This window comes from Cygnus atratus, chromosome Z, assembly GCF_013377495.2.
Source record: "Cygnus atratus isolate AKBS03 ecotype Queensland, Australia chromosome Z, CAtr_DNAZoo_HiC_assembly, whole genome shotgun sequence".
NCBI lineage: Eukaryota > Metazoa > Chordata > Aves > Anseriformes > Anatidae > Cygnus > Cygnus atratus.
Window position 1 is genome coordinate 59,552,056 of NC_066396.1, and position 243,793 is coordinate 59,795,848.

A 243,793-nucleotide genomic window follows, 5' to 3' on the forward strand; every position below is an offset into this window, starting at 1 on the left:
TACCAGTCCTTATGCTTAACTTTGAATTTTAATGTACTTCCGTTGTTTTCAAAATTGCTTTCAAAGTACAATGAAGGTGTCAAAGAAAATACAACGCTAAGCATACATTAAAAAACAAGTATCTGTCAAGGTTACACAACTCTGAGTCAAATTTTGTTTGACTCAAGAGATGCCCAAGAGATGATGTTTTACAAATAGGTGAGGTGGAGATCAGATGCAGAGAACATGGAAAAAAATAAGATGTTGAGACTTTAGTACATGAGCACTGCTGTAGGATTTTTTCTGCTGCTGCCCATCTATGTTGAAGTACTTGTCAGTGAGAAAAAGAATAATGGACTATATAGGAAAGAAAGGTTATGATAAATTGAAAGTGAGGAAAGGAATGAATATAAGAACAGTGGGTTAAGAGCATTACATTAAAGCTGTAAATTAGGACCTCATTTAGAGAAAGAGAAGAGAAAACTGGAATTGGCTTTGCAGAACAATTTCATGAGAATAGAAACCCCAGTAGAACAGCTACAGAAGGTGGACCCCTCTACCAGGGGTGGCTGCAATCCCAAGTGCTCAGCAAGCTTTAACCCCCTGTACAGTGGGGATTCTGTGCCTCTCACAAGTTTCTTCTATGGCCATATCTTGTTAGGCATGCTGGTCATAAAGTTAGTATCTTTGTTTAAACTGACAGGGGTCATGATAGTGTAGTTTGCACAGTGGCAGGTACAACACAGTTGTAAGGAAGAAGTCATTGGAGCATGTGGAATGGTGCCATGTGCCTTAAGAACTAGCTTCAGTGGAGAGCGACCAAAACTCTCATGTATGTATATTTTATATGTGACACACACATATGTGGTCACACATATATTACGTATATATATCAATATATAGATATGTAAAATCATTACTAGCAAAAGAACACTCAAGAAGAAAATGTTGCTTGAAGTGGCTACTTCGTGCAGTTCTATGATTCCACTTTGCCTGATAATAAATCCTTTCTAGATTTTATGTCCATAAGTAAGGCTCAAAGCTGATTGCTAATTAGCTATCTTTACACAGCCTTTGCCTTCAAATTTCAACATATCTCTTACAGACTAATTGATAATGAGTCAGTTGTGAATTATGCTCTGTACAGGAACTGCTAATATCCAAATGTACTGCTTTCACTTCAAGAAGTGTGGTCTGTGCAGTCTCCTCAACAAAATGCTTTTCCATACTGACTGCCTTTATTCCTACAATAATGTAAATAAATAAAAGGAAAAATAAATTTTCCTTTATTTCAACCATTAAATGAGTTAAAAATAATGGGCCTAAATATGGAGGTGAAGGACATTTTGCTCCAGGAGTGCCAACTGACTGAATCAATTTGAATGGGCGCCAAGGCCAACTCAGTTGCCATCACTTAGGTGTCTGTGCAATATCAGATGCAATGATGTATCCCACTTGGCTTCCATCTGCCTCTCCAGAAGGCTGCAGCCCTCCTTGTGTGTTGTATCTACCACCTACGGCAGATGTCTTAGACACTTTAGGGTCTAAATACCCATGTTTACACAACATACTCAAGCTCCAGATGTTTGATTGCATTCACCTAACAGTGCAATCCAGCTCCAAGACAGAAAATACACACAGCTAAATGTGAGCTATGGCTATGCAGAAACCTCAGTGTCCAAAATCCCATTACAGTCAATGAGAGTATACTCAGTATAGAAGGTTAAACACACTCTCTAACATAGGCACCTAGATAAGGTCTGCTATAGAACAGCAACTGCAGGAACCTAAATTTAGATATTTTAATCTCAATACTAATACCATGCTGCATATCCAAAGAAAAAGATAGTAGAAGGTAATGTACAGGAACCCTAGTCAAGAAACACATGAAACTAAGAATTCAGAGCATAGAATAGAAATAGAGCATATCTAAAACCAGTTGAATCAAAATGCATAACCTGATATGGATCAAGTTCTCACCATGTTTCTCAACCCTTTCCAGCCTGTAATCTTCAATAGTATTGCACGTGTAAGCCTACAATCTGCTTTGGTCTGCCTATAGATTGATTCATAGAGTAACTATACAGGATATGTAACAATATCATTTCCTAATCATGGCACAACATGAACCATTTTGTTAACAAGGATTAATCTGACTACCAAATAATGCTCACACCTATTTAGACAGAAACCTAAAACCTTAATGAGGTGGAATACTTTAAGCATTAAAAATGCAGATCTAAAGGGCTGTGAAGATTTTAAATTAGCAAGTGAGCATCACACTGGTGAAGGCAACACAATGAATCATTGTGAATCACTTGGCAGAAACTGCAACTCAACTTCAAAGCAAAAATTAGTGGCTTGGACCTCTGGGTGGAGGGAGCCATAAAATACTAGCATCAGCTTTTGTATGTAGCAAGCTCACTATACAAAACTAACCCTGCCCAGTATCTTCTTTATTAATCTAGGGACTCTTCTTGCAACTCATCTTCTTTTGCTATGCTCTCTTTCAATGTAAATGCCAATATAAATGCAACAGATAATACCACTAAAGTATGTGAACAAAGTTCCTCTCTCTGCAACAGTCGTTCCCCTGTTATTCATTTCGCTCTTTGCAGCAACTTCCTGAAAATTCCTATTTTCAAGCATACCACTCCCAGAGCAGGTTCCTAAACGCATTCTCAAGTCATTTGGCCAACCTTTTGTAGGATGTTCCTCTCCACCCTGCTCTGTTCAGTCTTCCCATCACTCTGTTGTCCCTCTGTCAGCCTTTTAGCAGAAATCAGAAACTGCTCTCTTCACTTTAAATTGTGAGCCACTGAACTGAGTTTAGTACATTGCCTGAGTTTAAGGACACGAGAAGTGGTTATTTGATGGAAAGCTGCAGGATCTGTCCACCCTTCCTGCAACCTGCTCTTCTATTCACTCTGCAAAACAAGATTTTTTTCTCCTGTGTCTTTTTGGAGACCTAGTACTGAAACCAGGATGGAAATACAACGAGCCACCCAGAAGCAACACAAATGATTTTAAAATTATTCTTCAAGTATCAGAGAGCCAAACTTTTGTCTATGACCAGACCTTTTCCAGACCTCTGGCATGTGAAGGGTGAATGCTAAGGATGGTTTTTAACACTTTATGTTGTCAGAGCAATGTTTTCAAGCCTTTACAATAGATGAGAATCAGACCATGATGCCTCAGTCTTATATAACTCAGCTGTAGGTATGTCTCCTTTTACTAAGACTTAAACAAAAGTGAAATTGGGCTGAGAAGATAGCTCCCTACTTAAAGAGAACTAATTAAAAAATGGAATTCAGAATAAATCAGCTAACTCATCTTAAAAGGCAGAGAAGCACAGCCCATGCAGGAGGAGCAGCCAAACTGCTGCCATCCTCCCTCCAGGGGATAAAAGAGGACATCTGTGAAAAGTCCTCCCTTCAGTTTCTACAGAGTAGCAAGCACAGGAGTTGAGAAGACATTAATCACATTCCACCGTTTGTATCTGAGGAAAGAAACTCTGCAGGGGGAATATGACTGAGAAAAAACACCTACCTTTGGGATCTGATTTTGTGATGAAATACAACCACCTCTTTGTTGGAAAAGGGTGCTGAATCCCTACATCTGTGCAAGTGGGAAGTTAGCTGTGTGTATCTATTTCACAGATGGAAAGATCCCCATCAAACCTCTCTGTTTCAGGATACCTTCCAGCAATGGAGGGTAAAATACATAAAGACTTCTTGCAGCTTGTGTATACTGTTAAGCTCTCCTTTCAAACACCAAGTAAATTCATAGCTTTGATGGTCAGCCCTGGTGCCACCACACAATTAGTGTCTGTGTTATTAGTACTCTCAGATGTGTGGGTGCTCTGTAATAATTTCATTTGGATATGATTAATGTTCTTTACATTTTAGTTCAAGCTGTTTTCTTGTGTAGCTTTACAGTCAAAAAGTCGACAACCCAGTGGCAGCTGAACTTCACATGTAGGTGAAATGATTCATGCATATATATTATGTCTCTAAAAACACTTTGGGATCCTACAGGATAAAAGACACATTTAGAAATGGAAGTCATCATTATCATCAGTAAATTGGATGTTGGAAACACAAAAGCCCAATTCAGAAGCATGAACATTTTTTGAGTTTCATTTGTATCTAAAAATATGGGAGATAGACACCAAAGTGCTCAAGAAATTCTTCAAGCTGATTTTAATAATAGTCATTATGTTAAAAAATGAAACTTCTCCTTGTGTCAGAGATGAACTGGGAAGAAATAAAGAAAGAGAAGAAACTCCTGCAGCACCTCTGTGCCCTTCTAGAATTGCTGTTCATCATTCTTTCTTTCAGCAGTTCACTTGCTCCTTTTGTGCAAAAGGTACCACCATCTAATGAAACAATTAAGGCCTGACAGTTTAAATACGCTATTCTGTTCTTTTCAAGCATAAGTGCCAGCCATCAAGACAAACTATACCCACTGCTTCACTATCAGCAGAGTCATTGTTATCCCAGATAGAGTGCCCTAAAAATAAAAGCCATTCTGTATGTGCAGCTTCATCAAGTCAGGTCATGTCAGCCCCGCAGGGTAGACTGCACTGTACTAATTTTATTATTCTATTTTTAAACATGGCCTCCTTAGATCTTTTAGTGTGTCCTACATAACAATGAAGAATTGACATATTGTATTCAAGTTCCTACTCCCAACTACCCCCAATTTCTGAATATCCCACCCAGTCAATATGATTGCTGTCCAAAATAATGATAAGTGGTCATATTTGGCTTAATGTCACCTGTTGTGCATTGCTTGGCTGTTTAGGGGTCATGAGATCAAATCAAAATTAGCGTCCACAAGATTGAGCAGTGTTAACAATTCAGTGCCCTGAGCACCATATTTCATAGAGGGCACCACCTCCAAAAGCTGAACTGAATTTTTTAAACCCATGAACGTATTTGCAGTGGGAGGGTTTAATCCTGAATTACCTCAGATATACTAAGGCAAGAAGTCACCCCGAGTATGATCATCTTTCAGAGAGAGAATAAAAATTATTGTGTCATTTTGGTACATGTGAGGAATTTAGGCCTTAAATGCTGCCCTCCCATAGCACTAAGGTCACCCAAGCTATTTAAGAGTTATAATGCTAGTACAAAACTAGGAAAAAATGCCTATATTTTTCAAGGCAGATTGAGGGAACTCCATTGGCACACAGATTTACACCAGGCTGTGGCTCTTGGACTACGTTTCATATTTGAATTTTTTACACTAGTAAACACTAGAAAGGTACATACATTTTAGGGTGACTTTGAAAACTAGCAGCTGAACAAGAAAGTCCTTTTCTGTAATTGCACCTACTCCTTACAACAACAACAACAAAAATAAATTAAAAAAAGTCAAAAGCTGATTTCAAAAAGAGGAATCTCCTGGAAAGATGATAGGGGGCCTGGAGCATCTTCCCTATGAGAAAAGGCTGAGAGACCTGGGTCTGTTCAGCCTTGAGAAAAGAAGACTCAGAGGGGATCTTATTAATATTTACAAATATCTGAAGTGTGGGAGACACCAACTCTCTCTGTGGCCAACCTCTTTTCAGTGGTTTGTGGGGACAGGACAAGGGGCTGTGGCTGCAAAATGGATCACAGGAAGTTCCACACCAACATGCAAAAGAACTTCTTCATGGTAAGTGTGATGGAGCACTAGAACAGGCTGCCCAGGGAGGTTGTTGAGTCTCCTTCTCTGGAGATACTCAAGGCCCGTCTGAACGCCTACCTGGGAAACCTGCTCTAGGGCACCTGCTTTGGCAGGGGGGTTGGACCCAATGATCTCTTGCGCTCCCTTCCAACCCCTACAATTCTTCATTCCATGATTCGCCAGACCCCAAGCTGCTAAAAAATCCAACCTTTACCTGCAGTTTGAAAATTAGCACCTAGCCCAGTGTTAACTAGAAACCTGAAGCAGTGTCAAACCAAATGACAGCTATTGTGCTTAATACCATGGTGGTGGGTTTAGAGCACAACAAGAATCCATTCAGTGTTTAGCATGTGCACAATAAAAAATTACACCATTATATGCAAGAGGAAGGGAAAGTAGAGAAACAAGGTTGTTTTTAGCAGTTTGTCTATGTTCTTTAGATGTTCAAATTGTCCTTTTTGTCATATGTAATGTCATATTCCCAGTGATCAGACAGGCTGGTGTTTTAGGAGCTTTAGGCTGAATCTATGGACAACAAACAGCTCTCAAGACCTTATCATTGTATGCCCTGAAATAAGCACCATACATTTCCATTGCAATATTAGCTGGTAATAATCATCTTGATGAAGTTTTGTGCAAGAGGATGAGATCATCAGAGACACCAGGTTCTTAGAAACGTCTGGTGCCTATTGCACTATATTTCACTGGTTAATCCCCAGCTGAGCTTCTTCAGATTTGACAGGATGCTTCATAGTTTTTTTGTTGTTGTTTTTGCTTTTTTTTTTTTTTGACCAATAATTTGTTGGTATGGAAGGGTCTGTAGCTTCTTATGTTCTTTTTATTCTTTTTGTTTGGGTTTCAGACAAGAAGGAAGGAAGGACATTGGCACAATATTTGAATTGCACATTTGAAAATATTACTGAATGTCTCTCCCCACATACTTCGTTAGCTAAGGAAACAGCACTGAAACAGGTCTTAGAGATGGGTATCATCTCCTCCTCTGCTTGACTACTTCCACAAAAATGTACATAGAATCATAGAATCATAGAATCATAGAATATCCCAAGTTGGAAGGGACCCATAAGGATCATCAAGTCCAACTCCTGGCACCGCACAGGTCTACCCAAAAGTTTAGACCATGTGACTAAGTGCACAGTCCAAACGCTTCTTAAATTCAGACAGGCTTGGTGCAGTGGCTACTTCACTGGGGAGCCTGTTCCAGTGTGCAACCACCCTCTCAGTGAAGAACCTCTTCCTGATGTGCAGCCTAAACTTCCCCTGCCTCACCTTAACACCGTTCCTGCGGGTCCTATCACTGGTGATTACGGAGAATAGGTCACCTGCCTCTCCACTCCCCCTCACGAGGAAGTTGTAGACTGTGATGAGGTCCCCCCTCAGCCTCCTCTTCTCCAGGCTGAAAAGGCCCAGTGACCTCAGCCGCTCCTTGTATGTCTTCCCCTCTAGGCCCTTCACCATCTTCGTCGCCCTCCTCTGGACACTCTCCAACAGTTTAATGTCCTTTTTGTACTGTGGTGCCCAGAACTGCACACAGTACTCGAGGTGAGGCCGAACCAGCACAGAGCGGAGCGGGACAATCACTTCCCTCGACCAACTAGTGTGGTGTTTTTACTCGGGTGGGCGGCCGAGCTCCACCACAACTGCTCTCTCACCCCCCCCTCCTGAAAGAGGAACGGGGAGAAAATATGATGAAAAAGGCTCAAGGGTTGAGATAAGGATGAGGAGATCACGCAGTAATTATTGTGAAAGGCAAAACAGACTCAGCCTAGGGAGACGGTAAGATTTATTGCTTATTACTAACAAGCTAGAGCAGTGAGAAACAGAGGAAAGAAACCGAAAGCACCTTCCCCCCCATCCACCCTCTTCCACCTCCTCCCCCCGAGCGGCACAGGGGAACGGGGAAATGGGGGTTATGGTCAGTCTATAGCGCTTCTTCACCGCCGTTCCTTCTCGGTCACTCTCGTCCCCTGTGCTGTGGGGTCCCTCCCACGGGATGCAGTCCTTGGTGAATTGATCTGGCGTGGGCTGCCCACAGGCAGCAGCTCTTCAAGAACTGCTCCAGATATGGGTCCATACCACGGGGTCCATCCCTCAGGAGCAAACTGCTCCAACCTGGATCCCCCATGGGCAGCAGCTCCTGCCAGGTCACCTGCTCCTGCGTGGTCTCCTCTCCACAGGCTACAGGTCCGGCCCGGAATCTGCTCCGGAAGGGGTCTTCCACAAGCCACAGTCTCCGTCAGTGCAGGTCCACCTGCTCCACCGTGGTCTCCTCCACAGGCTGCAGCATGGAACCCTGCTCCACCATGGTACTCCATGGGCTGCAGGGGGACATCCTGCTTCACCATGGTCCTCACCACAGGCCGCAGGGGACTTCTGCTCTGGTGCCTGGAGCACCTCTCCCCCTCCTTCTTCACTGACCTTGGTGCCTGCAAGGCTGTTCCTCACTCCTCTCACTGTCCCAGCTGCTGTGTGGCACAGCGTTTTTTTTCCCTGTCTTAAATATGCTCTCACAGAGGTGCAAAACAACATCACTTATTGGCTCAGCTCTGGTCAGCAGTGGGGCCCTTACCAAACATGGGGCAGCTTCTAGATCCTTCTCACAGAAGCCACCCCTATGGACCCCTGCTACCAAAACCTTGCCATGTAAACCCACTACAACTAGCAATGCCATGCTTGATGCATCTCAGAATACGGTTGGCACTCCTGGCTGCCAGGGCACAATGCTGGCTCATATTCAGCTTGCTGTCAACCACAACCCCCAGATCCCTCTCTGCGGGGCTGCTCTCCAGCATCTCGTTTCACAGTCTATACGTATAGCCAGGGTTGCCCTTCCCAGGTGCAGGACCCGGCACTTGCCCTTTTTAAACCTCATGTGGTTGGTGATTGCCCAGCTCTCCAATCTGTCCAGATCTCTCTGCAAGGCCTTTCCACCCTCATCCGAGTCCACAACTCCTCCAAGTTTAGTGTTGTCAGCAAATTTGCTCAAAACACCTTCTAGTCCTACATCCAAATCATTTATAAAAACATTGAAGAGGACTGGCCTTAAAATGGAGCCTTGAGGGACCCCACTAGTGATCATCTGCCAGCCAGATGTGTCCCCATTTACCACAACCCTTTGAGCCCTGCCCGTCAGCCAATTGCTCACCCATCATATGATGTTTTTGTTAAGTTGTATGCTGGACATTTTGTCCAGTAGGATCCTATGGGAAACCGCGTCAAAAGCTTTGCTGAAGTCCAAAAAGATCACATCAGCTGGTTTCCCTTGATCAACTAGATGGGTGATCTTATCATAAAAGGAAATCGAATTTGTTAGGCAGGACCTACCCCTCATGAACCCATGTTGGCTGGAAGCAATGACTGCATTGTCCCCCAGGTGCGCTTCAATAACTTCAAGGATCACTTTCTCCATAATTTTACCAGGCACTGACGTGAGACTGACAGGCCTGTAATTGCTAGGGTCTTCTTTCTTACCCTTCTTGAAAATTGGCACAACATTTGCCAGGTTCCAGTCCAATGGGACCTCTCCAGATTCCCAAGATCGTTGAAAAATAATTGAGAGAGGTCCTGTGATGATGTCAGCCAGCTCTTTAAGCACCCTGGGGTGAATCCCATCTGGACCCATGGACTTGTATGGATCCAGGTGGAGCAGCAAGTCCCGCACACATTCAGGGTCGGTTGGGAGTTTGTCATTCCCACCATCATGGTCCTCCAGCTCAGGGCACCCTGGGTCCCGAAGCCCATCATCAGTATTGAAGACAGAGGCAAAGAAGGCATTAAACGTCTCTGCTTTGCCTATGTCATTGTGTGTGAGGAGACCTTCCCCATCAAGTAGCGGACCTATGTTTTCTTTGGTTCTCCTTTTTCTGTTCACATACCTAAAAAAAACTTTTTTATTGTCTCCCACAGACATGGCCAGCTTCAACTCTAGTTGGGCTTTGGCCACACAGATTTTCTCCCTACAAACACGAACAGCATCCCTGTATTCCTTCCTCATTGCCTGACCCTCCTTCCAGCAGCCGTACACTTTCTTTACACTTTCTTTTTGAGCCTAAGCTCCAGTAGAAGATCCCTGGTCAGTCAGGCCGGCCTTCTGCCCCGCCTGCCTGACTTCCAGTATTTTGGAATTCCTGATCTTGTGCGTTTAGGAGGCAGTGCTTAAAGATTGACCAGCACTGATGGACACCAATGCCTTCAAAAGCAGTTTCCCAGGGGACCTTGCTGACTAGTTCCCTGAGCAGCCTGAAGTCTGCTTTCCCCATATCCAGGGCTGAAGTTTTGGTGGAAGTTTTCCTTCTGTCACCATAAATTCTAAACTCAACCACTTCATGGTCACTATGACCGAGACAGCCGCCAATTGCCACGTCTCCCACAAGACCCTCTCTGTTCTCCAGCAACAGATCTAGGAGGGCACCTTTCCTAGTTGGCTCCCTTAGCACCTGCACCAAGAAGTTATCATCTAGGTGCTTTATGAACCTCCTGGACTTGCTCTTGTCAGCCATGTGGTGATCCCAGTTGACGTCTGGCAAGTTGAAATCCCCCATAAGTACAAGGGGAGTTGATCTCGAGACATCTCTTAATTCTGCTAAGAACTAAGAATTCATTGGCGTTGTCGTCCTGGCCAGGTGGTCTGAAATAGACTCCCACAATGACATCCCCTTTATTTGTTTGTCCCTTAATCCTTACCCAAAGGCTCTCAACTTTGCCATCGCCAACTTGAAGTTCCACACAGCCCATGGTTCACATACATCACCTCATCTACCCTGCCTGTCCCTCCTGAAGAGCCTGAATACTTTAGTATATGTAAGTGATCACCTTACACAGTAGAATGATGACCTGCAGGCAACTTTGTTCATCTGGTTTCCAAGGGCTTTTCTTCCAGAAAAAAAAAATTGAACTGAATTCCAAGAGGAGTGAACTGCAAAGAACGAAGAGCATGCCTTCACAGGAATACAATACGATGCAAAAATGTCCAAAGAAAGAGAGACCAGGACAGTCTTAGATACTAGTATTAACACAGCAGCCTCTCTGACACACTTGGCTCCTGAGATTCCCAGAAAGTTTGCTCAGGTGAATTTTTTAGCTACCCTAGTGCAGCTATGCCCTTATCATAATCCCAGTCAGCCAGATGACACAGAGCCCAGTATCATACCACATAAATATATCCAAAGGACCAGTGTTAATAGGTTAGATACTGAAATTCAGACCTGACAAAATATCAACATCCTATTTATCTCAGTTTGTTTTTCTGCCTGCTTTTACTTCATATTGTATTTCTGTATCTTGAGTGAACAGTGGCTGAAGGAGTCAAGGTCTGTGTTTACCAGATACAGTCTGAAAGACTCACCTCTTCCTGAACGTTTCTTTCCATTGAAAGCAACCCTGATGTATACACTTGCCACTGGGCAGATCAACCTGCCAGCTTGTGTCATTAAAGTTTTCTCAACTTCACCAGAAAAAAATGAAGAAGGGATATACCAAGAACTTCTTGAAAACTCTTGAACAGCTTCTCCTGTTGAGCTTCTCTAATGAGCACATGATACAGGCAGAAGAATGTTGAATAACTGTTAAAAAACTGCAAGCCATGAAGGTACTAGTAAATGCATTTGTTTGAAACACATATTAAAAGCTGGGCTCATGCTGAGCGCACAGAAAAGTGAAAGTTTCACTCATATCAAACCAATCAAAAAATATTTTAATCTGTCTCACCAAAACGTGCTTATGCTTCATGTCCTGACAGGCTGAGATGTCTCCCTGATACAGCTTTTGGGGCCAGAAACCTCCACACATGGCCTCTGAGAATTTTCTGGCAGTTCCCATCCAGCAATCTTTGCTGATGTGAGCTTCAAAACTGTTGCTAAGGGGCAATTCTACCGGAAAGCAAAGACGTATCTGTGATGTTAAGCTTAAATCCCCCTAAATACAACATGCGACGAAATGACCTTTTCTTCTGCTTGTTCTATTGCAGCAGCGTGTTTGTGTAGTTATTTTCAGGCCCTGTAGCTGACTATTTCTGCAGGACATTGGCATTCAGTGCCTTCTTTGTTTCTTGATGAATATATAAAAACAAAAGTGTCATGTTGTTTGAACAGATTTCTGGCCAGCCTTAATTTAGAACTGGAGTGTGTGCACATAGTTGGCTATTTCAAACTATCAGTCACTGCAAAAGGTTTACTTTGCTTAGTTAAGAAGCAAAAAAAACAGAGTTGGAGGCTAATTCTTGGAGGCTGGAATTATCATATCAAACAGCGCTCTAAACTTGTGACAACCCAATGCCTCTTCATCTGGCTTGTGCTTTTGGAACAAACAGTGCATGACTTTCACTCAGTTTTCATACACTTCATAAACCCCAGCCAAAGGGAAAAATAAAAAGAAAACACTAGATTGTTATAACATGACTATAAATACAGACAGTGAATTATAACAGTAAAATATGTTATGCAAAGTACAGCTAATTTTAAAATAGCCTAATCTGACTGCCTACAGTGTGAGTGAAGAATTATATTGCGTTGTTCGAACTCTTAGCTCATTTTTTACCCCTTCAAACCATTCCTATTACTCCAAGTTTTCAGTTTTAACAGCCATTGAGAAAGGATTTATATTGACACATAAAAAATAGCAATGGGCAGATCTGTAAAACACTCTGAGTTACAGAATTTTTCTAATTAGCATTTCTTATTTGCTTCAGATGGGTAGCTAGTGATTGCTTCTCCTCGTGCACGCAGAGCTTCTGGTTTCTGCTCCTTTTCTATGATGTTAGAGAGATTTATAAAGATGCCATTTGGCAGAATATTTTAGAGATTTCTTTTAAGATGAGTGTTTCTTGAGTGTGAGGCATCACAAGTGGTTTTAGCCTCCCAGCTGTGTTTCTCAGCAGATGGGGCTGGCAAAAGCTGCATGTGATGTGACAGCACAGAATTAAGTTTGAAACAACACTTAAGGAAAAGGTTTGAAGAAGAAAACAAGGTCGCTATCCATCTGATGGAAATCACACTGGGTAAACATATTTAGTGAGAGGTCAATGAATTCTAGGTAAGAAAAAAAACAAAACAAAAAAAAAAAACAGATCTTTGGGCTGGCAAGAGAGTAGAAGCTATTTAAAAAAGATCACACTACTTGTCACTGACCTTTTCTAGCTGTGTCTGTCCTCTACTCTGTGTAACATGTGTCTTACAAAGAGAGCTTCCTGGTTTGGGAATACCTACTTGCCCAATAAAGGGCTTCATCCCTGCCCTTCATCCTCACAAAAGTCTGGTCAAGGCAGAGTTAATTACTGTGTAAGAATTTCAAAGAGGCAGGGCTGGGTGTCTGACAGGATAGAGCAGAAAAAAAAAAAAAAAAAAGTATATTTAAAAACTTATTGGGAACCAGCCAGGGAGCAATGCCAACCCAATATTAAACCAAAAATATGTTTGTCTTAGGGGGCTTTCCCATCTCCCTCTTTCTGTGTGGAGGCCCAGATGAGGTTTGTAGGGGAAAATCTCAGGAAGGGATGAACTGGAAACTCAGCAGCCCCTGAAGTGCCTTCTGCCTTTGTCTTCACCCCGCTAGGGACCCATGGTCCATGGGAGTTAACGCTTTGGGGAAAAATGGAGCTCCGTTTCCTATGTTTGTTAGCCAGACTCAGCACAGCCTGACAATCTGTTTACCATATTCCTTAGCACCCAGGGCACTCTTACCCATGAATATGTAGTTTGTCAAAGTCATGGTCACATTCTCCTGTTAAAAAGAACGTATCATACGAGCTTTTGCCAGTGCAGAAGCTTTTCAACCATATACGTGTTTCCACACCTTGTACTCTGCCCAAACAAGTTTGTTACAGCATTTCTCCTGGCCACCTAGCCTATCTACAGTGCTTGGTAATGAAGGGAATGCTTTCAAGTTTTATTGCTAAGAAATGACAGGGTGCTGGGTTTGGGCAAAAGGGAGAGCACACTGGCTCACAAGGAAGGTCGATGTATTTCCTTGATTCTACGGTAGTTTTGTATTCATTCTTGCTCCCAGTTCATTCAACAGCCATGTTTCAAAAGATTCATCTTCTGCCCCTAGGTTTTCATTTTAATTCCTAATGGCAGGGTAAATGATTCCCTGAACATAAATAGACACAGCTGAATAAATGCAGCACAGTAGTGTGTGAGAGTATTTTGTTGGTGGTTGGAGTAGAAGGCTTGTCTACAGGACACACTGTGTGATAATGCAGTGTTTAAATTCTGCTCTTTCCGCCATGCCCTACAGACAGTATAACTATTAGATATGCTGCCTTCTCTTCTAATTTAGTTGGAGACAGATCAGAAATTGAAAACCAGAGATCACAGCACAGCACCAGGTGCCCAGTTCATAAAGTTCCTCTGTTTATTGCTAGATTTCAAGCACTCACATTGTTTCTCCTTTGCCCATTTTAACTCATGGTGGATACTCTGAGCTTAGACAAGACAAGATGGTTTCCAGGCATAGTATCACTCACTCTGTATGTGCAATAAGCAGTGCGCTGTGTTGATGTAAACAGCTCCTGAATCTGGTGTGCTAATATTTCTTGCCTAATTTTTCCGAATGGAAACTGCTTGCCCAGTTAGTCACTGTGTGTTTTCTCTCTCCTTCAGAAGATTCTCCTCAGGAGTCTCCACACCCTGCTGCTCTACCACAAGAATGGCTTTCCTTTTTTCATTCCTCTGTAGGATGCCCAATTAGAATATTCTTATGCTTTGTTTTTCTCAAAAAAAAAAAAAAAATCTGTGCAAGACTTTGTCTTTTCTTTTTTCCATTTCTGAGTATATGATCTTTTCCAGTTCCTCAAGCCCTGTTTTAGTGTTGGGGCTATATATTCTGAGGATTAAGCCTGGGCTACATCTGTTAATGCTCCTGCACTTGCTACAGGTGCTACACATATCATAGGTGTGTGTGCTCTTTGTGGTCTCTTCCGCAGCAACTTCTTCAGACTTCCTGATTTACTCAGCAGAGAAGGAGGTTCTCTGTCACTAGGGATGCAGGGTTCCTGTCACCAGCCTCCTAAAGCCCAGGCAGCCAGCACACTGCATTACATCACAAAATGGAAGAGTGTTACTACTCTTCAGTGTATTAAACCAGACATTTAAAACAGTTATATGTTGCCAGAGAGAGATGAAACTAGGGCAGTGGCAGTGTCCTTTGATTTCCTTCTTTGTGATTTTGTTTTTTAATTTTTTGAAACAACGTAAGTAGATTTCATGGTGGCTTCTGGGACAAGTACTCACTGAAAGCGTACAAATGGAGCAAATATTTCAAAATAGCTGTGACAAGACACCCAGATAATACCATCAGAGATAAGTTGCTTCATGATGATTGTGGTAGTGTTTTGTGTGCCAACACAAACAGGGAAGGATCTACTTGTTTCATAGTGAGTTTGCTTGCCCATTAATGAAAGTTTAAAAACTAGTTTAAACAGTTGTTTAAGCTCTGAAAGGATTTTTCTTCTCTTTAACAGGGTTACACTAGGTTAACAGGTTAACACTAAACAACCTTCCATATGGAGAAGATGGCAAGAAAGTAACATAAGATCTATGTTGATTTATTTTAGTCTGCACTGAAGATCAAAAGTCTTTCTTCTTTTATTTCCCTGACTGACCATCCATGCACATTAAATAAATCTTTTAAAAAGTGCTCAGCTGTGACTTCTTTCAAATCACTGTTTTGTTTTAAATCCTTTCTTTCTTTTTTTCTTTCTTTCTCTCTCTTTCTTTTTTCTTTCTTTTTCTTTCTTTCTTTCTCTCTTTCTCTCTTTTTTTCTTTCTTTCTCTTTCTCTCTTTCTCTCTTTCTTTCTTTCTTTCTCTCTTTCTCTCTTCTTTCTCTTTCTCTTTCTCTCTTTCTCTCTTTCTTTCTCTCTCTTTCTCTCTTTCTCTCTCTCTCTCTCTCTTTCTCTTTCTCTTTCTCTCTTTCTCTTTCCTCTCTTTCTCTCTCTTTCTCTTTTTCTCTTTCTTTCTCTTTCTCTCGTTCTCTCTCTCTCTTTCTCTCTTTCTTTCTCTCTTTCTCTCTTTCTTTCTCTTTCTATCTTTCTCTTCCTTCCTTCCTTCCTTCCTCCCTTCCTTCCTTCCTTCCTTCCTTCCTTTCAAGAAAAGCAACTTTACTATAATAAATTCTTCCGACGTCCTCTATTTCTCTGTGTAACATAGACACCAGCACCCAGCTAGGCAGCTTTTCCAGCTCAACTCTTACCTGAAGCATCTTCTAGCTGCTGCTTTGAGAGCAAGTGGATCAGTTTGAGGCCTGATCTTTACCACACAGGTACTGGACTGTGGCAGGCAGTGAGGTACAGCCCTGAATATTTGCCTGGGAGGAGGTTTGACCAAAGGTTAAAATACAGGCAAACATTTTTTGATATCTCCAGGTGGAAAAATTATGGAACAGATAGCAGTTATACACAAAATCCAAATAAATCATTGAATTGAGGGGTTTTAGTAGAGGAGTGGCAGCAGGGATGGCAGTGAAGCAGTCTGACTCTGACAACAGCAGGGAGGAGCTGGCAAAGATAGAAAGTGCAAACAAACAGGTCTTTTAAACAGGTGTTGGTTTGTTGACATCAGTTACCTACCTGCACATTGCCTGACACCTGCTCCCACAGTTCCAGCACTCCCAGGTACAGTAAACATATAGTAAACCCTGGCTCTAAAATGTATCAGAAGGTAAAATGTTCGTTTTTATTTTCAAGCATGCCATTGTCACAGCCTTACAGACTTCAGGTTGACCCTAAAGAGGTCAGACTTTTAGCAGTTGTGACTACAGGCAAGTGCTGGGAGGGCTGCAGTCCCCAGGAATTTGCAGTCTTCCCCGTACTTCACCGAAGACCTGGCCTAACAATGATTTCCCTTCAGTGCCATCTGGCTGGAGCGGGGAGGAAAGATCACTCTTCCCGGCCTCATACCATGTTGCTTTGTCTTAGGGATCCCAATCCTCTTGGGGTTCATAAGTGTCTTGTAAACACTTGTTGGTTAGTTGCTCCTAAAGAGTCAAAGCAAAGTGGCAGTTTCAGATTCAGATGCAAACTGCTGGAAAGCATCTGAAATAAAACATTGTGTTCAAAATTTGAAGGTCCATTTTTATTCAAAAATCTTGAGCTTCCTCAAAAGAAGCATGTAGGAGGTGGCTATGGCATAAAGTATACATAAAACGCCTGCTTTCTACAAAGCTATCTGGGAGATCTGCATGTCCCATCAGACTAATTTTGGTGCTAGAGAAAGAGCAAGGGAAAAGGGGAGGGAGGCACACACTGCCTGCTGCTGTCAATGGAGTCCCTGCACCAAGAGGTTGCTATATTAACCACTTCACTGTTTTGTGCCAATCTCATTATCTGTTCTTGTTAAAATCTTTATTATTCATGGATGCAAAAATCCCATCATTAAAACATCGTAAATATTCATTTCATTTAGCCACTTGGCAAAACTTCTCTGGAGTACAAGAGTTTTGAGGAAATCTGGCTAATGAGACCAGACCACAGAAAGTGTGTGCAGTTTTTTTTTCTTTCTTCTACCTGCAAATAAATGCAGAATAATTAAATAAGCAACAACAAAAGGGGCACTTATTCATCAGCAAAGATGATATGCACACTTGTTTTGGCTTCTGTGTCAAGGGGAACACAAGGCCTTTTGTAATGCAAGTATGTGCAAGAGCCAGGATATTGTAAAAGCAATGTAGAAAGCCTGATAAGCATCACTACAAGGGGTCATCGGGCTTTGCTTTGTATTTGAAGTCTAACTATTAACATCGTGCATGATCCATGCTTTTGTTCTTTCATTTTTAAGGACGAACAGCCATCCTTCTCTTTGCAGTGTTCCTAAATCAAACTGTGGCTGTATCCTGTCTCCTGAAAGTCACTTTACACTCTGCAGTCCTGATTCAGCTTCAGGATCTTTTTGACACAAAAAACTAAGAAAAAGCTACTCCCCAAACCAAGTTTTAAAATGGCCATTAAAGCATTTGCCACACAGCACACTCAGTAGCTGGGGGAGACCTCACACAAGGGTCTGGTACTTCAAAACCCAGAGCTGCCAGATGCTCCAGATGCACCAGCTCGAGGTGCAGCCAAGAGGAGCCTTGGAGAGTGCAAGACTTCAAGCCTTTCCTATTTAGGAATGGTCAGGTGAACTCAATGTTTTTAAATGCTACTGGCTTTTCAAAATTGATTGACCCAATTGAAAGGTAAATCTTTCCCCAAGAACAGTGCTTGACCAGAGGACTGCTTCTAGAGAACACAGCCTGGTACCTCACAGGCTTTCTGTTTAATGTTTTTATTAATTCAACAAACAAGTAAGACTTTTACTCAAGGACAGTTTACACCAGTATCCATTTTCGTCAGCTCAAAGTCTGCTGTCTACTTCCTGCTGCTGATGGTGCCTAGCTGTCTGCGACTGGACGAGCTCTGTCTTTCTTTGCCACCTACCTGTTCTCCATCCCCATCACAGCAAAGAGAAGCACTGGGGTATGCACAGCACTATGTAACGCACAGCATGCCAAATCTCCTCTGAAATATTCACACCTGGCCAAGGGCCTGATTCTTCTGACCCTCCTCAGACAATGACTGGCATTGCAGGACACAGCTAGCTATTTCCAGTATATAGCCCTCCATTTGGGGAATGGGCTAAAGTTGCACCAGGGGAGGTTTAGGTTGGATATTAGGAAGAACATTTTTACTGAAAGGGTTATTAGGCATTGGAATGGGCTGCCCAGGGATGTGGTTCAGTCAATATCCCTGGTGGTCCTTAAAAGACGTTTAGATGTAGAGCTTAGTGATATGGTTTAGTGGAGGACTTGTTAGCGTTAGGTCAGAGGTTAGACTAGGTGATCTTGGAGGTCTCTTCCAACCCAGATGATTCTGTGATTCTGTCATTCCCATTACCCAAAAAGGAACAGAACTTAAATATTGCATCAGAGTTGCTTCTTTAGGAAGATGTTTTGCTTTTGTTGCATTCAGTGTCTAGACCTTTTATTCATTTTGCCAAAGGTTAAAAAAAATAAATTAATAATAATAATAATAATTAAATAAATTCCTCCTAAACTTCTTGGACTAGGTAGTCAGTGTTTAGGTGAACTTTTAGTGAAGATACAGAAAGTTATAATACAGGAGAACATGAGATGCAATTGGTTCTCAGCAGTAGAAGGAACAGAGGGATACTTATATCTACAGTACCCTATTGATTTAGTTGACCTCTCCTTTTACAAATACCAGCCAGACAAAAACTTCAGTTTTGCCAACAGCAGTTTTATCTATGGATAAAGAAAAGTTTAAATGTTAAAATTAGTACCACAAAATAAATACAGCTAAGTGGGCAACTGTGTCCTACAAAATAGCACTTAAAGCATGCTTTGAACATGAGAACTGCAAGATAACTGTAAGAAGAATGCACTTAAGAATGTATATACAGGAGAACCCTTCCATCCTTCACTTCAGAGCTGTATTACAAGGTGAATAATCATACAGAAATCACTCTGTAAGCCTGATCTCGAATGCAGTGTAGACTTTCTTAAAGTTCTAGGCAAAAGAGAAAATGCTTATTTTCCTCAGAATAGATATCTAACTTGCCTCCCTGCAATTTCTTGTATTTATAATCATCCTTGTGTAAGCAAATGACAGGAGAATTTGCTTGAAGAACCATCACAGGAAAAATGAGCGTTTGAAGATGTGCTGGTGGCTGCAAGAGTTATTCTGTTTTGAATTCCTCTGTATTAAAAATGACTGACATCACTCGCCTAATAATTTTATCTGAGGGGACAACAACAAAAACTGCTTAGATTTTCTACATTTCTGCAATCGCTATCACACTTCTACTTTGATTTTTCTTTAAAGGACATTTTTGCATTTAAGAAATACTTTGTTTTAAAAAGCTTCTACCTGGTCTAGGATAAAATTTTAAGAAAAAATAAATAAATTGGCACTACTTCAGCTCGCATTCATCTGTAGCATCAAATGATAGTGATGCTGAAAACAAACATGAATAACTGGCTTACACAAGAGCGGTCTGTATCACAGCCTTTACAATGAACGAGTCTTGATCTGGGCTGTTAGGCACACACCTGTAATACAAAGTGTTTTAAACTAAACTTTCTACTAAGGGCAAGTACTAAAAGGACACACTTTTCAATCCTCCACTTTTAAAGCTTGTAAAATTTTAACCATCCCAGTTGGTTACCACATCTCTAGCCTATATAAATCAAAGCATTGTTTTCAGTGAATAAAAACACCTTGGCACACAACCATATTGTAGTGGTATGATGAATGCCCGAATATTCCTAAGAATGCCCTTAGAGGTACTCTGTGAGCAGAATTATTCTGTGGAAGGAAAGATGAGGGAGCACAAAGGCCCATTGTGCACGCTAATGCACAAAAATGAAATCAAATACCATTCTCAGCAAAAGCAAAGGCTATTAAGCGTGTCAGGCTGCAGGATATTTTCTGGACATGGCTATTATGTTAAGACATACTGAACACATGTCACTTATAACTCTGCCCTAGTTGTAACATCACAGCTCCAGAGGAAAAAGTCTGGTGCATCAATTCTTTGTATCAAATACTTACACACACTTCTACTCTCACCAAGTTGTCACTTCTCATTTGTAAAGAAGGCTAGAGTAAGTTATAATTAGTACTTACTGCCCTGTCAACTAATTAAATGTAATGAAAAGCTTTCAGTGAGTTTAATGCTAACGTGGTAATTACAGACGAGTTCTGAATGCAGGGTGCGTGTATTACAGGTTTCGGTATGTGTCCCCACCTTCCATGACCTAAATTCTCCAGCTAAACCACTGTACCTATCATGTGATTAGACAACAAGCACTGCCAAAGACACCCTACGTACAAGTCATGCCCAATCCAGTCCTGTGCATTTTTTGAGGCACTGCGTCAGCCACAGGGGGCACAGATGGAAGGAAGGAGAAGAAACAGCCAGCACAGTTTGTTTCCACTCCTCCTCTTCCTTGCAGGAGGCACTATTGCTCATATACGCCCACCCATGAAGCTCCCACCACCCTCAGCCCTTTTCCACACTTTTCTGACTAAAAGCATGGTTGAGATTTCAAACCACTTCCAACCCCATCTCTTTGTCAGTCAGAGGAGTAGATGGATACTATGTGCAGCTGCCCTGTTCGCACACCCCTGGGGCTGGCTCTATTCCTCAGAAAAGAAGAGCAATGACACACGAACATGTGCTACCCAGAGGAGTAAGGAATACTGCTCTGGAGGCCCAGAGCAGGTCAAAAGAGATGATGGAAACCATGTAATGCTCCAGCACTTTTCTGGCATAGTTCCTTCTTCTCCTAAGTATTTGGAAGAGCTATGAACACATAAATAATAATAATAAATAATAATAATAATTTAAAAAAAATAAAAAAAAAGTGAAGAGCAGAGCAGCCAGAGTTTAGATCAGCCAGGATGTAGGTCATTACAGCTCTAGGTAGTCAGTCATTGTGCCCACTGCATTCTTCACACTTTCCCACTCATACTCCACATGGCTTTACATTGCCCACAAATATGGAATGTAGATACAAATAGCCCCTAAAATAAAGACGTAATTAAATGAACAAAAATATAGCCTAAGAGAACCAATTAAAATGATGAAAATCTTTAATTTTATTTAAGTATAATTGTACGGACACGTGTATATACAAATACAGATCTTATGGGGCAGGGTTGTTTTTTTGTATTTGTTTTTTTTTTACATTTCCTTTTAAGTTCATATAATGTAAGCATTTCAAAAACAGCACTCAATGAATAAGTGCAAAGAAACTGCAAAGCAGGGCAGTACAAGCACAGGACCACACTGAGCTGGACTTTCATACCCAGATGCATACACAATGAGTGGCTTCAATGGGGGTGTCAAGAGTAAGCATGGAAAGCGGATTTCGCAGACTCATGGGTAACCTCCAACATGCCAGCATCTATTAAACTGTACAGACAATGGCAGCAAGCCTATTGTAGGGAGATTTGTCTCACATCCGAGAAGCTCGAGGGTGAATGCATGGGAAAAAATCAGTGATGCCAGGCCAGAAACAGATCTGCCCATTCACCGCTCCAAATTAAAAAAGGAGGGGGGTGGGACAGTAAGAAGGGCAGGAAAAGGGGAGAGAAGTGTGGAGGGTTGTACAGTAAAACTGGTGATTACAAAATCCAAGTGTAATGAAAGGAGGGGAAGAGTTAACACACTTTTCTAAGTCTCTGAAAGTGACTGAACCATTGCTCTCACTATGCAATGGATTAAGTTCAGTTTTGACAACTAAGGGTGGGAATCAACAGGTACAAATACAACCATTTTCCTTCCACAATTATATAGGAAAGGAAACAATCTACTCATCTACTCTCAATACCTCCCAAATTCGTTTCTAGTCGTTTTGGAACCAAGTACATACATATAGCGCACATGACACTGGCAAGATCCTTTCTGGAAAAAACAAACAAACAAACAAAAAGACTATTAATGGAAACAAAATCAGAAGGAAAACAGGAGGAAAAAAAAAGTTTTAGAAAGAAAGAAAAAAAAAAGAAACAAACAAAATAACAGAAGAGTTGTTATATCCCCAAAGTGTTTTTAGAAACAAACATGATACAAAAGAACAAAAACTAACACAGAAACCACAGGGCTCCAATATCAGACCTTTAAACACAGAAGACAAAACATTGATCATCAAAAGTCATGTTGTTCCAGGTCTTGATAATGTGAAGTCTTGCAATAGATGAACGATTTCCAAAGATGAGTCCTGTATGCTGCAGTGTCATGGCCACTTGCCTCTCAGTTCTCAGCCATGATCACACTTGATGCTTCAAAGCTCTGTCTTGTAATCAACATGTGATTTTAATATCCTGAAATTCTATTGTTCTCACTTACAAAAGACATAAGAATCAAATTAATACTTTATTATCAAACACTATATACAACAGAGGTTGCTAATAATACAGAATTTAAAGAACATAGCTTTAAGATTTACTTGTCTTTCCTTCGCCATCCAAGTAAGTACAGTACAAAACAATATTCTAAACTAACACGAAATGTTACCTTGTCTATTAAAGGATACACAGTATCCACTAAACCCACTGATCCCTATTTTCCCTGCTTTGCATTGCAGTGGCCTTGGCAGCCAGGAGTGCAGGCCATGGGGGTACGCAAGCCACCCAGGCTGAGGGAGAATCAGTCCCTCAGGCCTGAGAAGGGGCAGGCAGAGTGGAGGGGAGCAGAAATCTCCTTGCAGTTGGTGCCAACATCTGCATTCAGAGCATCCAGAGATTTGCTTTGCAACACAAAACCCATCAGTACTTAATTCTATGACTGGGATTGCCTGATGCCATCAAGTACCGAACTGGCAGTGTCTTGTGGTCTCCTGGCCACCCGGGGCAGCACAGGGACCTGCCTTGCAGCTGCACCACTCGTGCTGTCCCTCACCTACCCATCAAGGCTCTGTGATAAACTGAAGGGCTGAACTGCACTTGAAGCAACACCACTGGAAAGTGGCTGCTGTGGATAAGTGTACATCTCAAATTCTGACATCATTTAGAGACAAAGGATGAAAAATGAAGCCACCACTTCCACATGATATTGGCACTGCTGGTACAACTGTCTGTTATTGTTATGAATCATTTAATAGGGTTACCTATCATGCAATATTATCAGTTAATAACCCATTTGTTGAGGTTCATTTTGATTAAGCTCATCTCATCCACAGCTCTTTAATTCCTACTTGAAGGAAGTATTAGCCTGTGTACCAAGCACACCCATGTTAAAGAGTGGAAAGTACCAGCTAGATTGTAATGGGATGCTGGCTGACTTCCCTCACTGTTTAGACTGTGTATCTTTTTTGTGTGCACTTCACACTAGAGGAAATATCCTACATTCCTGCTGTAAGCACAGGCCCTGCAACAAGAACCTTGTTGTATGGTATCAGGCAAGCTCAGATTGTGGTTTAGCATGCATAAAACCTCCCTTTACATCTTAAATTGACTTCTCCTTTTCCTCCTTTATTGAATAGTGAGCTGCTTACAACTTTAGGAAAGCTTTTCATCATTAAAAAGAAAAAAAAAAGAAAAAAACAAGAAAAAAAAAAGAAAAAAACAGCCAACCAAATACTGTCTGATGTTGGTATCACTCAATTTTGTTATGACAGAGATTTTCTTCAGAATTAATATAGAAAACCCATGTTTTGTTTGAATGCGCTCCATGTTTTGTTTTGCATTTAACAATTATCACAGTTTTTGTTTAGAAAAGGTTTGTTTCAGTCTTGGTTTGATATTTCCCTGATTATGTTTAGCAGTTTGAATTTCATGGCAGCCTAGACAAAAAATACCCCAAGGCTTGCACTTCCTGGCAAATGACTTTTTCAAGCTCTACCATAGCCAAGGCTCAGATTCCCTAAACAGGGTCACTCCCAATTCCATCAAACAAGACAGTCCCATTTCCTACTTGCATCAAGGCTTACCACTTTTCTCACATGTTTAAATAGGACAAGCATATACACTCACTCTCAGCATAAAGTATATCTAAATAATGTATTTTCTATTCTAGTGGATTTTTAAAAAAATATTTTGTTAAGTCTTTGGGAGCCCATCTAGTTTATCTCTGGCTGATAAACACGTTTCCTCTACTCTTCGAACTGTGCTGGAAGGGGAAAAGATAAAAAATCAACACTTGAATTCATATTCCACACTTCTTTTCTTTCCCCTCACCAAACAATGCTACTAAACTGTCCTGGCTTCTTTTACTTGTGGTTTATTCCCATGACTGAGGAACTTGCAGGAGAGACAAATCAAGAGCACACTGGAGATCCTGTGTCCCGAACATGATTCCTCTGGCCACTGATGTCCTCTCATAGCATGTATTAACACCCAGAGCAGCATCCAAGGCTATCAGCTACTAAGTTAGCGCTGGGGAAGGTCACTTTATTCTCAAAAGTGCCTCTGCATTTCAAGAAAAAAATTGTAGCACCACGGTGATTTCTTTTAAAATAAAATAAGCCGGTGTGCATTATCCCCTTAAAACGAAATAACAGAGGCACTCACACCCCCAGTGAAGTTTCCTAAATCTGACCTTGCCTGCTGTGTGCTAACATTTCTAAATACTAACCCCTTTCTTTCACCAAAGACAGTGTTTCTACTTGTGAGCAAGAATTTTACCATCAAAGATGTTTCAGGACAGTCTGTAAGAAACAATGTCCTCCCCTTTCAGAAGCCTGTTCATTTAGAAACTCCTGGAGGAAATGGTGTTATATTATATCTGTTCTTAATACTTCCCCTCCAGTCCTGACATCGTGACACGATGCCTTGCATGATCATCTTACAGTGCTGAACGAGAAGGCATAAATATTGTATTGGAGAGAAAACTCTCCCAGGCTTTCACTCAGTTTCTTTATCCTTCACTGACTGCATCTGCCACTACTCTTCCTTGTCTACACACGGATGACACAGTGAACTAACAGAGGTGACTTCTTAAAGGAGAATGCAGAGGAAAATAAGAATCACTAGTGTCACTATTATAGTTTGGCATTTTCATTTGGAGTCCTTTTATTTGTATGGAGGGGTTAAGAAAGTCACAGGGTAGGTAGGGACGGGTGCTGAAGCTAGTTATCCCCTTCAAATTTTTGCTGAGTTCAGGCTAAAAGGGAGAAGAAAAGGGAAAAATAACAATTTGACATCTGCAAAAACAATAAAGTCCCTTTCTTGGGATGAGCAGTTAGGTGGATCTTTGATGTTCCAAGACCCTGATATTTTCTGCGACAGGTTGCTGGAGCATACTGTGCTATAATATCAAAAGCATTGCCAGGAGGAACAATAGAGTTGCCAAAAGCCGGCTGGGTATCCTCGGTGTCTGTGCCGCATTCTCACCACGGGATGGCTCGGCTGACTCATGTACGGTATCATCTGTTCAAACAGAAAGCATACATTCCAATGAGATTTTGCATCCTTAATAAACTCTCACTGAGCCGACAACTGCAAGTAGATTTCAGTGCCTTTATGAAATAGGGCAATGAACCTTGTGCTGTCATTGACTTTCACAACCACGTAATACCTCATTATGTAGCCAACTTGGGGCCAAGTCCTGCATTTCTTACTGGCAAAACTCCCACTGAAGACCAAAGGAGCAGAAAGTTAAGTCTGACTGCAGCAGACTAAGGAATGAAAGATTCCTACTCTAAGAAAATACTGTAGCCCCAGCTTTGGATGGTTAATTAGATAGCAATGTCAATAGTGAGGCAGCTAAATAAAAACACCTGATTTTCCAAAGGGCTTGAGGAAGAGTTGCACGTGCTCAGAATTAACTTCAAAGTTAATCCCATTCCTGAGTTACAGATTTTGGCTCCTGAATTCAAAAGAATAGCCCATAAGTGCAAGCATGTATTCCACTTCTACACACCAAATTTCCACTGAAGTATACTGCATTTTGGAATATGCAGGGGATATGAGACTAGTCTCCCTTTCTCAAAACAGAATTCTGAAGGCTAAGACAGTCTCTGATTGTATACAATACAGGCACAATCCCAAAATCTCATAGGTAGCAGACTACTTTTTATGGTATACAAAATATAGATTTACATATGTACTGATAAAACTAATGAAAAAATAACTATCTGGGTTGTGAAAACATGCTTATGTATTGGCAGCAGAGGAGAATACAGTCAAAAATACTCCGCTGATTTTATTATACTGAATAAAGATCTGTTTATTTATTTATTTTTTAATTAAAAATCAGCCTTACAGCTACAATAAAAAATATAGGTAAATTCAAATTCAACTTAACTGTTGTTATAGGTGTGGTATTTTTCTTTGCAAAATCCCCTATATCCACAGCTATCTAGTTTAAGTATTTTAAGAGCAATCTGTCTGAGGCTTGCCATAAAAAGTCTGCTCTGTGTTTGAATTTTCTTAGTACTAAATGAACAAAATGAGCTAAACCTTTTAAGGAAGTGTGAAGTGGCCTCAAAATGAATTCATAAGCTATTTTAGGGTGCCTAAGTTTCCAGGAAAATTAACAGTATCTCATAACTTAGTGTAAAAAGCTTCCCCATTTTAAGAGAGGTGTTGAAATACTTGTGATATATCTGTTTCAGAGCTCCCATCTCAACAAATTGCACTGCGAGGATTACAGTGGATGAGAGCTGTGTGATCCCAATTAAAGGCACTAAGGTACAGCACTAGGATCACCAGGCAGCACTGGTGTGGAGCCTCTCACGTTACTCAGCTTCAGTTAGATCAAAAGATCCCCTTCACACCCTTGACACCTCGCACAGAAGCAGGCAGAGCACTTAGCGTTATTTGGGTTAACAGGCTCTTCGGCTCCAGTCCAGTTTCACTGGGAGATGCACAGTAAACTGGATTAGCAATGTCACATTTTGTTCAGCACTGATGCTGCAGTCGTGTCAGGTCTATCAGCATGTCCTCGGTGCTATTCAAAGCAAAAGTGTGAAAAGCAAGCACCAATCAGTTGTGAATATGTTCACATTTGCAAGAAAGGGACAATTAAAGGGCTGGAAAGGGCTATTTAAAACTGCTAGTTCTGGTGGTTGTCAGAACCAAGAGCTGTTCCGTATTTCACCTGTGAGTTATTTACACTATTGTGCTTCGGTGGCAATGCAATGAGAATACAGTACTTCACAAGAGCAACTTCCCCATTAAATCATACCCTAAGAAGGTATGGGGAAAAGATACCCCTGTCCTACCTGTCAGCTCTATCTCCTTTGATATACACAGAGTTGGCTCTAGCCAGTTTGGAAAAGTGTACTCACCATTGATGAACTAAAAGTACAGGAGAGAATGACATGAACTATATTCTGCCTCTTGCATCATCAACAGAATTGCAAGTAAGTCTGAATTTGCAGACTGAATGTTAACAGTTTTGTGCTAATTACATGCATGAGTCAGGACTAAAGCACAATAGGGCAGAACTAGTGTAAAACAGCAATAAATCCTAATTCTCTGTGACTCTCAGCTCTCATGACTGGAACACTGAGTACTACTAACAAATCTCAACGAAAAAGTCCTAAACTAAAAAGATTAATTCTTAAATTAAAAACGTGGAGATCTTCTATGATGCCGTTTAAAAAAAAAAAAAAAAAAAAAAAAACTCTTCACAGGGGAATTCATTTAAGGGACTCCTTACAAGAAATCATCAGAGCTTTCTGTCAATGCAGTCCCAAGGTCTCTTTGCGCTCATATATTAGAGCACACATTTCATCTGCAGTTCTCAAAATCACTTTTCAAATATGATTTTCCTGAGACGTGCAGAGTTGTAAAATCTTTAATGCTTAGGCTTAAGGTTTGAGTTTGTTTTAAGCAATGAAGGCAAGTGACAAATATGACAAAATTCATTAATAAAATCTGGAAGGTCACTGCTAAAGACTGGGAATGCTAGCAGCAATTAGAAAAAATTATTTTGACAACCATGAATTTTCCAGATCACATAGCTTTACATCATATGCTTCAGGTATAATTATTCCACAGCTGCAGTTTTTGTTTTATGGACAGAAGGGGAGGACAGGGATAGGGACGATTACTTTAATAAATTCTGAAAGAAGAGTGATCTCTACAAATCAGCTTCCTGCAATTTCCTGAGCAAAACCAGTGAAATTACAAGGGTTCAAAAATCATTTTTTTTTTCAGAAGAGTGGTCACAGTAAGTAATCTGCTGAATGTGATCCTCCTGCCTCCCCATCCTCCTGTATACTGCAGGAGAAGATGGTGGCAGGCAGGGGAGAGCACACAAGCAGAAGATGAGTGCGAGAGGCAGGTAGGTAGGTAAGTACATGTTACAGATCACATACAAGATCCACTGGGGCAGCAGCAAGCCTAACAACCTCATAACGGGAAAGCATGATAGCAGTTAGCAGATCTGGGAATGACTGATTATCTGATGGCAACTGGTCCAAATAATAATGCAAATAAACACTGATCTTGGGAGTGGCAACTTTTTGATACCTGAAGGGTTCAGAATGAAAACCTTCTCTTTAAGGGTATTATTTCCCCCGGTAACAAAAACAGCATTTCATCTCAGACTGCAGGATACTCTTTGTATGATTTGGGTTCTCTGTTTCACCTGCTGCTTTCTAACAATATGCTTTTGTGATGGTGCTAGCTACGTATAGCCATTCAATGGGAAGTGAGCAGCACTGCTGAAAATATACAGCGAGGTCACTACTATCAAGTGCTTATTACTCACACGATCTCTTTTGCAATCCAGTACCTGCCAGAATACATTTCAATTAGCCCATGCACCAAATCAAAAAGTGTAAAAGAGCACACTGAGTTTCTAGATTCATAGGTTACCTAGGGATGGGAAATGATCATCCTAATGCCTCCTGTAGAAGGTGAATATTGTTAATAAAAGTGCAAATGCATCTCTGCTATAAATGCACTCACCTTGCATACATATTTGGTTAGAGAACAACCCTGATTCTCAAAATCAAAATTTTTAGGTGAGTTCTGAAAACCCTCTCAAAGAAAAATATAAAATTATATTGTGCATTTATCGGTAGATCATTCAAACTGGATAACTTGTGGAAATCTTATTAATACTTCTGCCTAAATAATGGCTTTTAGTTAAAGAATCAGCAAATAACAAAGAAAAAAAAAAGTTGCTTCATACCAAAGGAACAGTCTCTTTCAAATAACATAAGAGAAAAGAAAAAAAAATCTTGGTAATCTGTTCTTCAGGGTATATACTAAATTTTACACAGGTGTAATGTTTATGGTATCATTTGTTTATTTAACTGTGCCTTTTAATTATTGAGGTCTGAACGTAGCAATGTGTGAACAGCGTGTTACAAATAAAACAAACAGATAAATACTATTGCTAATACTTGCCCTACATACCCACCTAATTTTAATGTCATGAGACATCCCATTGAGGTGGATGGGATTACTCACACCCCTAGAGTTAAACATGCTCCTATCTGTCATAGACCTGACTCATACAAACATACACATGCACTTCCCACACAGCCCCACACACCTTGATGGTGGAGGATAATACCACTTTTCCCTGGGTAGATAAGGGGCTTTATAAAAGAAAGTATTATTCTTATTTTTAAAGGTAGCACTTTGGGGAACAAATGAAAAAATGACAAACCAAATGAATAACATAAAAAAGTAAAACCAAATCATATCAAACCAAACCAAACGAACAAAAAATCAATCAAAGATAAAAAAACAAAACAAAACAAAAAAAAACATATCTTAAGTTTTCTCCAATAAGAAAAGGATAGAAATTCACATATATCAGTGTGTGTGTGTTAGTTTGCATATGTAAAAACAGTACTTTGTCTAATAAAATATACATATATGTATATTATTTTAAAGGACTAATTTCTTACTTAAACATTATCAGCTATATGCCTGTGTCATGCGCTAGCATTAAACAAGCAGCAGTTCTATTTCTTTGAAAGTCTTTTGACATCACAAAACACATGAAGTGTGCCCATTGACCTTCTAAGACTTTGGTCCCAGTCAAAAACTAGAGTGGTCTGTAAACATGCTGGATGTTTGGCTTGGATGGACCAGCAAGTTCATGACACCAGTGAAATTTTATGCTGGCACACACAGTATTTTATTAAACTGCATCAATGAAAAAGCAATGTTTTTCCTCCCCTGCATTAAGTAAGGAGACAGAAAATATACCACAAGTGATATTAGCACTGCTAGAAACGAGCAAAAGCAGAGCAATTATACCATGCAAAGCATGCAGAGAGGAAAAAGGTACTCAAGCACCAGAGGGATACACGCATTTTTAAAAAGAGATTCTCTAAGCATACTAACCTGCTGGTTCTAATGAATTTTCTACTTTGTCGTTAACATCGAAAACACGATCATGAACACCTATAGTTTTCATACAGCTGTCTATAACAAAAATAGAGATAACAGCCAAATATGTTAGTGAGACACCCTTAAACTCCCCACTTTGTTTTTTTTTTTCTCTCTTTTTTCTATTGACTGTATATAATTAAGCATATTTATATTTTAAAGTCTGTGGCATGTATCCATATGCCAGTGTAGTCTTCCATTGGTACAACAGTTTAAGAAACAACAAGTTAGCAATTGCCATGTAATTAAAATAAAGCCTTATGAAAAATGATACGGAAACATGATGAAAACCATAACACAAATGTTGCTGTACAGAACAGATAAACAAGATTTAACAGTAAAAAAAAAGAAAAAAAAAAAGATTTACTGCTGTTAACTAGACCACATAGTAAAGCATGCTACAAAGCCACCCTCGAAACCTTAATCTAAAGAACTTACTTGCTGGTCGCACAAAAACTTTAAGCTTTAGACAGGATCTCCTTCCATTATCTGGGATCGCAGAAGCTGTAAATGAAGAATGAGAGAGAAGTGGAAGAGTAAGAGAGGGAAAATGCATATGATCCTTTGTCCTAAAATCAAATACCCTTTATCTTCCCTTCATCTGAAAGGTTGGACACATTTCAGCCTCTGCGTGTAAGGACTTCAAGTGTGCAAAGTAGCTTGATAATGCAAAAGCAGGGAAGGAACTGCAGATTTTACTCTAATCTCTTTTTTATTTTTTTCATAGGAGACGTGAAGCACATGATATTCACAATGTTTCATTATCTCCTCTCACCTTTCCACATGCTTTTCTCAAGAGAGAGTTTAATAAGGTTTCTGCTGTAGTGCATGTGTCTACCTTGAAAAATTCTACTTTAGAATAATTAAGGTCATTTACAGGAAAGCTAGTCTTGAAATGTTAGGCCATAGGCTTCAGTGACCCATAAAGGAATGAAAAAAACTGACAAAATGACACTGAAGGTGACAATGCTAAAAATATAAATATGTACTTACCTCCATGAAAGTAAAAATACACCCCATTAAATACATGCACTACATTCTACCGCAAAATCAGCCTCTGTATTCTCCACTTTGTTGAGAAAATTCTTATTTGGCTTTAGTCAAAATATGATTCCCTGTGTTACATAACAAACAACCAGCTTATTCCTTCTTTCTGCCCTCCCCCGTCATTTGCCATTCAAATTATTTATTTGGAAGAGTATTTACAGTATGAGGAGACAAAAAAGAGGAAATGATGTCTGGCACTATACAAAAGATCATACATATAAGTCTAGCATCAGCATGTACTTATTTCTGAAAAACAACTGCTGCTGTGAAAAATTCCTTTTGGGAATTATGCTTGCCTCAATATACATGATCACAGGCAAACATACCAAGCTACCTGACTTGGGCATGCAAATATTCAGTTGTGAAAAACCATCTGCATACTCATTTTTTTGCCCTTGTAAAAACCCTCAAATGCTGGAAATACTGCCTGAAGCACCTAAAGTCATTTTTATTTCATTGCATAGCCTTCTCTATCATCCAAAAAGCTATGCACTAGGGCAGAACAAGTTGACTTTTGTAGAAAACTATTGGAAGCTGTCTGGATTTACAAAAGATGATTGGACTAGCAATCCAAAAATTAGTTTGTTCTGATTACCACTGTTTCATCCACATTTTGCCATTATGTTCCTGTTTGTGACAAATAGCTAAAAAGATTTACATACATATGTATGTTATAGATGTATGAACACACGCTCTTTGTCTACATGCCAAGCTCACACTTGAAGAGCTCCTCAGCTAACTTGAAATTAATTCCAGTAGCCTTTGATGATGCATTTCCAAGGCAGGCATCAGCTTTTTCCTACAAGGAAGAACTAGCAAATTTAGTAGGAACACAAAAAAGAAGCAAAGTGAGAGTCAAATAGAGCTAAAGCTGTGGTTCTGCACCTGTTGGGAAGTGCTTGAAAAATTGTTTCCCTCTTTTAATCACAAAACAAAAGCGTGTAGAAATGATGCTCCCCCCTTCACACTGACAAGCAGTTAAGAAGTGCTAACAGCTGGCTTTGCTGTAGGCTCTTACTAAATCAAAGTCAGAAAAACTCCCTCTACTGACATTTACGGTAACTGGTGTGTTATTCAGGGCACAATATTTGCACTCTGTGGTTATATTCAGGAAATTGTGTCCTTTCTGTGGCCTTCTCTGAGTATATGCAAACGGCTTTGCTCAGACTAAACAGGCAGTTGTGGATTTCTCAGAAGATAAGAATTCTATTATTACTGTATTGCTAACATAAAGGTGGTAAAGACATTTCCAACATTATCCCAAATAGAGAACACACAGTAGTTTTATCACCAACAGATTTTTTCCTGCTCAGAAATTATTTCAGAAGTACATCAGGATACACGATTATTCAAAGGCAAATTTTAGCTTTGACATTTACATGCTGCTGTTTATGTCCACAAAACAAGCATGTTTGGGCTCATTGGTGTTTATTAGAACACCCTGTTAGCATTAGCACTGACTAACTAAGATAGCTAGGATCAAATAATATTCCATCTGGAAAATCAGAAAATGAATGTTCTGTACATATAAAGTTTATATGTGCATATAATATTTGCGCACTCTTAAGAGCAAACAACAGCTAGTGATTAGCGATGTCCTTTGGGAGAAAATTTCAAAATCTGCCCTCTGCTCAAATCTTCTTCTGTCACCATTCCTTACATAGGGTTGCATATAATGTGCTGTATCAGGAGCTGCAGTCCTTTTGCAACTGTAACAGTTACATTTAATTCATCATCCTTGAAACTGACACAGTTTTAGTGATAAGTATGAAAAAGTGCCTTTTTCTTCTCCAAGGAAATTATGTACCCTCAATGCTTGCAGTAGAACTAGGAAGACTCCTTTTTAACCACAGTGTTTTACTCCTTCAGAGGGAATAATAATAATTAAGAAAAAAGAATCAAGTGACATTTTGTTCTGCTCTCACATGTGTCTCAATGACTAAGAACAAGGTGACAAAGTGATACACTGCAACCTTTTTGGCCTTCCTGAGAAATTAAGAGCTGTTTGTCAAGCTGGGTGGCTGCAATCTATTTTTATTTCCTCCCTTCTTCTCCTTTTCATCTTAAAACGAAAACATTGACAATTTGTAGTATTTCCCGTATGTCCAGATGTATCACTCACAGGGCAGAGTCAGGTTGGCTAATGTCATCCATCCTGCTCTCTCATACATTATTGCAGTTTGTCAGTATTGTTCTGTTCTTTTCTATTCCCTGTCTTCTTTATTCTGCAATATTTTCACCACTATATTATGAAAACCCTGACTCTTGGATTATGATGTCAACAACTAGGAATTATTTTTCCTTTTTCAGCAACAAGCTCAGGATCTTTTATGGCTAAATTTTAGGCACATCATATTTGTTGTCCACTAAGGAAAGCCAGGGGTGTTCATTAAATTTGTTTTTTTCTTAAGTTAATACCTTGAAGCTTTAACTCAAGTGAAGTCTGAAGTCCTATTCGCCCACATGAAAGTGGATTTAATGACAAACTTTTGCTAAAGAGCACAAAACTCCCAATCAGGGTGACCTACCAGCCAATATTTTGAGTAAGAACTACAAAGGAACACCAAATGACCAAAACAAAACAAAGGACAGGATAAGCTGCACATATTAGCATACTACTAAGAATAGATGCTAAATACCTTTTTTTTTTCTGGAGCAGAAGTAATGTTGTGGCTAGGATTTAACAAAACCTGATACTTAAATGAAAAATTCTGGGATCAGTTCAAACTAGGCATTTCCTACCAAACTGACTTCGACTCATGTCTTGACTTGAGGACCTAAGGTTAGGAAACAGTGCTGTTTTCAAGGTGTTTTACTTTCCAAGAAAGGTGGGTTTCCAATGCAAAGAGGTCTGGCGGATTCCCCAAGAGTCCTGCATGTTTGCAAGAGAGCAACATTGCTGAACTCTGGAAAGGAGAAAAAGAACTGCTCTCTGCCAGCTGGGGTCTCTTAAATTTCCCTTCCCAGCTAAACTTATTGCTGCTGTTGCTATATTCCACTGGCATTAGCTATACTATAAGAAAAGATGTCCTTTCTTGGCCTGTACAAAGAGAAATTTCATTCTCCTGTCTGCACAAAACCACGTTAGCCTCTAAGGCTTTGGTATAAGGCTTTTTTATTTGCCCCCTTTAAAGGTGATATTAGCTATAAAATAGAGGCCAGTTCTCAGAGCAGGAAGTCTCTGATGCTAATGGAAACTGTCCCATGCAACATTTTCCATTTGAAAAGCTGAAATTCCCAAGGAAAAAAAAAGCAATTGAAACTTAGCTGCACAACAAAAAGAATCCTTTGAAAGAAGATTCCTTATAAGGAACAGAAGAGGTTATATCCTCTTTTTTCCACGAATTATATTAGAATAGAAAAGGTCTGACTGGTTTAGTTTGTGTCACAAAGAATGACAAAGAAACACAGAACAGGAAATCTGCAGTGTCGCTAGTTCCTACGATTTCATTATAATTCCTATGATATTTCATTCTACCTACCTTGCCCCTACCAGCAACTTCAAGAGAATCTCCTGGGTCTGTCTTTTGAAGATCACATTTTATACTTCACAATTACTCAACGTCTTGAGATTAGGAGCAAACACGCATTAAAATCTCTCTGAAATTACCAGATATATTAAAACACCTTAATAATCATAAAAAATAACTTCTTCACTCTCTTTTCCAAAAAAAAAAAAGGGAAATTCCATAATTTAAAAGAAATTTAAGTCATAATCTCTGCATTCTTCAGGTGAAAATTCTGTATCCATCAGATGAACTAGAAAAAAAAACAAACATACAATGAACTACTGCTCATAGGACTAGAGCCAAGCTGGATCCAAAAATGGCACTAAAGTAGATTAGAATAGAGAATTTCTTTTCTGTGAACCACTTCTGGCTACCATTTTTATACCCTGTAAGGAAAGTGAGTGAAGAAAATGATTTTTTCCTCATCTAGAGCCAAACCATAAATATTTCAGTATTTGCTAGCTATATTTAAATATGGAAATTATATATATATATCCATCTCCTTTCAGCCCACTCCAAAGCAGTTTTCTGCTAGAAAACACATGGTATACTATTAATATATTAGATACAAATAACAGGTACGTCCTTTCTCAGCCTGATAAGGATTAGCAAAGTTATTCAATAACTACTGGAGAGCCAGTCAGAGAACAAAAAGTGACGTACACAGAAAACAGTGGTGTTTTTTTCTAACAACAGATTTTCAGTTAAATTACTATGTCAAACTGCAAAAATCTCTTTAAAGGAGTCATCCAGATATGGCTCAATCAAGCTAAAAAGTGGGCTAACTAAAAAGTAAATGTAAAAAAAGACAAGGTATGAAAATTTCAATAGTAATATGGTTATCAGTACCTGCTAGTCATGTGACAAAAGCCACAAATAAGTATTTTCTTTCCTGAGACATGCAGTAGTTTGGCTGGCACCTATTTGAGGCTCAGTTTCTAACTGAAGAGAAAGTTATTTGGATGTCGCATATAAAAAATGTCTCAACCATCCATCCTATTTACTGATACTCACATGTAATCAACGTTTTTCTCTGCTTGTCTCCTCATTCATTCTTAGCTTTCTAATTATAACATTGCACCTTTTACTGAAATGTAAGTCCTGATATAAAAAATTAATTCATGAATGCAATTCAAATCCTCATTTAGCATTACAAATATACTTAATATTCAAGCCACAATCCGCTATGGGCCCTATTAGACAGCAAAACTGGAACCATTCAGTGTACAAATAATGCTTCATTTGTCCAAGTCACTCAGATGGCACCTTCATTTTAGAACAGGGGGTACACTGGCAAAGGAATATAATTTCTCTTACTATTTTGTTTTTCATGTTTCAATTACCAGTTCACTTGGAATATTCTTTGAAGGATTATAAACCACTGTCTGTGAAAAAACGTGGAGATAAGCCTGTTCATTTCTTTCTATATTTTTGAGAGCTGTGATTTCTCTCAGTTGCCCTTTAAGTGAATGTTTTCTTCTGTTCTCTCTTCAGATGGCAAATAAACAGGGTTTCCTTGTAGAGAAAATCCAAGAGATCTCACCAAGATCTCTCCAGTTCCTTGCAGATGGACTACTACCCGCATCCTCTGTGTGCTATTCAAATTCCTGGCACTGATAAGTGCTTCCAAACCACAAGCACCGAACAGGAGTATTGGTCCAGGCTGGGAAGCCAACAGAGTATTAATTTGAACTTCTCCCCAGCACACGAAATCGAAATGCCAGGTTGCCTGCAACTGGACCAAACACTCAACACTGAGAGCCTGTCAGAAGGACTGCACTTGGAACTTTTGTAATCACCTGGGGAAACACCACAAAGAGAAAACCCACAGAGCAACCCCATACACAGGACACTGTCTTTGTGAAGCAGGAACTCATGTTTACTCAGGCCTTCCACTCGTTTTGTGCTGTAGGCTACAGACAGTCTCCTCAGGAGAAAACATTTACAGCTGTGACTTGCCTCCAGCCCCTTTCAGGCACAATACCACTCCCATTAGTCAAATCCAATATTAAGGTAACCTTATATAATCTGCAAATCATAATTCCACCAACCAGAAGTGTTTTGGCATTCAATATCCTGTGTCAGCTACGGAGCTTTAGAAAGTTTTATTTTTAAAAAACAGAGCAGATGACTGTTCTTGTAAGGAACTGAGTATGTGTGAGAGCATTAAAAATGCAGTTTTCCATTATGTTTGCCACAGGCAATATTTCTCAATTTGTGCAAGTGAAAAGGAAAAGTAGCCTATTAGTTGTTAGAAGAGCTGAGCCTTTCCCCTGTAGGTTTTCGTGTGATTTACCATACAACACAAATGTATGCAAATTAGCCAGGTAAATGCAGAATTAGTTATTAATATTCTTCTCACAGTGTAGATTGAAAAAAAAAGTTACAAATTTGCATAAACGGTACAACTGAAAAAGTCAGCTAGAATTTAATGAATCAATAAAAATCTCCTTTGTGTGCATATATAAAATAAAATCCATACCTAAGGACAGTGAAGGGGTCTTTAAACTTATTATTTAAAGGAGAGGCTACCTGAAAGGATTTACAGATTACTTTCTCCATGTGAGTGTTAAAATCTAAAATTAAAAACAGATAAATAGTGGTCCTATGGAAATCCCTGCCTTCACCAACCCTTGAGTTTAACTTCAGAAAACAGTCTTTGCCTGTCTGTTCTTTCATTCCCAATACTAACAAGAGTTTTGTTCTGACTGTATAAACACAACTTCAGCCTGGGCAAATTTAAATATTGAACTTCCATGGCTTACTCATTCTTCAGACCTAGCGATCAAACACATTTCCTGAGTAAATTGTGACTAAATTTGTTTGTGCCTTTACTATTGCCAACAATCTTGTCTACCACCTCTCTGTATTTAGTCATCACTAGGATGAGGTTGCGAAGAAAAATTACAGAGCATGTTAAATACTCAGAAATCTCAAGCTACCAGACAGAGAGAGAATCTCACCTGGAAATGAACCTGATCTAGTATTGCCAACAACCCTTGAAAACTAAGAAAAATCACCTACTGAGGAAAATAAGTAAGTAAGTAAATAAATAAATAAACAGATGCAAGGTCACAGCTAATACTGCCTATGGCTTAATATATGCAAAAGTACTATAGATATTAGTCTTTACAAATTAAGTTTTGAAATATTACAAGTTTTGAAGGATTACAAGGATACGTAATACAAATGCACATTTTGCTTTATTCCTGAATGCTCAAGTACATCTGTATGAAGTGAAGCTAAAAGCAATCACGTAGTGTTTCTGTGTATCCGTGTATGCATACACAGAGGGATATTCTGCACTTTACGTAAAATATAAATCACAGAGTACACAGCAATGGAGAAAAAGACCTGTTAAAAGCTGTTTGCACAACAAACATAATGAAATATTACCTTTGTTTTCTCACATAGTATAATTAATTTGTCCTATCTTTGCACTAGTGCAAAAATGGTGGATTATTATGGCTTATGTCATAAGCAACTATATCTTTCAGATACCCTAAAAATAACCAGATAAATGACTTGTCATACAAATGCTATTTTAGTGAGTTGTCAGAAGAAAGTAATACATAGTCAGTGTTTCTGCATTAGCACTTAATGCTGAATCAACTGTCCCACTGCAACTGGTTGGCCAAGAAGAATGTAAGCTTTTCTTGCAGTTCATAATCCACTGCAACGTATATATCTCTTTACAGGCTACACAGACTGAAAGTAGATTTCATATCAAAGACATAAAAAAGAAACCTATTCCAGCATTAAGAGAGGTATAAACCACGGATTTCCAGTTTAACTAAGCCAGTATTAATATTTTAATATAAATTGGCCCATTTGACCAGTATTTCCTCTTTTAGTGGACATAACTTGGTCTAGCCCTTTACGTGCCTCAAGAAGGACCCTTAGATGCTCTAGATGTAATGACAAGGCATCCCTGTCGCTGGCCTGGCTGGTGTACTGGAGCCAGACATTTTTAGTGCAAAACTTCAAAACACCCCAAAGCTCAGCCCTTCATGGTACTGGGTACCTCCAGAGGTGAGCAGAAGCTCAGATGAGGCGGACAACACCACTTTGGATCCAGTCCAAAGTCATGCTATATTATCTGTCCTCCCAGGTTGCCAAGTCCAGATGAGTTCGGGAAAATGCAAAATCACCTCAATGCAGTGCAGCCTGTATCCTTTAAACCTTCAGAAGAAAAACAAAGCAGACATTTCAATTTCAGCTAGAAAAAAAAAGAAAAAAAAAACACGTCTGAGCTGTTCCTCTGAACCAAACCCTGAAAAAACACAAGACCCTAGCTCAGTTGTACTTTGCAAAGACTTTTTTTTTTTTGTTCCCTCATGAAAGTGGGAGCAGTTACATTTGTTTATGAAGTGGGGCAAAGCTGTCATCTAACTGCAGCCTGAGCTTCCCAGAGAACCTGTCTCGCCATTGCAGTGTTTCTTCTCATTAAAAAACAAACAAATCTCAGCTGGAGATAAATGAAAGGCATATCCTATTTTGAATGGACTTTTAGTTGCACATAGCTTCTGTGAAATATAAGGAGGTATAGATGAAGAATAGATCATATAGTTAGTTACTCCCACATTAAATATTTTCAGGTCTTTCTCTCATATAAGAAAAATTCCCTTCTATAAATGCAAACTCTATTACATACCATAAAATAAGGGCTAAAATTTCCACACTAGCACAATATAAATGACTGATGTCATACTTTTCTATTGCAACAAACCAACACTATTATTAACTAGAATGAAATAAAAACTTAAGATCTCATTACTGTTTTCAATGGCATTAACAAAAACAAATACAGTTATTGTACAACATTAAGACTGTATTAGAGTAAATTGCTAATAAAACAAGTTAATACTATCAAATAGAGCACTTAGAGAAAAATATATCCTCCTCATACTTTTCATAAGCACTTTTGCACTTTGATTTTCCCTTGGTATCACTAGAAATAAAATGTTTTTCTTCAAGCAGGCTATCCATTTTGCTAATTTCCATCTCTAAGAACTAGACATGAGTAAATCCTTTGAAGAGACATTATAGTCTTGTTAGTAATGACCTTCTCTTTTTGATCTTTAAAGCAACATGTTCACTCACATTGCATTCGTGGGTATTGTATCATGTTACTAAACCTCATACACTTTAATGGACTTCATATTACCCCTGTCTAGCTTTACCACTGCTGACACTGTAATTAAAGCTGAGAGGAGCATTCCATTCTACTCCATTTTCATGGGCTTGTCACTTTCTTAAAAAAAATTAGAAACCTTCTAGCTTCCCATGCTGTGCTTGTAAATTCTGTCAGTTCATAAAAATAAAGAAATAATTACGGATGTTGTATTGCGCTAGGAGTATGACAAGTACATGGACATGAGAAGTTAATTCTGCTGACTCACCTAACCAAAGCAACAAAATTCTGTGTTTATCAGGAGGGTTTTCTTGTGGAGGGAGAGGCACAGGGAGATGTAAAGGCAGGAAGACATCTGCAAGAAGCTGCTTTAGGCTCAAGAGAAATATGGAAAAAAACATAGACTGTGGGCTGTATTTTATTGTTATTTAAAATGAAGGCAAACAGTGAGAATAATGCAGGTTTGAACGTGTTTGAACGTACATGCATGTCCGAAAGTATGCAAATACACTACTTAGCGAGAATACCATTGCTCAACGTATTTCTGAAGGTCCTTTCCCATTGGCAAAAGTCTAACATCAGCTTAGCACAGCTTTTACAAAAAATGCCTTTATGCACACAGTTAGGTTTTACACAGACAAATCCAAATTTGAGCTGGATGAAAAACAGGCATGAAGCAGAAAATGTGAAATTTGTAAAATACATAATAATCCACTGCAACTCAAGCCTGTTTCTGGCAAATAAAGATTCTCAGGGCAGAGATCTTCTGTTTCATCACACCTACTGTGACAGGGTCCCAGGTTTTGACTTAGTAGAGTACATATAAAATAACAGATGCCAGCACTATATTAATAACAGTACATCTTTATCAGGTGAATTCCCAGTTTGTTCAAGTCCTGCAGAGGGACTATTAAACCTTCAATCACTCTGCCATATGTGCCAGAAATTTTTCTCCCAGTCTTTAGAAAGATTTCCTTAGCCCTTCAACTCGTCACCTTCACCATGAAAAATTCTGGAATGCATTAAACTGAAGTTTTCTCTTTAACTGAAATTTGGCCAGTCTGTCAGGCTATGGCAGTTATATTTGAGCTTCTAGCTTTCTGCTTCTTTCTTTCACCTATCTAGTTTGTGTTCATTGCCACAGGCCACACTCATATTTTTAAATCCATATTTAAAAAAGGCCAACCTACGTAAGCGTTGCTGCAGCCTCATCAAGGAGAGCTGCTGCCTCATCAGGAAGTTGACATGTCTCACCTATGCCAGAAAAGGACTGTAGACTGTCATAACTATGACTGTGGGAAAGTTTGAAACACCCACGGGACAGCTAACCTTTCATTTCTCTGCCACAAATTATTTCCTTCTGTGCTATTTTTTTTTAATTAATGTATACCACAGGATGTTTAGCCCTATTCCCAGTGATCATTCCCAGCTGAACTCAAAATTAGATATATATGTGTACATTCTTTCATAACTGGGACTCAAAAGCCCAGGCGGTTTGGAAACCAGTTCCTGAATGCAGTGAGTACCTCATCAGACTCTTGAGCCATACAGGCACCTCCTTGAGATTTTCCTTTCCCAAATGCTGTAACAAGTGCTCTCTCAGAACACAAGTGTTTCTCCATCACTCTTCCAGAAAAGCCCCCATTTGACACCAATAATTTTCCCAGGAATACTTTCATCTCTATTTTTCACCCAATACTTTCTGATCACAGCAAGCACCTCCCCACCGCAAGCTTGTTCCTCTGTTCTGTGCCTGTTAACCAGCCATGAACTTGCATATCAAGTCGTGAGCAGCTTCTAATCATGCCTCCCATGTGTATCTAAGACCATACATACAGAAAAGTATGGGATAACACAAGACCACTTACTTTACGCCTCCTTGCTGACACATATTTCACTTCAAAAGAGATAGACAAAACCTCCATCTAATTAATGTCTCTCAGCCACACAGTACCCATCACTGCTCCATTTAAATGCCTCTAACCCAATGTTGAGTCTCCACACCTCTGCTGGGAAATACCTCAAGCTTGGTCATACCAGAGCTATCCTACCAGTGAAGCATACAACCTCCATCCCGCTTTCGGTAACCAGGAGGATCTGCTTACATTTGTATCCCAGTCCATGGCTAATCCATATCAGAAACATCTGCACTGCATCTAGTTCTGGTACCTGTGCAGAGCTGCATGCCACTGTGCATCAGATGCATACTTCCCTCATGTTCAAAAGCAGGTTCAGTGTACTGAGTTTCTCTACAGAAGCCTGCATACAGTCCCAGTTACCTTAGCTAGGAAAAGAGCCACTGAAAATGCATATATTTGCTCCTTGAGTTAGTGTAGCAAAACATGCAGAGTTCAAACGAACTCCCAGCCAAACTTAGGAAAACAACAACAAAAAAAGACTGAGACCAAACACCTCACTCCAGGGTGTGGGGAAGCACCAAATCTTCAGAGTGTGCGTGTCCTTCCATCCATCCCCAGTCTCTGAGCTGCCTCAGGCACCATCCTCCCAGAGCAGGGGACACACCACAGGGTCCTGCACACCCCTGCAGGATTTCCAGCCAGGACAACACAAAACCTGCATCCATCCTCCATCCTGAGGCTGTGCAGCCAGAGCCAGTGACACAGAAGGATCCTTCCTTTTCCATGTTCCTAGTTAATTTTTAAGATCACCTTACAACTTCCAGTTCACTTTCTAAGGGTCACTGGTTAATCTGTTCTTCAGCCAAGAAGGAGCATTTATGGTACACTCCTGCATTTTTCTGTTCTCCCTGTATGAAATATCCTGCAGGGACATTTTTTAAATTTTTTTTCTTGGATCAACCTGGATATTTTTTTGAAAGCCCACAAGGTGCGTAACCAAAGCTGGCACTGGAGCATCCTAATTATGAAACCCAGCAAGGAACTTCAGCACACATTTTGTGGACTTCAGGTTTCCCATTCACAGACCTGTCTTGCTAGGAAAGATGGGATCATGAAAAAAAATCAGGAAACAGAACTCAGACTGGCTGTAAATGATTTTTCACTTCCACCTTTTAATAACAAGATAAAATAAATAAATAAATATAAATTGACACTCTATTTGTAACATGTCACTCCATTATTGTTTGAGACAACATCCCGAACTTCTCAGGAGGAGGACTAACACGGGGGGCAGGGGAGAGAGATCAAGGTTTACGTTTTTTTTTTATTTATTCAGAAAAACATGCATCTTGAAACGAAGCTGCAGACAAATAGCAGGTCTGAAGCACTATCGGTGCTGACTGCTTTCTGCTGAGCTGAAGTGACCATTTTCAGATCCTTTCAATCTGTGGTGAAAAGATCATTACCATGCTACTCCCGGGAAGTCAGTCCTCCTGCAAGTGAGCTCCTTTGTTATGAATATGGAACAGATGGAACCAAATCTATCTGCTCTGTAGGAACAAAAACACTTACAACCTAGCTCTCTCTATTAAAGACTCTACTTAGCTCCTTTATACCACTGGCTTTCTGTGCACTGCTGTGAGGTTTTGACTTTATAGAAAAAGGCACTTCATAAAAGCAATAGTTCTTACTCTTAAACCAAAAGAGGCCTAAGAACTGCAGAAGACGAATGCAGAGTTTAACCCGCATGGCTCCTTGGAGATATGCAAATATTCAATTACTTTTTTTTTTTTTTTTTAAAGCTAGAGAAAGGATTTTTTTGGAGGAGGAGGAGGAAAAATAGCCATATGTTGCAAAGACTGTGCATCAATGGCAGTGAAGCACATAGATGATAATACGCTGCTCACTCTAATGAAGGTTGAAGCTGACTATGTTATTGCAAGAAGGAACATAGATTTGTTTTCTAATTATGTCTGCATGGATCAAGATGACACTCCTGTAAAAAGTCTATATCAGTCTTTCAAAAATTGACTTTTGGCAGGAGACAAAACAAAAAAAAAATGAAATTCGGTCCTCCCCAGGAATACAAAGAAGATGTAATGCATCAATTTATTCACAAATAGTGCATCTTGCAGGGCCTATTTCCTAGGACTTTAACACAAGCTGCATCAATATTACACCAATTAACTTTGCAAATTGAAAATATGCATAAACTGTAGTTGAAACCAATAGATGTACTTATTGACTCTGCTCATTTGCAGCAGAGAGAAGCAGGAGCGTGTAGAGTATCTGTCACATCTCTTACTATCAGAGTAATAGTGAATGTTTATTTCTAGCCACGCATGCACACATATACACAGACATTGTTTATATCAACTTCTCACAAAAACCCATACAGCAGAAGTCATCAGCCTCCTTTACTTACTATTTAATATGTTAATACATTTATCGTCTGGCTGCCTTTTCAGAAGTAATTGAAAAAAGGGGTTCTGTGGCAGGATGCTTTGATTCTGACTAAATCAAGTCTTCAGGCAAACGTTCCCCTGCCAGCAAGGGCACAGCTTGCCTGAAGTCGTAACCTTTGCTGGCGGAAGGGAACTGGCCTTGAAACAGATCATGAAGCAGATGTTTTATGCCAAATCAGAGTCTAGGGATACACAGGCTACTGCAAATAAAACTCTTCTCCTGTCTGTTCAATCATTTCAATTCCCTGCAGCATGAAATATGAACTTCCCAACAAATGGCTGGTGCACTGTGCAGCACAGCAGGGAGAACAAGTGCCACAGCTGCACCAAGGGCTGGAAAGCTCCTTCATTAGGTCTGCCTTTCAGCCCAAGCCTGAGCAGTGACATGTGGGAGCCACCGCCAACAAAAGGTGATGGTGTTTGTAAAGACAAGTCTCCACCAGCCCGAATTACAGAAATTCTGTGCATTTGCCTGGGAGAAAAGGAGGTTCATAGGGCTGTACCCACAGGTCACATTCATTAGCAGCTCATAATGAAGATAGCTTTTTAATGATTTTTCTTTAAAATTTTCCCACCTCAGACGTGACTGCTGATAAAGTACCAAACCACGAGTTCACAGAAAAATGTAAAATGAAATAAAACAAAATAAAACAAAACAAAACCCTGTCAGTCAGCTTAATGCGAGGGGTCTGCTGCACAACGTATGACAAAAGCCTGACAGGAAAGCCCACTGTTGAGCACCTTGGTACCAAGGGAGGGCAGCCCTCAGGCCCTGCTCCCACCACCTCTGAGGGCATGGCATGACTCTGGTGGCACCTGACCAGAGGCTAAGACAACCCATTGCTCCAGCTGCCCCTGTTTTTCATCTCCCCATCTAAGCTGCTTCCATCCGATTAAAGCATTACATGTCTATAGAGACACACACTTGCTCTTGAGACATAGCTGTTTAAAACATCAGTTAAATGTAAAAGAAACCTGGTACTTTCAAGTCAGTTTCCATCAACATCAACATTACAATCACTCTTTTATGTGTTTCTAAGCTAACAGTTGCACTTTGTGTTAAAAGGAAGGAACAGCTAACAATAGCAGACAATCTTAGCTCATGATTATGGGTGAGCAGAAATGGGGCTCGAGTTCACAAGAATTGTGTATTTGCATTTAAAAAAAAAGAAAGGAAAAAAAAGGTAAAACACAAACATATCACTCAGAAGAACTTACTGACAGGATTTCAAGATGTTTACAATGCGCAACAGAGATCACATACTCAGAAGAACTCAGTGCTTCATGTGCAAAGCATTTTAGAAATCTGGCCAACTATTTGGATACCTAAGTGACAGCTAAGTACTTCTAAAATTATGACTCTAATTGGGAATGCTAAGCACTTCTGACATATGGCCTGTAATACTCAACCTGTTTATTTTACCTCCTTTTGGACTGGGATCAATGCAGAATAGGATTGAAGAAGCGTATGTCCAATTTTCATACAGTAACTTATGCATATTGTATTTACCCTGTTTTTAAGTGTTTCTTTTTTCATTTTTGAAAATGCGTATGGTCAGGTACATTTCAGGTCAGTCCCTTAAAGCATAAATAATGATTCCACTCAAATGCAGATGCACTGAAAACGGTGGGTTTTTTTTGTTTTGTTTTTCAGGAGTCCAGTTAAAGTGACTCAGATAAATCATTTTTAGCATTCAACGTACATAGTCTCAATTTACATTTCAAATCTGAAACAAAACTATCAGTGGGTTATTTATGTCTGTAAATTACAAACAAAACTGTTTTGGTATGAAATGGCACAGGAAAATAAGTTACTTTCACAATCTTTTTTCATTTCTCAGAGAAAGCTACCATTTCAGGGTCTTCCTTCTTCAGCCTAATGTACAGTTACTGAAGAACTAGGGCAATTTCATGGGACTTTCTGTTAGCTGTTTTATTTGTGCATGGTTTTCAATGCTGAATTCTTCATGGAATGCACGTGTTTGTAATTTCACCTCATATTTATAAGGGTGCAGTACAGATTAGCACAGATATTTGCACTTGGAATACCATATGCTGTTCACAAGCACTTCATAGAATGGTGTGCCTCCTTGTGAAAATCCAGCCATACTTGCACAGGTACCAAAAACATAATTTTAATTCACATTTCTAAAGCACAGTAGTCCTCATCCTCAGAGTTGATACAATTTCCAAAGTTTTCTCCTCCTTTTCTGCCTGCCATGTAAGTCTGAGATCAAATTCCCCAGAACCTTATTTTTATTTTTCACTCAAGATATTCTTTAGCTTACCAAAATGAGACAGTTCTGGGCAGAAATCTCTCTTCTCAGATAGGCTATGATATTAAAAATATTCTCCCCAGATAGCCATTTATAAGGCCTTTTCCCAAACTAACTCTTGATGTACATCCATTAGACCCGTGTAAAACACAGAAGAAATTCAGTAATTTGGATAGAAACAATGAGTATTTTTTTCTGATGAAATGCAGCAGCTGGTGTGGCTGGGCAGAGAGCAGTTCAAGGGTCTGTGAGTGCACAGGATCCTTAGATCACCCCTTACCGCAAATGTCGTCCATTCCACAGAATTACATGCCAGATAACTACAAGGCTACTGGAAAGGGCATTATCCTCCCTCCATTAAGGAGCCAGCAGTAATATGGAACATTATATAATTTGGGAAAGTCCAGTAAAAATGAACACTTTATATTTTGCATTCAAATAATTTTGGTTGCAAACCTAAATGCTTCTTTTCTAAAAAGCTCACATATTTCCTCATGGAAATATGTTGGAGAACATTTGTAGAGAATGCTGGAGCACATTTGTAGAGAATAGCTCCTTCTGCCATTTTCTTCAATAGCAAAGATTTCAGTGGGAATGTGTCTCCTCTAATGCACATCCATTTACCAGGAAGAAGAGGAAGGGAACTATGCACAGCAGGGAAGGAAAGCTAAAGGGACAATAGTTGCATGTCTATCCTGAGCAGCATGGCAAGTAGTCTCACCTCTCAGCTAAGACTGAATTTATCTTCAACTTCATTCTCATTTTGTAAAGAGTCAGTGACGTGTAGTGCTGCTACCGTGGTTATGCTGTACCGAGGACAAGAAAGAACGATTGGGCAGCTCAGCCCATGGAGGAGAGTGATAATCTACTAAGAGAACAATGAAATGCTCAGGAGGTACTTATACTACAAACATTTGATTTTTTCAGTTGAGTCAAAATTATTTATGTTTTTAATTTGACAAAATTAGCTTCTTTTTTTTTTTTTATAACCACAACAGCTAAAGCCTTTAACGCAAATAAATTATTTTTAATCGAAAGTTTAAACAGTATGTGACTTTTTCACATTACTGTTATATATAATCTATATATGTATGCATATATAAGACCATACAATCCGTATACACATATTTGCTAAAAATTTATGAAAAATACATGAAGAGAGGTCAGTAAGTGGAGAAGTAAGCACTGCTGCAAACATTTTGGTTTTCTTGAAAGAACAGTACTTCTAAACAAACAGGTGGCCTTAGGAAAAGAAAATTAGCAACAGATCCTTCACTGAATAGATTCACTGCAAGTTTCACAAATGCTTATAGCAAGCCATGGATCCGATCAAGTCTTCAGACCCTGCTGAATACATCAGTTGCCCCATACTAATTTTCTGGTGAAAGAGGGAACAAATTAAGCTCTGTGTCACAGGAGTTCCAAAACTTCAGTGAGACAGAATCACCCCTGCTGAAATCAGTTTTAAGTTTGATGCTCAACAGAATCCTTCTTTATTACTGATTGAGTATTAGATATAGTAAGTTTCTCAGGAGAATAAAACTACCTCTACTGATTTTATCATGCCCTTTTCTTGTGAAATATTTCACTGAAAATAATTGGAAGCTAATGATGCTTCAGAGGACTCTCTATGCAAGTGAAAAAATAATAGGAAGAAATGTTATGTTTGAGACTACACTTTTTTTTTTCCACAGGATCCTTAGACATCCAATGGGAACTGTCAGAGCCACCAATCAATTAATTTTCTAATCTCTCTGTAATGAGCTTTTTTCTCCTTCAACCCTTGTTTGTCTCCTTTGTAGCAAACTTGTGTTTTGATTTACTTCATTTTCTAACATCTTAAAATGCAAAAGTGGAAGAAAAAGGGGAACTAACCATAACAGAATAAAATATAGCATGTCTGTTCTTTAATTCGTTGGAACATGATAAGCTCAAAAAGTAGTATGCTAGGAAATGGATTTTGTCTGTACTGAACATGTGAAAGTGTGAAGGTCATACCGGCAGTTTGCCCTGCATTGCTTTTAAACTCTCCAATATTCATTTTGACCTCTTCCTTATCATTCCAGTCATTTCTTCACACCCTGCACTGAGTTCATGGACAGCTCCCACCGTATTCCCACAGTATAAGAGGACTACTTGCAGATGCACAGAATATTAAATGGTCACTTAGACTGTTTTTTCCAGGAGATCTAAACAGGGCACATGAAGCCATCTTGAGGAAATTAAAGGCATGGTGGTGTGGGGAAGAAAACAAGAAAGAACGAATACAAAATGAAATAAAAAGTATTAGAATGGTGGTACTCTCAATTATCTTATTGGATATTTGGACTCGCCCAAAAATTATGAAACGTGGGTCTGGTTAGGATTTTAATCTCATTCAGCTTTGTTGATTAACCTGTTTCTACTCTTAAAATGAATTACACCATCTTGTGTCTCTACTGTATAATTTTATCAAGTAGGTGACAAATCATGCTGGCAGTGACAGTCTGCGCTGAAGTGGAATGTATAGTAAAATACGTTTTTCCTCAAATGAATTGTTGAAACCGTTAATCTTTATCTAAATGCCCATAATAACTGTTTTGTTCTGCATGGCAGTTGGGAGAAAAAAATGTCTTCCAGAGAGCACTTTGGCAGCCAATCTGCTTGTTAATAAAACCTGGAGAAACATTTGTGATTAATATAAATTACTAATTCCACTTTTAATGCCTAAACGTGACAGTGACTAATTTACACAGTTTCGCTTGAGCTGCCACTGAGTATTTCAAGTGGGACTGTGAACAGAATGCTGTTGGACTGGTGTATGTTTCTCAACACAGCTACCACAGGTGCAGCGCTGCAGATGAGGAACCCTATCTCTGGCAATCATTTCTAACCATGCTGGCTGATAGCTCTGCTTGGACTGGGGGAAAAGGGTCAGGAGTGAAAGCTACCTAACACCTTCTCATCATAAATTGGAAGTGGCACAATTTGTACAGATATGGGAGCTGGCTGCAGTAAACTGCATGGCTACGAGGCAGCTGTTGCTTCTGCTACCTAGTTGTCAGCAATTTTTTAATGGTGCAACAGGAGATATCTAAAATTTTTCCAATTTAAGTTTGAAACTCAGTATTGCAGCAAAGAGTACGGGCTGGAAGGTGGGCACTTAAGTGACTGTCACACAGACACCTGGTTCCTCAAAGGAAATCTTGTGATTGCATGGATTTCTCCAGCTAGACCCAGACATGACTACAGCACCATCAATGGTGCTGCATATCCATATCGAATAATATCCATATTTAGAGGCTTCAGACAACTAGTCTTAATATCTTTTTCTTATAAATGTACTTTAAATGTGTTCTTACGTGATTGTTCATTTGAAACTCCAGTAACACTATAATTTGCCCACTTATATTCAAATGCTAACATAACAATTTAAAAAGTCTTGCAAAATACAAGAAAATATAAGAAAAGAAATTGTTAAACAATAACCTACTCAGCTCACATTTGAACTATATAACACTGTCATGACCCTCACTGGAACATATATTTACTCCTGAATAAGCATGTGCTTTGCTTCTGCATTTCTCTCTGAGAAACAAATGTATTTTCTACCCTGCTGACGATGGAGCTTGTACTGTGTTACTGCCCCCTTCACCCTCTTGATGATACTGCTTGCAGAAAGGACCTAATCAGATCCCACCTGCATGAAGCACCAATAAGAACTGTATACATAACTCCATGAACCTTATATCTCAGAGACATCTGAGGAAAAACGAGTTCATGACTTCTCTGCGCATCACCAGCCAGAAGCTGAGAGATGTTAATTCTAAGCCCTCTTCAACAGAAGAGGCTGCATTCTTTTACAGTTCCCAGGATGCCAGAGAAAGACACGATGTCTTTTTCAGCCCAAGGCTACTGTATTTCTGCTCAAGTTTTCTCCAGCTGAAATACTTGCACATTTGTACAGACAAACCCTGCTGCAGCTCCTGCTAAGGATCCTGATTTCAGTCCCTGTTCAGGGCTGTATGTTATAGAATAGCATAGCTCATAGTTGAACGTCTTCTGCATAATGCTAAAATATTTGAGAGGAGTAGTCCACATGCAGTTTTAAATGCTGCAGGCATCACAATACAGGAAGAACACCGAGTATTACCAAAAACAGATCAGTCAAAAAACATGTAAGAAGAAATCCAAGCTTGTGTCTTCACAGTATTTCCACCTACAACTCTTAAAAACATAGTACGAGAAGCCATTCTGGTTTTATTTTCCCTGAACACGTTTTGAATACCACTAGGACTGAATTGTCAGGGCTCTTTAAATTGATTAATATACTGCCATTCTGATTACCCTTCAAATAATTAAGATCATTTCACCCCCAGAAGATCAGCAACAGTAACATTATTCCCCATATCCATCATCAGGAGCCTGGTTACTTTTGTGCATAGAGGTATGGCACAAGTGAGATTCTGATACACCTGCAAGCCATTCTTAATTCCCCAAAGCAATGCTGTATCTAGCTGGCTATACCACTTGATTCCTTAAATATTAAATATCCATGATGTAAAGGGGAAGCCAGGGAGATTTCAGAGGCAGAAAAAATCTCATTTGGCCAATTATGTAGATCTCAGGATGACGTACTACTGTCCTGAGGGAAAGTGGAAACATTTGGAAGTCTGAAAAGATTTTTCTGATTTTTTTTTCTTTTAGAATAAAGCAATTCTATGCATTTCAGAACACACTGTAAAAAAACTAAGATACATAATTCTATGTAGTTTATATTGACTTGCCAAGAATCTTGGGACATAACAGTATCAACTGCATGTGGCCATTTTGAGCCTAGGGGCTCACTCACCCACCTTGTTTGAAAAGTTTTAAATACTGGGGAATAAAAGAAAAAAATGAGAATTACAAAATATTCTCCTGTTTTACAGCTTCCTCTAATATCAAAGCAATAGCTAGTTTATGAACAAATTTACTTCTCTTAAATATGAATAATTATGAAAACATGGAGTTCAATGCTAAGTATCACCTTATGAAACAAAGACGATCAGCAGTTGTTCAGAATGTTCAAGCATTTGTTCACGGAGGGAGCTCGTCTTTGGTTTAGCAGTAGCAGGCATGCATATACTCAATTTGTATCATGACACACAGACAGTGTGAGCAGAGAAAGTGCTGCCTTGGTGAGTTAGTCTGAGGAACAGGAAGACTAACATGCTGATGACATGGAGGCAATGAAGTACAACACTGTTATTCCAAATGTCACTGGTACGTTATTTCCATTTCTGTTGGCATCTGCTCCATGTTACAAAACGCATACTTCCAATACAACAGCTCATTAAACAGGTTTCAGTTTGCTCAGAAATCAAATTAGAACAGTTACAGAGTTATAAGTCCTCACATAATTATTAATAATACTCTTCACTTCTATGAGTTCTTTCATCCAAGGAATCTACATGCTTCACCTTATTAATCTCATAACATCACAGTGAAGTACCACTGAAAAAGAGTCTCACCCACCACTGAAGTGCAGCCACCTCTGAGATGTGAAGTTGTAGCTGTTGAACATCAAAACTGATTTAAAGCAAGGAATGATGAATGGTCCATCTGCACAAAGGATTGAAAGGGCTGCATGCAATTCTTTCAATTGTACTTCCAGCAGAACACTGGATTTGCATACTGAGAGGAAGTTGCAATGGGATTTTTACAAGAACTGCAAATGTTAAAAATTACTGTAATCCATAGACAGACACCAGTATGGAACATGTAGTAACCACTCCTCTAAGGCAAGGAGGTCACATACAGCCTTATCAAGTTCCTAATCCTTCTTGGTGGTATAATCAATCTACCTTCTTAACCTTTGTGATTAAATAATCACATAACAATGCTCAATACCTGCTTTATTTTCCTACAGAATTAACTGGTTTTCTTCCAGCACATTAGATGAGAAGGAAAGAAGGATGGATGAAAAAAAGCTGTCCCTCACCCCTTCTATCTGTGGGCAGTCTCTCATTCTCCTAATGTCCAATACCAGCATTTCTGTAGAAAGCAACACAAGTCATTGGTCTTCCTACAGGGGTTAAGATAAAATACACTCATGAGACAGCTTTCAAAGCTACAAATGTATGGTATATCCTCCCCTCTTTTACATTTGTGCTGTTATCAGAATCTTAATGGCACCTGAATTGTTGAAGCACACGAATCCAAATCATCTTCTTTCAACTTGTTATCTGAAAGACATTCATTCCCTTTGAAAAACTGAAACAATAGAGACCAGCACCTCCATGGGTTCTCTCTTCATTTACTTATATGTATTTCTCCCGAGTCCCAAATTATTCAACAGCTTTTAACGCTCCCTTTGAGGATTTTAACAACACTACCAACGTCAAAATCTATTAGACTCTAGTGATTGTTTCTGCTTTCTTTTTACCAGGACCAGCACTTAATTCTTCTGATGCTTTCTAACAGAAACCAGTCCTTTAATCTACACATTAGGCTAAGCATGAATTCCCTTTTAAAGGTCACCTTCCTTGTCTGTCTAATGTTATCCCACAGAAAAAAATTTTAAAGTACACATTTATCAAACCCTTTCAATTGCTTTGATTTCATTCAGAACATCTCGAGTGATTCTGGTAAACCAGCTATCAAAGCAGGATTCATAGAAGAGTGGCATGTCTAAGCCCACTGCTGCCAAAGTAGCATCAGTGTTTATGCTGATCAGATCTTGATTGAAAGGTTTATGTGGGACCTTACAATAAAAAACGTTTCCCCCAAAGAAAAGTGCAATTAACACATTAAAAATATTTGTAAATCCTTCAGCATCCCTTAATAGTGTTCTTTAGTTAACCTTCATTTTTTAGCTTTTGGTGCAAACTGGGATGTTTGGAGAGAGTTCCAAATGGGAACTTCTGACCTCATGTCTTCAAAAAGAAATAAAAAAATGCAAACACCAGCAGTACCTGCATTAACTAATACCTGTGGAAATGAAGACAGACAGCCTTCTTTAATGCACTGAAAGACAAGTCTTCACTTTGAAAGCAAAATATTTGCTACTTAAGTCAACCATTGTCACCAGTAGAAATAATTTTTAATAAAAGTTTAGCCTAAGGAGTAACTACAGTGACTCTGCTGCCTCCAATATATGCTGAGTACAGTATGCCAAGACTTTCTAAAGCTAAAGTCCAAACTTTGTCCCAAGACAAATCTTAGACTTTGAGTCCCAGGACTGACAAAGCCAAGGGGTAAAAATATCCCAAACCAGGCTTCTTACAGCCTATATTTTATTGATGTGAGGAAAAACAAGAACAAAAATGATAAAAATACAAAAACAAAACAAACAACAAAATAACCCCCCACACACAACAATTATGGGCTTTTTATTACAATTAGGGGCTACTTTTCATACAATTCCAGACTGCACTCAGTTGAAAAAGAAAAATAATCTGTTTTCATGTATGGATAGCCTAGTTTTGTCCATGCATATTGGTCAAGAACCCAAATAAAGATTTAGCCAAGGACTTTGTAAGACAACTAGCACTGGAAATCTACAGATGACTACCTGCCCTAACAATCATACAGACAAGTTAAACAAATGGGTATTTGCAAGAGATGCACAACATTTATCATAACTACAAACAGAAGAACAGAAACCCCCAGTAATAAAGTATTGCTACTAAAATGGAAACTATTTTCTCCCCCACAACTGAAAAGATTCTCTGAAGAAGAATCAGTACTAGTTGCATCAATGAACATGAAGGAGCTATTCTTCTTTACATAAAAGCAGCTTTAAAGTCAGGCTGACAGTGTCTTCACATTTACGTTGGTAAATGCACAGATAAAATGTCTACCGTTCTTTCTTTGAATTTCCAAAATGGTATAAATTGCCATTTAAGCCAAGGTCAATTGGTTGGTTAAGAGATTTGACTTTACTGGACAGCTTACAGTGAAATCATATATTCCAAGTGCTGGATGCAAGAAGGAAAAAAAAAAAGCGTTTAAAAAACATTATTAATTAACTATTGCTGTACTACCCCTGCTGGGATACAGTAATGAAAGTAGCTGTTGACTTCCTCAAAAAAAAAGTAAGCAACCTAACTATCATGCTTAGTCATCTATGGCATCTATTAGATTGATTCTAATATTCTCCAGACTGCAACACTGGTTTCTTTACATTATCTCATTTTTCCAGAAGGAACTTCCTCACATAAATCAGACTCAAAAATTGAGAAAAACTACACTTACGCTCTCAGACAGCATCTCCTATCAGCAGACAAACAGCCAGCAGTATAAGCCAGTTCTGAAAAAGCAGTATTTCCTGGTGTATATCAAGATGAAAAAAATGAGGGAAGTGTTTGGGGGAGGAGGAGGAAGTTAGGGAGAAGACAACTTTTATCAACAATTTATCTTTTCTGATAGGACAATATTATAGGTCATGGTCCTTCTGTTTTGTGTTCCCATTACATCAATTCCATCCCATCTTACCTCTGGTACAATATATAGACATCCCTAAATTAAATAATCATTTGCAGTGAGTTGTGCCTCTTTGTGCATAACATTGACACCCACTAATACTAAGCTAGTGCTTGAGGAAGAGCAGTTAACTCTATGAACCTGTTTAATATCACTCTTTGAGCACAAGAAAAATATCAAAAAGCCCTGTTAGCATATGAGAGTTTAAAGATTTCTCTGTAGTGTTCTCCCAGACAGCATTACAGGCAATTCAGCCTTGTCTCTACAAAATCTCTAAATTCTTGCTATACTCAAACTAATCCTAAAAAAAAAAAAAAAAAGTACAGCCAAGCTGGCAATCTGGGAATCTCCTCCAAGTTCTTAGCCACAGAAAGTCTTTCTTAAGTCTGTGTTAACTTTCACAAAAAGTGGCCAGTGCCTTTCCTATGCTAACTCCTGATTTGCACAGGGATATGTATGGTTCCCTGCTTTGATTTCTAAACTTTGCCCATAATTCTTCATTACTAACCAAAAATCCCTATCACGACCACCACTACCACCAAACAGTGATTGCTTTATGTCCTCCTCCATCTCCAGTAATTCAGAGGTGAGGGCACCTAGAAATGTGTTTCAGTACAGATTCTGCCAGAGACATCTCAGGCAGAAAGGAGACAATACAAGCTACTCAACTAGATTGTAAGATTTTTAAAATATACTCACAGCTTTAAGACAACAAGCAAGTAACATTAACCTGGCCATAAACCACTGAGTTGCACATGACAAACTGCTAAATGATTGTAGGACAAAGTGAAGGAAAAATAATAGAGCAAATAAATACTACATGCTTAAACACATACTCTCAAAACATGACAGAAGGGAGAAGACAGAATAAAGTGAAATCTCAACTTAAAAGTCATCTGAGACTGCTACTGCCTCAAAAAGAATTCAACCACAGACCTTTTACTATTAACTAACTACTTAATTGGCAGGCAAAGGTAAGACAGAAAGAAGCGGAGGTATTATAAATGCTCTTGTTTACATTATTGTACAGTATGTTTTTTGAGTTACAGAAGCCTCCAGAAGCATGCAGATGGTTGCAGTGAGATGGCCCAACTACCTGGCAGCTGTTTGTGAAAAATGACATCAGGACTCATCCCACAGTTTTTAGAACATGTTGAGGACACCTTCCAGCCACAGAGATTGAACAGAAGAAGGACAATTTTGTATTTGAAATTCTGAAAATTCTCTTCAGGAGAAGAAGCTAAGACCAGAAGGGTGGAATGTCATTTGAATAAAAGCCCTCAGGATAAAAGAGTCAGAAATTCAGGAAAAGAAAGAATTAATGCAGAGGAACAAGGACAATGGAGAAAAAAGACAAATTTTAAGAAAATCAAGGCATGAGGTAAAAGCAGCTTCCCCACAAATACATTTTATGGCCAAAAAGAATACAGGAGAGTTTGATGCTACTTAAAGAACTGTATTTAAAACTCTAATTGCTACTTTACAAATTATTTCTTAATCACAAATTTAAGAACCATTAAAAATATTTCTAACAATAATTAAATACAAATCAAAAAGATCACACTAGATTACTGTGGTCAGGAGCAGTATGGTTAAAACAAACGCTTCCTGACTGTCATAAGCTTCGTACTACGAAATGCATGACAATAAAAGAACAGTAAAAATGACGCATGATTAAAGGTGATACAAAGAAACGGAACAAATATTCTGAAATAAAATCAGTAAAGACATAAAACCAGAAAGAACCACTAACTAAAAGGTTACACAAACCACATGTAAGAAAACAAGATTTTTTTTTTAAATGAAAGGAGCTATATTTCTCAGTAAGTATGGAGAAAGAACCACTTAACATATATTCAGTATAAGTTACAGGTAAACCTGTAAACAGCTAGCAAAATCCTTCAAGATCTTGCAGGGAAGTGAACAGCAGCAAGATTGTAAAGAACAACAAACCTATCTGGGTCTCTTCAGGAAAAGGGTATAGGTATATACAAGTAATAGTAGTCAAAGTGATCAAATGACTAAATAACACATGTAAAATCTTGGAGGATAAGATGATAAAAATAGCATGGATTTGTTAAGAATAAATCATGTCAAATGCTGAATTATTTGATGGAATAACTAGACTGATGGCAAAGAGGAAAGCAAAAGCTACAGCTTAATATTAGTACAACTTCTGACCCTATGTCTACGATACATTACTCCCAAGAAAAGAGCAATTGACTAGCTTAAATCAAGAGAGGAGCTTGGTTTGGAAATTGCTGTCAGGATTCTTCATTAATCAGTACTAGTCTAGTTCTAGCTGTGTCTTCATCTTTTGATTTCATCAGCTCTGTGTATTTGCCAAACTATTACTGATACTTTATTCCATATGTACTACATTAATAAAAATAAAACACCCATAATTAAGTTAAAGTAATGAAAATGATACCCTCATTTTGAATTAGATAACATTATATATTTCATGACCTTTTTTCCCCTTCCTTGCTTTTGTGTTCATCTTCCCTTCCACAGTACCCCATCCATCTTAACCTGCAAACCCAAAGTTCTTTTACCTTCCAAATGGCATTAAAATCACAGTTATATCACTAAGTGGTTAGCTTCTGCTTTCACTAACTAACTTTCAGTTACTGCTGTTTCAGTAATAATACCATTTTGTCTGATATCAGATTAATATACAATAACTTTAGATGACTGTCTGCTAAGAACTATGTAAAAACTGAGACTTTGTGTCATGATTTATTATTTACTTTCCCCACTATGCACTCCCTAACTAAAAGTTAATTTCTCTCTAAATATCTAATAACATTTTTTTTCTTTCAAAAGTAAGCTCAAACAGTACTTGTTGATCACATCTGCAATGATGAATTCAGTTCTTCAATATGAATTTGACATCAGCAAGCTAGATTTTTTCTTCCATTGTATTTTTCTGGCATGACTATGCAAAGAAGGGAGGTCCAAGGTCATCTGAGCAATATACAAAGGCATTGCATAATAAAGAAAAGTGGCATTTTCAAAAATCAACAGTTCAGAAAAGACACAGTGATTGTTTTCTAATTACTGCATTTCCTGAAAATAATAGAAGCAAGAGATACAAGTCACTTTCTTAAAAGGTAAAGGGAGAAGATTTTCCAAAAGCACTAAAACAACAATAATTAAGTTAAATACCTAACCAACCACTTAATCTTTTTGTCTTCCAGAGGTCTACACTACATGACATATTTTGTGTCCTTATATATCCTTACTATAACAGGCTACATGGTCAGCTTTCCTCTGTCATGGAGAGAGGGTAAAGGTTTAAGATCTGGTGAGGAAAGGAAACCTTCCCTGCCAGAGCACTGATTTCCTCACCATGAAGATACAGAGAGGTAGCAGAGGCAGCCTCCGCAGCCTGCACTAGAGCCTGCTGACAATTTTGATGAGGAAATAAGGAACAATGTTTCACCATCTCATTTCTTCAGCACAGACCAGTAGAAAAACATACCAGAATGGTCAACTCTCCCCAGAGAAGCTTTTTGCCTTTAATTGTTGCTATGATTCCTGTAACTGCAGCATTACCAACCTTGTTACTGTCCCCAGCAGACCAAAGGCTGAAAGGGGAAAATACTTACAATAGAGAAAAGGAGGCAAAATGCCTTTGTGTCTCTGAAACATGGCTAAAAAATTAATTTCAGTGAATACCAGGCCAATAAGCTACAAGTAAATGAACACCTCTTTACTGCTAATTTTTTGCAATTTTACCTTTCATTAAAAAAATAATTCCATCTAAACTCAGTTGAATATCATAAAGCTCTTCATATTTTAAAGCACTTTGGAGCAATTATTTTGAAGGGAGCCCTTGACAGTTAAATGAGTCAGTTAAATGAATGTTATAGAAGATACATAATGATTTTTATCGAAATATTGAATTTAACCAGAAATGAGGAAAACCAGGCATAAGCACCCTGGGTGTATTTGAATAATAATGTCTTGCTTGAGAGTTCAATGGATTTTGTATATTCTAACAATGAAGCTATTAGCTAGGTAGACCAAGCTGAGGTTTCTCTCTTTTTTTTTCTTTACCTTCTTGTTTGATTTTAACCTTTATAAAACATTTCTGCATTTTTTTTTTTTTTTAATTTAGAAAATCAATGTGGATTTTTTTTTTTTAATGCTTGCAGGTACTGGTGTCATCACTGTGCTACATTTTATTGCAAACACATGATGGTAAAGAGATTTCATTCCTTAGATTGAGTATGTCTGCTTGTTTTAATGATGATAATCAGAAACTAAATTAAAAACAAAACAAACACACAAACAAAACCCCAGAAAATCCAGTGTTTACATGGGGTCCAATATTAGAGTTTTGAGCAATACAAACCCCCTGTTTAAGTTAAGGGGAAGTTTTTGTGCGTTATGAGAGTAAGACTAGGCACACACAGTACAGATTTATTTATCCTAGAACATTATCTCCATAACTCTCATTTCTTAGTTTGCTGCAAAATCTGAAATGGCATCAAGGCTTTACATGACTTCTCATCATCATATTAAAAAACATCACCATATTTAAAATTGTAAGCAATATTACTGTCAGCTATTATTATTATTATTATTATTGTGCTTTAGCACAAGAACAAGGCACTGTTCTGCTGCTGCTCAACTGCCACCCATTAGAGGATTTTATTTGCTGGAAGAAAAATGAACGAATTGAAAACAGTCCACTAGGAATGCATTTCCCTGTAGATTTAGAAAGGAAAAGGAAAAACTTCAATGCTGAACAAATGAGGCTGAAAAACAGGGATCATACATACTGAGTTTCTCTGGTGAAATGAGGTGGAAGGTCTGTTTCACAGCAGAAAGGCCAACCACACATATAAAGGCAATATTTATTGGAACCTACAGTCTGCCTAAAGCTTTCAGCTCTCTAGCTGAACACTAAAAACTACCAAAAAAAAAATACTACTGAAACAGTCACAACCTGTTAGGAAGCAGAAGATTCAGGTCTGAAACAAACTGATGAGATGAGATCTTTGTTGGGGGATCAACCAAACAAAGCGAAGCCCCAGCGGTCTCCGAGCTCCCCCGGGTGTGGGTGCAGGAGCGGGCTGGCAGCTCAGGGCACCACTGCAGTGCTGCACAGGGCGAGCGCCATCGGCATCATCTGCCCGCCCGCGGCACCCCGCACGCTCCACACTCCCTGAAACCACTGCTACAAGAACATGGCAGGACGAGAAGGAAGGGAGCAAAAGGCAACACATGGCTTGATGCTAGGAGTGCTTGCCACGGGGAATTACGGTTTTGAATACTGCTGGACATGGGCAGGTATACTGCTCAGAAACCACACAGACCTCACTTTCCCTGGATGATAAACTTTACAGAGACAAGAATACTTAAAGTGAGCAATTAAGAAAAACAGAGATAAGAATACTGAAACTGAGCAAATAAGAAAATTCAGGAATTTCACACACAAGCTATTTTTCCCCATATCTGGGGAGAGCTTCCACCCTTCCCTCCTCGCCTCCTCCACTTCAGTGTGTTGCAATAAACGTAGCAGCCCGTTTTGCTTTAAAAGTCAGCCACGGTTCAGTGAACAGGCTGACACGCTATTTCATGTGAGAAAAGAAGCTGTGATTTAATCTCATTTCCACTAGCTAGATTCCTAGCTAATATATCTGGGGATAGTTAAGCTTGTGTTCACTGTAAAACATCTGCATTGGCCCTCTGCATTTCCACAGAGCATAGGTGAAAAATTAGCTAGGTTTCTTGCACTTGCTAGACAACAACGGTAAATCTCCATATACTCACAGATGTAGAAATACTCCCGGCCTGGCCTGAACTCAAATCCTAGTGAGAAGGGCGTGAAGAGCTGGAATTTTTCTGAGAACTTCAGCGGTCCATTCGGGGAGTGTGGCCGATTGCACTCCCACCTCTTGAACCCTTTCGAGGTGTGATCGCAGGAGCTGTAGCCGTCAAAGTTCACCATGTACAGAACATAGCGTTCGGTCTTATCTTCTGGCACTGAATCTTCGTAGTGAGGGCAGAACACATCCAGGTAGTCATTGATGCACACATCGATGTGGTAGTCACCCTGCTGGAATCTGAAATCAAAGAAAGAGTTCAGACATAAGCACAGTTAATGCAGGATGACCTTGTTGCAGGATAATGTTCTCGTAAAGGGGGCATCACTAATGTCATTTCATTTCACTCCAGCCATGCACATTCACTCTCAAAACTAACCCTTAATATTCACCAGAGCTATCAGAGACTGCTTGTGCAGGACTATGGTTATATGACTTTCTGGATAAAGGTTTTGTTCTTTTTTTCTGACAAAATGAGTTGTCTCTTGCTAACGCACACCAAGTTATAGACTATCTCTCCCTATGTCTTTATTGAATAAACAAAGTCTCTGCTTTTTGTTTATTTATTTATTTTTATTAAATTGGAGGGAGAAGCAAGAAGAAACAAAGAAGCCAAAACTGTAACAGCCTCCCCATACCTGTGCCTATATAAACATATACATGTGCAGAAAAATAAGCAACCCAGACATGCCCTTTTCTATAAATCAGGTAGTAGTCACCCCTGTGTTGAAAGCCGACTTGACTATAAGAACTTACAGTTACTGCAAGAGCACAAACAGGTTTACTTTCTTCATGATTAGCAGCAGTTTGTCAAGACGCAAAGAAAACCCTGTATTGCTTTTTAAAGATATTTGAAAAGCACTACAACTCCTTTGCCAGAAGTACATACTGGAGACGTCACTTTGCTCAGATAAAAGGATTCTGGGATACGAATTATCAGCTCTCAGCCTAAGGTGACAGGTCTGAATAAATGCCAGCTGAGAAATGCAGCGCAAGGCACCAGCGCAGATGCACTTTATTATTATTACTATTACTGAGGAGTCCTTAGAGGCGTGGGATTTTTGTTTTGTTGGGGATGTGTGTGTTCTTTTTCCTTCCCTCCATGTTTCACGTACATTACTTTTCTAACGCCTGCCATAGAATCTGGAAGAAACTATGGGAACAAATTCACTGCCTCCATGGGAGCTTATACCGTGGTGGATTTAATGATTCCATAAAGCAGGTCTGTACGTCTATCAGACTCCCTGGGGCTGCCAAAGAAACCAACCACTGACCTGCTCCACGTCAGGCGACTGGGCTACTTGTAGCTCCTCTCTTTCGCGGCTGCAGTTGTCAAGTGTACCACAGAGCAATAAAAAGGCCATGACAGATTTAACTATAATACTTCTTTTTAGCTGAGGGGCATATTTTAAACACCTGATGGGCTTGAAATCTGCCATCTGGAGCCTTCTATCTAATTTCAGAGAAAAAGCAATGATCTGCTGGCCCTCCAAGGATAAATTCAGAGCAAACTATACCTTTTCATATCCCTACAATAATTTAGCTTCAATAAAATAGCTTTTTAAAGGAAAAAAATTGAACACGCATCAAGGCATGATATATCTGTATAATTTCAGCCAGTGCACAGACTCAGAGTTCCATTCTGAAACAAGGAGAAGCCTTTCTTTTCTTAAACACAGTTCTTTCAGGAAAATTCACATTTATCTAAATCATTAGTTAAAAATGTATTTTGTGCTCCAGTGCTTTCAAAACCTGTCACACAAACAGATACTGTCTTAACACACTTGCAAAAACGTACTGTTTTGAAACTGGTGCCTGTTCTCTGTATCAGTTAACAGTACACCATTTCTTACTAGTTATAAAAAGAAATATCTAATAAGTTGAAAACTAGGAGGCTTCATTCTAGCAATGATAACTCTGTTTTTGTTTTGGCTGCATTTTTTTCATTACATTTTTTATTTGATTTTGTAACTAGTAACTAAAATGATAATTAATATGTGCATATATACATGTACATTTATTTTAAATTTGCATGCTTCTTATTCTCAAGCCCACCTCTCATACCAGCCTCTGCCTTCACAATAATGCTTAATCACAGTTTTGTGACAGAAAATGCATGCGTTTCGAACTAAGACTAAGAATTAGATTTAAGTAACTGTAGACATTCAGGATCAGACTGGTCTCCTTAACACTGGTTTTAACAATACAGATAACCTTATGCAAACTGCTTCTCCAGACTCCCTTTAAGTCAATGGAGAGAATTAGGGACTTTGAGTCCAATTCTTCTGACCTGTTTTGGTCCAATGTGCGCTGGGGTGAAAGAGATCTCACTCCAGGGGCAGCTGTTCCTCTCCTTTAACTACAAGGAGACTAGACAGATGGAATCTATACTGTGAATGTCTGAATTTGAAAGGGTGAATCTGACCACACAGTCCACGATATTGGAGATTATAAACACACAGAGCCTGAATTTGTGATCACACCTTAAATCCAAGTTAGCAAGGAAATCAAACTTGAAATCTGCACCAGCGACCCGTGCTCCAAGCACTGCACACAAGGAGCTTGCCTGACGCCCTTTTGGCAAGGTCCCCTCCTGTATTCCTGTTCAACAAACAAAACCACAACACAACCATCCCCTTTCGCCACAGGTTCATTCTGATTTCTACTAACCCAAGTGCTGAACCAGCTGAGCGACCCAGGATGCCCTTGGCCAGCCCAGCACAGCTGGACACGGGAGCAAGAAGCAAGCGCTGGCTGCAGAGCCAGCCCGAGGCCCAAGTACTCAGCTACGTACCTTTCATCCTGCTGCCCTTCCCTCCCTCGTCACCCCTCCCCTGCTCTGCCACTGCTTTCAACCCACAGACATCTGAGGTGGCCTGCATGCATTTGCATTCGTGCCTCTAAAAATGGAGGAAGACTGTGTGTATTTCAAGTGATCTGAACTGGCTGATCTTAGCTGATATTGCTGGCACAGCAGTGAACGTGCTCCAGGGAAAACATGTACCAAAGTATTTTATTAAGCGGCTCTGAGCGAAGTCTCTTCACTCTGTAGAGCAACAGCAATACTGAGAAGAGGTTATTAGCCAACCAAGAAGCAGAAAGCAGGTATTTATTTATTTCTTCTCTCGTAATGTCTTAAAGAACTCAGTAATCAAAGACTCAGCATGAGTACTTTACAGATGTAGAACAAATTTTGTTTTTCCAAAAGAGGCTACAAAATCTGCATTGTGCGTGTTGGAGTGAACACTGAGACAGTTCCTGCTTCTACAATTACAAAGTGTTATTTTCCTGAAGAGAAACCAAAAAGGCTTCTGACATGAGCAGGAAGGCACAGGGGTGGCCATGGGTAACTCACAGCAAAACTCATCAGCTCAGACTCCTCAAAGCTATTAAAGGGGAAACACTTCAGAAATGCATTTCCAAGAATTTAAAACCACATCCAAAAGAAAAACACTTAACGTTTACAGCCAAAAGCCTCTTAGTAGTAGTGTAAAGTCAGGTATTGGAGTGAAACCAAAGTTCCACTTCAAATGAAAGTATTTTTCAGTGTTTAGCCACACACATGTGTCAAAGAGCATAACATGTAAAGGGAAGGTGGGATCTGTTTACAGATATATTTGGAGAGATGACAGGAACAAGACTTCTTACAGACTGTATATAATAATAATGCATTTCTCCCTTTTTCCAGTCTCTTTCAACATAGAATGCAAAGCTTACTTTTCAACACATCTCTAGCAATACTACTGACTTTCATTTTCCTTTCCTCAGGTAGGTTTTCATTGTGTCCTGGGAGATCCTCATCTGGACCCCTGTGCACTTCCAGAACCAAGTGGTAATCAGGATCTTTACAGATCCTACTATGAATAATAATAATAATATTAAAAAAAAAAAAATCCTATCTAGATTTTGCGTAACAGAATACAGTGGTGTGGTAGAAACCAATCAAAAAGGCTTCCCCAAAACTCAGGGTATGCGAATCTTCTCACAAATACTGCCATTTGTCTCCCTGGACTCTGCCTTACACATAGAAAAACACAGCTATTCTTCAAACATAATTAACCTTTGTTTAGTGTCAGGTGGCATTCAAACAGTGTCTTGGAAACTTGCATAGTACAAGGCTACCTATTAAGCAGTACGGCTATAAAAGCTATTTTCAAGACAGAGACAGACAGTTAAGTAGCTTCTAAACCTAAACATTACCATAACCAACAAACCATCAGCTTGCTATGCAAAACTTGCACACAGCTTCTAGCAAAGACTGTCCCTGTGAATGTTTCTGGGTTCAAGTGCCACTGCACAAATACCCAGGTATTCAGGATGCAAAGAAAGAAATTCACAGTAATTTTAACTGGAGAACTGTAAGACTAGCAAAACATTTTCAAAGTAATTTTATCTTCTATATTCTGTTTATCCATTAATGGAAGTGAAAGTACACAATCTGTATGCACACTTCTCTTCATAATTTGAAGTTCTGAAGCATATGTGGCTCATTTTGAATTTAATAGCTTTGCTGGTCACTGAAACAAATGATGATTTATTTAAATAGATATTTAGAATGCAACAACAGTTTTGTTTGTTGGGTTTTGTTCCTTTTTTCCTTTCTTTCTTGGAATAAACACTATAAAAAATCCAGTTTAAAAACAGCACAAATAACACTAATTGCCCATTATCATTTAGATAGATAAAAAATTGCAATAGCTCCTGCTTTTTGCTTCCCATAAAAATCTTATTAGTTATATTCTATCATCCTTCCTGTAAAATCGACATGCCAGATGCTCTACTTCAAGATAAGTGTACTGGAAAATTTTCTTTTTACTATGTCAACCTTTCTTTATTTTGAGCCTGTTCTATCAAATGCATGCAGCAAGGCTTCATTGTGAAACCAGGAAAAAAATAAATAAAATAACTGCTTTAAGTATGAATTATGAAATTCTGGTCTTCAAGTCTGGCATCAGAAATGATCAGATGCAAATGGCCCTGATTCTGCTGCCTGGAACACCAACAAACAAAGGACACTGCCACAGCTGAGTGTCTTATACCAGTTGCCCTGCTCTCAAATGATAATCAAAAATGCAAAGCAACATCAACAAAATTCAGTGAATAGAATTATTCTTTGCAAACTATAATTAGCCATAGTTTTCAGAGCACAGCAAAAAGATACTTGTCCTTTTCCAAAGGAAAGAAGGCTTCTCTGAGCAGCACACGTGCACACCCCTGCAACTGCTGGTCACTTAGATCCTTATTTTTACTTTTTTGGCCACTAAACAAATTTTAAATAAATTTAAGGAGACAGACAGGTCTCAGAGAAAAGTATATTCCTACAAGTATCATATAAAAAGGAGCTAGGAGAGATTCTGTAAGCGTCACAAAAAAGGCTGAACTGCCATTAAGTGCTAGACGACAGAAACGTTTTCCACAAGTGCTATAGCCTAAGGAAAAGCTTCTACAGGAAAAATATTGAAATAGGTTGAAAATTCAGTTTATTTTTGTTAGCTAGTTATGAAGCCACTTGGATAATTTATTAGTATTGGAGTTGGGAGTATAACGTAGGTATTATGTATATACAATGCAGAGACGAGTACAAAGTAGGTATTTGTATATGCAGTAATACAAAAAACACATTTTCTGCAAAACTTTAATGTCGTTTAACATGACACCATTTAATTGCTCTTGGGATTTGATAATGTCACTTATTTACCATCTACACTGAGTTCACTCACATTTTTTGTGTCTGTTTAGGTGGCAAGCATAGTGCGTTACTTCATCCCAAACTCTACTCACGTGCTGTGACTGTAACACAGCAGGGTAACTTGTGCCTCGTTATTCTTTCTTCTTTTAGACATCCCAAGCCCTCTCATTTCAACTAAGTTAAAGCTGCTATGTGTGATGGGGGAAATCTTGTGGCTGTTAATTATCTGAGGGGTTGTGGGATTAAGTGCACCATTTTACTGCAGATAATTTTAAAGATGCTATTTCTGTGGTACGCAAAAATAACCTCTTTAATGCTCTTCTGTTCTTTTCACTGGCTTTGTCACAACATTTAATAAACTCTGTTCCCATAGCTCTGCTGACATCAACAATGATTCTGATGCACAAACAATGAAGTAATCAAAGAGTGATTTTAATTTTAGCTCTATTCTAACCAAAAGCAAATTCAACGTCTTCCAGATGCTAAGAGAAGTGAGTTCACCAACCGGTGACATTTTAGATCTCTACCAGGATATTACTACCCTGAGCAAGCAAACAAGAAAAAAAAAAAAAAGAAAAAAGGGGGGGGGGAGAAAAAAAGAAAAACAACAACAAAAAACAACAGCTATTACCAAGGAGCTGTCTGTGACCTTTTGCTCCTTAGGTTACAGTTTCACAAGTTAAGACAAGCTCAAAATACCGTGAAAAGAGCCTCTGTAGGAAGTGAAACACTGACAAAATTGACAGAGAAATAACTAATCAAGGCTGTTGTTCAAAAAAACAGCATTCAAAAATTATGCCTAGACAAGACTGCAAGTTAAGTACACAATGTAGAAAGAAACTTATTCTCTTGTCATTAAGTTCTCTATTCAATTACCATTTATTGGAGTAATTAAACACTGGGAAAGGATGCCAGGCTAATTGTTAGATTATGATAATTACCCAGCTTTGCTGTGCTACAGCTGATCAAAATAAGATGTGGTCACATGCACTCAGCTAAAGCTTCTCTGCAATCATTGGGCTTCCATGGGAAACTTATTACTATAATAAGGCCACTTATTACTAGTTCATTATCAATCAGGCAGAGAAACTTATTATTTGCAACCTTCGTTTTACTTTCCCACCCGCTCTGCCGGAACAAGTCTCCCAAAAGGTTGCACCCAGGTCTCTGCCTCTGGCTGGCTCCCTTCCATCACAATTACACAGCTGAGCAGAATCAGGCTCCTGCACTTGACAGACTTCATCAGACTTCCAATTACTGTCTCACAGCCAGCTGCAAGAGCCTATCACATTTCTCAGATGAGCTGAGTGATCTCCATGAGATTCACCCCATAACTATCTGTTGGAGATTTACCTTCCCCTTTTGTTCCTGCTATGTCTATTCCCTGCCTGACAGATTTTCACACTGCTTGGATTGAACCAAAAACAAATATCCTAAACAAACATAAATTAGAAAGAACAGAATTGCGTTAAGCTGGGCTTCACGAGAAAAGCACTGTCATCACATGGCTTGCTTCCCCACAGGATCTCATGCCCTTGTCCCTTCTTATCAGCCAGTGGTACAAGAGAGACATTGTGTTTTCTTATTGGGAGGGATGGTTTTCCTTCTTGCTGAATAACAGGATTCTGATCAGTTGCCATCCTATCTGGTACTTTCTACTGCCTATTTAAATGAGACGCGTTACTTCCCCTGTAGGGAACAGACATGGGAAGAAATATGAAACAAATCAGCTTCAACTGGTATTGAGGTTTTTAAAGAAAAGAACTTGTTAAGCACCACGGGGCTTTGAGGAATAAAAGAATGTTTGGCCAAACCAGAAAAAAAATCACCAAAAAATACCAACCTCAAGGCAATTATTTTTATTCTGTGCTGATGAAAAAACTAGACCTTTTGAAACATCAGAAGCACCAACCCCTTCATAGCCAATTGATTTGGAAATTCTCCTTGGATGTGACAGGCCAAAGTTTATAACATTGGTAAGGTAAGGTGAGTGCTCGAGCTTCACTGTCTGGAACTTCATTTCCCCCATGCAAGGCTAGCCTGTAGCTGACCACTTAGAACCTTTCAATTCTCTTAACCTCAAGAGCTAAGAAACCTCCTCAAAACCAGTCTGCTAAAAATCTTTAACTTTCTGGAAAACTTTATATATACATATATAATAATATATATATATATATATATATATAATATACTATTATATAATATATATACACAATCTCCACTTTCTTAAAAAATAAAACCTGATTGTTGAAAACTTCCTAATGTGCCTTGAGTGAAATATATCCTCTGCAAAAAGAAGAAAGCCTACATCTGAAAGGAGGAGGTTCTATAGGCAGAATCATGGCAAAAAGACTATAAAACACAGGAGGAAAGGAGGAGGTTTGAATGGAAACGGATATCGTTTATTTTAAATTTAAGAGTTCTCTCAGTGACATATATTGTGTTAATTCCATTACACAAAAGACTTGAAATACCTTGTTTTCAAATTTCAATTGTGTCCTAAGTTACTAATGGCATCAAATGTAGAAGTACAGACCCACTTTTATTTATTTTTATTCTTTAAAAGCTCTTTAAGGAATAAATTGTTCAAAAATGTGTTTACTCCACTTACTGTTAATAATTTCCTCCTTACACTCATAACTGTGTTTATTTGTACAGCTGGGTCCTATATTGACTTTTTATAGCTGGCACTGCAGAAAGATATATGTTCAGTGATAATGCAAACATTAAAAAATAGAAACTAATTGGTCTTCCCTGAGTAGATATGAAGGAGGGGGAAAATAAACAAATCAACATTTATTTCCCACCTATAAACCTGAGAGTACTCCAGAGATTCTCAACTACTGCAACACCCTCATCCACTTAACTTCCCATCATTCTGGACCTCCTAATCGATAAGCTGGACATTTTTCATTCTGTTTATTAAAACTGTTTCCTCAGACTCTGCATTTGTAAAAGGACTTTGGTTCAAAGCTTGCATACACAACCTTTGCCTGATCCCTCAGAATTTCTGTTTTGCTGCAACTTCTGAAGAGAAGCCTGGGGGCTTCAGTGGCACAGTCGTGCCATGGATGATAAGGGTGGCAAGGGGTACAGCATGTCACAGCATTGATCCCAAGGAGGTCAGGCTCTCATTCTCAGCTGTCCCAGCTTTGATAGCTTTAATCCCCATGACTACAGACTGTACCTGGCTATTGATTTTCCATTGCTGAGGGCATTTAACTTGCTGAGATGGATGAAGAGAGAAGGAGGGAGGGGAGGGTAAAGGAAGAGTTATTACTCTGTCAAAGGCATCACTTAGACTCATGGGATAAACTTCAGTGTTGAAGCCCCAAGTAACATAATCTGAAGGGTACCACACCCAAGCACCTAAAGGCAGCCTGAGATCTGTATGTGGAGCCTCTGTCCACAACGAATACAAAATGTCTGGGGTGATGCCAGTCTCTCTGATGAATTATGGGCACAAGCTCATTACTTGTGTTCACATTACTTCTACTCAGTAACACTATGCTGGAGTCCAACAGAAACATTTATCCAACTTTATCTGAGGTGCACTGAGGAGATCTGGTAATTACTACCCACAGATTTTTTAAATGTAGTCATCAATACTGCCCACACATGACCCTCCATTTGTCTACCTCAGACACTAACACCACCCAAGGTATCAGCTTCGTCTTTTATGCCATATTCATGCTTGAAAATACAAACCCACCTCAACTACCTTTGTCCAATACCAGAAAAACTGTAGGTTGCTGATTTGTTAGGAAATCCACCTTTTTTAAATAAGCAAGAAAATCTTACGTTATGTCTGATGCACTAACACCCACTTTTTAAGCAGCCAGATTTGTGAGAAAATAACCTTTTCATAGTTTAAATTATTTAAAAAAAATAGAATAGGTATGTGTACAACTAAAGAGTCCAGACTGGAGCTTTCTAACATGTGTTGACCATGTGTCTCACCCAGAAGACAAAGACTATCAGCCTTGATGGAATGGGATTCTGCAACTGGTATTCGCTAACCCTGCCTGAGGCATGTGCTGACATCTATTAATGGATATGGAGAACAATGCCCTATCTGCGGAAAGATCTTGCTTCTCACACTCACAAAATGAAAGAAAAGAACACTTGCACAACAAGCACGTTGACCTGCACACTGAATGATAGAGAGTAACTGCTGTCTGTTTCTACGAGGAAGGGTGCATAACACAAGTCAACCTTGCAAATTTATTTTCCTGCTAATACATTAAAAGCAGATTGCAGAGTGATGGCTAACTCATGTAAAATGAAATCTCCACCTCTTCAGTACTCCTAGGGAAAAAAAAAAAAAAAAAGCTCTATCCATTCGCACTAGTAAATAAATGGGTGGTATTTGAGAACACGTACTTTCATAAAAGTGTGTATCCATTGCATATATACCTACAGTTGCTTTTGTATTAGAAGTACTTTCCTCCAGTGTTAAGATATACCTGTTTATTATTAATCTCTCAATACCCCAACAAAATTAATTTCAAATGTTGTGTGATCAGCTTAGAATTTGAAGTCTCAAGACACCCTAATAACTTGTAACTGGTAACATTTAGCCCTTCATTCCACAGTATGTGAGTGTATGAAAAGAAACTTAAATCCCAAATGTTTCACAGTATTCGTATGTTTAATACACTGTGTATGTGTTAATAAGCTATGGTCATAATTCCACATCCTCCAGAAAGAAGGAATGGATCCAAATGAAATATAAAATAGCCTGAGCAAAATGTGGAGAAAATCACATAACGGAACAAACAGATCCAGAAACATAACAAGAAATTCCAGTATTAAAGCACAACTTGCCACAAACATGAATAACCTAGATATTCAAACACATTCTCAAAAGCTATTTGAACTTGTTCAGGTAAAAACAACAACAACAAAACATTAGAATGGCTAACAATTACATAAATACATTTGCAGACAATTTGCTATCAGGAAAGTGGGCTTCAGTCCATGAATTTATTTCTTGCTACACAATTACCTTGTGTTTATTTAAGAGATCCAGTGGAGAAATATCTTCTTTACTGACTTTGAAATGCCATTTTACAGAAAGTTTTATGGAGAAATCTAATAATTTAGCCTTCTTCCTGTTGCTGTTGCACATTAGTCTCTCTCCTGCACTACACAAACTATACTTTAAAAGAAGAATAAACATCTGGAGTTTTAAATTACAGATTGCATCAGCACCCAGTAGCATTTATTACTGTTAGAGTTTTTTTCTTTTCAATCCTGTAATTTTTTCTAAAGACTTATAGCACACAGACTACAAAATTTCCGTCAGGTTTAATCTTGTTACACACAGTCTCTGAGCAACAGGACTTATAAAATGTCCTCCCTAGCAACCCCCCACAACCCTCCTAGAGAAATTTATCTTAAGCTTTTTATGTCATATGAACATGATAGTTCCTGATCCAAATGGGTTTCTACGTTTACAAATACAATTCAAAAAGCTTTGAACTATAAACTGGCAATTAGTCTGTAAAGCATCTAGCACATTACAAAGATTACAATCTGATGGGGAACAATTATGTTTTTTTTTGTTTAACTAAATGAGATTAATGAAAACAGTGATCAATACAGTCTTTTCTTTTTTCTTTTCTTTTCAAATTATGGAGCTCTCATTACAGGGTTTTAGAATTCTTATTTCTTCAAGATTAATTTTCAATATGTATATATACATATCAATTTAATAAAAAGTGCAAAATCTGTTCATTTACTTTTATATGCATGGGTAAAATATTCATATAAGAGAAAAATACGGAGGGAAAATAAAATGCATTGCTCTCAGATCAATCAAGAAATTCTGAGAGGTAAAACTGAAGCTATTCTCTTAATTTCCCTATTGCATTTTTCTAAAAGTGATTCCAAATTAATCTTAAACTAATTCCAATCTTCAACCTGTAGTGAAATTGCTTCATTCACAACTGACTGATGACCTCGTCTGCATAAAACATAGTACTATTTTAGAGGTACAGACACTAAGGCTTAAGATAAGAAGCAGAGTATATCACAGACAAATTTAACCAAAGGTTTATTTCCTTGCCCTCTCTTGTTATTCCTACTTATTATACAGACACCACAAAGCACATGTGATGAAGAGACTGCACAGATCTGACAAGAGCCATTATTTTCTATTGGAAAGCTTTAGCATTGTTCCAGAGGTGTTAAAATGAGTTATTGAACATATGAACTAATTCTTCCTGTCAAAATTACGCTGAAGTATTAGTTCAGGAATAAAGAAACAAAGTACATTACAATAAAGTAAAACAAAAGAATATAAAAATGTTTACAAAATAGGCATGGTCTATCTGAAGTATTTCCTTCCATTGCCACATGCCTGTTTTCTACTCTGTTCTTCTGGTACATACAAATGTACCAGATGTATGCAAGCCCAAACCAATTTAATCCTCAACTCTTCTGGCTTTGTCCCAGTGGGCACTGTGCTGCCCTCCCCAGCAGTATTTCATCCTTCCACTTGCACCTGATTTAGCATCAATCCCGAGCCTCTTCTGCTGCCTTTAGGCATGTATCACAGCTAACTCTCGCACTGCATGTACTCTGCTGCCCGCTTTGGCCCCCTGCAATGTGACGGCAATGACAGCAGTCATCCCGGGCCTGAGCAAAAGGCCCATCAAAGCCAACAAACAGCGCCCAGCACTGGCCAGCGGAGGATGCCCAGACATTGTCATGCCTTCCCAACACATCCTTACAACCGTCGCCGATCCTTCACATAGCCAGAGGTTCAGGCTCTTCACACTGAACAGAGAATGATAAATTTTTCTTCTTCAGTCTGAGCATCTTTCGAACCTGTGGGAACTCTGGGAATTCACCATAATACGCTCTGCAGCACTTAGTTGTACAGCTTTATGGAAAAGTACTTGCTCCTCTTCTTTTTGGAGCCTGACACCTGGCAGTCTTTGCCAGAGATATAATTTCATACATAGGAAAGTGATTTATAATCTGTGATGTTGCATTGTTTAGAATAAGAGTTATAAGAACTGATACAGCTGATTATAAATGTGTCTAACCAAGCACAGTAGTGCTCAAATGTTAAACAACTGACTATTTTCATCTTTGCTACCTGTAGAAGCCAGGAAAGGGTACACCCTGTCAATGCCTCAGTTACAAGACTTTTTTCTGAAGACAAATTAACACCTCAAAAAAAAAAAAAATCTTGATTTCCATAATACCAATTTGTGATTTTAATCAAAACACTTCTGTAAATGAATATATTAAAAATTGGATTTAAATGGACATCACCAGGTCTGCAAAGAGGCTGCCACATACGACTAGATAAATGCAGGCTTCCTAATTTTCTAGCATAAGTTTAGCTAAGGATTGATTAAAACACAATACACACCTCAAGATTTGTCTTTTCATTTTGTATGCTTTGACTCTAAACAAAAATAATGCAACTGAAAAGACTTTTATTGCACTTCAAAGATAACAGAGTTTTATATTGTTCAGCTTGTCCTGCAGTCTTAGGGACACACACTTCATAATCAGCTGGTCATTTCTTTAGGAATGCTCTTCTAACGCTCAAACCCGTTCTCTACAGTTCTTGAGAGGTTATCATGCCCTGAAGATATTTTGCAAGAATTCTTACAGTGAAGCAAACATAATCTAACTTGTTTTAAACCTGCTTTTTTCCTATCACATGGTGAGAAACCTCTGTAGAGCCCTCCATTTCCTTCCTTCAAATGAAAAAACTCCTAAATTATGCCTTCCGAGGTCCCAGGAGCAAAATGCAATTTAAGGCTATGGTCTTCACCAAATTTGGAAAAAACATGCTGAATGTCTGGAGGTCATTTGTTTTGTTTCTGTAACTTGTCCCTTCATCAACGAAGTAAAAAAAATGTTAATTATTATGCACATGAAATATGTTCACTAGAAGATAAATTATATGCTTTAAACATATTAGCAGTAAGTTTGGATTTATTAAGACAGTAATGTAAATATAGTGGTCTATCTACTTTAGCTTTTACATTGAAGAAACAAAGGTTGTTCCTTTATAAAAGGTTAACAATTCCTTGGGTTACAGTGAGACTGCAAAAAAGCACAAAATTACTGCCTTTAGCTAAGCTATCAGATTGTTTTTCATGAGTTGCTGAATCAAGCTGTTCTACTGTTGTTTTTTTTGTTGTTATTTTTGTTTTTTTTTTTTCATCAGTTGTTTTGCTTTTCTTTATGAACTAGTTCTGTCAGTGATCAAGCATCTTCTGCTTTCAGTGTGTATTACCCCATGCTCACAACCTGCACATGTGATGACTCAGATTATTTGAATACATTAAATATATGTTAAGAGATCTTTTGTTATATTCAAGAATGGTCTGGGTAACAGCACATGAGTATTCATTCTCTATTTAAGTCATAGCTATAACTGTTGTAAAAAATACATTCTGACATCTAAAGTTCCAAAAAGGTTACAGATACGTGACTATTAAGGTTCTCTGTTCTAATCAGCAGCTCTGTTCAAGACAGCAGTTAAACTGATTCTTTATCATTAAGCACAGACTAAGCCAAAGGATTCAGGTAAATAGTTAAATGCTTTGCTGAACTGGGGCCTAACTGTGCAGAAAAGCATTCAACAAAGCAGTGAATCCACATAGACTATATAGTGGTCTAAAATTATTCATTATTATGCTGAAGTAAGAGGAAAACTACCTCAGCCAAAGAAGAATGTGTGAACACAGCATTTTATGATATGAACCACAATAACGAATAACTTCATACTGAGAATCATTCATTATCAATATTATTACAGTAATTCCTCTTATGACTTTCATTTAATTATTGTATCTCCGGGAAACTGAACTACAGATATCTTAACGCTCAATACTCGACTCTTAATCCACAAGGAGAAAGGGTTAAAAAGCTTTTACTTTAATGAGCGGGCACCTTTTATAGCACAAAAGAAAAAAGTCTCACCAGGATTAACATTTTAAATATGGTTCTTTGGTCCATTAGAAGGTCAGGACATCACCGCTACTATGCCCTCACTAAGCGAGATAAAAAATGACCTGAGACTTTATCAATACGCTACCATTGATCTTACCAGTAATCTGAATGTAGGTGACAGCACGTTAATTCCTGTGTTCAAACATTAAAGCTTAATTCCCTTCACCCGTGTAATTTTCTCACTTTTATGTGCTGAGATGATGCTCTTGATTAACTACCCAGACAGCAAGGGACTAAATCGGCTCCACTGGTTAGTATCAGTTATGTATGTGTGTGTTGCATAGAAATGTACAGTCTGCTCCAGCATGTGTACTCAGAACACATGGGGTATGCACATGGGATATGGGATATCTGTTCACTTTAGCGCACTGTAAACGACAAAACTTACATTAAGGCTAATTGAAATCTGTTCTTCCTTTCATGAAATCAGCTATTTTAAACTTTTCAACCTGAAACTTGGAGATGATTTCCAGTGCAGCACAACAGAGAAGATGACTTCTTAGTATGTTGAGGTTGATTGGGTAAACATTATTTCAGTTATTTTTATATCCTTAAAATTAGATTTTGTGTCTGCTGAACTGAATACTGACATTATTATTTAAATTCTTCAACATAGGTAAAATCCAAAAATCCCTATTCTGCTAAGACAAAAAAACAAACAAACAACAACAACAAAAAATCAGATCCTGCTCCCAAAATTTAATTCAATCACAATGGCAGCAAGACCAACAGCCACTTAGCATGCTGAATTATTCCATCAACAAATATAGAAAAAGAATCATCTTGACATTACTTTTAAAATGGATGAAATCTGGTGTAAGACTCCAAGACTGTCCCAAAATGTGATTCTTCCTTTCAATAATAACTGAAGGAGCCCATATTCTGGAAAAAAACACCTCTTAAAAAGGTTTGTCATAACTGCATACCAACATTTATGCTGGAGAAATAGCACGAACTTTACACAAGTAGTACTAGCATGCTGCAGTGATGGTTTGGGGGGAATTGCTGATTCAATCACCTGTGCTCTACTTTTTCTTTTGCCTGTAGTAGGTTTAAGCTAAACGTGCCTTTTCTATTTTATGTACATTTGGCTTGTTTCATTTTTTATCATTAGTAAACCACACACTGTACAAAAGGAGACTAGAAACTGAAGAAAGAAAAGCATTACTGAGTCATTAAGGGTTCTTAAGAACACAGTATAGAGGGTTTATGTGACAGTTTGCAAGTTACTTGAGTTATACATGATCTGTAGAGAAAAACGTCCCCCCACCCCCCCCAAGCCCTACTAGATCAAGTTTCCCCTTCTGTTGAATTAGTGCAAACCAGGGAGCAACTCCCTGGTTTCAGCACATAAATACATGGGATAAATACAACAAAATCAGGCCTACAAACTATAATATTTAGGTCATTTAGATATCAAGTATACCACTCGCATAGATAAACTCCAGCTAAGCAGAACAGCATCGTCTGTGTGCAAAAATTATGGGAAAAACAGAATTAATGACTGGAGCAGACTGCAGGCAGAAGGAGCATGTTACCATTTACAAACATGAAGGTTCACCACATGACATGCCCAAGCTGTATATCTAATTACATATCTGACTGTTAAGTATATTTGCTTTATGTATGAAAATAAATGTTATTGATAAAAATACAGAAATAGATACACACTCAGAAACGTGCACATGGTGTATAAAAATAATATCTACTATTTTATACTACACACTAGAAGCTTGAACTCTTTATTTATCATCTACCTAGAAAGTTTGATGTTTTGAAGGATAGCTAATGTCTTCTTATGACAGCGTAATTTAAATAAGCATGCACACCACCAAGCACTTCAATAGAAAAAGAGGTCTTAATGACAACAGGTGGAGCAAAACAGGTATTACTCAAATACTTGTTGATGGGATTCAAGAGTGCTCAAGGCCATCTGATGCTTAGGGCCACAAGAGAAATCAGCAGAGACCTAACCTAGCTAATTGCCTCCCCTGATTGTGATGGTTCTGATTAGAAGAATAATCAGCTCTCAGCAGCCTTTAGGCAAAAATGCCAAACGAGGGCTTTCTGTTGTTGTTTATTTGATGAAGATGCACAGCAGACTGAAAGCCAGATCACATCATTAACCCACTCTTCCTAATATTATAGGGGTTCCTATATGAACAAAGTGAATAATTCCCTTCATAATTAGCTTAAACATTCTACTTCTGTCATTTTGAGATTGCTTTCATATATAGACTAAAAAAAAAAAAAAAGCATATCTACAGATTTTCTTGGAAATGGAGAACCAATTTGTCACTTAAAAAAAAAAAAATATAATAATGAAATTTTAGCAGTCCCCAGATGAACAAAAGGTTATCTAATGTTAAATTATCAAGAACTGCTTCATATGACACCAGTTACTTTGAAATCTTTTGTAGCAGTATTTTGACTGTTTTTTATTTAAATACAGCCTTTCACAGTAAAACTTCCTTTTTCCTTTGTAACTGACTACCATCTCTCCCATTTTTTTCAGAATAGGATTTATATACCCAATCATCAGGAAACTTCAAGACATATTCAAAACAGGTTTCACACTATGTTTTCTCGTTACTGCTCTGTATTCTGAGACTCTTCGTTTCCTGACTACAGTAATGTCATCCTTCCATTAGTTGCTTACTGCTGGAAAAAAAAATATGAGTATTCATTTGAATGCAGAGTAATATGTATTGACAATTACATTCCCAGGCTAGTAATTTTAAGAAGCACATCTTGTCAACGTTTTTGCACCATGGTAGATTAGCTGATTTAACATCTTCCAAAACTATTAAGCATATCACACACAAAAAGCTTAAAAGCAAAGGAACAAAGGAGCTCAAAACAGTTATTCTTTTCATAACGATCCAGCTATCCACATGCATAAGAAGAGGAAAGGCTTAAGAGCAGCTTTCATTGCTTAAGCCATGCAAGGAGATCTACGAATCCTTCCACGTGGCTGATTGAAAAAAGCAGACCAAAAGCATGTCTCCAAGAGAATTATCTACAATGTGAAATCAGCCATTTCATAAGGGAAAGCGAAGTCTGAAACAACTGATCTTCTATGTCCTCCCTTTAAGAATGTCCACGTTAATAAAATTAAATGCTACACAACAAGGTATAAATGTCTGAACAGCAAAAAAAAAAAAAAATCTGCAGTCACTATGTACACTTGACACCTGAAGGTAATTACATGTACAGGAATCCTGACGAGAGCAATTTCTCTTTTGTCCAGTTTGAGCTATTTGTCTTCCAGAAAGTTCACTGAAAGAATGTGTCAAACTGTCTATTAAAGGGACAAGCAAAATATGCAACAAGCACATCCATATTTTAGCCTCTGACCCTTGAAAGCTGGCACATTTTTTAAATTCCTCCTGTCAGGATAAGCAAGAATCAGCTCGCTGTGCATATCTGTGCCCAGACCCGCTCACGCTGCTAATGGGTCTCGTCCAGGGAGAGATCTGCGGGACCCATACATTCACAGCTGTCAAGTGTGTTGCCGGAAATCATTTAACCAAAGACGGAATGAGTAAATGTGTGAAAGAGCTTACTGCAGACCTATTTTATAGATCCCCTACATGTCAGGAGACCACACATTTTTCCCAAATAGAAATTTTCTTGAAACAATACCTGTCTCTTTCCCTCAGAATGCTGTGCAAGTACTTAAAGAAAAAATTTCTTTTTCAATCCCAACTGCCTTTATTCAGACAAATGTGGACTGGAAAAAAAAAATCATCTGTCTCTCCTCAGCTTCATAGTTGGGGCTCGGAGTATTTTAGAAAGAGAAACTTTTTTAGATGGCGCAGCATGAGCTGCTCATTTCACCAAGACTGCTAATGAACTGTAAAACCAACATTTTGGTTCAGTTAACATCAGCATCCCAGCTCCCATAACAGATGACCATACTGACTTACTGAAGCAGAACCTCTGATTTTAAGACTTCAGCATGTAAATTTCACCTGCATCATTTTGTTTTGCTTGCAGGATTTCTAGTCCATTTTTTATGCATATATACACATGCAGCTCCTATGCCTTACCTTGGTAAACATATATACTATACCACCTGCTCTTTTGATACGAAAGCCAGTATGGCACTCAACAAGCTGTAATTAGAACAAATAACTAATTGAATCAATTTTTGATTGCACTGCTTTTTCCATTTATGAACTTTGTCAACCAGCCTGCTGTTTGACATTGGTGTGATTGACAACAGTAGTCAAAGACACTGTGTCCCTTCCAACAAAGCCCGGCCACAGACAGAATCTGAGTCAGCTCCAGATATGTGTTTCTGTCTATCACTTGGTTCCCAGCTTCCACAGAGATACTGGTGGACTTCTCCCGCAAAAGTTTTTGTAGACCTCTTATCACGTCCCAAAATTTGTCCTTGGGCAAAAGGCTCCCCCTGCCTCCCAAATGCAGCGTACGGAAGTAGGGGGAAGTTCTTTACTCAGAGGGTGGTGAGGCACTGGCACAGGTTGCCCAGAGAAGCTGTGGATGCCCCATCCCTGGAGGTGTTCAAGGCCAGCTTGGACGAGGCCCTGAGCAACCTGATCTAGTGAGTGACATCCCTGTTTATGGGGGGGGTGGGGTGGGGGGGGTGGGAACTAGGTCATCTTTAGGGTCCCTTCCAACCCAAGCCATTCTTTGTTTCTATGAAGTACACAACAATACTACAACCAGCTGGTCTCTGAACTGCCAAGTTTCCAAGAAGGGCTTGCCTGAACACACAGAAAATGAAGTTGTGCCACTTTCAAGGTTCATAACAGTAGCGGTATGCAATCAGTGTCTGCTTTAGTTAGAAGACATGTACCAGACCTTTCAGTACCCATCAAGACTGCAGAAAATTTAAACATCCTCTTGGAACAATAATAAAAATCTCAGTGTAAACAAATGTTCATGTGAGCTTAACCAAACCACTGATGACCCAAAAGCAGTTTCACACAAGGGTCAGTGGAGAAGAGCTGCTTTCATCACTGACTTAATACAACTTCAGGAAATAACTTTAGGTTTTTGCTCTGTAAATCCCCCTTGTCAGTAACCCTGGGATTTACATCACTGGCAAATGTTCTGCAGAGATGGTTTGGATTGGGCAGGCAGGGTTACATTCAACATCTACAAAACTTCTTGCATTTTTGTTTCCAGCCTACTCCAATGGATTTTACAGGTCAGCATCAAACATTGTTGTTGACACTCAATCAGCAGAATACCTACACTTTTGCTGTTTGCAGATGGGGATGTGAAATGCTGTGTCTTAACCTTTGGATGGAGACAACAGTTTTACACTCTCCTCTGTTTTGGTCTCAGGCTTTGATAACTCAAGTCTGTGTTATTTTTCATCCAGCTGGCATTTTCCAGAGCAGAGATCATTTGACTTAAACAAAACTCCCATCAGTAAAAGTGACAGAAGAAAGCTTTTAAGGCTCAGCCCCTCTAACTTACCATCTGACCAGTGCAAGGAAGACTGTCTGTACATCTACAGACTTTTTATCAGGAGCCTGAAATGCACTGAGGACTGCACCTCTCAGCCACTTGCATCTGACTACACATTATGGTGAGATCCATCAGCCAATGAGCACTGTGACGAGATTGTTACTGCAGGATTACCCCATTACCCTGTTTTCTTGTCTCCACAAAGAAGCAAATTTCTTCACAATGTTAATACACAGAAGGACAAGCTCATCAAGGCATTTTGAGACACTGGAACAGTTGGATGCATAAATGCATAAAGTTAGATCCTCCTGTGACTATCCCATTATTTCCTTATTATTAGTGGTTCTTATCTATTGTGGCCTGCTGTAAAGGGGTGAGTAGATAGCTTCTATGTGACAGAACAAGGCACTGAGCAATAGGATCAGGACCTCAGCGATGTGGTCCATTGTTGGCCTAATAACTGATTTCCTGTATGCTGCCCTACCTCATGTTTTTGCTGTTTTCCATGGCAAAAACAATATTTCACCAATGTGGGAAAATAACCACTGATGACTGAGTCACTTGGATACTATGAGGACACATAAATATCTAATTAGGAAGAAGAGATGAGCAGTACAGCCAACTTTCATATTTATCTGCTACTCCTGCTATTCTAACAGCCAGTTTTGTTTTCGGCAGTGAATTCTGAGCAGCTGCTCAGACAAGAGACCTGCCAATGCCAGGAGTAGCTTCTGCCACCTGAATTTCACCCAAATCCCTTCATAGTCAGAAGATACAAGGGTTTACACAAGTCTGTTTCCTTGCTGAAACAGTGACTGCAGGAATTAGCTGGAAGGAACTAGCTGCAGTGTTCAGAATGAATAAACACGTAAGCATTACTGCTGTGCATGTAACTTTTGGTTTGGGGACACAGCGAAAGCTTAACTCTTCTTATAACACAGCAATTTTTTAAATTAAATTTTCTTTTTGATTGCTGAAATTATTGCTTCATCTTTTGCAACTGTTTTCCCTTAAACCACTCCATGAACTAAATGTGAATTTACAAATAGCTTTATTCCACCTGAATCTGTGTTTTTAACTATTATTTTCATGCAAAGAAAAAGAAACAGCTGAAAAATAGAACTTAATGAAACACACAATTTAATTTTCTTCCTTCTCTCAAAAAATTTCAGTGCTTCGGGCGCTTTATGTAACAGAAGTCATCGCCTTTCAGAACAGACAGAACTCCCCTCCATACCGGGAATGCAGGAGAGAATTTAATAGCAGAATAAAAAAAAATATTCAGGTTAGTGGATGAGCATACCACATAAAAGAAGCAGCGAGAAGCTGGACAACAAGATACAATTATTTTCATACAACTTGCTGCGGCAGAGATCAGAGTTTCAGCTGGGCAAGTGCTCAGTGGCTTAGTGGTCACAAGGAGTCCGAAGCAACCTCTCCCTCCTCCTCCAGGCCTTCTCCTGCACTGCCTTCTACCCTGCAGTGCTGCCTGGGGCTAATCTCTGCTTCGGCTGCCTCCTGCTCCTCCATGGGGCCTCCTTCTCCACAGTCCCCTCGCTGTGGTCCAGCCTAGCGCAGCGTGGGGCGAATCCCTGCGGCCTGCGTGCTGCCACCCTGGGCTCCAGGCTCAAAGGGGACACGCAGCTCTTGGTGGCTCTGCTGAGGAACCTGGCCATCAGCTCACCTCCTTTTTAACCTGTTCTGTTGTGTTTTTTGTTTGTCTCTTAATTATTATTATTATTACTTATAATTGCATAATGTTTTGCTTAGGCACTTTGCAGCCCTGCTGCAGCACTGCGAGGTCTCACGTGAACACCATGATGAAATGCCTCTGGGAGCTAGTTTGTGGAGAGTGAGGTGACATCGGCTTTGTAATTTAACTCCCAGTGCATCCGAGCCAAGAATAATAAAATAAAACTAAGCTTCAGAGAGCAAGTTTCATCAGGCAGTGAGGGAAGAAACGAAGAAACTTTTTGTCTGTTTAATGAGGGACAGTGAAACCCACTCCAAAGGAAGAATGCATTAGCTCCAAGCACCAGAGGGAGGGAGAGAGGCAGGTGACAACTGGCAGTACAGGACTACACTGGAATTTGCACTTAGCAGACACATTTATAGCATCAGCTGCCCAAGGTCGATGAGAGTGCGCCAGTGTACTTTACAATGAAAGGAACCAAGAGACAAGCCAGTGAGGAACAGTAATTGCACTGCACTAACTGCACTCATATAACTGCAGAAGCCCTAACGACTTCCTTTTCTGATCAATTTCACATCCTGTCCTTTCAAGTTGCCATCTTACTTTCAATTCATGAAAAATGTTTGAGATAAATCAGGCCATTATCACTGTGCAAGCATTCCTTGATTCCCAAACGTGTACAACACATCAGCATGTAACACCTTCTAGGTTTCATTTTTTCCTTATTTACTAAGTTCACGTGTTGCTCCATCATTCATATCATGAATCGCATCTCAGCAACATAAGAAATACCCTGTACTTTGGTTTAAACTAGCCTAGCACTGGCAAGGCTGGGCTGCCAAGTCCTGAACAGTCTGTCTTTGAACAGAATTACATCCAATAAGCAATTACAGCCAGGCACGGCCCTTTTCTGCCAGTCAGACAAGATAGAGACCTTTCCCTACCCTCATTTAACTTCCTGCCTGTTAGAATGTAAAAGAATTGATTTGTAAAGAGCTAAGAGCATATCTGCTTTCTGACTTAACATCTGCTTTGTACATATTGATGAGGCAAGGAAAAAAAAACTGGAAGTGGATGAAAGAAGGAGCTGCTGCCACAAAGAAAAAGGTTGTGGACTCCATCCATTTTCTGCTCTGTCTTCTACTATTGCCAACTAACCATTTCTGCTCATACAGGACTGTGAACTATCCTCAAGTGCAAAATGGATACAGCACAAATTGATTCGGTAACATCACACAGACATGTTGTATGAATAATAAGGTTCAGTTGCAGCCTGTCACACAGAAAGCCTATCAGTGTAACTGATGTTTTGAAAAGTTGACTAACGCACAATTTATCAAAAAATAAATAAAAAATAGCATCAACTGTTGATATAACCTTCCTTTGCATTTAAAGCTACCCTGGATTATATTCCATTTATAGTTAACCCTTGTAATGAAAAACTAGGATCATCTTGCCCAGGTAATCTTCGTTACCTGCTAACTTCAAGTTCTTCTGAAAGAGCTGGTTCATTGGTGTGAAACACTCCAGAAGAAGCAGTAATTCCATCTGAAAGTCTTCAGTCTTTGATTTCCAGTTAACTAGATTCTTCACTATTTCTAAACACACACAAGGTCATCACTCAACACCAAGAATGGTAAGCAACTTTATCTCCTTCTGACCAATTCGTAGACTATGCACACTGGACACCAATTCATTCTCAGGGTGAAGTGCTTTTACACACACTCATGGACAGCCTTTTCCACCAACTAACTGTTCCAGCTATTCGGTATAACTGGGTGTCTCTGCAGTCATCTGGGAATTACTTAAGGTAAAAGGAAAGTGAAAAAATGGGTAACATACCACAGGATATTTTGCTTCAATATATTCACTTGAGTTCATGAAGTTCTACCAGCTATGCATTAGCTCAGCTTAGTCAACCCTACACTGGGGCCAGAGGCACTCAGCAGATGTTTTATCTATCTCTGAGATCTTCAACAAATTAGATAGACTTGAGTGCAGGACAAGTGTCTTTATGCTAAGCTTTCTGACCCCAGAAATAGCACTCCCTTCATAGTTTGTACTTGGAAATACTGCCTAGCCTCTCCCCGGCCCTGCTGCTGAAGGAAGTCCCTGTTCTGGCAGCACAACACTGCCCCACAGTAGCAGAGATCCTGATCAACCTCCCCAGAGTGCAGCCCAGCACAGCTTGGCACAGTCTACATTACTGCACCGGATAAGGAAGAAGAAACTTTCTTCTCCAGGCTATACAAGTTCCATTGTGTCCGTAACCTCTTGATCAATTATTTTCTGCAACTTTTCAAAATGTACCGTACTTTGTGCTGAAGACCTTAACTGCATGCAGTTATTTGAGAGACTAAGACACAAGCATTTTAGATGCGCATAATAAGCTTTTGGCCAAAGCACCATGGCTTGCGTTGAAGAATGTAGCAAATAAACAGAAAATAAAACATCTGTTCCACTGATGAGTTGGTGTTAGTACTTTAAATTCAATTGCAAACTTTGTTCCAAATAAGCCATTCACAATGCTGAATAAGAAATAACAATTTAATATAGAATGTCTGAACCTGTTCCCATTAATGTCACTGGGAATTCTAACACTATCTTAAATAAGATTCCACAAAATTCCTCTGTTTTCTGGCTGCGGATGAAAAAACGAACAAACAAACAAAAAGAAATAAAATCAGCACCTAGGTGGTTAGAATTCTACTTGTGTTTTCCTGATGAGTCTCACATGTGCCTTACAGCTTTATTGCATGTTTAGAGTAGCCTCTGATCAATTTGCAAAATGGAAAAAGTTTTCTTGTTCTTCTAAGGCAGCTTGAACAAAAGGAAAACAGAAAACCAACAAAACCCAGCAAGCTCATTCAAAACAGCTGGACATTAACACTATGACTACAAAAAGAAAAAAAAAGTGTTGTTGTTTTGTTTCTAAACAAATATAAAGAAGTATTCATGTTGTATTGCTTCCCTTAAGGAGTGACCCTCTTTCCATATCTTTAAGACTTACTGTGCCTTTAACTTGGTAACCTTTCTCCGAACAACCCCAAAAACCTCTTCCTGGCCAAAAATTAGATAAATGGATTGAATACCTTTTAAATAACTACAGAACAAGGAAATAGATTGAGCTAAAAACACGTCCTCTAAAAAATCATTCAGTAATAAAATCACTTGGGCTTAACATGGCAGACATGGTAAGAATAAAATACTGATAAAAAGTGGACCTGTAACCAATGGAAAGTGTAGATCTAGAGTATATGGTTGAGAAAACTCTTGCCAAAATCTATGAACAATATAGTTGGATATGTTTCCCCACACAACAACTGTAAATTATGTTTTATATAGGTTTAAATAAATCCACAAACCTCCCCACATCCTATTTCCTCTTTTCTTTCGAGGCAGGGGGAGGGAAGGAACATGAAGAGGAGAGAGAGCGACAGAACTAAATATCTATCTAAATAGCTATCTAAAATAGCTATAATTGTACATGACTCAGTGTCTTCTTTAAAGGTATAAGGCTGCAGTTATTGAGCTATATTTCTGGGAATTAAGTGTTTAACTGGTAAACTTCTAAGCACAGCAGTATTTTTTTATGCAGGGTCCACTTTCAGTAAGGTTGGAAGTAGGAGGGGTTTTAAGTGTGAAGGAAAGTTATTCAAAGCAATATATAAAATTTAAAGAGCGTTGAAGAACTTAGTATGAAAAGCTTTTAAGATACAGTAAAAGCAATTACTTGCAGATACAGCATCAGTAGGAAATTTATTACAGGCAATTTCACTGAGAGACAAATAAGAGACACTCTTCCACTGGAGCAAGTTACTGCAGAGTATTTTGGCCCTTGATTGAACCGCTAAAGTGTTCTAGCTTTCCATTGCATGCCTGGCACATAATGCATTTTCTTGACTGAGACATTAGATCAAGACAACACAACACAGGCTTCCACCACAAACTCAGGTGTGTTGGAGAGAAAGCTGCTGCAGATAGCATCTTCTGAACCAAACTGAAAAAAACTTCAGCTGAAATAAACTTCTTTTTTAAATTACTCAACTATTAGCCGTTACTGCAGAAGTTGGGATTAAATCAAATATTGAGTATGGCAGGTAATTATCTCACACACAAAAGAAGGTATGTAAACCCAAGTGATAAACATCTGGAGAACAGTTTACTGCTTCTCATTCCGAGCTCTTTTGTTTAACAGGTGGTATGGCATTTCATGGTGGCTTGTGCCCCCCTGACTGAGGGATGGTATCTGTTGGGAATGTAAAACTTTTGTTTTGTCCTTGTTGTCATTCATGGAGCTGTGGGCTCAGCAGTACCTAAAGGTTTGTACCTGTGGCCCAAACAAAAGCATCCCATGCTTTCTTCAGTGACCTTTTATAATAATACACGTTTTTGATTTCCGCCAGGATGGCATTTTCATAAGACAAGGTGGTGACCACATGTGTCCTGAAACATAAGAATATTGCAAAGTCTTCTGTTTTTCTAAAACACAGCTCCTTCTTCTATTTACTGTGTTGCTTCTACAGGCTCACACAGTCTTTCCCGAACTTAAGTATTATACAGAGATGAACTCTCTATCCCTCTCCCCATTCCCTGGAAAACATCTACAGCTTCTTTCTCCTCTTTGAAAAGAGAGAGAGAAACTGCAACATATATAAGGTTCTCTTATGATATATATTTAAACTGAAAACAAAACCTCTGGTAAAGGAAAATTACTGCTATATTCTTTTTGCAAACACAGCTTAACACTTTGGCCAAGCCAAACTGTTAACTGTCATGTCATATAGCAACTATAAAAAGAATTCAGACCACTCCAGTTGAAAGCACATGAAGCACAAAATACTTACGAGGTTTTACTGCTAAGTAAATTCATCACAGGTAGCAGAAAAAAAATAATAATCACTGAACACTTAATCATGTAGAGTTCCCATCAATTTCTATTCCTAGTTTTCTAAGGGGATTTCCACTTAACAAAAGGAGTTTGTCCGAACAGATCAGCCTCACAGCTTGGGGACAGCAAGGAATGTGGAGGAAAACCAGACCAAGGTCACAGCAAAACAGTCCTCCCAGATTCCCGGGGTGGGAATGCATAGCAGTGCTCTTTACAGCCCTTGCCTCCTACACCATCCGCCGGAGAAAGTCACACACATCGCACCGTGTGCCTCTTGACTGTAATAACACTTGTGAAACTGCATGTGGGGCCAAGAAAAACATGATGAGAGTGCGTGAATGTGTGTATGCGTGTACACATGTATGCTACAGCAGGAAATCTCAGGTTGGACTCCCTGTAGCTGCTAGAGTTCATACACATCTTGTCAGTGGTTGTAAATAAACCAAGCACAGACAAAGTAAAAAATCAACATCTCACTTAGATCTGCTAATTCAAATGTGGAAAGCCACAACATGCACGTGTTGATCTTTACTTCTGAATATTTCTTAGTGGGGATTACTTCTCTTTTATGTCAGTTAAGATATATTGCACATACATACACCAACAGCATATTCATCTAGCACTTACTGTGAAATCATCTGCACAATTGTGAAGCCACCACAAATCATAATTTGCATGGATTTTAGAAGAGAGTGTTCAGAAGATGCAACAGTACAGCATGAATCACTGAAAATTGGGAGGAAAAGAAATAAACACTTGTATAGTAACAGATTTTTAACAGTTTTTTTGAGACTGCATGTACTGGAGTAGAAAAGCACCTATTACTAGAGGATTGTATCTGGAAAAATCTACGGTGCTGGTTAGTTAAATTCTCATTTCATATCTCACATGGTTAACATTTACTACTTAGCTTCTTTTACATGTATTTTGGAAGAAATAATTTTGCTGGGTTGTTGTTTTGGGATTATTTGCCTTGCTTGTCTTTTTTGATGAGAGGGATGTATTTCACTATTTCTCTTTTTGTCTCTGCAGAATTCCAGTTGTGTTTAGCTTGAAACAGAAAACTAATATGCACGTCAAGTGCACAGCTAGTACAGACTAGATAGAACAAATATATCTACATAAAGTCTGTCTTGAATGATATTTAAAGCAACTTTAAATCATAGATGCTTATTTATTTATTTAAGCAGGAAAACTCTTGAGATCATTTTTTCTCCCAAAGTCTGAAAGTTGAAAACAAGTTTATCTCCAAATGAAAACGGGATTACATTACAGACTTAAACAGGCAAGACCCATACTACCAAAAAAAATAAATCATTTTAAGCAGTCTTCCTTAGGCAGAGAAGACAAAATTTGTTTTTAATGACAATATTTTGAGCAAATACTCTCAAGAAAAGGTGTGTGTGTGTTGGGGGGTGTAGAAGGTGTTTAACAAACTAATGATTTTATGATTATGAGAGCAGAAGAAAATGAATTTTATAGCTTCTCACTCATCAGAAAACAACTTGAGAAGGATTCAGCTTATGCTAGAAGCAATCCTTTCACAGACATTCCTGAATCATAATTGTGCCAGTCAACATTATTTAGAGGAGTGGGCTCACTTTCTAAAGGTGTTTTTGAAATACTCCAGTATTCAGCTATCACACTCCTACAATACAGAGAGTTCCCTGGGGTCCTACAATAAAACCTCTCCTCCTCCTCTCTTTTACACACACACATATTTTGTTTTCAGGAACCAACTTTGAATCAGCAGCTCTGACAGATCTAAGACCTAAAATTTTATGTTAAAACCCACATGACTGAAGATTAACCATTTGTACTCCAACAAAAGAGCACCACTGCAATGTGCTTCAGTGATTTGGTGAAAACAGATCTAAAGGGAATTGTTGAAATACAATTGAATGCTACTATGCACAGCATTGGCTCTAGACAGCTGGTGGATAAACAATTTTTTTTGTATGAATCAGTATACTCATAATGAAATGTCTGCTAATCTCTGGTTGACAAAGGGAGGAAGTGAATAGAAGCAAGCATAGCTTAAGATAAAGGATAGTTTTTCTCTTTCTTTCTCCATTCTTCTCTGTCCTGCAAAGCTCTGATCCATTTGCAGTTTTCTCACCTTGGGCAGCTATGGGAGAATCTCTCCATAAAAGGAGCCTGACGAAGTTGCACAACAAAACAGTACCCCAACCAGGGAACTGTGCCAGCCAGAAAACATGGCAACTTGGAGGGGAATGAAGGAGTGTTTCCAGCCAAGAAACATCCTATCAATCTTTCCTTCCACTTACCTTTCCAGACTCCTATGGCCCTCTGTCATGCTAGAGAGAAAGATCCAAACTTTATTTTTGACCGATTTTCCTCTTAAACGTGTAATAGAAAACAGAAACACCTGGTAAGCTGTCACCCATTTGTACTGGGTGCTGCTAGCTCAACATAAATCTTCCAGCCTAGTTGGTCCAAACGACAACAATGCACTGAAGCCTACAGACTAACCAAAAAGAAAAAAAGGAATATGCTGCTCCACTTCCATCTTCATGCGTATTCTCTGTATGTAGAAAGTGCACCATGTTGAATGTACATTGCTTTGTTTCACATTTTCTTAACAACTACACACTTTTACACTTAAAAAAAAAAAAAAAAAAAAAAAAAAAAAACACCTTTGTCTCACCAGGCACTCAAACCATGTGGCTATGGCTCAGGTCAATGAAACCGTTTTACTATTTTTAACTGCTTTCATGACTGAAGATAGCAAGCCTTCAATACTTTCCAGGCAAATACCTGGTTGTTTCGATAAAATGAAAAGTCATTGTGATTATTCCTTGTTTCTACAGTACACCTGAATGCATAAACATTCTGCTGAGTGGACAGTCAAATCCATGCCTAAAGGGTCGTTTTCATAATGACCTTGAGTTTGACACAATGGAATGAGCTGCAGTCACCTGGAAGGGGAAAACTGCAGACCACCACTGTCAGCCTGACCTTACCACAGTGTTATCTTTCTACCCTTACTGACATGTCTTCCAATACAAGACAGAATGTGCAAATGAGATGGGGAAAGCCATGGCCCTTCTCTGCCAATGCCCACCACTCCAATCTTTCTACCCCATTCACGAGCACTTCCTGATCATGAATGACCAACAATTTTGTCAGTGCAATTTAGCCTCTAAGAGAGGTTAGACTTTCCAAAAGACAACAGAAACAAATTTCAAGAGAATAAAGATATATACATGAATTACACCTTCCTATCTAAAGATATCTCATATGTAGTCTTCCCTTATTCAGTGGTTTCAAATGCTCTTCAATGTAAGAATGTTCTCTGGTGATGAAATATGAAGAGGTGATGATTTCCTCAAATTAGGAGGACATTAACAATTAAGTGTTAATGTGAACACTGTTACAGTAAGGCAATTATAACTGTATTCCATGAAGAGCAATAGGAAATAATTACTCTTATTCTCAAGTGATAGTTCTAAGAGAATGAGATTCCCAATTTTAAATTCATTAGATGGGCAGCTCTGGTTTCCTAGTCTATGAAAGAATCAGTCTTTCTTTATTGGTACAGTATCTCCTATCTTTCATTACTGAAGCGTGCAACCCCCTTCACTTTTGTCTGATAATATCAAGCAGTGAGCTAAAGACAGCATTTTGAAGATTTTAATCTATCTTGAGGTGTAGGTGCAATATCCTCCTCATAAACACTGTTCACATCTTCCAGAGGCCTCTAAATGCAAAGTTCATCCAGAACCAAGGTACACTCATGCTCATTTAGCAAAACAGATTCCTCAGGTGTAATGCCAGAGCTCTCCAACTGCTGGCTCTCTGACCAAGGCTAAGAAAAAGATGGGATACCTGTAGCAACATATAGTACAAACAACAATGAAAATTTGCAATACAAAGAAGATGGCCCACAGCAACTTGCATGTCAATGCTTAGCTGCCACTGATCTTTGCAATCTAAATCATTCAAGAAAGCATGAATATTACAGTCCTCCATGTGGTTTACTAAGCTTTGGTGAATTACAGTGGGAAAAAAAAAAATCAATCTTATTTGTGTCTTTAAAGAGCAAAGGAAGACTAAGTGAATTTTTGTTGCAAAAACAAAATCAGAATATAGGAAAACCTGAAATCAGGCATAATGGCAGCACCAGTGCCCCTAACCACAAAACAGATACTGAAATCCTTTGGCCTTTCGAAGACTGCATTCTTTGTTGACTTCTAAAAGCTATCACTCCACACTCTCCATATTAAACACAAAGGTACTGGTTGGCTGTAGTAATTAAGAAAGCTTGCCAAAAAGATGTTAGCACAAGGAATGCATCAGGTGACAGAACAGTGCCTCCAAGGACTCTGGGACCTGTCAACCTCTGTAACTATATCCTCCTGGCCTGTCACAGTAGAGTTAATTAGAAACATCTGTAGCATAGAGATCAAGCAGAGGCAGTAGCAGCAGCTTATTTGCACAAGAAAGGTACAACTCATGTGGGAGGTAAAGAGGGCAGAATCACAGACAGATACAGATCAGTTACATGAACCTGATCAGTTATCTGAGGTATATGCACTTCTGAAATAAAACTACCTGTGTAACGCAAATGCAAGGCTGATGAAAAGCTTTAACTGTAACACTGGCAAACTGACTTACTGCAGTCTTTACTGCAACAAGTCTTGGACAATGTACAAAAATGCCATTCATCTGTTCACAGACATTATGGTTTAGGCTTTCCACAAATGCCTCTGAAAATCAAACTATGTTGCCTTCACCTTATTATTATTTTTTTTTAAACAATCTTAGCACAAACTAAAAATGCTAATTTGTTAAATCACAGTTCACATTGCTGCAGTTTGCAGAAAGCAAATCCTTTCAATGTGAATCCCCAACACCACCTCCTTCCCAAAACCATATATACTTCGCGGAAAAATCTCTGTTACAGGTGGAAATAGAATTTCTTTTCTTCCATTCCTGGGGCACAGATCTTTCAGTTTACTCAAGACAGTGTGCTACAATTTGGGACTGAATGTTGGATACTATACAAACAAAACTTATGAAATTCAAAAGGTAAAGTAAGTTTATGGTTGGAAGAGAACTTGGTAGAGGTGTGCACATGCACAAATACAACACTGAACTATTCAGAGAACTTTGCACTCCTACCACTCTGTCCTCCTACACCCCCATGAGAAACTATGAACTTTCAATAAATTCATACATGATAGCTGCAGACCTTTAGGCTGATCCCTCCTCAAAAAACAACCATATGGAGTGCTTGCATGTCTGGGCACATCAAAACTCGTCAGAGAAAAGAAACAAAATGAAAAAAAGATTTTTTTTTTTTGGCTAATCTGTAAAATACACAATTAAAGAAATACAGGATGCAGAGTCCTCTAAGTGAGCATGTAGAATTGCATAAGCAAATCACACAATCAACACGTAAATCTGTAACCAATTTGTGGCAGGCATTTTCCAAAGCCTTCATTCTCTACTTAATTTTAATTCGATGCGTTGCTGACCCCTTGGCCCCTCGCACATATCCCCCAAGCAAACAGACACAGCTGTTTACATGCCCGTCAACACGTGCCCCTGAAATGCGAGGCCCATGCTTGTGCCCCTAATCTTAGTGCTACAGATTTCACAGGCTGCCTAACGAGGTAAAGCAGAGGCCCAGGACACAGGTACACACTCCCTTTTGCCACCTCCACTGTCCACCTTGCTGTGGGCACCAAGGCCTCAGGTCATCAAACCTACATTTGCTGCAGGTCCTCTGATAGAAACATTAATTTCCCTGAGGATTTTCGGGAGAAGATCACTCCCAATCTTTGGGGGGAACACCCATTTACTGGCTGTGGTCCTCCTTCTTCCCTATGAAGTCCCAGGAGTCCCACTCCAGAAAGTCTGCTCTTTCAAAGCTCGGGGAAGTCCCACATCATCTTTAGTCCATTAGTGCTTACTCCTCACACTGCTCTTTTTTTTTTTTTCTCCTTTCATTCTTCTGCTCAAACACTTGGAAATTTAGAAGGTTTGTATTACTGCATTGTCAAGGAACAGTTTATAGTCATGGCACTTAACTAATTACCAGACTTTGCCATATATACATACATACATATATATATATATATACACACTCTTATTTAAAAGAGATTTTTTAAAATTATTTTTTAAATGAAAGAAGAACTCTTAGCACTTAACAGCAATATAACAAACTGCATGAAACAGAGGCTGGAAGTAACTACGTTTATGCTTGGTAAACCTGGGGAGCTAGTAACTCAAGACTGCTAAGATTTACCCACTTTGGATACTGATAACTTTAACTGTGAGTGTTACTGAATTTTGCAGCACAGCCTGCAGCAACACAAAACTGCAGAGTGGTTGAGCAGAATGCAAAGATTATGAGTTGCAATGTTTCATTTTCATCTAAAAAATGCCATCAGCAGTTTTGTATGGTAAAAAAATCTGGTCAGTTTATGCAAATTTGGAGTGTGTGGCCCTAAAATTCCTGGCAGGAAGTCAAGAATAATCTTGGTATTTGGGCATTCCTTTAATATTCCATTACGTATAAACTATGTCCTGGAAGAAATCCAATAACCTGTTCTGAAATGGAATAACACTTTCTTTTTTCAGATTACTTTTGCTGATCTGAAATGTCTGCATCATACAGCACTGCAGAAATACTTAAACCACCAAGGATGTTGGTGCGTGACTTAATAAGGTAACACACTTGCTAACACACAAACTTCTTAAAGCAAAGATATGAAAAAGTAGGAACAGATTTTTCAGCTTTTTCTTTTTTTTGGTACCTCATTTGAGAAAAACAAACAACCAAAAAGCGTTCCCGACAGAATAAAAATCTCTTTTCTCTCACACCACCACAGACTGCTGGCTGTTTCAACTGCTTTCAAAACCAAGTATCTGTGCGATTACCAAAAAAAAAAAAAAAAAAAAAAGGAACAAGAACAACAAGAAGAAAACAACACTGTTGCTGGCGTTCTTCTTCTTTAGCAGTCATTAGAAAAGATGCATGTATAACATTTGCAAAACACAGGTACAGAATGCTTTCCTGATCAAAAGAAGAATTAAAAATGTATCAAGAATTCAATTACATAGATTTCTACTAAAAAAATAAATAAATAAAAGATTATCTACATGAAGCTGTGCTGCTCAAAACCTTTCCAAATCCATACTCTCTGTGTCAAGTTATGGCTGTGTCCACACAGTGTAGGCTGAGCTCCCCATGGCTTCCTAACTCAGTTTAACAAGCCCATCAATTAAAGGCAGATATTTAGAGGAAGCAAAACTGATTGGTTGCAGAGGGATTTCTGGACATTTTAACTGATACCCACTGAAAATACATGAGAAGTATTTCAAGCTTACAAAAAAAAAAAAAAACTGACAAAAGCTCTGACAGATATATAATGCCATGATAGAAATACTACACATTATGTCATATCTAATAACCCACTTGTGCCATATCACACAGCTGTTTTTGTTATACTGCAGTGCCAGATACAGTCCCCTCTCTCTTCCCTGCTCGCTTACTCCAAATTAAGAAAGAACAAAATTAAACTAGCACCTTTGTGGACACCAGCTCTACGCAGAACACAAGTTTTACCCTAAACAGAAGTCACAAAGATGAGACAAGTAATCTCCTTGAGAGGGAATGAAATTTTCAGTTGCTTTCCCAAACTCATTAAGAAAGGGCCTGATTCCCACAGGTTTACCCAGAATAATTAGCAGCAACAAACATTGGTAGGATTTCAGTGTGTAGGTCAGCCTATGGGATTAGTCACAAAGGTTTTGTAAATTTCAGAAGATATCTACCCAGATGTCAGAAAAAATAAAATAAAATAAAAATAAAGGCTATATAATGAATACAGCCAGAATCATTAAGTAGTTTAGAATTTCTAAGACTCCCACAACCAATAAATTTTATGGAAAAAGTCAAATGGTTAAAAAAATAATATATAGCATAAAAGTTGCAAACTTCTAGGCAGCTTGTACAAAAGTGGCAATGCAAGAGGGAAATAGTAAACACACTAACAAGAGTTCATCAGTCTTAATAAATAGGACAGGGTCACGCGGGTTTACTTCTGGAACCCATAAAGGTCCCTAAGTATCTAATTATTTCTGAAAAAAGTCTGAGGTTTTATTCCCTTCTATTCCTCAACAGATTAGCTCATTCTTCATCAGACACCACTTTAAACTGAAATACACTCTTTTTAAGAAGCTAAAGTTTGTTTCTTATTGACATGATAGAATACTACGCACCATATGTTCCTCCAAGGGAGTATTGCTAAGCGGTATTAAGCACTACATCCTAATGGAAGTAACACAAAGCTTGTTTCTTCAGAGAAGTACATAACAAAGATCAGTCATGGCATTGGACCATATAGTAGCTCTGGATTTTGAAGAAAATGTCAGATTAAAATCAACAGCTCTCACTTCTAGGTTTCTACTTTACCGCAAACTACAAAAATGTCTTTTCTATCACTTTGCCGGGGGAAGATGGGGATGTACTGTCACCTTTACAAGGAGGCAATCATCCTCCTCACTAGGCAGATTTTTAGTTCATTGGGCCTGACATAAAATTGACATGTGCTGCTTGTTCATGTCTGTGTGAACAATGATTTTTATAGGACTGCTCCAGTTGGTAACTTCAAAAATCGTATGTAGCAAATGTTACCTTTGTGACCAACAAGAAGAAATAATGAATAACACATCTGAAACTGCAGGTTATATATGTAAGTAAATGCATTGTAATGGGTAATAAAAATAGCACTTTGTTCTGACTGTGGTGCTAATTAGAATCTGATTTGCCTACTTAAAAGCCGTAATTATGCAGAACCCGTGCTACCAAGATTTTGAGGCTGGATTCACTTTTTAGGAACTAATGCGCTTACCTCAATAGCAGAAAGAGAGAAAGGAGGGAAGGAAGGAGGGAACAAGCAAGCAAGTGGGAGTAAGAGGTCTGTAAATGAACCCCTGCTCTCTGTTACTTTGGTCAAACAGTGATTTGTGTGCAGGGAAGGTGCTTTGATGCTGAGGGTGCTACTGCAGAATGCTGGGTGGGTACTGCTGCTGGCAAACAGGACGCCACCAGAGAGCTTTAGAAAGCAGGACATAACGCAGTAACTGATTTTTGAGCATGTCTTCTGCTTTCCTTTCCCTGGTCCCTTTTTACTCTTTCCAAATCCATTGCTTTGGGTTTGTTTTGGTTTGGTTTTTGAGCTATCTATATTCCATAGTCGCATACTTAAGAAATTCAAACTGAAATAGAGCAGATGATTACCACCTAAGACATAACATTTGCAAAAGATTTATATTCATTAAAAACATAACAAAACAAAATAAACTAAACAGACATCTTTTCATAAGCAGTAATGTAAATATCAGCAACTCCCAAGTTCTACATTGTATATATAAACCAGAATGTCATGTGCGTCCCAAAGAAAGCAAGAATCATTAGGAAACCCAGAGGAAAAATCAAATCTCCTCCTCCTCTCACCTCCAGGAAGCAACTGATGAAGCCTCAGCTAAATGATGTATCTACTATGTCCTTATTACGTTATCTCAGCTATATATTCAGCGCCCCTCAGATATTACTTAAAACCCCTTGGGCTATTGTCTAAATTGAAATGTTCACTATCCCCAGTATTTCAACACTATTAAAAATACAACCTGAAGTCATAATGGGATTTTTCCTTCCTCATTTTCTCTCAGCAAAACTATTCTTATACTTGTAGAGGCACCCCCAAGCACTACTCTCTGAACTTCTTCTTACATTATTTCAAAGTTTATGTAGGATTCCATACAGTCATATCCCACATACTGCTATCTGCATTTGAAAAAAAAAAAAAAAAAAAAAAGAAAAGAGGAATCTGTATTGCCATGTTTCTATAGAGTGGCAAAATCCTGGTTATTTTGTCCAGTATCATGAGACAGGAATACCACCTTACACATATGACAATACTGGCCACATCTGATCAAGTGTTTAGGTATGTCACAGGACAAAAATAACTTATCAAACTAAATATAAGTTATCAAGTCACATTTATCAAATTATAAAGACTTATCAAAGGCACTGTCTTCCTAGAGGAAAGTGCCTCCAGTACATGAACAACTGATCACTCTGTGTAGTATTTTGAATGCTTGCACGATCTGGCACATTACCCAATTTGTTTGCCGACCCACAGAAAAAGACAAAAACCCAAAGCTGCTGAAACACTTGCCCTGCCTAACACCCGCCACCGCTGTTCCCCCACCCAGTGCCCGGTGCCCCCATCTGGCCACCCACACCAGCACCCCGGAGTTGGGCGAGCTAATTAGTGAGATGTCAGCTCGCTTGTGCACAGCTTCGCGTGCGACTGGGCGTGCAGCAGCGGCAGCAGCAGGGATCCCTTTGGGCCCCGTCATGACATCGTTTGGGCAGCGCAGCCTGTGATAGCAGAAAATGAAGCTGGTATTTATACACGGGTATTAGAAGGGGGCCCTCCTGTACCGTGCTTAAGATGACAAAATGTCAGCTTCAATCATCTGACAGGCTTTGGTCTCCCTCTGTAACCTCTTTCTTTTTGGCTGCTCTTTTTTTATACACACATATGACACTAACAGAAAAATAAATTGAAAAGAGCACTGAGGCAGAGTGTATTTCACGCACTGGTGCCAATGTTTCATATCTCATGAACCTCGGGAAAACAATTCGTCGAACTAATTAGTTTAAGCAGCTTGTTTCCCCTCTTTAATCTTCTTTATGTAATACTGCAAACAAAGCCATATTATCTTCTAATTTTTTTCTTATACAGTATAACAAATATAATCTTTTTTTTCCTGGAGATTACTTCATTTAGACATCAAACTACACTACCCCTTTATTTTTGCTTCTCAGGGAGAACAATATAAACAGCACAGATTCATTTGCTTTTCAAAGATTTTTCAAGCTTAAGCTATAATTTTTTTCTTCTTCTTCTTCTGTTGTTCTTCCTTTACTACCTAAACATTAACCCAATCATTTAATTTCTCAGTTTTAGCTACCCCTCACGAAGCAACTGTGCTTGCCTTCCTCCAAAAATGAAATATCTGCTCTTCCCCCTCACAGGTCCTAATCATCAAAGAGTATCCCTAAGCTTACAAGTGTTGTTCAACTTGTTTAAAAATGTACTGGAAAAGCCATGATAACTCATTAAAAAAAACAAACAAATCTTTCAGTCTGGTATAAGCTCATCGTCTTACTTTCATCAGCAATGATTGGCTTGAATGAGAAGCAATTATATAAACAGACAAACCAGACAACCCCTGTGCAGAAGCCTGGATGCTGTGTTGATTTTTTAATTCCCTTAGAAGTGACTTTAGTGATGGCTTAGGACTGTAAGCATGTCTGAAGCTGGCTCAGCCACAGCAGCAGAGTGCTCGCTGCTTTCCCTGTTTCACAGAGGGAACCAAAAACAGTATCAGAAGGCTTGATTCAACAGGTACTCAGTTCAAAACCTGTGGGGGACCAAGACATGACTGTCCTCATCTGGTCATTCTGCCTCTCGTTACCACCACCAATGGGCAAAATCAGCAAGAGAGTCACATACTGAGCTGGTTCCATGTCAAGGCAGCCAGGCTAACTTCAACCTACACTGAAGATGGGTTAAGTAAACCTGTATTGAAGGAGACTAGGTTTGCCCAGACAGCTAGGTTTTCAAGTCAAAACATGTGCTCAAGTGTATTAATGGACAGCTGGGGACAGCAGCTTTTTAAGGGACTCCAGCCAGGGTCACTGTAAGACTTTTATAACTAACGTATACAGACAAGGTTGGACTTTTTGCCCAGTACAGTCACAGCCACTTTCTTGAGTATGAAAGGGGAGATTGTAGTACATATCTTTTAAACAGAACTCTAGTAGTATACTCTAACAGCAATACATATATTACCAATATAATCCCTTCCTTCTGTATTATTTCTGATTTTATACAAAGGCTGTTTGACATAAAATGCACAAACAATACTGGAAATAGGAAACCAATACTCCAGCCACAAGGTGACGCTGAAAAGAAAATAAATTCTCTTGAACTTTCCCATGGCAGTTACCCCTAAGAAAGATGTCACATTTCTGAGTGTTTAACTGGTAAGTGCTTAAACCGTTTCCTCAATAATCGCTCTCGTGAGGAGGCGTCAGCTGCCAACAGTGACCAGGTACTCTACTCGGACATTTATTTCGTGCAGACTGTTGAAGTCCACACTGTCAACATTACTTTCCTCTCTGATCCTTTGCTTGCTTTAGAACCGTCTGCTGTCTCCCCATGCTTATCTACATAAAAGTTCATGCTGTCCTTAGTTGTCAGATCCACAGTAACTGCTAATTAGTACAGAAGACGTGACACTGCTGCAGCTTCACAGGCGCAGTACACCATCCAGAGCTCTGTCCTGCAGAGCCCAGGGGACTTCTCTGTTCTCCCCCAAGGTTAATGCCTGTAACTCCTCTGGGAGCTAGCAGCTATGTAGGCTGCTTTACTGAAGACACCTGAAATCTCCCAGCTACTCAGGGATTTAGCAGTGACTGCAGAAAGCTTACATTGTTTCTGAATGACTGAAAAGTTACAAGAACAAACTTCGTAAATGAGAGAAAAGTGTAAAAAAAAAACAACAACAAAACAAAACAAAAAAACAACAACAAAGTTTTCATTAACCTTCAATTTACATTCTAAGCTGCTGGACTAAAGCTTTATAAATTGAAGTTTTGATGAAAACAAACAAACAAAAAAGAATTTGCTCTTAAAGAATACTTGCAGTCCCAGACTGTCTGATGTTAAACATACGCATGCTTTTCTATTCAACCCAGACTTACACCAGTAAGCAGACTGGGAGAAATGGAAGACGAGAAATGGCAAAGCCACATAAGCACATAAATCTTTAACCCTTTATTCATGGGAAAAATTTGCAAGCTTTTCCATTTCTCTCTTCATTTTATGGTTTAGTATTAGCCTATTTAATGAAGTTTGGAGGAGGATGAAGGATGTCTGTTCCCATTTCCTTTCTCTTGTTTACAGCAAAGGATATATTTTTCCAACTTAATTCTAATAGTTAGCAATATATGAAGCAGAACTATTATTATTCTTACTATAATCCATCAATGTATCCCAACATGCTACAGAAAGTTGTAATTGCTAGTCCACAAGGAAAGAGTTTTTTTGTCTCCTAGAAACAACAATGTTTGTGACCCATGGGAGCTCATGAAACACACAAATTTTTGACGTTTGCAATACTTCTTAAGAGAATTAACTGCATCACCTAACACTGGATAAGACCAGTTTGCCAAGAGTTTTTTTCTGGTCAGCATGAAAATTCCTTCTGCAGCAGAAAAGTCAGGTCTCCATAGGCTCATCTTCACAGATGACTCTTTTAACTTCTTTTTTCCCCTGAACCTATTAGTGTGATTGACAAAATGTTATGAAGTGCCATATTAAATGCATTCAAGTGGATGAAATTTTCTTATGCAATCTTTGATGTTTTGTTTTATTTCTCATCTTCATCCTGTCACAGTCCTGGTAAGATTTTTTTTTATTATTATTCAGAAGTAAATCACTATGTGATTTACAATGCCTAGAAAACTCTCACGTTCTTCCTTCTCTCTAGTTGAAGTCTACAAGCAAGAATTCTCACTAAATTGCCATGTGACTGAAATCCATCAAATCCTCTTCATTCTAAATGCAATCCCTCAACCTACTGACTTTGTGATTATCCAAAAACACCACTCAATCAATATCTGGCTCACTTGAATAAGTTTTTTTGTTTGTTTAAATCACTAGCCAAAACCTGGCTAGATTCCATGTGTATGATGTCCCCACTAGCTTCTTGTCTTGATTTTTTTTCTACCTTCTGTTTTTTCCAAAGTACAAATTGTAGACATGATGACTGCTTACTCTAGCTGCATGTGCTATCATGCTTTATAAAGTATAGTGCATGCACTTCACCTGGAATTCTCTCAGGCCAGCATCTTTTTGAGAAAGCAGACACTGCTAACACCTCCTCGCTTGTTGGACAATGGTCTGCCTCAAGACTATGACTCCAGCAAGGATTGCCAACAGAGACATAATAATATAGAATAAGCTCTGAAATTCCACTCCAAAGAGATGAGTTATTTATACAAGATGTTTCCAGCTGCAGCTGTTGTATCCACTCTCATACAGCACACAACGTTGGAACAACATGAACTGAATGATGTAGGGTGCCAATGATTTTAGCCTTGTTTACACTTGAAAAACAAAACAAAGCAAAACTGTTTCTCCCTAAAATATCTTTTCACAACTCCGTGCTACAGATGATGTGTTATAGCTGTTCTTTCCCAAAGGAATTCTCACCTTCTTGTCACACACACAGGCATTCACACACCTCTGCCTGAAAGGGCAAGTGCAACAAGCTCTGCTTGCCATTGGCTGGGGAAGATCTCCACCTGGTACTGCAGTAACACTGCACTGCACAAAGAAGCAGGAGAGGCTCCCGCCACCCATTTCAGCTCTGACTGATTTCCTACACAACCCAGGTTTTATGCACACATCAGTAAATCCCTAGTCACTAGTTGCACAGGCAACTAAACCTACCTCCTCAGGTACATCATTAAATAGGTAGGTAGGTAGGTAGAGGCATTTGAGAAATAATTGAGGAAGACTGCAAGGAACTGTTACTTGTCCTCTCCTGCTACAGTTTTATCACTAAAGAACACCACTGGGGTTTGCACTGTGTGTTTATGGGCATCAGATTGTTAATTACTAATCAAGCTGGTTCACAACAAGTATCAGTCAGAGGCACTTGTTGAACACTAATAAGAATCTCACACTCATAATTGTCTTTGGCTTATTGCAATTTTACGGGGGGGGGGGAGGAGAAGAAAAAGAGAGATGCAATACACTCACTTTCTCCAAATTACTATTTAAATAAAAAGCATCACAAGATTTTAAAATGAACTTACTTAATCTGAATGCTCAGCTCAAACCTCCTGTCCACTGTTTTTTTTTTAATCTACCTGTACAGTCTCATTTCAGCTTTCCACTTCATATTTGAAAATTATTTGCTTTTTACCAATAGCAGAACAACAGTAAGACCTGCTTCTTCAAAGCTGTATTTTCATCTTTAAAAACATTATCAAATCCATCCCACCTGCATTGTCAGTACTTCTCTTTTCCAGAAAGTCCCTTTGTTGAAAACCATTACCGTAAAGAAAAAGTGCAGGGTTTTATTCAGAGGCGTAAGTTTCCTCCAAAGCTGAGAGACAAAGAGATAATAAATCAGACTGAAGTTGCTGCTGGGAAATGTATTTCTGGCTGAGTAGACGCTCTGAGATTTTCAAACTACTCCAAATAAGTGATGGCTGGTACTCTCCCTATCCCAGTCAAACAAAATATGGTAGGTCATAACCTCTGTGTTGGCTAATGTAAGATTTAATGCATGACTGTGATCACTTTTACCAGCATATGTAGGAATTACTGTAGCTAAAATGATATTATAGCTCTCAGGAAAAAAAAGGAACATAAGCTAGAAATGTTAAGACACGCAAAGAAGGCTTAGCTTAAAACAAAACCACTAGGCAATTATATGTCAAAAAATTATATTCACCTGAATAAGTACAGTTAAAATATTGAAATCCACATGAATGGAATTAGAGAATAAATAGGCATTTTCTTTAATTGAAATGCCCATGAGCATAAATTTGATAAATAATACTGAAGGATAATTCCTTGTTATGTTACTGCATTGGTCACAAGAGCACCTATATGCCTATTAACAGTTATCTATGGCTTTGGTCAATGATACCAATGATCAGAAATAGTATTTCTACCTTAATAAGCAATGAGGGAAAAGTTATAATAATCCAACCTGTATTTAGGTATGTACTTAGACACATGTAGTGTTTTCTTTTACTAAAACCTCTCTTTTTCTCATATTAAAAAAAAAGGCAGATATATTTTGTAAATTGGGCTAGGATATGGTGAACTGGCATATGACAGCAGGCATCGCATGAATTGCCAATTCAGTGTATAAGTATTTGATCAGAAAATTTCTGAAAGAATAATTGGGCAAATTTATTTGCAATATGTAATATCAAAAGTAGACTTCTCTCTAGTTTTTCCCCTTCGAATTTAAGCACTAATGAAACAGGAAAAAAAAAAAGTATCTTGGTACACAAACCTGCTCCTTCCTTGTTATTACTGATCTTTCTGATTTTGTAGGATATTCTAATCTTTCAGCTTCTCTACGTCACGATACGAATCGGAGGGATTTGGCTTGACTCCAATATTCTGACTCTCTCTCTTGGCATTTCATACGGCTGAATCTGAACTGCATCTCATACATATGATTGAAAGATGACAAAGAAAGTCATCTTTTGAAAGTACCTAATAAGCATTTTCTAAAAGTCAGAACACTCTCAACCCAATTTCTTTTCCAAGTTACCTTTCTTACTGTCTGGACCATCTCCCTCAAAGACATGCTAATGATACGGAAAAAAAATATTTGGGCTTAGCGTGTGAGTCAGCTTTACGGTAGCATTGAAAAAAAAAATCCAATTTTTGTATTTCTGTGTGTTTTTCAATGTCTTTCAGAGAAAATCTGAGCAGCTTGTATAATGAAAAGGTATTTCTTCTCCAAGCCAGTCCTGTATTTAGAAGGGAAGGAGTGATTCTGACATCTCTGCCATCATCAGCAGCAAGAAATAGCTGGGCAAATGAAAATTTAGCCATAGAAACACTGGTGCATTTTTACTGTCAACACACAGGTGCAATGCACAGAAAAAAACACCACCAGCAACAACAAAAAACAACTGCCTGTGAAATAAATACAAAAACTTTGCTACCTCTGATAAATGACAGAAAATAATTCAGCTCTTCTCTGGTCTTGGGTGGTGCTCACAAAACTAAAGGCTGGGAGAGCTGATGAACTTAAGTGAACTGCAATAGCACCGAAGATGTGCTTTTCTTTCTAACTGCAGCTGCACTTCTTAAATAAGCACAACTTAAACAACTATGCAAAGAGGCAACAAAATGGTAAAGAAGCAACCACCACATGCAAAATAGTGGGTGAAAAGGGCCAGCTGGCTGACTTACACTTACGAATCTGTAGTGCATTTCCAGAACCTACCTAACTACTCCATCAGCCCTGCAAAAGAAAAAGTATCTCAACTCTCCAACAGAAGTACAGAGTTCTCTATGTGGTAAATTAATAAATTACCTAACTGCTTGTTAATTACATCCTTCCACCACTCATCATCCTAAGTACCCCTACACTATTACAAGCATCACCTCATCGTGTGAAAAAGGAAGATTTCATGATCACTATAATCATTATTTTCCAACAACAGTAACAAAAAAAGCTAGGTAAGTACTCTTATTCGAAGCCATCAATGTGCAGAGAATCATAATTAATCTCCACGTAGCTCTGCAATTTCTCCTCAACTACCTAAGTATCATCATAATCGCAGGTCCAAAACAGGAACCTCTTGGCCTTGTTTAATGATTCTCTCATATGCTCTTCTCCTAAGACAAGGCTCTGATCTGAGAGCAGAGTTCGGAAAAAAATGAGGCGAATACAAATGAGAGCAAGAGCAGGGCGGGTCCTAATGTCTTGCCCCGAGCAAAAAAAAAAACAAAAAAAACGGGTTAACCTTAAGTAGCTGTTCATTGGACTGCTGGAAATGAAGTCGACCATGGTGACAAGGAGCAAAGAAGGGCTGGGGACAGGGACCAGAGAAAGGCAAACACACACTTTGGTCTGTTATTTGATCTCAATTGCAACTGCTACTACTATTCTTTTTTTTTAATTATTATTATAGACAGAACACATACATATATTCTTATCTTTTACAGTAAAGTGCTCTTTGGAATAAAGTGATAAAGGCCAAAAAAAAAAAAAATCAGTTTCCTCCCCCTCTCTTCTCCTTGAAGATCTACTTTATCTGCAGAGTTGTTAAGTGACTAACTGACAAGAACAATTAAAGGGCTCAGCAGCAGAATGTGTTGGGCAATTGGACCCCAGTTCCCACACCTCTTTGTCTCTCTACTAAACCTCTTTTTTGTTTGTCTACTAAACCAATCCACTCTGAGGATCTACCACAGTTGAAGTTGGAAACCATGCTTAAGACAATAATAATAACAACAACAATAGAAAAAAAAAACCCACCACATCTAATTTTCTCTGATTTCAAACACTGCTTCTTTCTTTTGTAGGTTTAAAAAAACCTGATACACAGAAATTTCTCTAAAAGCCCAAATTTGCCATGCACAAAATTAGAGGTAAGCATCTAAGGAGAACTTCTAAATGAGCATCTCTCTGGAAAGGCAGCATACTGCTATGAAAGACTATGCCTTTTCTATGACTTTCTAAGACTAAGACTATCACCTTTATCAATTTGAGGAAATTAAATGATAATAGTACACCAGCATAATCACAGTACTATGACTGTATCAATTCTTGTACAAAAAGTTTCAGAAAAGAAGTTCATTAGTATTTTGGGGGTTGTATTTCTGATATGGCTTATACTGGCTTCAGAACATAAACTAAAAGAGCAATGAAATTCATGTATTTTGTAGTAAGTGCGCGCACTGGTGATCCTAGACACTACAGTCACTCTCACAGCTGAGCCAAGAGACTAGAATGTATGAGGCCTCCTCCTGCAAAGTCAGCTAAGTTTTCTTGAATGGTCTAAATTTGGGGGGGGGGGGGTATATCAATAACATTTCTCACACTCTAGCAATGTAACTTGCTATTTTTCTAAATCCTCTATGTCAAACTGATGTTTACAATAAAAAAGAGGGGCTTATCTCACTACTATTCGGAATTCTCCGAACATTTATTTTGTTAAAACTCTGTATCAGATGCCTAAGAGCCTATAAAAAATGCAAAATCGACCAACTACAACTGTTCATGTTTAACAGGTTATAGTACTGATTTTAGATATGAAGGTTTTAAGCAATCCAAAATGACTTTCCATAACATTTCTCTACCAATACAAAACAGAACTCCTGAAACCCGATTCATAATCTGTAGATAAATTCTCCCTGCATTTCGCTATAGAAGAACTGAAGAACTGAGTACAACTTACCTACCCCAGCTTGTTCAATGAAGGAGATTATCTAGGGGGAAAGAGAGTCCCCCCTGGTTCATAGAAAGCTCTGTTCCAGATGATTATATTTAGAGCTTATGAGTTCTTCTCTGGTCTGCCCCAGATCAATACTTGAAAAATGTCTGTACTGCATGAAAAATCCTTGCAATCAACAAAATATCTTTCTAATCGCATGGGTAAACTGAGCAGCTGCTTCTGTCTCCTTGGGTCTTGCCTACATAGAAAAATTATTCACAAATATGAGACAGTCTATAAATTTGAAGTGCTATAGCTGTTCCAAAATAGCCACCTATAGGACACAGTTATTGCAGTCTAAGAGCATTCAAGCAGGGGAGCTTTTTGAAAAAAAGTTACATTCAAAAACGCTTTATGCTGCAAGGATAATTCATGTCCATTTCTGAGGCACCCCTGTGAGAAGCTTTCTCAAGGTATGGAGTGTAAAAATGTTTCTTCTCTGAAGTCCACAGCTACTCAGCTAGACTGCCATAATCAAGTATTACACTGTTAAGTAGCCCTTGCAATGGAAGTTACTTCCACATTCATGCCAGTAAGACAGCATGGGTACTAAAATACCATTTCTAGCTTCACTGTCACAGAGCAGACTAAGAAACACTGACAATTACAATATAAATATGGCAATTTTCTAACGGCTTATTGTTTGCCCCTGTTCCTCAGTGTGCTCTGTTTGGACAACTAGGGAGGAGAGGTTTTTTGTTTGTTTGTTTGTTTTTCCTTTTTCTTTTTTTCCCCTTCTGCCAGCATATTTAAATTATGCTACCGCTGTGAAAACCATGCATTACAGACCTTGTGGTCAGGTTTGTCAGTAGCTCCACAGAAAATACATCAACAACCCTTCCAGTTTTGTAATGTTTTCTCCAGGTCATGACTTCAGCCTGTGAGCTCTAGAACAACAGTTTAATGACTGGATCTACTTTAAATGAATAATCATACAGGTTGTACTTTAGAATACCTGCTCACCTGAACTAGTATACAGTCAGTCCTCTAAATCCCACAGCAAAAATCACATGCCATTGGTGTTAAAGAGCTTTATCTCTAACCTTTGAGAGACAGTTAACGGGTCAAAGAGGGTGTCCTTACGTAGCACTCAACAGTATCCATGTTAATTCATAGTTTAAAAAAAATATACTACATCTGCAATCAGCAGCTTAAATTTAGCAACCAAACAATCCTTTTTTTTTTTCTCCTATCAGTACTTGTTTGCACTCCTTTTATTTGGAGGCATTTCTCCACATGTTCATATCACCCTTGCTTTATGCCTTTTGTGACATAAAAATCCTGACATATTTTCACCCTAAAGCTGTGATCATCATCATCTTTTGAAACTAACAGGCACAGACAATGATGAAAAAGCCCATAAACCCCAACACTCGAAGTACGTGCCTGGCAAAAGTTTTAACCCAGATGTACGCTAAATATAGAGGTATCAACTGATGACTACACCAGAATAATTTTTTTTTCCTGTTTTTAATTAAAGCTGTCATAACGGGGAGTTCATTTCTTCCAAACTCCCTCTTTCCCTGTGAGGGTAAGCCATTTTATTGTAATGCTTTATTGCAGCCAGCGAGAAAAGATATGAATGCCCTAAGGTAGAACTATTACCAACACAGATGGATCAATCTTCCAAACATGGAAGGACACACAGATCACAAGGCAGGTAAACCTAACAGCATCTGGATAAAGCCAAATAAACAAAAACAAGTGAGTGACTCAGTTCTGTGGTGCTCTACAGCCATTCTGGTAGAGTTAATTTGCCTGGTGGTAGTACTGATCAATAGCTCCAAGGCAGCTGTGACTTGGCCCTGTGACAGTCCATTGACTAGAGCCTTTTTTTTTTCTCCTTAATCCAAATGCCATACTTTTTCAGCCTGACCCAGGCTGCAGGGTCCCATCAGCAGATGTTGACATTATCTCCTCCTGATTGTAACAGCTCATCATAAAAAAGTACTCTGTTTTTTAAGTCCTGTTTTGGTTTGAGTTCTTTGAAAAACAGCCACATAGGGGAATAGACAGGGGAAAGAAAGATTATCATTTATAAATTTGTACCGAATGCATGTTGGCACTTCTGTCATGTTTTCCCATTATGATGAAAACTGCAGGATGTCATTCATCTGTATTTTCCTATCTGACCAAGTGCCCCAATGTTCTTTTGTTCCATTTCATTCAACAGATCATCTTAAGAAATACCCCAGAACAATGGGCTTGTGCTACAGTTGTTTAGTTACATTTTCAAAAGTGTCTCTCTTTTCTCTTTTCTATCATATTGCCAGGCATAAAAGTTGAATTCAAACCTGCTAGACCTTCACCCCTACTGAAGGTCAACAATGCATGCATTGTTTGTTTACTGTTTTACACTATGATGAATACTCAAGAATTTGAGAAGCAGTCCCACGTTACTGACATGATCTTTATGTATGTCAAGGTAAGGGCCATGTTCTAGCATGCAACCTTGACACTATCATATCAGAAATGAAGACCAAACTGTTCCTCATGTATCACCAAACCAGATGCAGCAGCAGAACAGAGTGCTACTGAAACTCTCATGAACAGTCCAGCTACCATGACCTGGGGGAGGGGGGGAGGGGATAAAAAATAAAATAAAATAAAATAAAATAAAATTCTTTCAACACTGGTTAGAGATATTTCAAGCATAGCCTGGTGAACAAATTCATTTAGATAGTTCCATGATATAGGGTATTTCCTATAAAGTTCTTCAAGGAAGCGTGTGAGCACCGTATCATGAGGATCATTAGCTAGAACTGACCTGAATGCCACATCTAAATTTATAAAGAGCTCAAGCCTAGCTCCAACCAACAGATGGGTTTCTCATGTTGACTTCAGAAGAAGCAGAGTGGGGAAATATGAACCCCTGTAACAGGCACACCTACAAATGCTTTGGTTTGGAGTCAGTGAGTATGTCTACAGTCAAAGTCTAGTATCCAAAATGAGTAAGACAAAAAGCCCAATTAATGAGATTTTGATTATATCTCTATTTGCTTGATGTACAGCCTGATAGGGAAGACAATAAATAGATAAATAACCAATTTGCAAGATAATCTAGAAAACAGGTCACTAGACTCAGTGTACTGATCTATCTCCAATACTCCAGTCTGATTAGCAGCGTGCAGTATGATCCTGGATAACGTGCTGCTTTGTGCCTCTGTCCCCACCCATGTCTTGTGTGCCTGTCCTTCATAACACCCAGCCCTTACTTCCATGCAAAACACTTGGCATAAATGAATCCAGTGATAATGTTCTCGATTCCAAAAGATACTGTTCATACAAGTAATTTCTGTAATTTATTGCAATAGTTGGAGTCTGACTTTTGTTTTTGGAATCACTGGCTACCAAAACTAAATCCAAGATTTGACTTCATTTAGAAGAAATGTAAAGCCTACCAAAGAATCAGCTCCAATCCACACATTAAACTCTGACCTCACTTCTCGTGCACACTCTATACATTTGGTGCAGCTTCTGCACAGAATTACACCTTGTACCATGATGCAGTATCAGAAATTGCACCCATTTACAGAATCAGTATAATCATCACTGAAGATTAAACCTTGCATTTGTTAAATTCCAACATCATAAAAAGGACCATCTCAGGCTATTCAGAAACTCCTTGGTCTTTCATTTCTTCTTCCCCTTCAAGAAAAATAAATGCTCAATACTCAACTACTGACAGGTAATACTGAATACAGATCAGCAATCTTAACTTAACCGCCCATTTCATATTGAATATGCAGTCATAACATTTTGTCATAAAACTAAATCAAATACACATTCATTAAATTGTTAATTTGGGATTTCGGGAACTTCTGGCAGCAGCATAAGATTTAGTAACTCTCACTACTTTCCATTTCCTTGAAGCAGGATATCTGGATTTTGAATGTATGTAGTGGGTATAATAAAAGAAGATTTTGATGGATGTATGATTTCATACTTGTACCCCTGCCTTTCCTGATTCACAAAAGCTGACAGGTAATGGAAACACCCACACTGTATGGTTCATCAACAGAAACTGTAGATCAAGTGAAGCCTCCAAAACAAACCCTGTTATCTGAGAAGAATTAATGTTATCTGGACTGATAAATTCTATTTCCACCTGTGCTGACTCAGAAAGGAGATTTAAATGAAGCTGCTAACTCTAATGAGCAGCACACTGATGGTTGTCTGAAGTGAGCTATATACCACTTACCACCAAACTGTAAACCAGTCATTTCACTTCACTGATCTTGTTCAGGCTTCCCAGAGTTAAACAGACAACTCATTATCCGCTCCATCACGTTGTCTGTCTACCTCTCTACGCCAATTGTTTTAAGACAGTAGATGAAGCAGCTCATGCTATCTTACACTGTCTTCCCAGTCTCTCTGCAAAAGAAAGCTGCTGCTTGCAGTAGGCTGAAGGGGAAAAGATGAACAAACAAGCAAGGAACAAGAAAAAAAACAAAGAAAAGAAAAAAAAGTGAAACAAAAAAACCCCACCAGCAGTGGATTTACTCACAGCACCTTTAACAGTACTAAATATCAACAAGCAGTTACAAACTCCAGCATGTTAAGAACAGATTTCCTAAATGTGATGCCCCCAAATGGTATATTTCATCTGGCATCTTTTTCATTGGAAGTAAATTAACTAGCAGAAACCCCAGTAGTGGAAATGGAATTAAAATAACCTAACCCTGACAGTTTGGGGTTTACTCATTTTGTTATGAATAACAGATGTATCCTGTTATTTGTGATAGCATTCTTTTGACAGCCGCTGCTGGAAAGCACACACATGGTCATGCACAAGTTGGGCAACAGCACAGAAGAATCAGGGCTTTTCTTCTGTTTGCATACAAAACTGTGCCTTCAGAATTCCTCTCCATCAAGCCCCAGCAGAAATACTTGATGAATGGGCCTTGAGAGAGCACTTCTCCTTGCCTTCGGCTGCAGTGGCTTGCAGGCATATGACACTCCATCAATACTGAGAGCTGGCAGCTTGAAAGGCGGGAAGGACGTTCACTGATAGCATGCATCTGCTTACTAATAGCATTGGTGCTCCACTCCTTTTCCCATTCATTGCCTGCAGGAATGACTCCATTGAGAGGCTCACCATCAACAGATGGTCCCAGGCTAAGGTGTAATCAGGAGCAGCTTGCTAAATTTACCCAAAACAAATAGAATTACAGGCTTTTCCTGAAACGAAGCTGAACTGGGAACTTGGGTGGTAGAGTGTTAACACACAGAGTATATCCCAAAACAATGATCTGAAGTTGTCAGAGAAAATCAACTCTGCCCTGAAGTTGCATATTTACACTCATGCTGCTTATTGTCTTAGCTTATACAATAGACGCTTATTTGGGGTGAATTTTTTGCTGCATCCTAACTAAGTCATTTACCTCCTACAGTCCTCTTTTCCCCTTAGGATATACTCTGCTAAAAATGTTTAAATGCAGAATCTACACTTCCAACACCTTCAACTCGTATTTTAGTGTGTTGACTTTCTATTCTGTTCAGAAAATAAGATCTACTACTAAAATTGAAAAAGCCTTTACCAAGACAGAAAACTATGTTATAACACAGGATTGGATGTGTATATGCCTTGAAAGCATCATTACCTTCAAGTTATTTGCTGTTTTGTTGAATGCAACATTTAAGTTTGGAATCATGCCCTGTTACAATTTACTTATAGCAATTCCAAGTAGAAGCAAAGGGGAAAAAAAAAGATTAATTTCAAATGCAAGTTCTGTAGCGAGATTTAATATTTGAATTTACATTCACCATGCAGAAAACAAATGTTTTCTTTTTAAATGAGATTAAAATGAGTTTATACAACATCACCTTATTAGACAACCTATCTTCGTGCTAGAGATGTTAAGACCTATCTGCTGACTCTAATGACAAAAATAAGATTTTAAATATGCCAACTTCTTGTAGTCCCACTGCATATAAAAGGTTGTGGTTTTTTGTTGTTGTTTTGTTTAAAAACAAGAACAGCCTCATGTGCCAACAGAGGATCCTCAGGTAAATTGTACCGAAGGAAAATAAGATCCCTTCTATGTACTGGCACACATATATAAGAGAATATATTCACAGAATCATTGAATGGCTTGGGTTGGAAGGAACCTTAAAAATCACCTGGTTCCAATTCTCCTGCCATAGGCAGGGATGCCACCCACTAGATCAGCTTGGCCCCATTCAGCCTGGCTTTGAACACCTCCAGGGATGGGGCATCCACAGCTTCTCTGGGCAACCTGTTCAGTGAAGAATTTCTTCCAAATGAATTTCTTCCACTTCCCTCTCCCCATCCCCTCCTCAGGGAGCTGCAGAGAGCCATTAGGTCGCCTCTCAGCCTCCAGATCAGACAACCCAGGTGTCCTCATCCTCTCCTTACAGAACATGCCTTCCTGCCCTTGTACTAGCTTTGTTGCTGTCCTCTGGATGCTTTCAAGTACCTTAACACCCTTTTTATTCTGTGGAACCTGCAGCTGCACGCTATGTGCTAGATGAGGCTGCAACAACACTAAATATAGTGGGAGCATCATCTCTCTTGACCAGATGGTGATGCTGCATTTAATGTACCCTACATTGTAATTTGTTGCATGGAAAATAATATGCAGTTTGTGTGTCTGTGACCAGATAAATTTCATGCACAAAAATGGCAAAACAGATCACCTTGTTATGTATAAGTTTAAAATAAAAAAAATGGTAACAATATGGAATACCAAAGTCATGAGTGTCATTGTTGGTCTGTTATTAGGAAATACACATATGAAATATAGCATTGTTCCACTACATGCTATCCTACTGTCTTCAAATGGCAAAATCTGACTTAACAGTAAAAGCACAGTAAAAGCTAATTTCTTCAAACCAGCTTTGAAATGACTAAGTATCTTTATTTAACTTTCAAAATTTAAGCAACTTACACAATTTATGAAAACAACCTCCAGAGGTTGTAGTTCTTCAACAGTACAAGGTTTCCAGCACTGTTGTCAACTAAAGGAATTCCTAAACTTCTGTTTCAGGGCAGCGTACTGCCCCACAAACTGTACAAAAAACTGCATCTGGGGCTATCAGTGGGACACAGATAAGTGAAGTGATCTGGTTGAAACAACAATAGATGGCCCACAGCAGAGTTATTTTATCTTGATCAATCCCTTGATAAATTTGATAGTGTGCAAGCTGTCAGCACAATTGAGAATAACAAATAACAGGGAGATCTCAGCAGTCAGCCAAGGACTACGAAACTAGACCTAAAACCATCTGATCTGCCAAACCCTTCACACCATGGAGCTGCAGCTTAGGAAAGAACTTTCAGGGTAGTGGTATATCACAGTATCACCCTTTAACACTGAATGCTTCAAGAGCTCCTTCACCATTATCATTTCTGTCATGTAAAACTTCACACTTACTACTACTATGGACCAGAAACTCTTCTTCAGTGTACAGTCTGCAGATGTTAATTGACCACATTTAGTTGGTACACATATATACATATTTTGACTCTGTGTTGCAAATGGCTACAACTATGGATTTAGGAAAAAAAAAATAATCAACCTACAACATGATTTTTAGCTTTTGCTAATATCAGAGCTACATTATTCTTCAATCTATCAATATTGAAGATACTGGCTTTGATCTAAATATTTGTCAATATTCAGAAATAATTTAAAAATCAAATCAAAAGATATTTAGTGTGAGACTACTTTTTCTTTCATAATTTCTTTTTTTAAAATGTAGCTATAGATATTTATCCTTTAAATAAAAGTCAAGATCTAAGTGCTAAGATTATAAATATTTATCAGTTTATAATGGGAAGTCTAGCAAATTCTGAAACACTGTGACAGAAAAGGTGAGCTGCGTGTCAAGTCCCTCACATAGTCCGTGGTCCTTTCCTCCTCTAACGGCACTCTCCCGTCAGCTGGGCTGCAATGGTCTCCACCAGGCACGGTGCTTTCTCTAGGAAGTCAGTACACACCCAGACCGACTGCCCGTCCAAACATGCGGCAGTTCAGGTCTCCGGATGCGGGGAGTGTCTGAGCCTCTTGCTGCCATCGGCGGGAGGCAGAGGGACTGCTTGCGTGAAGTGCGAGCAGGTGGACGACCTGGTCCTCATGGTGGCGGAACTCAAGGAGGAGGTGCAGAGGTTGAGGGATATCAGGGAGTGCGAGCGGGAGATAGACTGGTGGAGCAACTCCCTGCAGGACCGGAGGGAGAGGGACCAGGGTGAGACGCCCCAAAGGGGGGTGGACCCCCTGCCCTGTCGCCATCGGGCAGAGGGAGGGGACCTGCGAGTTGAGGAGGAATAGAGACAGGTCCCTTCTCGACCTCGCAGGAGATGCCCTCCCCTTCCGGCGCCGCCTTCCCAGGTGCCCTTGAACAATAGGTTTGAGGCTCTGGAGCTTGAGAGACCGGTGGGTGAGGACGAGGTAGGAAGCCTACCCAGGAGGATGCCTGAGGTGAGGAAGTTGACTCCACGCCTCAGGACTGCCTCCACCAAGAAAGAAAGAAGGGTGATTGTTGTGGGCGACTCCCTCCTCAGGGGAACGGAGGGCCCTATTTGTTGGCCTGACCCCACACATAGGGAAGTCTGCTGCCTCCCTGGGGCCAGGGTCAGAGACGTTACCAGGAAGCTTCCAAACCTGGTTCGCCCCTCTGACTATTACCCGCTTTTGATAGTCCAGGCTGGCAGTGATGATCTTGAAAAGAGAAGCCTCAAGGCTATCAAACAGGACTATAGGGGGCTGGGACGATCGGTGGAGGGAGCGGGAGTGCAGGTGGTGTTTTCGTCTATCCCTATGGGGGAAGGGAGAGGCACGGAGAGGACATGGAAAGCTCATGTGGTTAATAGGTGGCTCAGAGGCTGGTGCCGGCACAGAAATTTTGGGTTTTTTCACCATGGGGCGCTTTACTCGGCACCCGGCCTGATGGCCCCAGACGGGGCCCTATCTCCAAGGGGAAAACGGATCCTAGGCCAGGAGCTGGTGGGGCTCATAGAGAGAGCTTTAAACTAGGCGAGAAGGGGGACGGGGCTCAAACAAGGCTTGTTGGAGCCGTGCCGGGGGAAACAATGGCTAGGCTGGGGAAGAAGGTGATGGCCCAGCTGAAGTGCATCTACACTAATGCACGCAGCATGGGTAACAAACAGGAGGAGCTGGAAGCCATCGTGCAGCAGGCAGGCTACGACTTGGTTGCCATCACGGAGACGTGGTGGGACCGCTCTCACGACTGGAGTGCTGCAATGCCTGGCTATCGGCTCTTCAGGAGGGACAGGCAGCACAGAGGGGGTGGTGGCGTGGCTCTCTACATTAGAGAATCTTTTGATGTTGTGGAACTCCAGGCTGGGAACGATAAGGTTGAATCCCTGTGGGTTAGGATCTGCGGGAAGGCTGGCAAGGCTAGCATCCTGGTTGGGGTCTGTTATAGACCGCCGAACCAGGATGAGGTGACGGATGAGGAGTTTTATAGGCAACTGACAGAAGTTGCAAAATCATCGGCGCTTGTCCTCGTGGGGGACTTCCACTTCCCGGATATATCCTGGAAACACAACACGGCACAGAGAAAGCAGTCTAGGAGGTTTCTGGAGAGCGTGGGAGATAGCTTCCTGACGCAGCTGGTCAGTGAACCTACCAGGGGTGGTGCCCCGCTAGACCTTCTCTTCACAAACAGAGAAGGACTGGTGGGAGATGTGGTGGTCGGAAACTGTCTTGGACAGAGTGACCACGAAATGGTAGAGTTCTCTATTCTTGGCGAGGCCAGGAAGGGGACCAGTAAAACTGCTGTCTTGGGCTTCCGGAGGGCTGACTTTGAGCTGCTCAGGACGCTGGTTGGCCGAGTCCCTTGGGAGGCGGTTCTGAAGGGCAGAGGAGTCCAGGAAGGCTGGGCACTCCTCAAGAAGGAAATCTTAACGGCACAGGAGCGGTCCGTCCCCACGTGCCCAAAGACGAGCCGGCGTGGAAGAAGACCGGCCTGGCTCAACAGAGAGTTGCGGCTTGTGCTTAGCAGAAAAAAGAGGGTTTATAATCTTTGGAAAACAGGGCGGGCCACTGAGGAGGACTACAAGGATGTAGCGAGGCTGTGCAGGGAGAAAATTAGAAAGGCCAAAGCTCATCTGGAGCTCAACCTGGCTACTGCCGTTAAAGACAACAAAAAATCCTTTTACAAATATATCAACGCGAAACGGAGGACTAAGGAGAATCTCCATCCTTTACTGGATGCGAGGGGAAACCTAGTTACTAAGGATGAGGAAAAGGCTGAGGTGCTTAATGCTGCCTTTGCCTCAGTCTTTAGCGGCAATACCGGTTGTTCTCTGGATACCCAGTGCCCTGAGCTGGCGGAAGGGGATGGGGAGCAGGATGTGGCCTTCGCTATTCATGAGGAAATGGTTGGCGACCTGCTACGGAGCTTGGATGTGCGCAAGTCGATGGGGCCGGATGGGATGCACCCGAGGGTACTGAAAGAACTGGCGGAGGAGCTGGCCGAGCCGCTTTCCATCATTTATCGGCAGTCCTGGCTATCGGGGGAGGTCCCAGTTGACTGGCGGCTAGCCAATGTGACGCCCATCTATAAGAAGGGCCAGAGGGCAGACCCGGGGAACTATAGGCCTGTCAGTTTGACCTCAGTGCCAGGAAAGCTCATGGAGCAGATTATCTTGAGGGTCATCACGCGGCACTTGCAGGGCAAGCAGGCGATCAGGCCCAGTCAGCATGGGTTTATGAAAGGCCAGGTCCTGCTTGACGAACCTGATCTCCTTCTATGACAAAGTGACGCGCTTGGTGGATGAGGGAAGGGCTGTGGATGTGGTTTACCTTGACCTCAGTAAGGCTTTTGACACCGTTCCCCACAACATTCTCCTCAAGAAACTGGCTGCTCGGGGCTTGGACTGGCGTACGCTTCGCTGGGTTAGAAACTGGCTGGATAGCCGGGCCCAGAGAGTTGTGATGAATGGAGTCAAATCTGGTTGGAGGCTGGTCACAAGTGGTGTCCCCCAGGGCTCGGTACTGGGGCCGGTCCTCTTTAATATCTTTATCGATGATCTGGATGAGGGCGTCCAGTGCACCCTCAGTAAGTTTGCAGATGACACCAAGCTAAGTGCGTGTGTCGATCTGCTCGAGGGCAGGAAGGCTCTGCAGGAGGATCTGGATAGGCTGGAGCGATGGGCTGAGGTCAACTGTATGAAGTTCAACAAGGCCAAGTGCCGGGTCCTGCACCTGGGGCGCAACAACCCCAAGCAGAGCTACAGGCTGGGAGATGAGTGCTGGAAAGCTGCCTGGCCGAGAAGGACCTGGGAGTATTGGTTGATAGTCGGCTGAATATGAGCCAGCAGTGTGCTCAGGTGGACAAGAAGGCCAACAGCATCCTGGCCTGTATAAGAAGCAGTGTGGCCAGCAGGTCTGGGGAAGTGATTGTGCCCCTGTACTCGGCTCTGGTGAGGCCACACCTCGAGTACTGTGTTCAGTTTTGGGCCCCTCGCTACAGGAAGGACATGGACGTGCTCGAGCGAGTCCAGAGAAGGGGAACCAAGCTGGTGAGGGGTCTGGAGAACAAGTCTTACGAGGAGCGGCTGAGGGAGCTGGGGTTGTTTAGCCTGGAGAAGAGGAGGCTCAGGGGCGACCTTATCGCTCTCTACAGTTACCTTAAAGGAGGCTGTAGAGAGGTGGGGGTCGGTCTGTTCTCCCACATGCCTGGTGACAGGACGAGGGGGAATGGGCGAAAGTTGCGACAGGGGAGTTTTAGGCTGGATGTTAGGAAGTACTTCTTTACCGAAAGGGTTATTAAGCATTGGAACGGGCTGCCCAGGGAGGTGGTGGAGTCACCATCCCTGGAGGTCTTTAAAAGACGTTTAGATGTAGTCCTTAGGGATATGGTTTAGTGGAGTACTTAGTGTTAGGTCGGAGGTTGGACTCGATGATCTTGAGGTCTCTTCCAACCTAGAAATCTGTGTCTGTGTCTGTGTCCTCTATGAATACCATAGGCACACGGTGGGCCTCCTAGTAAGCTATGGAAAAGGAGATGCTTCCAGTAGTTCCCAGATGTGCAGCGACTACCATCTCCAGTCACGCCATAGCTTCCTCAAGAGCTAAGGCTGGGTGATGAGATGTTACCCTGCAATGGAAGCCACACTTGAACTACGCAAGAGCTGCAGACCAGTCACCCACTACATACAACACATGGCCAAATTCAGTTGCAGCTTGAGGTAATACATGCCTCTGCGTAAAAGCAAGGTTTCTACACATGCAACTAAAATTATTAAAAGCCACCCTGATGTTAAAAGCCAGTAACAAAGATGGTCAAGTGAATGAAAAGGAACACAAAAGGAGATACTGCAGGAATACTACAGAAAAGCTTTTCAAAATAAAACAGAAATATTCTAGAATAATAGAAAATAAGGCTGAGAGAAATGCATCTTCCCTGAAAGATCTGCTTCAGATCTGAAACTATATTTATTACTGTGTAACTTTTCCTACACTTATCACATGTATTTTGTAATTAATATTAATGATTCAGTTTTAGAGCAAAATTCATTTTGTATGAAAAGAACCAGTAAATACTTAGATTTGGAGAAGACTCCAAGCTGATGTGTGCCTCTCTAGCACCAGCATCATCATATAAATTTAATGGAAAGTAGTAAAAACTGAAAGACCAAGATGTAAGCCTTACCACTTACAAAAAAAAAAAAAAGGCAAAGCAATATCTTCAAGCTTGCATATATCAGCCTGAGATGTATCGTACGTAAATTGCAGATCACGTACAAAATCCACCTAAGGAATGTGTAATTTGTAAATGCAAAACCTACCATCCATCTATCTGATTACAAATTCTAGATGATAAAGCTATTCCATAACTGAGTCCTTGGTGGATTTTTCTGTAACTTGTGCAGCTTTTCTGTTCCTAAGTTAAAAAGGGAAACTGAAGTATCCTTTGGTATTTACTAAATTTAGCTTTGAATAATTTCCTCTCTTTTAACTTCATAAATCTGTAAGGTTAGCAAGCGAGAGAGAGAGAGAAAGAAATCACACAAAGTAACTTATTCAAAAGCCTTCTATTGGAGAAAGTTATTAAAGAGGCATGCTTCTTGTCTGGGAAGTACAGCTTGGCTTAGTAAGTCTTGAATATGGAGACTCCTCAGCTTGAGATGCTTCCGCTACAGGCTCTTCACTGCTGATCACAGAAAATCTCCCCATCTTAAGTAAAGAAGAATTATCACCAGAGTGTTATTATATTGCTGATAGGTAGATCTGCCAGCAACACATACAGCCTCTGGCAAGTTCAAAAGGACAATTCCTGAATTAACTTTGCAGAGGTTTTCTTCTGCCCATTCTTAAATCCCCTGTAGCTGGCATTTAAGAAGATAAAGGACTCCCTAATGAGACTCCTATCTTTGTTTCCTTAGCTGTGGGATCAGTCAAGAATTTTCTCATGATGCTGACGTCTCCTTGCTTGCAGTCTCAGAGGTCTCACACCATAACTGGATCCACAAAAAGACATACAGGAGCACAGTGGAGGTGTTTCTTTCTATCGCTCTGTATCTTGCCTCAGTCCCCTAGCTTGGCTCCTTTCTTTGGCATACCACAAAACCAGGCTGCTTCTAAAAAACGTGGTATATGAGGCGCCACTTTGGGGCCGTAGAGGCCATGCCAGCAGTGCTTTGCAGAGGTAGCAAGGGGAGGCTGCCAGGTGGGAGGAGACGTGGCAAGGTAGGAAGGAGCCAGAGGGAGCTCCCCACCACGGCCACCTCACACCTGAGGAGGCTTCCAAGCCTGCCAGCTGTGGCAGCCATCTTGCTTCAGCATGCTTCCAGCGTGACACAGCAAGCCGCGAGTGGAGGCTTTTCTTTTTGTTCTTTATTATCCCCATGTTAATTTAAAGTAAAGGTAATTTAGACTTAGGTTATAAGCAATATAAAAACAGGAGGAGGAAGCTGGCAACAGCAGTCTGACTTCAGGCTTCGGAAAGTCTCTGAGAGCCTGCCAAAACTGTCTTAGCTAAAAGCATTAACACATCTGAGACCCCACAGATGCCTAAAAACAAAGCAAAAACAAACCAAAAATGCTCTCTAGCAATGCTACTGCCTCCATCTCCTGGTGGGGGGGAGAAGCAGAGCCTATGCACGTGTTTTGGCTGTGAATCTAACAGAGACCAGTACCAACTTCCCCAGATGAAACTATGTATGACAAGTTCAGCCTGCAGCAAATTTGTACAGCCAAGTTATAAATCCCTCAAACAGGGTCTCATAATGAAAATGTGAGCACTGCCTTAATAGATGGCACCTTGACCTGACAGAAATTTGGCCTCCATTCCTCTGCCAGAGCAGCCTTGAGACAAACAAATGAGCAGTCCCTCCCCCAGCGAGGACCTGTGGGAGGGAGGAGGGGGTTGACGGATGGTTTTGTGGACAAAAGAGAGAAGGATGAGGAATAAACTGCAAATTGATCTGTGCAGCAGAATAAAAGCAGGATGCGGCAAGGTAGACCTAGGTCAGTGTCACACAGGTGCAAGCCTTGGAATTAGTTTCCTAAACATCTGCAGCAAACATAAAAAAACAACTGCCAGTACCAAGGAGGGAGAAAAAATAACACATCTCACATTGCATCGAGTGAACCAACCAACAAAGCAACACAAAAGCCAAAAAAAGCTTTTTCTGTGACTATCGCATTCACTGGCTGTTCTGTTCCTAATTTCCTGCTTTAAGCTGCGTGTTTTGCCACATCATTAAAGAAAATAGTAATCCTTCTGCTTTCCCTGAAACTGTTTGGAAACATCCCCCTGTTGAGACCTTAACTGAGCCAGTCTTCCAGACCTAAACAAAAGAGGACCATTGCACAGAGCTTCTGGCATGTTCCCCCATGCCACCCGTCCCCCCCCCCCCCCCCCCCCGCCAAGTACTTCAGACTAAATACAAATTGGAGTTTCCTCCTAGGAATCCACAAAGATCCATCTTAACAAAATGTCTAAGTACGCGATAGGCAAGGAGTCATTTGTGTGTTTTTCTTTGCCTATGAGAACGTCTGGGAGAAGAAGAAAAGGTTACTGTTTTGCCCATAATTATTTCTCCTCCCCCTTTCATTCTTCCTATTCCCAGGGTAAGCACACAAAACAGCGTACCAGCACCCCAAACTGAATTCATTTACAAAGCTTTAATTTTTCACTTAGCTGCATACAAAGCAAAGGTACTATGGAATTACCGCTCACATGTGAAGGACTAAATTCATTTGCCCAAGAGCATGAGTGCCCTCAGCGCTCACAGAAACAACCCAAATGAGAGATTCTCTTACCTTGACAGGAAAACACACTCCTTGCCTTAAAAGCAAAACAAACAAACAAACAAAAACAACAACAACAAAAAAAAAACCACCACATACCCTAAAAGAGCCTACTTAATGAACCTGATGTTTTCTAAGTGACTGACTGCTGTTTAATGGTCAGAACATTTGTTTGAGCTATTTGGGTTTAAAAAATTGACTTTTTATTACTTTTCCTCTCACTGCCTTACTTAACTGTCTGTTGTAAATGAAAAGATTTACTTCATCCAGTAACATCACAAAATCCATGAATAAATATTTATCAAAACTGTATTAAAAAAAAAATACCCAGAGGCTCAAGTCTGACAAAATAAAAGGATTCCCACATAATCAAGTTTTCAAAACGCAAATCTGACTTAGCTTTATAACAGAAACTGTTAGACAAATGTGTAACACTACCATGCAAAAAATGGGTGAGAAGGAACTATTAGGAATTAAATATATTGCAGGAGCACAGTGAGGGAAAGAGTCATTCAAATTGCCCAGCAGTTTGGGGAGCATGTGTCTTTACCCCCATAAGTCAAAATTCTGGTCTCTGAAGTTATGATAAACAACTTGAGATAGCTCACAGCTGTCCCTGAACATGAGTTCCCTTATAAAGAGCATGGAAAACACTGGGTAAAGAGCACAAAAAAAAAAAAAAAAAGAAAAAAGATCCTGCTACATTAATCTCTTGATGGATGACTTCAAGGATGCAGCAGAAGCTACTGTTCCACAGGCACATCTCCACGATCCATTGCATAACATGATGAAGGGTCCCTCTCCACAGCAAGCTTCCACCCCTGCATGCCAGCATCCTGCAACTACAGCACCCTGCAGGTGGGAAGTTCTTCAAACAGCTCACCTCTTCCTGTGGCAGCTGCAAATGTGTGCACACCTGCTAGTGGGTAGCACAGGTAACACACTAGCTAATTTGATGGGCACCACAGTACATTTGGCCAATTTTGGCAAGGACCCAAGAGTTCATTCCCATTTTCCTTCCACCTTTCTTTTCCAAGCCAACTGAAACTTAAACAAGAAGGCAAACCAGGCGCTCCTGGTGCAGCCAGAAGCCCAGCATCACTAACACACTGTGGAGAAACCTGAGCCAGCTCGAGCAGTGCTATATGTCTGAGCAGACCAGTTCAGGTGGATGGGTATCTCTTCACCTCTACAGCCAAAGCTGATTTAAACATCCTTCATTACACCTTACAACTAAACAGGGAAAAGAGGCACTAAACTTCGGAAACTTCGGAAAGAGAGGCAAGAGAAACTTCACTTCTTTACATGAGCCTTATCCTATGGTGCTTTCTGCTTCCCAGTTTTATCCCTTCCAGAATCTTGTTTCAAAAGCATAAAAGACTTATTTAATAGCAGCAACAGAGCTGTGGACGAAGTCTTTGTAGCTTTAGTCTGGAGTAAGGGAGACTGGAGATGGTGGGGGTCTTTTGCATCCCTCCTCTTAGTAAATGGAGACAGTCGATACTTTGTGCTGAATTCAAGGCTCAAGAAGAATCATCTGTGGCTAGGATTTGTCTGCAGTAGTTTTGTTTTGTTTCAGGAGAAGGGGAATAGATGGGTATTTTTATTTAATAGAATGTAACTAACCAGAATGCAAAAAATGTGTACAATCAGGATAAAGGACTTTTTAATGAAGGCACTGTACATGACATTTTCCCTCTACTTTAGAATGCTGCAAATAGCAAATTAGCATACCTCTGAGTGGAATTTCTCCTACAGGAGAGATGAAAGGTTAACTGTCTAAAGAGTAAAGAATATGTTTGACATCTATTTAGAAAAGAAAGAGTCTCCTAATAAAAGCAGAGGCCCCACTTGATGCTCCTAATTCTCCTTCAGTGTTTGCATACACTTTCAAATAATTAGAGAAGCCCACTCTGAAAAGCCCAAGTGAAAAATAATAATTATAAAAAAAAAAACCACTGCAGACCTCAATGCCTTGTTTGCTGGGCTTGTTCGGGGGCTCCAGAGGTCACAGTGATTGACGAGCCTTTGGTGCCTGTAGGAGGGCTGATAATGCATACACACCGCTTCAGAGGCAAGCTCGGAGTACTAACCATGCCTAATAAGCAAAGGGCAGCCAGTAGGCTGAACAATGTAGCAAGCAAACCCTCATGAACTAGGGGTGGCTTAAAGACTGCAAATTAGATTCTTCATCAATTAGCACCAATTAGAAAGTGGGAGAGTATGGTATACCATGCAAATGGTGATCTCCCCCACTCCAAGGCATTTTCATAAAGCTACTTTTTGTTACCACTTCCCAGCACCCACCTTACTGCTGCATGCTCGTGCCCAGGCTCCCCTGAGAGCATTTGCTGTATGTGTTACTAGAGCCATAAAGTTGTTTAAAAAAGCAATTTGAGCGAGGGTGCACAGGCTCGAGTTTCTACAACCTGCCATAACCTACATGCTAGGACACGGTTTCATAAGGTGTGACAGAGGCAGGAAACCATGGCCTTGAGACAGGCAAAGCTCTCCCCAGCCCTCCCACCACGCTGCCCAGCCCTTCTCTGCGGCTTCCCCTTCAGCTTGTAGAGGAGGAGAAATAACTAGGGAAGCAGATGATGATTCTCCCTTCTTCCATCTGTCTGTAAGCCAGGTCTTGTTGGAGTCCATGTGTTATTCTACGTATGCTTGAAGACAGCAAGCTGCTTCCACAGGTGTGCTCTTAAAGGTAGTTTATGAAGTGACTCCATGGAGGGATCTGTCCTCCTGTGCATGTGCTGCTCAACTTCTGCATCTGTTTTTACTTTGCCTTGTTTCAAAGGCATGGTGTAACTCATTAGGTTATACCTCAAGTTGCATCTAACTTCGGCTAGCTCTTTGAAAGCAGCTGTATCTGTTTAGCAAAGGAAAACCAGCCCTATTTGGTGTTTAAATGTATACCTTCAATGAACAGAATTACTGACTGGCAATACTGGCTATGCTTTTCAAGCTTTACTGAGTCTCTGCGTTGGCTAGACGAATAATATAAATGTGATTAAGTTTTCAATAACGGCAGGTGGCAAGGAAAAGAGACTCAGAACCATTTTATTTTACTGAAATCACCTTAGGCACCACACTTGTATAAGGAATGATACTTTGAACTGAGCACTTTTGACTAGTGAAATGTGATGGTGTTTTACAAAGGAGGTTTTTTGGCACTTGCATATGGGGTACCATTATTGAACAAAGAACTGCTGTTCATTTCTTTTCTCATGCATCTTTTTCGTGTCCTATTCTGACGATTTGAATAGAAAAAAATCATGGAGCCTTGCCACACTATCTTCCAGAGGCCTGCTGGGCCCTCCTCTTGTTCCCGTTCACCAACAGCTGGCCTTTACCTTCTTCTGTCCCAGCAGGGTCTGGGGCTTGGTGCAGTACTGGAGACAATGGGAGCACTGCTGTTGTGCGGTGTGAGTCAGGCTCAGTGAGTCAGGCTGGGCTCTGCATCTATTGCATTTCACCTGCTGTTGTGGGAACCTAGTACTCAAGTGTAGTATGGAAATAAGGCAAAGGTAAGTGCAGCAACAAAGCTTCAGGGAGAGAATAACTCACTCTACGTTGCAAAAATATTGATGCCAAAGAGCCAGCAAAGACTATTCTCTCTCTCTTTTTTTTTTCTTTCCTTTAAAAAATATTGTTAGAAAGCTTGACTGGGTAATTATTTTTGGCAAAACTTGCACATTCCTAGAAAAGTGTGTAACACACAAAAAGAATAAAATATGGGTGAACCTCCTAAAAGTGAAATTAAGACCTTAAATAAGCTTAAGACCTTAAGCTTCACTGACTTGCTAAAAATAGTTGGGGTTAAAAAACAACGGAGTCTTGCTTAAACAGCTTCATTTGGATACACTGTTTAAAAGCAAACAAGCAAAACAGACAACAACAATAAAAGCTCATGCACACATTTGAGAAGCATTTTAATATTTCAGCAGCTCTAGAACTGAAACTAAATGATCCCAAAGTAAGGGCTGGCTTTCTCCTTGGAACTAACTGTAAGTATTGCTCAGTTAGTGTCAGGTGTGATAAAATGAGCGTAACTGTGATAAAGTACAGTGACTCATTTTCCCATTCCCTCCCAGTTCCTCATTCACGGCTTGGCTCTTCCCACTTAGAAAACATGAGAGGCCTCCCATTCATTTCCAATGGGGCCACAGAAGTATTTCAGAAGGCACAGGGACAGGGTGTCACCAGCACAACACAAGTAAGTACGAAGACAGATGCAAAGAACAGACTTCTCCAGAGGCACCTCTGTCACATGTACCATAAATCACAATGTCACTGTATTACAATAACTGCTCTCTTGCAACATACTCCAGGCTATCCTTCTCTGAGTGGGTTTGCTGATACAGTTTGCAAATGCCACATCTGGCTTGGCACTAAACAATATAACCCAAGAGATCGTTCCTCAGCTCTTTGAAGATTTATTCTTTGTTTACAGACAGCTTTCATAGACCAGACCAGACTACCACATTCAAGATAAAGTCTTGACAGAAGTCTTGACTGAAGTCTTCCTCATGAGAAGACCACAAGGAGGATACAAAGGCTGGTTGTGTCCACAGCCCCAGCACCACCACAATTGTCCTGGACCTGATCTGCTGTGCTACCATTTGTGCTCCCACCAATGCCAGAGTGCAAGTCTGTGTGTTTCTAAGTGTTTTAAAGTGATTTCTTTTTTACACCTAATTTTATCTAATCTACTCTAGCTTGACAGTGATAAAGAGATGGGTGGAGTTTTCATGATATTTCTTGTGAAAATTCACTTTTATTCCAGCTCCACAGCATGAGTAACCACCAACCAACACAGTCTGTTTATACAGTCACACACAATGCTCTAAGGCTTGGGAGTGGGGCCGCGGTTTTCCCTCCTCCAAACTCCCTGGCTCCCAGCATAGCATGCAATTAAAAATATTAATGGTAAGCCAGTAAGAAGATGGCAGTCTGGAAGGAAAATTTACCTAAACATATATTGAGGGAGCACAAAGAAGAAATAAAGGTAATAAAAAAAAAATCAAAAATAATTCCTACATTGCAGCAACAAATGATACAGCTACCCTGGGGCAAGTATTTGAAAAGACGGATCCTTACCAACTTCTGGAAATAGCATCTTCTAGTCTATTTTTTCTCTCTGCCACATTTCTGCTGTTTCCAAGTCTTGGCTGTTTATTTATTCACATGCATGCATGCATGGTGTCCATGCAGTGAATTGGATTCATCATTCACTTCTTGAATACTTCTTTTTTGGCTTGCCAATGAATCCCAGTCATTATGTCTTTCCCTAAATTTCAAGTCTTTGAGTAGCTTCAAACTGCCAGAGAAATTCTTTCATTTCCAAATATGATAAAAAATCCATTCCACATTACTCTAGTGTTGAGCCCAGCATAATTTGGTCCTGGACAAGTGACAGATTTAAAGGTCTGATTTCTTGTAACCCTTCACAGCTAGAAACTTCTGTGGCATGGGAAAAAATATCACTTTCTAGTCCTTGAATATTGTAAAGATAAGGGCTTTTTATTTTATTTTATTTTATTTATTTTTATTTTTTTCCTATGTGGAGAACCTGGTTTAGATAAAAATTTTATGGATTTTCAGTTATCACAAATTCAGTTATGGTAAACTAATGAGAAACTAGGAAAAACTCTAAAATTACGTAAAATTTCTTTTATGTAACTACATGACTTTATTCTTTACCTGAAGTTTCCCCATGGATACAACATTATTTAATTCTGGTAGCAGTGGGGCTGGCAGATATGACAAAAATATTTACAGAAACTATATATAGTTAAGCATATCTCTTTAAAATGGGACAAGGAAAGATACATTAAAGGCCAAATGAGGTGGTCAAACTGACTTAGGTATTATTGCTCTGCATTCTTCTGATGTTACCAACCTACTCTTGCCAAATGTGCAGGCATATTCCTACATGCACTAACATTCATGCATGCATTTTATCAGGTATTTAAAGCAGGTGGGCCAGCTGAAGTAAAATACAAACAGATCATCTATGAAGATGACTTATCACTGCTCTTCTGAAAATTAAGGACTGCAAAGTCATACAATCCGTTATGGTAATCTGCTCATATCACTTAACAGATGTTGGTCTGTGAACCTAAAAATAACAGCAACCAACAAACAGCTTGTCATCATTCTCAGAATGAAGGCATAGTCTTAACGCAACAGCATATATACACAAATATTTTTAGGGAACATGGTAAATGTTTAAATTAACTTTGAAATAGCTCTAAACTGGCATGATGCACTTCAGTTGAACATCTTTCTGTAAAACCCTGAGTCTTGCCTTTTCTTAGCCCCTTTAACTATGTATCCACATACAATATCAGCTCCTGAACTGCCATGACCCAAGCACATCCCCTCAGAAGACACCATCCATTCATCCATTTTGCATATGCAAAAGTCAGTCAGAGTCATATCACACCTTCAGAAATGTGGCATTGCTTGTTTTCTTTTTTTTCCTTTCACAGTCTCAAAGAAACAATTGCCCTCTGTGCTGAGGGGTAAGAAAGGCAAGAAAGCTTGATATTTTAATTTTTTTCTTGGAGCCTGGAACTGAAATTTTTGGAGCTACGCTCATCCTACCACAACCAACTGAGTGACAGGGAAAGGTTCTTTGCACAGGCCAATTGCAGCACGTCTGGTTTTGGCAAGGCAGAGGAAGTGAATTATGTCAGCTCAGCTACTGCATTTCTGAGAGTGAGACAGTCAAAAGGCAGCTGCTTGACTATGCCTTTTTTTGTAAGGATCAAGCCATCGGATGTTTTGATCAGTCGCTTAAATCTGCCTGCCCTGTACAGAACTCTGCCATGAAGAAATATCCAAGTCCCAAGCTGAGACGCGATATGGAAAATGAGGAAGTGCTTAAATATATATGTGTGAATGTAAAGCATGCACACTGTTGATTATGTCACAGGGAACAGTATGTCCTTGTTGTCAAAGGTAAGCAGGAGGAAATCTTAGCAGCGCACCTGCAGACCAGGCTTTCTGCAAAGATCGATGCTTCCAGAGAAGCATGAAAAGAGACCACAGGCCAGGCCATGCTGTATTTTCTCAGCAAGGCTCTATCGCTAACAAAGAAGGCAAAGCTTATCGTGCTCGGTGCCCATATTCTACAAGCTTGCTGTAATGCTCAAAGGGCTTAAGTGCCCTTATCTGCCAACCCCCCGCTTCATTTCTTCATTGAAATAAATCCCTTTGTAATAACAAACGAGAGTTCCTACTTAGGCTGTATGCAGATGAGGAGGGACAGAGCTGCTTTTACATCTGGCTGGCAAAAGACAATCCATACAGGTAGCGTGAACTACTTAGGGATTACAGACAAAATTAACTGAATGGATCTCCCTGCTTCCTCCCTTCCCCCACTTCCTTTAACCCTTCTCATTACAACAAAGTAATTCTAGTTCTCTGTAATTTAAAGCTGCAATTTAAAGCTGCAGCTTTCTACATCATTTTGGTGACTGTAGCTTTATTTAAATTATTTTGAGAACACATTCCTGGACCCAGAGTGGGCAGGAACAAGGGAAGATGGAGTAGTTTCAGATTATTTACACAGCGCCAAGTTCTGCAGTCCTGGCTTTCAAAAGGCCTAAGTCAGCTAGAGAGTTCAAGATAGCCTACAGTTCACCAGCTTAGGAATGCTTTTAAAAATTGGCTGTGAATAGGAATACAGATGTTCATTGTAGTTATTACAAATAAAAGTGGGAAGGGGGGGGGTGCGCAAAAGCTGATTATAGAAAAATGGTTTCCTGAATGTATTTACATATTGCCTTGGATGGGAATTTACAAATGATATATTTGTCAGTAAACATAGAAATTAGAAAGTAACAAAAATACTGCCGGAACCACCTTAAGGTATTTTTAAAGCTTTTAAAGCCTGAGATTTCATTCTGCAAGGGCACAGAGGTCTTGACTGTATCTGTGATTTCTATCAAGTGGGGCTTGAAGACAATGAGGACATTCACATGAGTAAAGATGACAAAGGATTACTTCCAAAATGCTGAACTGTCCATTATAAAACAAATTACACAAGTTTCCTCTGCAATTTAAAAGCCCTAATGTTTTACACAGCAACAACTCAAAATTAGTAAGTCACTCGGCATACAGTGTATGCATGCTCAGAATTAAGTAACCTCAAAAGCAAAGTAACTAAGAAGAAAATAAACAATCTGAATAGCTGAACATGGGTTTAACTTCCTTCTCTCAATATATAAATACTTCACATTTGAGACACAAATCCTTACACAGAAATCATAAAAAGTTTGAAAAAGACCTTAGGTGGAAAGTACCTTTGGAATTCTCTAAAAATAGAAACAAAGAACCCACCCATATGCTGACTCTAACATTGTTAGATGTTATTCGTATGATATACTTTGCCTACATAATTTAAAAATAAATCAGGTGTTTATGCAGATTCTCAGCACAAGTTTCTGTTTTGGAACTTCATTACATCTCTTTCTTTTTCTACAACATAATTCTTATTTTTACCATATTTATGTGAAATAAAAACATAACATTTTTAGCTTATCCTCCACAAACTAGAAGTAGCATGTCTAGTTTAGCAGACTTCTTAATCTGTCCTTCAGTGTAGTTGCCAGTGGATCAAAGGAGATCATCAGCACTAAAAATTTTTTAAAGATGTTTTTTCTTATTTTGAAAGAAGATTGGAAGGAATTTAACTTTCTATGTAAATTCAGGTTTTTAATTCACTTACAAGGCTGCTGATTAATCAGAGTTGTGAATGCAGAGACTGATGCAAACACCTTGCAATCAAGTGCTGTCCAGCCTCTGGAGAACAGAAATGGACCAGTGGAAAAGTGGGACACAGGACTAATTTCTGTGACAAACTGCTGCTCCTCTTAACATGCATGCACCTTATCACTGAAACCTGTACTCAACTATCCACAGAAGTTAAGCAGTGTAACTGAACTTCAGGATCCTCATTCATTTATTCTACCATAGCATGGAAACAAATTAAGTTTAATTCTTAAAACAACCTAACATTGTTTTTATTTGGTAAGGTGCAATGTAATCAGGTTGGGTTTTGGGTAGCCTAATGGGGATACTCTTAAACAAAAGACGGATTCTGGTTCAATAATGGTCTACAATGTCTGTACATTTTCTCTCAGTTAAAGTATCATATAAAGTCTTATGAACACAATTTACAAACCTAACCAGCACAAAGAGACACATTAACAGCAAGACTTACAGCATATATCCCTTTATATTTACCTGGCCATCTATAACACCTCTGGGGCAGTTTTAGGGACTCTCCAGTGAAGAACAATTAAAGTAAGTAATTTCAAATTTAGAAGTTCCCAAACTGTATATTTCCAGTGCTCTAAACTCATGATTTTTCTGCATGTGACATACTACCAACAAGTTATATAAAAACATTTATTTCTCTCTCTAAATATCAAAGCTTTGAGAAACACCAGAAGCCTTCCTCAATTTTATTAAAGGAAAACAAAACATATACAAGCCGAAGAATTAGAAATGTGTCACTGAATCACCAGAGATTTCTACACATTTCATCATATCTAAGTATCTTATTTATAGGGCTCACAATAAGAAGTACTGTGACAGCCAGTTAATTTCCGTACTACCTGTACAGGACCTGTCTCATGTGATGAAATCAAAGGTTCATAACTATTTGCATAATTTTGTTCTGATGAACAGACTTTGTGAATGATCAGAAGCATAAACTGAGCCAGATGAAGACTAATTCAGGGAGTCCCGACTCCCAGCTTTCTGCTGTGGAGACCTCATCCAGTCTTCTGGCATAATCCAGTGCCTAGCCAGCTGTTAACTGCAGTATCATCTGGGGTAGTTTACATTGTCCCATTTTTGTAAACATCAGAAACTTTGTAGCATTTAAAAAAACACATTGACAGAACCGGGCTGGAATATAGCCTCACATGCTGTAATGCCCGCAGCACAAATAAGTACCTTTTAACAACGATCAGCTGCAGTTAGAACAGCACATCCAACCTACCTCCCATATACACTATCTAGAGTTTAACGCATTAACGTGTTTCTTTCCTTATGTACACCTGTGATTCCTGAAAAACTTCCAGTCAAATCACATTTTGAATTCTCTATTTTGAGGTTTACGCTTACAGACACAACTGGACTGCTTGAATACTGAACATATCACATCTAGAAAGGGTTCAGAGAACTACATTTGAGATCATTCCTCCCTATGATCAACATAAATTACGATTTGATGAAAATAATCCTGTGCATAATTATCTAACATGTAGCACAGCATAAATCCTTTCAAAAGAATGATAACATTTTCCGTAGTTCACAGATCATAATTGGAAAGAAATTCCAGGGTCTAGATGTTAGTCACATTCTGACATCATCCCAAGATGTTGAGTGTGCAAGTAATGCACAATTGCCCTTAGCATCAACATTTTGATACATGCATTCAACAGATGCCCCCTTCATTTTGCAAGAAACATAAAGTAACATTCTCTCTAGAACTAAATGGTTGATATATGCACAATAACTGCAAAAATATTCTTAACCATCTTCAACAGAACAAACTGCTAGTCCATACCAAAAACATTTATCTCCCAAAAATAAACCAAACACTGTGGACTGAAATAAAGTGAATCTGCTTCAGGAATTAATTTTGGTACTATTACTCAAACCAGCAATTGAGACTTTGCATTTTTTCTTAACAATTTTTTTTTAAATAAAACCGTTTACTTGTTCAGCACTCACAGTCTGAAGGGTGACATCTATCTATGAAAGGCACATTACTGGATCTAATGGACAGATCCAGTAATATGTCTGAGAATTGGACTTGTCTTCAATTACACTCAGATTGTTCATGTTGTAAGGACTCATATGTTTATACAACAGGTGAATTAGGCCCATAGCCATTAGTCTACAAGTAACAGAGATATCATTTTTTATGCTAATGAGTGCATTTTAAAGAGCTATTATATGATTCTAGTCTGGAAAGACCTCATCAGAAAGTGATGTTATTTCACAGACTGTTTGGGGCTGTCCCAGAATTTTAGTTTTTAAGAGCTCTGATGTGAGAATCAAGCTTGTGTTGCTATATAACACATTTTCACTGTGAATATGAGAAGACTGAGCTGTGGCACAAATTGCTTACGTGTACCTTAAATCTGAACTCTAATAAAGCTTCTCAGTAGAGCAAAGTTTCTGGTGGGCAGAAGGATGTGACTGAAGCTATACAGCCAGCACAGCGTGGACTCCCTGCCTCCCAGCAGAGGTGGTGGAAGGGCACAGGGGTGCTTTTGCCTCCCAGTGAATAAATGAACTCCTCCTGCCCCCCTGAAATATCACCAGCATCCTTCTCCTCCTGAAAGCGGCCAATGCTGTGTTTGGGAGCCTCTTTCTCATCTTAAAAGGCAAAGGTTCATAGTGCATATTGCAGTCTGGAGAAACAATCTTTTGAATCGACAGGCTTGCCTCTCTTACAGCATCTTCTTCTCCCTTTGCACAGCAGGTCTTACAATTTAATTGTATCATCACTGAGACGAATGGGTCAGTTCACAGCTCTCAACTAGAGACTTTACAAACATCACTGCATTGAGACTAATACTAAGGCAAACCTTTATTCGCAGTCATGAGGAGCAAATGTAAACACAGGATGCTAGAAGCTGAGACCTTCAGAATAGATCTGCTATGCTTATGCCTTAAATCCAGTCTAAAATAAACCTCATGAAGTTAAGAAAAAGATATTAGCAGATATATTAAAAACAAACAAACAAAAAAAACCACACACACACACAGGCTGAAAATTCCACCAGCTCAATAAGTACTGGCCAAATCAATATTTAATCCACTCTTGATGCTGTGGGCACAGGTGGCAATGGCCAGACTCTGTTTTCACAGACTTGCAGACATCTAGAAGTTTCAGACCCATTTTTGCTCAGTTTATGATCCTATGCCATACAAACAGCAAGTCTGAAATTCTCTGGACATTTTTCTCTTGTCCTGTAGATGCTCTCAGAGCATTTGAGCTTTTTTCACCTCCCTTTCTGCAGCACTGCCTTCAGCCATAGCACACTTACTGTTAAAGATTTCCTGTTGTTTTTGTTTTTCAGCATAAGTATCGCCTTTCCAACAACAGCAAAAATCTTTTACTCCAGCAAGTGAATGCTCATGTTATCAGAACAGCCTAGGCTTCATAGTTACAGGTCTAGCTAAGTTCCCCAAAATCTGATGCTGAGACTGATGCCCCCTTCAGAATGTTTTTTGGGTTACATTTCACAAACTTGTCTTACTGATTCTCTATCAAAATTTGATCCCCACTAAATGGCACATTATACTAAATATGCGTGAATTGTCCTTTACAACTGGTTTCTTTTAAGACTAAAAACCACAAATAAAATACCAGAGAAGGTAAACAGAAGAGCATGATTTCTCAGGAGAACAACGCATGGGAAAGGCATAAACAGAATAAAAATATTGGAATCAAAATGGGATTTCTTAAGTCAAATGGGATGTTAGCCTGTGAAAGATGTATATTTTCAGGGATCATGATCAGCGCTACTACTTTATTCTATTTTGGAAAATATTCTTACAAGCAAATAAAGCTTGCTAAACCCAAGCTACCGCTATCACACAATATAATGTCACATCACCACTACAGGGTGACTGCTTTGAGCAATGATAACACACGAGGTTTCTCACAGGACAGTCCTGAATTTAAAATAGAGTCTCTCCTTGCTATGGGAACGTAGAGATAAACAGAAAAATTGATAACTGCAGCATTCCATAAATTACAGACAGTATTGAGCACTGTGGCAAGGCAAAAATACAGATGTCATAATTTTCATACTATATGCTGCATGGAGCAAGTGTGCTCTGCAAGGTAAACAAAAAACTTTTTTTTTTTTTTCATTTTGCACTGCAGTCATCATTAAGTGAATTTATCTGCAGCCTGTTCTGAGTGCAGTTGGAGAAGACCATCACACAAATGCTAGGAAAGCTTGTCTCCAAAATGCTTAGCTGTAATAAAACTATAATAATGGTTTTATTTTGCAGCTGAGCTAAGGAAAGCTGGAATGCAGGCATATAAATATAAATTGAATTTTTAAATGCTTATATTTAGGATTCATTTGGAAATTCACAATAAAAACTTATGTCTGAATTCCCAATATGGAGATTTTATGTTTTTATTAGTCATATTTTTATTTCCTCCTTTGCCATAAATTTGTTTTTAGCTATATAAATGGATACTAATAACACAAGTGGGGTACAATTTAAACTTGTTATTTTTTTTAATAAATTATGTAAAATATACAGGGATCAGTAGTAGTTCCCATGATAATATCAAAAAAGTAAAATGGTTTAAGATTTTCCACAAGTATTACTAGTGTAAGAAACACCTTTCCTGCAAGCTTAAAATAGCACTCAAGACACAGTATTACACACAGTAAGTTAAACATATGTATATACTGATGACATATAAAATCTTGGTTATATACTTGGATTTACTATTTGTATGCTTCCTTATTTTCCAGATAACGTCTGTGCATGTTGATGTCTTTTTTTAATGTGCAAATACTGTCAGACATATTTATAAGTGCAGTATTGCAGAAGTAGGTGTATATTAATAGGGAAACAGTAATGCACTCAGCTGAAAAATATAGTGTAGTTCAGCTGAAAAACAAGCCAAATCCACATACACAAATACCTCATTTTTGTTACTCTTTCTTTATATTCCACTGAGTCCACATGCTTAACTGTAAGGGCAGACACTTTTTACTGGATATCTTGCTTTTAACAAGGAATCTCAGTGTAAGTATTCTAGTGTGTCTTTAGCACCATCCTTCTTTTCTTTATAAAATCATGGCAAGGGCTCTAATTCCAAGGCAAGTTTAGGCTATAACTTATTCTCTTCATTTATTTATTTATTTTTTAATATGAGGAAGTCTTTTGATTTTACTAGCCAAGTCTCTGAGATCTGTTCTTTTGGTGTTTTTTTTTCTTTTTTTTTTTTTTTTTTAAATCAAGATGTTTCATAATTCAAAATACATAAGCTCTGGTTTAGAAATGCAAAATACTGCAGTCTTTTCAAAATCTCAGTATTAGGATTATCTAAGTATTTAGACAGCTCCAGTGCCATATGTAATCTTCAATTACCACACACATCTATAGGCTGTCACACGCTATTGGTGGAAGAGAGAAAAAAGTGAATTCACTTCTATTTTACTAGATAGAAAACTGAGGAACAGAAAACAAGTGACTTATCTAAGGTTACACAACTGCTACAAAATGCAAAGCAAAACGAATGATTTTTAGTAGTGTTCTAGCCATGGGAGACATAACACCGACCGTCTGTTCTCTTCTGAGTGTAAACAGTTTTTAAAACTGAAGTGTAATATGCACCAACCATATCAAGTGTACAAAACTGCATGCAGCAGCAGAAGGGACAGAAAATATGGTCAGCAAGAGAAAATCACAAGAAAGTTGTCTTCTCAGGGTGTACTCTGTTGTGATCCCCAGAACTTAAGGGCATACCAGAGGAAGGATCTCCCAGAGTTTTTGTAAGGTCTCAACAATTCAGACATAACTTAGCATTTGTTATGCTAGAAAACCTACTTACCTACTTTGTTCCTTTTTTTTCCCCTGTAATGCCAGACATAAATAAATGTCAACAATATGAGCAAAGAAATAGCACATTTGTATAACGTGAGTAACAAGGGGGAGTCACACTCCTCAAACTAAGGGACAGCTAAGAAATATTCTGATGGCAAACAGGTAGTCCTTAGACAAAACAAGTATGTATATCAATTAGGCTCAGGACATGGAGGTTAATGGAGTATGCGGACAGCTTTGTTTTATGGGCCCAGCAGAAGATGAATGATAGCAGAGAGTAGGATAAGGAAGTCTCTACTATTTCGAAGGTAAGCTTAAAAGACGAAGCAATGGAGTGTGAACATTACATGGGACAATTACTGGTGAAGACCCCTGGCTGAAAGTGAGCAGCCTGCTGGGATACGTGGGACATTTGATAGGTAAAATCACTCTTGCCATTTGGGTCACGACCTCATTAACAGACAAACAGCACTGCTGAAAATTAATGACCTGCATCTGACTGCCCAGTGAAAGTCTACACTTCACAACAACGTTTACATTTAAGAATGGATTTAGCAGGTAGCAGTTATTGTAAACTACTTGAGGATAAATAATTTTAACTAGAAAGCATTAAAGCAGAAGGAATAAAAATTATATTCTGTGTATTCCAGAATTTGTAAGGCAAGAAGATGTAAGTATTTGGATGGAGACGAAATATAAAGCTCATGAAAGCTGTCAGACAGGACTCCTCAATGTACAACACACCAAAAAACCTACACATATAGCATTCAACATCTCGTACAGTGATGCACGCCAGTTTAAACAACAATACGAAGGACTTTGCAGCTTTGTGTGAAACACGCAGCAAACTGGATGCTTTACATTAAACTGTGTCAGAAAGCACCAGGGAAATGAGAACAATATCTTCCATTAAACACAAAAATACTGACCACATCCTTTCCTGTGCTGACACTAAACAATTTAAACTGATGAAGGTTCAAGGGTATTTATTAAGCTCTTTGTTAAACTACAACTAGACATTGTAATGTAATGATAAAATTAATTAATTCTGATAAAGTACAATTCCAAAATACACAATACTGTAGAATCATTTTCCACTAAACATACTGCGTGTACTCAACCTACTAACTTGCCTTTGCTTCACCTGATCCCTCTAACCTAAATTTTCAAGCAATTCAACAGTAGAAATATCCTCAAATAAAAAGTTTCTATTGAATCAGTTGTTGCAGAAAAATTAAAGGAAGGGAAAATATGATAGTGGTATATAAAAAACCAAATATATATAAAAAAAAATCTAATCTTTCAACTGTTTTCTCAAACTAAAACTTTATCCCATTGAATTCAATCAGGGAAACAGGTTGGCCTCTAGCTTCATAAAACGATTAGGAACATGTCAGTCCTTTTCCTCGATACTTTCCCCTCCCATTTTTCTTAATTTGTACCATCATTTTTGCAATGTTGCAAGTGTGTCATCCCTGCTTCTGGGGTCATGAACACAGTCTGACACTAACAGTGCCTATGTAAGACAAAGAGGGGTGATAACAGTGAAGGATGAAAGATGAAAAGAAATAGGAAATAAAGGAGAAGTGAGGAAAGGAAAAGAAGGGACAACAAAGGTTCTAGCTAAAATGCAGTTTTGTTTCTTCACTGCTACACAGCCCATTTTTTTTGACCTCTCCATTTATCATCTGAGGATGTGACATCACCCTAAAATTAAGGGGTATCCCAGTAGCTAAGTAAGAACTTCTTAATAAAACCTTATGGTTTTGGCCTTGAAACATATTTCACTGAAAGATTTGAACTTGAGAGAATAATCAGCCAGGAAAACATTTACCACTTCCAAGAAGAAGCCTCTCAAAAATGGTATGATAGCATGTAGTAACACCCAGATTCATTCCCACAGAAATTAAATGTTAAAATTATTTCATTTTCAAATATAGGTATATTTAAACTATTACCCACATAGAGTCATAGAATTATCCAGGTTGGAAAAGATCTTCCAGATCATCAAACCCAACCATCTACCTGACCTACCAAGTCCCATCACTAAACTGTGTTCCTAAGCACTACATCCACACATCTCTTAAATACCTCCAGGGTGAGTGCATTTGCTTTTGGGTTTTCTGAAAACTTTTGCTATTTTTTTTTCTTCTTACACAAACCCTTTCTTTGCATATCTTTTGAACTGTTGTAGATTTGCTGTCAAATTTAGAAAAAAACAAGCCACACCCAGGTGTCCTAGTTTCCGAAGGGGGAGAACTGGGAGGGAATTCTTCCACTTGCTTTTCTTAGGAAGATCTAGAAAAAATAATGTTTTCTGGGTCTTGCCCTTCCTGTCATTGGAGAGTAATTATAGAAAAGCCATTGATGGAATATATTGACCTAAGAAATGAATGATTGCAGAGGAGAGAAGCAGGAACGTGTCAAATGGAAACAGAGGACAGGACCAGGGACCAAAAGAAGTATTGCACCCTGAAGGGCTAAAGGGAAATGGACGGCCAGAGAGGTTCTGCTAAGCAGAAGAGGTCCTACTAGCTTGAAGACATAAAGGAACATGTTAAAGACTAATAAGCAAGTAAAAAGGAGCAGACAATAAGATGCTCTCATGATAATAAAGTCCAAAACAGTGATTCAGAATTGAGTAACACAGAGATGTTGCCTCACTTCAGAAGCCATCAGTTATTTGTCAGGGAAATATTTCTCCTTCAGGATCTGACCTACCCATACTGGAACATGTACTTTTAGAAGATCTCAATAGATGGGGAGCATCAGGCCAGAACTGTGTCATTCAGCCTTCTACCTGGAGCTTGCAGAGTTCAAAAGGGCCATGGCAAATGAAGTTCCAGAAAACCTGACCACTGATGGACAGAGAAAGATTAATGTGATGATCATCAGAAAAGATTAATTCTAGAACCAGTCTCAATGTCATTGGATTACATACTTCACAAAGGTGACAGTGATAGCCCAAATGGCAAAACTTGATAGGAATGTAGCCATCTTCAGACACAACAGGGCCCCTGAACGATTGCTAGAATCTGCTGTACAATTTATTCACATCTGCTATGAGAGGATAAAAGTATTTATCAGTCTTCTCAAAGAAAACTATTACTTTTCTCTGGCTACAGGGGAATTAAAGACATATTGCTTCTATTAAATAAAACAAGCACGATGATCTTAATAACATGTATGCTAATACATCTTTTCTTCCAAGAAAAGAAGTGCTGTCTCCAAGTAAAGGATGGTTCAAAATAAAATAAATAAATAAAAACTAATAAATTCAGCAAATGAGTGCTTCTAGCATCTCAAAGACAGAGCTCCTGAGATTTTCCTCTATATATTAGGAGTGTAGAGTAATGGGTCTCGTATTGGATGGTTTATGGTTTGTGGATCTATGGGGACCCATCTCAACTGAATTCTTTAACAGCTGATATGACAGAGATGTCCATTACCCAAATGGACAGCACTCTCTATTGATCAGTGCTCCACTTAGCAGTCCCATATGTCATTCTTTTGTCTTTGCCCTCATCTGCACTAAATAAAAAGAAGGAAATTAATCAGGCGCCACAATAGTTAATACACCTCATAAGGCACAAAGAGCAATTAAAACACCTAAGGCACAGAATATCTACCTTTGCATATCTACCGCAAAATAGGACCTACTGAATTTATTTGTATCTTTCCTTATGACAGGCAGAGAGAAACGAGAAACAACCCCAGAATCATAAAGGAGCCAAAAAGATGCTACAGTCATTGCAAACTCTAGTTACATCAATTGTCACGCTATCTTTGCAGCTCCTTTATGAAATGTTTTTGTTTCCCTCAACATATAGTAGGGAAAAAGAGCCAAAACCCCAACAAAACAATAGAAAGACTATTTAACCAGTCAATCACCTGGGGAGATGCAATTAAATTAATTAGATTTATGCAGTTAGACCACAGTCATACAGTATTCCCATACATATAGTATGTTTTTACATCGTTCTTATAAGAAAGATTAAATTAGCCATGAGAAAAGCAATACTGAAACATTTAACGTTCTCCCTCATAGTACACATAAGCAGCCGTGTCACGGAGACAGAGGCTTTTTTATTCCTTCATTGAACGCAATAACAGAAATAATTAAACATCTTTCAGACCTGAACTGAATAGTCATTAGCCAACAGTCAACAATTTGAACCGCCGCTAGAGCTTGAACTGTACTTTGTCCAGGCTTTTCTACCCATTTCCATTCAGAAAGACTTCCATATCCAGATTTCCCCTGAGAAATGTTTTATGATGTTATAAAGACTGTCAACCAGAGACGGGAGCTCCTCAGCACCTGAGCCACAGACAGAACTATCAAATAACACTTAATTGCTGGATGACACCGTGTGGCTGGGCTTGAATTCTGATCTCCAAATATTATCCACGCAACTGTCTGCAGAGATAAGACTGTTATGATAGCAGCAGATAAAACCAATTAAAACAGGGAGCAGTGAGCATATCAAGACCCTGACTTTCACCATAAATACAGTTTAACACACGTAAGTGGGAAGATATAATACACTCTCTATTGTGTCAAGAATACAATCTAGGACCTAACTCTTCTTTGTCACTGGAAGGAGGCATACACATTGCTAAGGGAACAGCACAGTGTGAGTGAAGGAAAATACCTCATATTAAGGACTGAACACAGCAGCTGTTAATGACTTTTCTAAACACTGTGGGATTGCAAATGCTGATACTAACAGCAGAGATAGGATCTTTTTAAATTTAGGAAGATGTTTACAGCTTCAACCACCAGCACAAATATTCCAACAGCACTGCAGTGCACATATTTTTGTTTTGCATCACATCTGAGCAACTTCTGCTTTCCAGTTTATGCAGTTCCACTAGTATCTTTGCCTGGTATTGTTCATACCCTAATCTATTTCATGATTTATCTCTTAGTGTTGCTGCCAAAACCCACAGATGAAGCTGCAAGCTTTAAATTTTTACACACTCAACAACTAAGGAATACAGTGAAGTTGCACATAAAGAGGACAGTGAATAAGAATTTCTTAGTATGCATATAAATTTTTGTTCATTTGACAAGAAAAGGCAGGGACATAGGGAGAGAGCAAAATGGGAGGGTTGAGAACAATTCTAACTAATGGATCCCAAAGGGAAAAACCATAATTGACTGCTGGGAACTATTGTTAATAAGAAGAATCTGGTTAAATGAATTGTGGACTTAGGAAATAAAATTTCAACTTGAACCAAAAAAAGGCTAAATAAAACTGCACCACTCAATATAGAGCTGCTTAAAACACCTTCTCCTCCATGCTAGTTTCTCTCAAAATTCAGTTTGGCATTTATAATTGAGAAGCCATTAAAAAAGTAGTTCATATGAGTTGAACAGTTAAAAAACCTTTCTTTTTAGTGCTAGTAATTCTATTTAACCTGTAAGAGCTTCATATAAAAAGTGAATTAACAATATCAGAATTAAAAGTGTAACAGATTCTTGACTCCATTTCCTTTTCTTTCTGGTTCTTCCCCATTCTCTTTCTTTATACTGCATTGCTGTGATGTTATTTAAGCATTGATGTTATTTAAGCTTTAATGTTATTTAAACCTCACAAAGTGAATACAGGAAGTGATTTTATGGAAACAATCTTTTACATACTGCTTAAGTCAATTTCAGATGAAGCTTACTTACAGTAGAAAGTAGGAAGTTATGCACTTTTTTTCATTTTTGCAAATACTTGGCCTAAACATCTAAAAAAAAGAACAAAACTACAAAAAAAAAAAAAAAGCAGTAACAATAAACAACAGCACAATCCTTATCTCTTTTATATAGCTGAAGATTTTGTTTGTTCAAGCCAAATCACATGAACATCTGCTGTACCCTTCATATTCTGCTTCCCTTTCTTTTGTCCTGTAAGCACAACTCACTCAGACAACAGAAAGAGGAGAAGTGATTGAACATTTTATAGCTGGCCTTAAAAATGCAAATGATAATATTTTTTAAAGCTGATGATATTGCTCAAAGATCATTCACAAAATCCTAGTCATCTCCTCTTGCAACTTTCTTTCAACCTTAGAGGACCACAATGACTTAACTTTCATTATTTACACTGTCACTGAGCACACAAAAACCAAAACATACATGAAAAACGATCAAAAGCTTACCAGAACTACAACTTCATTATTTGCAAATGTATGTCATATATGAGCTACAATTTTACAATTTAGTATAGTTGATTTACAATGTTTTCAGGTATTTTGTCCATTTCTAAAGATAAGCTTTTTGTTAAGCATCTACTTTTATCCCAATCCAAATAATAGCATTATTTTTGTCTTTAGTGGTATAATTTCTCCATTACAATGCTTTGCTCTTTCAGTCTGTTTTCACTCCCTGGTCTGCTTCATCTGAATCAGTGAAATCACTCTCAGATCACCACCTTATCCCAAAAATATGGCCAGCAGTAAGGCTGAGTGGCCTATTCCAGCTACCCATGTTATGATGCCTGTTTTGCTCATCCTTTTTAGCTACAAAAATGTGCCTGGTACCAGGCATATGCAGTGCAAACCTGAGAGCAACATGCTTTTTCATATATATATATATATAGCATCTCTTCAGCATTCAAACCATTGCACTGCATCTCTTATTGAGATCAATGGCTTGCTCTTCTTCACCTCTTCAGAGAGAATTAAATACTCCCTTCAGAGCAAAACATGTCTCAGAAATGGAGGTAGTTAGGCTGCTAATGCTTCCATGTGATTCTCTTATCGAAAGGGACAGCATGGCGGGGGCAGCAAAACTCGGTTTGTCTATACAGAATTGTACTCCTCTATAATTGCAGTTTTTGCACCTTTTCTGTTTACATTCACTTAGAAGTATTCTCCCTTCAGGCTTCTCCCCTCTCCACCCTCTTTTCACTTGTTTTGATATGGCTTGCACATTTCCTGCTGTTACAATTAACAATGCACGTACAGGAACAATAGCCACTGTCACAACATTTACAGCTTCAAAGCTCGCTCCAACTTGCAAGACATAATACACAGAGAGGACACTAATGAAAAGGCTGAATTTAAAATCCCATTTATCCTGAAAAGGTCATGCCACATTGAGATGTCCTTGGGAGATTGCTGGGAGACACTGGGCTCTTTGAATGTCGCGATCATTTTCTCAGCAAGATAACTGTGCTTTACATGTCTGGACTGTTTAAGGGCGCAACACGTGCTAATTTAATTTATGTTTTTAGGGGAGCTGAAGCTTAAACTGAGAAAATGCAAAGGGCTATAGTTTGCACTGCATGCACAAGGGATTACACCGGTCTTTAAGAGCTAATGGCAGAGCCACAAGAGACAGCAATGAACATTGGTTCAGTTTCCTGGGAGTGTTCTTAATTCAAGATCATTGTCTTGCAAAGAAACTACTCCCATAAGTAGGATTTAAGAAAAATCCTCCTGGGTTTTATAAAGATACCGGAAAAGATTTGGACCGTTTACACTCTAAATAATTAGACAAACCTGTACCATGTACAGATAGATACATTACCACAGGCAAAGGCTATGCTACTGCTGTTTTTCCATTTGAACAGCTTCATGCCATGAGTGTTCAAAATAACCTCTAAAAAAAACAAATTAGCCTGTAGCTCCAGTCGCTTACCACACTTAGAGCAGGTACCAGCCACAGCTATTACATAGCATTTCACACTTAAAAACTCATTAGCTATCTTATGGCCATGTCTATTTGTTCCAGACTATTTTAGGAAGGCTGGGAAATTCTGTGCAGTGAGACAGATGGCCTGGCAGACTGAGATCAAACAGCAGAAAAGAGGGTATTTCAAAGAATGAAAAAAATCTAGCCACTCCTTACAGAATGAAGTGTTACCTGTTCTGAAATACAATTCTTATGCATGTGAGTATAAGCAGAGCTACGATCACATACTATCAATGAACTGCTCCTTTCAATTACAACCCCTGAATTCATGGACGTTGTAAGCATATGAAGATAATAAATCCTTTAAAGCCACATCTTCAAACAGAAGATTTATTTGAAAGATTGAGGGTCTTCTTGAAGTTTCATTCATTTACTACTATTATCTTTTTAAGTTTTAAGAAAACGATGTTGTACGTCCCAGTTTGAGTCTGAGCGATATTCTCTTTTAAGTATTCATTATATAAATCTGAGTACAAGATCAGGCATGTGAAGACTGCCATAAATAATGTCTGAAAATGAGGACTGTGAGTTAATTTTACTTTACCATATGCACATTAAACTTTCTACTTTTGTTAACAGTCCTCCTTGTCCCATACCATTTTGTCTGTATCTTCACAGGATACAGCCTCAACTAGCTATTAGTTCTGGGCCCTGGACTATAAATCATAAGTGAAGGGAGGAGCAAAAAACACAGTAGGGAAGTGTATTCAAAATCTTAATTCTTCTTAATTCTTCTTAATTTTTGTAACCATTTATTTCTCAAATCACAGTTTCATCTATATTTTTGGGTTATGCCTTGAAAACACTTGTTGGAAACACAGACAAAAGATTTCGAGTAATAAGTGAAAAGTACTTTGACACAATGGTATCATGACACTGACAAAGACAACATAGGAAATAAGAAATATTCCTTTTCATGTAGTCCTTTAGGCACATCAAGAGCCCACTGTGCAAAGGTCTGGAAAACTCCATGTCCAGAAGATGAAAACAGGGAGGATGCAGATTCCAGGATGTGGTCGAGGAAAGACAAGAATGATAAACTCAAATGTAAAAGAGAGAAGGAAAGGAGGGGGGGGGGGAAACAGGAGAGAAAGAGAGAGGAAAGGGAAGGAAAGGAGAGAAGGAAGGGAGGAAGGGAGGAAGGGAGGGAGGGAGGGAGGGAGGAAGGGAGGAAGGAAGGAAGGAAGGAAGGAGGGAAGGAAAGAGGGAAGGAAGGAAGGAGGGAAGGAAGGATACGCAAGTAAAAAACAAGTTGACGGCTGGCAGTTTCTTCTCTAGAGAGGTCCAGGATGAAAATAGCTGCAGCTCTGAAGAGTAGAATGTGTGTGCACTGGCAAAGGTGTCGCTTCAACACAGGTGTTCACTGTCTCTCACTTTCATGAATACAAAGCTACCTTGCACATATAAAAATAGAAGACAGAAAAAAAATGCTGCTACTCTTGAAGCTCTTGCAAGTAGAACTAGCAACTTTGTAATTTTAATTTGTGATTGCTTTCTATTAAATATATAGTTCTATTCTGCACCATATCTTTGCATCTAAATATAGAGTAGGGAGGGGGAAGAGTGAGTTTTTAAACAGCTGTATTAAGGATTTTCTTTTGAAAAGGTACATGTTCTTCAGATATATTAATTGATATGGATTCTTTTTCTTTTTCCTGTCAGATTTAGGACCATGTACTTATGAGTATAGTCTTCTCAGCAATTCAGGCCCCAAAACAACGAGCTAAATATCATGGGTGATACATCTGCTTCCATAAGGGCAAGTCAGCTACTATTCTGGTGATGGGAGTATGACATCTGGGATTTCCATCCATTTTCTTGTTCGCTTGTATTACTATGATCCTGTTACCAGGACTGAAGAATGAAACACAGAACAAACTGCAACCAAGAACTGTGTAAGATCTTTCAGCAAAGACTTTTACATTGAATATAACACTTTGGCAACATCCATAAAAATAGTCTAGTATTTCCCATTTATAAAACCTGGTTTTCCATTTCCTTCTCATTTTGTCCAATTTCACACAACTGGAATATTTCTACAGGGTATTTAAAACAGGAAAAGAAGACTGAGATAGGACAGTACAGATGAGAAGGCAGAAGGAAGGATAGCAGAAGTCATGCCCATTAGAAAATGCTTCCCTACAGAGCCTGGCATGGAGATTCCCAAATCCCACCACTACCCTGCTGTCAGAGCATATCAAGCCCATCAGCAAATCCCTCCCTGCACAGTGCTACTCTGCAAAAGATGACAACCTGCTGCTGTTACTATTTATTTGCTTAGGTCAAATAGCAGAGAACTATGGAGTGAATTACAAATTCCAGCATTCCCCATGATCCTCCCCCCCGCCCCAAGTTAGCCTTGTTATTAAAAAAAAAAAAAAAAAGGTACTTGCACACTCACAAAAATGTTAAAAACATTTGTCAGATTGCAAAGTTGGGCGCTTTTCGAAGTTAGGAAATGCCTGAAAAGCTGGCATTTTACCTTGGTCCCACTTTGCATCTATTACAATGCAGTCCCATTCAGTCAGAGTGAGAAGTGTCTATTCAAGGGACGGTTAATTCTTTTAAATAGAAAACACTTGAATTAACTGAGGTTTTCTTTATTATTATTATTATTATTATTATTATTATTATTATTGATTTAAAAAGCAATCTTGCAACAGAAACATAAGAAGTTTCTTATTGCCACCTGTTCCACTATTTACTTAGGTTGGAAATACTCATGCAACTTTTATTTTAAAACTTATGTCAGCTGAAATATATTATTAACTGTACTGTACAGAGATGGAATTGAGGCAGAAAAAGGTTAATGTCAAGAGTAACCAACAACTCGGGGTCCACAGTTGGCAATGGTTCAGGGTGCTTAGCACTTTGTCATTCTATGTTCAAAGCATAGTTCCCACTGACTACACTTGCACCTGTGAGAGTTCAGCACTTTTGCAGATCAGATCCCATAATTTCATCTCAGTCACCCAGAAAATGAGGAACATGCAGTTAGTAATCACCTGTGCAAAGTCTAGGTTAAGCCATTTGCTTTAAACTGCACAGAAACTCTTTTAAAAAAGTTTACTTCAACTAAATAAATCATATTCTTCCTGTGCACAGTTGATTCCAAACACTAGATAAGAATTAGGCCCCAGGGATAACATAGGTTATTACCATATAATAAACTGTACTACTTTCTGTCCAAGAAGATGCCACTGCCACTAATTCTACTTCAAAAAGAAAATCAATAAAATAATAAACAAATCAGCATCAAAATTTCTAACCAAAGCAGCATTTTTCCTTTGAAAGAGAAGGACCCGGATATTCTTCAGATACCCCAAGCACTTGGCTGTGACTATTAATCTTGTATGAAAACATCTTTGATAGTAGTAAGGTAATGAAGATTAGTAAAAAAGGCTTACAATAGCTTATACATATAAGGAGGAATGCACAGAGAGATTTGGTTGGATGACTAATTTCTTTTTCTTTAACCAGGTCAAACTAACTAAGGAAATGTTGGAGGAGAAGAAAAAAAAAGAAATGGCAACAGCAAGAACACATATCAGCATTTATATGGCTCTTCACAAGTGTAAACTATTTTTAAAAATTAACTAATTAATCCTCACAACCCCATATTCCCATTTGATGCAGTCAAGTATTATAAACCTGCACTTTCCAAGAAGAAACTAGGGCAGAGAAATTAAAAGCTGTATTTCCAAAGTGTCCATTAATTCCATGCATCAGTCTGGAGTGCCCAACTCGAGACACTGAAAAAGAGGCCATAAGATATTCTGAGTACCCTTAGCTCCTAACAAAGACAGTACCAGTCATAAAAAAGACATTTGAGAAAAATATCTGAAGTTTGGCACTGAGATAAAAACATAAAAATTTACAAATTTGCAATTTACAAAGTTTTTTGGAGAGGTTGACACGAGCTCTGACTCTGACATGAGTCAAAACACAGATCTGCAGATGCAAGACCTTAGATTTAATATTTGTTCATTTGAGGAGAGACAGCTAGCTCAGAAACCTTAGAATAAGCCTCTGTACTGGAAAACTATAACAATTTGGGAAACAGAGGAACAGGTCTACAGACAAATGCGGAGCAGTAAGTCACTGTCAGCCAGTTCAGGCAGTGTAAGATTGAATCTGGTGTTTGTTTGAGTTAGAAAGGCAAGCAAGGGAGACAAGAAACCACAGTGCTTGTACATACTAGAGGCCCTCCTACCTCTGAGGAGCACGGCAATAAGCAGTACACAGCTCCTGAAATTTGGCATCCGCGGAAGCCTCCCGGAGTCCCAGCTGCTGGTCTGAACGCGGATGAGCTTCTTCCTCTGCAACCTGTGTGGGTACCAAACCACATCCACCTCTCTCTCTACGGGAAAAAGATGCTCCTCAGAGACTCCTGCGATTGCTTGCAGAACTCCAGGTTTTAAACTAAGGACAAGAAGTGCTCGAAAGAAAGCAAATATTGGATTTTTGTGAACTTCAGAAGTGAGCCTTTTTAATCTTCTCAAAATCAGACCATGGACCAAGACAGCATAAATAAACCTTTCTGAGGACCCTGTTCTCCTGCAGGCAGACACAGTGCTTAGAAGTCATACCTAAACAGTGATAATCTCTTGTTAATCTTTAAACCGTGGCTTCATGCAAGCCTACCTATTCTATTTACTATTTGCAACACGTGCACTTCAATACAGTGGTAACAAATGTGGCTGACAACCTGAAGCAACCCTGAGTCAAACAAAAGGCTGGGAACCCCCGCACGTCCCTGCCTTCTGAAGCCTTTCTTTGCTCCCCACCAAAGGAGGAAATCAAAACTACGTGCTGAACCTCTCATGTTTCTTAAGGCATCAAAGCCACATCTTTCACAAACATTACCTGTCCGTCAAGACATCAGGCCGTAGTATGACAACAGCGCATGCCTTCTGTGATCTTAGCTGCTAGCCATATATATTTACTCCATCAGCTGCCATATCAAAAGCCTTATATTTGTGCATCTTCAGTGAAATGAGAACCATTACTAGTATCAAAGCAGTAAGCAGTTCATTCTCCTTTTTATGGCATAAATGAAGCAAGCTATTTTGAAATAAAACCCTGCACTGCAGAAAACATTCAACCTGTGTAAAACGCAACACTATGTATGGGGTTTCCAGTTTCTGATGTGAAAAATTCAACTTTTCTAAGCATGTTTCTTTCATCAGTCATGTTTGTAAAGCACTGAACACAATGTGCTCCCTCATGCACCATTCTGAGCAGGACATTTCACAGGAACCCCTCTCCCCTCCTCCTGATCTGTTTACAGAGAACTGCATTTTTGCCCTCAGCCCTAAATAAAAAAAGAATGTCTGCTTCCAAACCTTTCTGTTTTTTGAAGACAGACAGGTATTTATTCTCAGCAATTCTTACTGAGCACTGCATCATTCCAGAGACTGTTGTTAATTACTTAAGGCTGGGGTCAGAAACCTGTGGTTTGAAAGGCACATGTAGCTCTTCAAGCAGCATGTGTTTAGTTCTTCAATCCTCTGGCATCAGACCACAATTTTCAACAGCACACAAACGCAAAAGGAGGTTTTTTTTCTTTTTTTCTTTCTTTTTTTAAGAAAGGCCCTTAATGGCTGTGTAATCAACCCAGCTCCAGCAGTTCTTTTCTGTATCTGCTAAGAGCAAATCAAACTTTTGAAAGTCGATTTTGACACATAACTTTATCTCTCACTTCCCATCAACTTCTCTGAAACATTGATATGCCTGCAAGACAAACAACAATTAAAGTAAATCATCATAGCAGCAGCTTGAAAAACTACAAAGCAGTACTTTCTAAAGGGTTCTAATTTTGCATTTCCTGTGCTGTGTATTTCCTGTGCTGAATACTGTTGTTTTATTTTTTCAAAAAATGACCATCAATACTGCATGTTGGTTTCACCGACAGCGTTACAGCCTGGTTTGCACCAGAGACGGTTCAGTGCAGACTCGGTCTCTGTTCTTTTTCTCCTGTACTGGAGAGTTTTTCTCCAAATGAAGACAAACATGGACGCACACAGAGTGGATAGATTTTCCTTTCCTCCTGTAATTTTCTGGGACCATTAATGGCAAACAACTACGACTGAAAATCGGAGCAGGACGGAGGGGCCAGAACAGGAGAGAGATACAGTTTGTAAAGGCTGCCCTCCAACACTGATACTGCTGTTCAGTTCATCCTTGTGATCAATTTGGTTGTCTCCAGAACATCTGCTCACAAGCTGACAAATGATGAATCCCATCTCAGAATCCATAAGCAGAAAAACAGCGGTCTGATAAACAGCTAACAGAGGAAAATATATGCACCTTTCATAAGGAAGACAAATCGGTCATCCTCACCAAATGCTTCCAACAGGAACACTAATTCTGTATTTATTTGCAGAGCATATGTACTGTGTCCAAAGCAGTGCATTAAAAAGGATCTCCAGCAGCCAATTGGTTTGCTTACATTATTCTTCCCCCATGTAACAACAGCCCTGAAGCAATAATAGAAGAGCCTCTAGAAAGACAACCTTCTAGAAACATGCTGTGGGGTTTTTTGTCTGTTTGTCTTCTTGTTTTTGGCAGAGGTGGTGTTTGTATTTTGGACATTTTTCTCCACGAAATATCCATGAAATATCAAGGTCACACAGCAAAGGCTTTCATGCACTTTCCCTTCAAGATGGCATTATTTTTATTAATAACTACACGAATATATTGCAAGATTCTCTTTGTTTTAGATCCGGTCATGTGATTTTCCTGACACCAGGGAACACTGGGTAAATTGTAATGCTCTACCAAGCCAAAGAATGGTCTTTTTTAAAGCTAGGATGTTGATGAATTGTTATTTGCCAAGGCCTAAGCAAGCACAGAACACTATATCTATTCCTCCTTCTGTGCTCTCAGGAATGATGGATGGAAAAATGAGGCAGGAAAAGAGCAGGAGACAAGCCTGAGCTGACAACCTAGCAGATCTAAGCAAGATTGTTTTAATTTAACTGCAAGAAAAAGTAGCTCTTTGTGTTATTCCTCTAGTCTTGCTCTCTTATTACAAACACAGAGCATGGGAAATACTGCACAACATTTCTCTGTCTGAAAATTGTAACACATTGAAAATACAAATGGTCACCCCCCACATGCTGAGATACAAAAAAGACTTTTTGAACACAGGCAGCTTCACATAAACCCTGACTTACGAATTGTGACCTGCTTGTAATGCCAGCAAAATGCTTGGGTACACATGGATTCAGCAGTTTGTAAGTGCAAAGCAGTATTTACCTTTCCTAGAGTAGCTGGATGTCTTATATCCTACCACCTAATGCTGATGCCACGCATATTCCACACCATAATAATATTTAGTCACAGACAGTGGGTAACAGATAGCAGTTTTCAGATATGCGCATTTTCAGGAATTTAACATGAATATCTAATAAGATCCAATTAGCCGTTTCCCAGGAGATGGGCCGCACTGTCCACTAAACACACTACCTCTACAGCCAGGCTTAGAGATGGGACGGAGGAGAGACCATTGCTAAGCCACCCATGGCAATACCATGATTGCCACTGCCAGCGTCAGCAGCGTTTCCTAAGGGAGAAGGGAGGTCCTGGTGGAAGGCTCGGAGCTGGGAGCTGCCAGCCCGGCATTTCTGTGATTATCCCAATGACTGCCTTCAGCTTCTGCATTCACTGATACTTGCAGTCAGCACAGTCCAAGCATATCTAGCCGAAATTTTCTTTTGACAAAGAGATAAATCCACCCTGTTCCTGAGAAGAGGTGGAAGGTATGGAGTGAGAACTAATGGGGCAGGACGGCCCAGGGATGGAGTCACCTCCAGGCACCCAGCCTCAGTGCAGTCCTGGTTGCTCCTAACCAAATGAAAGGTGGCTAGAAACACAGGGTACTGAATTATACAAAATTCATACCTGATTTCAGCATCATTCCCACCAGCAGCAATCTGAACACGTGGCATAGAAAGAAACCAGACAAGAAATGAGGCTGACTGGTCTATGTGTAAGCCAGCTTTTCCGAGCGATGGAAAATGGAATGAACCTCCAGGCTGAGCTTCCCTCGCTGGCTGAGCAGCTCGTGTTTCCTGCACCCTGTGCTGCACTGAGGACCTGGGACAGTGTCCTACAGCAGCAACACCAGGTTATGGACAGGAGTGAGAGGCCTGTGTGAGAAGCCACCACCGCGGTACAAGCCAGGCATCACCTCTGGGGCAGCGTTACACTTGTTTGCTCCATGCACACGTAAATATATACAAAATAGATGAAGTAAATGAAATGAATGAGCTTTTCTTCTGGAGGTTCTTGCTGGGCAAAAGACAGCAACAGTGGTAATGCCTGAATGGCGCAAATACGTTCTTCCTGAATACATTTTTCTTGGCCTTAATATTTCTTGAAACCTGTAAGTGCTTAGAAGTCACACAAAATTACTTCAAGACTTACCTCAAGCAACATACACAAGATCTCCTATCAGCTGACAAACATTTAGAAACTATAGGAAATAAATTGGTGATCTTCATCCATACAGACAGGTGTCCATGCATGGGAGCTACCAATATGTTTGAAATAGTCCTTATCATTGCTAATAGTCTTCTGCAAAGTCAAGACATGAATAAACTGATATCCCACCTCCCTCATTCAAATAAGTGCTTTAAAAGCCAGGCAGGAAAGCTGTGCAGTGATCTGAACATTTTGTTTCAGTATTTGAGATGAATGTAGTGTGTGGATAAAAGGTAGAACGCTGTCTCTTGCAGTTTCATCTAAAACCTATCAACGTGCTTCAGAGGGACTTCCAGAAACACACCACCTCTTAACGTTTAACTAACTTGGTCATATACACAACCTACACAGACATGCAAATAGCAAACCAGTTTTTCTTGTAATGATCTGACAGCAGACATGGATGCAAGTTGGGCATGCGATTTTATACATTAGAGTTCCCAAATCCTAACTGAGGAATGGAGTTTAGATGGCAGAGCAATTAGATGCATTTAATAGGATAGCTCAGCACACAAGGAAACCATGAAATTCTTAACAGTCTGCCTGTGTATTTCAGCATTGATCAATGCCAGCAACACTGCTCAGTGTTCTTCCACAGCAATTTTAACAGGAGTTACTGAAGTAAGTGTATTCAAACTTATTAAAACAGATGTGTGTACTGCTGCACAGTTACAGATATCTCTCAAATTACAAATGGAATTTCCATTACACAGGTGATGAGTTGCTAAATGGCATTTTTACTTTGTTTTTCTTCCCATCCGAACCTCCTGCCTATTCATAGTTCTCAAATAAGATGTTTTCAGTTTTGTTTTGTTTTTCCTTTGCATAAGGTTAATATGATTTTTTTTTCAGATAATTTCTTCCATACAAATAGATTTCTCAACATTTAAAAAAAATACTGTGGAGAGAAAACAGGACTTTTATGGAACAACACAATAATAAAAAGGTTTGAGAATCCCTGGTTGATATTATGCTGCTTTTCTTTCTTTTCTAAACAAGAAAGTTCAAGATTTTGTCTGTTTTTTTTGTTGTTGTTGTTTTGGTTTGGTTTTTCAAAATCAGATTTAAGAAACCATTTTTCTTTGCAGTGAAGAACAACAAAAGGGCAGAGAAGTTATTTGGACTTTGTGCATAGAATACAAACAAAAAGCAAAGCAGACATTATCCTGCCTTCCTCCTACTTCGCTACATTTGTTACCCTGTTTCACTATGGTGGGATTCTGTTCCCGCGATCACTGTGCCACAAAGGCGCCTGAAGTCATTACTCACTCTGTTAATCACTAATATGGATGGGGAAGAAGGGCCAGAACCTTTTAACATTACAGCCTCATATTGCCTGGGGGGGTGGGGGCTGGAATAAATGATCCAAGTGTTGAAAGGTGATGAAATACAAAATGCTCTCCTTGTAAACTTAAAAGATAAAGCCACCACTTGTTTTTATCCCTTGGCTACCCTTGTAGGCTATGTTTTCCATGGTCCATTATACTTCCACAGCACTTGTTACTAATTATTTCCATTGTTTTCCAATGCCCGTAGGTAAGAGAAAGTACTTAAATATAAACGTAAGTTTCAAATTTAAGCACAATGGTTCCCCGTGTTTAGCTTCATTGCTCATGCAAGTCAGAAGAGTAAAACCTGACCTTAAGAAACCGATGAAGTTAGAATTACAGAATGGATTTATTTTCCACATGCTGCAGCAACGCAAAGAGCTTTACCTTCCAAACAAACAAGCTACAGGAAAACATTGAAATGGCAAAATCACAGAGATAAAAACACCTGCACCTTCAGGTCCGCACACTTACAATGCAGTCCTTGCCAGCTATGCAACCCAGGATGTCTGGATTCATCTCTTCTCCTGGGCAATGTTAAAATCATTGTGCAGCTCAAAAATTTTGCCTGTTTCACTGGCAAAATTTTCACAGCAGACCCTGAGGCAAGAAACTGACATTCCTTCCGCAATTAAGAAAACTAATACATTGCATCAATTCCTTTCCAGAAGAACTGAAAAAAAAAAAAAAAAAAGATCCCCATGTTCTTGCAAAGCAGGATTGAGACCCATGCCCACTGCCTCTCACAACAAACACACCAAACCGAGCCATACAGCTGCGCTGTTCACACACGCAGAGCCCAGGGTTTCTGCCAGACAGTATTACTGTCACTTTTCACTGTAACTAACAGGAGCCCACACTGCTACTAGAAATGTTTTCCTCTTTGTATTGTGTAGCCATAAGTTGCTCCTTCGGTACAAATTAATAGCACACTTAGGGCAGGAAGGCCTTAGGAGCCCATTTGGATTACAGGACGCCGACACCATTTGGTTCGTCACTGCGTGTCGCGCCTCTCTGACAAAAGGCCAGGGCAGCAGGCTGTGCAGAGTGCCTGCGAGACAACAATGCTGGAGATTTTGTTTGTATATCCAGGCTGAGCAAACTCTTACCTTTACTGGCTTTAAAAAGGTCAATGTTTGATTGAATAAATTCCCTGCCAAGAAAGCAGGCTCCGTTCTCAAAGGTTTAACATTAGCACTGGCTGGGTGGCTGGGCGTCTTGGAGCACTGCTAGCGTGCTACAAAGACTTTAACATCTGTGGACTTCCCCTGTTTAAGTCCAGCCCAATTCAGCTGTTTCTATACTTAGCACCCTTTCCAAATACATGAGAGATGAGTTTGGCAAGCTTCTGTTCCAGCTCTGCATTACAAGCTCATCACAACACCCTGTAAATTCAGAGGTTAGAAACTATGGGGAAATGCACATTTTAAATTAAAGTTAATAAACCTGTCTTCCCTGTCTCTGTAAAGCATACCACAGTCCTGCTGCCCAAGTAAGTTACGCATGCCCAAACCTTTGCCCATGCAAGCAGTCCGACTGACTTACTTCAGCGAAACCACTCATACGAGTTCAGTCATACATGTGCTTAGACATTTGCATGATTAGGCTAAAATAAGCAAATTTGAAGCAGACTGTCAAAATAACAATTTAAAATTCAAGCGCATAAACACTTCATTCAACTAAATATAAAGTAAAAAGGCTCATGAGTCTCATTTTTTCAAACTTTTCTGGGCAGATAGATCAATGGAGGTTCTGTTTCTTAAGCCTGTGCTCAAACTATGCCCAGGTACCACCAGTTTGTTCCTGTCCTCCCAAGTCTTGACAATTAATAAATATGCATGTGTTATGTTTGTGGCATTCATTTCAGTCAGATCCACCCACAGACAAAAACAAAATTAAATAAAACCAATGCACTCTTTTTGCTGCTTCCAGTAATGTTTTTTCAAGTGTTGTTTTTTCAGTAATATTTTGCAACCTTATGATGATTCATCCAAAAAGAAAACAGTAAAAAACAAAATAGATTTTACCTATGAAAAACGACATCATGTGCTCAAATATCATTGCACTGATGCAATATTGTAACAGTGCTCTTAGTGCCACATCTGTATTGAGAGCTGGCTGCTGGTTGTCCTTCCAGACAGGCTATCACCAGCATGCAAGACTGGAAACATGACAGAATTTGTGCTCCCTCTGTTGGCTACCTTGTTCTTTGGTAAGAAAGAATCAGCCATTTCACTGAACAAGAAAAAAGTCTTACTGGGAAGAAGTGCTATTTTAATTTTTTTGATAGAACGCAGAAAATTAATTCCTAAGCAACAGAGAATGAATTTACAAAGAGAGCAGGCACACAAGCAATTAATGTCTGAACTCCAACTGGGACTCGACCAGGCCTTAAATTTTGCAAGCATAAATAAATGCTCTCACAGTTTTCTGTCTGTAACGAATCAGTGACACATACTGCTAACATCATCAGGCTTCGGCATGCAAACAAGTACTTATATGTCACAGTACTGGCATATCAAAGCACAAAAATACTATCAAAAACTGTGCAGCAGCTTGTAAATGCAAAACTTTAGCCACAAAAGCAGATACAATTTGGAAAAATATTGGACTACACATGCATATTCATAGTATGTCATACCAAGAAGCCTAAATCAAAGTTTTAAATTCAGCCAGAAAGAAGTCTCTGTTTAAAAGGCTGTAACAGAACTCCTACTTGATAGAAATCAACAGCAATTTGGTTCAGTGACACAAATCAAGCAATTATATTGCCTTAGTAATTATAAAGTCTCAAAGTGGTGATACTGGGCATAATATTGCCTCCACTCTCTATATAGGTAATTAACTTGTGCGGTGCCAACTGCTCAGACCTCCTAACACAGTAGTGCTGCCAAACACCAGCAGCGTTCGTACACCAGAAACACGAGGGCATCTCCTGCAGAGCTGTCGAACTGCTAGCTGCTGAACCAAGCAGAGTCTGGAGCAGGAAGAAAAAGAATACAGCAGGGAGAGGCAACAACGTAAATGGAGCTCTCCTGCACGGCCTCAGGTTCTGGACAGAAAACATATGAGGTAATGACAAGGCTTAGCGAGCCACTGACTTATTAGTCAGCAGACGGGCTGGAAGTCTCGATTCAGCCTGTCTGCCAGGCAGGCAGCTCCACCACTGCCTGCAGGACTGCCAGGCAGCCTTCCTCACCACCGCCGCGCTACACCTCCGGCTGCGGGGAGCCCAGGTCCATCCTCTCCTAGCTGCCTCTCTGCTTTTGTTGCGACTTACTCCTTTGTCTCTCCCACCCGCAATAAACTCAACTTCAGCCAGGGCAGCTGTCAGGCTTTACAGGTTGACATCCCTGCCACAAAGACGAGGTTGCTGCTGGCAGCACTATTCTGACATTATATTTAGAGCGAGTGCCAACAGCTTAATGGCTCTCTCCCTCGTCGTACCAGGATCAGTCGTCTTAACATATTTTGGCTGCTAACTCTTGTATAAACGGTACAGGAAAGTGGCCGTATTATTTGCCAGCTGAAGACTGGATGTGAAATGAAAACACATACTGATATTGCATGTTTTTTTTTTCTTTCTTTTTTTTTTTTCTTACAAATATTACATGTGTGGGGTTTTTTATTGTTGTTTGTTTGTTTGTTTTCGACAGGTGAGAAATGAAGACACCCCGGTCTTTATATTGCAGACAACATGCTACTAGATCCCAGCTAAGACTAATGGTCATTCTGTAACCTGCAGAGATGAAGATCATGCCCTTGACATTAATCAAGTTAACATATTGCCTCACATTCTTTTTTTTTTTTTTTTAACACCAAAATGTGTTATATACCGATTACTCTTATATGAACATTCCTCTGCCTCTAGCAGGACTCACAACAGAATAGCTTTGTCATTTTTGCTCCGTGGGGTACATGCTTTGAATTGCTGGAGTAAAATCCTCACATCCATTTTTCACATGCCAAAAGGGATGAGAGTGGCCTAAAGCAGACGTTGCAGTATGCATTACTGTGGCAGAGGATACACCATGAGAGCAGCAGAAAGCCACTGCACAGCTTCATGTGGAGAAGTGTTGTGCACATGGCAGTGAGGAACCTTACTGGAGGGTTACCTGTTACTTACTGCCCTCAGTCTGGGCTGAGGACAGTAAGTAGACAGCCAAGTAACACAGAAAGATGTGGGGAAGTGATGGTTGGAGAATAGAAAACCCCTCAGACTCTGGGGCTAGAATGACAAATACCTTTTATTTCTACTGATCTTCAGCTCCGAGTTTTGTATTTAAATATTTCTTGAAGAAACACACCATTAATATTAATACTGAGCGTTTTAGACAACAGCTACAGAAAGAAACCTCAAAGCCACCTAGCTCTCCACCCTGTGCTCTGTGCCAAAAAAAAGGGTTAGGTCTTATCTGCTGAGATAAACAAGGCCTCCAAGAGCTGGCAAACTAACACTTAATCCATCAAATATGCACATACCTCGCATACAAATACCATGTATGACAAATAATTTTGAATCTGGGAAGCCATAATGCATATGCTGCTAGCTAGTGATTACCTCCCCCACCCCAACACCTCCCTTCTTTTATTAAGGAAATTAAATAACACAATAAGATTGTTTTCAAAAGGGGAAAAGGTGAGGGGGTGAGGTGGCAGGATGTATAGGATATGAGAAAGTCAAATGTAGCTACATGGGGGTTCTGCTCCATGGAGTATTAGTAAAGAGAATTAATGTACCTGTTTTCACAGACTTATGAAATCAAATATGACTAAGTACTTATTTACCTGTGAAACAATTGCTTTAAGGAAATTTAAAAACAGAGAGGTAGAAACACAGTTCCAGTACCATCTGTCCTTTTCAGAAAACACACATACAGTGAATTCTTCAACTCCTTAGTGCAGAACCTAATAATAATCTGTGGTGCTGCTGATCCATCTGAGAGTAAATGCAGAGTGACTGTCTCTCAAGGATTCCATCAGCATGTACATTGAGTTAAATAACATAAAGAGCAGAAAGAATATTTTCTCTCAAAGCAGGGGAAATAAATTATTGAAAAGAAGTTTTTAAAACAACTCTCTGCCTTGCAGAAGAGGAAGGCTTCCGTAGTGATCTCTGCAGTATAATGAGAGGAATTACTGAGAGAGAATGTCAGTCGCATTATAACTAAAACATAAACAGCACAGACAGTTGCTGATACATCTGGAAAGCCCATTATCCTTTAGAAAAGAAACTTATTTGGATTTGCAACTTCGAAATAGAAAAATCCAGAATGCGTTAGACTGGAATGCACATATACATATGGAATGCACATATACATATGGCTTAGCTCAATATACATTTTGAAATTGACAAGATAAATAGACTGGCTTTTGATATAATGTGTTCAGATTTGTTCTAGCCACTAACCAATTATTGTGAAGTACTTTGGGATAAAAAATAATAATAATAATAACCTGAAAGATGCTATATGAAATTTACTTTAAATTCCTCAGATTCCTACCACTGAGGTTTAAGTTCCTTGCACTTCACATTTTTTAACAGATTTTTCTTACATTATGAAACGAATTACAGTACAAATCTATCTATTCATAGTACAGCATTGACATAAGAAATATTTGCATAATGGGCAACAGGAGAGAATCTGGTAGTCAGCTCACATACTGTGTAAGTCCCCATAACGCAGGCCTGCTTTAATATAGCACCACAGTAAAGTCTTACTGCTGAACAGCATTCTGCTGAGCTTGAGAATCCACCTGTGAAGATCTGCACCACCACACAATCTAGCTAATCTACAAGATGTAAACATACATTTATAAGGGCTAGAATTATTGACAGTTAACCAAAATATAAATAAATATAACCAAACAGGTGCCGATAGCCGTAAAAAGGCATTTCTGTTTTAACTATGTATTTAAAAAAACAAACCACACAACATAATAAATCACCCCTCAGGCTATAAAAATGTCCTCTGACAGCTGTGCAGTGGTTAAATATCCAATACCAAAAAATACCAAATACCAAAAAAAATCCAAGAAAAAAAGCCTAAACAAATCTTTCACAGTAGGTGAACCAAACTCTGAAGTTCAGCCACGGGAGTTTTGACAAAATAAACATTCTTTTTCTCCTGCCTTTGAGACCATGCTGCACAATTTCAGTAGCTACTTACACCTTTACTGCAGAGACAGCTTGACTTATGATATAGGTTCACAACCCCTTTGAACTGGCATAGGTCCACACTGCTGCAAACAGATGTTTCTGCTGACACAAAGGAAGAGGCACTGACAAAGGAGAATGGAGAAGATGTGGGAAGAACAGATAGCCTCTTGCAGTAACTGCCACATTTTAGTGAATGCTACACTACAAAACTAATCCACCACTCATCAAAATTCTTGATGAGATCCTGAATGAACTATTTATTAAGTGAAATCCTTCCAGATTCTTTTTTTTTTTCTTCAGAATTCATCCAAAAAGTCCAGATACTAGATATTTCTCTCATATGTTGAAAATATTTTGACTTGTCAATGTTTCTTGTCTGTACCTTCAGATTGCAGCAAATGGAATCGGTACCAGTTTCCAGATTTGTTTGTTACTCTACATAGGAAATAGGAATTACAGTTTGTAAGTGATCAAGATATTATTTCATGCCTTTAGAGCACCATCAACATTTCCACATGGTTTTCTGAATACTAGAATTTCTCAGCAAGAAGTGATAAGGTGACTAATAAGAGCTTGTGATAATATGAGTGGTCCAAAATCATTTATGGATAGAAAGTAAGCATCAGCTGTCAACAGCCCTGAAGATGCATGCAGTGCAGAGCTTGTTCTGGTGACAGCAGTATCTAATAGTAGTTGTAATCATACTGCTAACTCCATCTCAGTCAGTGACAAAATCAGCCTTTCCCTTCTTTAACTAATATATTCCTCCTTAAAATGACACTGTATTTGCATTTGGGGTGGAAGTTCTGTACCTACACCTGCAACATTTCAGGGCTAACGTGGCTACAGAAATCTGCGTCTTTCAGTCAGTTCTAGAGTACCCACAAGGCAAGCTTTTCTAGCATTTTCAGCATTACTCCTATTTCAGACAACAGTGCCACTCACTTTGTTACACAGGAGTTCCCACAAGCAATTTTCAGTCAGAGATGAGAAAAGGATACACAAATTTCTAAATAACATCTATGAGTAACAAACCACAGCATCTCTGCAGTTGTTCTGTTTCCTCCTTTTTCACAACTTCCTAAAGGATCCTTCTTGGGTATCAAGATATGAATATGGTAGGGACAGCAAGTAATGTGAGCCAGCCACTGGTTTAACAGAGCTAACCCCAAGCCACCAGTGCTTGCACAAGCTGCTAAGCTCTGTTATTACACCAGAGCTTCCCAGAGGCCAAGTGCAGAAGGGTCATCTCTTTGAGAAACTGTATACCCTTTACTTCGTGTTTTACTCTCTGGGGTTAGCTGTAACGTGACCTTCGGCATGACTTGAGGCTTGAGGCTGGAAAAGTACAGATGCTGCAGCAGATCTGAAGGGCAGCTGTGGTCTGAGCGTGGCTCCAAGGCAGAGCCACAAAGACAGCCCATGATGGGGCTAGCTGATGCTGCACAGGAGGTGTGTGCTTCCCCCAGCAGTCCTCCGCAAGCTCTGTGTGCTTTCGGCACACAGAAAAGGAAAGGAAGAAGAAAAGTCAATATCATGCAGAAAACAAGGCTTATGAATATTTAAGAAAGAAAATAGTGCAAAGCCTGCAGCTCAAGAACTAAGGCTGCACACTAGAAACAGCTTTCAATTTAGCTAGGATGTTCAGGAGGTGATCAGAAAAAAAAAAAAAAGAAAATAAAAGAAAAAAGCACAGACACTTGATGCTTTGTCTTTATTACAATCTTTATGTAAATGCTATGGTATCTTTTATTTTCTTTGCTAATCTGGTCTCTGGCCATCCATAGTGAAGTTTGTGTTTGTCAAAAGTGCACTTTTTCTGTTAGACAAGATTTTTCAGCATCTCAGGGTAAATGTTTAAACAAAAGACTACGGAAAACAGCATTCAATTGCTGTTTTTTTCATGAGGCAAACACTGTGCTTTTAATGCACCATTTAAAAAGTCCTTTGGCTACAGTTTCAGTTCATGTTCAGCCTTGTTATCATAAACTATAAATATAATAATTACGTGTATGTTCTGACAGTGGCTGGTATGTGTCTGCTTTCATGCATGCACCTAAATAGAAATTGTTTCTGTTCCAGAGAATCTGTACTCCAAGAATGCCATGAAACAAAGGAGCTCAGAAGTTCTCCATCGATCATCCCTTTATGTCCAAGGGACTTGAGCAGAAGGGAGGGAAAGGACAGCAATACCTTTCTCTTCTGGCTCAGCATTACAAGTCTGTTCCAAAGAAATACAGTAATTATTCTTGCCTGTACTTCTGACTTTGGTGTTGTTTATTTTTATTTTTATTTTTATTTTTGTGCCCCCCACCTCCCAAATCACATGCCCTCCTCCCCCGCCCCCGCTAAATAGCAAGAACATAATGATTCAAAATCACCTCAGTTTTTCAGTTTTCAGATTTTCAGATAGGAAATACACACGAGAAAGACAAGATCTGAATGTGTAAAGCAGGCCATTCACAGATAACCTTTTAGGAACTCTTATGCACAAACGGGTACAGAGAGAAAAGGTTAATTATAAACGACACTGTATAATTCCTACCTAAGAATCCTAAAATTTGCAAAAGGAAAGGTTAGCTCGAAGTCTAATAAAACATTATGCCTGAGTGTCCCTTTCTCACACGCAGAAGTGTTCTGCTATTGTTCCCCAGCACAGCAAACAGCTGGCACTGCGCTGTGAGCGCCAACCCGGCCACAGCCAGCAGCTCATTTACGACCCCAGCATCAGTCAGTGAAAGCCGATCATTTAGCAGAAAACCTCCCAGGCTGGTCGTCTTCCCATCCCTCACTTCCCCCACATGGTAGCAGGCAGGTCCGGTCAGGCTGCACAATTCCCTGGCCTTCACAAGCCCAACATTTTTCATGTTCGTTTGAGAGGTTCTTTCCCTCGGACTCAAAGCTGCTTTCACAGACGTGTTAGTGGGTGAGAGCTTTCTATTCTCACGCTGGATGTGATTAATTTGTGGCATTCACGTGTCTCGTTCTGCACAGACAATGGGAATGGACTGGCTCACACCCCATCTACAAGCAATTTATGCCAAAGAAGTTCAGACTTAAAGAAAAAAAGCTTTGACAGTAGCAAGCTTGCTGCGGATGGCGCTGAGTGAACTGCAATCAAATATTTCTGTGAAAAGATAGTGCTATTACTGTTAGCACCAATTATTATTAAACCAGACCTTACAGAGACAGAAGGACATTTTTTTTCATAGCAGCACAGATCACAACAAAACACATTAAATAAGCAAAAACTGATTCCTACATTTTCTTTCATTCATCCAGCAATCAGCATGCACTAAGGAAGTGGCGATATGAAACCCTAACAGAACTACCTGCTTTAACTCAGATACTCAGACCTCTCTCTTCCACTTACAACTACAGTTGCAGAAGTGCAAAGTTAGTAGCAAGAGGGATATTTATTGAATTCTCTTCTCTCGGTACATTATTCTGGCTAAAGCTCTGAATGACAATCCTATCCAATTCTGTAATCAATCTGAGCTTATCTTTGATGGACTAAGAAAGTAAAAACTCAAAAGCATCTGCAATCATCTCGCTTAGAGAACACTCAAACTTTCTTTATTCCAGTCTCCCTTCTGTACAGGCAAGTGCAGATGACCACCTCTTAGCCCTCCTGAATAAGCTCACTTGTACCATACATTGAGAAAGACACGCTGACTCAAATTTATACATAGATATGAGAGTGTGCGAGACTGAGATTTTATCTTCTATATATACACATTTGCTTGCCAAACAAAACACGTAAACTGCATTATCAGATGCATATGGTAAACATGCACGCATTCTAATCTGCATCAAAAAAGGAGCCCTCGGTGTTATTCACAAAATAGGCTTTTGCAATTCTTCTGAATGTCTAACAGAAGCTAATGACATTCTACACAGCAGTCTGAGAGCATGCTGCCTGTCATTATTTGAAGTATTTCATTGTTTGCTGCCTCTGTGTTAGGGCTTAAGAGAAAATTAAAAAGTACAGAACAGGAAAGCAAAAAAGTAGGCAAAATGTGATGGATGGCTACTTAACCATATACTGGCACATGTTTAAAACGAACTAGACCAAATTGCAGAGAAGCAGCCAGCGTGGTGAGCTGATGTTCTGAAACATAGTGTCAGTAAATGGAAGGTCCTCTTAATTTCTGTCAATTAACCCAATACCTTGAAGTCAGTAATTACATACAGAAGCATGCCCTGCACTGGCCTTGAATTTGTTTCATAGCCAATGCATATAATTAGTCCTGATTAATATCCCACATTGCACATCAACAGTATCAGCAAACCCAAATGATCTACAGTGCTGCTGCCACAGGAAGTCTTAGCGGTCTGGTTGGTGCCTTTATCAAAGCACTCTGCCCAAGTGGGATCCAGGGCTGATTTGGCACCCACACCGACTGATTTATTAAGAGAGAAACTGCACTGCCTTCCACATAATCATCTTAATCCCTTGCATCAACTAATTAAAACACGGGGAAAGCTTTTACTTATGTGTGAGCAATTACAACAAGTTCCTGGTTGGTGTCCAAATGGATTCATGACATTAATTTGTGAACAATAAAACCTCATGTAGTAGGGAATTTCAACAGGTGACTTTACATAGAGTACACACATTTTCATTAATTGTGAGCACATCAGGGAGCAATAGGTGTGAACCTTACCCAGACTTAATACTGTTCACAAGACTATTTCCTAAAGGGAACCAAATGAAATCAAAAAAATTAAATTTGCAACAACAAAATCCACAAAAATTGCTGCACCAAAAGAAAGGAAAGAAAGAAAGAAAGAAAGAAAGAAAGAAAGAAAGAAAGATTAAAAAAAAGGAAAAAAATCCACTGCAGGAGAAACTAATAGTCTGCAGCAGTAATTTCAACTGCTCCACCAGCACGTACATTTTGTTAACATTACCTTTTTGGATTACATTTGTCTGTAAGTGAAACTGAGTGACTAATAGTAACTGCTAGCAGCTGTTATTGGGGATCTTTCTCAGTTAAGAGAAAGTGGTCTGTGCACAAAGCTTCATCGAAAGCTGTGCAACCTGCTGCGTGGCTTCTGTTCTTCTGGTTTGCCTCAGCCGGAATGGGAAGCGCTCCAGCATCAGGGATGCGCATAATCCGACATGGGGCATAGTGCATGGGAACCCACTGGGTCAGCCATTCAAGCCAAGGCTCTCAGAGATGGAGCAGCACATTGTGGTTACAAGCTCAAAGCGTACAGCCAGTGCACTTTTCACTGTGCAGATGGCTTGCTGTCTGGGTGCACCTAGATCCAGTAAATTCCTTTTTTTTTAGTGTTATGTTTTGGGGGAATGCCACTCACCTTATGAACTGCAATGAAAGAAATCTACGCCTGTCAATTAAAGTGTAACAGCAAACAAACCTACATCAACGTCTCTCTTTCTGCATAAAATAGTACCACAACTAACAACTCACGTTCCCCTCCAGGCTACAAGAAGCATTCAGGAGGATATTCACCTGCTAGAATTTCTAGTACGTTTCAAATCCAAGGGCAGAGAGTGGTTCTCGTACTGACAAGGAAGTGTACATACACCCTTGTATGTGGAGGAATACACAGCTGAGGAACAAGTTCTCCTTGCTCCAGAGAGATGAAAGGCTTGACATATTTTAGCAACTACATACCGTAACTTGGGAATATTACTGTCTGAAAATTAATGGTTGTTCTCTAAAGATGATGTTTATTATTCACACACAGCAATTTCCCCGCAGCCCAGTAAAATCTTGGTGAGAGCAGTACGATAGAACTTGCCTCCCAAAATGCATTTTGAAGAGACACAGGGTATTAAGTATTATAAAGAATGCACAGTTCCCTGGCTTCTGTTAGAGGCAAAACAGTATCGCTCTATCTTTTTTTGGTCTGGTGGGTGGATGGGGGGGGGAATATAGGGAAGGAACTGAAAATGCTTCAGTGCTGACTACTCCAGTAAAAGAAGAGAAATTTAAATGGACTGTGTGAGCTCCTGCTCTCCCTGCTGATCCGGTACCCTGCCCACATCTGTCTTTAATTGCCCAGGGCACCTCCTGCTGCCTTCCTCCACATGGGCACGCTGCCTTGCCAGAGAGATCCTTAACCTGGTCAGCTACAACCCAATCACCCATGCCACTGTGAGATCTCACCCAGGCACTACAGAGAAGCAGATGGCTCGGCAAAGTAACACACCTTAAGCCACAATACTTGCCCAGCCCCAGTTCCCTTCCACAGCCAGCGTGACCCAAGCGGGCACCGGCGGGTGACTGGCAACCCCTGGGATCTGCTCCCAGCTTGCTGAAATACACATGCTGCTTTGCCGAGGACCAGGCAGTAAGCAAATGCTAAACTTTCACAAACAAGAATTTATGCGGCACAGTGATAAAACAATTTTACATCCTGCTATCAACACTAGGGTGCATTATTTGAAGTTACTGTAACACAAACCGAGAGCTCTGATAGCAACTGAATGTAAGAGTATTGTATTTTTTCCTCCCTCCCTTCCATCCCGCTCCTATTCTTCATCCCACGATCGCACTTAACTCAACCCTCCCTTTGCACATTGCTTTTTAACTGGGGTTTGACAGAAACACAAAGATATTTTGTAGCCACGGTTTTCTGCACCGCTGGAACGGGTCCCCTTTTATCAACGTCCCTGTAGTACCTCGGGGTTTTGACAGGAAATCCCGTGTAACACAGGCAGCGTGCTTGTCCGCGAGCACATTCCCACCGTCATCAATTGGAAACGCTTACTTAAGAGCATCTGCCGACGTGTTCCGCTCTGCCCGCCCCGACAGCAGCACCGCTGACAGAAACCAGCGACAGGCCGCCCACTGCCGGCAGCCCCCGTGGTGGGGTCGAAGCCAGGCAAGGCCGGGCCAGCTGCCCCGCACACCTCCACCTGCCCTGGCCTTGTCCCAGTGGGCGCTGGGTGCTACGCTGCTGTGAAATGGGAGCGGGAGGATGGATTATCCGACCACAGCAAGGTCAAATGGATGCAGAGGTGCTGTCCTCGCCCCGATATGGCTCACCTTCTGGCAAAGCATTGAGGGTACGGGGCGAAGCATTATGGCCTCCTTCTGCTGGCTGCAGTTCTCAGCATGCAACGTTGAAGCCTGTTTTCTGCAATAACAAGCCTTCAAGGGTTCCACAGGAGCAGTGTTTTAGCCTATCGAAAGGTCTAAAGCAGAGTTCATGGTTTCTCTCTTGTTTGGGGATGGGAGGAAAGCCGCGAAAAATTTCAGAAAAGAAAAAAAAAATCAATACATATAAACTTTGGTAGCAGCAGCTGTTGGCAAATGTTCCTCCTTTGAATAAAGCTGTCAATATAGCTAAGAGCTTAAGGGCCAATTTCCAGAGAGATTTACCTTCCAGATTAACAAAATAATGATTATAAACGTTCTCTCTTTGTTTCTGCCCCATCCTACACTCTTTGTTTTTCCCTGGTAATCGGCAGAGGTGAGCCATCGCTGTGATGCACGTGTTGTGAGCACAAAGACGGAGAGAGCGATGTGACTGCAGACCTGCTCCCAGTCTGCCACCTCCTAAACAAACAGTCAAACTAGCAAACAAAATGCATCAACCACCACCATGCTAAATCCTCCAGGGGAGGGGAAAAAACACCTTAATTTGATTGACTTTGCTCAGGGCTGTGACGAGTCATCCACAGATAACTACCATATGCTGGCAGCCACCCAGAAATTTGATGCGCTAGAATTATATATGGTGGCATGTGTCAGGCCTTCTCACTGCACCTAACAGTTGTCTCCAGCTTCATTTCAAGCTAATTAGCTGCAAAAGTCACTTCAGAAAATTCTCCCTTTCATGGGGATTTCACATAAAGGCCTCTAAAAAACATTATCACCTATTAGAGAACTGAGGAATTGGGAAAGACCAGAAAGTTCTGTACTAAAACAGGATGACCAACATTTATCAAAAATCAGTCAGCGCTATCAAGTACTAATAGAAAAGAATTAAAATAAAAAATCAATAAATTAGCTCTCAACAAACCTCACGGGTTTAACTTGATATGCCATTAATATGAAAAGAATTTGACGGTTTACATAAGGGATGTGACCTAGTGCCAACAACCTCTGGCTTCCACATTTTCCAGATGGCAAGAGATTAGGCTAAAGTCTTTATTCTCATAAGAAGATTTTTTTTCCTCCATGGAAAAGCCATAAAGGACAATTCTGTTCCAAACTTCAAGTCTCCTTCACAAACGTCTACTCAATTCCAGGCCTTACCTAATGTCTATTAAAAGAAGCCTTTGGGCCTGAAGCTGTGAAGAAAAGAAAAGGAAAAAAAAAAAGACTAAAGCAAACCTAAGTTTAATGCTTGCCTTTAAAAGATATATTGACAAAAGCAGTGGGGAGTGTTTGGACCATCATTAACTAAAAGGAAAAGGTTGGCAAGTTTCAATTGTGGATGTGAACGCCTGCTTGAGTCTGATCTTGATGGGCTTAAGACTGGGAAAAAGTTAAGCCTACTTACATATTAAAAAATGCAGTAATGTTAAATTCAGTATGTACCGTTTTTCTCACTTTGATTTATACCCATCATTGACAAAGACTTTGAAGGACATTCCTGTTTAATATGGTAAAGAGCCACAGCACAGGGCACTGTCTCTGCTTTGCAAACGTTAATATGAAAAATCGTCCCTTGACAAAGCATGACACTATTTCCCATTAATCCCTGAAATACAGCAAAGAGGAAAACTGGAGTCTTTCATTGCTTCTCATCCAGGGGAAGACATGCATGATTAATCAAAGTGGACCATAAGGTGAAAATACACCATGTGAAACGTAACTCTTGCAGACAGAAGTTCGTAACCGATTAATCAGATTAAACATGAAAAAAAAAATCAAAACATATACTTTAGTGCCCAAGGTATCCAAAAAGTCATCTGCAAGAGTTGTTCACTTCTCTCTCCAGCCATCACAAAGTATTACCTCATTTCTTGCTTTACTGGCATCACCATAGAAACCTTTCCCGAGCAAGAAATATTCCCCAGGGTCCACCACCCCCTCCAGCACATGCCTTCAACACCTCATATGGAGTGCCATAAAAATTGACTTGTCTCTGAAGATTTGCAGTAAATTCAAGCGTTCAGTGAACACCGGACCTCAGCCATTAAAGGATCATCTTCAGACGTAAGCTTACCAAGTGCTCCACACGCAACAGATTTTAAAGTGATCAACGTTTTGGCTCAGTCCAAGATGTGGAGAAACAGAGCAACTATTACCATGATATTGTTTTCTTAACTAGTCCCCTCTCTCCCTCCTGCTGTCTTTAGTAAGTTGTTTTACACGTGATCATTCTTCATTTTCAAACATATAAACTGGTAAAGATAAGTTTTTAGTAGTTTCCACAAAATAATTGTGTCACTCAGACACACACACTAGAGCAATCCTGTGATCATATAACTTTGAAATGTTATTTAAGGAAATGAGCTAAGAGCATTAGATCATAGTATGATGTTTTCCTTGACTGCCAAAAAAAGAAAAGAGAAAGAAAAAGAGGAAGAGAAAGAAAAAGAAAAAGAGAAAGAAAAAAAAAAAGATAATAGACAAAGCAATAATTTTACAGACTTCCCTTTGGAAGGAGTAAAAGCTACAGTTTTGTTTGCAAAATAATTTGGGGAATGATCAAATACTAGAATTAGTACTAGGAATTTGGGATGTGAAAACACTTGCCATACAGTGGTTTCTTACAAAAGACAGGAACTTTTTCCCAGGGTATTTTAGCATTTTGCACCAATTCTGGAGTGTCCTTCCATAATTATTAAATTAGAAAATGAGATGGATTTAACACAATCCTACATGGTATTTATTTTCAGTCTCATTCTTGGCTAGTCCCAGGCTAAACAGATCACATCCAGCAAGTGGGGACAGTAAATTCTCCCACACTCCTCACCCAATCCCCCTCTCCACCGCCCCATGTGCAGAGAGGAGCACCATGAAGTTTCTGATGCTTAATAAACACTCAGAGAGGATTTGATTTCTTCAACAAATACAGAAAATTCACAAGAAGGTTCATTTTGCACATTGGAGGATGAAAGAAAACTGTATGCATATAACTGCCTTTTAATGTTCAACTTATATCTGCAGCTTCTTTTTCTGCTTTCAACAATGCATCACCTGCCACCTTTTTCCTGAGTGCCCTTTGACAAGATATATTTCTCTTGAACCTGGTGAAGATGGCTCCACCTCTGTGCCTTAAGCTTTTCTTCTTTCCCTCTTCATATTTCCCTCAGCTTCTACTCATCCAGCTCAGTTTTCCCTTTAGTTAGGAATGTGCTGCATTCCTACCTCACTCTCTAATTTTCCTTCAGAATTTTCATAATTTCTCATGCTTTCCAGGCATACTCAGTAGAGAAGTACAAAAACAGAAGAGAAGGAGAGTCTAAATTCCTCTGTGTCTGTAAGTAATCTTCTAGGGAGAAAAGATCCAGCATTTGACTGCTACTGAGGGAGCAGGAGGTTTAGCTGACTGAGACAGCTGGAAATGCCTTGGACACATTTTGCTTGGACACATTTTCAGTTCCAAAAATACAGTCTCTTTTAGTATTAAATTAGGAGGTCCTTTTCTCAACAGGAAGAGCTATGGACTTATTTACCAAAATAAATAAATAACATAGAAAAATAAATAAAAGAACCTAAAGTTCTTCAAAAAACAATGGTAGTATGGTACAGTCTAGCAATAAATCAGTTTGTCTTGTTAAATAATACATGCTTCAATGCAAAAGTTAAATACTACTCCTGTGCAATTTAGACAGCAGTGCACACACTATCAATAACACTAACTAAAAATAAGTGATATTAACAGTAGCAAACCCCAATGCTTCTTTACAGGCCTGAACACTCCTTCTAAAAACTGCTTTCCACATATCTAACACAAATTTCAGGTGTTGTTGCAGGATGTGTGGGGAAGAGTCACCTTTAAAGCCCTGGTAATAGATTGTAATAGGGGTAGGATGAAATATATCCTTGTAAGTTAGTATTCAGTGGCTGGGATAGCTCTACATTTTACTTTGCAGAGATGTACAATTCTAGTCCCTTAATCAAAATAAGACTGAACAGATTCAAGAGCAACAGAAATTAAAGTGCATTTGGATGCTGTTCTTGGTTTGTCTACTTCCACTCCGTGCCAGTAGAAGACATTTTCCCCAGATGGTATGCTAAATTGTGTTCACAGATCAAAAAGACCACAGGCCAATCAAACAGGTTTCCACCTTTCGTTGCCAGCACTTCTTTTCAGGTCACAAAACCTAAGCCAAAATCCTCACTTTCAAATCACCAAACAGCATTCTTGTTTCTTGTGTCCTTCAGAGTTCATCTGAAGCCATCATTCATGCTTGGTTATTGTCCTCTTGAACAAATGAATCTCAAAGATATGAGCACTACACCTCTGGGATTCTGGCAAAGGGTTTGTTTGTTTATTTTAACATACATGCTGCTTATACAGCAGTGCTTCCAGTACAGGGGAAAAAGCACATCTGCCTTTGTCTCAAGGATGGTGACCCCTATCTGTTAAACTCCCAAAGAGATAATGTTGACAGAAGCAGAGTTGCAATTTGTCTAGTAGCACTTGGAAATTAGAGCAGCTCTTCGCAACAGAGGGATGTTTCTACAACGCACCTAACATTCCAGATGGACTGCGTCCAAAATCCACTTGTCCAACACAGAACAAGAAAGAATATCATTACAAAATATAAAGAGAGATCAGCTTGGCCTCCCCCTATTTAGAAGAAATCTGGGCACAGTGTTTTGCCAAGTTTTGGAGAGGCAAAGATGATATTATTTTAAATTGCTGAGCTCCATAAAGAGCTGCTTTTGCAGAGACTGAAAAAGAAAGATTAGGCGGGTGAATTTTAAATGTAAAATGTGTCCCTCAGTAGCTTTAGCCACAGAGCTCATCCCTCCTTTCTGAACAAAGCCACACACCCTGCCAAAAGTTAAATTATATCATAGACGGAAATCACAGATCTTGCTTATGATCCAAACGCTGTGAAAAATCTCAGCACTCTGGAGCTTAAAGTAAGCTCAGGACCCCTTTTCAAACCCATGGGCTATGCCTGTCAATTGGGATTTGGCTGGACTGGAGGGTGGGGACACTGCAGATTTTAGGTACATCTTCTATTGGAAAAGCGTTCTCTTCGTACACACAAACACATACATACATACTTTTTAAAGGAAAAGGGGGGCTACGCTACTCCGTCCTGCTTAGCAGAAAGTTGTGCTAAACATTTTGTAAAATTTTGGTCAGGCAAATGACAGTCTTCAAATTGAGAAGGGGCAAATAATCTGATTTTGCAGTAGCAAGCACAAACCTGTACACACACATTGGAGGGGAGTGCTTAGTGCCCTAGCTTCACAGCTAATCCAAGGGGAAGCTATGGTTCTCACTTCAATGGACGAGCTGTCTGGCAGAAAGTAACAGGCAGCCCTCCTACCTTCAATGATAACCAAAGCAAAATGTTTTGTTCAAGGTCAGCTCATTTTGAAGCTTTCTCTGTGCTCAAATGGCTCAGCTGCTCCCATGCATATCTTTGAAAGATCCCTGCAGTGAGCAGCAAAAGTCCTTCAAATCCTCACTAGACTAAAACTGGAAACTCAGGATGAGGGGAAATTGAAAAGGAGCAACAGCAAGCCCCAGGAGGCTACTTGAACACCAGCTGCACTCTACCTATCTGTTTTAAAAGACGTACTCTGTGATCTCTTACATTGCGTCTAAGACTGAATTAAGCAGTAATTCTGTTGCTGCTTTGTTCAATAATTTTATGTGATGGTTGTTTTCACCCTTCCCTGCTTACACCAACTGTAACTTGTGAGGAAGAGAATGCCTCACCAATTAAGCAACACTCCCTCTCAAAGTCCTTGTCCTTTAAACTTGTGAAAGATTTATTAGCATCACTGGCTACATGGAACATAAAAACTGATCTTACGTGCTCCAGACAAGGCGAGCAGCAATATCTCAGTCCCACCATAAAGACAAACCTGTTAGTCAGGCTGGCTAATCACAGTCCTGAAGCTGCACGAAAGCGCTTTTAGCAGATCAGACGTCCCTACAACTTCTGACAGTCACAGAGCAGCCAGAGTCCTGCTGTGGGTCCACAAATTTAATAAAAAACAAACAAAAAAAAACCAAACAAACAAAAAACATAAAAAATTACCCACAGAAAGATATCAGCTTTCAAAAGTATTCATCTCTAGGTCAAGATTGTACAAAAACCCTATTGCCTGGCTGTTTTAGTTTCACAGTGACGTTCATAAAAATGTTTTAAATCTTTGATCTGCTTCTACTGTTTTTCCTCTAATTTTCCAATCCTGTGAGGATCTTCAGCTTCAGAAATTTTTCAGCTTCAGAAATTTTACTGTCAACCAAATAGCTGAATCTTTCTACCAATCAGCTTTAGCGCCATGATATTTGGTCACATTCACTAATGGGAAGCAGTGCATCCTTTTTCAGAAAGATCAAAAGATGCTTTGGCAAGGTGAACAACAATTCCTATTCCCTACCCTAAAGAAATTGGAATATGTGAAATAATTTACAGAAAAGTCTGTATAGACGTGCTAAACCACATATGAACACAAATAGTTTTTTTCTTTTCCCTTTCCTTTTTCCTTTTTCCTTTTTCCTTTTCCTTTTCCTTTTTTTTAAGCTTATTGCAACCTACTGGCAACTAAAAGACAAAACGGTTTTGTGCAATTCTAAGCCTTCAGAAATATTTATAGGAGTATCATTCACTATTCAAACAGAAAAGAAACCAGGTGTCTGTTCAAAATTACAATTAGTTAAAATGTTTTCTAATTTAAATTTTTACCATTTTTTATACCGGTATTTTAAATGAATCTCCATTTCATGTAAGACTTTTTTTCTTTTTTTTTTCCTTATTCTAAGGCATAGGATGCCAAAAAAAAAAAAAAAAAAAAAGGCTAATGCACCTAGGAAAGATATTGATTTATATTTGCAACGTTTTTGTAAACTTTCTTAGAAGCTTCCAAAATTGGTTACTACCAAAATTGTTAACCTGATTCTGTGCAAGACCAAATTTTGGTATGATTCAACACTACTGCTCATATCATACAGACTAATCTGTGAACACCCAAAGTTAACCAAAAAGAAAAAAGGGAAGAAAGAAAGAAAGAAAAAAAAAAGGAAGAAAAAAATAATTGATTCTCTGTGAAAGCATCGACAGCGTTTCTTCCATAGTTACAAACAGATGCTTAACGACTCCTTCCTGCAAGTTTATAAAACTTACAAAGCAATTGCAGTACTGCCAGGTGCATAAGTACAGACCAAAATTAGCAACAGAAGAAAGCAAGCTGTTGTTACCAATTTTGCATAACACTGGAATAGCTAAAACAGAACTAGGCTCCTCTGAGCTCCTTTCAAAGACCTCTGTGATATCAGGCAACTTGAAAATAACCCTTCCAGCACAATGTTTTCCTACCTCTACGAACAGTCTTGCTCAGGACTTAAATTAGACAGCTTGCTCCCCAGATCAGTTCAAAGAGACTGTTTACCACTGAATTGGAAATTTTATTGCTTATGGTGCATGCACTTGATTCTAAAACGACAACAAGCTTAACTGCTCAGGAGATTCTGCTCTGAAAAAAATAATTCCTGTAAAATCACTGCTTCTTTGCTTCCATATTACAACAGAGAATTACTTTACAGTCACAGTTTGCTGTATTAAAAAAGTATGAGAGACATAAAAAAACAAAACTCATAAACAGCCATCCCGGCATTTTAAAACGACAGGGAGAATTTTTGGCTTTTTGGACAAACCACTTAAATAACTATAATCATGATTTCGTTAATGTTTTGAAGGAAGCAGGGTCCCCAGGCTATACCTACACCACCGTAAGAAAGCAGTCGGGTACTTCCTGAGGTGCGGAGCAATTACTTCATATTTTATATACCCCTACATATTTCAGCGGAGGAAAGGAGGTACAGAAAAGAATTTATCATGCTCTTTTCACAGCTTTCCATTATTTGGGTAAACATATCACATCTTTAGAAAATAAAATGGAAACAACAGCTGAACCACAACTTTTCAGCTTGCCAAGATCTGCAATGTGTGACAGAAGATTAAAATAAAATAGGGTTAGTAAAACTGGAAGCTTTTCCAAAATACTACAGTAGAAAGGCCTCTTTTCTTGCTTGGAATAAATTCTCATAGGAGGAGAAAAATGAAAAAAAAAAAAAAAAAAGGAAAGGGAAAAAAAAGAACTTTGGGGTACAATCTACATTCAAGATGAGGGGCAAAATGAAAGTTGAGGGCTGAAGGCAACTGTTAAAAAAAATTGATCTTTCACAGAAATCCATACAGATTGAAATATGTGGATGATGTTGGCTGAACCTGTTTAGAAAACATTGCCAATCAACATGCAGCTCCCCAGCAAAAAGAAGCCTTTCTCCAGAAATGTTTCATCCCAAGAGAAACTCCCTGCACAGAACAGCCCTGGAGAACTATGCACTAACAATCGGTAGGAAATGGAATCTGGAAAACACACCACTCTGGATAGGAAGGATGACATTAGTCAGGTAATAAATCAACATAAGATCCCACTTAATATGAAACACATTTATGCTATCCTAAATTACATACTTTAGGAGCAAGCTGATCCAGCAATATATTTTATGCTTTTCAATGAGCTGCTGCAAGTTGGGACAACCACATCATTCCTTCAAAACTCCTGACAAAAAGCTTTGCCTCTTGTTAATCTTTTGTTCCTAAAGGCAAAACCTCAGCTATCACTCCCAACATGGAAATCGCAATGAAATTTCTGTGTGTTTCTTTTCCTTCATCATTTCAGATGTGCAAGCTCTCATCTTTTTATAGCTTCATGCTCAGATAATTTTAGCAGGCCATTTTAAAAAAATCACATCTGAGAAGTACTAAGAATGAGTAAGCTGTTTGTAAACCCCATAAAAAAAGATTCCCAAGGTAAAATGCACTTTTTACTGTTTTCATGGATCAAAGTAATTTGAAGGAGAATACTCAGCTGTACTAGTTACTTGACAAAAAAAAAAAAAAAAAAAAAGGCTGTGTTAAGGCATCAAGCCCGCACCACAAAGCTGCACAACCACACAGCATCCAGGACTATCGTAATCTTGTACAAGGGTAGGACCAAAGTTCTGGCAGAGCATCTAATCACAAAGAGCAACAACACAAGCTGCGGATGCACCACTAGGCTCTCAGGGGTAACTTTGCCATGTATATACATTCGTACCTTACTCGCCGCTGGAGCAGAGCAGCAGCTCCCAGGGGCTGATGAGGTGCACCTCCCGCAGCCCAGAGAAAGCATTCTTAGCAGGAGGGCACTTACAGGATGGGCTGCTAAGAAAGCAAGGTCCATGCAGGTGTCCAGGCAGCCCCAGGCTCTCCGCAGGCACAGCTGGTACAAATCTTCTCAAAATACGTTACCCTACAAGACCTTTCTTCACAGCATTTCCTCCTCAGCCTGGACACCAACACACTTACAGCAAAAGAGCAGGCTGGACAAAACAGGCCAGGAGTCAGAAGCAGCATCAGGAAGAGAAACCTGCTGACATGGACTCGCAACGCTGTAGCCAGACCAAGAGAGCCAGGCCACCACCTCTCCCTGCAGCCATGTGTCCCCGTCCCTAATGTACAGAGGGCCGTGAGATGGATCTGGAGATGGGGGAACTGAGGAAGGGAAATGATCCCATGCAGATTTTTCTTTTTCCACAAGTGGCTTTCAGGTTCTCCCCATATTCATACTTCCTTTATCCTGTTTTCACTGAAATGACACTAATCCGCCTTGAAATTGGCTGATTCTGTTCAAGCCATGTTTACACGGAAGCAAGTTTCATCTGGTTGTCCTCATTCAGAGACCAGTTTCTGCTCTGTGGCAGGAGAGATTATTAAAAACTGTATATTACAAGCACATGCTTTAAAGTAACTCAGCTTGGAAAGATAACTGTATTATATCAGCCTTCCACTCTCTAGGTCGCAGAGAGGGAGAGGTAGCAGTTAAAAATCTCAAATGGAAATTGCTTCCTAAATATATTATCCTCCATAAAAGCCATTTAGCAACTGTTAGTACCCACAAGACAAAGGAAAAGATAAAAAGTACCAGTGACAGGACAGAGTCAGGAGGGGTACGGAGGACTCATTTACATTATCACACTGAACATTAACCACAAAAAGGAAAAAACAAATGCTCCCCGTTTTGTACAAACATCAATTACATCTCGTAATTTCACTGATCCCTCTTGCGGAGCAGGTGCTTTGGCTCCACTGCAAAGCACAAATGCGTACACCATTCGGGCTTTTATGGCACTGGTAGCATTTCATTGACCTGCTCTGCATCACGGTTCCCCTTTGTTTGGGGGACAGGAGGAAAAATTTTCTCTTCTTCTACAATCAGCAGTCTCAGGTGATACCGTAAGCCATAAACAATACCTAAACTTGCTAGCGTATTTTATGGCAGAGAACATATGGATAATTTTACATAAACACACTTCAGTGCAATGCAAACACACTTTTTCACCCAGGCTTTGGGTACCGCCTTCCCATTTTACAAGAACTCCAATAGAAGGAAGGAGGGGTGTTTCTTTCATTTTTGGGGCAAGGAGAGCAAATGTCATTTGCTACCATTTTCATATTAGTGGTCTCAAATGTTCAAAAATGACCAGCCTTTAACTCCTTGTTTACTCACCATCCCAGCTACTGCTATTAATCCTAAGAGCAAATTTTGTTCTTTTGTTCTGAATGCCACCAGTCACATTTGTTTCTGGTCACCCCCACCACAACTTCTCCAATAAGTATGCCAAAAATGATGCTAGTCTTTCTCAGTTGTTAATTCCTAATTTTCTAGATCTATGAGCCATGCCAGGGGAAAAAAAAAAAAAAAAAAGAGCATTAATGGTTTGCTTCTTGTCTATTCATCTTACACAAAAACAGAAAGATACAAGCCACACATGAGGTAGTGTTAATCAAGGCAAATTACATTTTACGTAAGATCTAAATTGCTATCATTTTCAATTCCACATAAAAGGTACCCAAATTAAAAATATATTAATTCCTTTATGTGTTCAACAGCCTTCCAGACTCCTCAGCTATGGAGCTGATAATTCTATGCAAAAAATCAAAACATTTGTAGTTGCTATAACAGCATTTTTCAAAAAGAAACACAAGGCCATCAGCTGCCTACATGCACATGTGGTTAACACCAGACCACGCATGCTAGCTCAGTGCAGTAAGATGGGCAAAGCTAAAGCACCTCCTCACCAAATTATCGAATAACAACCACAAGCTAGAAGTGTAAGACATGGCAAAATACAAATCCTGAGATGAGTAACTGCAACTGAGGTGGTACAGGGAGGCTGAGGTACCTCTCATTTTCTCCACTCACCATAAGAGATATCTCCTAAAATTATCTAGACCTCTTAAGAGGTCCTTAAAGACAGTAAGAGACAACAGAGACAGGGATGAATGCAACAACCTGACAAGAGGTCAGCAATAGACATTTGACAAACCTGTAAACAGGACCCAAATACGCTCTGTCCCCTGAGGACAGAAGGGGCAGATATTAGCCACCCACAAAAGGCCTTAGGGGGAAAAACGTATTTGACAATAACTGCATATTTCATAAGCTTTTAAAAATTAATCAGATGCAAACTGGAAAACATTACCAATCCCAAAATATACCTGACCTTCACAAACACAAACAGAATTTCACCTTTCTCCTGGGATGCATTTCTCCTCCTAAATCCTAAGCTCTAAGGGCAGCACTGAGAAGGATGGGATTCTTAAGCACTTAAAAATACGCTCAAATGCCTGTTAGGTAAAGAAAATTTATAGACCAGTGTCAAATATCCATGTCCCAGGGCTTTCTTTGCAAGTGTGAGTACAATTTATGCTACACAAACACATCTAATGAGGAGATATGCCCACAGCTCCTTTACCATTAGCAACAGACTCAAAAGAACTACCACCAAAAACGGAAATTGAATGTGGTCTCATTTTTAGCTCCCATAACATATTGCTGCTTTCTGAAATAGATGTCAGTATGCAAATTACACAGTTGCTCACCCTTTCCCAGCTACATCAAGAGTTAATTAAATGGCAACTCAGCTAAGATTATTTCTCCAGTACCTTAATACTTGAATGGACTGTCACTTCTAGTGCACAGACTGACTCAGTCTGCATATTATGTGCAGACAGTTCATACTGGTTTTCAGTCCACAGACGGCAATGATGAGTATATTGCTGCCTGTCTCTGTCAAGAACGTGGCAGGCACCATGGTAGGGAACCAGCTGAGATGTAAGGTAGAGAGAAATCAAGTGTGCATTATTTTCAACTGCAAAAAGAGTATTAACGGTTATTAACAAACATTTAACCCTCTTCACTACAGAGCTCCCCAGCCATGCTGAAAGAACAAACAATAGCAAGCACAAAACCTCTGACGTAGAGCCAAACAAGAATGCTAGCGGGGGCAGAGCACTGTAATTCACCACTGCAGGCAGGCAAAAAATTACCACCTTTGTAACAAAGGACTGAGGGCACTGACAGATGTCTCTGGCAAACCATGCTGGGACGGCTGAACACCAGCTGCCTGCCTGCCCCTCCATCACTCAGCCATCTTCGTCCATGGCCTTCCAGGCACTTGCTCTCCTCAGCAGCTCCGACTAAAGCACTGACCTGTGAACAGGCTGTCTAAGATACAGGCACGTGTTTCCTTTTACCACTTAGGTACGACGCTGGTAACCTCTGGCAGAGGGTTGAGAGAGTACATCACATTGGACAAGCAGTAATTTTGAGGAGAGGAGTGAAGCAGGTTGCTGGGGTAGGTAAGTTATTAAAATCGACCAGAGAATTGCTAGGTCTCAACTTTCAGACTCCCAAATCTCTGATCTGCAGGAATTGTCTAATACTCATGCCGAAGGTCATCGGTCACCTTGCATGTTTATTCAGCTCGACCTAGGAACACAGCACTGCAGGCTGTGAGGGCAACAAGAAGCCAGAGCAGAAGCAAAGACAACCACCCACCAGATGTCATAAGGAGTCACCCACATGGTAAGATGAGGAATCAGTTGATTCCTCAACTGATTTGAGGATGCTGATTTCATTCAGCAACCACACAATTTAAGCTATCAGTGGAACAATCGGGTGTTCCTTAAAGAAAGAGATTATGTCAAGCAAGCAATCCAGAGATGTCTTTATTTTCTTTGTTCTTGTAAACACACTGTCATTTTAAAAGATAACCAACGTAAACCTAGACCAGAAAGAATGGATGGCTGGGAAGCAGATGAAAGCAAGCTGTACCTTCAGGTACTCTTTAAGGACTAAGTGGGAACACGGGGGAAAAGCAGAGAACAGCAGGAAAAGGTGTGTGTGTACACATGAGGTGAGAGAGAAGGAAAAATCAAGCTTGTGCCAAACGCCGTGATTATTATCTTGTAGCTGCAGCTCTAGTACCTGAAACAACACGCACACCAAGACCAGATCCCCAGTGCTCTGCCCACCCTCCCCTTGCAGAAAAACAGATATCGCCAACCTTCACATTGTGATCATCTTGATCTCTCAGGCTTTCTATTCAGATTTCTTGAAACAGAAGGACAAGGCTACCTTTTCGTGCCAAATCCATTCTCAACAAAAAGCCTGTATGTTTTCTTAGGCACTCCATTTATAACAACATACTGTCGCTACAAGCAAGCAAGAAACTGAGTGCTACAAATTTAGGGGAAGCCAGAATATTAAGGAGATTTTAATCCAAGAGCTATGGGTAGTTAGGCACTTCTTGTCTGGAAACTCTAGTTTGTACGAGTTTATTTAAATACAGATATATTTCTCTTGGCAGAGTGGCATGTTTCTGCTTAAAGATGATAGAAAAGAATTTGCAGCACTTGCCCCACATGATCAGTTTCCCTATCACTGACTGCAAAATGTACACTGAATGAGACATAATAGAGGAACTTGGCTTTAAAATTGTTGTTAAAGTTCTCTTACACGGTTGGGTGATTTTATGAATATGGTAATAACTATAACCTTTAGAATTCAAGACAGGAACAGCAGATGGAACCTAATTAAGAGAGAAAAATTATTAATTCATCTTCATAAGGAGTGGGAAAGGCAACAACTCTTTGCAAAGGGAGGCCCTCTGTGTCATTTAATAAATGCAGAAACAACTAACTAGACCAGGGACTCATTAAGAAATAGATACACCTCACACAAGAGACCAGGATCAGGTACTTGTGGCTTAGGGCACTGAGCAGACGAGGTAAGAGTAACAGGGACTGGCAGTGGTTTCTTTCACAATACAATAGTGCTGCTGTCTGACTGCATTCTCAGTTTTAGTGTAGACAAAATGACCATGCAATTGTACTTTTCAATCTGTTTGAGTTGCCTTCACTTGAACTTCATCAAAGTCCCTGAAGAACTCACATTGCTGTGGTCCATCCAACAAATACTGCGAGGCAGCAGACACATTGCTTCATCTTTTGACTGGATTCCCCTCATGCTGCTTAGGGTACAAGACAGAGGAGTAGGAGAGGGAGGAAGAGGCTTTTAAAGACCTCGGGCATGGGGGCACATCTGTCCTTCCTTCTTGAGGAAAGGACTGGGGATGATGGGGGTTGGGTGGGTAGGCATAAATACTATCTTAGAAAAATCTAGTGAACAAATCCAAAGCAAAGATCTCAACAAATACTATTTTCTTCATAAGCTTCTGCCATGTCAAGAATGTACCCAGACTATGTTTTACTTGTCAAAATGTTAAGACAGTTCAAGAGAAAAAAATAAATCACAACCAAAGATCTCATTCCCAATGAGGTCTCTCACATTCCTCTGCTCAAAAATCAGCTGGCAGTCCCCACACGTGATTCTCTTCTCCCACACGTCAGCACAGAAATCAGCAAATATGCAGAGAGGTAACTAATTTATTCTTCTTATTCCAGCAGTGCTGGGTTTACCTCTAAAGCAACACAAGGGAAGGTAATGATACAGCTGAAGTAAAAGCATGTAAAAACAGGTGAGAGATAACAGCCACACAAGGCCCATCGTCCATTCCATCGACACTCTTCTAATTGCTGTTTCACCAAGTAAGAGAGAGAGAAAGAGTGACTGAAAACAGTGAAGCTAAATACAGACACACACACACACCATGCAGCTTCTGCTTCTGTTTACGCAGTTCTTATCCAGGCCCATTACCCAGCATTAGCTGGAGATGAAAGGAATGTTTTGCAGGAGACAAGCATGTGTTACTATATCCAGTTGGGCAAGTACTGGTGCCAGCGATAAAATCCTATAAACTGTGCATCATTGATACTTATTTCATCAACACCTACCCCTGTCACAGTGGCATAAATACACACCACCCCTTCATGTTATCATAAATATACACATTTGTGTACATGCAATTTGTGTGCATGTGGTGCGTGCACTTCTTTCCCTCTCTGGAACAAGTCTTCATTCATGGCTGCCTTGTTATTTCCTCTTCAGCTCCCAAATACTGCAAAAGACACCCCTCCTCCTTCCTTAGCCCCTTCTCCATTTCTGCCCTGCTCCCTCTCACTGGCATTTCCTTTAGATCTTTACCAAAAAGTATAGCCAGGGAAAATAATGTATGGTTCAGAAAATAACCTCTTCAGTTGGACATAAGCCTCCAGAGGAAATACACCATCAGCAATATGATTGCTGGAAGTTTTTTTAACTCCTGTTTGCTGTTGTTTTTTGTTGTTGTTGTTTGTTTGATTGTTTTTGTTTTTACAGAACTGAGCTCTTCTAGGCATATGTTTTGATACACTTACCAAAACAATATGCCATATCCTCTCTTCAAAGCACAAACCTGAATCAGAGCATACACAGATACTCCATTTTGACAACAAAATGGCAAAAAGGAGAAACAGCCCAGCACTTACATTAAATAAAAGTGATAAAACAGAAACAAAACCTTAAGGAGAGCAACTCTGGCCCTAAAGCTCCCTTGTTGCTTGTCCAAGAGATGCACGTCAGGAATAATAAGATTCATTTCAACAAATGTTAAACGAAAGATTTTCAATGGGATAGGAAGAAACATAGATATTCTATTTTTACAACTGCTAAAGGGACAGAAAACTAGAGATTCCTGTGTTTCTGACACAGTGCGGACAGAGCTCATGCCTGACCAGAATCTTAAAAATAAGAATCAGAATATTAGTGTTCCTCAGTATGAAAATGCACAAGGGCTGTGCTTTCAATTATGTAATTTCTGAAGGAGGAAAAAAATAAATAACCCTAACCCCTGTTGTACTTTAACAAAACAAGCACAAAATGGTTGCAAAATATAAGGAGGGCAGGGAGAAATTTGGAGTATTTTTACATAGAGAAAACCATACACACATACATGTCACAAACTTGTGGTAGGGGAAATACTCACAGAAAATGCTATGAAAGGCATTAGCTCTGTCAGTCAGTCCAAAAAGAAAAAGCCCCAAATCATTATTAAATAATAATAATAATAAAAAAAAGTAAAGTAAAATAAAAGCTTGGTACAGTTAACAGTGAGCTGCCTACAGGCAGAACACCCACTGTCCCCAGACTGCCCCTCTTCACAGGACTACAGCTCACAGGACTACAGTTTCACAGGACTGTAGGACCTCAGCTGCCCCCATACCACCCGACACCCATTAACAGCATTGGCATAAATGTTTTTCTGAAATTTCACTAGGCAGCCTTGCAATTTTATGAAAAACCATAGATGAGACACCTTATGCCACCTACAGGCTCCGCTGCTTTCTTTCTCTGAAACTCAGTGTGCATTTCAGCTTGCCCCCATGTATCTGCTCACTAGTCAGCTGCTGCGGCCCAGCTCCGCCTCTCCATGTACAAGTCTTCCTGGAGGTCTTCTAGGCCAGGACCCCTCCAGCAGGCCTTATAACACTTCCCTCCTCAATTCCAGCAGAGTCCACTTTTCCCAACAAGCACGCCTCAGCTCCATCTAACTCCCTCTAGGGTGCTCTCCTACAGCAAGGGCCAGAGCTTGTTTTAATCCATCGTGAGCTTAAGTCTCCTTTGGATCTCACTTCTCATGGTGTTGACCATTGGACTCTCTGCTTGAGAAAGCATTAGGTGTTCAAAGCCAACTGCATTAGTTTTTATCATTAGAGAATGACTTGGATATTAACCTCCTATGTGTTTTTTCATGAAGTCGAAGAGCTGCCTAGTGAAATGCCAGAAAAACATCGATGCTGGTGGTGCAGTGATGGGTGTCTGCTGTTATGGAGGCAGCTGAGGTCCTATCGTCCTGTGAAGAGGGGCAGCCTGAGGACAGTGGATGTGTTCTGCTTGTAGGCTACTCACTGTTAACAGTATATTGTTAACATCCTGGAAACAGATGAAAGCAAAATTAAGAAAGACAGCTAACTTTCTTCTAAAGGACTGCTCTTTAAAAACTGTAGACAAGATGGAAAAAATCTTAACTAGTCCTCCTTCCCCTACCCACTGCCCCACCTTGACCTCCCCCCTCCAAAAAAACAGGCCACTGAAGCTAGGAAATGACAGGAAGACAGCCTGTGTAGAAATACCTCTGAATTTCAGTGGAAGCAGAGCTTTAATAATACACTGATAGTTTTTTTCAGAGAGACCTAGACAGCTGGCAAGATACATTTTACTCTAATATTGTAAGGTAATAAAGGCCAATAATGACCTGCAGGTTACAAGCTGCAATGCTGTTTATTTGGAGACTTCAATATAAAGTGCATTATTTTGGCATCAATTCATCAATTCTTTTCCTTTTTTTTTTTTTTTTTTGAGGAAACGCCACAGGATCATTTAGCTCCTTCTTAAATACAGACTAGAGAAGTCTTCAAGTGACATGATGAATGGCTTTGTAGAGTTTTAAAGATTTAATAAGCCATTTGTACTTAGAAGAGATTAACCTAACTGGACAGGCTGGAGAAAACCGCTCTGTACATGTCTAAGAGAAGGGTGGGTTATCCCCCCTGATCCTAGAAACTCCTTTACCCAAAAAGGCAAGATACATTCAGACTTTGCATGTAACCTCATTTTAAAAAACAGCAGACAAATGCAGCATCACCATATTTGGCACCTACAACGTTTGCATAGTCTGTCAGGTCCCCTTGAAAAGGATATTGAGATCTCATGAATTACTAGTAAGGTGCTGTGATTTTTTTTTCCCCGTTACACGTGGAAACATTTGAATAAAGCAACCTACATATATTTAATCTAAAAGGCTTTGTACATCAAGATGTTTACACATGTATTAACAAAACAAAAGCAGCAGTCCTAAAATGTATCTCCTGGACAAACTGTGGCCACATTGTTTTAAGCACTCTTGACCTGGAAATACTCTTCTGTTCCACACAGGCATCAAGTTTAGATTCCATTTTCCCTTCTTACCTTCAAAATAATATGCCCTCTTCTTCCTGTCCGAGACACCTGAAAGCTGATGGTCCACTGACAGCTGGCTGAATTGGTTTATTCTTTGTTAACTGTTTGCTTTGGATCAAATGAAAGCAAAAAGGAAACGGAAAACAGCCCCATCGGGAGAAGACTCATGTGGGACAAATTAGGAGCCACTGTCAGATTTAAAAGCCAGGGGGAAAAACAGGACTAACTGGAGGCAGCTGTCAGGATGTGGTTTTTCTGTTTATATTCCTCTCCTTCCCTCCCTTAAGCCCCTTATGGATATTATGAGAGAAAGTAAGCATGGGTATGTGTGTGTGCACAAGAGAGAGCAAGCATGTAACACTGAGACCTCTCTTCCATACAGAAGGCATGAGAATATAATGTAACCCGTACAACAGAGACGGTCTGGTCATAAAAAGAAAAACAACTGGTAGAGCCACTTATTTAGAAAAAAAAAAAAAGTAACTTCTTTTTCTTATCTAAGTATCACAACACACTGTAAAATTACAATTTTAAAACATCAGTTATAATTATTAGGTGAGCTGCAGTCTGGAACTTGGAAGTTCCACTTTGTTGTTGCTGGATCAAACATTCCGATACTCTCTCATCCACCTCCCTCTCTAGACACCAGAACACCACTGTTAATAAGACGCATTGCCATGCACAATTGAAGTGTTACTTATTCAAAAAAAAAAAAAAAAAGAGTAAACTCAGTATTTTGCGTTTTAACTTTAACATACAGTAAGTATGTTAAATACTTATAATATGCACAATACCAAAGATTAAGAGAATTCCTTCCCCTGAAGGAATTTTCCCCTTTCATATCTTCTCATACACTCTGTACTTTAATACTCCACACAAAACTCTCAAGGAGCACAACAACAATAGCTATTGTTAACTAATAGCCAAATCAGTATTTCTGGGGATATCAGACCCCCAGTCCCTGTCACAGCCTTCATCTTTGTGTAATATCAGCTCAGGTCATTTTAAGGTGGGAAGAACACCAAAATCACAAGTAATAGAAAAGGAGAGGGAAGGAAAAAAGGAATGAATGGGCAGCAGCACAGACTGCTTGTTCCAAACCACTGAGCAGCTGACAATCGCCCATTCCTTCAAAGCTAGTCCTGTCCCTTCTCATTGTATTATTTCCTTTGCCTCATGTTCTTCCCTCCATTCTTATTCCTCCTCTGAAGGCATAAATGAAATGGCAGATACCTAGATTTTAAATGTCCAGGCGAATCCAAATTGCACTGAAACCAAATCATACAAGAGCCAAAGAAGTCGCTCTGCACTCTCTGGACCTCTTAAAAGAAACACTGAGAAGGCATGAAAAGCTGATTCTGACTCCATGGGTGATCAACATATTTTGAGGCAAAGGAGCATGAAAAGTTTTAAGTGCAATCACAGAAAAACAAAATACAATTGCCTGTCCAAAGCTGACAGATGCAATCAAGAATGATTTTCCTTTAATCGTTCAAATGGGTTGACTTTCCCTGCTGGGTGAAATGAATCAGCGATAGCTTAGTAGCAGGCATGTGCCTTTTACAGTCCATTTTTTCTGTGTAATTATTTGGTTTAGTCCTAGTTTGTAAGTGTTTTATTGCATTAAGTGTGTCAACAGGTGATACTAATAAAGACAATGCTATAACAAAATGCCTACCTGCATTCTAGCAGTCACCTAACAGTAGGCTCCCAATTTGCTGTGTGTCCATAAGTCATGAAATCAAAAAAGATGAGTTTTTGTCCTTCAGTTATGCTGGCAAAACATCCTAAATCCAGTAACCTCAATAGCAAGCTACCTGCGACTCCACAGTCTGAGGCTGTTCCTATGTTTATTACTCATTTCTTGTGAAACAAATGATTGTTCCTTTCAGTTCAGTCTCAAAAACTCTTGTTGTTGTTCTTTTTTATTTTTTTTTAAGTTGAAAGCAGGCGGCAAAATGCATCTATTTTATGGAGGCTGAAAAAGAAAGGTTAGAAGTTTTTTTTCTGAATGCTTTACTTTCATATCCTTTGCTAATACAACAGAAACCATACCCAAAGCTAGTAACTGCATTTTATTCACCTAGCTTCCAATTTCTTGAGAAAGTTAACGAACCCACAATTCCACCATAACACCCTTAATGACTTTAGGCAAGAAAGGCATTTCTCCTTGCTAAGAACACATATAACAGAAGAGACTGTTTTCCACACCAAATTATGGGTTCCTTCTTGCAGTAACTACCAATCCTATTGTTATTTTTAAGAAGATCTAAAAGATCTAAAAGTGTTTTTTTTTTTTTGAATTCCAGTCTAAGGTGATGCCTAATAACTGCTGGGAAAAGGGAACAGCATTTTCCACACATTCGTACAGGAAAACCCCATGCCTCCTCAGTCTTTTTACTGCGTGTACTTACATGAACCCATTCACCATCATAGGGTGCAGTGCACAACAAGCACTCTACCACACATTTAATTAAGACATGATGGACAGAGTGCAAAAAAGGATGAGGACTACTCCACCCAGACCACGTCAAGGAAAAAGAAAATCAACAAAAAATGACTGTTCACAGAATCACAGAATCATCTAGGTTGGAAGAGACCTCCAAGATCACCGAGTCCAACCTCTGACCTAACACTAACAAGTCCTCCACTAAACCATATCACTAAGCTCTACATCTAAATGTCTTTTAAAGTTTTAGCATTTCTGTAACCTATTTTTATTTGCCCAAATGCTGAGGCTGTAGTGGCTGAAACCTGAAAAGAACTAGTCTTGTGATAAAGGAAATTTTAACTTTTCTAGACAGCTATGCCCATTTGTTGTTACGTCAAAGGTATCAATTATTCCTTGTCTGCATGAGATTAATCGAAAAGAAAGGAAAAACAGCCAGTGTCACTAAAACTTGTTGCAAGGGAGTGAGAGAAAAAAATATATTTCTTATGGATATGAATTGCTTTCAAATGGCAGCAATCTATACAGCAGGCTTGATCTACCAAGCATCTCCTGAATTGCTTCCCCTCCTGAAAATGACTGGAGCAGAGTGGCTGGGGGAGCTGGCTGCTGCAGCGACCCTTACCCCTGTGCTCCTCAGACTCCCAGCTGCTTGGAAGGGAAGGCAGAAATGGAAGAAGGGGAAATAATAGGCAGACAGGAATATGACAACGATGTTTAAATAGATACTTCCCAAAAATGGAGCAGGAAAGAGCAGATCAGACAGAGCAGATGTTAGCAGCGCCTCTCTCCACTGAACAAAGTATCCAGCGTGTTTGCTGCTGCTGTAGGCAAACACTGCTCATTGTCTGACAAGTCACATCTACAGTGTGTTTTACAGGCACGGAGCAGTGAACCAGACGCTTAAAATTAAATGGCGAACACTCCGTTTTTTATTACCTAAGTGTCATTCAGCAAATCTGCCCGGCTGCTTACCGCTGCTTACCAAAAGCTAATTTGGCAAGAGCCCAAGGCTCAAGAACTTAAAACGGCTTGCTCCATGTAGATGGTGTCCGAGCGCATTACCCCCCTTCTGAACACGCTGCTTTTGGCAGCAGAGGCGTCCCACCAGCACACTGAGCAGCGCTGGGCTCTCCTCCTGCACACCGCCCCTGCCTCTAAAACGTGGCTCTTGAAGACACAATTACCCAGATGGGGCTCCCAAATCTACTTGGTTAATTTGGAAACAGGTTATTTAATTCAAAATAGATTTATTTCCACAGTGATTTTATTCATCAGTCAGTGGTGCAGTACAGGAGATGAATAGCACATGAGTCTCTACCCCAGACAAAAAACATAAGGATGTGTCTACTGGCTGCTTATTGTGAGTGGCAAAAATAAAAAATAAAAAAATCCAGCCTTGCTTGTGAGTGAAATAAAGCTGCAATGTTTTGCTTTACTGCCATGCTGTGGAAAACACAGCACAGCATCCAAGCTAGGCTTCTTTTTCCACAGCGTGGCAGTAAAGAGAAGCAGCATAACTGCAGCCCACCTTGGGACAGTGAATGACCGAAGAAGGGTGACAACTGAAAAACTAAAACTAGAGTTTTACTACTACCCAAGTAAGGAAGACACAGTTTAAAGAGTGAACTGGTCATGCCACTTGCTGGGGAGGAGGGAAGACAAGGCCTGCTAACCTTGCAGCTACTTAAAGGCAAGGATGCTTCTCTTCTCCCAAAGGATGCAGCTCTTCCTCCTTACCATCCACGTCTTTCTGTTTGGCTTAGGCCAAAACATTCGCCCCACTGATAATGTAGACCACAAACCTATGCACAGTAACAGCTGGGACAAAGCACTGCAAAACCAAATACTTTTCTTTAGTGTGGGGAGCAGGGCTGTTAATCTAAAACAGTTACTAAAACTCAAAGAGGGGCAGGGAAAAAAACAACACCGTCACAGCGTTATTGATAATTTTTGTGCAACGATTTTAGCCAAAACCTTGATCCTCTGCAGCAGGTCCTTCCTTCACTTGCCACATAGGTTGCGGATGGTCCTGTTTCTTTGGCAGCTTCTATGGCCTCGTCCCTGTGATGAGGGCTCCTGGTGTTCAGCATGGCACCTACCAGCCTCCCTCCTCCTGCTCGCTGGGTCGGGTGCCAGCAGCCTTGCTCATGCTGTTTTCAGGCTGGAGATGAGACTACAAGTCTGCAGACAAGCAACTATTATTTTCAAACCATAATAATTTATCTTTGAGAATACTTATTAATTCACATAATAACTAAAGTTTTCCATTACTAAAGCTTTCCTATAAATTAAAGAAACAATAATCCTAGCAATTAATACTAATTGTGTTTTGTGCCGATGAGGACTGCCCTACTTCCCTCTTCCCGAGGCTCTGACTCCTTTGATCTGTCCATCCTTGTTATAAACATGAGTTGCAGGAGTGGCAGGTTCAAGGAGGAATGAAGCAAATAATTCCTGAGTGGAATGAAGCCAAAACTGGCAAGCAGCCGAGATGCCAACCTGAACTGTTCAGAAAAAATAACAGTAATAATAATGACAATTTTTTTAGTTATTTCTCCAAATAATCTTAACAAAAAGTGCGTCTGAGAGATTCAGCATCATGCTGAATCACTGGCAAAACAGTCTTCTGTCAGCACACAGTCAACCAGTGCTAATCTTGAACGATCACAACAAACATACTTTAAAATGTAATTAAAAAAAAGTATTCTGATTTATTCCTTTTGCAAGTAACTTTGTTCCAGACAATATAATACTTGCGTGTGAAACTAGCCCATGTTCTCCTTTTCCCTCATTTCCACACCCAACAGCTAATTAAAAAAAGATGACTACATCGAACACAGAAGATTACATTAGCAAACCCAATTTATTATTTCCAAATGAAAAAAAAAAAGATAAAAAAGAAACATAAATAAGAGAAAAACAAACCAAAAAAACAGGGGGACCAGTAAGAACAGTGAGAGAAAAGGATAGATAATGTCCAAAAGGATGTCAATGCAAAGGAAAAAAAACAAACCTCTGTTCAAAATATAGTCCTAAAGTATATTCTAGCTTTTATTTCAAGGCTTAAATAGATTGATAAGGGTAGGAAACACCACACAGCACTGTAATTTTTTTATGGAGGGAAACAACATGCTTAGGCAATTTTTACTGGAAAAAAATAAAAAATAAAAAATGATAGCACTTTGTGCCAGCTATAGAGACTTCCAGAGCTTTTTTTGTTTCATTACGATCCTGTTATTAGATTCTCCTGTTTCTGAGCATACAAAGACAGTATAATATACAGTGAATTTCTGCTGAGCATGATAGTTTTAGGAAGTATGACCTGCTTTTTTCTTTCAGGTTCAGAAGTTACAGTACCCATTTCAGACGGGCTAGTAAATGCCGCATCATTGGCATTCTTGTATTTTGCAATAAATGAGGTTCTGAAAGCGTAGCGTAAGAAGTATATGAACCAACTTAGATAATCAAAAACAGATATTCTTTGTAATGAAGTCACACTAACAAATCTAGGTTTAAAACAAAACAATCCTTTAAATGGCTGAGTCATTATCTTTTCCACCTTATCACCAAAACAAAACAATACAAAACAAACAAAAGACCACTACTCAAAATGCTGAACTGCTCCCCTTCCTCCTTCCTTTCGTTTGTGGGTGCATCTTCCCCATTTTTTTAGGTTTTGCTTAGCTGGGAGTGAGCATGCATGGCCGCCGGAGAGCTGCGCTCCTAGCGAGAATGTCACAAAAGAAGCCAGCTGCCATTTTCAAGGCAGCACGCAGGTTTCGGGCATCAACCCTACGATCACTAAAAACCGACCATAATGAAACACAACGACGTGACCGGCCGCTGCCGTTGCCCGCACTTCATCACCATGGCACGTTTACTGCGACCCCTGTGCTGCAACCTCATGGTACCCCCCCTCCCCGGCAGAGCAGGCTTGGCTCAGGAGAGAAATTTCTGGAAGGTCAGATTTGGGCTGCCTCCGCCTCGCTCCCTGGAGCATCGCGTGCCACGAGCAGCAGAGGAGCGATGTAGCGGTGCCCGGTGCCTGCTCCCCGCTCTGTCTGCAATCATTTCCATACCCACAGAAGCATGAAAGGGGCAATGACAGACACGAAACCTCGCATAAAACACCACGGAGGAGCTCCTGTCTGGTATTCACTGGAAATTAACTCCTTACTGACGTATGTGGCGCTCAGACAAAGCAGGACGGGGGAAAAGGGGGGCAGCAATGGGGCACGAATTGTAAATCAGATCTGCAACCCGGCGTGGGGCGAAGCGGCGAGCGTCCATATTGACCTGCGCCTGAAAAAGGTGGGGGGAAACCTGTCTTCTTCAATTGTACACATAGATGAAAACAGCCCTACTCGATGGCTCGTTCATCCCAAGCCAAGCCTTTGTTCAGGATACCGCCTCCCTAGCAGTGAGACAAAGCCAAAAACCAAAACATCTGCTCATTCAAGAAGTGCCATTCTCCCTCTTCTGCACAAAATGTTCTCTCTGGATTTTGGCTACAATGAAAAGTGGAGGAAAATCAAAATAAGGGGCATTAAACAGAGCGTGGCTTAGCTCTTCCACTTCCTCCCTCTGAAATATAAGCACTGAAAATTAATCATCATATTTTGTATTTTTATACACAAATGACATTTATTTAAATTCAATGTCATTGCAACATTATAAAAAGACATTTTTGGTTTTTTTTGAATGAACAAATACACACAGAGCAAAAGACATCCATGCACACACACAGACAGATGAATATATATATATATATTTATATGTACAATGTAGAGATCATAAAGGTATGGAATTAAACATGAGGTCCTGGAGGTCAATAAAATAGATGTACATTTCTTTAAAAAAAAAAAAAAAAAGATATTTCAAAAACTACTCAAATATTTTGTTTTATATCATATTTTAGATTATTTAAACTCCTCTATGCTATTCTGTATGCATTTTTGTTCTGCTCACGTTCCTGTTTTCTTCTCATTTAATATTTACTGAGATTTAAGTGTCACGTAGGTAATGAATGTGTCACATAATGAATGCAAATTACAGAATAACCAAAAAATGGGAGAAAAATTCACCCAGCATAATGCAAAATATCCTCTCATAAAATAAAAGGACTATATATCTTCAGTATCACACCAGCTACTACTGAACAATCCTTGGACGATCTTTCCAAATTATTTGGTCTATTCCCAGGCTTTTTTTTTTTTTTTTGAGATTACAAGGAGATTTCTTGTTACTAGAAAGTGTATGTTACAGGGTAATGTTACAGGGTAATGATCTAAAAGGTACACAGTTCTGTAAAAAATACTACTTTTTCAACTTTTGCTAGATAAATGTTCAATATACTTTTAAGTCACACTTCAGTATCTCTAACTGATATAAGACCTTTCCTTTCAATGTATTTCAACTCTGTACAACTCTTCTTGAGAAAAAAGAAAGGGGGGGGGGGGGGAGGGAATGACAACAAACAACCATGAACTCAAAAACAGTGTAGAGGAAAAGATCAGGGCAGAGAAGCAATGATTAAGGGAATAAAAAGGTAAAAATTTGTGCAGCTGCACAAGGGAAAAGATGCTAATAACACAGCAAAGCAAAAACTCACTGCTGTAGAGAACTGCCAGATGAGGCACCTTAGGTGGAAGCACAGCCCCTGTGATAGTGCAGTGAAGCAACTGCTACAAGGATGGAGCCCCTGCGGAAGTTCGTGTTTACTATCCTCCAAAGCTTATCCTGTGCTGCCAGCACCCTCATAGAGGAATAGGTGCTTGAAGTTATGAACCTGCCGGTGTACAGGCACCATCAGGCACAAGACAATGAGGAACCAAAGAATCACCCGGATGAAACCACTAAAAAGACGCATTTTCCTTGTTCACAAGCTGCAAAACAAGCCTCATTTTCTTCAACAAGTCATAAAAGAACATAAAACGGGTGAAGAAAATTTCCGTGATGCCTAAGACTATATAGCCCTAACAATTTTCTCCTGCAATAAAAAAAATTAAATAGTAATAATGGAAAACCTTGAGAAATGCAGAGATTTTATTAGTTTTATTAACTCAACAATATAAACTTGAATTATCTCAGTTTGTTTATTTGCTAGTTACTCATTTCAAAGTGCCTCTCAGTGCTAATGAAAATAAAATCTCAAGTGCTTTATAAAAGCAATGGGGTTGGCTGAAATGACTAGAGATTTTTATTTTATTTATGTTAAGATGTTTTCTCCTCATTTAGTAACTAAATTGTTAATTTAGGAAGCAGTAGTTACATTTTTATATCTCCTGTATTAGTAATGCTATCAGAATAATCAAAGCCAAGCAAACAAACAAAATGAGTATTAAAGTAAATATTATTTGGGCTATTACTTTTTATTTATTATCATTAGATATTTACTAATACCAGAATGCTGGAAAGGGGTATATTTAACCTTTTTCCCCCCACCTCTAAATTCTTTAACAGTATGGCATAGTGCGACTATTTATGCTTAATCTCTTTTTCCCTCCTCCATCTACTTGTTTTCCTGTCAGTTTGTGCTCCCAGCCTGAACTAAATTAAAAAACTATTTTCAACCGATTCAGAGCTATTTAAACTTATTACTCCTTCAAGGATATTTTTACTAGAAGCACTTCAGGAGTTAAATTGCTAAGTTAAAATCAAAGTAATGACCCCAAGCAGAGATTACTGAGTTGCAGAGTAAATTCATATAAATAAAATTGGACTGAAAGGCATTTCCCGCTGAATGATACTGTCTCGATTAAATCTTGTACTGGCACTAAGCATGCCTTGTGGTTCTAACAGCCCATCACTTGCATTAAGACTATCACAAAGAGAATGAATACCAAACAAACCCAATCAGAACTTTGCCCTCAAAGCTGTGAAAGCCTCCAGTTTCCTAATATTTCCAGACCACTTGAGTGACTGCCTCACAAAACATAAGGATAATTAAACTGACATGAAACAACTGCCCTGTTTAAATCCTAGGGGCAGTTTGTCTGACCTTCTGATCCCAGGGGAACCTGCAACCACTCAAGCACCTGTCTGTGGTCACTATCTGACAAACTTCACCAAAATATTCCTGGCAGCATATGGGACCATCTACTGTTTGCACTAACATGATCCATATTTTACTCTCATTTATGACATCCAGCAAATGAAAATCTTACTCTCATCTGCAGATGTAAAACGATTTCATTATGGTCGAATATTCTGTAAGCATCCTCTAAGGGTATGAAAACCAAATATTCAGACCAGGTTGAAAGACCTGTTGTCTCTATAATTCAGCTCAATTTTTAATTTTTAAAATTCATAGGAACAGTAATTGCCAATGCAAAAATGGAGCATCTGTGACTTGCCTTTCAAAACAAAACAAAATAAAACGAAACACAAGAAGGCATGCCTGGAATTATTAGATGCTAAATCAGTTTTTGTTTTCAGAAAGATCATCATCCTGAATTTACTTAAAGCAATGGCAATTTTTTTTCACTGACTTCAGTGAGATCATGAGTTGGACAGAAAAATTGCAAAATATCACATTATTTATAATCCACACTTGCTGCCAATTTTCTCCCTTAAAAATAAAACAAACAACATTTTTTATTGTTAGGCCTTGTAAATGATTTGCTTTGCCAATTCTGTTCTTAATTGTGGTTACGAATTTCAAGTATGTTCAAATGTTTTGTAAAAGCCAATTTCCTTCTGTCATCTTGAATACTCTCACAGCACACAGGTTTGCAGTGGCAAAAAGATTTTGTTCCCTATCATATTATAAAATAATGGAACAACAAACTACAGAATCTAGAAGGAGCTTCATCAGTATCTTTAAAACCTCACTCTCCATCAGCATGATGTGATAAAACAAGAACTTCAAAGTCAAATGTCTGAAGGACAGATAAAAACAAAAAGCTGCAATACCTGTAATAAGAGAATCTGCAAGTAGCATCACTTTTCCTTTAAAACAAAACAAAACAAACAAACAAACAAAACCTTTTGCATGCTTTCCCTGAAAATAATTTACATCTTGACTATTCCAGTATCATGATCTCTAACACCTTTCAGTTTAGGACCAACTGAAAAGCTCCTCCCAAGGAGTTTCTGTCGTTGTGGAAAATGAGATGGCTCATCTGTCTAAGATCTTCTCGTCTCAGAAACAATTTGGCAAGACTGAAGTGTGTATCTTCCAAACACTGATAACATTTGCATACAGTTCCATTTCATTCTAAAATGCATTTCTTTTGTTAGCTCATTTATAGGTATCTCTCTAAAGCTTTGGAATGGCTTGGTAGTCCCAGCAAGGATTCCAAAGGGTCACTTCATTTTTAACTCTTGTAGTACAGTTAGTACATATTAACTGTACTTAGCGTATTGCCATCAAGGGACTCAGGTTTATTGTTTCCATGTAACCTCCAGGGTTTCCATTTTCATCCTTAGAGCTCAATCACAGTTTTTCACACTCTGCTCCTGCCCAAGGATAGAGCGGTGCTTACCTTTTTTTCTTTTTTTAAGCTGTGTATTCATATGAATGTCAAGTGCTGATTGAGAACACATTCCATGATGATCCCTATTTTCAGTTAAAATACATACTTACAATTTTAGATTTAACTCCCTGCCTTTTCAGTCAGAGTCATTTAGCTGGAATCAATCAAGTGTGTGATTAGAAATAATAACTCACAAGCAACGAATTCAGAAAGATTAGATCTTTGCCAAACTGCAAGTGTGGTAAACTGCTATCTATCCTCTCATACTTCTAAAGAAGGTACTAAAAAAATACCTCAATAACCACAATTCTTGGACTTTAAGAACTGCATTTGTGACTTACAACACCCAACATTTAAATTCTGTCTTTCATAAGGTGCAATCAATACAGGTGTGGCTTTTCCTTGGATGGATCTCTCCTACTAAAAGCAGCGGCTTGCTGTTGTTGAATTAGCTAGGACCAGAAACTAAAATTATGGGGAGACCTTCAGATTTTTTAAAAGTGAAATACTTAAATGCCACAAGACAGAAAATCATTTGTTTTCAAGTAAAACCTACCACTCAAGATCTATAAATTAAAGCTGTGCATTAACAACATTTATGATATCATACTTAATGTTCAATTACCCCCTTTTAGAAATGACTGATCACTGTAAAGTATAGGTATCAAAAATAACAGAGTAGAGCTTCAGAAAAAGACATCTTTAAGAAGTAAAAAATTAAGTTAGCCTTTTCCTCAGGTTCTCTCCCTCCAGAATCAAAGGCCAGAAAAGGTTTTGTTTTGTTTTGTTTTGTTTTTTTAATGTTTTATTTAACCAAGTGAAGGACCAGATATCTGGTGTGCAGATTTCAGAACATTCAGCTATGCTCCACCTTGTTTATTTTAATAGCCTACTAAGAATTACTGATCTTCAGTAAAAAAGCTGATCTTCAGAGTAATTAAGGCTTAGACTAGCCTTAATGGGTGTCTGGCTTACTATCTCCTTACCATCTCCTTCCTACTTTTGCTGATAACAGAACACAAATATAGAATTTTAAAATCATTATTTAGTACCAGCTCTCAAGAAGTATATAAAGCCCTACCTTTATTGTCTGTTTTTACTGATGGGATTCCTGACAGAATGAAGTTCAAGTTACTTGCATTAGTTTACTCAGCAAGCTAATCATCAGAACATCTGGAGATGCTCACTGCCTAACAGCCTTACTAGCTTGTTAGCTATCCTCATACGTGGACCTACCAATATTTCTGAGTTTTCGTATGGTACATATTAAGGGTCTTTTACAGTTTCCAGAGAAAGACAGGTTTCATAGGACATGCCACATAGTCCTGCTCCCTGTCAACTGCCCAAGCAATCAAAAGAAAAGAAGCAAATCTCATCTTGAGCAAACTTCGAAATATACCTCTATGTCATTTTTTTAAAAAAGAACATTGGACACAAGAAGGTTTCTCCGTTACCGATCACCTAATAAAAAACAGTACTTAAAGAGAAGACTCCAGTATTTTGCTGCATTTCCCACATAAAGTGAAGAAACAGCCACATAACTGCTCTGAAAAATTTCATATCATCTTTCCAGAACAGTTTCTTAAATTGTAAACAGCACTGAAAAAATCTAGTTGAAGTGAAGGAGGATGAAGCACATATGGATTACCTTTCAAATCAGCATATTTTTAGCAAGTCACTTTTTTTTTTAATTTGTTCTTCTTAGAATCTCCTGAAGACAGGAAACATGATTTTCTCCCAAAAATAATAATAAGGGAGCCTATGCTCTTGTTTAGTTTATAATAAAAAATGGCTTTAAAACATTTCATTATGATTTTGAATACATGTAAAGATAACTACCACAATTTAATAACCTAATTCCTGTGCAAGACCACACATAATCTGTGTTCAGTGAAACATTTATCTCACAGTAGTTTACATTCTGTCTGTAACTTTTATTGTCTTCAAAGGAGGTATAGCTAGGACCGTGAGCATAAATTTAACTTTTATCCTGGCACAAGCACCACAATTAAAATATTCAACCAATCAAAAACAATTTATTTTAGTAGCTCTCCTGCTCTCACACTTTGTAACATATAACATATTCCCACAAATTCCTACTATTGTACAAAAGGGACAGTTAGCAATAATTTTAAAAGGTCCTCACAGGCGCATTGGGCTATCCCCAAAAGCACTTAACCGCAACTATCTTCCCCCTCCACAAAATCTCCTTCACATAAACCTACAGAGCTTCCAGAGGTTTTTAGATAGACATTTATAGAAAAATAATCACCAAAATAATTATTGAAAAATTATCTTGAAGTACTGTTAGGAAAGCACATTTATTACCCCTTAAGTGAGCTGGTCACACACAGTTATCAATCAGTACCATTTTTAGTAGTAATCTATTACCCACAGCTTTTACATTTATTAAAACAAGTGCAACAGAAGATTATTTTTAGGGGATGAAGGGAGGACAACATGACATGTCCAAGATAAAAAGTAAGCAAAGCAGCCAGATTTCTTTATCTAAAACTCAGCTGAAACCCAAGACTATAAGAAGGAGAACAATTCATTCTAGAGGTTGACCGCTATTTTATACAAATTTGGAAATTAATCAGAAGAAAAGAAATTGAATTGTTTCATCTGCTGCCCAAGCTGTCCCCTTCACAGAAGAAAGAAATAAATCTGTTCCAAACAGGTACAAATTACATTTTTCCTTCAATTATAAATACAAAGCAAATGATTCTGGGGTCTAAATCTAAAATCTCTAGACTAGTAAAAATAATCCTTTTTCACTTAGAAAACTGTCAGTGAAGTCAAAGAAATATGACTACTTGATTACAAAGATATTTTTCCAGACTAAGCCCTTAATTGGGTTTGGTTAGTATATGCTATTTTTAGAGGAACATTCAATAGTATTTAAGAATTTAAAAGTATTATTTGACCTCATTTTGTGAGTGAAAAGATATTCCTATCTAATTGTATGATTATGTCACATTATTAATTACAAAAGCTAGCATACATGCCTTTGTTGTACATGGGTGAATAAACATGCATATAACTTTCTCCTTTTCCTCATTACAAAAACAAACAGAAAAAAAAAATTAAAACACCGAAAAGTAGGTAACCCTTAACCTAGAAGTAAAAAACATCACAGATGGTGGGCATATTCTGTCCCACCATCTGTGGGCCTGCCTCTAGTTTAGGAATGGGAAGGGAAGGGAAGGGAAGGGAAGGGAAGGGAAGGGAAGGGAAGGGAAGGGAAGGGAAGGGAAGGGAAGGGAAGGGAAGGGAAGGGAAGGGAAGGGAAGGGAAGGGAAGGGAAGGGAAGGGAAGGGAAGGGAAGGGAAGGGAAGGGAAGGGAAGGGAAGGGAAGGGAAGGGAAGGGAAGGGAAGGGAAGGGAAGGGAAGGGAAGGGAAGGGAAGGGAAGGGGAGGGGAGGGGAGGGGAGGGGAGGGGAGGGGAGGGGAGGGGAGGGGAGGGGAGGGGAGGGGAGACTCGAGGAGACTCGAGGAGAGGAGACTCGAGGAGAGGAGACTCGAGGAGACTCGAGGAGACTCGAGGAGAGGAGAGGAGAGGAGAGGAGAGGAGAGGAGAGGAGAGGAGAGGAGAGGAGAGGAGAGGAGAGGAGAGGAGACTCGAGGAGAGGAGAGGAGAGGAGAGGAGAGGAGAGGAGAGGAGAGGAGAGGAGAGGAGAGGAGAGGAGAGGAGAGGAGAGGAGAGGAGAGGAGAGGAGAGGAGAGGAGAGGAGAGGAGAGGAGAGGAGAGGAGAGGAGAGGAGAGGAGAGGAGAGGAGAGGAGAGGAGACTCGAAAGGGAAGGGAAGGGAAGGGAAGGCAAGGGAAGGCAAGGGAAGGCAAGGCAAGGCAAGGCAAGGCAAGGCAAGGCAAGGCAAGGCAAGGCAAGGCAAGGCAAGGCAAGGAAAGGAAAGGAAAGGAAAGGAAAGGAAAGGAAAGGAAAGGAAAGGAAAGGAAAGGAAAGGAAAGGAAAGGAAAGGAAAGGAAAGGAAAGGAAAGGAAAGGAAAGGAAAGGAAAGACTGTGTCACTACGTATATCATGTAAAATATATGACAATGTACTCTTTCTACTGATCTTTATTGGTAATTTATAGCTACCGAACATTTGTAAATTTAACAGCCCATCAAAGCATTTGAGAGGACTCAGTCCTAAGTACTCATTAAGTGAAATTAAACATAACTTTCCATAAAGTACTATGCAGCTTGAATGGGTGGGCAAGCTTTTGAGCAGCTACCACTATAATAATTTATAGTTTGTAATCCTGCCTTATTACTTCCAAAAACATAAAAAAGAACACTTGGCAGCTACAAAAAATACTTAGTCCATGCTATAAATTACTCTGGCAGAAAAATCTTTTATGTCCCTGAAGGATGCACTAATTCTTCCCTCTCCAGTGGAAAAAGATAAGCTAAATACAGAAATATACCACCTCCCTTTATCTGCAGGATAGTATTCCGTGCATATTTTTCTCCCCAGCTATTTATGTTCCTCTCCACCAGCACAAGTTATAAATAAGGCCAGCAAGAATTCAGGTAAGTGCCATGGAGCTACACAGACCATCCAGATACGCAATTCCCTAGAAACGGTCTATGCACTTTATTAAATATGTCCTTCCTCTTAAGACACCTCTCTCTCACAGAAAATCAAGCACAGAACGATGTTGCTGGACCCAAAAATAAAAAACACAAGGACCAGGAAAGAAAGAGAGGAAAACTATATGTGAAAGATGGTAACTATCCAAATGCACGTCTTAGATTCAAGTTCCTGAGATATCTAGTATAATTTTAAAAGCAGACAAGAGGGCAACTGGCAGTTTTTGTAATTCAGCCTGCCCCTAAAAATATGTCTTAGTTTTAATTTTTGTGACCTGTGAAGCACACCAAAAATCAAAACAAATAAACAAAAAACAATATAAATGGAGCAACTTTTGATATCTAGATGTTTTGACATTTACATCCAATAAAAGATTTCACAAAAGAGTATGGGACGTCTTATGTGAAAAATTCATAAAAGAGACCTGAAGCAACCTGAAGGATTAAAATAAATAATTGTGCATTGCACAACTATTGAATAGAGAGCAGAGCATTATTTAGGGGCCTTCACCTCCTGCACCGTGAGCTGACTAACTGGGGGACAGGCAATGCCAGGTTAACTCCTGTCTCGGGTGCCAGCAGTGCACTCCCTGCAGTGATAGCGTGCAGAGGGTGAGCCCTGTGCTCACGGAAAGATTTGATGCTTGAGTGAGCTGAGCCATCAAAATGGCCATCAGGAGATGGAGACACCATTTTAGAGGACACTCTCAGCCCCTCCTCATTCAGAGCAGCAGACGGGTGGCTTCAGCACCCTGTGCAGGCCCCTCTGGCCACAGCGCCACAAGGCCTTGTATTTTGTGCACTGTTTTGTACATTATGTGTAATTTTCCTGTGTATTATCACTCCAGATGGACTGGAGTGAGTTGAGATGAGGGCCACAGAGTCCATCATGGCTGGAGCACTGGCCTTGCAGAGAGAGGCTGAGGGAGTATGACACTCCCTGGGAGCTGAGACAGGTTTGGAGGTGCCCAGCAGCCATCCTGAGAGCAGGGGGGAGTTTAAGGGGAAGCTCTTTAATGAGGTGCACAGAAGGAGCTGTGATGACGGTGATGAACTGGAACAGGACAGGTTCTGACAGGACACAGGGAGATGCTTTTACCCACAATGACAGCCCATCAGTGGCAGGGGTTGGGCAGAGAGGCTTTGGAGTCCCTCTCCATCCTTGGAGGGCTTCAAGCCCTGACTAAACAAAGGTCTCAACCTGGTCTGAGCTCAGAGCTAACCCTGCTGCGAGCAAGTGTTGCGCTAGAGATCTCCTGAGGTCCCTTCCAGCCTGAACGTTCCTGTGATCTGTGATTTGACTGCCATATACTTGACGGAAACCTCATTAGCCGTCTACCACCATCTCCTCAGCTGGACCATCACCAGACACTCCAAAGCACACATCTCCAACCAAGCCAAAAGCAGCAGATTTCTCCACATTCCCAAGTATTAACACACATGTAAATATTGGCTACTATTTACCAAGTAGTAAACATGATTAACAGTTTAATTTTGGATCAATAAGAAATGTAATTCTACAAGACAGATTCACTGTAATGTGATGCTTATTAACAGTTACAATGAAGTATTGAAGGATCAGAGCCACCTCCTTACAATGATACGAGGAACACAGACAAACTTGAGAAAACAGCTCCACTCCCATCTCTTGAGAGGCAGAAAGGAGACTCTTTAATTTCAAATCCTTAAATATTTACAACTCTTGAATATCTTATTAAAAATGTCCCAGAAAGAGAAGGCAATTCAAAAACAATAACCTTGGAGTGCTAAAGTCCTGTAATGTAAATAAACAATGTGCTAAGAAAACCACACATACTAGTAGCCCATAGCTGAAGATGTTTCATAGATTGGTGTGTCCTATTTTAAGAATATCTGATGGAATACCTAACTTCTTTAATCACAACTACTTATATTTCCTGACTCACTAAGGTGTATAACACAAAACAGACTGTAACCGCACCTTAAGTTATCAAAGCAGGCTACACACCTGGATTTTCAAAACGTTGCACGAGAACTTTCCTGACACTACCTTTAAAATTCAGCCTGCCTTATAACGCGTTGCTTTTCATTGTTGTTGCACCTCTGCAGTTGGGATATGAATTACCATCAATGCTAAATCCTTCACTCATTCACTCACCTAGAGGACTGCAGTTCTTTTTATTTCACATGCATGTTTTGAATAACAAATTAAAAGACAGAAAGCGAAGAACATATCTTGATTCATGCCACAAAGGCTTTTCTTCCTCCTTCTCTTCCAATGCCAAAGGTGGATTGGAGTCTGATTTAGGCACCAACATTTGTGTACTTAGGGTACAGGGAGTATCCACAAAAATGTGAGTTTTTGTAGCAATTACATGCACAGAAACACACGACCACCTATTTATACAGACAGCTATAAGCAAACATATTGTGTGCATCTTTCTGAAAAGTCTGATTTTCTCATTCTCCAACACAGGATCACAGGAGACACCAAGAAAAGTTTTAAATGTGCAAATTTGACAAAATCAAGTCGTTCGAAATGTTTTCAAATTAAAAAAAAAAAGTGCTTCTTACTATCATAGCCTTACGGGTCTTGTTTAACACAGCATCAAACAAAAAGGTTGCTTGAGGATTTTCTTCGTCAGTCTGTAATTAGTTTTCTCTCTGTTTTTTCCTCTTTAATGTTGTGGCACAGGACTTTGCTACAGTCATTATTTTCAGCAGCACACAGGATTCTTTCTTTATAGCTTATTAGGGTATTTTATAGCGCTATCGTCAAAGAAGCTGTAAGGATTTGTGTTGCTTCATTAAATGTTATAAGGCTGCCTTTTCTATATGAAATATCATTTTGTACTTTTTTTGTCATTTTTATTGTCATAATAATCTTCATAAGATTTCCTTTACTTTTTTTTTTTCTTGCTGTTTGTTTGGCTTTTTTTAGAAGAAGTAATATAGGAAATATTAATGAGACAAGGTTATTAAGGAATAGGGATGAAATGATTTGGGATCTCTGCACTATTCTTAACAATGAATGGGAATGAAACATTCATTTTCTCTGCTTAGAAATAATAATAAAAGTTATTAGCCACTTTATCACCTGAAGAATTGTCACAGAGGGAGCATTTAGCATGCAAATGTCAGCATTAGCACTACCTCTGTGTATGAAGGTAATATAAGCAGAGGTTTAGATAAATAGTGTGTGGTCATTTACAACATGCACACAAAAAATGTGTGTTACTTAGTATGAAAACATGTTATTTGTTCAAGTGCATTAAAACACCACATTTGTGTCATTGTCTCCAGACATGAATCTATTTCTGTTGAAATAAAAATGTGTTCACGAGTGTTTAGTTACTCCAGCCATGTACCTCATGTATCCCATGCCGCAATATGTCCCTTGCAGTTACACCAGCAGTGTTTATACAAGCTGCAGCCCTTGTTTTCACGAGTGGAGAAAGTCTTACTCATTAGCACTACTCATTGCCAGTTACACAAGAGGTCAACTTGCAACTACATCACAGGTCTGAACACTGGTTTGCCTCAAAGACAAATAATGCTACAAAAATGCCAATGCATCTAGAAACCAATAATACAAATCAAAATAACTTCCTGAGTAACCTTTATTTTATTACTCTGACCATCTCCCTGGTTTCTGTAGTGAAATAGGAAAAAAAAAAAAAAAGAAAAAAAAAAAAGAAGTAACATTTCCACTCTTTATCCTGATAGTAACAACCACAAAATGCTGGATATTTTGGTGATTAGGACATTCATCTAGAAGAACTAGCAACAAAGGAATTGCTGCTGCTCCAAAATAATTTAGTACTAAACTTTTACAGACTTTATTGGATACTCACCAAAGCTCAAAGCAACAATCATTATTGTTTAATGAAAAGATTATTTCTTTTCATATTGGAGAGGCAATCACTCCTACTCTGTCATATCATGGTGTGCAGTGCATTCCTGTACAAGACATATATATGGCATGTGGAAAGAGAAAAATAAAAACTGGCTTAAAACAAACAAACAAAAAAAAAAAACACACTAACAGCAATGGGAGGGAAGGACAGCACTAAATTTTTGTAATGAGCTTGTATTTGTAAGTCACATTAATTTCTTTAGAGTATATGTCAATATTTAGATCAGAAATAAGATATTAAATTGCTTTATATATTAGCAGAAGCTTCTGGAATTATTGTTATATTTTAAAATAATTGGTTGTATTCTGTATTGTATTAATTCCCATCCGAGATGGTCAGAATATTACAAAAGTTCAATCCAAAATATGACAGACTTTGGGTTATTTTTTTCTGGGGGAGATGCCTGTGTATGATGAAATGGTGAGAATTTCTGGAGCTCCATATCCTGAACTACATATCACTGGTTAAGAAACTCTCTATGCCAGAATTACTGCTAGGGCACTACGACCCTTTTGCCACCCCCTGATACTAGACATCCAAAACCATGCAGAATTTGCCCCAGCTACCCCTTTTCCGGGAATACCGAATCCTGACTCCTCTGAAAGGTTTGTGAAAGTGTTCCGTAGCAAACTACTCAAGCCTTTGAGTCCTTGCTAGCCCTGTGGCTGGGCTGAAGGACCCTTTCTCCCCAGCCGCTGGGTCTCGACCTGCTCCCCTGCCTGCTCCTGGGTGGCACAGCACAGCCCGGGCTGGCTGCACCAGCTGGGGCTGCCACACTCGACTTTCGCATCACATTACTTCTGCTTTTCTAACTTTTCCACTACTGAGCACCATCAATTATGCACTAGAATAACAGAGGCCTGGCTCAGCAATGTAACATAAAGGCCAATTATGAGTGTAAATAATTTAAACACCTGCGTGCCATGTTTCTTTTAGCAGTGATACACGGCTGGCAGATGCCGTGCACTCACAGGGAAGGCTCAGCTTTTTAATGTACCGAAAACTCCCATGTTCGGATGGTAGGGAGGGCACGCCGAAATACTGCTGTTGGCATAGCACTGGAGCGGGTTAAAAAGAGTTACTTAACTGAAAAAAGGAAACATTGCAAGCCACACATGCAAGAAGATGCAAGTTTCAAAGTCTGTTGGTATCTTGGATGCACAGACTCTCTCACCTCTAACTCTTTTAAAGGAAAGGGTAAAGATGGGTTTTCAGGCAGGGTATGCAATGCTGAAGTTATAAAAGGCAGCTATGAAACAACCTTAGGCTACTTAAGCGTGGAAGAGACACTTGCCTATTTAAGGGACAGCATTTTAGAAAAATCAATTTTGTACTATTAACTACAGAAAGTCCAATTTCCTCTACTATGCCATTCAGTACATTTGTGCTGCTGCTTAGACACTGATACGTGATTTTCTAGCTTCTGTTCCAGAGAGCTTCACTTTGTTCCTAGCTGCAACTCAGAACAACCTCACAAGCAAGTGAAGATCAAGGACTTGATACCTCCTCCAAAATGCATAGGTAAAGCTCAAACCTGACCCTTGCTCAGACTAAGGAACAAATCTGAAATATTTGGATTAGCTTAAGTATGCTCCACTTTCTCTATAATACCATTTGTGTGATTCAGCATTTCTGTCATCAGTCTTCACAGTAATAAGATGTGGGACAGCTCTAACAGATGCTATTTTAAAACAACCAGGGGACCTTTAAAATAACCTGCAGTTGAGAGAGATGGCTTTAAATTACATTTTTTGTTTGCTTTGAAAATCCACTAGTAATTTGACATTGCAATACAGAATACATGGAATGTTTCCACTTGAAAAACATAGTCCACAATCCAGTTAAATGAGTTTTGAACAAAAAGCATGCATACAATAATACAGTTCATAGTTCATAGTCTGAGGTGGGGGTCACGCTACACAGAAGTACTCCAAAATACAAAGTGTGGGGATGGCTAAGGGGACAGAATTAAGAAATAAGAAACCAGTACATGTATAACTGAAATACACAATCTTTCAAACTGAGGTTTCAAAGCTGTATTGGGATTTGACCATGTCAATTGAAAGAAAAGGGTGAAGGGGGGCACTGAGTGTTGTTGCTTAAAACAGCAAACCTTAATAGCATCCATATGATTTAGCAAATCAATGCGGCCAAAGTCAATAAATAATCATGCATTTTCTGAAACAATTTCATTACTTGCTTTGAGCTAACCATTGGTAATTGAGGAAAAGTGTTTTCATATTTCCTCCTGTTAGATGCATCTTTGCTAAGTTCCCTTCAAATAATGAAGAGAATTTGCACCTTTATTGTTGTCTGAATATTTCAGAGCAACTTCTTTGGAAGGTTACTAGGTTCTTACTGCATATTTTTTTCCAGTATTGATCGACTGCGAATAGCCTTGCTTAACTCCTTGTGCATCATTTTCTCTGAGGGCCAGCACATTTATTTATAACAAACTGCAAGGGAGCACCAGACTGCAAGAGCGCCATTGAGTTCCTCTGTGGCAAAGACTGCATGCATGAAATTGTTGCCGCACCACAGTCAGACAACTTGAAAATGTCCTTCATCAAAAAATGTGCAAATGAAACCAAGTATAATGCCTATTTATTTATTTTTTACCCAGGAGTTTTATTTTATGCTGACTGGTACACAGCAAACAGTCCTCACACAGCAATTCTTTGCAGCCAAGCATTTTATGTGCCATAATGAGGGGCATTTTAGAGACACAGTAATTACCATGGATTTTAGGGTTTAGATAGCTGACAGCCTCATAGTGAGAGACTTCCCTACACTAAAACAAAGTTTCTCATTAAGTAATATAGATACATTTCAGTTCAGTTCCACACAGGCAGACTGACAGATAAGGCCAAACTTGTAAAACCAGCCATCCATGCAATGAAAAGTCTCAGCAGTGAGCCAAAGTGTAAGGTAATTTTAATCAAGAAGGATTGCCACAGACAGCATCTCTTCATAGGACAATTACCATCTGCGTAGTACTATACACTATTAAGAACATTAGTCAACACTATGGAAATCCTTCTCAGACCATCTCTCTGTGTATGTAATGACAGTATGCTATTATGTAAGCATGTGCACAAAGTATACTTATTTAAAAGAAAAAAAAAAAAGAAAAAAAAAAGAAGAGAGAGAGAATTAAAGGTGGATGAAACTCTTGACCCTTCAAATTTTAACCACCTCCCCTGGTATCCCAAACTATTTTGTTTTCTCAAGTGGATTCCACCATTTATTGCCCTTTTTTCCAACTGCAATTATGATGTACTATTGATGAAAATGAGAGTAGTACATCCACACCCTCTCATTAACGGGAGCATGTCTTGCAGGCTCCAGAGTTTCAGGAATGCTAGATTGAAAGAGTTCATTATAATTAGCGATGTTTACTGTGTCTATGAAATAGTTTAAGTTGCCACAGTCAATGGAAGGATTAACGAATATATTTGGTCCAGAGATGCTAACAAAAATCGTTAAAAATGGTCACTCAAAGCCATGTGGCTGGAGTGTCTTTGTATATAGGAGGGAAACACTACTAGCAACCATGAACAAATCTCCAAAATTCAAGAAGCTATGGATGCCTCGGCCTCAATCCATCCCCCCTTTCCATGTGCGTGTGAAAGTTTGCATGCCCTACTCATCTGTGAGATCGCAAACAGCTTTTAATATTTCATTCAGCCCAAAGCACAGAGCGTGCTCAAATTCAATACAAGGAAATGCTTTATCTCTTCCTTCACAGACTAATAATCCGACAAAACCAGAAGCACCAGGGAGTCATGGCAAGTTGTGAGGAAATGACGTGCAGACACTTCTGAACACTTTTATTCCTGTTTACTGTTTGGGACACTTGGAGTGAATAAACACCAATTAAGAGCTTTTTCTTCACTGGTGCATAAAACCATACCCAACATTCAGGGCCCAGACAAGTTATCAGAGAACTTTAATGAATTCTTTGAAAAATTTCCCCCCTCTAGCTTCATACATGTCATTAATTTTTTCCTTTTTTTTTTTTTTCATGAGGAGATGGATTTAATTCATAAAATGGGAGAAACACTGCTAATCTAACAAATCTACCCCAACCTCCAAATGGGGCACTATACCCATACAACACTTTGCAGAAGACTGTTGCTTTAACTGCTGAATTTTACTAAATTTTCAGGATTGCCTTAATTTTCCCACACACTGAGATTAACACTATCATCTTGTTTCACTAAAGGTCATGTGGCCCTGAAAGTATCAGTCATTTGCTGTGTACCAGATTATGTTGCGGTACAGCACTTTGAACAGTGTGGTCTGGAGGTGCTCACGGAGACATTTAGATAGCAACACCCTTCTCCACCAACAGAAGCCTAAAAACACAGACTTCTTTAAAGACATTGGGCAGAAGTTGAGAATTTTAGAAGTTCCAAAGTGAAATTCTGCAGTATTTTATCACCTACAAAATGTGAGTGAACAGTTCAAGGAAATATATATTAAAAAAAAAAACACACTTATATTTGAATATTAAGCTCCTACTTCCACTAGGAGATTCAAAACTGCTGTTTAAATTTATAAATAGTACCTACAGATTACAGCAATAGCCTATCAACCACCGTTACCTTTTATATGTCTTTATTTTATCTAGCTGATGTAAGCATGTTAGAATTATTTCCACAGTGACTTCTGCAACTATTCAGGAGAGGAAAACACACAGAGGGATAGTCAACATTGTTTTTAAATGCAAGGAAAACTGTTTTTTGTTTGTTTGTTTGTTTTTTGTTTGTTTGTTTGTTTATCTGTCTCTATGATATCTGGATCCAATAATTATTTTATGGCATATATTACTAGCCAGGAAAAAATGCATAAATTCTAATTAAGGGTTGTACCTCCTTTAAAACAAAAACTAAGGAGAATCCACCCAGGCTACAGGAGCCCTTAGCTAAATGCCCATGACATTTAGAATGACAAGCACTATAATGCTGTTCCGTGACTCCATCAGGCTTCTAGACCTGGCAGCAGTAGACACTGTCAGGTAAATTACCGCACATACACTGTCTGCTGACACTAGAATAAAAAAATGAGAAAAGACTAAAATCAGACACGTCAGGCTGGAAGATGGAGGAAAAGAGTTAAGAATATTCCAGCTCTATATGTTTGTGTATGTTACAAACAGGTCTTCAAATATGTCATCTGTTTTTCAAGTCCTGTCTTTGTATATACCTCTAGCATTCTTTGCTATCAACAAAGAATCCTGATGAAAGACAATAACGGAGAAATGTTTCCTAATGGTAGTTGTCCTATATTAACAATGGGGGAAAAAAAGGCCAAAAAAATGGCAAAACACTGAACATTGAGAAAGATTTTAGATGTCAAACAGGGTCTAAGGAGCCATTATGTACATAGGTCCTATATAGGTATTATATACCACACAGGTATTTCCCATATGAACAAATAAATAAATAAAGATTTTTTTTGATCAATATTTGGACATTGCAGCAATGCTCACAGATAACGAAATGAACAGAGCACTACCTTACAGACCAGAAATGGTTCTGAAAATGCACCATTCCTGACATGTCACACTGATCAGAAACCAGACATACCTTGAAATGATCCAACATGATAATCAAAACCAAGAGCTCATCATGCAATTTTAATGTTACGTTTACCCATACAAACACCGTTACTTGTACTCTGAACATTTCTGTATATCCCATCCGAAGTTTTAGTCTGATTTGTTGTGACACTGCTAATCCAGTCTTATATTCACCCAATTCTGGGACAATCAGCGAGTCACACTGATGCACCTGAAAAGCAGAATTTCTATTATGTCATTTTTCTATTATATCATTTTGCATATATCTATTATCAAAATAAAAGCCATTTTCCAGCATGAAACTACACATACTGCACCCCACAGCTGAAATGCAGCAGTATGTATGCTGGATTTCCTTAAAAGTGTCATACCAAGCAGCTGGCTGTCTGAAGCACTGTTTATACACACAAAGTAATCAGCAGCTGAAGTTTTTCAATCTTATCAGCCCAAATTGAACAGGAAACACAAGCTTCAAAGTTAAATATTTTTTTCTCTTTTATGATGCTGTATCTCGTACAAAATGAATTTGAGGACTCAAAAGATAATACATAATATTGCTCCTTAAAACTGGGCAAATTTTCCTCACCTTACCAACTTCAATCATTATCCCAATCATTTCAATGAGTCTATTTATCAAAGTATGACACACCCAATTTGTTTCAATACCTGATACACTTCGAAGGTGCTGCAAGGTTTGCCCTGTTTGGCTCACCTGGCCATTGATATCAGAGTTGTTAACACGCTAGCAATCTGCATCCATTACTGAAGTTAAGTCCTTTATGATTTGTGAAAGTTTTATTTACTTGTTCGTAATTTTGTTACCCTAGTAACATCTAAGTGCGGGGGGGGGGGGGAATTACTCTGATGGGACTGCCAGAGAGAAATAAAGCTGACCATTCAGTTTCATAATGGGAGTATTATATCTCAGCACAGGTACTTTAGAAAACTAACTACAGACATGAGAAGTCTGAATTTTCAGAGTAAGCAGAAACAGCTCAGTAATGTTTAAACAAGTAGGAGGACCTATCTTCATGCCCTAGCCATCTTCAGACCTTCTAGAGTAAGAAATTATCATCTTGTTTTCCTTTGGTGTAATTCTTTGAAATCAACCATTTCTGAAGCAGAGCTGTTTACATTTGTATTACATCAGCATGCAATTCTACCACTAACTTATTATTATTACTTTTTTTCTGTGAGAGCAATCAAGTAATTTTTTTTTTCTAACTTTGGACTTTTAGCCATTCCACAAATTAACTTGCTATAGCTTGCAGGCTATGGGAGAAGAACCTTGAGATCAATAACGAGAGAATTAGTCCCATTCATCCAAACTATTCAGCCATAAGACAGTCCAGATGTATGCTTTTTATTTAAGGCAATTTCTCTCTTTTATGACATGATGCATTTTATTTTCTTATTAAATATGATTTAAAAGAATGAACTATTCATTGTTGAAGTCAAAAGCAAATGGGCAGCAACTGAGCTCTGTATCACTAATATTAACTTTAATCTGAAGAGGCACAAATGGGTTTTTCTGCCATCAGGGGGTCCAAGGATTAAAAAATTAATGTCTGTCCATCCAGACAGAGAACAGCTGTTCGTGTAATAAGCCGCATTTCCCACTCTTTGCACAGGACTGCAAGACCAAAAAGCTCTGGCTGTACTGAAATGAGCTCTGCAAGTCACTAAGGAGTGCTTCCTTCAGAAACAACTCCAAACTTTATCCCCTAAACCCAGCACTTCCCTTTATTTCACTGACTAAAACCTCATCTATGGAAGAAGTCTTTTCTGAAGTCCACCACTTCATTTCCACATGCTTCATGTAGAAACCATGCCGTACTGCAGGTAAAAGCAGACCTAAATGCACAATTCCTCCTGGCTAAACGTTTTCCCAGCGCTAATTAGCTATATTTTCCAGATTTCCCAAGCATCCACAGCTACCAATCAGTTCTGACTGCAATTTTCGTCCTCTGCTCCCGGTACTAAAGTAAGAGGCCTCGTTCTAGCCCTTTACAGGTTATTTCTTCCTGTGGGGGCTGCTAAGAAATACTCCTCATAATCAGGGGTATTGTGTTTTAAAATTACAAAGTGCAGCTGCCTTACAGCAGAGAGGGATATGTAACCTCAAATTGCTGTTCTTAAGAGGTCACAGTTTAAATCCAGTTATGTATAGGAGGATGAGCAAACTTAGCTTTGATTAGCTGCAAAGTGGCAGAACACCCTCATTCCCTTCCCTTTTCTCCTTCTCCCGAACTCCTCATCCTAACCAAAGACAAAAAAAAAAAATCAACTCTCTTTGCTTCAGTGATCTGTTGTTGGGGGAATGCTATCTGCCCGTGCACAGCCCCTTGGCCATCTGGGCCATGAAGGGCCCTCAATCCCAGCCCTGAATGGTAATTGTCTCAGAGAGCAACCTCACAGGCATTTCAGGCAGTGGGGCTTATTAAAATCCTGAAGGGCAGTAATCCCTGAATGCCACTAAAAAGATCTCCAGCTGCTACCGTTTATGAAGTGGGCTTGACAAGGGAGAGAAAAGGAGAAGGAGCTGGGAGGAGGGAAGGGAAAAGAAGAATTTAGAAGAGGCAAGTTATCCAAACAGGGCCCCCATCTGAAGAGTCACGTTTTACCAGCCCAGTCTTTCTTGCCGCGGTTCCCAAAGGTGTCTCTATCCCAGCCCCACCTCATCTCTTCATTTTACTTCTTCCTGAAGGGCTGGGGCAGGGGGGGCACACCTCATGAACATACATTTACAGAAGATCTAAAATTAGGTAGGAAGGCAAAAGGAGGATGGCAGCTGAGGGAGCCAGAGACAGAACGGAGGTCTGCCTGATCCCAACCGGTATGAAGAAAATGCCAAGATGTGAAAGCATTCTAAACCAGTTTTCTCCGTAAGCGCATGTCTCTCCCCCTGTAATTCTGAAAAGGTCTTTTCATCTCAGTAGGTTAAGCTGATTAATAAAAATTCAGCAGTTTGCCCATTGCTTCTTCAGAAGTGGTGAAGCAAGTTGAAAGATGCAGACGGAAGGTTTTTGTGTTGGAGACAATAAATGAGATGACTTCTTAAATCCTTCGTTGTCATCCTCCATTAGAGATAAATAGACACCTTTGCTCAAATTCTTCATACAAACACTACATTGCTACACTTCTTTATTTTCTATTAACCTCATGAAAAGCTTTAACCCTTCCAAAGTGCAGGGATTTTTGTGTGTGTGTTTTATAATTCACCAAGTAAGTGAAAGCTTTCTCTCATTTCAGCAATTATTTAGACAAGCTGTTGAAAAGGCATTATTGAACACCTATGTGAAAAAAGAAGGCTGTGAAAAATGAAGAATATAAGCTGGCCAATTGCTGAATCTTTGTAGAAAAACACACTCAAAACTGAAGTTGAATGTGCAATTTGTGTACCTTCAGAAACTGCAATAACTTACAAACTTTTCAATTGGCTTTCAAAACATTATAGAGGCAAGAATTTAAAAATTCTGCATTAAGAAATTCAAAAGCCATTACATGCTGCCTTTTTTTTTTAAAAAAAAAAAAAAGAATACTGTGAATGTTAATTGATCGTCTTAGGCCCCAAAGATAAAATGCTGTATCTGTTTTCTACTGAGAAGTATGTTTTGCATTTTCAGGAACTGCATTTATAAAACCCATTTCTTAAATAAGAATGGGTTTTTTTTTTTTTTTTTTCAATATGCCGGAAGTTGACTGTTCAACTAAAAGACCAGGTTGAAAAATCAGAACACTTCTGTTTCCTGACAATTTGAGACAGAACCTGCTTAAGCTATAAGTTTCTTAAAGCTATTTAAAGCACAATCACAATATTTTAATTATTACCAGCCCTCCACCATCTCACACTTTTCTAAAACACTACAATGTCTCTGTACTTCAGAGAAGTGCCTGAGCAGACAGGCACTTACATGACATGTTCAAAGTATTTTTCCAGATATTAGTCAAGAATTTCAGGACTTTTTTTTTTTTTTTTTCCAGAAAATGTGACCAATAGCAGCAACTCTCCTGCACAAATGTAAACAATTGAGTCTGTATAATTTTCCTTATTCTCCATTAAGGCAGAATGCTAGACTGGATATCATGAATTTTATCTGCTGAAACTTCCACAGTTCACCATAAGACGTGCCAATTTTGATATTCAACAAGACACAATTATTACTGTTTTCAGGAAGGATCCTTGTGTCAAACCAGTGATTATTCTACTCTAAGAGTTTGCTTTTTAAGCATGATTTGGACTCATATGTAACATCCACACAGATTAAATGAGCATTTTCATATTCTGTTTACAAAAATGACAGAAAACTATGTTGCTCTGAACTTTTAGCTCAGATAAGAGACTATAGACTATAATAGATCTTCAAAGCTGGGTTCATACTTTGTTATGTCCTACTCAGTACACTAATAGTATCCACTGACATAACTATGATAAAGAAAAATATTAATGCATGCGTGTGGACTTGATATTATAAAGATGAAAATTTTAATCCTTAAGAAGGCATTTTTATCAATGCATCCTGAATTTTCCTGACTGTAAAATATCAATTATAATATTAAAATAGATATGTTAGATGAGCAATGAGGAAGTGAGGCATACAAACACGTGATAAAATATGGAAAAATAGGAGAAAAGTGGAATAGACAGAACACTCTTGTAAAAACTGCTTTTATTTCATTGCTTTAAATCACAACTCTTTTTTTTAAATAGAAATATAAAATATACATACAGGATATATATGTATGTCCTCAGTGTATGTAAAAGCAGCAATTTCAGTAACCTTCCCCAGAATAATTTAAGCATATCATGGTAAGAACATATACATGTATATTGTCCTGAATTTCATGTCCTAAATTATTCTCTCTTTACAATTAAAATATAGCAATGAAAACCAATATCATGTTGTCAAAAAATAAAATTATGTTGCCCAATTACGGTACCATTGTTTGCATACACTCCTGACTAATCAAGCCAAGTTGATTTATTTCTGCTAACCCTCTGCTTTTACGTTTCTCTTAAGCTACAAATGTAAAAAAATAATAATAATAAAAAAAAGTAAGTCAATGCAGAATCTGTTTAACAGGCAAACATAAAAGATCTTAAAATTCAACTCCTTTCTGAATTCAAAACACAAAAGCAAACCCACGTGAACAGTGTTCATAAAAGGTTGGGTATGTCCCTGATTAATTCACCTAAAGCACCAGACTGGCTGGGCGTAAACCCTGGGATCTGGAACAGCGCTTTACCATGTTTTGTGATCTGAGTTAATTCATTGAAAGGCCACACTGCCACAGAAAATGGGCTGTACCAATCAAACCAGGAAACTGATTACAGTGAACCTGAGCTGAAAATCAGTACCTGCACACATGATGAGGGGTTTTCTTCCCTTTGTTCTCAAGCAGGTCTTTTTCAACGTAAATGGTTAGCAGTGCACTAGGCAACGCAACTCTATGTTGGTGCCTGCCTCTGCATACATTACTTCAGTCTTCATGGAGACATGCCTAGCAGGTCTTTGAATGCTTTTATTTTGTTCTTCGTGGACTCCTACTGAAAAATAAAACTCTCTTCTTGGAGAAATTCAACTCCTCCCAGCCTTTACAATGTTTTAATTCTTTATGATGTTTTAAGAAAAGAGTGCTAGAAATAGATTTTAAATAAATAAATATATCCCATGACTGGAATAAGCCCATTTGATTTGGTGACAATATCTGCCCATCGTAAGATTCTGTTATTAATAAAACAGGAAAGATAAATGTAGAACTTCTAAGACGAACAGTGACATGCTTGGGTATGGAGGAGAGTATTTTGCATTAATATGGTAGTAATCATACTAGTCTGAAATTCTGATAAATGTTCGCACAGTAAGAGAGTCAGAAAAGTTTGAAGAAACAGATGTGATTTAGAGCACAGTGGTAAGTACCAACAACTACCTGTTTTCCAAACTGGCTTCTGCTAAAATGGGAAAACAGCTGGTTGGCATGTTACTGTACAAAATTAAGCTACATTATTGAGCTGTCTGGCAAACATAGCATTATCAACAGAGACAAAATATAAAAAGCCATATTTCTACCATGACTGATAAGCTTTCTGAAAACCTCATGGCTACAGCTAGAGTATCAGCTACATTAGGAAAGGAATAAAATTTCTGGTTCTTTAGAATGGGACTGAAGAAAAAGTATACAAATGCATTACAATTTTGATTGGCCATTCTTTTTAATAAAGGCCAGTCAATTCACAAATGAATGTCATTCAGAACAGTTAATTTGGCACATACAAAGAAACAACTCCTTAAGTAGACTTGAAGTAGAGGAGGGATAAAGTATAACAATGACATAATTTGTGTGACCATATGTTGTTTTCCAGTCTGAACAATAACCCTTCCAAAGTGCAGGGATTTTAAGTTATCACATATACACATGAGTTAAGATTAACATAAAAATCTTAGGTTTACGCCATATAGGCGTGTTCCAATTGTTGCAGAAGCTGTAACTCTGAGTTTTCCTGTTCATAAAATATCAATCATATTATTAGAATTGTTGTGTTAGGTGAGGAAGGCAGAAGAGAGGCATACACAGAAATGAGAAGGTCATAAAAAAGAAAACTGGACTATACAAGAGCCTGGGTACTTCTTCCCTTATCCTGGCTTCATTGGAAATCCTTTTGCATTTGAGCCACACACAAAATTATTTGTAATGATTTTTAACTTTTGCAGGTTGTTGTCTGTGATGCAGTGGCTTTCAGTGAAACATATTTTGTAATGGGTAAAATTAGACAACTAGCAAGATGTAAACAACCAGTTCAAAGGAAAATACATTTACTGTAGGAAAAAAGAGTCACGAACCTTCTTCTGTATAAGAATTACCATGCCTTAACTACACGCTTCTATCTTCAGAATATATAAAGGAATTTGAACAGGATCTGGTGATCAACATACAATATTTACATGGAGTATTCTTCTTACAGTAAAAAAAAAAAAAAAAGTTTGGGGAAAGAAATTTGTACCTAAATCTAACGTATTTTATATTCTTGTGTATTCTGCATACCAAATAGGCTGATCTCTAGCGAAATGACAACCTTAGTTAATTAAAATAAAACTGAATCACATTCCTCCACAGCAATTTATAATAATATGTTACCTACTTACTTATCGAAAGTCTTGTTTTTCTGGATTTGATATAGTACTGTTCTGTATAAGCTCAGAAAACAATGCTTTTGCCAGCTGTAAGGCACTGTACTTGAAGTTTCTTATCATCAGCATATTAATATTTTGAGCAATTCCCATCTATGTTTTAACTTCTCCAACTCCATCCTTGAAGATGGGTTTTCTTCCTGCTGTAGTGCTGCTAGAGGGTGCAAGCAAAGCACAGTGCAATCTCATTCTTAAACACGGTGTCAAGCACTTCTCCTACCTAGATAAAGGGCTAGAGCAGCAACAAGACAATCCTATTCCCATCTGAGGTGAGTAAACAGAATTATCTTTTATACAGCTCCTTTCATATTCAAAATATCACAATATGCTCTACAATAATGAGATAGATACACTGTCATTTTCCTAATCTTAAACACAGAGGGCAAAGCTTTGTCTTGTGAGTAGGAAGAAAAGGAGGTCATGGGTCCTTTGAAATTTCCTTACATCATCTACACTGAAGGACAGAAGGGAATGGAGAAATAACTGAGACAAAACAGACAGGGATGAGGACAGCTGACCATTGTGAAATATGTGAGACATCTCTTTCATCACATTCAAGAAACACCTATCTGGAAGCAAAAATGAATCAGCAGAAAAGATTATTATTATTTTTTTTTAAGGCTGGCAGCAGGTACAATGTTAATAATATATTTCTTTGAAGGTTTTTCTTGGGCAGGAAAGGGGGGGAGGGCGGAACCAGGAAGCCTGGTGAGATGAATTTCACTTTCATCACAGCAAGTCAGAGATCTATATAAATAGAGAGATTCAGTTCAGGTGAATGTAATGTAGTGGGCTGTACTACGCACCTAGTCAACAAAACTACTCATGCTATACAGAAGTGAAATATCCAGGCAAATGAAAATGTGAAAGAAACTTTTGAAACAGTACTCCTAAGCAAAACAGAAAGGTGAGAGGAGAATACTATCAGACAGTTCCCCAGCCTTTGACCAGGGGTCCATCATCCACCCAGTGCAGAAGCTTCTCCAATGAGGATGGACTTGCCAAGGGAAGTAAAACAATCCTCAGTCTATGCTTTACAGACAAATTATGCTCCCAAATTAATGAATATACAGTGGTTGCCTAATTAAACTGCATGCTCTGCATCTTGCCTTTCTTCTGCACAGCCAAGACAATAGCTAGATGGAACAGAATAGCAGCTGTTAAACTCTCCAAAAAACTTTACCTATCACTGCTCTGATCAGAGCCCAGAACAGCAGGGGAGAGAGACCTGTCCAAGACTCCACCTTCATCATGTAGCTGTTCATAAACTATTACAGCATCTTTACCAGGAACCATCCCCAGAAGGAAAACACTGGTACTCCTTCTCACAGACCTTCCCACATCCTACCTAAATAATGCCTAAGCTATCAGCTACGTGCATCTAGCACCACTCACAGACAAAGGGTGGATGCTGTGAGTCACTCCTCTTCAGCAAAGTTTTCTGCAACCCACAGCAAGTTCTTGCCCCTTTTTTGTTGGAGGTTTCCCTCTCCTCTGCAAGAAGCAGTTAAGAGTTCAGTTGTGTTCACTGTTTAATTTCCCCCACTGCCTTTCTTCTTTTCCTAACACATGCATACTTTAGCCTTGGCTATGGCGTGCTGACTGAGGAGGAACAATAGGAGCCTTTCAAGTGTTCAGAGCAAGGCTCAGCTCAGAGACCCGGTCAATATTTGCTGCAGTTTGGAGCCACTGTTTTACAGGTCCTTCCAAGCAGAGCTCACTCACTAGTCAGGAACCCTGAGGCATTACCCATTTTTATTCTAACAAGGAAAAAATAAGGAGGTGAACAGATGACAATCAACACCACTTTTTCATGGAAATAATCGTTGACACAAAACAGAAAAAAAAAAAAAAAAAAAAAAAAAGAAACGGGAAGGGGGACAGAAGAGGTATAGAGCACACTGAACAATACCGCAACTTAGGTTTGACGAGTAACTAGCCATTAATAATTAGGAAAGTCATTTTTCTCCTAAAGCTGATTAGCAAAGTTCAAAAATCACATATCAGACAGCTACTATATGCAAATCCACTTAAGGTGACCCAAGCAAACTAAGTATGCAAGGACACTCATGAACTATCTAAAGCTCCTGTTCTCTTTGCAACACCTAGGTCACAGCATGACCACACACAGACCATAGCAATGCACCCTTTTGCACAGATGGATGCAACTTTCTGATGTTCAAAAACAACAAGTAAAAAACATACTCTCCGCTTATCAAGAAAGAGAAAAAAGGAAAAAAAATGACATTTTTCATATAGGACCTAAGTCACGGGCAAGACGTAATTACCAGCACATAAAAGGGGTAACTTAACACATGGTGGAAGGACAATTAAATGTTTCTAAACAAGTGTTTTTCTAAATACAATCTCAGGATTTCTTTATTTGGAGGGGAGAGGGCTCGCCTCTTAATGGCTCTCCTGTAGACGTATTCACCTTGTTCCGGAAGCTTGCAGAACTGCATCGAAAACAGCAAAAACAAATGTCCTGGTGCAAAACAAGTCGTCATTACTACAGTCTCACCCCTTCTTCTGCTTCTTCCCTCAGCACCATCCACATTAAATACACACACACACACACACAACATGTTTCTAAGAGTGAAAAACATACAGATTGACAATCATCATTTACCTCTTCAAGCTGAAAGGCAGCCATACGATTTTTCCTTTAGAATGGCCTGAACATACTTTCTCACGTTAGACTCCACTCAAAGTTTTGAGTCAGACTGACAATCCACTACTTCAACAGGAAAAATTACAGCTTTAGCTTCAGTGGTGTCAGGATCTTTTGAAAAACAGTTTATGTCAGCCCTTGGGGTTAAAGGTCATGCAACAGCAGAACAGATGCACCTTTCCACCTCCCATCTTCCTTTTTTCAGTGCGTGGAGGTTTGATTGTTTGAGTTGCTTTATTTGATAACGTTGCATTATTGTCATGTCATTTGTTTGATTTTTGGCATTTGGCAACAACAGATGGGGTTCCCGACTGCTTTCCATTCCACCTTTTCATTTTAAGAGAATGCAGGAATGCTTATAATCACCAAAAAATAGGTAGAAAGAACCAATACAATTAAGGGAAGACGCAAACACATCTGCAGCAGAGGTTAGACTCCTGAGCAGCTTAAAAATGCTTGTTTCCAAAACAGAGTTCAAAAGAATACAGGCTTCCCTGTCCTAAGGAAATGTGTACATGCTCCCTTTATACAAAATTCAGTCTGCAGCAAATTTCTCTTAACCACCTTACATATTACATTCTCCTAACCTTATTTGAGGGGTGAGAATTTTAATCGATATATTGATAAACAAACTCTAATATATACAAAATAAATGTAACTATGCCTGAGACAGTAGCTAAGATGGAACAAAAGTTCTGAAGAGGAAAAAAACATTGAGTAACTTACTAAGGAAGTAAAAACTAAAATGAACATTGCAGAAGTGGTAAATGAAAATAAAATGAAAAATCTCTACATAGAGATTTAACTACGTTTCATTTTAAAAAATTGTTTAACATTACTAATAATGTTTTTAAAATTTAGAGAGGAATGAAAAAGAACAAGGAAAGTAACATACTGTCCACTTAACAGCTGATACTTACTTTGTTCTCTTTTATTGCTGCCTAGACCTCAGAAATAAAAATTATGACATCCCCAATGATTCAGTAAACTCAATGGAAACTTCATGCAAATATAGCACAGCATCTGGTCACAATATGTTAACAGACTAAATAAATACTACAGAATACTACTTACAGCCTATTTCCAACCACATACTATGGAATACTGCAGAAAAAGGTAATAAGTAACCCTGCATTATCACTAATCAGAATATTCTGTATTGCTGAGGTATTTTCTCAACTGACAGCTCATATTTGTGTAAACATTATTATTGCTTCTGATATATTATTTAAATAGCAGTATTCTTGCAGTGATATGGACCAATATCCATAGTAGTAGTAGGTAGGTACTGAAGGAAAGGTACGCTCTCAAATATTGGATTTATCTTTAAAATAAATAAATATTTTTTTTTATTTCTTTTCCTTCTCTAAGGTAGAAATGTTTCTCAGACCACAACTGGTAAGAGTACTATCCCTAGCAGCAATCATAGGAAACAGCACTGATCTCTAGCACATTTAACTGAAAGCAACAGAATTTTTTCACCCAGGTACCTCACTATACTCTGGGGACTATGACACTACAATGAATTATTTTGTGTGCAACATTTTGGTTACAGTCTGGAAAACGGAAGACATTTTGCCTTAACAGTAGAGCTACTCCAATATGAAAGAAAAAAAATAAGATGATTGGGTTAAACCTACCTAATATTCTCTTCTAAAAATCAGGTCTTGTAGGCATTCACATAGATGTATAAAGAAAAAAAAATCACACAAACTAGATGCAGTATTTCCTCTTTCAGACATAACAAGACAAACAAACAAACAATTCCTAATTGGGCACTGCAATGGTCAGATTTACTCAGAGAAGGTACAAACGCAAAACTGGTTTCATCAGTAATAATATATTAGATCCAAACTCTACACCTAAAACAAAGTACCCATGAAACTGTTCCAAATGCTTTGTTCTGAAGAAGGCCATTATATCAGCACTAAATCAAGACAGCTAATATGAAAAATGGAAAACGGAGATTTCTTTTTACAGTAAGCTATAAAATATAGTTCAGTCAGAGACAGGGTCTGAAAAAGTAATATTAAAGTGATGGCGTAAATCACAATTTTTTATTTTTTTTTAAAGCAAAATATCATGCTTTGTACTAGAAACAGTGAATATGGAGATCCTCTTCATAATGTGTTCCTGGCAAGTAAGTTTTATATGGCTGAGATATAGAGAAAAGGTTTGCTTTGAATTTGAATGCAGTGAATAGCCAGGGTATAATGAGAAACAAGTACAATCTACCTCTCTAATTAATTTTCCTTCTTCACCTACATTGTCACTTGTTATGATAATGTGAATCTTAACCTTAACAAGAAATTTCATACCACCTTGATTAAAGATACTGCAAATAACAACACTTTTTATATTTTATTTTTATTTTAATGAGGAAACTCTTTATACTCTCAAAACCCTCAACAAATGTACGGAACTTCTGCTAGTGAAGAAAATAACATATCTGCATCCAACTTTTGTGCCAAGTGTTAAGAGAGTGATTTTTATTTCATGTTTTTAAATGAGAATTATGCTATTTAGCATGTTAGAAAATGATCATGTTCTCTGCAGAAAGTGTTCCTGTATTTTTTGTAAATGTAGTTTGTCTGTTTAACACTTAAGTTCCTCAATAAAATTGTGTACACATCCTTTAAAAGGATTGTGAACTTAACATAATTATTAAACTTTCACACTATTTCAAAGATTTTTTTTTTAATCAACTTCACAGAAAATTTTCAAAGATTTCTAGGACCCTAAAGAAAACTCATTACAAATACTTACAAGTAACATTAAGTTGGGTCCACTATCCTACAACAGAAACTAGAAAACATGACAAAATTTTGTATACATGTATGACGGATTCAGTTTAATAATTAGGACTTTATTTTTTTTTTTAAATGAGACTCATTTTTAAGAAAAGGAGGTGTATTTAATCAATGCATGTCTTTCCAAATTAAATGTGTCACATTTCCTAAAAGATGTTTCTTCCTCTCGTTATGTTGTATCCATAGCCCCTAGACATCAGCAAGTCCACTGGAAATCAAGAAAAACATAGTATTTGATATTGCTTTAAATGAAATTGCTTCAAGAAAAATTGCTTTCTTATTCTTCCAGCAGCCACAAAATACAATAGGAAAAAAACAAAACAAAACAAAACAAAACACAACACTACAAAAAGCTGTCAGCATTTTGGTAAACAGGTAACAACATACATTGTTATTGTATTAAAAAGAAGAAGTAAGATCCTCTGGCAAAATAGTAACTTTTATTTTGTAGAAGATTATTGTTCTATTTTGTAGAAAATAGAGAATTATTTCCTGAATACAGTGTTTTAATTATTTCATTAAGGAATGGACTCTATCATATTTGGACACTCACAAGATCCATTTGGTCTTTAACAAGTATCTTAGCCAGGAAAGAAACATGTATCACATAGTGCTTTGGAAAACACATAACCTGTATCCTAATTTTACACTACCGATTTTAAGTTTCGATCTTAATAATTCTTTAGCACATACCAAATTGTCCCTGACTACATACAGCGCCCAGCACAGCAGTGCCTCACCGTCTGCTCACCACCTAGGGCTAGCCAGCCCACACTGCTGACGCCGCTGGTGGCACGGTGACTGTTCATCCACTGGGTTCACCTCTATCTCCTTAGCTCCCCAAAGCTGTGGGTCACAACCCTGCAAAAGCAGTTTAAGAGGGTTCCGTCTAGGTATTATTTGGATCCGTTGAGACAAATATCCACATACGTGGCTTGGTCTCAGCAGATTTGAGTCGCGCGGTTTGCAAGGCCTTGTGGAAGGAGGCAAGCCTAATGATTGGAAGTCCCGCTCATGACCAACACCACGCCATTGTGACCACGGGACCTCAGTCAGCTCCTCTCCAAACCTGTAGGAGAATCACTTCCCTTCCATGGAGACAGATATGAACACTGCCTAGAATACTGCAGTAAGAAAGCATCAAAAGATGGCAGATTTAAAAAAAAAAAAAGAAAAGACCAACTTTAGATCCTTGGTATCCATTGAGCATATAAGACTATGATTCCTCATTATACACATCAGATCCTACAGACTTCACCTATTCAAAAAAAAAAAAAGATAATAATAATAATACTAAAATATATATATATATATATTTACACTGTTTTCCTTAAGCAGCTTTAGGGATCATTTTTTGATGGGTATTTAAGTACCTAAAGGTGTAAGAAGGCAGAAATAAAATCTAAGGCAGCTAGGTACCAAGCAGTCTCAAAAATCCCACACAGCTCTTCTCTGCAACTTGAGGCACCTAAAATTATATATATTCAAAATCCTGGCTCCAAGGATCTATTCTTTTTAAAATCTGTGGGCTAAAAAAATTTGCTTAAATAAATTATTCATTTTACAGGCTACAGAAGAAAAACATCAGTAAATATTAGTGCGACGGTATGACTTTACTCCTTCAATGTCTTTAACTACAGTATTCTACAGATAATTCACTCTCCAGTTACGCCCTCGTGCTTACATTGGGAAATACCTGTGCACTGACAAACAGAACTGGCACACACTTCACCAGAGTCACTGCTGCAACACTCCAAAATCTTAACCTCTTGATTTCACTGAGGATGACCCGCAGGCCGTGGACTGAAAACAGAAAAAAGGTGAACAAGCAAACTTTTTGCTAGCTAGCTGCTTTCTTTCAGCATTTTTTATCCAGTTTACTATGCAGGACACAAGCAAAAGAATACAAAGGATAAGATGATTTGCACCCACTTAATAAATGCAGGCAAATACCAGCTTTGATCTGAGCAATTTTACTGGAAAGCTCAGTTCACCAGAAAGTGTGCAAGAGAGAAAGAAACAGAGAAAGGCAAAAGTGACTGAATGTAAAGGGAAAAGTGCATACAACTTAGCCACAAGTGAAGGGAAAAATGCAACCCTAGAATTAAGGTCTTTTGAATACAGGAATAATAAACTTCCAAGTAAATGTCACTTCACTATGACTGAGTTTCCCCAATTGGGTATTGTATATATATAATTTTATATATATAATTATTAGGCACACACTTTCCATGTTCTTTACCCCCAAAAGCAGATCTGACAATGGTGACAGCAGAGTGTGTAATTAGTTTTTATTGTTCCCCTGACAGCCACAGCTCTGGAAGGACCCCTTGCCTTTTCCATTGTAAATGTTATGGAAAAATACACTAATGACAGGCATTTAATTATGGGCACAGCAACCATGATGGGAGCTGTGCCAAAAGTGATTGGCAGATTTGGATACCAGATATTCACAGCAATGGCTCTTTTTTTTCCCCATACCTTGTAACCCAGATTGCTGAAGATGTGTTTTTTTTATGTATCTTTTCTGAAGCTTCACTTACAGGTTATGGATACTATCATCAACCACCAACTTAAAAACAGACAGGAAAAATAAATAGACAAAATGATATTTTTTTTGCTCAAAAGCAGCAAGAGGTTTTCTGAAAGAGCTCTACTAGCGACAATGCCATCAACATAAAAGAAATCCCCAACAATTCTGGCACATAGATGACATTTTTATTTGCCTTTTTTTTTAATATACATAGATACAAACAAGAAGATATTATGTCCCCTTAACACATCTTTATTAAATATTTACAACAAACTGTCCCACATTCAACTGTAGTTGCTGAGGTGCTTTTTCGCCTGATTAATTAGCAATTGGGAGACACGCTTTTTGGCAGCTTTTGTATCCTTATTATTTCTTCTGTTTTGGCACAAAAACTCCCTTTTGGGAGCACCAGTATGTGTACTGTACCCCGCTTAGTGATGGATCACTAATTTTTAATAAACTAAGCCCCAAGAGAACTATAAAAAGATGTATAAGTGTACTGGAGCAATAATTGTAAACAAATAGAAAAAAAAAAGGAGGGGGGGGGAAGAGCTGTTGCAGTACATTAAGTATGAGGTCTTTTCCAGATCACGCATGGAGAGCCTATCCAGGAGATCACATGTATTCCGAAGACACGGGTCTGAATTGGCTTTTAAATACTTGCTCCAAATCTCTGCCTTCATCTTTAAAAAGCTTTAAGAAAGGGACTAGCTAATGTGGATGCGCATTTTCCTTGAAGAATGCTATATCTGAATGTCCCCTCACTGTTTCTCATCCCTCCCCCATCACCAGATGAATGAAATTACTCTGTGAAGCAGATCTCTATGAAGAATGACCACACAATTCTGGACCAAACGGTACTAAGTCTATGTAGCAGTCACAAATCCCTGGCTAAACCGAACAAAGCAACATTATTCCTAAGTGGTAAGTTTGGGAATATAAAAGTGAAGCTGTCTGGCTCTAAAGTGGAAACTTGCAAATAGCTGTAGAGTCAATGTTGGCTCTCCATCCCCCATCCAGCTGGCTCTCATATCAGTAACTTCAAAAATGCAGTTTGCCATTATGGTGGCTTAAGGCACTTTATGTGCCAGTGCAATGACCATGCTGTGTGTGCATGTCAGAAGGTCAATACTTTCAAATTCCAGAGTCTCTCTTTATTTCCTTCTTTTCTGGAAACAATAGGAAAGAGAGCAGGATTGATAGTTCCTACTTTGTTAACTTCTGCTCACCAAATGCCCTGCCTGTATGAATACACGACTATTTTTAAAATTTGATTAGACATCAACTAAAGGGGGAAAAAATCACACACAAAAAAAACAATGCAGCTGTTTTTCCTGCTTATTAGCAACATTAATTAGCAAATTTCTTTGGAGCAACTTTCAACAATTCCATGAAAGGCAACATCATTAAAGCTGTTAGCAGTCCTTACCTAACACTGATTAATCAGCATAGCAGAATGATAGCTGTACTACAAAGATCATCATCAAACCTACCAGTAGGTGAAATATTTTTTCTCTGCCTCCTCACAAAAAAAAAAAAAGAATCTACATTTTATTTACATAGCACTACAAAACCAGCAAAGCCTTAGCCACAGATGAGGATTTATTTGTTTAGTTTTGATGAAAAAATTTAGAATGTATTTAGCTCCTGCTTCAAAGGCACAGACCGCATACAAGGTACTCAAATTTATTTACAAAATTTAAACAGATGTAAAGAAAAAATCAAAATGAAAAATTCTGTGTACGGTACAAATACTGTAATAAAAATTAAAATATATTTCTTAACAATTCGCTGTGTGATTAGATAATGGGATTAAGGAATGTGTGTAGAGAGAATGGGAAAAAATCTTCTGAACCATAATATTAACACAAAAAATACTACTTTGAAGTCCACAAAAGCAAAAAGGTAGTTTCACTGTTACCCACAACGGAAAGGCCACGGTGTTCACCTACTACTGACGAGCAAACCACATAATATGAATATGCCTGCCACTGCCCAGCATCCACCCAGAAGCAAAAAATAAATAAAAAAAAATAAAAAAAAATAAAAAATTGGGGGGAGGAAAAAATATATTCTTTTAATGAACAAACACCATCCATGCTACACTGTAAATATTAATTATGACACAAAATACATTCAATCAAATGTATTTCTTAATTGTACTGAGGCTGAATTTTATCAATGAGAATGGAACAAAAAGATATTTTAGCATACAGTGATCAAAGCAAACTTATCTACTGATTTTCACTTCATCTGATGATTCACAAGCAAATTACTCATTCTCTGCACTCCAGCACCACTTCATTACTTACATAAAAAAAAATTAAAATGGGGTCTTTCAAATAAAATCATTCTTCAAGAGTCCAATATAAAAAAAAAAATTGAAAGTTAGTCAGTGATGAATGTGTATTTTTTTTTTAATTGTAGGTATTACTATCAAACAGTTCTTTGTCAGATTAACACGCTCATTTAATGATGGAAAGTAAAATACAAGAAGTAAAATGTAACTAATACTGTACTTATAGGTTTTGTCAGTCTACGATCCCTTTTTTTTCACACCATATAGCAGCCTGGATAGGTAAATTCTTCTACCAGATTATACTGCAAGTGACAGAATAGGAATCATAATCTTGACTTTTCCAGTAAAAATTGCCAAACCTGAAGAATTAGCTATAAGAAGTTGCTGTTAGCTATTCAAGCAGATCTTGCTAATTAACAGGGCTCTTGTGTATCTTCTCGTTAGTTGATTTCTCTTTTGACAGCATTTTTACTGGTCATGCATTTAAACAGAAAAATGGGCATAAAACTCCTATCATATCAGATAATAGAAAATGGGCATCAAACTTTCTCTACATTTTGCAGCAGTCAAAAATAAACAAACTAATTTTTTCATAAAACTAGGATCTAACAATGGATTTTCATCAACCTGTCAACAGTAAAATATGATGGACATTTCCTCAGATGAAAGACATATAGGAGGTTTACTTTTCTGTTATTGGAAACCATGGTGTTCTACAGAAGCAAGATAAAATCTCTGTCCTCACAGACTAGCATCATTTTTATTATTATTATTATTTTAATTTTCAAATACTTCATTTTAACACAAACAATTTTTAAAAACATGTGGGAATAGGAATTTGTGGTTTTGTAATGTCACAACCTATGCTCATTTTCTTGGAAAAGGATTTCAGACATCTATCCATGTTTGCATACTTTAAAATAATACCCACCATTTTAAATGAGCTCAATTATAATCTAGCTTGTAGAGACTACAATGAATAGGGAGAATGCAAAAATGCAAGGGAGACTTCCAATGCATGAACGGTTCTTTTCTTCCATCCAGTAATGCTGAACTGCATTACAGTAGGGTTTACTCACAATAACTGTAATATCACCAGAAAGCAGTTTCAATAACGTGTCTGTTTATTTTAAACCAAATGTTTCCACTTCGTTATATTGGCATGCTGCTGACTGACTACTTTTTAAGCAGAAGTGCAAAGAAAACTTAAACAAAACAGGACCCTTTATTATCAACAGTGAATTACACCATTCAGAAATACTGGAAGATTAGATTAATCGTGAGAATAAAGACATTTGAAAAAAATGTTCAGAACAGGACAGCTGAAGAAGAAAAACACAGTTCCAAAATACTTCTCTTTGCCTTAAAATAAATCTGAAAAACTAACAGTGAGCCAGAAGAGCAAGACAGGTGCATCTCACAGCTATGGAAGAACTACTGACTACTCATGCTTTCTCCATGAAAGGTTGTGTCTTTGTTAGCATTTTCTCTAAGGAGATCAAAATGACCAGCCTTCTTCACGCGCTTGGTTGAAGCCTAATATTTCTACCATGCAGTACACTGCCCAGTGACACCGGCTGTTTCAGGAAGAAGCAGTAACAAGGTACTCTAATAAGCCCTGAGAGTTCTCAAAGCACATGCCTGTAATCTTCTCTGTTTCATTTTACATCTGTGCGCCTGTGTGCTTGGGCATCCACCCACCTGCCTACCTACTGGCCTGGGGGCTGCCAGCATGCAAAGGAAGAGCACAACGGGAAGACTGCCAAGAACCACAACACAGATCCCACTTTTTTTAAATAAATATATATTGTTTATTTTACTACTACTATTATTTTAAGCCAAAAAGATCTGTGCTGGAAGACGAGAGCTGCGAATGAGTTTGTAACAAACTATTTTCTCAATGTTTAAGTTCGCTGATTAAAAAATTGTAGAGATTTTCTTCCCATACAACAATCATGATTTACTCTACGCCACACCTCCTTCTAATGACACATTTCAATGCATACATACATATATGCTTGCACACATATATATGCACATAAACAACCACTGAAAGCCACGCATATTCATGTAATATGCATATACATATTATATACCTCTCACCTTAAAACTGCAAGGACCGTGACTCCGGAAGGACTAATTGCATTCATTCATTTTCTCAGCCCAGCATGAAGCTGGTAGATTGCTGGGATCACAGCAAGAGGGGAGGAAGAGGATGGCTCATCTTTATCTGTCCCTCCCCATAAGGATACAGGGCTGGCAGAACGAATGCAGTGAAGTGTCCTCACTATGTACATTTGCAAAAGATTTAATAAGGAGCATTTCATGAAAATCATTTACCACTGAACAAGGTGCCTTTCACACAAAGGTGGAAGGCAATGAAACTATTATTCTTTGTGTTTCTTCCATAGAATGTTTCAAACTACCTCAAAAATGCACTTTTAAAATAAACACCAAAATTCTTTTGGAGACATGAGGTGTTGGCAAAACTACTAAGAGCAAAGAAAGTAGGTGTTAAAGAATCAAAGGTTCTGCTACTGATCTTTCAATTACAAGAAATCAGTCAGAGATTCTTTCAGCTCTTGGAGCAAGCTGCCACATAAAATGTTCCCAAAACATAAGCCATACTGTTTGTACGGCTCACTTACTTAGGGGGTATTATGCCTCTCTTGATATAGAAATGACGTGGAATACCAAACCCAAAGCAAATGTCTTGATTTTGTCCCTTTTCACCCCCAGCTTCCTAGTTGTTCTTACCAAACGCAACTGCCTCCTTCCTATTCCAACTGCATAGTTTCCTTAATCTCTGTATTTAAGCAGAACTACTTCAGGATGGGAAAGAAAAAAGAAAAAAATATAAGACGCATGACCTCAGCATATACCATCAACATGCAATGGTGAAATCTTCAAATGCACATCAGCAAATGGAGGCTGCTTGTCCGTCTGTTCGTCCATCTATCCATCTATCCAGCCAGCATATTCCCAAGAAGTGCCAGGCATGCACAGGCAGCCATGGCCAGAGCTTCTCAGTGCTGGGTCTGTGCATTTGGTGGGTTCGGGGAGGCACTTAAGTACACATCTATTCACCCACCAGCTGCAACAGAACTTAAGTATTGCAGTATGCAGTTCAGTGGGGTCAGATGCTTTTCTGAATCAGTGCCTGAACACTCAGTTGCAAAGTGGTCCACATTTTAAGCATCCAGGTAGTAAGATTCTGGTCTATTCACAGAATTTTCGGAAGCATCCACTCATTTTCCTGTTCGCTGATACCCAAGTATCTCTCTTAACAAGAACTCTAGCACTGCTGATCAAAATATGGTACCCAGGTTAATACTGGCAACTTACCAATTGAATATGACATGATTTCAATCTATTAAATTCTCTAACTAACAGCTGATTTCTTGATTTTATTATCCACCTAAACATACACACGAAGAAAATGTATCAGCATCCTATATCTTTATGATTCTCTTGTGAGGGTAATTTTATACACAATTTTCTTCTGTAAGAGATAACCAAATCCAATAAGACTCCTAATAAAAAATACTTGCTTTCCTGAGACTACAAGGTTTGGACTCTATGTGTGACCAGAAACTAGACTTGAATGGCAAGTCTTTTTAACTACCTTGAAACCAGTAACAATTTATGAAGCTACAAAACCTGCCACTGAAATAACTTACAGGAAAATACCTAAATACCAACCACAACCTTGAAGCACAGTCCTGCAAGCAGAAAAATGTAATAATAATTACTACAAATAGCTCATGTTGAACCCTGACACGATTAACAGCAGTAGCAAGTGCTAAGCAAGTCGACCGCTTCAATATTTGGCTCAGTTACATGACATTTTGGCTGGATTTTCATTACAAGGACACCAGCTATCAGAATTAAATGCATATGCTCCATTACCAAACAAACTTTCAAAAGTATTTTAAGCATTGGATTCAAAGGAATATACTGTGACAAGAGCATTTTCCTCTCTTCTATAAGAATACATATGCAGACAGTACTGAAAGACATTAAAGGGGTAATTAAAATTTACATGCACTTAATTCTAAGCCCAAGAATAACAAAAATATTAGACACATTTTCAGGCATATTCCATGAATAACTTTCAATCCACACACACACACAAATAAAAATAGACGAAACAACCTTATTTTATTATACTTCAAAAGTCTGATACTTAAACATAATCCCATCTGGAATTGGACTACACCAGTTACAGTACTTTGTGCATGCCGATAATTAAATACGAAACAGAAAATAAGGAATGGGAATGCTTAAAATGTTTCTAAGAAAAGACTTACGCTCTGTAACAATATTCAACTTTCTGTTACTTGTACATACTAACAATAATGATTCTAGAACACTTTTTAATTATTCTAGCAGAACTTTGGCAACCATTCAAGAAATGTAATATGAACTTGTTAATAGACTCACAGAGTCTTTTTAGTTACCAAAATATTGTTCACACAAGAAGCACTTATCAAGTTGGGCCACTCATCAACTTACTATTGTATCTTTTAATAAGGATAAGATCTTCCTGTATATTTCATTTGCTGGAGTTTCATACTACAAAACTAAGCATCGTGGTATCCGAGATAAATTGAATCATTATTAAATACTTCAGATGGGGTTTTCACAAAACCTTACTTTACCTTGCCTTTAATCACTATCAAAATGATGAAGATTTCATTTCTAAACTGAGTTAATTAGTTCTACACTGGTTTGTTAATTTTTTTGAATAAGTACAACAAGAAAGTAAGCTAAAGAACTAAGGCCGCACTGGTGGCTAAAGAATGGCAGCATATTTTGCCTTCTAATTTCAAATCGTTCTCACAGTAAGCATTCCTACTTACTTCTATGGGTAAAAAACCTGACTGTCCATCTCCTGAATCTCTCTCTAGAAGCAGATAAATCACTGTGGAGTTATTCCTACAGCACTGCTAACTGACCTAAAACCGTTGGTAACGAACGCGAATTTTGCCTTCACCTTACATCCTGACAAAATGACTTCAAACCAAAAGTGTTTTCTTTTCTTTGGGTCTCCCCAGTCTAACCAATGAGGTGTTTGCCTGTTTCTCTGTAATGATCATGCAACTTGAAAGGCACACGGAATAAAACAAAGGAGAAATATAGCTGCACCCTGCTCTTCCTCACAGTTTTAACTCACGGACAAGCACCACATGTCCAAATAGATACTTTCTTTGTGAGAGGGGGCAATGAGTATTTTAAGAGAGAAATAAGCCTTTGTTTTTCAAGGGGAAGGTTTGGAAGCATCGTGCAATTAAGTATTCCTCTGGTGTTTGGAAGAATAACAGTACTAAGTTTTCTCTGCAGTCTGCTGATTTTTAATGTTGGACTAAGAGAAGATTTCATTAACAGTGGTAAAATACCATTAAACTCATTAAAATCCTCACAAATCCACTCAGTGCATAATACCCACTGACTAGATGAGCGCTGCTTGTACCTTCAACTACTTCTACCCATGTGCAGTTGTCGTGTGAGCTCATCACACACGAGACTGCAGAAGTTAAAAATCCTGAATGTGAGGTTATTTTTGAAGTATTTTATGTTTAACTGCTACATCAGCAACATGTGCAGATCATTTAGGCAAACCTATTTCTTTCAACAATCCCTCTTCTGCCCAGTGGGATTTGTGAATATTTTTTTTCCAACAGTAACATTTCATTTTGCCTAACAACAGCAGGAAAAAAAAAGAAAAAAAAAAGCTGTTTTTGAGAGAGAAGCAATTTTTTCAGACGTGTGGTATACGATGCAACTTTTTGTCTCATTTACAACAAGCAATTTTTTTCAAGCAACGCATGTCAAGAGAGGAAAATGTAGAGACAGGCACTTAAAATTATAGATGCTCATCGTTCCCAGGCACGGCTGCTACTTTGAATAAATACTTTTTTGTCCTAAGCTTTTTGTGCCAGCCATGTAACGCTGAGGCATTGTTAGCAGGAACCCAGCATTTGAGTGCGGGACAGAGCAGCTACCTCTCCACACTTGGAAATTCTGCCCGTAACTTCTGCATCACCTATTCTGAAGCCACTCCGGAATACCGAGTAGGGGAGTTTTCTGCAGGCAACACAGACCTATTAAAAAACATGACCTGTGACAAAAATCAATGTGCTAATCTCAAACCAAACAGCAGTATCAGAAGCATAAAAAAAGAGATAACCTAAGATAAAATAGCCCCAAATTTACTTAGATTAACTTGACATGTTTTTTTTTGTTTTTTAAGAGAGAAAGAGAGAGAGAAAGAGAGAGAGAAAGAGAGAGAGAAAGAGAGAAAGAGAGAAAGAGAGAAAGAGAGAAAGAGAGAAAGAGAGAAAGAGAGAAAGAGAGAAAGAGAGAAAGAGAGAAAGAGAGAAAGAGAGAAAGAGAGAAAGAGAGAAAGAGAGAAAGAGAGAAAGAGAGAAAGAGAGAAAGAGAGAAAGAGAGAAAGGAAAAGTCTGCTCACACGTACTTTTAACAAGGAAAAAAAAAAAGTAATACTCGGGTGACTTTTCCTCCAAACACACGGATACCATTTGCAGCAGCGCTGAAATTCCCCGATGCTAAACCTGAGGGGGAAACTCCAGGAAAATCACGGGAGCCTCCCAAAGCGCGCTCGCTCCGCCGCCTTGCAGAGGCGACTGTCAGGAGCGGGCACGCCGTCCAGGCGCCCTCCTGCCCCCCCGACGGCCCCGGCCCGGTACCTACCTCGCCTCCTCACAGCTAGCCCCGGACCCCCGACGGGCGGCGGCGGGGAGCCGCGATGATCCGGACCGATAAAGGGGAGAGACCCCCGGCGGGGCACCAGCTTCCCCCTCACCCCCCCTCCCCAAAACGTATAATAATTAAAATAAAAGTTTTCCGCCCCATCCCGCAGACGGGGCATCTGCCGCAGGCTCCGGGCTGCAGCAGCCGCCGCCGGCGCTCCCCTCGCTCCCCGCCCGGCGCCCCCCGACCCCCGTCCGCGTCTTTTCCTCGTCCCCCGCGGCCGCCCCGCGTACCTGGGGTTGGTGCTGTTCCAGTAGACGGCGTAGCGGTCGGCCACCGCCTTGGCGCCGGGCTCCTGCCCGCGCACGCACACCCACAGCGCCGCGGCCGCCAGCAGCAGCATCTCCACGTGCGGCATCGCGCCCGGCGGAAAAAAAAAATTAGGGGAAGGGGGGTGGAAGGCAGGGGAGCGTGGGGAGGATGGCAAAAGGAAAAAAAAGGGGGGAAATGTGGCAATAAAAAATAAAATGAAGGGGGCAGAGAGGGGGAGGCTGGCGGGAGGGAAGGAGGAGGGAGAAGCGATGGGCTCCGTTCGGCAGCCGGCGGGGATGCGCGACCCGCGGGGACCCTCAGGCAGCCTCACCCCGGCAGGGGGAGGTGGGGGCCGAGGCGGGCGGCGGCGGCAGGCGGCGGGCGGTGCTCATTCACCGGGAGGCTGGGGCACGACATACACCGGGCCCCCGGCGCCGCGCCCCACCGCCCCCTGCGAGCGGCCCCGCGGCTCGGGGGCGGCCGCGGAGCGAGGGGACGGGGAGAGGGGGGCGCGGGGCTCCGCTCGCTGGGGGAGCCCGCGAGGGGTCCCGGCGGCGGATTAAAGGCCGCCGGCTGGGAGAGGGGCGAGGGGCGCCAGAGGAGCTCGGAGTGGAAAGTTTGTGTCTTCCTTCCCGGCCCTCCGCAAATGAAAAAGCAACGAGGAAATTTAAAAAAAATAAAATTAAAAAAAATAAATTAAAAAATAAAATAAAATAAAAGGGTGTGTGGTGGTGGTGGTGGTGGAGGGGCAGCAAAAGCCTTGAGGAGTTTGTTTGCTGCGCTGATGGGAGTTGGGGAGCCTGTTCTGCAGCGCAGAGTGTCTTGAAGGAGACTTTGTGGAGTGGTTTTCTCGTCCTTCCTGTTCCTGGGCGGTGGATGCACCAAGGACTGAGCAACAGCAAAGGCAAAAGGAAAAAAAAAAAAAAAAAAAAAAAGGAGGGGAACAGAAAAAAAAAAAAAAAAAGAACGGCCAATCCAAGAAATATTGCGGCGTGGAAACCAAGGAGATGGAAATAAAAATTGTTTTATGGGAGGGCGTGGAGAAAAGCAAAACCTCGGAGAAGTGGAAAATCAAGCCTGCAAACTCCTCTGGTGATGCCGGTCCTGGTTGGCCTCCCCAGCCCGGGGGAGGGACGGAGCGGTGCGGCGAGGTGCGGAAATCTCCTGCTTCAGCCTCCCGGAGCGCCTCTGTGATAAAGCAGGGTCCAGTCCCGGGAGCATCAACTTCTGCGGAAGGACAAAACAGTTTGAACGAGCAGGGAGGGGGTGGGAGGAAAAGAATCCACCCCTCAGATGACTACATAAGGAGATCGGGAAAAAAAAAAAAAAAACACCACCCCGGTTCTTCTCGGTCTTGCCCGACAGCTGCTCCCCTTTTCCCTCTGAAGCAGCAGCAGGAGCAGCAAGGAAAGACGTACCACGCCAGCAGGCAAATAAATAAACTTGAATGCAGCGGCAGGCAGGGAGGGATCGTAAAGAGCGACGAGGATTGGAGGGGCAAAAGTCAGTTTTGCGAAAAAAAAAAATTGCTTTATGGGAGGAAAGGAGAGGAAAAAAAAAAAAAAAACCTTTAAACAGTCACGCCCCCTTCTTGCAATGACCGGTCCCTTCGCTGCGTGTCGATCCGGCACCAGCCGCCTGCGGGAGCGGGCAGCCGGCACTGCCGCTGCGAGACGGAGCCGGAGGCAGCCGCAGGGCGCGGGGGGCGCGGAGGTGCGCACGCAGGCACGGTCGCAGCACACACTCACACTCACATACGCTCACACACGTACATACATGCACACGCGTGGGTCCGAAGCGGGATGCGGCGGCGGCGGGCGCCGGGGATGAAGGCGAGGAGGAAGAGGAGGAGGAGGAGGAGGAGGAGGAGGAGGAGGAGGAGGCGCAGGCGGGCAGCTCGCGGCTTGATCATGTGGGGCTTCTGCATGCGGCGTGCCGGGGAAGGGGGGCACCCGCCGCCGCAGCCACTCACCGAGCAGCCTGCTGTTTGCTTACGGACCGATTTTTTTTTTTTTTCCGCTTTTTTTTTTTCCTTTTTTTTTTTTTTTTTTTTTTTTTTTTACACCTCGACCCGATTGGCTTGCCGCACGAGAGAGAGGAGGAGGAGGAGGAGGAGGCGTCGCAGGCTTCTCCTCCCTCCTCCGTGCCAAAAAAAAAAATTAAAAAAATAAATAAATAAATAAATAAAAAAGAAACTCAAGCCGCCCGGCCCCACCCTCCCGAAACCTGACTAATTGAATTACGGAGACGCCGGAGCAGCTCCTGCGCAGCCCGGGTAACCGTTTCGGCGCCGGCTGCCCCCACCAGCGCCCCCAAACCACCAGACCCCGTTCCCAAACTGGGCTCCCCCCCCCCCGCCTCCCCCACCCTTCGCTTCCCCCCCCCCCCCGCGCCCGCGGAGACTCCGCAGGTGAGTGGCTACCGGGGGCGGGGCCTCGACAGGGGGCGGGGCCTCGACGGACAGGGGGCGTGGTCTCTCACCGGGGGGCGTGGCCTCAGGCGTTGCCGCGGTGACGACGGCCCAGCGCGGCGCCGTTCGGAAGCGCCCTGACGCCCCCTAGCGGCGGGCGGCGGCGCCTCACGGCGGGGCGGGGTGCTGGCAGCCCGCCCTCCCCTGCCCTCCCCTCCCCTGCCCTCTCCTCCCCTCCCCTGCCCTGCCCTGCCCTGCCCTGCCCTCCCCTCCCCTCCCCTCCCGTCCCTCCCGCCTCGTTTTTTGGTTTTCCTCCTTTTTTTTTTTTGACTTTTTTTCTTCCCGTGGAGGTATTTGTGCTCTTCGCCCTCCCCTCAAGAAATAACCAGGGCGAAAGAGGGCACGGTAAAGTTGAGAAGAAATACTGGAGTCCCTGGGCTTGTCGCCTATTTATTTACCTTTATTCCTTCGGCCGAGGGTACCAGCAGTTTTCCCATCTCTCTTACCAAAGGCCTAATGATTTGTGTATGTTTTGCCTCCCTCTGGTTTCCTCCAGCCTCGTTTTCAACACAAGTCCTATTGAGGATGTATAAATATATATATAAAGTATATCTATAAGTACATGTACCAGCTGAGTGCCCCAGGTTCAGCAGACAGAAACCCACCAACTTCTTACTCACTTTTCCATTACTAAAACCCAAACCAACCCTTCTATTTCTTCCTGTTTTTGAACTGAGGTCTCCAAACAGGGATGGGCACACATGGTATTTCCTTGGCCTTATATCTTTGGTGGAGGCAGACATGCAGGAATCACTTCTATTGCAGGAAAAAAGTAAAATAACACAAACTTTTTTCAAAAAAATATATCCTCAGCTACGTTCGTTAAAGGTTACTGATTTTCTTCTCTTTGTCTCTGGTTTGTGAGAAATGTCACAGTGAAGGAGTGAGGGATTGGTTTGTTTGACTTAAAGCTCCTTTTAATAGCAGAGCCAGAGCTTATTCCAGTATACAAAATACTCTCCAGGACTGTACTACTTGGGTTTTTGTTTAACACCTACAAAGGTGTGAAAAGCTATCAATAACTCGAAAAAAAAAAAAAAAAGAAAAAAAGAAAAAAGACTTTAGCAGGAAGATATCTCTTTTTTTCCTGCTTTACTTAGCAAGCAAGCTGTAGGTGGCTGTATCTTGTTAGTTTAGGGACAATACAAACACATAAATCCTTTGGACCAGAATAAGAAATAAATTAATTCTGCATACAGAAAGATAATACTTTAATGAACAGAAAGTGACCTTTTTGTTACATCGTAACCGATTCATAGGGACACATCAAACACTCAGCACTCAAAAGCATGCCAACTTCTAGTCCACTCTCCATTTTTGCAATTACATGATCAAACGATTACTGATATCTCCATAGTTATGAACTGCCTCTGTATGCCAATAGCCTCTGCCTTAGCCTTCATTTCATAGAAACATAAAGACTGTTGACAAGTGATTTGACATCAAACTATTTTGAATGCAGTATTTAGAAAAAATAGTGCATACACACAGAGTCTGCAGCTGCCTCTGACAAGCTTATGTAGCTGCTTCCAGATCTCCAGCTTTACAGTGTTAATCAGTATTTAACATACACTTTACAGCATGTACTTTCTTGATAGTTGCTTAGGCTTTCAGTGTATTGGATATACAGTGCAGCAGCCACTACGTTGATTGATCACGTACTTCAAAATAATTAAACCAAGCACAGCTTAAGGCATTGTCTCAGGGAGAAGCGATAAATCTGTAGATTTTCTTTCTCTACTGATTTCCTTGAAAAATTAAAAAAAAAAAAAAAGAAAACAAAAGAAAAAAAAACCATAGTATTTCTATCATTATTCAGAAATACTTTGTCTTAAACAGATACAAATGACTCCAGAGGCGAAGCTCGTCTTCATTACTCATGTAAGTAGTATTGTTAAAGTAATTTGTTTTGCTTATTTCACAAGAGCCATTCAGAGATACTTCAGCACATGTGAAACAGAAAATAGTGTAGATATCTCTACATTTCCCCCATAAATTTATTTGTTATAAATTTGAGTAGAACTTCAGGAGTAAAAGTAGTAGAGCCCAGTCCTACTTTCTCTGAAGTTAATTCCACTGACTTTAAGGTAAACAAGTAAATCCTACATTGTTTGCTTGCGTTAAAAAAATGGACAAAAAGGAAAAATCTTTTTGAAGAAATGGATGCATACTACAAATCAATGAAGAGTGTAGTTGCATTTCAAATTTCTGTCTATATTTTGTAAAAATGTAATTTTAAATTGTGTATTTCCATTTCAGTATAATTTGATAAAAGTTAGCAGGACACAAAATATATAGCTCTATGATTTGTCTGTATTTAATAAATATCTTGATGTTTTGTATTAAAAGGACTACACAAAACTATATCTTTTTTGTTGTTGTTGTTTATCTGTGATATGTGTTTTTCAGGACCTGAAAACATCAGGCTTCCTTATATTTTTAATTGCCTTCTGATCCCATAAATCATTCCCTGAAGCAATCTCAGCTTCAAGTTTTGCAAATTAATAACTGAAGAGAATGGTTAATCGTTCTAAATTCTCTCATCTTTTACTGTAATTCCTGATACTGTAAGCTGTCAAAAAGTAATATAGAACAAAATCTCAGACTAATTTCCATATGAGAGGACTAGGTTTCAAAGGCATAAATGATACTGTTAAAGAGAATCACTAATTCTTTACAGAGAACTGTATCTGATTGCTGTGGACAAATATTCTTAAGTCAGATATGAGGTTTCTGGTTATGTGATCTCTCTGACTTAAAAGTATTTTTTCCTTCTCAGATTTATTTACCTATAAGAGACAGTGTGTGTATTGTGTACAGTTTATTATTATTATTATTTATTTATTTATTCATTCATTTTCTGAGAGGAATAAATAATCTAGTGGAAGAGAACAGAGTGAAATGACTGCAGATGAACCTGACTCAGTATTTACTTGTGTGTGTCAGTACTTTCTGCTGTGATTAAATGAAGATTCCCTATTTTCTTAAATTGTCTAGCAACACCCTCACTTCATTAATACTCTTTTTCCATTCTATCAACCAGAGATAACATACGTGCTGCTTTACTGTAATGTAGTGAGGGTTTACAATTTAATGTTTTCAGATGGGCTAACATGATGTTTTTCAGAGGGGTAACATGAAGATCTTTGTCTATTAAAAACAAACAAAAAACCAACCACCTAACACAAAATACAACAATAAATTATAGGCAATTTTGGGGGAGATATTGTCCAGAGGCATTTTCAGGCTTGTTATTTCATCCAGAGACCATATGTATTTCTTTTAGCAGATGGTTCTTAAGAATTTATTATTGCTTATAAAGAAAACTATCCACAGTTACCAGCCTTCCTTCCATTCTAAGTTGTCAGTTAAAATCTGCATGTCTGCCCAGTCTTTTTTGTGAGCTATAGCTCACAAATTAGGAAGGACCTCTTCAGCGCACATCAATTTGAATGTTAGTCTGAAAACTTTAAAAGTTTAATATATTGAGGGAAACTTTGGGAAGAAAGCAGAACATTTCCTGGCGTCATATTGGCGTTTTATGATTTTTTTTTTGGAAGTATGAGATAAAAAGAATTATGAGAGAAGACATTTTCAAAAATACGAATGGAAGCAGGGTACTTAGAGATGATAGAAAAATCTACTTTGAAGTTCATATCTAATGTTCCCTCCATATACATAGCTAATAACTTAGTTACAGTGTGTTACCATTCAAGTTTGTGTTTGTCTGTACAAATTCTTTTTTCATGTTTGCTGGATACCTAATTGTGAGGAATTAGGATGTTGACACACTTTTAGGAGCTCTAAATTAATGTCTATATGAAGTTAAAATATTTTGAATACTGTCATTTTGAAAGTCCACATGATGGCATTTGTTTCTTACCAGTTGAGATCTTCTGTACATTTTTGGGCTTTACAGAAATTACAGCCCATTACAGTGATGCATCATTAGTATCAAGTCAATAACAATAACTGAAATAACCCAGGGATAATGCCAAAGCAAGATAAACCATGGGTCTGGAAAAAATGTATAGCTTCCATTTTTTCCATTCACTCAAGCTGTTCCACACTCTCCAAATTAAAGATAATAACCAAAAGATCTTTAAAAAAGACTTTTGAAAGTTATTGCACAATCACAAATTATGACAGAGCCAGTACCTTACAAAAACTTCAATTTTGGTATTACCACCATAGAATCAAGTACTTAAACCAATGTGCAAGAAAGACTGTGCAAATTATGTAAAACTAAAGTATGAGACAAGAAAAGCAAATGGACTCAGCAGACTGTATGAATATAGTTATCCCCAAGATTCCTGTCCACTCCTGCAAAAAGCTGTATATTGAACACTATACTCATTATGCAGATTATGTTACAAGAGCAGGCTCTCGTTTCAGCATCTGTGCATCTCCTGTGATGACATGGCAGGATTGAAACCAGCTAAGTTAAATAATAACCCTTTTTGACCTTGTGATATTTTTATGTGGTATTTTGTGATACTTGCTGTTCAAACACTCATGCCAAGACTTCATTTTTCCAGAATCCACATGATGGAAGTTAGCTTTTCAGGACACTTTTTGTACACTGAGTAACTGCAGCTGGTGTAGCCTAGAACATCAGTGTTTGCTTAGGAACCCTGCTTTTAAACAGACTTTTCAAAACAGACAAAAGGAGGTTTAAGAACAAATCAAACCAAACAACAACAACAAAGACAACCAGAAAAATGAGACAAACACCTGCAGGTAAAACTGAAATATTGAATTCAAAATAATATATGACAAGAAATAGGTGTTTTCAGTATATGTGGTTCTTCTTGCAGTAATAAATTGATCACTGGTACCTTGCTTAAGGGCATGCTGTCTTTTGTTTGTTGCTTGTTGCATGGGAGGGACGGCTAGCTGTCTCTTTTTCTGTCTATGTTCAGATAAGTGAAGAAAAACAAGTATTAGAAGTTCACAGCAGGGGTGGACTACTGTCATCTTTTGGAAACCGTGTACTTGACTGCCTTTGAGTCCTATGCAGTAAACGTGATTATTAATTTTGATTATTAATAACACACATTACAAGATTAATATATATATATATATCCCAAGATACCCTTTAACACTTTTTAGAATTTAATCAACATTCAGGGTCCAATTTAAGTTTGCAAAACTGCAATGATTATTCTCGTTGCTCCTTTCACATATGAATCACAAACCATCAAATCAAAAAGTTCCTATCTGTAGCAAAACCCCGTGCTTGCTTGTGCGTATCTTCCAGTGCATAGCAAAGTCGTAGGCTTTGACACCATTCCCTCCTCACACAGCACCACCTGTCAACTAACATTACTCACATTAGTGAAAATGAATCAACAGGAAAAAAGAAAAAAAAAAAAGAAAACAGAAAACTAAAGAGCTGCAAAGCAGGTTATTACAGATTACGCTACAGCTCTGCTCTCAGCTCTGGAGACACTTGCCCTGTTATGTAGTGCATGCCATAGCTAGAATTTTATAGTCTAAAGACAGCTCTCAGAAATTTGTGTGCACAGCTGGCTAAATGGCATGAGTTAGTCCTTCCATTTAGGAGATGGAAGAGCTGCTTTCCTAATGCAAGCTTAGTGTGTGGCCATGTGCAGGGGAGCTACTTTCTTAACAGAGGCAGTAGACCTGACTCTGTGTTGTTATGTGCCATGGTCGATGCAGGTGGTGGTCTTCAAGAGGGCTGTCAGCCTGGCATGAAGTTTACCACTGTGGATACTGGCCGTGGCTTCTCACCGGTGCTTGTTTGCTTTGTAGATAAAACAGTTCCACTGGTAATGCAGCAATGGAACAAGGTTCTTTGTGTTGTGGAGAAAGCCTTATCTGGTTAAGAGAACAAACAGAAACAGAACTGATATATATTATTATGATCAATTAGCAAGCAACTTCTGGAGAAGTCTGTGTGCAGCTATGCAACTGGGAAGGTCTTAGCCAGATGAGAAAAATCTCACAGGCTTCAGTGGCAAAGCCACATGTACACAGCTACTTCAGGCTGTATAAAGCCTATGTGCAGCCACACATTTACTTCAGGCAATGTGAATGACAACTGCAGTC

General features: G+C 39.4%; 1 protein-coding gene and 1 long non-coding RNA gene across 3 annotated transcripts; both read right to left on the reverse strand.

Moving 5' to 3' along the window:
- Window positions 1-25,144: 25,144 nt before the first annotated feature.
- EFNA5 (ephrin A5) lies at window positions 25,145-235,667 on the reverse strand. 2 transcript variants are annotated; one of them, XM_035562593.2, is made up of 5 exons: window positions 235,233-235,667; window positions 60,984-61,276; window positions 30,903-30,968; window positions 30,420-30,500; window positions 25,145-25,532 (listed from the first exon to the last, which is right to left on the reverse strand). In XM_035562593.2, the coding sequence occupies exons 1-5, from the start codon at window positions 235,355-235,357 to the stop codon at window positions 25,411-25,413; spliced, it is 687 nt and encodes a 228-aa protein (XP_035418486.1). In that variant the 5' UTR covers window positions 235,358-235,667; the 3' UTR covers window positions 25,145-25,410. The 2 variants fall into 2 exon arrangements, with proteins under 2 accessions (XP_035418486.1, XP_035418487.1); XM_035562594.2 differs by lacking the exon at window positions 30,420-30,500.
- A 592-nt stretch (window positions 235,668-236,259) lies between these two features.
- LOC118255963 (uncharacterized) lies at window positions 236,260-237,073 on the reverse strand. The gene is made up of 2 exons (XR_004781097.2): window positions 236,820-237,073; window positions 236,260-236,478 (listed from the first exon to the last, which is right to left on the reverse strand). It is a non-coding gene; the product is annotated as an uncharacterized LOC118255963 (long non-coding RNA).
- Window positions 237,074-243,793: the final 6,720 nt, after the last annotated feature.

Bases quoted from the DNA above. Each gene is read 5' to 3' on its own strand.
- EFNA5 (XM_035562593.2), bottom strand. From the start codon at position 235,357: ATGCCGCACGTGGAGATGCTGCTGCTGGCGGCCGCGGCGCTGTGGGTG. The intron at 61,277-235,232 runs GTACGCGGGGCG...CTTTGATTTCAG, and splicing joins TGGAACAGCACCAACCCCAG to ATTCCAGCAGGGTGACTACC. The intron at 25,533-30,419 runs GTTAGTATGCTT...CTGTTTGAACAG, and splicing joins AAATTCATTAGAACCAGCAG to ATGATACCGTACATGAGTCA.